At 39.5% G+C, this 270084-nt stretch overlaps 1 long non-coding RNA gene across 2 annotated transcripts; it reads left to right on the top strand.

Annotated features, from left to right (window-relative positions):
• Positions 1-41011: 41011 nt before the first annotated feature.
• Positions 41012-218868, top strand: LOC102403347. Of its 2 annotated transcripts, none has more exons than XR_006549902.2 (4): positions 41012-41436; positions 88257-88360; positions 90113-90246; positions 218705-218868. It is a non-coding gene; the product is annotated as an uncharacterized LOC102403347 (long non-coding RNA). The 2 variants fall into 2 exon arrangements; XR_006640861.1 differs by lacking the exon at positions 218705-218868 and adding an exon at positions 110468-110632.
• The last annotated feature ends 51216 nt before the right edge of the window (positions 218869-270084 follow it).

The following is a 270084-nucleotide window of genomic DNA, read 5'->3' as shown; positions in this document are numbered from 1 at the left end:
GATCAGTCCTGAGTGTTCATTGGAAGGACTGATGTTGAAGCTGAAACTCCAATACTTTGGCCACCTAATGTGAAGAGCTGACTCATTTGAAAAGACCCTGATGCTGGGAAAGATTGAAGGCAGGAGGAGAAGGGGATGACAGAGGATGAGATGGTTGGATGGCATCACTGACTCAATGGACATGAATTTGGGTAAACTCTGGCAGTTGGTGATGGACAGGGAGGCCTGGTGTGCTGCGGTTAATGGGGTCACAAAGAGTCGGACAAGACTGAGCGACTGAACTGAACTGATCAGAATACAGTCGGAGGCTTTCGCATAGTCAGTGAAGCAGAAGTAGATGTTTTTCTGGAACTCTCTTTTTCGATAATCCAACAGGTGTTGGCAATTTGATCTCTGGTTCCTCTGCCTTTCCTAAAACCAGCTTGAACATCTGGAAGTTCTCAGTTCATGTATTGTTGAAGCCTGGCTTGGAGAATTTTGAGCATTACTTTATTAGCGCCTGAGATATAGCAATTGTGCAGTAGTTTGAGCATTCTTTGTCATTGCCTTTCTTTGGGATTGGAATGAAAACTGACCTTTTCCAGTCCTGTGGTCACTGCTGAGTTTTCCAAATTTGCTGGCATATTGAGTGCAGCACTTTCACAGCATCATCTTTTAGGATTTTGAAATAGCTCAACTAGAATTCCGTCACCTCCATCCACTAGCTTTGTTCATGGTGATGCTTCCTAAGGCCCACTTGGTTTTGCATTCCAGGATGTCTTGGCTCTAGGTGAGTAATCTGAGTCATGAAGATCTTTTTTGGTATAGTTCTTCTGTGTATTCTTGCCACCTCTTCTTAATATCTTCTGCTTTTGTTAGGTCCATACCATTTCTGTCCTTTATTGAGCCCATCTTTGCATGAAATATTCCCTTGGTAGCTCTAATTTTCTTAAAAGAGATCTCTAGTCTTTACCATTCTGTTGTTTTCCTCTATTTCTTTGCACTGATCCATGAGGAAGGCTTTCTTATCTCTCTTGCTGTTTTTTGGAACCTGCATTCAGATGGGTCTATCTTTCCTTTTCTCCTTTGCTTTCACTTCTCTTCTTTTCACAGCTATTTATAAGGCCTTCTCAGACACCCATTTTGCTTTTTTGCATTTCTTTTTATTGGGGATGGTCTTGATCCCTGCCTCCTGTAGAATGCCATGAACCTCTGTCCATAGTTCATCAGGCACTCTGTCAGATCTAATCCCTTGAATCTGTTTCTCTTCAATCTATTTGTTCCGATTGTAGTTCCCTGGTAATTCTTTTTTCTCTGGTGATTAATTTTTGCCCAGCCTTTCAGAGCTTCTTCTCTGTACATGCACAGTGTATTCAAGTGAAGTATTCAAGTGAAGTCTTAAAGCATATTCTGAAATTCTTTTCCGAGTAGTTCTTCCTTTCTGCACTCCTAATTGCAAATTCCAGACATCTCATACTCCCCAAACTCAATTTTTGTCTCTTCATACCAGCTTTGCTAGGATATCCTTATGTGCACTTTGGTCTGAAAGTATCTCCAGGCATAAAACCAGGGCAATTGTAAGGCTTACCTCAGTTGTTGCCTTTTTTTCTGAGATCACATTTTGCTCTGCCTGTGTTTCAGCATCTGAAAATAGGTATTTCATATATTTTGTCTTGTTTTCTGACTTTGCAGAGCTATTCTGGTAGTCCTTACTCCATCCTGGCTAGAATCCCTTGTTATTTTGTCAGTGGATCCTTCATTTATCAGAACTTCTTCCCAGGTCTCTTTGCTTCCAGTCTAGTTTTTCCAACGCATCTTTCACAGTCCATTATTAAATAAACACAGATGAATTCCCATTCTCAAAAACTTGTTATGGCTTCTTGCCTTTCTTATAACAGTAATACATAAATCTATTTAGTGTTTAGACAGTTACATCAGGCTTTCCAGTTTATTGTCTCATTTAATAAAATTTAAATTATTTACTTGAATAGTCAAGGATTTTATCTTTAACTGCAATCCTTAATAATTTAGTAACTGAGTAAACAGTACAAAAATGTGTTATAAACTGTAAGGGGACATATCAGTACAAAGATCATTTGTATAACTGGTTCTTGACCTAAAACAGATATTACGTTGATTTTAGGCTTAAATCGGTTTAGGAATCCTTTCAGATGCAAGTAACAGAAAACCTGATTAACAGTATCTGAATCAGGGTAAGGTTTTATCTGTTTAGCCAAACAAGATCGAAAGAACCAACTGCTGGCTCATTATCTCAGGACCAGCCAGCCCCTCAGAAGTCTATTCTGGCTTTCCCTCTTAAGAGCAGAATGACTGCCCTGCAGTTAGGCAACAAATTGTCTTCCAGGCAAGAAGATAGAAATGGAAGATGTAGGGAGTAGTGGGACGGAAAGCTGCCTTTTCATTTTTGTAAAGAAGAAACAGTTTTCCTGAGAGATCCCAGCAGAACTTATATTGCAACAATGGATTCTAGGGAAGTGACTAGTTTTATCAACCTCTGTAACAGAAGGCAAGGCAAGGAAATTAGGTGTATAGCCAACAATGACTGCTAGAGAATGCATAATTTGCTTTTCTGAAAATCATTTTTATGTCTATTCTGGTGAAGACGACCCTTACTTGTCATTCCAATGAATGTCTGCTACAAAAATTTCTCTGATCTTCTCACTTTTCTGAATCCTTACAACACTTGTTCATGTTATTGCTATTCTTGGTATTTTTTCTGGCATGTTCCTCTTTTAAAGTAAAGGATTCAGTACGCTTTGTGTATCTAGCCACCCATCTCTTACTTTGGCTATCTTTGTTTCTCTCTATGTATTAAGTCATTCTCTGCCACTGGGGATATGTTTCATCCTTTTAGCCTGGAAGATTGGCACATGCATCCCAAGGCTTAGAGCCTTTTAAGACCACCATGACCCCTAGAGGTGTCAGCAACTCCAGATGTGTGCATAATTGACACATCGATTGTATGCATTATTAATTCCACTTCTTCATGTCCTCCGTCTATGTGACCTCATAGTTCACTATAGTGGGCAGAATATATTTCCCCACCCTAATGGAATATTAATCTGAATGACATGAGTAGAGACCTTAAATTGTGTGATTTAGCTTGACTTGTGCCTCAGCCATATATCACTAAGAGAATTTCACTCAGGTTGTTGCCAGTCCAAGGAGGATGAGAGACGTGGAGCAGACCTTCGTCCCATCAGTAGCCTAAAGCTAGGGAGGCCCAGAAGACCTACAGATCTGTGATGAATGCTTGTTGTTGTAAGCACTGAGTCCTGACCTGTTTTTTATGTGACATCTTGTAGTGATGGTGGTTAACACAGCAGGATTCTAAATGGCCAAGTTTAATTGGCTCGTTTCTGAATCAGTTTTACTGACTGGTACTTTAATTGGCCAGGCTTGGATTACATTCCCACCTCTCCCCTTCACCCCTCCCCCCAAAACAGATTGGCTGAAGAATGGGGCTACAGGGATGAAAATCTAATCTCATAATATGGGAGAGAAACTTCTCTGAAGAAAAGTGGTTGTTGTTACCAGAAGAAGGGAGTTGGTTTGAAAATAGAACAAACAGGCAAAAACAGTCATAATTCACTTCAGTGTTCTTTATACTTCAGTACTGATTGCTAGAACTTACGCTGGCTGTGTGCAAGGAAATCTGCTTCAGTCATTGTATTTCAGTACTTACTTCAGCTTGTGCTTGTGTCAGTTAGGATTAGGTTCACTGCAGTAATATAAAACCCCCCAGTACAAGTGACTTTAAAATATAGGACTATTTTTTTCTCTTGCGTTAAAGTCTGAAGATGGACAGTCTAGGACAGATGTGGTAGCTCTGACCTACAAAGTCCTCAGGAACGAATGCGGGTTCTGGCTTTCTAGTCTGTCATCCCTAGGATGTGTGCTCGTTGTTTTGTGCAAGAGAGAGCCTCTTTCATTAGAGACACATTTTAAACAGCAAGGTGGAGAAAGAGGAGAAGACAGAGCAAAGAATATATACTGGCTGCTTTTTAAGGATATTTCTCAGAAGCTGCTACATAACATTTCTGGTTACCTCTCACCCTTCCAGTCTAAGAGCCAGAATGAAAGGGAGACTTGGGATCAGATCTTTATTCTAACATCCAGGCACCCAGCTAAAAACCAGGACTTCTAAGTAGGGACAGTGGGCTTCCCTGGTGGCTCAGGTGGTAAAGAATCTGCCTGCTAATGCAGGAGACCCAGGTCTGGTCCCTGGGTTGGGAAGATCCCCTGGAGAAGGGAATGGCTAGTATTTTGGCCTGGAAGATCCCGTGGACAGAAGAGCCTGGCGGGCTATGGTCAATGGGGTTGCAAATAGTTGGACACGACTGAAAGACTAACACTTTATCTTTTTTCAAATAGGTATAATGGATATTACACTAGGCAATAAACAATCTCTGTCCTAGTACTCAATACATATTTCTTGAATAAATATGTTGATTGAATGAATCATGTATTAAAAATTAAATTTGGTTAGTAAACACTGAAAACTAAGTTTTCAGTCTTAAATTCAATGCCGGCTTAAATAATCTATTTGAGATAAAATACCTATTTAAACTATTTCTCATTTTTAGTAAGCAAAAAAAGAAAAAAATGAGTATTTGCTTTAGAATTCTTTTTGCTTTACACTCAAATTGAATAGTGTGGTAGGCTTATTTCAGTATTGTTGATCCATTTTCTAAAAGTCTAATTTTTATAGGATTCTCGACAGAGTTTAGTGCTTCTCCATTGGAATTCTTAACTCTGAAGAAAACGTCTCTCTTAAAATTATGGGTCCTCTTAAGCTTAGACCAGCATCCCTTTGAAAGTTTGGGCTACAAATACTTGGATTAAATGGATTTACCACCTATAGTTTCAGTAATGCTGACATTATGGGTAAGCTGTCTGCTGATCCGTTGTCCTATTGTGCAAGCAGACAAACCAAACCTATTTCCCGTCTGTGGATAAATTCAACGTTGACATTGCTGGGAGGAGATTGGGAGTTAACTACTAAGCTATTGATTTTTTTTTTTTTTTCCACTGTGGGTCAAATCCAGTTTTTAGTAATATGCACAATTCCTGCTGTTAAATTCAGAGTGGTAAAAGGAAAGTTTAGAGTTGATGTCAAAGTTAGAAGTCTATTTCATAATATTTTACCAAAGGTTTATTTTTATATTTCATTTTATAAATATCAGATGTCTGAGTGTGGAATACTCAAGCTAGAAATTGAAATCCTGACATATTTCTGAGTTAACTATTAGTGTGCCTGTCAAGCTAGATAGGGTATTTTAAATTTCATAATTTTAAATTTTTAGGATTTTCTTTAATTCAGAGAGATTTGTTGATGGGAGATGATAGCATTAATGGTGAAAAAGAATACAACACTTTTGGTTTTTGAGTTTCTACTAAACACGGTACTTTTCCACAAAAGTTAAAACTGATATAATATTTAAAATACTTTTTTTCATTCATTCCATTTATTTATTCATTTAACAATTTCTTATTATTAAATGTTCATTATATTTTTTGAAACTGTTCTGGGTATTAGTTATATAGCAGGAAGCAACAGTGTCCCTACTCTTGAGAAATTTCCCACCTGATGTAAAAGAAAGGCATTAAGTAATTGCTTTTGGAATGGAGTTTTTAATGCATTGGAATATATTTTCATTTTAATTGCTGTAGCACTATAAAAATGTCTAAGTACCACATTGGCCTATATTTTTCTGTGCTTTTTTCCTGCATTATTCTGCTAAATTTTACATGCTAAGTATAGTAATGATTCACTTATCTGTAATCTGTAGGAAATTAGTGGTTCCACCACAGTTTTTTTTTTTTTTTTCATAACTGGAAAATAATAGTTTTTAAAGCTTTAAAAATTTTTAGCTGTTTTGAAAGAAAGTTGAAATAGACTGAATGTTCTCCCCACATTCTTATGTTGAAATCCTAACCACCAATGTGATGGGATTTGGAGGGTGGAACCCTCATGAATAGGATTAGTATTCTTATAAATAAAAGAGGCCTTCCTGAGCTCCCTTCCTCTCCTGCATCATGAGAACTCAGTGACAAGGTGGCTGGCTATGAACCAGGAAGTAGCATCTCACCTGGACACTGAATCTGCCAGCATTACCTCAGTCTTGGACTTCCAGCCTCCATAACTATGAGAAATAAATTTATGCTGTTTATAAGCCCCTTAGTCTAAGGCATTCTGTAATAGCAGCGAAACAGATTAAGACAAAAGTTTTCTACAATGTATTATGTGCTTTTTGGCTATGTAGAATATATATATATGTATATGTATATATATATTTATATAAGATAATTGCTACACTAGCTAGGGTGTTATGTTTCTGTTTTAGACTCAGTTGCTGTGAAAATAGACTTAGAAAATCAGTGACCTCGTGAGCAAGAAGGTTATTTGTTCATTATAGAATAACTGAGGGTATACCAGGTTGGGCTTTCCTGGTGGCTCAGATGCCAAAGACTCTGCCCCCAATGCTAGAGACCCAGGTTTGATCCCTTATTCAGGAAGATCCCTTGGAGAAGGAAATGGCAACCCATTCCAGTGTTCTTGCCTGGAAAATACCATGGACAGAGGAGCCTGGAGAGCTGCAATCCATGGGGTTGAAAAAGAGTTGGACATGACTGAGTGACTAACACACACCTGGTTGGTAGTAACTCTGTTCCACATGGCAATTCAGGGATCCAGATTCTCCCATCTTGTCATCTTGTGATGCTTTTATCCTCTAGAACCTTGTCATCAGGTCAAAGCTTGTTCAGGTTTCAACCAATGGAGAGAGCAATGTGTGGACAAGGCACACGTCTCTTAAAGGCTGAAGTTTTGAAGAGTCAGGCACATACCACAGCTGCTCATGTATCGTAGGGCTTCCCTGGTGGCTCAGCGGTACCCACTTGCCAATGCAGGAGACTCGGGTTTGATCCTGGTCAGGAAGATTCGCTGGAGAAGGGAATGGCAACCCACTCCAGTATTGTTGCTTGGGAAATCCCATGGATAGAGGAGCCTAGTGGGCTATAGTCCATGGGGTCACAAAAGAGTCGGACATGACTTAGTGACTCAACAACAATAACATGTATCATAGCTGAGATTTTAGTCACGTGGTTACATCAGTCTTCAAGGGAAACTGAGAATGTCACCTAATTATGTGGCAGGAATAAGGGGTGGATGAATACTGGTGGGCAGCTCTCTCTCTCATAGCCTGCAATTCTGACTGCCCAGTTTTTGCATGTATCCTTCTCACATTCATCCCTTTTCCATGCAAGAAACATAGAGCACACTCACCTCTGTCCCAAGGCAGATGACTCTAAGTTCCATCCAGTTACTGTATCCAGCTTAAATCCAAAGATTTCTGAGTGACATTCAGTCTTTCCACTCAGGTCCAAATATAACTCAGGTATATAAGATCAGAGTGGGCCAGGAAATTAAAACCCCTGTTCAAATAAGAGAAGAATGAGAGACACAGCAGTCATTGGGCCACAGCACTGATGGAGACCAGCTGGACAGGGGTCTCAAAGCCCTCTGCTCTGGCAGTGGAGGAAGTTCCTTGATTGGATCCTGTTTGGTCTTTGGGAGGGAATTCTTACTCATTGCTTTCTGTGGTCCCCTACCCTACTCTCTGGACGAATCTTCCTCTTCTATTAATCTTCTTGGCCACATCTGAAGTGGGTTGTGGGAATGTGTTCCGCTTAGGGGCTATATGTATTTTGTGGCTGTTTGTAGACCTATAGGTTGTTTAAGACTCAGAGAGACACACAGCTCTTTGGTTCTCAGGCTCATGGATTCTTTACCAACATAGTTTCCTTAGTCTTAGTAAGCCTTCAGTTTGCTTGCTTTCAATATGTCTGTAAGCATAACCCCAATTTTTTTCTGAATATATTCTACACAGTACTTCAGTTTTTGCTTTCTTGTTCTTCTTGTGACATGTTCTTTTATTTTAGTGGCAGCTGTCTTGAGGCCATCTGAAAAGTTTGGGTGGGCCAGAAAGGCAACAGTCTGACCCGCTATTTAATCACTATCACTCCCTCAGGAGGTCTTCTATGATTAGCCTATTTAGAGCCCCATCTCAGTCCCACCTTACCCCAATCTTGAAAAAAAGGAACAAAAATGCATCACTTTAGTATATTTACAAAATATGTATACATGTGATGCATTTATCTTATTTATAATACTTGTGTATTGTCAGTCTTCATCCTGTAGCATGTAAATTTCATGAGATTTGGAAGTCATATTTTGTTCTCTCATGTATCTCAGGGACAGAGAATGTTGTTGTTTAATCACTCAGTTGTGTCCGACCCTTTTGTGACCCCATGGACCGTAGCCCACCAGGCTCCTCTGTCCATGGGATTTTCCAGGCAAAGATACAAGAAGAAATCCCTTCTCCCGGGGATCTTCCTGACCCAGGGATCTAACCTGCATCTCTTGCTTTGACAGGTGGGTTCTTTACCACTGATCCACCAGGGAAGTCCTGGGACAGAGAATAGTGCCTGCCAAATATTTGTTGAATGAATAAATGAATGAGTGATTTGAAAGTGTGGTGACTTTTAGGTATATTATGCTGTTAATGAGCTGTGCATTATAGCTATGGATTATAGCTATTTCCTCTTCTTCCATGTAAACAGAATTCTCAATTTGTTCATTTGGTAGAGGACAGCAGGGAGGATACATCTTTGTTCTCTGTTCTTTAGCCATAGAGAACTCTTCTATGCCAGTTATGGAAATTCCATTCTTCTTCATATTGTCTTATGACAAATCTAAACAGTGTATTAAAAAGCAGAGACATCATTTTGCCAAGAAAGATCTGTATAGTCAAAGCTATGGTTTTTCCAATAGTCACATATGAATGTGAGAACTGGGCCATAAAGAAGGCTGAACGCTGAAGAATTGATGATTTTGAACTGTGGTGCTGGGGAAAACTCTTGAGAGTCCCTTGGACAGCAAGGAGATTAAACTATAGTCAATCCTAAAGGAAATCAACCCTGAATATTCATGGAAGGACTGATGCTGAAGCTGAAGCTCCAACCCTTTGGCAACCTAATGAAAAGAGCTGACTCATTATAAAAGACCCTGATGCTGGTAAAAATTGAGAGCAAGAGGAGAAGAGGATGACAGAGGATGAGATGGTTGGATGGCATCACTGACTCAGTGGACATGAGTTTGAGCAAACTCCGGGAGATGGTGAAGGACAGGGAGGCCTGGCATGCTGCAGTCAACGGGGTCGCAAAGAGAGGGGCACAACTTAGCAACTGAACAACAACAAGCAATATCAGTCTTGGCAATTGAGAGGTAAGCAAAAATGTAGTAGAATGGAAAAAACCTGTGGAAATAAACAAAAATGTGCTTACCCACTTCCTGCTTTGGCTATTGTTTACCCTTGTGTTGGTGTGATCTTGAAGCTTTAGCCACCATTTTGTGACCACGAAGACAGACTTCGCTAACAAATTGAGGTGGGAAGGGTGGAAGGATAGAAAGAACCCACCTGACATAATTGAATCACTGCACCAACCTTGGATTCACTTTCTTTTTTAAATGAGATAATGTCTACTTCATTTAATCTATTTTTGGTCTGCTATTCTGTTATTTGCCATGAAGTGATGGGACCAGATGCCATGATCTTTGTTTTCTGAATGTTGAGCTTTAAGCCAACTTTTTCACTCTCCTCTTTCACTTTCATCAAGAGGCTTTTTAGTTCCTCTTCACTTTCTGCCATAAGGGTGGTGTCATCTGCATATCTGAGGTTATTGATATTTCTCCCGGCAATCTTGATTCCAGCTTGTGCTTCTTCCAGCCCAGCGTTTCTCATGATGTACTCTGCATATAAGTTAAAGAAGCAGGGTGACAATATACAGCCTTGACATACTCCTTTTCCTAATTGGAACCAGTCTGTTGTTCCATGTCCAGTTCTAACTGTTGCTTCCTGACCTGCATAGAGATTTCTCAAGAGGGTGGTCTGGTATTCCCATCTGTTTCAGAATTTTCCACAGTTTACTGTGAACCACACAGTCAAAGGCTTTGGCATAGTCAGTAAAGCAGAAATAGATGTTTTTCTGGAACTCTCTTGCTTTTTCAATGATCCAGCAGATGTTGGCAATTTGATCTCTGGTTCCTCTGCGTTTTCTAAAACCAGCTTGAACATCTGGAAGTTGTTCAGTGGTCATGTATGGAAGTTGTCCAGTGGTCATGTATGGATGTGAGAGTTGGACTGTGAAGAAAGCTGAGTGCCGAAGAATTGATGCTTTTGAACTGTGGTGTTGGAGAAGACTCTTGAGAGTCCCTTGGACTGCAAGGAGATCCAACCAGTCCATCCTAAAGGAGATCAGTCCTGGGTGGTCATTGGAAGGACTGATGTTGAAGCTGAAACTCCAGTTCTTTGGCCACCTCATTGGAAGAGTTGACTCATTGGAAAAGACCCTGATGTTGGGAGGGATTGGGGGCGGGAGGAGAAGGGGACAACAGAGGATGAGATGGCTGGATGGCATCACTGACTCGATGGGCATGAGTTTTAGTGAACTCTGGGAGTTGGTGATGGACAGGGAGGCCTGGCATGCTGCAATTCATGGGGTTGCAGAGAGTCGGACACGACTGAGCGGCTGAATTGAACTGACTGATTCTGTTATTTGTTGATTGCAGCTGAAAACATCCTAACTGATAGAGTAGTGGTATCTTCAGTGTTTGTTGAGACTAATTGACCACCATTCTGTTACTCATTCAACCATTTGTCTGTTTACTCATTTATTTAGTTTATTATATACCAGGCAAAACTTAAAGAGATTAAGAGACAGCTCATGCATATCCTTGAGGAATTGACAGTAAAGGTGCAAACAAATAATCACTGAGTCATCTATCTAGCACACTGTTACCACAGAGCAGGTGCTTATTAGGTTTCAAATTCACTATAACTAGTGGAATTTGTTAGTCTTTTAGGCACTTCTAATTGGATAGAGGTAGTCAGTCCTGTCATTTCTGCAGTGGGCCCACATGGGGTCTACTCTCAGGCATGATTTGAGAGAGGCTTTTTTCTGTTTCCATAAAGGAGTGACACCAATGTAGGCAATTTGGTCATATTGTTTATTTCTTGTCTACTCAGACATAAACTCCCTGTTGAAGATTATAGGGTTAAGGAATTGAGTGAGTTAGTTTTCTTGTTTTTCCTCCATCTCTACCCAAGATCCTTTTTAAACACCCAGGCTAGAATGTGTTGATCAACTTGTGGCAGCTTAGGTATGTTGCTATAGGCTATTGGTAAAATTTGCATGTATGCCTAGAAAATAAATTAGAATTGCAGATTATTAAACATTTCAGTTTAATCATCTGGAAAGCCATAGTGTTTTTGTCTTTAAAAACAAAGCAAAACAAAAGCCCTGCAGCTATATCATCTAGTCATTGATATATTGAGCTTTTAAAAAATTTTTTTACAGAGTCATTCATGCAAATGGTGCAAATGGTAATGTTAGCTACCAAATGAGGGTGTAGGCTTTCTACCTAGAACTCAGTAAGAGAAGGTGCTGTTTTCATAATTAAAGTTCAAATGACAAATTCATGTGTACTCAGAATGAGTCTTAATCTCCCTATGGTAGATCATAATTTTAAGTTCATTGACTTACCTTTTATGTTGGGTTCATTAAAAGTTTATATAGGAAAAAAGTTTATATAGCAAGCTTAAGAAAAGTTAGTGACTGATGGTAGTATACTGATTTCTGATAGACTTAACATGTAGAGTAATTCAAATGGTCGTGGGAAACTGTTCAGGAGCTACTCTTAGTTTATTAAAGTTTGTATCAAGTACTTTTAAGTCTAAATATCCTTATTTTTTTCTTTCTGCTTTAGAATGGTTTGGGGATTTTCATTCCATTCTCCGTTTCTGTCTACTATTTGGTCACCAACTTCTCTTAATGATATTTGACCCTTTGTTTTCTTTTGGTTAATGATATTTAGGCATAGTTAACCAGATATAAGGAGAGGTTATATTTTCATCTTTGTTATACATAAGCTTTGTTTTTTCAAAAATATTTTTATGTATTTGGGCTTCCCTGGTTGCTTGGACAGTAAAGAATCCACTTGTAATGTGGGAGACCTTGGTTTGAGCCCTGGATCAGGAAGATCCCCTGGAGGAGGACATGGCAACCCATTCTAGTACTCTTGCCTAAAGAATCCCCATGGACAGAGGAGCCTGCTGGGCTACAGCCCATGGGTTGCAAAGAATTGGACCCGACCGAGTGACTAAAGCACCACGTTTATTTGTTTAGCTGACTGTGCCACGTGTTAGTTGTGGCCTGCAGGATCTTTGATCTTCCTTGTGGCATGCGGGATCTTTTTTGTTTAGTTGCAGCATGCAGATTCTTTTAGTTGTGGCATGAGAACTCGTAGTTGCATGTGGGATCCAATCCCTCACCAGGGATCAAACCTGGGCTCCCTGCATTGGAAGCATGGAGTCTTAGCCACTGGACCACGAGGGAAGTCTCCAGTACACATAAACTAAAGAGGAACTACTTATGTATGTATCTGAGAGGAAAACAAAAATAGAAATACATTGTTGGGCATCCCTCTTCAGTAAGACTCTTGCAGCAGTCCTTACATCTGTCAGGGGACTGATCTCTGGCTTCCAAGTTGACAGTTCAGGTGCAAGGAGATGAGACACATGCATGCGGTCCTGATATGAAAGTGTCATATCTCAAATAGGAACCAGTATCTGTTATAACAACATTTGAGGCATAAATTCTGGAGTTCCTGCAAGGGGATTGCCTAGTTATAAGAGTCATCACATACAGGGAGCCCCAAACTTTGGTTTCCCATCAGGTTTTTACAGTTTATATATAGTTTCTCTCCTGCCAAATGCAATTTGTCATGTTTTATCATAAGAAATACTGTCTAGTAACACCACTTCGGTTCTGCTTTTTTCAGGTTTCTAGGGAAACAGTGCTGTAAAGTTAGCCAGGGCCAAGTTTGTTCATAAAGTACAAGAGGTTTTGTTAATGCTTTACCTCAGTGATGTAGTCTCTTCTGTACTATTAAGACTGAGCTGGAGTCTTAGCAGATCTTGGTCTCTGATCAAGTGTATACCTGCTCTGGTCCTTGAAAAGATGGAGTGGGTTACATTTACTTTATTTTTATAAAGAAAATCCTGTTATTCCATATTTGATATTTACAACTTTAAGTAGAGATTGAATTTACTCTTGTCACTTGCCCAGTAGTACAGGTCAAACATAGTGGAGAACATAGCCCCACTGTTGGGAATTCCCACTGAGATTAAATGCTGTAATCTAGAGAGAAACAACCTTCAGCACATAATCTGACTCTCAGTTCAGTCCAGTTGCTCAGTCGTGTCCGACTCTTTGCAAGTCCATGAATTGCAGCACGCCAGGTCTCCCTGTCCATCACCAACTCCCGGAGTTCACTCAGACTCACGTCCATCGAGTCAGTGATGCCATCCAGCCATCTCATCCTCTGTTGTCCCCTTTTCCTCCTGCCCCCAATCCCTCCCAGCATCAGAGTCTTTTCCAGTGAGTCAACTCTTCACATGAGGTGGCCAAGTACTGGAGTTTCAGCTTTAGCATCATTCCTTCCAAAGAAATCCCAGGGCTGATCTCCTTCAGAATGGACTGGTTGGATCTCCTTGCAGTCCAAGGGACTCTCAAGAGTCTTCTCCAACACCACAGTTCAAAACCATGAATTCTTCAGCGCTCAGCTTTCTTCACAGTCCAACTCTCAATCCATTCATGACCACTGGAAAAACCATAGCCTTGACACTCTACTTACATCTAAAAGGGCACAGATGAAGACAGATCTTCTGAGACATACAAGAGATTCAGGCATTCCCCAAAGGATTTCTCCTAGTTAAACATTTTTCTAGTAGAATACCTGTGACTTTTAATAAGTCATAAAGTGTACATATCTTAGCTGTAGGAAAAATTTATACTTGTGGTTCTAAAATGTAATATGTTTATTTTTGAGGTATAATTTACATGTAAAATGCACACATTTCAAGTATATAATTCAGTAACAAATCAATATACCCATGTAATCCACTCCATTGTCAAAATATAGAATATTTCCATCACCTTGGGAAATTTCCTTATACCCTTCCTGTTCAATCTCCTATCTTTCTCCCTACCCCAAGGCAATCAGTATTCTAATTTATATCAATATCAGGATCGATTAATTTTACCTGTTTTGAAATTCACATAATGGAACCATAAAGTATAAACTCTTTTGTGTCTGGCTTCCTTTGCGCATCATTTTTTTAGATGCATCTGTATTATTGTTTGCAGCTGTAGTTCATTTATCATTGTATGAATATACTAAAGTTTGTCTGCTACCTCTTGTTGAACAATTGTGTGACTTCTAGTTTTATTATGAATATGGCCACTAAGGATTTTTGTATAAACTTCTGATGGACATATTTTCACTTCTCTTGAGTAAGTACCTAGAGTTGCTGGGTCATAGAGTAGGTATATGTTTAACAGCTTAAGAACCTACCAAGCGGTTTCCCAAAATGCTTGTACTATTTTGCATTCTTAGCAGCAAATTATGAAAGATATGGTTGTTCCATATCCTTACCTACATTAGGTGTCATCAATCTTTATTTTTAGACCTTCTAGTGCGTATTTCGGAGAAGGCAATGGCACATCACTCCAGTACGCTTGCCTGGAAAATCCCATGGACAGAGGAGCCTAGTAGGCTACAGTCCATGGGGTCAATAGGAGTCGAACACGACTGAGTGACTTCACTTTCACTTTTCACTTTCATGCATTGGAGAAGGAAATGGCAACCCACTCCAGTGTTCTTTCCTGGAGAATCCCAGGGACAGGGAAGCCTGGTGGGCTGCCGTCTATGGGGTCGCACAGAGTCAGACACGACTGAAGTGACTTAGCAGCAGCAGCAGTGCATATTTTGGAGAAGGCAATGGCACCCCACTCCCGTACTCTTGCCTGGAAAATCCCATGGATGGAGGAGCCTGGTAGGCTGCAGTCCATGAGGTTGCTAAGAGTTGAACACAACTGAGTGACTTCACTTTGACTTTTCACTTTCATGCATTGGAGAAGGAAATGGCAACCCACTCCAGTGTTCTTGCCGGGAGAATCCCAGGGACAGAGGAGCCTGGTGGGCTGCCGTCTATGGGGTTACACGGAGTCGGACACGACTGAAGAGACTTAGCAGCAGCAGCAGCAGTAGCAGTGCATATTTATATGAAACTTCTAGAAGAAAGAAGCATGAGGATATCTTTGTGACCTAGAGGTAGGTAGAAATCTCTTACAGATAACACTAAGCATGAAAGTAAAAGCTTAACAATTGGATTCATTAAAATTAAAAGCTTCTTCTCTTTGAAAAACATTTAAAAATGAAAAGCAGACTATAAACTGGAGAAAAATATTCACAGTGCATATGTTTGACAAAGGACTTACACCTAGAATATATAAGCAACTCATATCTCAATAGTATAAATACATTAAAAAAACAAGTTTCAGTTGTGTTCCACTCTTTGGAAATACATACATTTAAATAAAAGAAACAGCTAAAGTACTTGAACAGAAATTAACAAAGGAAGGTTTACAAGTACCCTATGTTCCAGCTAAGTTGCTTCAGTCGTGTCTGACTCTTTGCAACCCTTTGGATTGTAGCCCTCCAATAAGTACATGAAAAATATTGTTGGTTGTCAGTGAAATGAAAAATCAACAAAATATTTCCAATGAAACAATGTTTAGGAGTGTTTTTGAGTTATTTAAGCCACAACATCAGACTCACATGTTGATATTTTGAAAATCTCCTGAGTCTTAGGAGAGGTGATGTTTAGTATGTTGCTAAATTATTAGCTGATTTGATTTGTTGTTTATTGGGAAGTAATGTTTCAAGCATTATATGTCCTAATGTGAGAGTTCGTTAATTATTTAAGATTGTTTTACTGAATTTTAGAAAATTGGCTGTGGGTTTGTGGTTGACATATACATTATAATTTTTCCATTTAAAATTGTGGTAGTTAGGTTCATAGAAGTGAAGTATCTTTTCACAGAACTATTCAAGAACAGATTTCTGAAATTAAAGGGGAGATGACCATTTATTGATTAATTGATTCTATAATTAAAGGAGGAAAATATTTAAAGACAGTCTGTACTTTTTATTTAGAAGGTAAAATATTTCTTAAAACAATTGAATGACCATTTTCAATTTTGAACTTTATATTTTTCAAAGATCATTTTGCTAAATGACCCAGTAATTTGTTTCCTGGTGCAATAGAAATGATAATATTGACTTTCTCTTACAGACTTCAAGCTTTCCTTGTGGCTCAGCTGGTAAAGAATCTGCCCGCAATGTGGGAGACCTGGGTTCAATCCCTGGGTTGGGAAGATCTCCTGGAGAAGGAAAAAGGCTACCCACTCCAGTATTCTGGCCTGGAGAATTCTAGGGACTGTATAGTCCATGGGGTCACTAAGAGTCAGACACGACTGAACAACTTTCACTTTCACTTACGTACTTCTTCCTTTCTCTCTTTTCTGCCTCTCCCCTGATCTTTGTATTTAAATACTCAGAATATAGAATCCAAAATATACAGATGAGTAGATGGTTATCTGTATCTTTCTTGCTCTAAACTATAGCTAGAACTAAGTTTACCTGAATTTTATTATTATCATCATGAGGAGCCCTTTTTTAAAAGAAAAGGAATTTTTTTGTCACAATTCTGGAGGTTTTCTCCAAGCTCCTCCCAGAACAAATGATCCCATGAACACATTTTTTTTTTTTTTTTCTGTTAGCGCTTCAAAGTGATCAGTGAGCTTCAAGAGGCTGCCAGGATCCTCAGCGTGGGTAGGCCTCACTTCTAGAGCAGGTCTCTCAGCCGTGGCCTTTTATTTTTTTTTTCTGATCACTGGTTGCTGTGGAGACTGTCTGTGCTTTGTAGGATGTTTAGCAGCATCTCTGGCCTCTACCGTCTAGATGCTCATGGCACCCACCACCTTCAGTTATGACAACCAGAACTATCTCTAGACATTGCCAGCTGTCCCATGGGGAGTAACCCCCCACTCCCCATACACCGTATCCCGCTTCAACCAACCACTTGCTGTCTCTCCTCCATCTTTTCCATAAAGAACCACTGCTCTAGAGTTTATCTTAACTATCAAGTCATCTTTATACCTTCATTGCATTTTGTGGGAGCCCTTTAGACTTTAACTAATCCAAGAATGGACTGGAAATCTTTGGAATACCCTGTACTAAAGAATATTGATTCGTAATCCTTATCACCTTACTGATCAAGTTCAATTCAGTCCAGTCGCTCAGTCTTGTCCGACTCTTTGCAACCCCATGAACCGCACGCAGCATGCCAGGCCTCCCTGTCCATCACCAACTCCCGGAGTTTACCCAAACTCATGTCCATTGAATCGGTGATGCCATCTAACCATCTCATCTTCTGTTGTCTCCTTCTCCTCCTGTCCTCAATCTTTCCCAATATCAGGGTCTTCTCAAATGAGTCAGCTGATCAAACCCAGCACTAAATTACAGTCAGACCATGCCTCAGAGTGAAGTCCAGGCAGGAGGAAAATAGCAATTCACTTAAATGTCAATTTAGTGTTGAAGCATTTCAGTCAGTCGTTTATTGTTTTTTTAAATAAAATATGTTATAGTTTCCCAAAGAGAATTATTAATCCTCTTTAAGAATGTAGTAAATTCCTTTATACCTGCTGTAAGTATAATTTTTATGAACCCTGAAATCATATTTTCAAAACAGGTAACATTTTATTTTCCCATTTTTGCATTTATTTCTATTATATGCCTTATTTTTCCTGATGCTATAACACTGTATCTAGTCATTTCCAGTTGAATTCAGTCTTTGTCATACTTTTTCAGACAAGCTTAAATTGTGTCAGTTCTGGATTTTACCTTCTTTCCTTCTCTTTAGGGTGGCCCTCCTTTCCAGGGCTGTGTGTGATAACGACAGGATGGGGGTTGAGATGGGAAGTCAGGGAGAGAGAGTATCTGCTCTCTGGTAGTCATAATATTTGTCACTCTTCTGAAATCTCTGCGTTTATAAAAACCTCAGTTTCATGATTCACACTTGTATTTGGGTTACAAATATAAGCCCCATTGACCCTCAGCTGTCTCCTTCAACTGACATCTGAGCCCTGCTTGGGAAAGTGGGGAAAGTTTATTTGTCCACTTCTCAGTGGTGAGTTTAAGGTAGGATCAGAGCCTCATTGTCCCCTTATGTCGCACCCAGCCATGCCTAACTGTTGGCTTGATATCATTATGGTGTAGAGAGACCCACACCATCACTTCTTCCCTGAAGCTTCAATACCAAACTGAAGTGGTAGATCTCGAACACCATACTTTTCTCCATCCTTCTGTCTCCCCCAGCTACACATCTGGGAAAGTAGGTCATGTTCCAGTCCTCCTTGCATGTGCATTTAACCCCTTTGCTTCTCCCTCGTGACTTCTTTTCATCCTAAACAGAAGGCTCTTATCTTCTGGGCCTGGAAGCTTGAGTGGAGAGGAAGGACGTAGTCTCTTTCTGAAAGTGCTTTTATAGTGTCTTTGTTTTCTTGGAATATTGCTTTTGAAGTTAGGAATAAAGAATATGACATCCTTTTCTGCTGTTCTGTAGTAATTTTTCTTTTCCTGAGTTAGAAAATACCTTTGAATAATGAGGGAAAGTTCTTAGGGCAATTTTTTTTTTTTTTTTTAAATAACATTAGCAATGGCACCCCACTCCAGTACTTTGCCTGGAAAATCCCATGGACGGAGGAGCCTGGTAGCCTGTAGTCCATGGGGTTGCTAAGAGTCAGGCACAACTGAGTGACTTCACTTTCACTTTTCACTTTCATGCATTGGAGAAGGAAATTGCAACCCACTCCAGTGTTCTTGCCTGGAGGACCCCAGGGACAGAGGAGCCTAGTGGGCTGCCGTCTATGGGGTTGCATAGAGTCGGACATGACTGAAGCGACTTGGCAGCAGCAGTAATTATAGAACATGGATTTCTAATGAATTTCATACTGCTATGAAGACATAAAAACTTCCCTTCCTCTTTTCTTTCTTTACCCAAAACCAGTTTCTAGCATTTTCTTAATTTTATCTTATGATCTGATTTTCTTCCATTACCATGGCTACTACCTTCTATTGGCAAACTCAGCATTTTGCAATAGCCTGCCAGCTAGGCTGCAGTCTCACTTCCACTTTTGCATCTTACATACTGATTCCACATGAATCTTTCTAATAAATAGTACCAAACCTTCAAGAATGTTATATTGCCTTTGAGATAAATTGCACTGACATCCTGTATAATCTGACACCAACCTATTTTATAAAATTCACTGTTTATTTCTTACTGTAATAAAATCTCTAATTTATTTGTGCAGAAGGAAACATGGAGAACTTACTGTGTTCCAGACACTGGGAAATAAGTAAAAGATTTCATTCACTCAGCCTGAAAGTTTCTTAATGATAAGAACTGTGACCAAAAGGAAACTAAGGAAACAGTGGGAGTACTTATTGCATTGATAGGTTTCATGCCTTTATACATTTTTCTGATTCAGCCAGGATGAATTTCTAATGTAATTTAAAAATTTTAGTAGCCACGTTATAAAAAGTAAAAAGAAACAAGTGAAGTTTATGTCAGTGATACATTTGAAATATTTAACTCAATATATGTAAAATACTTTTGAAGACTCTTGAGAGTTCCTTGGGTTGCAAGGAGATCAAACCAGTCAATTCTAAAGGAAGTCAACCCTGAATATTTGTTGGAAGAATTGATGTTGAAGCTGAAGTTCCAGTCCTTTGGCCATCTGATGCAAAGAGCCAACTCATTGGAAAAGACCCTGATGCTGGGAAAGAAGGAGGGCAAAAGAAGAGGGTGGCAGTGGATGAGATGGTTAGGTAGCATCACAGATTCAATGGACATGAATTTGAGCAAACTCCAGAAGACGGTGGAGAGCAGAGGAGCCTGGTGTGCTGCAGTCCATGGGGTTGCAGAGTCAGACACAGCTTAGTGACTGAACAACAACAATAAATGTGAAATACTGTGGTTTCAACTAACCAATACGTGATTATTAGTAAGGTAGTTTATATTCTTTTTTTATTCTCAGTTTTCAAAATCTGTTATACGGCTTACACCGTCAGCACCTCTTAATTTGGATTAGTCCTCATGGCCATGTGTCACTAGTGGTTACCATATTGGATAGTTGTATCTAGCACATTATTTTGCAAGAGTCAGTCTTTGATAAGGACTAGGAACCTGATTCATCAGTAGAGGAAATGGCATTTATGAAGAGAGGCAGGGAAGGGAACCATCATGTACCAACCACATATTTTGTACTTGCACTGTTAAAAGCCCTTTAGTTTGTTTTTTCCTCAAAGTGGAGTCTGAGATAAGCGTCTGGGAGAAGGTAATCTATTAGACGGAGAAGGCAATGGCACCCCACTCCAGCACTCTTGCCTGGAACATCCCATGGGCGGAGGAGCCTGGTGGGCTGCAGTCTATGGGGTCGCTAAGAGTCGGACACGACTGAGCGACTTCACTTTCACTTTTCATTTTCATGCATTGGAGAAGGAAATGGCAACCCACTCCAGTGTTCTTGCCTGGAGAATCCTCGGGACAGAGCAGCCTGGTGGGCTGCCGTCTATGGGGTCGTACAGAGTCGGACACGACTGAAGCGACTTAGCAGTAGCAGCAGCAATCTATTAGAGAGATGATTCCAGGAAGCCAATTAAGGGCCCATTATTGAGACAGTTTTGCTGTGGGCAACTGGTACTCATTTCCACTGGGAACCCTCCAAAGAACTGTATAGAATGTCTCTTCAGAAACAGAAAAGAAACAAAAATAGAAGGCATTTGTCCACTGACTCCCATTCCTCAGTGGTTGAGGGTTGCCCCTCTGGTTGTTAATTGCCCCCCTGGTTGTTAATTGCCCCCATGTTTCTGGAATGTTCTCAGAAGGATGAAAAATTTTACTTCTTCAGAACAAGTCCTGAGACAGAAAAGTTGAAAGATAAGACAGATACTTGGGGGTAGAGTTTTGCCATCAGCATGGGAATTATCTACCAGCAGTTGGAATTGGAATCAACAGTGCACCAAGCCCATGGCAAAGCCTCTGCTATGCATACATTGTATCATACTTATAAAATAGACAATATTATTTTCAGTTTAAACATAAGGAAACTGAGAGACAAATTCTCATTCCTATTCAAGATGACATAGCCTTCAAATGATAATGTGTGTTTCTATACAAATATGACTCATAACAAAGTTCACAAAGGGTATATTTTCTTTTTTTGGGGGGCAAAATTGAGAGATTTTTTTTCTTTTATTACATCTAATTTATTATTCCAGAAATTTAGACAAATCTACAAGGTGAGTTTTGATTGAAGTCTCTTTAACCTGTTTTTTTTTTTTGAAAGGGATGGATAATAAGCTTTTACATCAGAGTCTCCTAAAAATATGATGTACTATTAAAAATGCACATTTGCTGTTGTGTTTAATATGTTCTCTAACCTTCAGAAAAAAATTTCCAATAAATTTTGTAAGCTCTTTTTTCCGTTATTCACTGCTGGATTTCTAGTGCAGAGCTCATTTTCAAGTCCATTATTAGTGCAACAGATCCTCCCTAAATGAAGTGGACCGAACACATCACACACTGGACAGCTCCCATTATCTGAAATAGCCATAAGAGGCTTTAATGTTAGAGATTTGGTTTAAAGGATTGTCCTCTTGGAAGGCTGACTGTGGTTGTTTGTGAGGCAGAACAAATTATAAAACTATTATGGCTTCAGAGATGTATGTTTCTAAACGATTGCTTCACCAGTCCGTAAAATGTCTGCTTTTAAAAAAAACAGGTGAAATATGAGAGCCTTAAGAGATTAGATCACTGGGATATTATTAAAAATGTCTTTATAGAACGTGGATGCAAGGCCACTGCGGTATATAACTTACCAGGAATACTGACAGGAAGTCATCAGCCTAAAGAAAGAAAGGCAAGTTTAAAAATGAAAAAGCAAAGCCTCAACAAGATAGTAATAAAACTAACCTAGAAAAACAATTGAAAAGTGTACAGCCTAAACTGTTACCATTGTTTTCCTCTGCAAAGGGGATACTCAGGGGTGAGAGAGGGGAAACAAAGGAGCCTTTTCTTTGTCTCTATTTTCTTCTGTATTTACTTGAATTTTATGTACAAAAGCATGTATCATGTACAATTTGTGTAATTAAAAATAACCTTAGGCTAGAATGCCACAAACTTTCAGCTTTATTTTGTTTTCACCTCTGATTTAAATTTAATAACTGCAGGAAAACAAAGATGAAGGCAGGGAATCTTCAGAATATTCTATGTTATCAACAATTCCATTTTATAGTTAAGGAATACATTGAAGGTTCTGAATGTTTTCTTCAAAAGTTAAACTTTACTGTTAAATATGATTTTATGCCTGTCAGACTCATTCTGTGCAGTGAAGGACATGGTGCCCTGTACTAATAGGCACTTACAGAAGCTTTTTACGCATTACAATGATGAAAAACCTACCTGAAACAGAGAAGAAATATTTAACAAAAAGAGGAGACTAGATTTTTAATATTTCATGCTCTCCTTTGGTCTCTTCTTTGCAAGTGTTTGAAAGTGAAAGTCTTTCACTCGTGTCTGACTGTTTGTGACCTCATGGACTGTAGCCCACCAGGCTCCTGTGTCCATGGGATTCTCCAGGCAAGGATACTGGAGTGGGTTGCCATTTCCTTCTCCAGGGGATCTTCCTGACTCAAAGATTGAACCTGGGTCCCCTGGCATTGCAGGCAGATTCTTTACCATCTGAGTCATGAAATTTTTAATGTTTCATTATCTACTTTTGGTCTCTTTAGAAGTATTTATTTTAAAGATACTGGTTAAGTCCTATGTGTATTCTTAGAGATATATTTGGAGTCTTGCTTGGCCTGATTCACTGGAGTTACCTCTGTTCCTGACATTGGGAAGAAAGGGGTTGGGTTGTCCTTATATTTTGACCAGCTGACTTTTCATTCCTGGTTCTAGCTGACTGAACCAAACAAGGAGCCTTGATTCAAGCTGAGCCAATCAGTTTGCCTCCTGTGTATCTGAAGAAGACAAAGACTCAGTCAGGTGATGGTGGTCTCTGAAACTATGGGGTGAGACAAAAGTACCCATACTGGAGTCCTGTGCATTGTTCCGCAAGCAGAGGAACTCAAGGGAATGATTCAGAGTTGCAGAAGGAACCATAAGATGCTTGTGCTCATTGAGAATGAAGTCATGTGCTCTGTGAGAGCAGGATCAGAAACAATTATTGTCTTATTTTATTGCTTTCAGGTTTAAATTTCATGTGAGATCTGGCCCTGCTTCCTGCCTTTGCTTACATGGGATGGTCCTGAATATTAGCGTGTTTAAAGTAGATTGAATGAGTTTTGATTTATGCAAAAGAAAATAATACAGAAAAAGTTAAAATTGCCTGTAAAATCATACCTAATGTAAACATTTCCTTTCAATCTGTTTTGTTCCTATAGAGGTACTATAATCAGATTCTATAAAATCTCCTGTCTCTCTTTTTTACAAAATTGTGAACATTTCCCTCTTTTATTAATCTCAATGCTGGTTGAAGCCAATTCTCCTTTATTAGGACCTACCATCATATGGTTGAACAGGTCTGGAGAAAAACACCACCTTGATGACTGGCCTTACTCGTAACTCAGTATTAAACACAATGGTCACTTAATAACTGACAGTGATACTGCATGTCTCTAGTTCTCCACTTGCTATTGCCCAAAGACTGTTTTCTTCTTTATTTTCTCTCCTCCATGTTTCCTGCCCCACCTTTACTCTCTGCTGAGACCTTGTTTCCTGTTTTACTGGGATAATAAAAGGCCCCAGAACAGTTGTAGTGTGCATCACGTCCACCCAGCTGCATACTCTGTGTCCATATATTCTCTTTCCTCACGACAGGTAAACTTGCCACAGTCTTTTAGCTGAGGCCAGTCCCTTCCACTGGCTCACCAGTTCCCACCCCCTGTCACATGTTTAAGGACCACACATCAGCAGTTGGCTTCTCTCTTCTGTAAAATCATGTTTTCTCTGTTACCTGCTCATTTTCAAGAAACTTATAAAATGCTACTACTTCTTCCAATATAGGCAGAAAAAAAAATTCTGGGCCCTATTTCACTTTAGTTACAGGGCCATTTTTCCTGCTTCTGTGACAAGCACATCTTCTCAATGGTTCTATCTACTTGTTATCTGCAGTTTGCTCATCTCCTATTTTCTAATCAGGGATTCATTCTTGGGACTCCTACAAAACAGTTCTGGTCAAATTTCCATTGAGTTTCACATAGCTAACACCAGTGTTTGCTCTTACTTTTCCTCTCACTTGAGCTCTTGTCAGGATTTGACAGATGATCGCTCTTCCCTTAGGTATTTTCTTCACTTGACTTTTAGGACACTGTACTCTCGGCTTTTCTTACTTTTTTGGCTCCTCCTTTTCAGGATCCTTTGCTCAGTGCCCTGTGCTGTGGTTCCTCTATATATCCCCAGCCTCTAATGTTGGCATGCCCTGGACTGAGCCTCAGAGCTGTATATTTTCTACACTCACTTTCTAGGTGATCTCACCTAATACAATGGTTTAAAATACTATCTATATACTAAGGGCTTTCAGATTTATTTTTCAAGCTCAGACCTTTCTCATCTCCAGAGTCACACCTCTAACTCCCTACTCTAAACTTCCTCCTGGATGTCTAATGAATGTTGTGCGTACATACTCACTTGCTCAGTTGTGTCTGGCTCTTTGTGACCCCATGGGCTGTAGCCCACCAGCTCCTCTGTTCATGGGATTCTCCAGGCAAGAATACTGGAGTGGGTTGCCAAGCTCTCCTCCAGGGGAGCGTCCCAACCCAGGGATCAAACTCACATCTATTATGTCTCCTGCATTGGCAGTTGGGTTCTTTACCATCTGAGCCCCCAGGGAAGCCTCTCTAAAAAGGCTCATTAATCCCCAAAATTCTGATGGCTTCAGGATTCAAACCTTGGAACTCTCCTCTGTTTCTTTTCTTTTCTTTCCTTCTTTATTTTTTGGATAGTATTACTGAGCTATAATTCACATAGCATACAATTCAACCGCTTGAAGTGTACAATTCAATGGCTTTCAGTATATTTACAAAATTGTTCTATGCTTACCATAATCAATTTTAGAACACTGTCATTGCCCTCAAAAGAAACCCCTTGTCCCTTAGTTTTTACCATCTACTTAGCTTTTCATCCCCCCATTCCCAGCCCTAGGCAACTACTGCCTCTACAAATTTGCTTACTCTGGATGTATGAAAATTTATACTTTCATATAAATGGACTCATGCGATATGTGGTCCTTTGGGACTGGCTTCTTTCACCAGCATAATGTTTTCAAGGTTCATGCACATTGTAGCACATACTTCATTCCTTTTGATTTCCAAACTACATTCCATTGTATGGATATACCACACTTTACCCATTATCAGTTAATAGTTGAGTTGTGTCCACTTTTTGACTCTTGCAAATACTCCTGCTGTGATCATTGATACACAGTTGACCTTTGAATATCACAGGTTTGAACTGCACATGTCCACTTATATGTGAACTTTTTTTTTCAATAAACAGGTACTACAGTAATGCCTAATTCATGTTTGGTTGAATCTGAGGATGTGGAATCATGGATATGGAGGACTGATAATAAAGTTATACTTGAATTTTTCAACTGCAGGAGGATCAGTGCCTTTACATGTTGTCCAATATTTTATACGCATGTTTTCATTTCTCTTGGATATATACCTAATAGTGGATTTGCTAGATTATAGGGTAACTCTAGCTTTCCAGGTTACTCAGTGGGTAAAGAATCTGCCTGCAATGCAGAAGACGCGAGTTCCATCCCTAGGTCAGGAAGATCCCCTGGAGGAGGGCATAGCAACCCACTCCAGCATTCTTGCCTGGAGAATCCCCATGGACAGAGAAGCTTGGTGGGCTACAGTCCATTAGTGTTGCAAAGAGTTGGACACGACTGAGCAACTGAGCATGCATGCAGGGTAACTCTAATGTTTAATCTTTGAGGAGTTGCCATATTGCCTTCCAGAGCAGCTTGGAAATCTTTTCTATTGGTGCGCATTCCATTGATCTCATCCAGTCCATGATTTTCAGTATCATCTATATGCTGAAGACTTGGAAATTTCCACCTGCAGCCTAGAGCTTGCCCTTGACTGCCAGATTCATATGACCCATTCATTGACCATTAACACATCCATCACTGAACTCCTAATATTCCCCTTCACCTCATGCTACTAACTTCAAGCTTGTTTTTCTTCTTGACTTTTTCTCAGTGATTATTCCATTCCTCTAGTTGCTCAGGACAAAAACCTCAGAGTCACTCTTGACTCCTCTCTGTCCCAACCCACATCTGATCTGGCAACAAATCTTGTTGGCCCTGCTTTCAAAAACTCTCTCCACTCCTGTACAGTTGGTCCTTTGCTGTGGTCTCAATTCAGATCACTGTTCTGTCTGTTCTGCATTATTGTCATAGCCTCCTAACTGATCTCCCTTCTCCAGCTTTGGTTCCCCTTCAGTCTGTTCCCAGCAGAATATCACAGATGAACTTTTCAAAGACCCTCAGATGGCTTTCCATCTCATTCAGAGCGAAATTCTAAGCCTTTAACACGGCCCATGAGGCTCCCAGCAAGGCAGCCCTCCTTTTTTCTCTGATGATATACTTTCCTTTTGCCTCTATATCCTTAATGAGTCCTTTATGAGGCCTGTCTTGGAGAAGAAAATGGCACCCCACTCCAGTACTCTTGCCTGGGAAATCCCATGGATGGAGGAGCCTGGTAGGCTACCGTCCATGGGGTCGCGAAGAGTCGGACATGACTGAGTGACTTCACTTTCACTTTTCACTTTCATGCATTGGAGAAGGAAATGGCAACCCACTCCAGTATTCTTGCCTGGAGAATCCCAGGGACAGAGGAGCCTGGTGGGCTGCTGTCTGTGGGGTTGCACAGAGTCGGACACGACTGACGCAACTTAGCAGCAGCAGCAGCATGAGGCCTGTCTAAAGGATTTATCTGGCTGAGGGAAGCCAGTTTTCTTCTATCCTGTCATTATCCCTCACTCTGTTACAAAGCTTTAACTGCTGTCACATCCCGGCATACTCTGGGGACCAGTTTAAAAACAAAACTCCGAGATGAAAGAATTCCCACATAAAAATAACTTTGTTAGTTTACATTAAAATTGTATGCATGTGTGTGTGTGTGTGTGGATTCTGAGGGAGTAAGGCCAAAGGGGAACTGATAATTTTAGATCATGTTGATTTTAGCATGATGGGGACATTAATTGAGATTCTGGATTCAGTGTGCCTCTTCAAGCTGGGAGTAATTCTCATTGTTTGCTTGCTCGGTTGACTAAGAAACAAAGCCTTACACTGTGTTTGTATCAGAAACAACCAGTGGCATTATTATTCTCAAAACCAGCAGATGTTGGGGAAATAGCACAATCTGAACTGATTTCTCCTCACACAAAATTTTTATAATATATGTAGATTGGAAGACTGTAGGGGGAAAAAAAGGAGAAAACAAATGGTGCAAGGAGGAGTTTCTTATAATAAATACATATGAATGAATGAAATCAGACATATTCATTTATTACAATACTGTTTGTTTTCAATTCATTGGAATACTCTCAAACAAAATTTAAAAATTTTTAGGACTTTGAGGGGTAAGATTCATTCACTTGTTCTTTCATTAAAATATTTATTGAATATCCCATATGTTCACAGTTTTCCAGGCACTGGAGACATAGCAATAAACTAAGCAGATGAAAATTCCTTCCTGTAACTGGTAGTCTGATAGAGGAAAATAGAGGATAAGCAAATACACTGAAACACACAGTATATTAGAAGGTGATCTGCGTAAGGAGAAAAATCAGGATAAATTAAGATTACCAGGGTGGGAACTTTTTTTAATTTTATTTTTTCATTAAAAATTGATTTTATTGATTCATTTAAAAATTTTTATTTATTAAAATTATTTTTAGCTGCACAGCATATGTAATCTTAGTTCCCTGACCAGGAATCAAATTTGAGTCCCCTGCATTGGAAACTCAGAGTCTTAATCCCTGGACCACCAGGGAAGTCCTAGGGTTTAACTTTTAAAAAGGTTTGTCAGGGAATGTTGTCACCAAGAAAGTATTGTTTGATCCATGGCCTGAAGTAGGTGTTGAAGTAGCTCGTGCATTTCCAGAGCAAAAATATCCTAGGTGGAAATAAGAAGAGCAGAGGTCGTGAACAGGACTGGCTTGATGGAGGCAGAGAGTAGCTGGAGTCGGGTGAGCCAAGGTGATAATGGTAGGAGGAGATCAGAAGCATGAAGTTGAGGCAGTTTGGATTATTTCTTTACCAATAAGATGAAGAAAAGAAGTTACACAGTAAGCAGTGAAGGATTTGAAACCAACACTGATGTTAGACATGGCCTGAAGTCCTCTGTCAACAAGTGAAAGCAATATATTCAGGATGAGGTCCATGCAGGTGTAAAGGATAAGAAATAAGTTGCATAAGTAGTTTTAACTCTCACCTTCCCTCCTACTGCTGTACCACACTCCACTCTCATGGGAAAATTACTTCAAATCAACTGACTAAAGAAGGAAATATTTGAATCTGGTTAAAAATAGGTCTTAAAGAGATGGGAATACAGGATCACCTGACCTGCCTCCTGAGAAATCTGTTTGCAGGTCAAGAAGCAACAGTTAGAACTGGAAATGGAACAACAGACTGGTTCCAAATCAAGAAAGGCGTATGTCAAGGAGTATATCAATATACATATTTGAGTATGTCAAATATGTATATTGTCACCCTGATTATTTAACTTATATGCAGAGCACATCATGAGAAATGCTGGACTGGATGAAGCACAAGCTGGAATCAAGATTTCTGGGAGAAATATCAATCACCTCAGATATGTAGATGACACCACCTTTATGGCAGAAAGTGAAGAACTAAAGAGTCTCTTGATGAAAATGAAAGAGAAGCGTGAAAAAGTTGGCTTAAAACTCAACATTCAGAAAACTAAGATCATGGCATCTGGTCCCATCACTTCATGGCAAATTCATGGGGAAACAGTGGAAACAGTGTCAGACTTTATTTTTGGGGGCTCCAAAATCACTGCAGATGGTGATTGCAGATATTAAATTAAAAGACGCTTACTCCTTGGAAGGAAAGTTATGACCAACCTAGACAGAATATTAAAAAGCAGAGACATTACTTTGCCAACAAAGGTCTGTCTAGTTAAGGCTATGGTTTTTCCAGTAGTCATTTATGGATGTGAGAGTTGGACTATAAAGAAAGCTGAGTGCCAAAGAATTGATGCTTTTGAACTGTGGTGGAGGAGACTCTTGAGAGTCCCTTGGACTGCAAGGATATCCAACCAGTCTATCCTAAAGGAAATCAGTCCTGAATATTCATTGGAAGGACTGATGCTGAAGCTGGAACTCTAATACTCTGGGCACATGATAGGAAGAACTGACTCATTGGAAAAGACCCTGATGCTGGGAAAGATTGAATGTGGGAGGAGAAGGGGATGAAAAAGGATGAGATGGTTGGATGGCATCATCAACTCAATGGAGGTGAGTTTGAGTAAACTCTGGGAATTGGTAATGGACAGGGAGGCCTGGTGTGCTGCAGTCCATGAGGTTGCAAAGAGTCAGACACAACTGAGTGACTGAACTGAACTGCACAAATTTGCACCAGCAAGGAGTAGATCACTATAACTTGCTGTCTTAGATGTGGCCCTGCAGGACAGTGGATACAGAAAATTCTCCTAGTGGACGTAAGTCAAACAATTTATCTTCTTGTTCACTTTATTAGTAGAAAGCCTGAGGGTAAGTATCTATATTGATCAATGGGCAGTGCTAATGATATAATCATATTGTCAGGGACCGAAAAGAAACAGAATTGTAAGACTGACCACAAAGTTTGAGAGAAGACATGACTGAACCTGTTTCAATGAGGTTCCAAAGTGTAACTGAATTTGTTCTATGTGAATGACCAGCAAAAGGTCACTGTGGATAGGCTTTTAATTCAGGGAAACAAGATGATTTTACTCCATTTACACTGCCCAGCTTTTTTCCCAATACTACTTAGTATTGATCAAAGTGCATTTGGTGACAGGTATTAAAACATGGACTCCTCAAAACTCTGACTTGGCTGTACTTCCCAGAAATGGGTACCAGCCTTTAGCTTGCAGTGTCATACCATACCCCAGGGAGGCAAGCTAGCTGCTTGCCATCATGGAGGGGGCTGCTGCTGCTGCTGCTAAGTCGCTTTAGTTGTGTCCGACTATGTGCGACCCCATAGACGGCAGCCCACCAGGCTCCCCCGTCCCTGGAATTCTCCAGGCAAGAACACTGGAGTGGGTTGCCATTTCCTTCTCCAATGCATGAAAGTAAAAAGTGAAAGTGAAGTTGCTCAGTACTAGAGTGGGGTGCCATTGCCTTCTCCGATAGAGGGGGCTGTGATGCTTTAAAGTTTAATTTGCCTTTCCTCTCAACTTTTTTCTTTTAGTATCACTGTTTATGGACTAACTGTTTTTATGAACTGTTACAGTATTCTAGCCAACCTTCCTCTGACCAAGGAAGTTTATTTTATAGTGAAAGAAGTGGGGCAAATAGTGGTTAAGTGGTCTGAGGTACGTCAGGGCCCAGAGACATTCATGGTCTAGCTGGAGTCTTGAACATGGTATAGATGAGATACAATACCTTTTGAGTAGTGGACAGTCTTACAATAATATTCTTTTTAGCTAATGATTAATTTATCATTTATTATTATATTAATTTTAAGACTTTTATTAAATAATAATAATATTATTATTTATTATTTTAGTATTTCTCCCATATATTGAATATATTGGTTTGGAAACGATAGGATAGAAGTGAGACTAGGTATTCTTCCTGTTGTACCTTATTAAAAATGTTTTACCTCCCGTCTCCATTCTTCTGCACTTAGTTTTATAGTATTGAACAGTGGGATGTTTCCACCTGGGATATAGCAATCATTTCGTTTAACCTGAAGTTTAGACTGCCTCTCATGCCATTTAAGTTTGTTTATGCCACTGGGTAAATGGGCAAAAAGGAAGTAACTGATGAATCTTACCAAAGGTTTCATTACAAAGTGTGTCCAGAGAGCAGCATGGATAGAATGAAAGCATAATTTCTTCCTAGTACTGCTATGTTCAGTAGTACATTTTAATAAAAGACTGAAGCAACCTTTATAAGCAGAAGTATCATTGTCTCAGAGACAGCCAGACTGAAATGTTGAGCCATCCACTAGTGGAAGAGCCATGACTATCTGGAGTCCTGGTTGGAGGTGTACAATGAGTGAGTCATGGAGGAGGGAGTTCGTAAGTGCTGTCCTTTCTCAGTGGACAGCTGTGGAGTTGATCAAGGCCTCTGTTTCTTTGTGGGCCCGAAACTTCAACGTTTGTTCCCCAGCCTCATGAGACTATAGGGAGCTCTGCTCATCTTCTGATCCTCCACTGAGAATTAGCAAATTCCATAAGAGTTACTCTGACTGTCAGATTCACCTCATGAACTTCCCTCTTCTCTTGGATTTTAGCCCCATGAGCTGTCATAGCCTCAGTAGCTTTATGACATATTCATATGGATTTTTAAAATTCCATTTTTCTAGTTTACTTGCTAGGGTGCTTGGTCTGAAACAAGCTAATCTGTGATTAGCAGACTCATAGAACCATATTCCTTTCCTTCTAGCACTAACCTCAGTTTGCAATTATAAACTCATTTCTGTGATAGTTTGCATAATACCTGTCTTCCCCACAACATGGAATTAGATAGAATACCTGTTTTTGCTCAGTGTAGTATTTTTGACCTAGTGCAGTGCTAACCACATAGCAGACACTCAATACTAGTAAGTCAGTGAATGAATTAACGTTGGACAGCCTGCTTGTTATTGAAGTCATGTGTGTACCTATTAAATACAAAACAGCAGAGTCAAGATATGGTGTTACAGTCTAAAAATATTTGATCTCAAATCCTATCATTTATCCTTAAAAACAAAGCAAGGCTGAATCGAGGCTTTATCTTACACAGGCTTTAAATGGCGCAGGAGGGAGTGAGTATGTGCAGAAATCATTGCACAGAGTGAATGACCATCTCCTGGGTTGGAGAGAGTGCTAAACAGTGACGTAGAAACAGCTGGTGGTACCGACTCTAAGCAGGTCAAAGCCTCTCAGAAAATGGGCATTGATAATTGTTGAAAAGTTAGCATTAAATGCCTGTGTAGAGGCCATGTGCTGCCAGTGTCTAGGTAGCCACTAAGTAGAGTTTAAACTGAGCTAATATGATATAAAAATGGCCTGTAGTCACTCTGAGTGGGAACAAGATTAACAAATGGTTAAGTCATCATTAGAAGCACAAGGTATGATACTTGTTAAGTCAGAGACCCAGGATCCAATGTCTGTTTGAAATTTGGTGTGTGTATATATGTGTTGTTTTATTTTATACTGGATAAATGGAGAGACTAAGTGAAAAAGTAATAATTTATATTTTCTATCTACATAAAGATTTATATTTGTGCATGCACATAGATACTTGTAAATACATGATAGTTTATTAATACTTTCTTGGTTATAAATCCTTGAAAGAACTCTAATTACTCTGTCCTTATTTCTTAATTAGGCACTATGAAACCCCCATAATAGTTACTAGCTGTGAATAAGAATACTATAAAAGCTACTCATGTAATTACCTCAGAAACTCCAACTCTACTAAAGCGTCAAGTCACCGAGTTAAATAACAGTTGGAAAAACAAAGTAGCTCACTAACTATTAAAAGTCGCCCAGCCCACGAGTTTTTAGATGAAGCTGAATAGAGTAATACCTTTAAAATTAGAAGTGTGTTCATCCTAGATGGTCCCAATTAAGCATTTTTTCATGATAAATTTTAGTTTTCAGTTGCATCATTTAAGAAGAAACTTGTTTTTAAAAAACCTTTATTTTGTATAGGAGTATAGCCGATTAACAAATGATGTTGTGTTAGTTTCAGGTGAACAGGGAAGGGACTCAGTCATACATATACACATATCAATTCTCCCCCAAACTCCCCTCCCATCCTGGCTGCCGCATAACATTGAGCAGAGTTCCAGTGGTCCTTGTTGGTTCTCTGTTTTTAACACAGAAGTCTGTATATGTCCATCCCCAACTCCCTAACTGGAAGAAGCACAAGCTGGAATCAAGATTGCCAGGAGAAATATCAATAACCTCAGATATGCAGATGACACCACCCTTATGGCAGAAAGTGAAGAGAAACTAAAAAGCCTCTTGATGAAAGTGAGAGGAGAGTGAAAAAGTTGGCTTAAAGCTCAACATTCAGAAAATGAAGATCATGGCATCTGGTCCCATCACTTCATGGGAAATAGATGGGGAAACAGTGGAAATAGTGTCAGATTTTATTTTGGGGGGCTCCAAAATCACTGCAGATGGTAATTGCAGCCATGAAATTAAAAGACGCTTACTCCTTGGAAGGAACGTTATGACCAACCTAGATAGCATATTAAAAAGCAGAGACATTACTTTGCCTACAAAGGTCCGTCTAGTCAAGGCAATGGTTTTTCCAGTGGTCATGTATGGATGTGAGAGTTGGACTGTGAAGAAAGCTGAGCGCCAAAGAATTGATGCTTTTGAACTATGATGTTGGAGAAGACTCTTGAGAGTCCCTTGGACTGCAAGGAGATCCAACCAGTCCATTCTAAAGGAGATCAGTCCTGGGTGTTCATTGGAAGGACTGTTGCTAAAGCTGAAACTCCAGTACTTTGGCCATCTCATGCGAAGAGTTGACTGATTGGAAAAGAGTCTGATGCTGGGAGGGATTGGGGGCAGGAGGAGAAGGGGACGACAGGGGATGAGATGGCTGGATGGCATCACTGACTTGATGGACATGAGTTTGAGTGAACTCCGGGAGTTGGTGATGGACAGGGAGGCTTGGCATGCTGCAACTCATGGGGTCGCAAAGAATTGAACACAACTGAGTGACTGAACTGAGCTGAACTGAACTGAATTCCCTAACTATCCATCCCCGCCCTTTTCCCCCTCTACCCCAGAAACCATGAGCTCCTTCTTGAAGTCTGTGAGTTTGTTCCTGTTTTGTAAGTAAGTTCATTTGTATCATTTCTTTTTAGATTCCACATAAAAGGGATGCCATATGATATTACTCTAAGAAGAAACTTTTATTCAGAACTGGTTGCCACTATTGTATTCAGCTTCTAGTAACAAAGACACAGATAGGCTAAACAAAGTATGGACCATAGTCTCTCATGTAACAGAGGTCTAACAGAATGTTATCTCAGGCTTGTATGAAAGCTCCATGGTCGTTCGGTTACCAGACTCCTATCCTTTACAGTATGGATTTGCGTTCAAGGACACATGATGTCTCCTGGAACTCTAGACGTTGTGAACATGTTTCAGGCAAAAGGAGGGGATGAATAAAAGACAAAAGCATCTTTTTCCCAATTGAATAAACCTCTTTTAAAGCCGTTTCCAATTGGTCTTCTGTCTTAGCAAGAGAAGTTAAGAAAAGTCATCACTGAGCTGGGCACAGAGTTGCCAGGAATAAAATTGGAATTGAGCAGAATAAAAGAAAGGATAAAAATAGATAAAAGGTTCTGCCACAGAGATTCAAACTGAGCACAAACATTACAGTGCCGTAGCAATTTTTAGGTACCTAACGTGTGCCAGGCCGTCTACTACATCCTGGGGCACAAAAACAAATATTATAGTGGGCCAGTTCTCAAGGATTTGATGGTTTAGTGGGAGAGACTGTCTATGAATAGGCAGTTATGTGGTAATGAGAAGTTATGTGGTAATGAGAGGTTTGCTAAGGGTGGCGGGGGGATGTGGGAGAGCAGAGTGAACTAGTTTAAACCAGAGCTTTGGGCTTCCTGGAAGAAATGTTCTCAGAATCTAATCTTGAAGGACGGGTAAGAACTGAGTGACATTTCAGGCTTGAGGATAGCATAAAGGAAGCTAAAGATGAAGGTAACGTCTCTGTTTGATAGTAATTGAAAATTGGTGATTATAGAAGGTAGTCATGAGGAAGTAAATAAGAGTCAACTTATAGATGGCCTAGTCTGTTAACTGAATAACAAGGCTGAGGAAAGCCTTTAAGAGCTTTAAGCAGAGAAACTCCATAGTCAAATCGAATTTTAGGTATGTCATTCTGGCTTCTATGTGGGGGAAGCTTCAAAGGAAGGCAAAATTGAGATAAAAAGAGTTATTATTATTAGGAGGCTATGTCAGTAGTCAAGGTAAGAAAGAATGGAAACCTGATTAGGCAGTAGTAGTAGGAATGGGAAGAAGATTATAGAATGATGTGGGAGGAATAATTAGATAGTGAATGAAAAGGTGTGGGTAGACAGGAGTTTAGAATGACTACTAGATTTCTGCTTTGGGAAACTAGGTGGATGATGGCACCATTAACTGAGACTGTAAAAGTTAAGAGTAGGAGGAATAGGTAGGTGTGGGAGTGGGGGAGTGGGAAAAAAATGAGCTTGGTTGGAACATGTTGAGTTTGAAGTATCTGTATAACATCTAGTTGGAAATACTTAGGAGGCAATTAGATATACAAATCTGAAGCTTGTGATAAATGTGTCAGAAATATATTTTTAAGTCATAGCATGAAATAAATATATTTTTAAGTCATAGCATATAACTAGTTAAATCCATGTAAATAGATGGGTTTGCCTTTGAATAGAGGGTAGGCAGAGAGAACCACCAAGTTAAGGTAGAGACTCTGTTGACATCAACTTCTAGGGAAGAAACCCTGTTAAAGGCAAGGAATAAATTTAGACTGGGAGGTTACTGAGCTAAGCAAAACAAAATAAAACAGGATTACTAAGGGGTTCTCATGAACTGAATACTGTACTATGGCTGATAATCCTGCCATGAACATGACAGACAAAGTCTCTTTCTTCATAGGGCTTAGAGTGTAGATCTGTATGTTAAATAGCATTTACCTCCATTATGAAAGACATAAATGAAAAGAATTGTCTATTGGAGCTTAAAAGATGGTGTTTGCAGCTAGTTTGGAAATGGCTTCTTTGAAGAAGTCAAATTTTAGCTAAGACCTAATGGGACGATAAGTGAGGGGAGGTGGTTAGAAATAGAGACAAAAGTATAACAAAGGCCCTAGATCTGTAGAGAACTTGGTGCTTCTGAGCTGAGATGTCAACATGTAGAACATGAGAAAGAGGGGAGAAAGGATATGACACACCTGGCAAGGCAAGTAGAAGCCAGTTCATGCAGAACTAAATAGTTCATATTTATGCTGTATTCCAAGAGAAATAGGGATCATATGCAATGACCAGTCTAAAATTTCTTCTGCCTAGCTCCCTTTTTTCCTTTCTATTTATTTAACTGCCCCTATGAAATTTATACTCTGTAAAATTTTAGTAGAATTTTCAGTTACCAGGGTGAACAAAACAGATGGAAAGCAGTCACATGAAAAGTTGCCTAAGTCCTTGCTGCTGCTGCTGCTGCTAAGTCGCTTCAGTCGTGTCTGACTCTGTGCAACCCCATAGACGGCAGCCCACCAGGCTCCCCCGTCCCTGGGATTCTCCAGGCAAGAACACTGGAGTGGGTTGCCATTTCCTTCTCCAATGCATGAAAGTGAAAAGTGAAAGTGAAGTCACTCATTTGTGTTGGACTGTTAGTGACTCCATGGACTGCAGCCTACCAGGCTCCTCCGTCCATGGGATTTTCCAGGCAAGAGTACTGGAGTGGGTTGCCATTGCCTTTTCTGGCCTAAGTCCTTAGGGCAATGCAAATTTTAACATGATATCACCATATATTCATGAGAACAGCTATAATTAAAAAGACTGCCAATTCTAAGTATGGGTGAAAATACAGAACAATTGGAATTCTCAGATGTTATTAATGAAAATTAAATTGGTGCAACTATTTCAAAAAATTGGCAACATCTATTATACAGCTAAGTGTGTAAGCCTATGAATTAGTAATACTATTTCTAGGTGTATATCAATAGAAATGTATATAGTATGTGCACCAAAAGGTATGTATATGAATGTTCTTATCTACTTGTTCACAATAGTCCTGTAAACTGGGCACAGCCAAAATGTTAATCAGCAATAGAGTGGATGAATAAATTGGGATGTCGTCATGCAATTAAAATTTACAAGACAGTGCCTTTGAATAAGCTACTGCCATGTGCAAAACTGTAGAATGAATGTAACGTATATGATTTTGAGGGAAGGAATCCAAGCACAAATGCAGTGTGTGATTCCATTGAAGTTCAAAAACTGCGAAAGCTAGTGGCTAGTGTTGGAAGTCAGGATAGTAGTTTATTTTTGAGGGTATAATTAGTCACTCAGTCATGTCTGACTTTTTGTGATCCTATGGACTGTAGGTGGTTTGCAGGTATAGGTGGGATATACAGTACCTGGTCTAGTTATGTTTTACTTCCTGATCTGTTTTTGTCACAAGGTTATATGTTTGTTTGCTTGTTTTTTTTGGTAAAAATTCATCAAGCTGTACCTTCACGCTTTTTTTGCTTTTGTTTGCTCTTCTGTATGTAAGTTATGCATCAATTAAAGTTCCTTTAAAAAGCTGAACTCATAGAAACAGGGTAGAATGGTGGTTGTCAGGCGTTGGGGGTTTGGGGGAACTGGGGAGATGTTGTCTAAGGCTAAAAACTTGAAACTAGTAGATAGGACTTCTTTGGTGGTCCAGTGGTTAAGGATCCACCTTCCAATGCAGGGGATGCAGGTTTGATCCCTGGTTGGGGAACTAAGATCCCATGTGCCACAGGAGCTACAAGAGAAGCCTGTGCACTGCAACAAAAAAGCACATGCCCCGTAACAAAGACCCAGCACAGCCAAAAAAAAAAAAACAACAAACTAGTAGATAAATAAGTCCTGGAGATCTATTGCACAGCACAGTGATTATAGTCAATACTATATTATAAACTTACAAAATTGCTAAGAGACTAGACCTGAAATACTCTCACCATAATAGTTATGTGATGTGGTGGAGCTGTTAACTAATGCTATGATGGTAATCATAATGCAGTATCTAAAGGTATCAAATCAACACATTGTATATCCTAATTATCTCTCAAGAAAAGAGACAGAGTTTCAAGAGGGCATGAATGCATTTATTTCAGGATAAAATTTGGAGGTTTTTAGAAACAGGTTTTTTTTTTTTTTTTTCTTTCTCACATTTTTTCCCCCTCAGTATTCCACAGTCTTTACCATTTCAGGCAGTGGCATCCGTTAGCTAAGAGGAAGAACAGATCTAGAAAAAGAAGTCAGTTGACTATTTGAAACCCATAGCAGATAAGGCTCTTAAAAATCCTGTTTTATTCTTTTCATCTTTATTGAGGTAGTTGAAAACCTAAATTTTCATTGAAAAGCCTAATTCTTGAGCCAGAAAAGTTTTTATGGATCTCTCCAAAGCAGGATTATCATCATCAGTAAATTCTATTTACTCTTTGTCAGAGCCAGAAGAAATAATATATAACATTTGTTCACAAATAAGAGAGAAGGTTCAGGCCCGATTCCTCTGACATACAGAGAAGTTCTTTGAACACTTTTGGCAGACGAGTGGAGCTTTAGAATTGAGATGAGGGAGCAAGAGAGTTAAGAGCTGGTGTGGATTTCTAAGAAAGGGTTGAGACACCCTTTCAAGTTTTAGATGTTGATGGGAGTAGTGTTGGGGGAATTGTAGGAATGTCAAACCTACCCATGAATCTAAGAGCAGAGGGGGCCCATATCTTGCTTTCCTGGGAGTAGTGTGGGGTTGCTACAATGGTCAGAGAGAAGTCTCATGCCCACTGGAGTACATAGGGCAGGGATTAGTGAGATGTTGGGCTGAACGGGCTTAAGGGTAGACTGAAAGAGTTCAGAAAGCACATGCAGTATGATGTGGAAAAAGCCACAAAGGCCCTTGGTTTTCTGAGGCAGATTAGGGAGCACAAAGTGCTAAGCGATGACAGACCCAAGGCATTGTGAGTTAAGTGAGTTGATATATGTAGAAGACTTAGTTTTTAGCAGCTGTGGAAGCACAGAGGACAGCATTGGTGGGGTCAGTCAAGATGAGGTCAGTTTCAACAGAGGTCTCTAAGGATAAAGGATGATTATGGAAAAGTTACCTTATGCCTCATTCTCCCAAGGCTAGGGTACTGTGTAGTCATCACAGGATCCTGAATTATCCTCAAGTGGAAGGAAGACAGTTTGGAGAATCCTGAGGGGGATCTTGTAGCGGTTGGCTGGTTGAATTGGAGTATTTAACTCAAGAGATGTCATGCACCTTGCTTTTCCAAGATTCAGTTTTCTACTTCTAAGTACATTTGTGACTTTAGAACAAAGTTCATTTTCAGAGCCCTAAAAGATGTTACATCTCTGTACATTTGAAATCTTGACTGTATGGAACTCATGCTTGTTTTCACACTTACAAAAGCATACTCTGGCTGTCATGTGAAGAGTGGACTAGGGGAAGGCAGGAAGTAATTCAGGAAGATAATTTAAAAAGATGTCATCCTAGTCCAAGTGAGGATTCATTTGCAGACTTGGCCTTTGGTGATGGCTTTGGGGTGAAGAGAAGTGGATGTGATTCAAGATATGTTTTGAAGATGGAATTGGAAGCATTTAGTTGGTGATTGGATATGAGAAGTAGTGGAGACCAAGGTATCAAAGAAAGCTCCTAGGTTTCTGTCTGTGAGATAGCATACTGCAGGAATAGTGGGTCTCAAGTTCAGTTTTGAATATATTAAGTAGTTTTGTTGTTTAGATTCTTCTGCGACTTCATAGACTGTAGATTGCCAGGCTCCTCTGTCTGCAGGATTTCCCAGGCAAGAATACTGGAGTGGGTTGCCATTTTCTTCTCCAGGGGATCTTTTTGACCCAGAGATCAAACCTGCATCTCCTGCATTGTCAGGCAGATTCTTTGCCACTGAGCCACTAGGGAAACCCATTAAGTAATGAGTTATCTATAAAATAAATATATAGTGATATTGCATAAGTTGTAGGCATGTGGATCTGTATTAAGAAAAGAAGCTCTCAGCCAGAAATATGAACTCTCAGCATGAACTCGTTCTCATGTGAATCCATGCAGGATGCAAAGCTCCAGTGGGTGCCATTCCCCTTCAGCTTCTGGCCCTGTGTGAGAATGGAGGGTGGAATTGAAAGAGTGCCTGGAATATTTTCCTGAGGAAATCCCATGTAGAATTGTCAGGTCAAGATGGAAAAGGAACCAAGAGAAGACAATGAGAAGAATGTTCTAGGAGTGGCTGTTGTTCCATCGCCAAGTCATGTCTGACTCTCCGAAACCCCACGGACTGCAGCAATCCAGGCTTCCCTGTTCCTCACCATCTCCTGGCGTTTTCCCAAGTTCATGTCTATTGAATCGGTGATGCTGTCCAACCATCTCATCCTCTGATGCCCTCTTCTCCTTCTTGAAGCCTTCAATCTTTCCCAGCATCAGGGTCTTTTCCAATGACTCAGCTGTTAGCATCAGGTGGCCAAAGTATTGGAGCTTCAGCATCAGTCCTTCCAAAGAGTATTCAGGGTCGATTTCCTTTAAGATCGACTGGTTGATCTCTTTGCAGTCCAAGGGACTCTCAAGAATTTTCTCCAGCACCACAGCTGGAAAGTGTCAATTCTTCAGCGCTTTACCTTCTTCATGGTCCAGCTTTTACGTCCATACATGACAACTGGAAAGACCAGAGCCTAGACTATATGGACCTTTGTTGGCAAAGTGACGTCTTTGCTTTTGAACACACTGTCTAGGTTTGTCACAGCTTTCCTGCCAAGAAACAATTGTCTTTCTAATTTCATGGCTGCCATCACCATCTGTGGTGATTATAGAGCCCAAGAAGAGAAAATCTGTCACTGCCTCTGCCTTTCCCCCTTCTATTTGCCAAAAGGTGACGGGACCAGATGCCATGATCTTAGTTTTTTGAATGCTGAATTTTAAGCTGGCTTTTTCACTTTTCTCCTTTACCCTCATCAAGAGGCTCTTTAGTTCTTCTTCACTTTCTGCCATTAGAGTGGTATCATCTGAATATCTGAGGTTGTTGATATTTCTCCTGGCAATCTTGATTCCAGTTTATAACTCATCCAGCCCAGCACTACTATAGGTCAAGGAACACGAGGGTTTTAAGAGGATGATATGGCCAGATGTCATCTGAGAGCTTGGGTAACAGGACTGGAAATTGTTCTTCAGATTTCTTGGCATGGAGGCGATCTGGATGTCAGTGAGATGGTTTTGGTGGAGTGACGAGCGCAGTGAGCAGAGGAGTGGATGGGAGATAAACAAAGATGGCAAGGGTAGAACTAAATGAAATTTTGTTTTCAGTAGGAGAAGGGAAATAGGATGACGTGAGAGGCAGATGAGACCTAATGCCCTAGAGAGCCAGAAGTTCCTTTGAAAAACTCCTATTTTGAAAGGTAAGCATTCTCCTTCCTGCTCTTACCCCCATTCTCTGATTAGCTCCAAATAGCACAGAATTATTGGCAGTGGTACAGCTGAGTGACTTTCACACATATTCAGTGGTATATGCTTGTATATCATGAGGAACTGCTGAGGCTCTTCAGTTTGGCTTTCAGGGCAAGTACAAGAGAAATAAAGAGCCCAGAGCAAACATACTCATTACAAGAGCAGCACTCCTTTCAGCTGCATACATCACCTTCTCCCTGCCTCGGAAGGGCAAGGATTTTGCAGGAGACTAAAGGTCAACTTATAAGAAAAAAAAGTCAGAACTTTGGGACACTTAACTCACCTCTTTAGGGCAGGGTCCATGTTTTATTTGACTTCATATACCCCCAGTTGTGGACTTCTCAGGTGGCTCAGTGGTAAAGAATCCTCCTGCAATGCAGGAGACATGGGTTCGACCCCTGGGTTGAAGCAGTGCAGAAGGAACTGATAACCCACTCAGGTATTCTTTCTTGGGAAATCCCACGGACAGAGAGCCTGAAGGGCTACAGTCCATGGGGTCTCAAAGAGTCAGACACGACTGAACGTGCATGTGTGCACGCGGATACACACACAAACACACACACACACACACCTGGGTGTAGTGGCAGGACGTGGAAATCCCTGTGTTGTTGGAATGAATAATCAATATAGTTTCCCGTGGGAAAATTATGCAAGAACTAGTGCTACCACTACCTCCCCTCCAAAAGGCTCCTCAGAATGGTTACCCTACACGGTGCCACAGATGGGAGCCCTTCAGACCAGGCTGTAATTAGGCCTTTGTGAAGCCATAATCAGAATCAGCACTCCTTGTCAAAGCTTCCCCAACTCTATAGATTCTTGTATTCTTACTCTCTGCCCTCTAATCTCTCAGGAGTGAGTGGGGAGGGGTTTTAACCTCAAGTTATACATTAAAATACCTTTGGTTCAGCCTATTATTGGATAATAAAGTTGGCATTGTTTTTCAGGAGCTGTGTCCAAATGTCATTCCTGTAATATGACCAGTCAACTGTATGCTGACATGTTTTTGAGCCCTTTGGAACACAAATGCTTGCCCTGAAATTTCTCTTTATTACAAAATGCATTCTGAATAGACAGTATGGGGTTTTTCCTCCAGGTTCATGCCCTCATCTAGACATACTAGCTCTGTGTGTGTGTCTATGTGTCTACTCCTCTGTAAATCGTGCTTTATGCTAACCTTCTCTTATTTGCAGATCACCCTGTTTTCAGCAGAAGAAGTGAACTCACTCGAACCCCTCTGCAGATACATAGGGGAGTCTGCCATGGATGTTACCTGCCAGGTTCTCTGGCTTATTGCTGGCATGTTCTCACTGCCACTCCAGAGTTACTTCTCAACCCACCTTTAGTAGAATTTCTTCAACCCAAGCACTGGTGGGAGATGGCAGCCTAACTCATGCTCAGTATCCTTGACATATCTTTCAGCAAGAAACACATCTTTCTGAATATCTTGATGGGGCAAATATTACCTGGGAATACTTTGTCACTTAAAAATATTAAAAAGAATTAGGCATTAACAATATTTCAGACTCCATGTAAGGTACTGGTGTTGTGTTCCATATAGATCTTACAGGAGCTGGTCATTTCTGTTTGTCTCTCTTTATGTTTCCATCTTCTCTCTTGTCCCCTCTTATATTTCCAAATTGGCCTGTGGTGGTTTATAACAAGCAGAGGCAATAAACTAATAGGAAATGAGAAAGAGAGAGTCATGAGTAGAGGAGACATCAATAGGAACAGGAAGAAGATCCTAAACATCCGGGCCATGTGGCTGTTAGATTTGCTCTGACATTTGGCTTTGGGTTTGCTGGTAATCAACTGGAATTCCATCACCTCCACTAGCTTTGTTCGTAGTGATGCTTTCTAAGGCCCACTTGACTTCACATTCCAGGATGTCTGGCTCTAGGTCAGTGATCACACCATTATGATTATCTGGGTCATGAAGATCTTTTTTGTACAGTTCTTCTGTGTATTCTTGCCATCTCTTCTTAATATCTTCTGCTTCTGTTAGGTCCGCACCATTTCTGTCCTTTATCGAGCTCATCTTTGCATGAAATGTTCCTTTGGTATCTCTGATTTTCTTGAAGAGATCTCTAGTCTTTCCCATTCTGTTGTTTTCCTCTATTTCTTTGCATTGATCGCTGAAGAAGGCTTTCTTATCTCTCCTTGCTATTCTTTGGAACTCTGAATTCAGATGTTTATATCTTTCCTTTTCTCCTTTGCTTTTTGCTTCTCTTCTTTTCACAGCTATTTGTAAGGCCTCCCCAGACAGCCATTTTGCTTTTTTGCATTTCTTTTCTATGGGAATGGTCTTGATCCCTGTCTCCTGTACAATGTCATGTACCTCATTCCATAGTTCATGAGGCACTCTATCTATCAGATCTAGGCCTTTAAATCTATTTCTCACTTCCACTGTATAATCATAAGGACTTTGATTTGGGTCATACCTGAATGGTCTAGTGGATTTCCCTACCTTCTTCAATTTAAGTCTGAATTTGGCAATAAGGAGTTCATGGTCTGAGCCATAGTCAGCTCCTGGTCTTGTTTTTGCTGACTGTATAGAGCTTCTCCATCTTTGGCTGCAAAGAATATAATCAATCTGATTTTGGTGTTGACCATCTGGTGATGTCCATGTGTAGAGTCTTCTCTTGTGTTGTTGGAAGAGGGAGTTTGTTATGACCAGTGCATTTTCTTGGCAAAACTCTATTAGCCTTTGCCCTGCTTCATTCCGTATTCCAAGGCCAAATTTGCCTGTTACTCCAGGTGTTTCTTGACTTCCTACTTTTGCATTCCAGTCCCCTATAATGAAAAGGACATCTTTTTTGGGTGTTAGTTCTAAAAGGTCTTGGAGGTCTTCGTAGAACCATTCAACTTCAGCTTCTTCAGCGTTACTGGTTGGGGCATAGACTTGGATTACTGTGATATTGAATGGTTTGCCTTGGAAACGAACAGAGATCATTCTGTTATTTTGAGATTGCATCCAAGTACTGCATTTTGGACTCGTTTGTTGACCATGATGGCCACTCCATTTCTTCTGAGGGATTCCTGCCCACAGTAGTAGATATAATGGTCATCTGAGTTAAATTCACCCATTCCAGTCAATATGCCAGCAAATTTGGAAAACTCAGCAGTGGCCACAGGACTGGAAGAGGTCAGTTTTCATTCCAATCCCAAAGAGAGGCAATGCCAAAGAGTGCTCAAACTACTGCACAATTGTACTCATCTCACACGCTAGTAAAGTAATGCTCAAAATTCTCCAAGCCAGGCTTCAGCAATATGTGAACGGTGATCTTCCTGATGTTCAAGCTGGTTTTAGAAAAGGCAGAGGAACCAGAGATCAAATTGCCAACATCTGCTGGATCATGGAAAAAGCAAGAGAGTTCCAGAAAAACATCTATTTCTGCTTTATTGACTATGCCAAAGCCTTTGACTGTGTGAATCACAATAAACTGTGGAAAATTCTGAAAGAGATGGGAATACCAGAACCCCTGATCTGCCTCTTGAGAAATTCGTATGCAGGTCAGGAAGCAACAGTTAGAACTGGACATGAAACAACAGACTGGTTCCAAATAGGAAAAGGAGTTCGTCAAGGCTGTATATTGTCACCCTGTTTATTTAACTTATATGCAGAGTACATCATGAGACATGTTGGACTGGAAGAAACACAAGCTGGAATCAAGATTGCTGGGAGGAATATCAATAACCTAAGATATGTAGATGACACCACCCTTATGACAGAAAGTGAAAAGGAACTCAAAAGCCTCTTGATGAAAGTGAAAGTGGAGAGTGAAAAAGTTGGCTTTAAGCTCAACATTCAGAAAACTAAGATCATGGCATCTGGTCCCACCACTTCATGGGAAATAGATGGGGAAACAGTGGAAACAGTAGCTGACTTTATTTGGGGGGGGCTCCAAAATCACTGCAGATGGTGACTGCAGCCATGAAATGAAAAGACGCTTACTCCTTGGAGGGAAAGTTATGACCAACCTAGATAGCATATTCAAAAGTAGAGACATTACTTTGCCAACAAAGGGTCATCTAATCATGGCTATGGTTTTTCCTGTGGTCGTGTATGGATGTGAGAGTTGGACTGTGAAGAAGGCTGAGCGCCGAAGAATTGATGCTTTTGAACTGTGGTGTTGGAGAAGACTCTTGAGAGTCCCTTGGTCTGCAAGGAGATCCAACCAGTCCATCCTGAAGGAGATCAGCCCTGGGATTTTTTTGGGAGGAATGATACTAAAGCTGAAACTCCAGTACTTTGGCCACCTCATGCGAAGAGTTGATTGATTGGAAAAGACTCTGATGGTGGGAGGGATTGGGGGCAGGAGGAGAAGGGGACGACAGAGGATGAGATGGCTGGATGGCATCACTGACTCGATGGACGTGAGTCTGAGTGAACTCCGGGAGTTGGTGATGGACAGGGAGGCCTGGCGTTCTGCAATTCATGGGGTCGCAAAGAGTCGGACACGACTGAGCGACTGATCTGATCTGATCTGATGTGATCTTGCTGGTAATCAAAGCAAATAGAAAGACCCAAGAGCCTTTTTTGGGAAGGAGGAAGTATCTCAGTTTCTTAGGGAAGGCAGAATTGTTTTTAGCACTAAGTTCTGAAAAACTTTTTCAATGTGGTGCTTTATATAAAGGACACCAAATGAGGCAGTAGACAATGCCTTAAATTGCTATGACTGTCTCTTATCTTACCTTTAGATAATAGTGATGTTATCTTAAAATACACCCTAAGGGAAATGATTCTCAAAGGACTGACCACTCATCGCCAACAAAATGAAAGCTGTGTATACCAAATGAATTGTATCCAGCAGATGCTTGCATCCAAGGAAAAGGGTTGAATACACTCAGTCTCTCCTTGGGAAGAGTCCATACTCACTGTCAGCATTCTCTTCATCATCTGAGCACTGCTTTTTGGCCCCAAGCTTTTTTGTTTAATTTTTGGTGTCTTGCATTCAGCCAGCTGTTTTTATTAACCCTCATAGCTGCCAGAAGAATCTCAATGTCAGATGAGTTTTGGAATTGCTGAATTTTAAAAAGTTTAAGTTTCTTTTTTTTCCCTATTTGTAGCTCTTTCTACAGCTTGTCGTATGCTAATATATATTGTGACTCAATATGAAAGAAAAATAATATTTAGTGCTTTTTGACCTTATTTGAGCATGGAATTCCTTTCTCATGCATCAAACACCTGTTGGGGAATGCTGCTGAAAGCTATTCTTTGATAATGTCTCAACATTAGTCCTCACAGTGTACTGGCACTTTGACAAAGGTTTAATCATGGTCAATAAATCTTTGAAATTAAAGGCTGTGAATTTTCAGTAGAGCATCCTGGATGCTCTGGCAAGTAGATGAAGCATGTCTGGGCAAGTGGGCCTTCCTAGAATCCCTTAGATCCTATGTATCTATGAAACTTGTATCTATGTATCTATGAAACTTGTATCTATGTACCATGTATCTATGAAACTTGTGCCCACAATCTTGGCCATGGAATAAAAGTGCATCTTTTCCTAAGAAATCAAGATAACTATTTAAAAAATTTTTTTTTCTTTAAAATTTTTTCTTTTCTCCCTTTGCCCTATTGTCTACTTAAATTTTTTTTTTCCCTTCCTCCCATTTGCTCTCATTCTCTACCTTCAGCCTTACCTTTGAATTCATCTGAAAGATATAACAATAAAAACACAGTTGAGTGGAGAAGATCAAGATGGCAGAGTAGGAGGATGTGGAGTTCACCTCCCCCCACTGAACACATCAAAAATACATCTGCATGTGGAGCAATCCTCACTGCAGACAAACTGAAGACTGTCGGGAAGACTCTTATACAACCAGCTCTGAAGATACATCCACACGGAATTATGTAGGAAGGGAAGAAAGCATCTGTGCCCCTGGGAGGAGTGGGATAACACAAGCTTGGAGATCCTCCCTGAAGAGTGAGTGGTTTGAACCACATACTGATTGCCCCAGCCCTGGGGTCCAGTTCCTGGAGGATGAGTCCCCTTTGCTAGTTTGAAAACCAGTGGGAATGATAGTGATGCTGTAAGAAAACTAGACTCTGCTCGTGAAGAGCATGCACATACATGCTAACATTTCAAACAAGGCAGAAGAAGTATTATACGGAAAAAACTTTTATATTTTATTACAAGATAATCACTAAAGGGATGTTGCCTATAAAGCTTAATTTATACATAATGGCTCATTTCTGGGAAACCTGCCTCTCAGGTAATGAGCATTACGCTAAAATACTGTTGTTTAGCTCACAAGAAACATCCTGGCCAGGCCCTCCTGTGAATGACTGAGGGAGGAAAAATGAACACATTCCCTCCAGAACCTCATTGGAACTAGGAAATGCTTGACTTTGCTCTCTCCCCTTTTAGTATAAAAGAAGCCTGCATTCTAACTCAGGCAAGATATTTCTTTGAGGCACAAGCCCACCTTTTTTCAGTTTGCTGGATTTTCAAATAAAGTTGCTATTCCTTGCTCCAACAGCTTATATGTTGATTTATTGGCTTGTTGTGTGCTAAGCATTACAAGCTTGAACTCATGAAGAAAAATGGGAAAAACAAATACATGGGGGCTAAGCCACATGCTGCTTAAAAACCAGGATGTCAAAGTGGAAATCAGAAAATACTTGAGACAAATGAAAATAAAAACATAACTTTCCAAAATTTATGGGACACAGCAAAAGCATATGTAAAAGGGAAGTTTATAAAAAACAGGCCTACCTCAAGCAACAAGAAAAAAACTCAGATAAACAACCTAACCATCAAGTAAAGAAATTAGAAAAAGAAAAACAATCAAGAACCAAATTCAGCAGAAAGAAGGAAATAATAAAGATTAGTTCAGTCACTCAGTCGTGTCCGACTCTTTGCGACCCTCTGAACTGCAGCACGCCCGGCCTCCCTGTCCATCACCAGCTCCCGGAGTCTGCCCAAACCCATGTCCATTGAGTCGGTGATGCCATCCAGCCATCTTATCCTCTGTCGTCCCCTTCTCCTCCTGCCCTCAATCTTTACCAGCATCAGGGTCTTTTCAAATGAGTCAGCTCCTAGTATCAGGTGGACAAAGTATTGGAGTTTCAGCTTCAATATCAGTCCTTCTGAACATCCAGGACTGATCTCCTTTAGGATAGACTGGTTGGATCTCCTTGCAGTCCAAGTGACTCTCAAGAGTCTTCTCCAACACCACAGTTCAAAAACATCAATTCTTCCGCACTCAGCTTTCTTTATAGTCCAACTCTCACATCCATATGTGACTACTGGAAAAACTATAGGTTTGACTAGACGGACCTTTGTTGACAAAGTAATGTCTCTGCTTTTTAATATGCTGTCTAGGTTGGTTATAAGTTTCCTTCCAAGGAGCAAGCGTCTTTAATTTCATGGCTGCAGTCACCATCTGCAGTGATTTTGGAGCTCCCCCAAATAAAGTCAGCTACTGTTTCCACTGTTTCTCCATCTATTTGCCATGAAGTGATGGGACCAGATGCCATGATCTTAGTTTTCTGAATGTTGAGCTTTAAGCCAACTTTTTCACTCTCCTCCTTCACTTTCATCAAGAGGCTCTTTAGTTCTTCTTCACTTTCTGCCATAAAGGTGGTGTCATCTGCATATCTGAGGTTATTGATATTTCTCCCAGCAATCTTGATTCCAGCTTGAGCTTCCTCCAGCCCAGCGTTTCTCATGATGTATTCTGCATATAAGTTAAATAAGCAGGGTGACAATATACAGCCTTGATATATTCCTTTTCCTATTTGAAACCAGTCTGTTGTTCCATGTCCAGTTCTAGCTGTTGCTTCCTGACCTGCATACAGGTTTCTCAAGAGGCAGGTCAGGTGTTCTGATATTCCCATCTCTTTCAGAATTTTCCACAGTTTGTTGTGATCCACACAGTCAAAGGCTTTGGCATAGTCAATAAAGCAGGAATAGATGTTTTTCGGGAACTCTCTTGCTTTTTCAATGATCCAGCAGATGTTGGCAATTTGATCTCTGGTTTCTGTGCCTTTTCTAAAACCAGCTTGAACATCTGGAAGTTCACAGTTCACATACTGTTGAAGCCTGGCTTGGAGAATTTTTTTTTTTAAATATAAATTTATTTATTTTAATTGGAGGTTAATTACTTTACAATATTGTATTGGTTTTGCCATACTTCAACATGAATCCGCCACAGGTATACACGTGTTCCCCATCCTGAATCCCCCTTCCTCTTCCCTTCCCGTACCATCCCTCTGGGTCATCCCAGTGCACCAGCCCCAAGCATCCAGTATTATGCATCGAACCTGGACTGGCGATTCGTTTCATATATGATATTATACATGTTTCAATGCCATTCTCCCAAATCATCCCACCCTCTCCCTCTCCCACAGAGTCCAAAAGACTGTTCTATACATCTGTGTCTCTTTTGCTGTCTCGCATACAGGGTTATCATTACCATCTTTCTAAATTCTTTATATATGTGTTAGTATACTGTATTGGTGTTTTTCTTTCTGGCTTAATTCACTCTGTATAATAGGCTCCAGTTTCATCCACCTCATTAGAACTTATTCAAATGTATTCTTTTTAATGGCTGAGAAATACTCCATTGTGTATATGTACCACAGCTTTCTTATCCATTTATCTGCTGATGGACATCTAGGTTGCTTCCATGTCCTGGCTATTATAAACAGTGCTGCGATGAACACTGGGGTACACGTGTCTCTTTCAATTCTGGTTTCCTCAGTGTGTATACCCAGCAGTGGGATTGCTGGGTCATATGGCAGTTCTATTTCCAGTTTTTTAAGGAATCTCCACACTGTTCTCCATAGTGGCTGTACTAGTTTGCATTCCCACCAACAGTGTAAGAGGCTTCCCTTTTCTCCACACCCTCTCCAGCATTTATTGCTTGTAGACTTTTGGATCACTGGCTTGGAGAATTTTGAGCATTACTTTACTAATGTGAGATGAGTGCAATTGTGTAGTAGTTTGAGCATTCTTTGGCATTGCCTTTCTTTGGGATTGGAATGAAAACTGACCTTTTCCAGTCCTGTAGCCACTGCTGAGATTTCCAAATTTGCTGACATATTGAGTGTAGCACTTTCACAACATCATCTTTTAGGATTTGAAATAGCTCAACTGGAATTCCATCACTTCTACTAGCTTTGTTCATGGTGATCCTTCCTAAGGCCCACTTGACTTCACATTCCAGGATCAGGGAGGAAATAAATAATTTAGAGACCAAAAGAAAAATAAGAAAGATCCATGAAAGCAAAAGCTGTTTTTTTTTAATAAATTGATAAGTCTTTAGCCAGGTCTCATCAAGAATAGAGGACCCAAATAAAATAAGAAATGAAAGAGAAGAAATAACCAATATCACAGAGGTAGAAAAAATAGAAGGGGATACTACAAACAGTTATATGCCCCAAATTGGACAACCTAGAAGATGATTTATGAACCTAGGAACATAAATCATCAAAGATTGAATTGGGAAGAAATAGACAAAATGAACAGGCTAATCACTAATACTGAAATTTAATTTATTAAAAAATAATTCTCAGCAATTGAAAGTCCAGGATTGGAGTGCTTCCCAGGGGAATTCTACCAAACATATAAAGAGAAGAGCTATCCTCCTCAAATGATCCCAAAAAACTGAAGAGGAGAAATACTCTCAAATTCATTCTACAAAGCCACTATTACCCTGATACCAAAACGAGACAAAGATACCACAAAAAAGGCAAGCTACAAGCCAGTATCTCTAATGAGTATAGAGGAAAAAATTTTCAACAAAGTATTAGAAAATTGAATTCAACATTATACAGAAAAGTGTCGTACATCATGATCAAGTGGGACTTATTCTAGGGATACAAGGATGGTTCAATATCCACAAGTCAATTAATGTAATACACCACATTGGCAAAAAGATGGATAAACATCACCTGATAATTTCAATAGGTGGAGAAAAAAGCATTTGACAAAATTCAACATCCATTCATGGTAAAAATTCTCACTGAAGTTGGTTTAGAGAGAATATATCTCAACATAATAAAGGCCATTTATGAAAAACCCACAGTTGACATTATGCTCCATAGTGTAAACTGAAAGATTTTCCTCCAAAATAAAGACAAGGTTATACACTCTCACCACTTCTTTTTAAATTAGCACAAGAAGTCCTAGCTATAGTAGACAAGAAAAAGAAGTAAAAGGTATCCAAATTGGAAGGGAAGAGGTAAAACTGTCACTATTTTCAGATGACATGATGCTGTCTATATAGAGAACGCTATAACCCCAAAGCTATTAGAACTAATAAATAAATTCAGCCAGCCTGCAGGATATAAAATTAATATACAGAAATCTACTGTTTCTATACATTGATAATTAAATATCATGAAGAGAAACTTAAAAAAAAAAGCATAAAAAATACCTTGGAATAAACTTAACCAAAGTGATGAGAGACCAATACATTGAAAGCTATAAAACATAGATAAAGAAAATTGAAGATAACTCAAAACAGTGGAAAGATACCCCATGCTCTTGGCTTGGAAGAAATAACATTGTTAAAATGGCCATACTATCCAAAATAATCTACAGATTTAATGCAATTACTATCAAAATAGCCCTCAGATAAGCTCATGCACCTACAGTCATTTAATCTATGTCAAAGGAGGCGAGAATATGTGGTGGAAAAAAGCAGTCTCTTCAACAAGTAGTGCTAGGAAGTGGATAGTTACATATAAAACAATGAGATAAGAACGTTTTCTCACACTGTGCACAAAGATAAACTCGAAACATCTTTTTTAAAATTAATAACTCTCAGCTGTGCTGGGTCTTTGTTGCTGCATGCTGGTTTTCTCCAGTTCAGAGAGCAGGGGCTACTCTCTGTCTGTCGTGCACGGGCTTCTTGTGGCTGTGGCTTCTCTTACTGTGGAGCATGGACCATAGAGCGAGTGGGTTTCAGTAGTTGCGACTTGCGGGCCCTAGAGCACACTCAGTAGTTGCGGTGCATGGTCTTTGCTGCCCTGCAGCATGTGGAATCTTCCAGGACCAGGGATCAAACTCCTGTTTCCTGCAGGTTAATTCTTAACCACTGGACCACTAGGGAAGTCCTCAAAATGGTTTAAAGACCTAAATGCAAGACCTAAAACCATAAAACTAAAAGAGAACATAGGTGAAACACTCTCTGACATAAATTGGAGCAGTATCTTGTTGGATTTGTCTTCAAAGATGAAAGAAATAAAAGTAAATATAAACAAACGGGACCTAGTTAAGCTTAAAAGTTTTTACATTGAAAAGGAAGTAATAGATAAGATGAAAGGATAAACTCTGGAATTGCAGAAAATATTTGAAATGATGTGGCCAATGAGGATTTAATATCCAAAGTATACAGACAGCTGAAACTCAAGGAAAAAAAAAAAGCCCAAACAATCCAAATGAAAAAATGGCAGAAGAGTTGAGTAGATATTTTCCCAATGAAGACATACAGATGGCTAACAGGCACATGAAAGGATGTTCAATATCACTAATTAAATTCAAATCAAAGCTTCAATGAGGTATGACCTCACACCTGTCAAAATGGCTATCATCAAAAAAGTCTGCAAATATTAATAACAAATGTTGGAAATGATGTGAAGACAAGAATGCTCATACTCTGTTGGTGGGAATGTATATTGGTGTAGCTACTATGGAAAACAGTATGGAGATTCTTTAAAGAACTAAAAATAGAACTACTATCAGTTCAGTTCAGTCGCTCAGTCATGTCTGACTCTTTGCAAACCCCTGGACTGCAGCACACTAGGCCTCCCTGTCCATCGCCAACTCCCAGAGTTTATTCAAACTCATGTCCGTTGAGTTGGTGATGCCATCCAACCGTCTCATCCTCTGTCATCTCCTTCTCCTCCCACCTTCAATCTTTCCCAGCATCAGGGTCTTTTCAAATGAGTCAGTTCTTTGCATCAGGTGGCCACAGTACTGGAGTTTCAGCTTCAGCATCAGTTTTTCCAATGAACATTCAGGACTGATCTCCTTTAGGATGGACTGGTTGGATCTCCTTGCAGTCCAAGGGACTCTCAAAAATATATGATCTAGCAATTCCATGCCTAAGTATATATCCAAAGAAAATGAAATCACTTAAAAAAGATATGTGTATTCTAATGTTCATAACAGCATTATTTACAGCCAATATATGGAGTCATCCTAAGTTTTTATCAAAAGATGAATGAAGAATATGTGTCGTATGTGTATGTATGTGCATGCATGCTCAGTCGCTCAGTCATGTCCAACTCTTTGCGACCCCATGGACTGCAGCCTGTCAGGCTTTTTTGTTCATGGAGTTTTCCAAGCAAGAAGACTAGAGTGGATTGTCATTTCCTGCTCCAGGGGATCTTCCCGACTCAGGGATCAAATCCATGTCTCTTGCTTCTCCTGCATTGGTAGGTGGATTCTTTATCACTGTGCTACCTGGGAAGCCAATCTGTATGTAGAGATACACACAGTGGAATTCTCAGCCATAAGAAAGAATGAAATTTTGCCATTTGCACCAATGTAGATGGGCCTGGAAAATATTATGCCTAGTAAAGTAAGTCATACAGAGGAAGATAAATACTGTATGTTATCACTTGTATGTGGTATCTGAAGAATAAATAAATAAATAGAACAGAACAGAGGCAGATTCACATAGATTGAGACCAAACTAGTGGTTACCAGTAGGGGAGAAGGAAGGAGGGAGGGGCAAGATGAGGTAAGGAATTAAGAGATACAAACTACTATGTATAAATTAAATAAGCTATAAGAATATATTATTGTACAGCCCAGGGAATGTAGCAAATGTTTTATTATAAGTTTAAATGAAGTGTAATATATAAAAGTATTGAATCACTATGTTGTAAACCTGAAACTAATATTATAAATCAACTATACTTCCATAATAAAAACCATTAAAACCAAATAGGGAATATTTATGTCCACACAAAACCCTCCTGTACTCAAATGTTTATGACAGCTTTATTCATAATTGCTAAAATTTTGAAGCAACCAAGATGTCTTTTGTAGATGAAAGGATACGCTGTGGACTATTATTCAGGAATAAAAAGAAATGAGCTATTAAGCTATCAAAAGACAGAGGAATCTTAAATACATAGTGTTCCCTAAGTGGAAGCTCTAATATTTTGGCTACCTGTTGTGAAGAGCCAACTCACTGGAAAAGACCCTGATGCTGGGAAAGATTGAGGGCAGGAGAAGGGGACGACAGAGGATGAGATAGATAGCATCACCAACTCAATTGACATGAATTTGAGCAAACTCCAGAAGATAGTGGAGGACAGAGGAGTCTGGTGTGCTTCAGCCCATTGGGGCACAAAGAGTTGGACATGACTTAGTGACTGAACAACAAGTAAAAGAAGTCAATCTGAAAAGGCTGCGAACTTTATGATTTCAACTATATGACATTCTGGAAAAGGTAAAAATATGGAGATGACAAAAAGATGAGTAGTTGCCAGGAGTAAAGAGGGGGGAGGAGGGATGAATAGACAGAACACAGAGGAGTTTTAGGTCAGTGAATACTCTGTGATACTATAAGGGTGGATGCATGTCATTATACATTTGTCCAAACCCATAGAATGTATAGAGCAAGAGTGAATCCTAACATAAACTATGGACTTCTTTGACAATGATGTGTCATTGTAGATTCATCAGTTATAACAAATGTATCGCTCTGATGGGGCATGTTGATAGTGGGAGAGGCTGTGCATGTGGTGTGGAGGGGATGGGGGATATGGAAACTAAATTTTCTGCTTAGTTCTGCTCTGCACTGAAAACATCTCTTAAAAAGTCTATTTCAAAAAGGATATTGAAAAAAATTCTGTTGAGGTCATTAAAAGTATAACTTGTTTGTCAACTACCACTTAAAGAAATTGTGCAGAATAATCTTTGAGCAAGAATTACAAAGGATATATAAGATGATGGCTCTAAAATACCTATTCAGTTCAGTTCAGTTCAGTTCAGTCATTCAGTCCTGTCCGACCTTTGTGACCCCATGGACTGCAGCATGCCAGGCTTCCCTGTCCATCACCAACTCCTGGAGCTTGCTCAAACTCATGTCTATTGAGTTGGTGATGCCATTACTGTCAATACTGACACAGAATTATTATGACAACATTTTTTAATAGTTGTTACAAATACTTTTCAGAAGACAACAGTGAATTAGTGACATCTAGCACCTCCATTGTTTTCAAAACTGGAAATCCCTAGAGATCTTGAGACTGGATAGAATGAAAACAGATCTCACTTTTTACATCTTAGACATATATTTGTGACCATCTGGAGTCTATTCTCTGAATTGAGGACAAGAACAATAGCCTCACAAATTTATCTTTGAACTGTCACTTTTTATTTTTGGTGGCTGAACAATACTACAGTTTTTTCCCCTCCATTACACTGAATATACTATTAAATATTTTCTCTTTAAAAATAGTCTTAACAACTTGAAACAAAGGTAGTTTCTATCGTCTAGGCTATAACATTAATAGCCAGAGAATAGAATTCTGTCTGAAGATTTCTTTTCTCTATTATCCTCTGTTTAACCCTTTCACTCTTCTGTGTTTGACTTCCTGTTTTTTTTTTTTTTTCACCTGTAGGGGACTCTCCCCAATGCATGATGAACTCATATTCATCCTCTAGAACCCGAAATAGTTTTCTTCTCCAGGAAGACTTTTCTTCTCCTCCTCCTAGCTTCCATATGTATTTTATCATTCTCTTCTTTGTGCTAACTTTGTGCTTATATTTAGTTCTATTTTCCCATTTATCATACCATGTTCTTACAAAATTGTTCCTCATAAAGAGCTGTGAACTACATCTTACTCACTTCTGCCTTTTGGGGTTAAAGTTTGCACTGCCATACAAATCTGCACTAAATAACTTGCTTTTTAAAAATTTGCTGTAATTAATCTTATCTAGCTCTGGATACCCCAGTTCTGCTGCTAGTGGGAGGATGAGTGTGGTAGAAAACAGTTATGTTGCCTGTTAGAAGTAACTCAGCCTCTTCTGGTTTAACAAAAGTTTCTTTGTGATTGCTTTAGTCTTTGTGATTCATCTTTAGGGCAAATGGTAGAATGAAATATTCCTTCAGTTCAGAATTTAAACTCCCAATCAGGATTCTTTCTCCCCGCCTCTCCTAAGATCTTCTCTTTTCCTCCTTCTCCCCAGGATAGCATGTTTGTTCTGAGAGAAAACTGAATTGTTCAATGCACTGTGGAGAGAGCCTTCTGGTGTTTGGCTTCCTTATTTGTTCTTGTTGGTCTCTATTGAGGAGTAATTCTCCAGTTCAATGCCTGGTTTTGTTTGGATGGTGTCCACTAAGGTATAAGTATCCTACCTAGTCTACTTGGGTTTCCTGCTGGGACCTCTCTTAAAGTCTGTAGTTCCTTCCATTTGTGTGGTGTTCCAGAGTTCTGTGTTCTATGGCTCATTCTCCCAGTACCAGATCCTTCAGCTCTCTCAACGTCAGAGCTCCCAGCTCTTCATCTTGGGCTGCTGGAACCTCACAATCTCCATATAACAAGTTTTGGTCATGAGGGATAGGAATGCTCACTTCCATCTGCTCATGTTTCATCTTCAGTAGTTGAGAAAGGCTGTTCTAGAATGATAGGAAAATTTCAAGACATCACTGCTTCAACCTGTCTGATCCCAGCAAAGACTGACCACTTAGAAAATTATTGTCATAATACAGCTAGAAGAATCAAGAAGCATGGAATAGATTTTTGTCATTCTTGGTCATGCAAAGGGGCCTTCTTTCAGTTATTGAGTTTTGCTAGAAAACTGGTTATGTCAGATTGGAGAGTTGATCTACTAAAGCATAAATTGAAGAAAGTTGATAGGTTTTCAGCTATAGATACTTCAGTGACTCTGACACTGTTTGGGATTGATATCTTGATTAAAGAGATATCATTAACTTTTGCAGAATAATTTTTTAGTTTCCCACAAAAACTGTTCTTAAGGTTGGCAAATAGAATTGCTTACCTGTCATTGCCCAATCCTTGGAGAAATAACTGGATGCTACATAAGTCTTTGTATCTCTTCCACTAAAATATTGTGCTCCCTGTGACAGAATAGAATCTGGTGGATAGTGGGTAGCATGTGAAAGCAGAGAATAATATCCATTACTTTCAGAGATCATTTTGCTTGGCTCACTTGCTTTCCCCTCTTCTGCAGAAAACCTCTACAATTTTCTGAGAAGCTATGAATATAAAAATTATAACCTAAGAATTCTCAGCAGGTCAAATTATTTGCTGAAACCTTAAAACCAGCAGGTGTTTTGGGAAAATGTGGCATCAAAAGCCATTTTCTCTCAGCTGAAGCAGTCTTTCACATGGAGGTATAAAATGGAATCAAGATTGATACAGGAAAAATGCTGAAGCAGTCTGTTATTTTTCTCTCTCATGGCTGTGCTTGAGTTTTGTTTTTTTGCTCATTTTTAAAGTCATTTTAAATTTTTTTATTTTTTGAACAATCAACCCTTATTTACTCTTTAGTTCTTTCGACTTATCTGTGCGTCTGCTTAGTTGCTCAGTTACTCAGTCGTGTCCAACTCTTTGCAACCCCATGGACTGTAGCCTGCCAGGCTCCTCTGTCCATGGGATTTTCCAGGCAAGAATGCTGGAGTGGATAGCCATTCCCTTTTCCAGGGGCTCTTCCCAACCCAGGGATTGAACCCAGACCACCTACATTGCAGGCAGATTCTTTATTATCTGATTCTTTATTATCTATTCTTTATTATCTTTATTATCCCCTTAATCACCTGTAAACAAATGAAAACACATTTGTTATAAAATTAATCAGGAATTACTCCCTTTCTAAAGTTCCATAGGAATTATCATTCAAATTAGAACTTAATCATGTATCATCTTGTCATTGTTTACCACTATTGTGTTTGTCTTATATCTGTCTTATATCTTTCACAAATGTTTTGTGTATTTGGATGTGATGGTTATTTCTCTGTGTTAACTTGGTTTGATCATGCCCAGACATTTGGCTAGTATTACTCCGGGTTGTCTGGATGAGATTACATTTGAATCAGTAGACTTGCTAAGGTGACTGGGCCTCCGCCAAGTAAGACTGAACTAGAATAACATGGTGGAGTAAGAGAGAGCTCCTGCCTGACAGCTTTGAACTGGGACACTGGTCCTTTCCTGCTTTCAGACACAAATTGAAATATTGACTTTTCCTGGTTCTGAATGCTGCCTCGTTTCAGGCTGGAACTTACACCATCTGCTGACCACAGATTTTGGGAGTTTTAGCCTGCATAGTCATCCGAGCCAGTTTCTTAGATAGGTCTCCTTATATATGCATGCACCTGTGCTAAATCACTCCAGTGGTGTCTAACTTTTTGTAACCCTGTGGAGCCCACCAGGCTCCTCTGTCCATGGGATTCTACAGGCAAGAATATTTTAGTGGGTTGCTGTGCCCTCCTCCAGGAGATCTTCCTAACCCAGGGATCGAACCCTCATCTTTGACGTCTCCAGCATTGACAGGCAGGCTCTTTACCACTAGTGCCATCTGAAAAGCCCCTCTTACTATGTACATGTATCATATTGCCAACATCTGTTGGATCATCAAAAAAGCAAGAGAGTTCCAGAAAAACATCTACTTCTGCTTTATTGACCATGCCAAAGCCTTTGACTATGTGGATCACAACAAACTGTGGAAAACTCTTAAAGAGATGGAAATACCAGACCACCTGACCTGCCTCCTGAGAAATCTGTTTGCAGGTCAAGAAGCAACAATTAGAACTGGACATGGAACAACAGACTGGTTCCAAATTGGGAAAAGAGTACATCAAGGCTGTATATTATCACCATGCTTATTTAACTTATATGCAGAGCACATCAGGAGAAATGCTGGGCTGGATGCAGTACAAACTGGAATCAAGATTTCTGGGAAAAATATCAATAACCTCAGCTATGCAGATGACACTACCCTTATGGCAGAAAAGTGAAGAAGAACTAAAGAACCTATTGATGAAAGTGAAAGAGGAGAGTGAAAAAGTTGGCTTAAAACTCAACATTCAGAAAACATCTGGTCCCATCACTTCATGGCAAATAGATGGGGAAACAGTGGCAAACTTTATTTTTTTGTGTTCAAGAATCACTGCAGATGGTGACTGTAGCCACGAAATTAAAAGATGCTTGCTCCTTGGAAGAAAAGTTATGACCAACCTGGACAGCATATTAAAAAGCAGAGACATTACTTTGCCAACAGAGGTCCCTCTAGTCAAAGCTATGGTTTTTCCAGTAGTCATGTATGGATGTGAGAGTTGGACTATAAAGAAAGCTGAGCACCAAAGAACTGATGCTTTTGAACTATGGTGTTGGAGGAGACTCTTGAGAGTCCCTTGGGATGCAAGGAGATCCAACCAATGGATCCTAAAGGAAATGAGTCCCTTATATTCATCGGAGGGACTGATGCTGAAGCTGAAGCTCCAATACTTTGGCCGCTTGATGTGAAGAACTGACTCATTTGAAAAGACCCTGATGCTGGGAAAGATTGAAGGAAGGAGGAGAAGGGGACAACAGAGGATGAGATGGCTGGATCACTGACTCAATGGACATGAGTTTGAGTAAACTCCGGGAGTTGGTGATGGACAGGGAGGCCTGGCATGCTGCAGTCCATGGGGTCGCAAAGAGTCAGACATGACTGAGTGTCTGAACTGAACTGAACTGATTGACTCTGTTTCTTTGGACAACTCTGACCATCACAGTGGATCACATCTGATAGTAGCACACCATGATTGTGTTAGAAACTTAAAATAGACTTTTAAAAGCAGAGGAACCGTTGATCAAAGTGACTCAAAACTTAACTCTGAGACAAAATTCTGACTGCACATTTGCTTAATTCTTGAATCCATGTACTATTGCGTTTGTCAGTTTTGACAACAGTGAAAATAAAGCCAGTGAGAAATTCAGTATTGATCTTGATTAGGTGGTATCAAAGGAGCTAAATTTCTTTATTTGAATTACAAATTGTAATTATAGCTCATTATATAATGTGATTCTCATCATGAAATATATTATTTAAAGGGTAATTTAAACTCATTTACCGTAGTCAAGGGGCTTCCCAGGTGGTGCTGGTGGTAAAGAACCTGCTGGCCATTGCAGGAGACTTAAGAGATGCAGATTTGATCCCTGGGTCAGAAGATCCCCTGGAGTAGGAAAGGGCAACCCACTCCAGTATATTTGCCTGGAAAATCCTGTGGACAGAGGAACCTGGCAGGCTACAGTCCATAGGGTTGCAAAGAGTCGGAAAGACTGAAGCGACTTAGCATGCACCATAGTCAAAACCTGTGTATATCTTTTGAAAAATTCATGATATTGTAAATTTAAATAACTAATAAATAGAAACCTCAATTAAATAGGTTTGGGAGACCAGAATGAGGAGCTCCTGTGACAATAGTAGAGCTCAACAGGAAGGAGAAAGACTTCTCCTTTTTCCTGACAAGAACTTAGCCAATGAAAATCTATGGGTTATTTAAGAATCCTCCTGCCAATGTAAAAGACATGTCGACCCCTGGGTCAGGTAGATCCCCTGGAGTAGGAAATGGCAACTCACTCCAGTATTCTTACCTGGAAAATTCCATGGACAAAGGAGCCTGGTGGGCTACAGTTCATGGGGTCACAAAGAGTCAGACATGAGTGAGCACACACACATACGACACAGTCAGAAAGTAATTTTCTTCCATGCAACTTCACTAGATTGCCCATAGAAATTCTGAAAATTATAACACATGCTAATGTTGCCCATCTGATACTGAACATGACAGAGTTAAATACTCTTGCTAGATTGCCCATAGAAATATTGAAAAATTATAGCACATTCTAATGTTGCTCATCTGATACTGAGCATGATGGAGTTAAATATCCTTTATCTGAAACTTCTGGGTTGAAAGTTGATCCTATTTCAGGGCCAGTAAGTGTGGTATCCCTGTTACTTCCCTGGAGGGGATGTCTTCAACTCTGCTCTCATTAAGTAGCTTTTCTTCCTCTTCGTATGTGAAGAAAATAGAGCCCTCTCATCACCTGAACATGGAGTATACCTGAAGTGGGTGCTCCCCAGGGGACACGGACTGCTTAAAACAGAAACAAGTGGCAGAAGGAAGGCCCTATGTCTGTATAAGGGAGAGCAGTGAAAATACCCACATTAACAGTGTAACTGTTAAGAGCAGATACTAAATGGAACGCTGAGCAAGCTCATGAGCAGACAGTAAGTGGCAATTCTGCTAGAAGTAAGTTACTTGTGGTGCACACCTGTACAACCACCAACAGTGTGTGGCTCTCAACCAAAGGGATGTAGAAATTGGATAAGCAGGAGACAAGAGGACTTGGACCTGGATTGAACCCCATTAGCAGTGATTCTTTTGATCATCCTTGACTGAGGATTTTCTTCCAAGACATGTTGAGAAAAATACTGGAAATTAATTTTAGAATTCTTTGTATGCCATTTGTTATTTGTATTCAGTATATCATTATGATTATATTAGTATTATTAGTAGTAAACTATATAGTAAAATGTCATTTAAAAAATTTTACAGCGTGGATCCTTTCCATCTAAATTAACATTTTTATCATCACAAAGTTCTTGAGTTAAAGCTTGTTTCATATGTTGTTGTAGATGACTGGACTAGGAAGACACTGCCAAAACATCTGTCTGCACTGGGGGCCCAGAAGAGGAAAACCTAGAAATCAGTCCTTCCTCCAGATTGCATTTCTAGCCTGGGATCCTAGACCATACCCATGTTTTCTAGAGATCACCAAGGTCTTCCTGAGGCATTTAAGAGGGGAAAAGTGAACGTAATTAGAAAGAATGTCTTTTGCACTTTATTCAAAGAGATCACTTATTAAGTGTGACTTGATCATTTATTAAGTGTGACTTGTCTCAATCACTTATTAAGTGTGACTATTCCTTGTTTCGGGGCTTCTCAGGTGGTATTAGTGGTAAAGAACCCACCTGCCAATGCAGGAGACCTGAGATCAGGTTTGATCCCTGGGTTGGGAAGATGCCCTGCAGAAGGAAATGGCAACCCACTCCAGTATTCTTGCCTAATAAATTCCATGGGGGGGCTACAGTCTGTAGGATTGCAAAGAGTCAGACATGACCAAATGACTAAGCATACACTCAGTCCTTGTTTAAGAATATGCTGGAGGAGAACTCGTACATTCCCTATTCCCAACTAAGATCTGTGCATGCTAAGGAGATACCCCTCTTACCCAATACCAGAAATGGAAGCAAATCAAGTGATATATTTATTCATCCCTTTTTATGGGCCCAACACTGGACTAGGTGTAAGGTATACAAAATAGAGATCACCTATATTTTCCTGAATCTTGAATAAATTATTCTAACACAGAGAAAGAATTGTCACAGTCTAAAATACTTCATATTAGCTAGAGAGGCAATAAGAGACAATTTGAAAGAAATGAATGTGAGCTGGAACAGAGATTTCATGAAAGAGACACAATTGGAAATTTCCTGGAAGGAGAAGGCTGTGGGAGAGGGGGATGGACAGGCAGATGGGAGGAGTAAATTCTCCACAATGAGAAACCCATCCCAGGCTTGTGCATCATCCCTGAGCTTCCTTTTAGCTTTCACAGGCATCATGGCCCTGTATTTCTATTGTTAATACTGTGGTGCACGTATAGAATAACATCTGTGGCTGTTTCTTAAAACTCAGTTCTTAAAACTTAAAACTCAGTTTATGATATTAAGTTCCCTCCAGTTTCAGCTCTACTCCACCATCTTGACTGTTTGTCCTCCATGGGGAGAAAGGGTCTGAGAGAGAAACATGGTTTTGATCTCAAGATTTGTTTTCTGATTGCAAGGTAATTTTCTGTGCTTGCTTTTCTCAGAAGGGATCATTTCTTCTCTCTGCTTTTTTTTTTTTTCAGTTGTGCCCCCAACTCTCTGCAAAATAAGATACTGATTTCAGCAGATGCTAGTATTCCCCCACACCTGTATTATCTTCTTCCTGACCCCATAGGCGACCCACATTTTCTAGACTCCCCTGCAGGTATTTGTTGCCAGGTGAGTGTTCTGGGCAATGACAAGTGAGCAGGAATGATGGGACCATTTCAAGACTGGTACACAGAGAAACTTCCATGTGCATTCCTCTTTTATTACCTGGCTGATTGGAAAGGACTCTTGGGGACCAAAAGAGGATTGGGTCTCTGATGGAAAGGGTCCTGGTCCCTGACTCTTGGGCATAGGTAGAAGCCCCCTGCCCCTGCCACCATTCATTCTGGACTGTGATGAGATGTGAGCTAGAAAGAGTCCTGGTGAGTTGATTTCTCAAAGCAATGTTACTATCACTTTAAGGCATGTGAGTGAATTTCTTACAAAGGAGCATAGCTAAATCTGATTAACTTAAAAAAATGTTTTCATTTTGGAACTAATTTCAAGAAATAACGGTTATAAGAACAGCACAAAGAACAGCTGTATGCCCTTCTCGCTGGTTCACCTACATTTTGTTCCATTTCCTTTGTCTCTTGCTCTTTCTTTACATATATGTGGATTGTTCATTTTTTTTTCTAAACCCAGTCTCCTCTTAAGAATGATATTCTCCCAAATAACCATAGCATAGTCATCAAACTAAAGACAAAAGCAAAATAACCCTAGCCTCTATTCAGTTCACTGGCTATGTTCCAGTATATGAATTGACCACTGTCCTTCATAGCAGTTTTTTTTCCCCTGTCTGGTACAGTGTCCAGTTTAGGGGGATGTATGGACTTTACTTGTAATATCTCTTTTGTGTCCTTCAATCTTTGCCTTTAAATTTCTGTGCTCTATGATACTGACAGTTCTAAAGAACACACTCTTACCTTTTTAGTGGAATGTTTCTCATTTTGGGTTTGTCTCTTGTTTCTTCATCACTGGAGTCAGCTTATCCATTCTTTTTGTGAATCTTTTTATTGATGTACAATAAGCAAAGCATTTTGAACTGAAACTTGCATAGCACCGTGAACAAGAGACAGTGAAGCATCATAATATAGTTGTTTAGTTGCTGGGTTACAAGGTGGGTGCAATTTCTAAAAACAACAAAATGTAGTTTCTTACAACATACCAAAAATACCAACTCTTTTGGGGAGGGAAAATTGTGTATAAAATTAGGATATTGGTGGTTGTTGATGGTAAATCGCAGCTTCCCTTTTAGCATAGCAGAATCTCCAGCTGCTCAGTGCTTTGAGAATGCCACAGACTTTCTTCTGTCTGGAGAAACATATGTGACAATCTGGCAGAGGCCCATTAATGTCTAAGTAGGTGTATTAACCTACCAAGGATTTATGCATTTTAGAAGATGATATCTGAGAGGAGAAATCCATGACTCAAAGCGTGATTTCCCAAGGATGGCATTTTAGAACATGGCACTTGGATAGGAGAAATGTTATGGAGCAATATGATGGTTAGTTTTATTGGTCAACTTCGCAAGTCTGTTCTAACCAGTTACTTAATTAAACTTGAAACTAGGTGTTGTTGTGAAGGCATTTTGTAGATGTGGTGAATAGCTTCTTTTATGTAAAAGACATTAGGTTTGATAATGTAGATGGGCCTCACCCAGTCAGCTGAAGGGCTTAAGAGCAAAACCTGAGGTTTCCTAGAGTAGAAATTCTGCCTTGAGACTGCAGCATCAACTCCTGCCTGAATTTCTAGCCTGCCATCTTGCCCTACGGTTTCAGACTTCCAAACTCCATAATTGCATGAGCCAGTTCATTAAAAAAACATATCTTTACACACATATGTGATTTCTGTTGTTTCTGTTTCTTTGAAGAGCTCTGACTAATACAGACCAGCAATCATTTTTGTATTCCTCAAGTTATGCCTCAGAAGTGGTGACTGCTAACAGTGTTTTCAATGTGAGAAGTGTGCAAAAAAATAAATGTTGAATGGATCCGTGAGTAACCAGCTCAAGATTCAACTACTAAGAAAGTTAATAGTGTAGTCCCACCTTATCCATGGAATATCCAAGACCTCCAGTGGATGCCTGAAACCGTGCATAGTACCAAATCATGTGTATGTACACTATGTTTTTTCGTCTTCTACTGGGCCGGTAGGGCTTCTCCATGGCTCAGTGGTAAAGAATCTGCCTGCCATTGCAGGAGACACAGAAATGCAGGTTCACTCCCTGCCTTGGGAAGATCTCCCGGAGGAGGAAATGACAACCTGCTCCACTATTCTTGCCTGGAGAATTCCACAGCCTGGTGGGCTATAGTCCGTGGGATTGCAGAAGAGTTGGACATGAGGGACTGACTAAACAACAAACAGCAATGGTCAGGCAGTGTATACAGTGTGGATACCTGGACAAAGGGATGACTCACATCCTGTGCGGGATGGTGAGCGATTTCATTGTGCTGCTCAGAATGACTGCCATTTAACTCTTATGAATTTATTTATTTTTTTCTGTAACTTTCCATTTAATATTTTCAGACCATGGTTGACTGAAGGTAACTGATTCATGGAGAGAAAAAAATGTGAGAATAAACTGGACTACTGGTTTGAGGCTTTGAAGTAAAAAATAAAATTTGAGCCTTAAGATATTTCTTCATAATGTTGAAATTCTCGAAAGTAAATGGGAATATTCATGCATTCATGATTTTTTTTTTGTCTTAAGAAATAAAGTCTCCTAGTTATTTATTGCCACATTAAATTGTCTAGGACCTAATGGTTTTCTATTTAGCAAGGAATAATACAGGTTTGCTTTCAATTTCTGCATTGAGTAAATGTTACTCACGTATAAAAATTTTTGCTGCCCTCTTGTGGACATAGTTCTATAAATCAAAAGTATATAAATACATGTCAAGTAGTCTTCTATTTGGATATGTTTCCAAAGTTCCCTTCTAAGTTTGGAAGTCTAAATGTATCTTTCTTGTAAGGAGGTCAACACCTCTGATTTGCTTATAAATCCCTGCTAGAATACATGAGGTACTTAAAATATAACACCAAAAGAGCCTAACAGAATATTGTGACAATGATTCCGTGAGAAAATGCCTTGGAAATTATGACTTGGGAGTTCAGGACCGACGTCCTTAGCTGCGGTCTTGATTGTTGAGCGAAGCTGTGTGGAATCTCTGGACCCCTCCCCAGAGGCAGTGGGGGAGGCTTCCATGGGCTGGCATGGTGTGTGTTGGTGGGAGAGGGGCTGGGCGTGGTGAGGTACAGACATGAGAGTTTTGGTAATAGGGCCAGGTGGGGGTGGTGAAGGAAATGTGGCTGAGCTCAGCCTTGAGGAGCAGGGTGAGGAGCCCAGATTGAGAGAGACATAAGATCTGGAAATAAGGTCCATAAAAGGCCCAGAGGAGCCAAAGTGACACCCAAGACATGGACAGATAGGAGAGAACAATGGTACGGGCTGCGGTATACTGGAGCTCAATCATGCCCAATCACAGGAGCCAAGTGTTACATTTTCAAGAACTTGACTGCAGCCATGAAATTAAAAGACACTTGCTCCTTGGAAGGAAAGCTATGACAAACTTAGATAGCAAACTGAAAACCAGAGATAGCACTTTGCCAACAAAGGTCTGTATGGTCAAAGCTACGTTTTTTTCAGTAGTCATGTATGGGTGTGAGAGTTGGACCATAAAGAAGGCTGAGCTCTCAAGAACTGATGCTTTTGAATTGTAGTGCTGGAGAAGACTCTTGAGAGTCCCTTGGACAGCAAGAGATCAAACCAATCAATCCTAAAGGAAATCAACCCTGAATATTCATTGGAAGGACTGATGCTGAAACTGAAGCTCCAATCCTTTGGCCACTTGATGTAAAGAGTCAGTCATTGGAAAAGACCCTGATGCTGGGAACGATTGAAGGCAAAAGGAGAAGTGGGTGGCAGAAGATGAGATGGTTGGATACTATACTGACTCAATGGCTATGAATTTGAGTAAATTCCAGGAGATAGTGAAGGACAGGGAAGCCTGACGTGTTGCAATCCATGGGGTCACAAGGAGTCAGACGCAGCTTAGAAATTGAACAACAACAAAGGTAATATTATGCTCAAAACTCATCACTCCATAATTATTTTATTACAGTTTTACTACATTACTGATAATAGTAAAATCGCCTGTTGAGATGTTTATGTGTTCTGTATTTATATGGTGGAAATACCAGATAATGGTGTGTTGCTAGGTATCTCTAACAGCTCTGTATTCAGTGACATCAGTAACTTGTAGTTGGTCATGGTGGGAATGTGTTTTCCAATAAAATTGAGAAATGCTAGAAAACCAAGGGTTGGTTGTTAATCTTTATCAACCACTGGGTAAGGAAGGAGCTTTGGAAATGAAAAAAAGAGACTTATTTTATTTTATTATTTTTTAATTATTTATTTTACTTATTCTTTATTTTACATTTTTAATTCCACCATGAATGCTCAATTGATGCTCTAGTTTATTTATTTATTCAGTCAACAAATATTTTCTGATCCTCTACTTGCTGGCAGTCAGTTTTTCATGGATCTCTTGTGTTCCTGCACATCGTACAAGAGAAGCACTGACTGCCCTTTGTCCCAGAATATCCTTCCATGGGTGTTCATATAGGGAATGGCCTTGGAAAGTAGACATCGTGTCTCCCTTGGAGTGAAGGACACATTCTTGCTGTCATTGTCCCACTTTTTGGATTCTCTACACTCAGGGTTCATGTCTTGTACCTCAACCCAGCTGTGTGTGCAGCTATCATCTGACCCTTTTGCTGTCACCCTGTAGGACTTGGATCAGCTCAGGGAACTGGGGCAAAAGTGCCAGTGTTCTGGCTACTGCTATTGTTGTGATTAGTAAACTGTCCTTCATTTCTGACCCAGAGTCTCATGTCTTCTCTCAGCATCCATGAAATTGTGCTGACCAAGTTAGTGGCTTCAAGTAGGATAACATTTTAGACGCTTCCCTGTTTTTGACACACTGTGTGTCAGGCGCTGGGCTAGGTGCTGGTACAAAGCAGTGGACTAGGCAGACAAGATCCTGCCCCATGGGCCTCAAAATATCTTACGGGATTATTAACCAAGAAAATGCATTAACGCTAAACAAGAAACATTAAACACATGTATTGGGATAAGGATAAAGAAACAAATGGTGGTGTGAAATGAGTACTGAGGCAGTCTAGGTTCCTTGTGGTGGGCAACTGAGTGAGGAGAAACGAGTTAGGACTGAGGGGTGAAGAGGGGGAGTAAGTAAAACAGTAAGGCCCTAAGAACCATGGTGAGGTCATGAAGCAGCAGCTGTTGATTGGGTCAGTGATTGATTGATTGGGGTAGTGAAATAAAATTGGTTGATTGATTGATGAAAGGGATTTTTTAAAATTGGGGGGATTATTTAGTCTATAAATAAGGTAAATAAATGGGGAAGGGGGTCATCAGACTGTGGCAGTAATTGCAGGAGAGTACTACTGTTTTCTTTTTTTAATATTTATATTCCTTTATTCATTTGACTGAGCTGGGTTTTATTTGTGGCATGCAGGATCTTTAGTTACAGCATGCGGACTCATGTGGGATCTAGTTCCCCAACCAGGGATCAAGTTGGACCCCCTGCATTGGGAGCCTGGAGTCCTAGCCACCGGACCACCAGTGTAGTCCTTCCAGCATTTTCTTGCACTGCTGCTGCTGCTGCTAAGTCGCTTCAGTCGTGTCCGACTCTGTGTGACCCCATAGACGGCAGCCCACCAGGCTCCCCTGTCCCTGGGATTTTCCAGGCAAGAACACTGGAGTGGGTTGCCATTTCCTTCTGCAGTGCAGGAAAGTGAAAAGTGAAAGTGAAGTCGCTCACTGGAATCACATGAAATTTGAAATATTGTGTGAAGATATGGAATCCCTGGAACTAATGCTCAGGGTCTGGATGGGAGGAGTGTGAGGAGTATAGTTTGAAGAGACCAAGGAGGGCAGAAGAGGAGCTATAGTGAAGGGAATCTAATTCCCATTTGTTTGGTGATAGTGAGGACTGGAGCATGCCCCGGGCGGCTTCCTAGGCGAGAGCATATGAATCAGGGATGAAGTATCAGCAGTTTTACAATTTACCTCAACTATTATTTTGAAAAATTAGGTAACAAAATCCATGAAGTCTGGGTACAGCAATTGTTGAGAGTTAGAGTGAAGTTAGTCTAGCTGAAGGATGGAAAGAAGGTTTCTGAGGCTTAGTTCTTGTCACTTAATTGATGGCCCTATGACCTCTCTACTGTCCTTGTGAGTTGTGAAGCTTTTTATGAGAGGTTATTTTAAAAGCTTTGCTGAAGGCATGAGACCTGAAAGCACAGGCAAAATAATAAAAGATGAAAGTTCCCTATGTCTTCTGCACATGGGGCTTGAGAATTTCTGTGGATTTTTAGAAATATATGTTGGAGTGTGCACTCAGAGCAATTTAAAGATAACATTTTTTATGCTTAATTATTTTTCTTGACATAAATATTGCAGATGGTATGTTCTAGATGTAATCTGCCAATCAGTTGTAATTCCTTGTTTCTTTTAGTATTAGACAACCTTAAGGTATACACGAAACGTGTGCCCCTGGGTAATAAATACAGTATTATCTTCTAGGGGGTTTCCACAGTAAAATGCCAACAAAATAAGTCTAACATCCAAATTGTTTTACTGTGTAATTTTGTTAAAATGAATATATTGCTGTAATCCTGTACCCTTATATGTACCAAGTGCTCAACATGCGTGATCAGTTCTATGTAAAAGTTCTCCAAAGTAGTTACTGTTATTATTCCCTTTTTTTACTGGTGAGGCAGCAAGCTCAGAGGTGGAGTGAGTTGCACATTACCTGTAAGTAGCTGAGTGTGAGCTAACAGTAATTCTAAACTGCTGTGAGCCTTTTGAACATGTAGGCAGTGCTCTCTGGTCAGAGACCTTAAGAAATTTGAACAGATTTTCCTTCTGTTGCTCCCTTTTAATTTATGGAATATCCTCAGCTTCCCAGGTGGCGCCTGATTCTTGGCACCATCAACGGACGGTTCTTGCTGGCCCAAGCTTCCTCTATTCACAGATCTGAGTTGACATTCCAGCCCCAGGCCTCATCCTCCTGAAAAGCAGGACCATTGCGTGTCTTCAGTGTACTGGTTATTTCACATACCCTAGAGTTTTTGAAAATTCATCCACAAGAAGGTACCTTTTTGTTCAAGCCTGGGCCATCTTGAAAACTGATCCCAGCACAAATTAATTTAGCATCCTATTGGTGAGAATAGAACATATCCATTCTGTTAAGAAAAGAAAATAAAGGCTAAAATGTATGTAGTTCTTAGGAGAAAAAAACTCAAAGATACTGTCTCTAAACAACCACCCCCAGGAATATTAAAAACTCAACTTGCTGGGAAACCTAGAAAATGATTATGCTTAGGACTGAAAATATGAGCTATGAAAAGAAAAATTCTTGACGTAGTCAACTAGCAAAACCACTAGGGGGACATTTAAAATAGGAAAATAAGATAATAAAAAGAACATGAAACTATAAATATATGGTACCAATCAAGGAACCTCAATGTAAGTACACTCAGGTCAAGAAATAGAATATTGCCAACATCTAAAAGCCTCTTCCTAAGCACAAAACTCTCCCCTACCCCTCTGTAAAGGTGATTTTTACAATAAATCATTTTCTTTTGTTTGATTTTGTTTTAACGCCTAAGTTTATATACACTACGCATATGTGTATATAAAATAGTGTGTATATGTATTTATTATGTTGGTGTGCATGTTGTTTATATATTTATATATATATAATTTATAATAATATGTATATCTTGTATATTTAAAATTAAATACAGACTGTGAGATTTGCAAACTCAAGATTAACCAGGAATACCCATCTTTATATATTTAGTACCTCACAGACTCTGACACTTAATGAGCTTGTAATAGCATGCTATAAATCTGTGTCACATGAGAAAGATTGCTAAATAGAAACCTTGATTAAATAGAGTTGAGAGCGCAGAAGAGGGAGTTCTCCTGCCTGTGATGATAGCAGAGCCCAAAAGAATGAAAAAAGACTTCTCTTCTTCCCTGACAAGGACTTAGCCAATGAAAATCCATGGATTATTTGTACATCATAGCCCTCCCAGGCTTCCCATGTGGCACCAGTGGTAAAGAATCTGCCTGCCAATACAGGAGACACAAGAGACACAGGTTTGATCCCTTGGTCAGGAAGATCCCCTGGAGTAGAAAATGGCAACCCACTCCAGTATTCTTGCCTGGAAAATTCCAGACAGAGGAGGCTGGCAAGCTACAGTCCATGGGTTCTCGACAGGTCAGATACAGCTGAGCACATGCACACACTTAGCCCTTCCAGCTTTCTTTTCCCCTCTTTAAAAGTTCCCTTGCCACATGGATACTTGCCTGTGGCCCACCATGGCCCTAGATCCCAAACTGCAATTCTCTGATCTTGATAAAAGCCACCTTTGTTGGAGAAATATCTGGCAGTCTGTTTAAGGTCAACACGATCAAGTAAATGATGTTATTAAGTAAGAGATTATATTTCACTTATCTTTTGGAGATTATTTTGACTGCATGGTGGAATAATATATATTGAGATTTAAATTGATACTTCTTTTTTTTTTTTTTTTTTAAAAGATTTCCTAAATCCAGTTTCCCCCATTTCAACAGTTAGACATTCTGCCTTCATTGCTGTAGGGAAGGGACAAACAGATAAATCAGATTACAAAAGAGGTACGTTCTTGGCTAATCTATTTCTGTTTCCAGTAGTCAGTGGATTTGGAAAATTAGATAAAGGGTTGTTTTCTGCTCCTCATTTTCTTGGCCAGAGAAGAAAGAGAGTGAGAAGGCAAATAAGGGATTAGATACAAGGCTGTCACTGAAAACTGGAGGCTAGCACTTGCTTTTTTGCCTTCCTTGCCCTCAACCTCCAAATGACAAAGATCTCAGATAGGATTATTGTTTAGTCACTAAGTCGTGTCCAACTCTTTGTGACTTCATTGATTGCAGCACCCCAGGCTTCCCTGTCCTTCACTGTCTCTTGGAGTTTGCTCAAACTCATGTTCATTTAGTCAGGGATGCCATCCAACCATCTCATCCTCTGTTGTCCCATTCTCCTCCTGCCCTCAATCTTTCATAGGGTTTTTTCCAGTGAGTTGGCTCTTTGCATCAGGTGACCAAAGTATTGGAGCTTCAGCATCTGAAGCCTCAGCATCAGTCCTTCCAATGAATATTCAGGGTTGACTTCCTTTGGGATTGACTGGTTTGGTCTCCTTACTGTCCAAGGGACTCTCAATAGTCTTCTCTAGCATCACTGTTCAAAAGTATTGGTTCTTTGGTGCTCAGCCTTCTTTATGGTCCAGCTCTCACATCCATCCATGACTACCAGAAAAACCATGGCTTTCACTAGACAGATAGTATTGAAGGCTCTGAAATCGAGGAGACCTGTGCTGTAGTGTGCTGGGTCTCCCTTGTCTCCACTTCTGAGAGCCAGTTGTCACATTTTTAGGAGTGGTGTGAGCTTGTTGGTATCACACAGATAACTTGATATCAGACCCAGTGACAGTGTTCCTTTCTGGAAATTGATAAATGCTCTTTCATCCTACCTTGGCGAGTTGGTTGTTAAAATCAGCACCCTTAGGACCTGTGCCTCCATTTCCAGGTGGAACCTGGGAAAGTAAGATGGACTGTCAAGGACTGGACATCTTCTGAAATTACATGTCAAGTGTAAAATTTGTGGTGTGATGTGTCTAAGAAAATGGTCCTCGATCATCCTTCCAGGGCTCTTGCCTATCTTTTTGTGTCCTACAGAGGAGTTGAACAACTTCTCTGAATGTAAGAGCAAGACAGAAGTGGTAAAGTATCTCAGACAACACTAATAATTGATCTGAAGCCCCAGAGTGCTATGGGATTGCAGATCAGTATTTTCTGAGAAACTTGGCCTGGGAATGAGAGTGATGGAATAAGGGCCAGTTTTTAAGGGTCTTGAAACTGAGGCCAGATGACCTGCCAGAAACTTAAGTAGATTAATAACCTTGAAACAGATAACAACATGCATCTCAAAGAAAGTTTGCATTGATGGATGACAACTCCACATCTGCAGCCCACTCTCTCCACCCTTCACAACTATATAAGCTCCTGGAAATGAGACTTGATCTCAGGGTGAAAGAATAAGGTTGAGACTAGGGTGAAACATGAGTCATCCACCTTGAGTACAAAATTTACTGGGGTACCAAAGAACTCAGTAGTCAAGATATTAATAAATAATATTTTAATGCAATGTGTGAAAACTCAAAATTAATGTAAAAATGCACAGTGAACAAAATGTCAAAATTTTAAGTGAACACAAGATCACCTAGTTTTCCTTTCATTTCAGGCTCTGCTGTGGCTACTTGGGGAACTGTTACTGATCCTGCCTTAGTCTCCTCCTCACTCCAGTGGAGGGGAGGTGGGTGGGGGTGGCTTACAGGGCCTTGTATTGCATGAGATTTAGTTTTTGAATGAAAGCTTGAGATAGGTAATGAGCTGAATTCCAGAAAAATAAAATTCTGTCTCTTGCACATGTGACTTGTGGGCTCAGATTTGCCCACAATAGATTGTTAGTATATTTAGATGAAACAGCCGTATATTGGAAAAAGATGCTGTCTAGGACATTCGTAGCTTGAGAGAAAAAGTCTATGCCTGGCTTCAAAGCTTAAAAGGACAGGTTGACTCTCTTGTTAGGGGATAATGCAGCTGGTGACTCTAAATTGAAGCCAGTGCTCATTTACTATTCTGCAAATTCTAGACCCTTAAGAATTATGCTAAAACGACTCTGCTTGTGATCTATAAACAATAGGTGTTTCATTTATTCTAGGTGACAGTACATCAGCTTATAACATGGATTACTGATATATTTCAAGCCCACAGGCAAGACCTATTGCTCAGAAAAAGAGATTGCTTTCAAAATATTGCTGCTTATTGACAATGCACCTGGTTACCCAAGAGCTCTGATAGACATATATAATGAGATTAATGTTGTTTTCATGCCTATTAACACAACATCCATTCTGCAGCCCATGGACTGAGGAGTAATTTTAACTTTCCAGTCTTACTATTCAAGAAATACGTTTTGTAGTTCTATAGCTGCCACATAATGATCACTCTGATGGATCTGAGCAAAGTAAATTAAAAACCTTCTGGAAAGAATTCACCATTCTAGATATCATTAAGAACACTCATGATTCAGGGGGAGAGGTCACAATGTCAACACTGACAAGAGTCAGGAAGAAGTTGATTCCAGCCCTCCTGGATGACTTTGAGGAGTTCACTGTTTCAGTGGAGGAAACAACTGCAGATGTGGTAGAAATAGCAAGAGAACTAGAATAAGAAGCAGAGCCTGAAGATGTGACTGAATTTCTCCAGTCTTGGGATAAAACTTTAATGGATGAAGAGTTGCTTCTTATGGATGAGTAAAGACAGTAGTTTTTTGAGATGGAATCTAGTCCTGGTGAAGATGCTGTGAAGATTGTTGAAATGACAACATAGAATTTAGGATTTACATGAACTTAGTTGATAAAGCAGATGTAGGGTTTGAGAGGACTCTAATTTGGAAAGAAATTAATACTGTGGATAAAATGCTATCAAATAGAACTGCATGCCTACAGAGAAGTCATTTGTGAAAGGAAAAGTCAATCAATGTGGCAAACTTCATCAGTGTCTTATTTTAAGAAATTGCCAGTTACCCCAGTCCTCAGCCACCATCATCCTGGCCGGTCAGCAGCCATTAGCATTGAGGCAAGACCCTCTTCCAGCAAAAAGATTACAACTTATCAAAGGCTCAGATGATGGTTGGCATTTCTTAGCCATGAAGTATTTTTTAACTGAAGTATGTACATTGTGTTTTAGACATAATGCTATTGGACACTTAATAGATTACCATATAGTGTAAATGTAACTTTACTATACATCGGGAAACCAAAAGCCTGCTTGCATGACACACTTTATTCGGATATTCTCTTTATTGAGGTCGTTTGGTACCAAACCTGCATCTGAGGTATGCCTGTACCTGTGTGTATGTGTACACATCTCTCTCTATATATGTTCAGTAGTTTATTACAGTCTGCTAGCTTTTCTGGCACCAGAGTTAGAGTTACTGGTGTATAGTTCTTATATATAGTACTATAACTGTAAAGTTGTAATTAATGGTGTATAATACTTATATATAGTACTTATCCCTTCAGCGTTTTGTCAAAAACGAGAGACATATATTTTGACCAGTTGCACAAATTCATGCTTCACTCATTTTCTGTCTTAGGTAATGTCAACTTCCATCTACTACCTGCCTCTGCCAGTTCTAGTAGGAATCTGAAAAAAACAAGCTGACATTTTTTGGTCTAACTATTAAGTTTGATAAAAACATAATAGTGGTTTTGGACTGTGAATTTTAAATCATTATAATTAGGCCCAAACACATCTTTATTAATCAAAATAAGAATTGTTACAATCAACACATTTTTTGCTGACAGGAAATAAGTTCATTTATTCCTGTAGCATAAAAGTCTGTGCTTCAGGATTTGAGCAATTCTTGGAAAGCATTTTCTGGTTGTGGAAGCATTTTTCCTGCATAAAATTGTCAAGATGCTTGGAGAAGTGGTAGTTGGTCAGCGAGAGATCAAATGAATATGGCAGATGAGGCAAAACTTTGTAGCCCATTCATTTAACTTTTGAAGTGTTGGTTGTGCGACTTGAGGTTGGGTGTTGTCGTGGAAAAGAACTGAGCCATTCTTGTTGACCAATACTGGCTGCAGGCATTGCAGTTTTCGGTGCATCTCATTGATTTGCTGAGCATACTTCTCAGATGTAATGGTTTTGCCAGGATTCAGAAAGCTGTAGTGGATCAGAGAGGTAGCAGAGCACCAAGCAGTGACCATGATTGTTTTTGGTGCACGTTTGGCTTTGGGAAGTGCTTTGGAGCTTCTCAGTCCAACCACTGAGCTGGTTGTCACTGGCAGTGATGTAAAATCACTATCATGGCATGTCATAATCCAATCAAGAGATGGTTTGCTATTGTGCATAGAATGAGAGAAGATGACACTACAAATCAATGATTTTTTAATTTTCAGTTATCTCATGAGGCACCCACTTTTGAAGGTTTGCCACCTTTCCAGTTTGCTTCAAATGCTGAAGAACTGTGGAATGGTCGATGATGTGTTCTTTGGCAGCTTCCTGTGTAGTTGCAAGAGGATTAGCTTTGATGATGCCTTTCAATTGTTCGATATCAACTTCTGATGGCCAGACACTACACTCCTCATTTTCAAGTCTCTCATTTCCTTTTTAAAACTTCTTGAACTATCACTGTGCTGTACGTTCATTAGCAGTTCCTGGGCCAAATGTGTTGCTGATGTTGTGAGTCATCTCTGCTGCTTTACAACCCAGGTGGCTCAGTGGTAAAGAATTCTCCTGCAATGTAGGAGTTGTGGGTTTGATCCTTGGGTCGGAAAGATCCCCTGGAGAAGGAATTCTCACCTGGGAAATTCCATGGACAGAGGAGCCTCACGGGCTACAGTCCATAGGGTCATAAAGAGTCAGACATGACTGAGCGCCTGAACAACGACAGAAGATGGTGCAGCATTTCTAATTCACAGGAGTTGTATTATTTCTACTTGTCCTTATGAACATAATGCCTGATGAAATATTAAAACAGCCTTTCTTTGTGAACAATAACTCCGAAAAGAATGTCAACTGATATTACTGGTGATGAAAATGAATAGAAAATGAGAAAGTAAAAGAAAAGAAAATCATTATTCTTAGGCATGAAATGTAAGATTTATGAAGAGATGACAGACTGCATTGATATTAATAAATTGGATCAGGACTGTCTCATTTGCAAGTGTCAGAAACCCCACTCAAGCAAAGTCCTGAGAGCTGAACTGCTGGTGCTGTGAAGGTGGGCCAGAATGTGGAGTGACAGGAAGCATTGAAGATGCTGGGATGTGAGGGTCACCTGAGCCAAGTCCAGACCAGGGGAACAGTCTGAAGGTCAAGGCTGCAGGGCAAAAGTTAGGCTACGGGAAGAAGGCAAGATAAGACCTGAGTATGAGAGGGTGGAAATACACTCGGAAATGGGACATGTCCCCTCTATCACTTTTGCCCTAGGTGGGATTTCTGGCAGCGCCTGCATCTCCTCTGTTTTCTGTGATGATGCTTGCCCTGGTTCTAAGTTTTCCTGGGTGACCCAGCCCTGGGGCTCCTATAACACTACCTCTTCCTTTGGTTCCTCTAGCTTGCTGGTGTCATTAGATTGCTTTACCAACCCTATTTGCCTTCTTGGCTTTTGCCTCACTTGTGCTATCAATTTCCTACATACAGTTCCCTCTGGTTTAAATACGTAGAGTGGTTTCTAATTCCTGGTTGAATCTTGACTTACACACTGTGCTGCTGGTCTTTGACCTTTGTAAACCTAGAACCCAGTAATGCTTTAATCAGTAGTGACATGCCTATAGAGGACCATTAAGAACCCTTAGCTTGACCATTTTCTTTAAGTGCCATATTATTAAAGTAAGAAGTACCTGTTATGTTTCATAGTCAAAAAAGAACAATGAAGTTTTGATAAAGGAAGGAAAATGAATCTAGAATATACCTGTGGGATGGCTTAAAGGTACGTACAAGACCAGAGGCCTGAGCATGTTGGCGTGAGAAGAGATAGGAACTATTAGAAATGCTGACAGAAAGGGAATTCTCTGGTGGTCCACTGCTTAGGACTCTATTCTTTTACTGCCAAAGCTTCAGTCCCTAGTTGGTGAACAAGGATTCTGTAAGCTGTGCAGTGCAGCCAGAAAAAAAAGAAAAAGTAAAAAAATAGAAATTCTGGGAGGGTCTTTGAATGAATCAAGATCCCAGGGGTGACTTTTGGGGATAAAAACAGATGAGAAGGACAGCTTCTTCCTAGGGGCAAATAAAGGGACAGTGAATAAAAGGGAGGGTGTTTGTTGAGAATGGTTTGTGTGGTAGATTTAGTGAAATATTTTAGTATGTCTAAATGGAAACATAAGTCTGAGTAGAAGTCACCCAATTAAATTCCAATTTATCTTTTTCAACTGATTTCAAACACTTTCAGTTCAGTTCAGTCGCTCAGTCGTGTCCAAATCTTTGCGACCCCATGAATCGCAGCACGCCAGGCCTCCCTGTCCATCACCAACTCCTGGAGTTCACTCAAACTCACGTCCATCGAGTCAGTGATGCCATCCAGCCATCTCATCCTCTGTCGTCCCCTTCTCCTCCTGCCCCCAATCCCTCCCAGCATCAGAGTCTTTTCCAATGAATGAGTCAACTCTTTGCATGAGGTGGCCAAAGTACTGGAGTTTCAGCTTTAGCATCATTCCTTTCAAAGAACACCCAGGACTGACCTCCTTTGGAATGGACTGGTTGGATCTCTTTGCAGTCCAAGGGACTCTCAAGAGTCTTCTCCAACACCACAGTTCAAAAGCATCAATTTTTCGCTGCTCAGCTTTCTTTACAGTCCAACTCTCACATCCAAACATGACCACAGGAAAAACCATAGCCTTGACTAGACGGACCTTTGTTGGCAAAGTAATGTCTCTGCTTTTGAATATGCTATCTAGGTTGATCATAACTTTCCTTCCAAAGAGTAAGCGTCTTGTAATTTCATGGCTGAAATCACCATCTACAGTGATTTTGGAGCCCCCCCAAAATAAAGTCTGACACTGTTTCCACTGTTTCCCCATATATTTCCCATGAAGTGATGGGACCAGATGCCATGATCTTAGTTTTCTGAATGTTGAGCTTTAAGCCAACTTTTTCACTCTCCTCTTTCACTTTCATCAAGAGGCTTTTGAGTTCCTCTTCACTTTCTGCCATAAGCGTGGTGTCATCTGCATATCTGAGGTTATTGATATTTCTCCTGGCAATCTTGATTCCAGCTTGTGCTTCTTCCAGCCCAGCATTTCTCATGATGTATTTTGCATATAACTTAAATTAAGCAGGGTGACAATATACAGCCTTGATGTACTCCTTTTCCTATTTGGAACCAGTCTGTTGTTCCATGTCCAGTTTGAACTGTTGCTTCCTGACTTGCATATAGATTTCTCAAAAGGCAGATCAGGTGGTCTGGTATTCCCATCTCTTTCAGAATTTTCCACAGTTTACTGTGATCCACACAATCAAAGGCTTTGGCATAGTCAATAAAGCAGAAATAGATGTTTTTCTGGAACTCTCTTGCTTTTTTGGTGATCCAGAGAATGTTGGCAATTTGATCTCTGGTTCTTCTGCCTTTTCTAAAACCAGTTTGAACATCTGGAAGTTCACTGTTCACGTATTGCTGAAGCCTGGCTTGGAGAATTTTGAGCATTACTTTACTAGCATGTGAGATGAGTGCAATTGTGCAGTAGTAAGTATTCTTTGGCATTGCCTTTGGCATTGGAATGAAAACTGACCTTTTCCAGTCCTGTGGCCACTGCTGAGTTTTCCAAATTTGCTGGCATATTGAGTGCAGCACTTTCATAGCATCATCTTTCAGGATTTGAAATAGCTCAACTGGAATTCCATCACCTCCACTAGCTTTGTTCGTAGTGATGCTTTCTAAGGCCCACTTGACTTCACATTCCAGGATGTGTGGCTCTGGGTGAGTCATCACACCATCGTGATTATCTTGGTCATGAAGATCTTTTTTGTACAGTTCTGTGTATTCTTGCCACCTCTTCTTAGTATCTTCTGCTTCTGTTAGGTCCATACCATTTCTGTCCTTTATCGAGCCCATCTTTGCATGAAATGTTCCCTTGCTATCTCTAATTTTCTTGAAGAGATCTCTAGTCTTTCCCATTCTGTTGTTTTCCTCTATTTCTTTGCATTGATTGCTGAGGAAGGGTTTCTGATCTCTCCTTGCTATTCTTTGGAACTCTGCATTCAAATGGACATATCTTTCCCTTTCTCCTTTGCTTTTCACTTCTCTTCTTTTCACAGCTATTTGTAAGGCCTCCCCAGACAGCCATTTTGCTTTTTTGCATTTCTTTTCCATGGGGATGGTCTTGATCCCTGTCTCCTGTACAATGTCACGAACCTCATTCCATAGTTCATCAGGCACTCTATCTATCAGATCTAGGCCCTTAAATCTATTTCTCACTTCCACTGTATAATCATAAGGCATATGATTTAGGTCATACCCGAATGGTCTAGTGGTTTTCCCTACTTTATTCAATTTAAGTCTGAATTTGGCAATAAGGAGTTCATGGTCTGAGCCACAGTCAGCTCCTGGTCTTGTTTTTGCTGACAGTATAGAGCTTCTCCATCTTTGGCTACAAAGAATATAATCAATCTGATTTCGGTGTTGACCATCTGGTGATGTCCATGTAATGAGTCTTCTGTTTTTGGAAGAGGGTATTTGCTATGACCAGTGCATTCTCTTGGGAAAACTCTATTAGCCTTTGCCCTGCTTCATTCCATACACCAAGACCAAATTTGCCTGTTACCCCAGGTGTTTCTTGACTTCCTACTTTTGCATTCCAGTCCCCTATAAAAAAAAGGATATATTCTTTGGGTGTTAGTTCTAAAAGGTCTTGTAGGTCTTCATAGAACTGTTCAACTTCAGTTTCCTCAGCATTACTGGTTGGGGCATAGGCTTGGATTACCGTGATATTGAATGGTTTGCCTTGGAAACAAACAGAGATCATTCTGTCGTTTTTGAGATTGCATACAAGTACTGCATTTCAGACTCTTTTGTTGACCATGATGGCTACTCCATTTCTTCTCGGGGATTCCTGCCCACAGTAGTAGATATAATGGTCTCTGAGTTAAATTTACCCATTCCAGTCCATTTTAGTTTGCTGATTCCTAGAATGTCAACGTTCACTCTTGCCATCTCCTGTTTGACCACTTCCAATTTGCCTTGATTCATCGACCTAACATTCCAGGTTCCTATGCAATGTTGCTCTTTACAGCATCAGCTCCATCCCTTCATTCTTTCTGGAGTTATTTCTCCACTGTTGAAACACTTTATGACATATTAAAATTCTGATGTATGTTTAGACTTTCTTTTTTATTACAATGAATTCTTGAATAAGAACTGTGTTATTCTTGATATTGTAGCTTTATAACTTATTTTATAGGTGGCTCAGATGGTAAAGAATCTGCCTGCAACACAGGAGACCTGAGTTCAATCCTTGGGTAAAGAAGATCCCCTGGAGAAGGAAATGGCAACCCACTCCAGTATTTTGCCTGAAGACTTCCATGGACTGAGGAGCTAGCGGGCTATAGTCCATGGGGTTGCAAAAAAGTTGGACATGACTGAGAGACTAACAGTTTCATGTAACCAATAGGCTGGTTCTTCCATGTTACTCTTTTTTTTTCAGAATTTTCCTTTGTATTTTTGCTTATTATAATTTTAATATAAGCTTTACAGTTGACTTCTTTAGTTATAAGTATTGCTAGTATTTTTACTAGAATCAATGTAAAATTATGGATTATTTAAATGGAGATTTACACCTTTATTAGGTTGAGTTTTCCTGTTCAAGGAAAACATTTTATGGTTTTACACATATTTTTATGCCTATTTTGTGTCCATTACTAATGTTTTAAAGCTTCTTAATACAAATTTTGCACATTGCTTATTAAGTTTTCTGCTGTGTGTATTAATCGGCGTCCTGGCAAGAAAGAGACAGCAAATCCTCAAATGAAGTAATGAAGGAGAGTTTAATGAATCGGCTATTTTTTTTTTAAAGGTGTGGGAAAGGGATAAGAAAACTCAATAATGGACAGTGAAACATCCCCGAATTATTGTCAGAAGAGAGTAGCAGGAGTGGGAAGGAAGGATTACCAGGTATTGGAGGGAACACTTACAGGAGAAGACTGATGTTCAAGAACTGTGGACATCCATAGAAGGACAGAGACAAATGGAGGAGGAGATACCTCGACCTTGCTCTGTGCTTACCATGTGGTGACCTTCCATGCCCTCCTGTTGGACAAACCCAACAGAAGCAGAGGGCAAGGGAGACCACTGACATGGGCCACAAATGTTAGCCTCCTTAGATGCAGATAGAATAGAAAAGGGCGCAATGAACTGAATGTTTGTGCCCCTACTCATGTGTTGAAATCCTAATCCTGAATGTGATGGTATTAGGAAGTATATACTTTTGGAGATAATTAGTTCATGAGGATGAAGTCCTCACTATAGGATTAGGGCCTTTACAAAATGGACTCTCAGATATCTTTCACTCTCTTTCCACCATGAGATGATACAACAAAAAGTTGGCAGCATGTAACCTAGGAAAGTGTCCTCACCAGAACCCAACCATACTGGTACTCTGATCTTAGTAGACTTCCAGCCTCTAGAACTATAAGAAATAAATTTATGCTTTTATAAACCACCCCAGTCTATGGTACTTTGCTATGAAAGCCTGGACTAAGACAGAAATTGGTAGCAGGAAGTGGGAATGCTGCTGTAATAGATACTAAAAATGTGATTGAAACTGGATAATGGGTAGGGGCTGGAACAGTTCTGAGATGGGTGCTAGAAGAAATGGGGATAGTTGTAAATAGACATTTAAAGATGATTCTGATAAGAACTCAGAAGAAAGAGAGCTGTAGAGCAAGCTTCCTTCTTCTTAGAGAGTACCTAATTACTTATGAAGAGAATGTTGGTGTAAAATGCAAAGTATAGGTCATTTTAATGAGGTCTCAGATAGCGATGAGGAATATGTTATTGGAAAATAGAGGAAAAGTGACCCTTTTTATAAAGTGGCAAAAATTTGTGGAGTTTCTACATTGTGGGAGGTGGAACGTGCCAGTGATAAAACTGGATATTTAAATGGAGAGATTTCTAAGAAAATGTTGAAGGAGAAGCCTGGTTCCTCCTGACTGCTTACAGAAGAATGTGAGGAGATAGAAATGCTCTGAAGATAAAATCATTGAGCATACAGGAACCAGAGCTTGCAAATTTAGGATATGCTTAGCCTATCCATATTACAAAAGATAAGAACTTGTGTTTGGAAGAAAACACTTAAGGGATGTGAACCATGGAGTTAATCTACCATCTCAACAAAAAGCAAGAATAGAGATTAGGATTACACCAGGAGAAAAACTGCCAGATGGGACTAAAAGAAGCAGAGAAAATGGAACAAAACTAGGGGAGTCTGTCAGACTTCATAGATCCTATAGGACTGGCCCATAACACTATTTGAATGCAAACACATGCTATTCCTCTAGACAAGGGAAGAAGAACCCTGAAGGCAATTCAGAAGATCATCAGGGTTACCACTTCTAACACAGGCCCAGAATCCTTGGGCCCTGGGGACAGGATCGTATCAACCTTGATTTCAAACTCAGTGGAGTCCTGGAGGTGCGACCCTCATCCTGACAGAGTGGCACCCACTGCAGAGAGAAATTTAGCATGGGCAATGCCCCGCCAAACTAGGGTGACAGTGACAGCCCAGTGGGTCCAGAGGGCGGGGTCACCTAGTGGGAGTGAAAGGCAGAGTATGGAGCCAAAAAGGATTATTCAGGCAGTTTGCCTTGATAGGTTTTGAACTTGCATCACTCCTTCCTTCTTTCCTTTTCCTTCCATTTGAAATGGGCATGTCTGTCCTGTGCCTTTCCTACCATTGTATTTTAGAAGCACAGGATTTCATTGATTTACAGCTGGAGAGGAATTTTGCTTGAGTATGAATCTCACTCCTATCTGATTTAGATGATTTTTAGATAAGACTTTGGACTTTTGAGTTGATGCTGGAAAGAGTTATTAATAAGACTTTTGGGTTATTGGGATGGAATGTGAGAAGGACATAAATTTAGGGGGCCAGGGCTAGAATGCAGTGAACTGAATGTTTGTTGTCTTCCCCAGATTCCTATGTTGAAATCCTAACTCCCAGTGTGATGGTATTAGGATGCGGAGCCTTTAAAATGTAATCATGGGGGTAGATTTTGTAAGGGATTAGTGCTCATATATTAATAAAAGGGATCCTAGAGAGTCCTTTAGCCCAGCTCTGCCATGTGAGGATAACAAGAATCATCAGTCTGCAGCCCAGAAGAGAGCTCTCTCTAAAATCTGACCGCCTGTCACCAGCATTTCTGCCTTCCAGCTTCCAGAACTGTGAGAAATAGATTCCTGTTATCAATAAGCCACCCAGTTTATGGTGCTGTTATAACACTTGAACTGACAAAGTCAACGGGTACAGGGTGGATCTGAAGGGGAAATAAGATATTTAGTACACTACATCAGTTCAGTTCAGTTCAGTTGCTCAGTCGTGTCCGACACTCTGTGACCCCATGAATCGCATGAATCGCAGCACGCCAGGCCTCCCTGTCCATCACCAACTCCCGGAGTTCACTCAATCTCACATCCATTGAGTCAGTGATGCCATCCAGCCATCTCATCCCCTGTTGTCCCCTTTTCCTCCTGCCCCCAATCCCTCCCAGCATCAGAGTCTTTTCCAATGAGTCAACTCTTCACATGAGGTGGCCAAAGTACTGGAGTTTCAGCTTTAGCATCATTCCTTCCAAAGAAATCCCAGGGCTGATCTCCTTCAGAATGGACTGGTTGGATGTCCTTGCAGTCCAAGGGACTCTCAAGAGTCTTCTCCAACACCACAGTTCAAAAGCATCAATTCTTCCACGCTCAGCCTTCTTCACAGTCCAACTCTCACATCCATACATGACCACAGGAAAAAACCATAGCCTTGACTAGACGGACCTTTGTTGGCAAAGTAATGTCTCTGCTTTTGAATATGCTATCTAGGTTGGTCATAAGTTTCCTTCCAAGGAGTAAGCGTCTTTTAATTTCATGGCTGCAGTCACCATCTGCAGTGATTTTGGAGCCCCCCAAAATAAAGTCTGACACTGTTTTTCCACTGTTTCCCCATCTATTTCCCATGAAGTGATGGGACTGGATGCCATGATCTTCATTTTCTGAATGTTGAGCTTTAAGTCAACTTTTTCACTCTCCAGTTTCACTTTCATCAAGAGGCTTTTTAGTTCCTCTTCACTTTCTGCCATAAGGGTACTCTGCATACACTACATATCTTTTTGTTAATATTGTAAATGAAATATTTTGTCATCTTTTCCTGGTGTGTGTGTGTGTGTACAGTTCTGCCATCTTGAACCTAAACTCTAAAGGAGTTGATGGACATCTATACAAGTACTTGCAATACATGTGCAATCATAGAGGTAATAAAAGGTCTTATTTTTTTAGGCTCCAAAATCACTGCAGATGGTGACTGCAGCCATGAAATTAAAAGATGCTTACTCCTTGGAAGGAAACTTATGACCAACCTAGATAGCATATTCAAAAGCAGAGACATTACTTTGCCAACAAAGGTCCATCTAGTCAAGGCTATGGTTTTTTCCTGTGGTCATGTATGGATGTGAGAGTTGGACTGTGAAGAAGGCTGAGCGTGGAAGAATTGATGCTTTTGAACTGTGGTGTTGGAGAAGACTCTTGAGAGTCCCTTGGACTGCAAAGAGATCCAACCAGTCCATTCTGAAGGAGATCAGCCCTGGGATTTCTTTGGAAGGAATGATGCTACAGCTGAAACTCCAGTACTTTGGCCACCTCATGCGAAGAGTTGACTCATTGGAAAAGACTCTGATGCTGGGAGGGATTGGGGGCAGGAGGAAAAGGGGACGACAGAGGATGAGATGGCTGGATGGCATCACTGACTCAATGGACGTGAGTCTGAGTGAACTCCGGGAGTTGGTGATGGACAGGGAGGCCTGGCATGCTGCAATTCATGGGGTCGCAAAGAGTTGGACACGACTGAGCGACTGAACTGAACTGAACTGAACTAAAAGCTTTAGCAGGTAGACCTGATAAAGGCAATGGAGTTATAAAAATCTCCTGAAAGAAGAGGATTCGGTTGATAGTCTAAGGATGATAAGGTGTTACACAGATGAAGAAGCAATGGTGGTCGATTATGGTAAAGAGAAACTGGAGATGAAGGAGGTTTTCAAGTTGGATGAGGAATGTGAATCCTTTTTCACTGTTTACTTGCTGTCTGACCTTGTTTGAATTACCAAGTTCTCTGTGTCATGCTTTTACCATCTGTAAAGTATATGTAATAATACCTGACAGGGTTGTTGTAAGAATTAAATAAGAAATGTATTTGATTTGAGGGGTACAGTACCTGGCAGATGGTAAGTGCTCAGTAAGTGTTAGCCATTGCCATTAATAATGTATGAGAAAGGGTTAGAGTCAACAGAGAGTGAGACCCATCAGATGAAATTCATTAGAGTGTGTAGTGGCAGCTGGTCAGAGGCTCAACTGGAAATGTAGAAAAAGATAAGAATTTGGAGAACTCTGACTTGCTAAAGAGTTTGGACATTGTTCCAAGGCAATAGGAAGTGTCCCTTATTACAGGGAAGTGATGTGATCAACTGTTTCAGAAAGTGCTGATGCTCACTATTTGTGTCTCTTCTCTTCCTCCTGGGCACACTACCAAGCCACACTTCCAAGCTCCTTTCCAGTTAGGGGGCCTGCATTCTGGCCAAGAGGATATATTAGTTAGGGTTCTCCAGAGAAGCAGAACTACCAGGATGTGTGTATGTGTGTGTGTTGTGTGTGTGTGTCTGTATATGTTTATACATATAAAGAGATTTATTATGAGGACTGGCTCACCTGTTTATGGAGGCTGCTGAGTCCAAAATCTGCAGTGAGGGTTGGCAGGCTGGAGACACATGAGAAGTGATGGCACAGATGAAGTCTGAAGGCAGTAGGCTGGAGAATTCTCTCTTGCTTAGAGAGATGGCCCCTTTTATTCTATTCATATCTTCAACTGATTGGATTTGGACTACCCACAATATGGAGGAGAGACTGCTTTTCTCAAAGTTCATTGATTTAAATGTCAATCTCATCTAAAAGTACCCTGAAAGTTACATATAAAATTAAATGTCACAGGAAGGGTGTGTTCAGCAAAGTGATATGTGCCCCTTACAGACTGGGCCTTAGACATAGTCCTCCATGCTTGCTTTCTTTGCTTCTTGGAAGGTGGGAGGCAGAGGATCTGGAATGGGATTGTGAAGCTTGGGGGAATGAAACTGAAGTGATAGCCTTAGTTGCTCAGTCATGTCTGACTCTTTGCATCCCTGTGGACTGTAGCCTGCCAGGCTTCTCTGTCCATGGGATTTCCCAAGCAAGAATACTGGAGTGGGTTGCCATTTCCTCCTCCAGGGGATCATCCCGACCCAGGGATTGAACCTGGGTCTCCTGCATTACAAGCAGATTCTTTATTGTCTGAGCCATAAGGGCTTCCCAGGTGGTACTAGTGGTGAAGAATCCCCCTGCCAATGCAGGGGGAATGAGGGAGTCACTAAATGGAAGGAAGCTGGGTCCCTGAAAGACTAGATGGAACAGAGCCTTTATCCCACTTTATCTTTCATTGAGCAGTGACATGTGTGAAAGAAAAGCATATATTGTGTTAAGCTTTGGGATTTCAGGGCTTGTTTATTAGGCTGAGAGCCAGGAATTCTTTGGAGAGTGTTGTTGGTATGCTGTCCCTCCTCCCCCTTTCTTTGGAAGAGGAGAAGGGTGTCAAGGGATGCTTGCATATTGTGGATTTTGAGAGACAGAGGAAGTCATATTTTGATTCATGCCTGAGGAGTCTAAAGGTAAGAGATGTGTTTTTAACAGAGGTTCCAAGGGCATTCTGGATGAATGAATGATGCAGTCATTCTGGCAGCAGTAAGAAGAACGTGATGAAACAGGTAAATGCTAAGAGTCAGGGAGATCAGTAGGAATTTGTGGTTCAAATCTAGGCAAGAGGTGATGTTGATCTGGATTACGTTGGAGCAGTGGGTGTGTAGAAGCTGTCTAAATTAATCAAACTGTGGTTAGTAATAAACCTTCAGTGCCTTACGAATTTATCTCAATGTAAATTCAAAATTTTCTTTTTTCTAGGTAAAATCAAAGTTGATTATTTGGATTCATTCTACAATAAAGGAAAACTTATGGAATATGATGCTGTTTTGGGTGTTCCAGTTATACACCATTATATCCATCCTGTAGGTGTACTCTTTATCATTCTACTATATTGCCATGAAGATCTTTCTTATTTGGCTTTGTTGAAATGCTACATAAGACAGAGACATTCATCCATTTTCACTTCATGATGCCCATAGTCTGAATTAGTTAATACCACTTGATATCATTTTAGCAAGCAGGTTCTAGCTATGTTAGAGACCCAGGGTTAAGAGATTTTAGGGGCAGGAATTATAAAAAGAATAGTATGAATGCTAAAACACTGGGATGCTGAAATAGAGTGTATTGTTGGGATATTTGGGCAACCAAGCCGAAGGGAGATGGCACTAGGTACCAGGGTATCTTTCCCCCTTTTACCTGGGTGAAAGTAAGAGGAAAGTGCCGAGGAGAGTCCAGGTGATCTGTTTTATCCATCCCGCAAAAGGGGCAACCTCGGTGAGGCCCACCTCATGTGACCTTCTGTGGTTACTTGGCACAGTTCAGCACGTGTGTCCAGAGCAGTGATTGTGGCAGAAAATTGAAGTTGACTCCCAGTCCCTCAGTTTAAAATTTTAGAACTTTCACACTGCAGGACGAGAGTTCTTAATGCATATTAATGGCTTGATTGTTCAGGTGGAAAAGGACTGAGGATGAATGCACCGAGGCCAGTAGTCTGAGAGCTGACTTTTGTGCTGTGTGTAAATTTGGTCACACACTTGAAGCATCAGAGGGAGAATCATAGGATGGCAGAAGAGAGTTAAATAATTCATCAGTTTCTCAACCAACCTTTGGCATAATTCAGAAGAAGCTCATAGAAGGCTCTGAATAAATCCTGTTTGAATAAATAAACTGGGAATTACTGATTATGTGACTTGCTTCTGTTGTTGTGAACTGGGAGAAATATTTAAATTGTAGAAACAGCAATGATTCCTGCACAATATCCACAAATTTCAAATTCACCTGCAAATAAAGGAATAAATTTATCTATAATGAAAGATTTCTTACTTGCAGTTATTTTATTTAGTGTATTTTATATAAGGAATCCAGGACTACAGTTAGGTAACATCTTTCTGAATGCTTTTGAGTAGATGATTTTTTCCATGTTAATTGTCCATAAAGGGCAAATAATAGACACAATAACTTGCATTTTTAATTTGGAAGTTTAATGTTACAGTGATTATTTATCAATAGTTCTTTGAGATTTTTAGAAGAAATTTTGTATTGCAATAATTATTATTTTAATTTGTGACTTGATTAATATAGTCAGTTAGTATCAGTTTCAATAAACATAATGCATTGGGAATACTGATGAGTCCAATTAGTAGACGTAATGACTCGACTCTCCTCAAGAGGGCAGCAAAACTGCATAGCTCAGTTCTGAAAGATAGCATGAAAATCTTAAAAAGCAAGTTCGCAAAAAAAGAAAAAAGAGCAAGTTCACAGACGTTCCCTGACCTGATCATTCATATTAGGCCAGCTAATTAAGCATAACAGACTCTGGTATTTGTATTGGCATTTTGTGGACATTTAGCCTTTCCTTTGTGGAATGAAAAAAAAATCGTTTTCATTTTAGGTTAGACAAGGGAACTATACTTGCTTGGGGTCTCAAAATGCATTGTTTACTTTAAATGACCAAATGTTTAAATAAGTTACTGTTTATAACAAAGAAGTTATAGGTGTTCCCCCGCCCCCCGCCAGCCCCCAGTAGAATTACTTCATTTGTGAAGGACAAGGTAATGATTGTGTTTGCCTGGGGCTATTTTGGAAATTGACTTTCTTTTTATGATCTGTCCCAGGTAGAAAAATTTCTGTGTCCCAGAGAGAAGGAAATATGAAGATTGGTGTCAAGAAAGAGAAGTGGGAGAGAGTTGAATGCATCCCTGCCCAGTTCTATAGAAGGAGATTTGGTCATTTTCTAGACCAGTTACAGGTGAGGGTTGGCATTACCAGGTACCACATCTTGTAGTATTTTCTCTGTTTTTCCAGGCACCATTTTTTTTTTTCCAGGCACCATTCTTGCACCAGAAGGTGATCAAGTGATTCTGGTAAAGGTGTTACCTAACAGTGGTTCAAAATGTTTCTTCCCTGTGGTGTATTTGCATTGAATAGAGGATTTGTGAAGATTAGAAAATTTCCAAGGCATAAAGAAATGGATTTTAGAATGGTTGCATTCTGGTCCTCGGCAAGTTTATCCTTTGTATATATAGCAGGCTTCTACTAAATAGTTACTAAATGAATGAATAAACACCTAAAGGGATAAATGAAATATGTAGCTGCTCTTCCAGCTGCCCAAAGTACAGAATAGAAATTCTCTTTTTTTGTGAGTCTCTTTTGATGGGGTAAAACTTTGCTAATTATTTGTAGAAATAGTTTAGGTAGATGATTTAAGCAAAAGTATTTGAAGATTCTTCATTACATTATATTAAATAGATTGAAAAGGAGTCACAATGGTTTAATAGCATGGTGGCCACCAGGAATGTACTTAAAGTTTGAATTTAGGATTCTCATCTTTCAACTCTTTAAAGATTTTGCAATAACTGTTGTTTAGTTGCTAAGTTGTAGAGACTGCATGGACTGCAGTCCCCCAGGCTCCTCTTGTCCATGGAATTTCCCAGGCAAGAATACTGGAGTGGGTTGCCATTTCCTTCTCCAGGGGAATCTTCCCGACCCAGGGATCAAACCCACATCTCCTGCATTTCTTTACCACTGAAGTATGATTCTTTACCACTGAGCCACCAGAGAAGCCGAATTAGTATTCATATTTATCAAACATGTATTCTTTGCAAATACTTGTGCTAGTCCTGTATTGTAATTTGCTGCACATTTTGAAAAGAAGAATAAACTGCAACATATAAAACATATAACAATGTATTTATGATCACCCTGGAGTCCCAAGACTAATACACATGACAACATTGTTAACCACAAAAGCTATAGATTACTAATGTGGATGAGTGAGTGCACACTCCAGGATTAAAAGGGTTCTGAAGAAGAGAGGTCAACACAGTTCAAGACCCTGGGGAAGGCTACACACCAAAAGGGGTCTTGAGCAGAGTTCCTAGAGTGCAGGTGAGATTCAGATACAGAGAGAAAGGGAGGGTGTACTAGGAAGAACAGCTTGTGTAGACATGAAGTGATGAGCATGGCACATTCAGCAAATAGACTAGAGAAGAATTGCAAATTGGATAATAGAGCTAAAGCTGGAGGAGTGATTTGGGGCCTTTAGTACTGCTACTGAAATCTCCATCTCTGTACACCAGCACTGAATCAAAATCATGGAGACAGCTTTGGGTAAGAAAGAAAAGAGTAGCTTTATTTCTTTGCCAGGCAAAGAAATCCGCATCAGGCTAGTGCCATCAAGACTGTGTTCTTCCTGAAAGGGTTCAGTAAGTAAAACTTACAGTGTTAGCTTAAAATATGGTTCTCTTTTTTTTTGTTTGTTTTGATTTCTTTATTTTGGCTGCATCCCTGCAGTGGGAGTGTGGAATCTTAACCACTGGGCCACCAGGAAAGTCCTCAAAATAAGATTCTTGATGAGGATGGGGCAGTTGTTGGGTCTGTATTCTTCTGTTCTTATGGAACATTTCAAAACCATCAAGGCTGGTGTCAGGAGTCCTGGTGATGGGCTCTGGTGGTCTCTAGGATTGCTATACTGGGACTTCCTCTTCTGGAATGAAGAATGCTTACAAAGAAGAGGAGTGTTAGGGAGTGTTTCAAAGAGGAAAAAGGCCAGGTGCCTGATAGAGCTTTGACTAACAAGTGAATTACTTTAAGCAGTCAGAGTGCCAAGGAATCATTAACAACAACAAACAGAGAAAGAGAACTTGCAAGTGAAGCATAACGTGATGGAGACCTAGCTGGTCAGTTTTAGCTTTACCAGCATAAAGGTTTTTGCAATTCAAGTTATAAAAAAAGATGAACTGTTTAACACTGTTGAGTAGGAGGATGAAGAAAGGATAGTCATGTTTCCAGAAACGTACTCCTCTCCATTTCCATGGCTGTGGAAGCCACCAAAAGCCTATGGAATAACAGTGAGAGGAGGAATATTTGACGGTGGGAAGGGTAAAGGACAGAGGGACCTGTTTATTTTTCTTAACTGTAAATGTTACAGTTACAGCTCTGAGTTATATTTTCAAACCTATATTATGATATATTTTAAGAAAGGAGGCTTAGAATAAATCTGTCTCAATTTCCATACTAAGATTGCATTAACAATAGATTCCAATCTGGATCCCATATATGTATCATAGTCACTAGGAATCCACGTAAAAGATGAAAGCCAATGATGGTACAGTTTTTCACTAAGGAACTGTTTCTGACATCAAACACTGGTAAACTAATGGTTTGCTGGAAGGAAAGTGAAGTCGCTCAGTCGTGTCTGACTCTTTGCAACCCCATGGACTGTAGCCTATCAGGCTCCTCTGTCCATGGGATTTTCCAGGCAAGAGTGCTAGAATGGATTGCCATTTCCTTCTCCAGGGGATCTTCCCAACCCAGGAATTGAACCCGGGTCTCCCGCAGTGTGAGCAGACATTTAAACATATGCTTTAATAGACAGCTAATAGATTTAGTCAGGAATATCTTATTTCTTCCAAATGGAAATCCACTACAGAAGCCACATTGTTTTTTTTTTTTTTTGAATGGGTGTATGAGCACCGAAGAATTGATGCTTTTGAACTGTGTTGTTGGAGAAGACTCTTGAGAGTCCCTGGGACTGCAAGGAGATCCAACCAGTCCATTCTGAAGGAGATCAGCCCTGGGATTTCTTTGGAAGGAATGATGCTAAAGCTGAAACTCCAGTACTTTGGCCACCTCATGCGAAGAGTTGACTCATTGGAAAAGACTCTGATGCTGGGAGGGATTGGGGGCAGGAGGAGAAGGGGACGACAGAGGATGAGATGGCTGGATGGCATCACTGACTTGATGGACGTGAGTCTAGGTGAACTCCGGGGGTTGGTGATGGACAAGGGAGGCCTGGCGTGCTGTGATTCATGGGGTCGCAAAGAGTCGGACATGACTGAGCGACTGAACTGAACTGAACTGATTAATATATTGCAGAAACATGCACAGGGTATTTTTGTGTATCAAACTAATGTCTTTGCTAGGTTGCGATTGTGTACTTTCATGATACAAATGCTATTACTAAGAATTCATCATTTGTAAACTAGATTTCACTTGAACTTATAAATTTACCATTTTAATCATGTATTTGAAAAAGTTATTTTCTTATAGAAAAGTACAAATAAGTAAAATAAAATAGAATACATGAAGGAAATGTACCACAAAGTTATGGAGTTAGAGATATATAAGCACCAAACAGAATTTGGTAAATGACCGTGGGGAACTATTTTGTTAATTTCCAGTTCATTCATTCTTCTCTCCTTCTCTCGCCTTCTCTCTCCCTATCCCTTTGCCTCCACTTCTAGGCCTGTTCTCTGACTCTTTCAGATTGTCAGTAGAGGTGGTTTTCAAACATATTTTAAACTTTTATTCTCAACCATAATCCTTGTATTCTTTCTCACTTTATATTCACGTTATTGCAAGAATTTGATTTTTTCCCCTTAGACTATATCAAAGTGTCATTTTTTTGCTTTTCTTTCTTTTTTATGTGTTTTCAAGAAATATATACATATATCTACTCTTTTTAGGACTTCCCTGGTGGCTTGGTCAGTAAAAAATCGGCCTGCAATGTGGGGAACCTTGGTTTGATCCTTGGGTTGGGAATATCTCCTGGAAGAGGACTTGGCAACCCACTCCAGTATTTTTTCCTGGAGAATCCCCATGGACAGAGGAGCCTGGTAGGTATAGTCCATGGGGTTGCAGAGTCGGACAAGACTGAGTGATTAAGCACAGCACTCTTTAAGATTCTTTTCCCACATAGGTCGTTACAGGGTATTGAATACAGTTCCCTATGCTATACAATAGGTCCTTATTAGTTGTCTGTTTTGTATATCAGATCAGATCAGATCAGTTGCTCAGTCATGTCCGACTCTTTGCGACCCCATGAATTGCAGCATGCCAGGCCTCCCTGTCCATCACCAACTCCTGGAGTTCACTCAGACTCACGTCCATCGAGTCAGTGATGCCATCCAGCCATCTCATCCTCTGTCGTCCCCTTTTCCTCCTGCCCCCAGTCCCTCCCAGCATCAGAGTCTTTTCCAATGAGTCAACTCTTCGCATGAGGTGGCCAAAGTACTGGAGTTTCAGCTTTAGCATCATTCCTTCCAAAGAAATCCCAGGGCTGATCTCCTTCAGAATGGACTGGTTGGATCTCCTTGCAGTCCAAGGGACTCTCAAGAGTCTTCTCCAACACCACAGTTCAAAAGCATCAATTCTTTGGCGCTCAGCCTTCTTCACAGTTCAACTCTCACATCCATACATGACCACAGGAAAAACCATAGCCTTGACTAGACTAAACTTTTTTGCCAAAGTAATGTCTCTGCTTTTGAATATGCTATCTAGGTTGGTTATAAGTTTACTTCCAAGGAGTAAGCGTCTTTTAATTTCATGGCTGCAGTCACCATCTGTAGTGATTTTGGAGCCCAGAAAAATAAAGTCTGATACTGTTTCCACCGTTTCCCCATCTATTTCCCATGAAGTGGTGGGACCGGATGCCGTGATCTTCGTTTTCTGAATGTTGAGCTTTAAGCCAACTTTTTCACTCTCCACTTTCACTTTCATCAAGAGGCTTTTTAGTTCCTCTTCACTTTCTGCCATAAGGGTGGTGTCATCTGCATATGTGAGGTTATTGATATTTCTCCCCGCAATCTTGATTCCAGCTTGTGTTTCTTCCAGTCCAGCGTTTCTCATGATGTACTCTGCATAGAAGTTAAATAAACAGGGTGACAATATACAGCCTTGACGAACTCCTTTTCCTATTTGGAACCAGTCTGTTGTTCCATGTCCAGTTCTAACTGTTGCTTCCTGACTTGCATACAAATTTCTCAAGAGGCAGATCAGGTGTTCTGGTATTCTCATCTCTTTCAGAATTTTCCGCAGTTTACTGTGATCCACACAGTAGTACGTATTTGTCAATCTCAAGTCCCCAAATTATGCCCCTCTTTTCCCCCCTTAATAATTATAAGCTTGCTTGCTACATTTGTGACTCTATTTCTGTTTTGTAAATAAGTCCATTGGATCATTTTTTAGATTCCATATGTAAGTGATATCATGATATTTATTTTTCTCTTGTCATCTACTTAACTTAGTTATGCTAATCTCTAGGTCCATTCATGTTGCTGAAAATAGCATTATTTTGTGTTTTTTTTAATGGCCGAGTAATATTCCACTGTATATAAGTACTACATCTTCTTTATCCATTCATCTGTTGATGGACATTTAGGTTGCTTCTGTGTCTTGTCGATTGTAAATAGTGCTGCTATGAACATTGGGGTTCATATATCTTTTCGAATTTAGTTTTCTCTGAATATATGCATATCAGAGAAGGCGATGGCGCCCCACTCCAGTACTCTTGCCTGGAAAATCCTATGGATGGAGGAGCCTGGTGGGCTGCAGTCCATGGGGTCTCGAAGAGTTGGACACGACTGAGCGACTTCACTTTCACTTTTCAGTCACATGCATTGGAGAAGGAAATGGCAACCCACTCCAGTGTTCTTGCCTGAAGAATCCCAGGGACGGTGGAGCCTGGTGGGTCGCACAGAGTCAGACAAGACTGAAGTGACTTAGCAGTAGCAGCAGCAACAGCAGTAGGATTGCTAGATTATATGGTAGTTTTATTTTTAGTTTTTTAAGGAACTTCCATACTGTTCTCCATAGTGGTTGTACTAATTTACATTCCCACCTGGTGGTTCAGCTGGTAAAGAATCTGCCTACACTGCAGGAGACCTGTGTTTGATCCCTGGGTTGGGAAGATCCCCTGGAGAAGGGAAAGGCTGTCCACTCCAGTATTCTGGTATGGAGAATTCCATGGACTGTATAGTCCATGGGGTCTCAAAGAGTTGGACACGACTGAGCAACTTTCACTTTCACCAACAGTTTAGGAGAATTCCGTTTTCTCTACACCCTCTCCAGCACTTAATTGTTTGTAGACATGATGATGGCCATTCTGACTGGTGTGAGGTATAGTTTTTCTTTGCATTTCACAAATAATTAGTAATGTTGAGCATCTTTTTGTGTACTTTTTGACCATCTGTATGTATTCTTTGGGAAAATGTGTTTAGATATGCTTCCCTGGCATGACCAATTTTTTGATTACATTGTTTGTTTGTTTGTTTGACCTAGAGCTGCATGAGTTTTTTGTATATTTTAGAGATGAATCCCTTGTCAGTTGCTTTGTTTGGAAATATTTTCTCCCATTCTGTAGGTTGTCTTTTCATTTTGTTTATGGTTTCCTTTGTTGTGCAGAAGCTTTAAAGTTTAATTAGGTCCTATTTGTTTAGTTTTGTTTTTACTTTCATTACTCTAAGAAGTGGATCAAAACTGTGATATGTGTCCAAGAGTGTGTTCTGCCTATGTTTTCCTCTAAGAGTTTTATAATGTCTGGCATTACATTTACGTCTTTGATCCATTTTGAGTTTATTTTTGTATATGGTGTTAGAAAATGTTCTAATTTCATTTTTTACTCGTAGCTGTTCAATTTTCCCAGCACCACTAGTTGAAGAATTTGACTCTTTTTTTCCCTTAGAGTGTCTCAAAGTGTGTTACCTTTTGCTTTTATAACTTCAAACAAGAATGTATTTTTTGACCACTTTTTCAAAATGGCCATCAACAAAAATCTACAAACAATAAATGCTGGAGAGGGTGTGGAGAAAAGGGAACCCTTTTGAGCTATTGGTAGAAATTTAAATTAGTATAGCCACTATGGAGAACAGTGTATGATTCCTTAACAAACTAGGAATAAAACTACTATGACCCCAAAATCCCACTACTGGGCAATCCCACTACCCTGAGAAAACCATAACTGAAAAAGACACATTTACCCCAATGTTCATTGCAGCATATTTGTGATAGTTAGGACATAGAAGCAACCTAGATGCCCATTGACAGATGAATGGATAAAGAAGTTGTGGTACGTATACACAATGGAATATTTCTCAGCCATAAAAAGGAACATTCTTGCATTAGTTCTAATGAGGTGGATGAACCTAGAGCCTATTATACAGAGTGAAGCAAGTCAGAAAGAGAAAAACAAATATCATATGTTAGCACATATATATGGAATCTAGAAAGATGGTTATGATGAACGTATTTTCAGAGCAACAGTGGAGACACAGACATAGAGAACAGATTTGTCAACATAGTAGGGAAGGAGAGAGTGGAATGAGTTGAGAGAGTAGCACTGAAACATATATATTATCATATGTAAAATGGATAGCTAGTAGGAATTTGCTGTATGACACAGAGAGCTCAAACCTGGTGCTCTGTGACAATGTAGAGAGGTGGGATGGGGTGGGAGGGAGGTTCAAGAAGGAGGGAACATATATGTACCTATGGCTGATTCACATTGATGTATGGCAGAAATCAGCACAACATTGTAAAGCAATTATCCTTTAATTAAAAATAAATTAAAAGAGAAGATATTATTTGACCACTTCTAATTTTTATTGTTATATATTTTCTTGATAAATATCACTGTATTACCTCTATCTTCTATAATATTGAATTGCAAAATTTATGTGATCTTTTCTTTTTGTTTTCTCTTATCATCCCAGATATCCTGTTTTTCCACTTTCATTAGCATAAAAAAGTTTATACACACATATATTTTTTTATTTTGTTTTCTAAAACAAATAACTTCTATATTTAAAATAGCTTTGTAATTTAAGTATTGTTTTAAGATTTGGAATCTGAGAGATGAGAAGTTATGCCAACCAACAAATATTATTAACATCATGAATGAATCTTGGGCACTATTCAGTGCTGTGAGGGACAAAAGAAATATATTAATTATTTGGAATATTTTAGTAGTATTTCCTGATACCAGATTTGCAAATACCACCAGAAAATATGAGTTTTCTTGTATACTTTATTCGTAATAGTCATGAGAGCAGAAAATATTAATAATAAATCTCTTGATAAATGATTTATTCTGCCAAACCAAAACCATTAAGGTCATCTTGCTGCTGCTGCTGCTGCTGCTAAGTCGCTTCAGTCGTGTCCGACTCTGTGTGACCCCAGAGACGGCAGCACACCAGGCTCCCCCGTCCCTGGGATTCTCCAGGCAAGAACACTGGAGTGGATTGGTTTCTTTTAAATCTTTGCACCTTACAACCCATCAGTCACCAAGTCCTGTCAACTCTTCCCTGACACTGACTTTTAGATGTGTCCCTTGTTCTCATTGCCCAACAGTAGCAGCAACGACACCTAATCTTTATTGAGGGCTTAATATGTGCCAGTCAATTTTATAATCACTTTTTATGTATTTACTTATTTTTTCATTGAAACAATCATATGGTATAATCATATTAATATACTGCTCCAATAGGAGATAATGTAGCAAAAAAACATGAAGTAACTTGCTAATGGTTACCATGTTTGTAAGTGATGGAGCCACAGATTTGCAACTGGGTAGTCTGTCTTCAGAACCAACACTCATAACTACATTTACCTTTTATTACTCTGTGTTTCCTCTACATTCCTCACCAAGCTCACTCTAATTAGGAGCATGACTATCTCATGGTGTGCCTTAAATTACGAATTATTTTATATCAGATATTTTCCCAATTATTTGGAAATAGGCAAATATCAAGCATTTAAGTGACAATTATTAAGACTTAGTCTTGATCACAAAATACATACAATATAGTTGGGGAAATTAGATGCAATTTAATGTGCAAACTAGCCACCTATACAAGCACTATATACTGATTTGTTAAAAGTCTAAGGAGTGCAGTATGGACAATATTAGGGGGGAATTATTGGAGGGGATCTGTAGTGTCTCAGTGTACACAAGGAAATATCTTCTGAGAATGCTGAAGAGTATGTAGGTTCTTCAGTGGGACTGCTGGTTGGGTGAGGTGGCAGATGGTGAGCAGAGCATGAAGACAGAGGAAATGTGTTGCATGGAAGCCATAACAAGTGGTGAGAGCCACTTCCAAGCAGAAACTTTAAGAGCTGCCTTCTGGTTTGCCATCATCTCTTTTCTTTTTACTGTGAGATTGGTAAATTTTTAGAAGAGGGTGGCTTCATCACCTAGAATCTTGGGGTGAAGAAGCACGAAGCAGAGTCACCAGCAACCTACACCTTAAACTTGGAATAAACTCTTCCTGTTCACCATTAAGCTTTGGGATCATCTATTGATGCAGCATTTCCTAGCTAATATAACTAGCTAGTAGGCAATATCGTTATCCCAAACATAAATGGTTAGGGATTTGGGCAATGAGAACAAGGGACACTACCTAAAGAAACTAAAGACCTATATATCAGATCAGATCAGATCAGATCAGTCGCTCAGTCGTGTCTGACTCTTTGCGACCCCATGAATCACAGCACGCCAGGCCTTCGTGACATTGTACAGGAGACAGGGATCAAGACCATTCCATAGAAAAGAAATGTAAAAAAGCAAAATGGCTGTCTGGGGAGGCTTTACAAATAGCTGTGAAAAGAAGAGAAGCAAAAAGCAAAGGAGAAAAGGAAAGATATAAACATCTGAATGCAGAGTTCCAAAGAATAGCAAGAAGAGATAAGAAGACCTATATATAGAAAACTATAAAACACTGGTGAAAGAAATCAAAGAGGACACTAATAGATGGAGAAATATACCATATTCATGGATTGGAAGAATCAATATAGTGAAAATGAGTATACTACCCAAAGCAATTTATAGATTCAATGCAATCCCTATCAAGCTACCAACGGTATTCTTCACAGAGCTAGAACAATAACTTCACAATTTTTATGGAAATACAAAAGACCTCGAATAGCCAAAGCAATCTTGAGAAAGAAGAATGGAACTGGAGGAATCAACCTGCCTGACTTCAGGCTCTACTACAAAGCCACAGTCATCAAGACAGTATGGTACTGGCACAAAGACAGAAATATAGATCAATGGAACAAAATAGAAAGCCCAGAGATAAATCCATGCACCTATGGACACCTTATCTTTGACAAAGGAGGCAAGAATATACAATGGAGAAAAGATAATCTTTTTAACAAGTGGTTCTGGGAAAACTGGTCAACCACTTGTGAAAGAATGAAACTAGAGCACTTTCTAATACCATACACAAAAATAAACTCAAAATGGATTAAAGATCTCAACGTAAGACCATAAACTATAAAACTCCTAGAGGAGAACATAGGCAAAACACTCTCCGACATACATCACAGCAGGATCCTCTATGACCCACCTCCCAGAATATTGGAAATAAAAGCAAAAATAAACAAATGGGACCTAATTAAATTTAAAAGCTTCTGCACAACAAAGGAAACTATAAACAAGGTGAAAAGACAGCCTTCAGAATGGGAGAAAATAATAGCAAATGAAGCAACTGACAAACAACTAATTTCAAAAAAATACAAGCAACTCCTACAGCTCAATTCCAGAAAAATAAATGACCCAATCAAAAAGTGGGCCAAAGAACTAAACAGAAATTTCTCCAAAGAAGACATACAGATGGCTAACAAACACATGAAAAGATGCTCAACATTACTCATTATCAGAGAAATGCAAATCAAAACCACTATGAGGTACCATTTCACACCAGTCAGAATGGCTGCAATCCAAAAGTCTACAAGCTATAAATGCTGGAGAGGGTGTGGAGAAAAGGGAACCCTCTTCCACTGTTGGTGGAATGCAAACTAGTACAGCCACTATGGAGAACAGTGTGGAGATTCCTTAAAAAACTGGAAATAGAACTGCCTTATGACCCAGCAATCTCACTGCTGGGCATACACACTGAGGAAACCAGAAGGGAAAGAGACACGTGTACCCCAATGTTCATCGCAGCACTGTTTATAATAGCCAGGACATGGAAGCAACCTAGATGTCCATCAGCAGATGAATGGATAAGAAAGCTGTGGTACATATACACAATGGAGTATCACTCAGCCATTAAAAAGAATACATTTGAATCAGTTCTAATGAGGTAGATGAAACTGGAGCCTATTATACAGAGTGAAGTAAGCCAGAAAGAGAAACACCAATACAGTATACTAATGCATATATATGGAATTTAGAAAGATGGTAACAATAACCCTGTATGGGAGACAGCAAAAGAGACACTGATGTATAGAACAGTCTTTTGGACTCTGTGGGAGAGGGAGAGGGTGGGATGATTTGGGAGAATGGCATTGAAACATGTATAATATCATATATGAAACGAGTCGCCAGTCCAGGTTCGATGCACGATACTGGATGCTTGGGGCTGGTGCACTGGGACGACACAGGGGAATGGTATGGGGAGGGAGGAGGGAGGAGGGTTCAGGATGGGGAACACATGTATACCTGTGGTGGATTCATGTTGATATATGGCAAAACTAATACAATATTGTAAAGTTAAAAAATAAAATAAAATTAAAAAAAAAGTCAGTGTCGGGGAAGAGTTGACAGGACTTGGTGACTGATGGGTTGTAAGGTGCAAAGATTTTAAAGAAACTAGCAAGATGACCTTAATGGTTTGGTTTGGCAGAATAAATCATTTATCAAAAATGATGAAGTATGGAAGGTGTGTTTGAAAGATTTAAAGGGTTTAAAAGGTGTGTTTGAAAGATTTAAAGGGATGCTTGGGGCTGGTGCACTGGGACGACCCAGAGGGATGGTATGGGGAGGGAGGAGGGAGGAAGGTTCAGGATGAGGAACACATGTATACCTGTGGCAGATTCATTTTGATATATGGCAAAACCAATACAATATTGTAAAGTTAAATAAAATTAAATTAAAAAAAATAAAGGGTTTAAAGAGAAACCCTTTAAATCCTTTTCAAGAAGTTAAAAAGATACTGTAAGGTGGGTAAAGAAAAAAAGCTACTGGGCTGAGCTCACTGAAAAATTTGGTAGTTCAGAGAAATTTCATAGTGCTGAGAAGGTGAACTTTCAAAAGAAAGTCTTTGTTTTACTATGTTTTGTTTTAAAGTTAGGCCATATATTTGCATGTACACCAGGGCTTCCCTGGTGGCTCAGATGGTAAAGAATCTGGCTGCAATGCAGGAGACCTGAGTTCGATCCCTAGATTGGGAAGATCCCCTGGAGAAGGGAAAGGCTACCCACTCCAGTATTCTGGCCTGGAGAATTCCATGGACAGAAGCTTTATCTATCTCTTTTATACTTTAATAAAACTTCATTACACAAAAGATCTGAGCAATCAAGCCTTGTCACTGGGCCAAGATTGAATTCCTCTCCTCCAGAGGCCAAGAATGGTGTTGTTCATGGCTCATAGCAACAATCTTTCAGAAGGAGGGAGAGAGTAGAGAGAAGAGGGTTTGAACTAGCCACTGAGAGGAACAGACCTGATCATGACTGCAAGAATTCACAGTGTGCTGAGTCTGAATAGATCTCTGTCTTCTCTCAGGAGTGTTTAGTGTCCTGGGCACAGGCAACAAAAGCTCACAATAAGCGTGATCCAGATTTGTGATTTTTACAGATTAAATTATTTGCCCAAGGTCATACTTAGAGTTCTGTCTTATCCCTTCTTGTTTTCTCAGAAAAATACAATGTCTCCTCAGGAATACATTTTATATTCCTGTGGTTCTGATAATTTTCACATTGGCTGGACATTCATCTCTTTAGCTAGTGGAACTTAGATTTCTTTTTTTTTAAAATATCCTTTGTTCTTTAAAAATGTGATTTTGGTTTTTAGATAACTTTTTCACTTTGGCAAGCTTTTCAGATAACTTTCATTGGTGGAAAAAATTTCTGTGTCTTTTTAAATAAAAGCTTGTCACCTTATTTAATTCATATGTCAGATAATTAACAATCATAGTTAAGTGCTGGATATATGCTAAATGCTATGCTAAAGCCCGAGGATACCAAGATAGGGCTTCTCTGGTGGCTCAGATGGTAAAGAATCTACCTGCAATACAGGAGACTCAGTTTGATCTCTGGGTTTGGAAGCTCCCCTGGAGAAGGGAATGCTACCCACTCCAGTATTCTTGTCTGGAAAATTCCATGGACTGAGGAGCCTGGTGGGCTACAGTACATGGGGTTGCAAAGAGTTGGACACCACTGAGCGACTAACACATGCCGCACACATACCATATCAGGATAAATGAAAGAAGGCACACGTCCTTGATGTGCGTAGAAAGGTCAAAACTCTGGCTGGGAAGTATAAACAGAAATAACTTACAACACCAGAAAAAGTGTTACTTGCAGCTTCTTAAGCTCCCAGAATTTGTATAACTTGTTTTCTAGTGACCTTTGCTCTAACTTGCTATTGAGGAACCTATCTCTGAAAAAATTCCTCCTATCTCCCTACTTCCTCCACTCCCACCCTCAGTCCACACACACCTATTACTGGACTTCTTTTCATCAAATTTGGTTACTCGTTACATGGAATGACGGAGAAGGCAATGGCACCCCACTCCAGTACTCTTGCCTGGAAAATCCCATGGGCAGAGGAGCCTGGTGGGCTGCAGTCCATGGGGTCGCTAAGAGTCGGACACGACTGAGCAGCTTCACTTTCACTTTTCACTTTCATGCATTGGAGAAGGACCTGGCAACCCACTCCAGTGTTCTTGCCTGGAGAATCCCAGGGACAGGGGAGCCTGGTGGGCTTCCGTCTATGGGGTCGCACAGAGTTGGACACGACTGAAGTGACTTAGCAGCAGCAGCAGCACATGGAATGAACCCCACCAACCCTGCCACAACCTGCTTCAGTCCCCTTGATCAAAATGGTGCTTATTATTGACACCATCTTATCCTACTAGTTACCATATTCTCTCCAGGCGGTTTTGCCGTGTCTGTGCAGAAGTGCTGTTACTTCTAAGGGCTGTTCCAGTGTCTACTGGTATACTGGAACCCTAGAGTATTAAAGATGATTGCTGTTCTCTTTTGACAAGAAGGCAGTGTTTTCCTATCATATCACACTGATTCAGAGATGAACCAATGCAGTATGCATGATCGCCGTCAATTGATATGGAAATAGTGACTTCAGGTATGCAGTGCTTGTGGATCCTGCTTTTAAATAAAATCAGTGGAAATCCACATTTTATGCTTTGTGAGGTCTAGGCGCTTCAAGAATTTCACAAGGGCATGTGGACTTGTGGGCATTCATGATTCCAGTTACTGCTTCTGCTAGATTTTTGCGACTGTGGGATCACTTTTTGCTTCCACGGAGGCATTGTTTAAATGAGGCACATTATTCCTTTTTGATATCTACAAAGAAACTATCCTCACACCATCAGGAAAATTTATTGGTGGGAAACAGGGAGAAATGCTTGCAATATAGAAAGGCAAACAAATTAACATGGAAAATTACAAGCTTTTATTAACAAAAGTCTGACAATGGACATTTTTCACCATCCAAATTAATTTTTCTTTCACTGCCTTTTCTTTCTTCTTTTCCTTCTCTGCATTTTACCTCTCACCTCTCCTACGCAGTTCAGAGGGAAATGCATTTCTCATATTTTCTCATGAATAAAGTCTACTGTTCATTTTGATTGCCATGGTTTTTCCTTCAGAAACTTTCCCTTTTCCATGTGAGCTTTATTAAACAGTGTTTTCCCACATTTTTTTTTTTCTCCTGAGCTAGAATTCTGGGGCTAGCTCTTATAACCATAAAATGTTCAGCCCAGTTACAAGGCTCCCAATTTCATGAACCCAATGACATGAAGAGGCTTCCCAGGTGGTGCTAGTGGTAAAGAACCCATCTGCCAATGCAGGAGACTCAAGAGATGTGTGTTCAATCCCTGGGTCGAGAAGATTCCCTGGAGTAGGAAATGGCGACTCACTCCAGTATTCTTGCCTGGAGAATCCCATCAACAGAGAAGCTTGGAGGGCTATGGTCCATGGAGTCGCAAAGAGTTGGACACAACCAAAGCAACTTTAGCAATGACATGAAAAACTCTGGAGTATAAAAATTGGTGCAACCACTTTGGGAAAGAGTTTGGCAGGACCAGTCTTGTGAGTGAATGACGTGTGTTGTCACAGAGGGCCCTGCACTTGTTTTAATGTTCTGTTGTTTCTGTCTTGAGATCCTTAATCATTTTTGGACAAGGTACTCTGAGTTTTCACATATCACTGAGCCCAGAAAGTTATGTAGGTGATCTTGAAGCTTGACATTATTTATGAAAGCTGAGCATACCCAGGAATGACCCAAGGATTTCACTCCTGGGTAAAAATGCAACTGCATCTCATCTCTGTTTTCATCAAAAGATGTTACAGAAACATATCTCAGCTTTTTATTTGTAGTAGCCAAAAACCTAGAAACAACCTCATTTCCATCAACAATGAATGGACATGTAAATTCAGTTATATTCATGCAAACAAGTATGATACAGCAAAGAAAATGAATGACCTACTCTGACAAGTTACAGTGGATTAATCATGCATCGTACTAGGGAAAATAATTTTGAGGTCTATTTACATAAAGTGTGTCAACAGGCCCACTTATAATGCTACTAGAGAGTATAGTGTTTGATTTGGGGGAACAGAGGGTCATAGTTGTTGGGAGGGAACATTATGGAGGCTCCTGTGTTTCTGCTAATGTTTCATTTTTTGACCTGAGTGCAGGTTACATCGGAGAAGGCAATGGCACCCCACTCCAGTACTTTAGCCTAGAAAATCCCATGGACGGAGGAGCCTGCTAGGTTGCAGTCCATGGGGTCGCTAGAGTCGGACACGACTGAGCAACTTCACTTTTACTTTTCACTTTCCTGCATTGGAGAAGGAAATGGCAACCCACTCCAGTGTTCTTGCCTGGAGAATCCCAGGGACGGGGGAGCTTGGTGGGCTGCCGTCTATGGGGTTGCACAGAGTTGGATACGACTGAAACGACTTAGCAGCAGCAGCAGGTTACATATGTGCCCTTTATGAAGCTGTTAGAATTGTTTTGTACACTTTCTTGGGGGATATGTCTTGTATGGAGAAGGCAATGGCACCCCATTCCAGTACTCTTGCCTGGCAAATCCCATGGACGGAGGAGCCTGGTAGGCTGCAGTTCATGGGGTCGATAGGAGTTGGACACAAATGAGCGACTTCACTTTCACTTTTCACTTTCATGCATTGGAGAAGGAAATGGCAACCCACTCCAGTGTTCTGGCCTGGAGAATCCCAGGGACTGGAGAGCCTGGTGGGCTGCCATCTCTGGGGTCACACAGAGTCGGACATGACTGAAGCGACTTAGCAGCAGCAGCAGCATGTCTTGTATACACAGAAATGTAAAAAATAGTATGCAGCATGTTGTTGTTACCAAGGAAAACTGAATTACCTGTTGTGAGTAGAGTAGAACTCTTAAATAATCTCTGATTAAGCAATTTATTGTATTAATAGAAACTCTCTGTTCTTGCTGTAAAGCACACCGTCAGATTACAAGACTTGCTAAATGTTTGTATCTCGTAAGCTTCTCTCTTGTGTGTCCTTTTAATAAACCAACAAGCTTCCATTTGGATAAGATAAGGGCATCTATTGTATTAGAAATGTATTCATGCTACTTATATTAAAAAAAAAACTTAATAAGGATTTAAGAGATTTTTCATGGGATTCCAAGTCTAGAATAAAGATAGGTCTTTGTAGGGTCTAGAATAGGGAAGTATAAAGCCAACATAAATTGCTTGCCATCACTGACCTCAGAATCACTGACCTCTGAATCTTTATGTATCTGCTTCATTCATCTCAGTTGTTAGTCTTACTTTTCTTATATTCAGTCAACTTGGTAAAATATGGCCATGCCATAACTTTCAAGACCTTATGTCCCTTTTGTTTTAAAAACAAGGCAAACTCATGTATTCTCAGACCTAACTGCAGATTTTAAAAGGAAAGACTCCGGTGGGTCAACTTGCCTCGGTTTCCTTCTCAGGGCCTGGAACAGTGTCACATAGCAATAACACCTTTACAGCAAACTATTCTATAGAATCCAAAAAGCTAGTTTATAATTTTTAACACACGTGCACACATAAATCAAGGAGCAGGACACGAAGTCCTCTAAATCCTCAGGATGGTTCAGCTATCCTGTCTTTTGAATGAATGAATAGACTTTGGTTCACAATGTGAAGGAAATATTAGTCAAGTGCCTTAGTAAAACATACAAAACAGAAATATAATGTTCCTATGAAACCCTTACTTACAAGCAGCATGGTATTTCAAATGAATGTATCAAAAGTTAATATTTTGAAAAATCGTGTTAGAACATCTGACCATCCATCTTAGGGGAAAGGTGAGTTTTCCTACCATACACTAGTCATTAAAGAATGCAGGTAGGTAGAGTGTGTGTGTGTGCTCAGTTGCTCAGTCATGTGCAATTCTTTGCAACCTCATGGACTGCATCCTGCCAGGCTCCTCTGTCCATGGAATTTTCCAGACAAGAATACTGGAGTAGGTTGCCATTTCCTGACCCAGGGATCGAACCCACATCTCTAGCATTCCTGCATTGGCAGGTGGATTCTTTACCACTGTGCCACCAGGGAAGCCCAGGTAGATAGAGTATCTAATAGTAATTCTAAGAGCAAACAAAACCACAGGGATCATAAAAGTAGAATTGTTTAGAAACATGGGGAAAGGAAATTGTTTTAATTTTTTATTATTATTTTTTGTTGAAGCATAGTTGGTATGCGATATTGATTTCAGGTGTACAACATAGTGGTTCGATATTTATATTCATTATGGAATGATCTCCATTATAAATCAAGTAACCATCTATCACCAAAATTATTATAATATTGTTGAATATATTTCTTATGCTTTATATTCATCCCCATGACATTTATTTATGACTGGAAGTTTGTGCCTCTAATGTCCTTTGTTTATTTCATCCATTCCCCCACCCCTTCCCCTTGGGCTATCACTAGTTTCTTCTCTGTATCTATGAGTTAGTTTCTATTTTGTTTTGTTTGTTCATTTACTTTGTATTATAGATTCCACATGTAAGTGGAATCATATTAATATATTCAGTTCAGTTCAGTTGCTCAGTCATGTCCAACTTTTTGTGACCGCCAGGGACTGCAGCACACCAGGCCTCCAGGTCCATCACCAACTCTTGGAGCTTGTATAAACTCATGTACATCGAGTTGGTGATGTCATCCAGTCATCTCATCCACTGTCATCCCTTTCTCCTCCTGCCTTCAATCTTTCCCAGCATCAGGGTCTTTTCAAGTGAGTCAGTTCTTTGCATCAGGTGGCCAAAGTATTGGAGCTTCAGCTTCAGCATCAGTCCTTCTAGTGAATATTCAGGACTGATTTCCTTTAGGATGGACTGGTTGGATCTCCTTGCAGTCCAAGGGACTCTCAAGAGTCTTCTCCAATACCACAGTTCAAAAGTATCAATTCTTTGGTGCTCAGCCTTCTTTATGGTCCAACTCTCACATCCATGTGAGACATGACTACTGGAAAAACCATAGTTTGACTAGATGGACCTTTGTTGGCAAAGTAATGTCTCTGCTTTTTAATATGCTGTCTAGGTTGGTCGTAGCTTTTCTTCCAAGGAGCAAGTGTCTTTTAATTTCGTGGCTACAGTCACCATCTGCAGTGATTTTGGAGCCCAAGAAAAGAAAGTGTGTCGTTGTTTCCATTATTTCCCTATCTATTTGCCATGAAGTGATGGGACCGGATGCCATGATCTTCATTTTTGAATGCTGAGTTTTTAAGCCAGCTTTTTCACTCTCCTCTTTCACATTCATCAAGAGGCTCCTTAGTTCTTCTTTGCTTTCTGCCATAAGTGTGGTGTCATTTGCATATCTGAGGTTATTGATACTTCTGGAGATCTTGATTCCAACTCGTTCTTTATCCAGCCTGGCATTTCATCTGATGTACTCTGCATATAAGTTAAATAAGCAGAGTGACAATATACAGCCTTGACATATTTCTTTCTGAATTTGGAACCAGTCTGTTGTTCCATGTCCAGTTCTAACTGTTGCTTCTTGACCTGCATACAGGTTTCTCAGAAGGTAGGTAAGGTGGTCTAGTATTCCCATCTCTTGAAGAATTTTCCAGTTTGTTGTGATCCATACAGTCAAAGGCTTTGGCATAGTCAATAAAGCAGAAGTAGATGTTTTTCTGGAACTCTCTTGCTTTTTTCGTGATCCAGTGGATGTTAGCAATTTGATCTCTGGTTCCTCTGCATTTTCTAAATCCAGCTTGAACATCTGGAAGTTCTCAATTCACATACTATTGAAGCCTCATTTGGAGAGTTTTGAGCCATATTGGGTTGGCCAAAATGTTGCTTCAGTTTTTAAGACACATTTTTCATTTTCATCAAGAATTTTATTGAGCAACGAATGTGTTCACTGTTTTATTTCACTACCTTCTGCCATTTTTCAGACAATTTCATAATTTCATCTTGCCAAAACTTTTTTTATCTTTTTGAGCAAAGAACTGTTCCAAGTGTCTTGTACAGTCTTCCAGGGAATGGAAAATTTTTCCATTAAGATATTTTTGTACAGAGTGAAATAAATGGAAATGCAGAGGTACAGTGTCTGGTGAATATGGTGGATGATTTAAAATTTCCTAGCCAAGCTGTAACAGATATTGCCTGGTCATAGAAAAAAAAAATCAGTTTTGCCCTGTCCTGATGGAAGATTACACATTTTCTGTTGACTAATTCTGGATGCTTTTCATCGAGTGTTGCTTTCAGTTGGTCTAATTGGGAGTAGTATTTGTTGGAATTAATCATTTGGTTTTCTGGAAGGAGCACAAAATAGAGGACTCCCTTTCAATCCCACCATATACACAATGTCAGCTTCTTTGGTTGAAGACTGGCCTTTGGTGTGGTTGATGGTGGTTCATTTCACTTGCTGCATGATCTCTTAAGTTCCACATTATTGTACAATATCCACTTTTCATTGCTTGTCACAATGTGCTTTAAAAACAGAACGTTTTCATCATGTCTAAGTAGAGAATTGCATGTGGAAATATGGTCAAGAAAGTTTTTTTCAGCTTAACTCGTGTGGTACCCAAACATCAAAGCGATTAACATAACCAAGCTTGTGCAAATCATTAATGATTTTTCAGTGCTTAATTTGGATACTTTGAGTATGTCAGCTATTTCCTGTGTGGTGTCATATGATTGCTCTCAGTTAATGTCTTGATTTGATCACTATCAATTTCAGCTGGTCTTCTTGACCATGAAACATTGCCCGGTGAAAAGTCTCCAGCATGAAACTACTGACACGTTTGATCAGTCTCAGCACCTTCTCCATACATTGCACAGATCTTTTTATTTTTTTCTGTTTGGTTGTATTTTTACCTTTCTTGAAATAATAAAGCATAATATGCCAAAATGTTGTTTCTTTCATTTATCTTCAATACTAAAATGGCTACAAAAAAATTCGAAAATTTTGATTTTTTAAAAATGCATGCTGATTTTATGTCATAATCTTACAAAACTGTTTTGAATAAAGTTAAAGACAGCAAAGTGCTCTACTAGAGCCCTCTTATAGAAAAAAAAAATTAATGGATGTTTTGGCCAACCCATAGTATTTGCCTTTCTTTGTCTGAGTTATTTCACTAAGCACAGTATCCTCCAGGTACATCATGTTGTTGCAAATAGAAAAATGTCATTCTTTTTTATTGCTGAGTAACTAGCCAATCTGATCACATGGACCACAGCCTTCTCTAACTCAGTGAAACTAAGTCATGCTGTGTGGGGCCACCCAAGACAGATGGGTCATGGTGGAGAGGTCTGACAAAGTGTGGTTCACTAGAGAAGGGAATGGCAAACCACTTCAGTATTCTTGCCTTGAGAACCCCATGAACAGTATGAAAAGGCAAAATGATAGGATACTGAAAGAGGAACTCCCCAGGTTGGTAGGTGCCCAATATGCTACTGGAGATCAGTGGAGAAATAACTCCAGAAAGAATGAAGGGATGGAGCCAAAGCAAAAACAATACCCAGTTGTGGATGTGACTGGTGATAGAAGCAAGGTCTGATGCTGTCAAGAGCAATATTGCATAGGAACCTGGAATCTTAGGTCCATGAATCAAGGCAAACTCTTGAGAGTCCCTTGGACTGCAAGGAGATCCAACCAGTCTGTTCTAAAGATCAGTCCTGGCTGTTCATTGGAAGGACTGATGCTGAGGTTGAAACTCTAATACTTTGGCCACCTCATATGAAGAGCTGACTCATTGGAAAACACCCTGATGCTGGGAGAGATTGGGGGCAGGACGAGAAGAGGATGACAGAGGATGAGATGGCTGGATGGCATCACTGACTCGATGGACATGAGTCTGAGTGAACTCCGGGAGTTGGTGGTGGCAGGGAGGCCTGGCGTGCTATGATTCATGGGGTCGCAAAGAGTCAGACATGACTGAGCGACTGAACTGAACTGAACTGAGAATTCCATTTTGTGTATGTGTGTGTGTGTTTGTATCACGTCTTCTTTATCCATTTGAATTTTTAAAAAAATTTAAGTATAGTTGATGCACATATTAAATAAGGTACAGGTGTACAATGCAGTGATTTACAATTTTTAAAAGTTATTCTCCATTTACATGTGCCCAATGCTCAGTCCCTCAATCGTGCCTGCTCTCTGCAACCCTGTGGACTATATACCCCTTCAGGTTCCTCTGTCTATAGAATTCTCCTGGCAAGAATACTGGAGTGGGTTGCCATTTCCTCCTCCAGGGCATCTTCCCAGACTCAGGGATTGAACTCGTGTCTTTTATGTCTCCTGTATTGGCAGGCAGATTCTTTACCACTGAGCCATCTGGGAAGCCCCATTCTCCATTTATAGTTATTATAAAATATTGACTACATTCCCTGTCCTGTACAATAGATATCCTTATAGCATATAGCCTATCCATTTTTGCAGATGGCAATATTTCATTCTTTTTATGGCTGAATAGTATTACAAAATATACACGCACATGCACCATACCACACCACATCTTCTTTGCTCATTCATTGATGGACACTTATATTGCTTCTGTATCTTGGCAATTGTAAATAATGCTGCTGCTATGAACATTGGGGTACCTGTATCTTTTTAATTAGTGTTCTCATTTTCTTTAGCTATATATGCAGTGGTAGAATTGCTGGATCATGTGGTAGTTCTATTTTTAGTTTTTTGAGGAACCTCCATATTGTCTTCCATGGTGGATGCATCAGCTTTTACTTCCTTTCCTCTACATTCTTGCCAACATTTATTTGCTTGATGAGAGCCATTTTGGCAGGTTTGAGGTGATATATTTGTTTTTGTTTGAATTTCTCTGATTATTAGAAATGTTGAGCATCTTTTCATGTGCCTGTTGGCCATCTGTATGTTTTATTTGGAAAAATGTCTATTCAGATCTTCTGCCCATTTATTTTGTTGGATTTTTTTTTTGATATTGAGTTGTATGTACTACTTATATATTTTGGAAATTAACCTCTTGTCAGTAACTTTGTAGTTTAGTTTGAAGTCAAGGAGCATGATATCCCAGCTTTGTTCTTTTTTCTCAAGACTGCTTTGGCAGTTTGGGGTCTTTTGTAGTTCTATATGGATATTAGGATTATTTGTTCTAATTGTGAGAAAAATGTCATGGGTATTTGGGTAGGGATCACATTAAATCTATAAGTTGCTTTGGGGAGTATGGCCATTTTTACAGTATTAATTCTTTCAATCCAAGATCATAGGGCATCTTTCCATTTCTTTATATCATCTTCAATTTTCTTCATCAGTGTTTTATAGTTTTCAGAGTATAGGTCTTTCACTTCCTTACTTAAATTTATTCCTAGGTATTTTGTTCTTCTTGATGCAATTTTAAATAGGATTTTTTTTTTTTACTTTCTATTTATTATTAGTGTACAGAAAAACACTATATATAAATCTCTCTATATATATTCTCTATATAAATCTTGTCTGTTGCAACTTTGTGAATGTATTAGTTTTAATTTTTTTTTTTTTTTTGGTGAGGAATTTAAGGAAAGATTCCCTTGGAGAAGGGAATGGCACCACACTTCAATATTCTTGCCTGGAGAATTCCATGGACAGAGGAGCCTAGTGGGCTATGGTCCATGGGGTCGTAAAGAGTCAAACATAACTGAGTGACTTATACTTTTTTTTTTTTCACTTAAGGTTTTCTGTTTAAAGTATCATGTCATCTGCAAATAGTGATTCAGAGTGAGTGAGTTTTTTAATGCACCCTTCAGGAGTAGAGCCTAGGTTTCCTACAGCTCTTTGGGTATCCTGAATGTAAGCCCTGCTTGTTTTCAAAGACAGACATTTTGAGGGCTTGTCTTCCCAGTGGGTGGGAACCCTGATACGAGGATCAGATTCTCTACTTCTGGAGGAGGAACTCCCTGGTTGTGTTTTTTCCTCCCATTTGTGTGTTACTGTGCTGAGGTTGTGGATCCTAACTAAACCATATCTCCATTCTTCCTACCCATTTCACTGTGACTCTTTCTTTATATTTCTAGCTGTAGAAAATCTTTTCTGCTAGCTTTCAGCTTGTTGTCAGAGACAGTTGCTCTTTGTTGTGTTGTGTGTGTGTAGGTTGGTCAGTTGTGTCTGACTCTTTGCCACCCCATGGACTGTAGCCCACCAGGTTCCTCTGTCCATGGAATTCTCGAGGCAAGGATACTAGAGTGGGTTGCCATTCCCTTCTCTAGGGGATCTTCCCAAACCAGGGATTGAAGCTGGGTCTCCTGCATTGCAGGTAGATTCTTTACTACCTGAGCCACGAGGGAACCCACAGTTGCTCTTTAAGTAGCTGTAATTTTTGTATGCCCATGGAAGGAGTTGAGCTCAGGGTCTCCTAACCTATTATCTTGACCCAGACCCCCAAAATTGTTTTTAAACATGATCACGGAAAACATAAGTTAGAAGCTTGACACATTTGATTACATCAGAATAAAAAACTTAATTTTGACTAAAGGCACCAAATAAGTTTAAGCAAATGTGATGGTCAATTTTACATGTCCACTTGGGTTAGCTACAGTTTAGATTATTTATTCTAACATTAATCTAGGTATTGCTGTGAAGGAATTTTGCAGATGCTATTAAAATCCGTAATTAGTTGACTTTAGGTAAAGGAGATTATTTTAGATTATGTAGATGGGCCTGATTTAATCCATTGGAAGTCCTTAAGAGTAGAATTAAGGTTTCCTTGAAGGAGAGGAAATGGTGCCCCATGGACTGCAGCTTCTGTTCATTTGAAGTGGCCTGCCCTGTGGTTTTGAACTTACCTAGGCCACCTCTACAATTGCATAAGCCAATTCCTTGCATTAACCCTGTTAATAGATATTTCCTACTGGTTGTATTTTTCTTGATGAATACTGATACAACTGACAGGCTAGGAAAAATTATTTGTGGCATCTAAAAAGGAGTATTTCAGAAGAAAAAGTTAAAACAACATTCTAAAAAGGAGTAAGAACTAGCCTAGTAGAAAAAGGATTCATTTTAGTTATCTGCTGCTGTGTAATAAGGAAGTCTGAAACCTGATTACTTAAAGCAGTGTATTATTAATTCTTGTTATCTGTAGGTTGGAAATCTGGGAAGTTCTTATCATCACCTGGGATCATTTAAGCTGTAGTTACCTGAAGGCTCCATTGTGGCTGGAGGGTCCAGGTTGTCTTCACTCAGATGTGTAGCAGTTGTTCCTGGATGTCGGCTGAGACTCCTCAGTTTTCCAGATGATTTCTCATTTTCTGGCTAGTTGGTCTGCACTTCTTCATAACACTGAGGTGGAAGGATTAGAATAGGGTGTGAGCAGAAGCTGCAAAAATAGGGGTTATCCCTGTTCAGTGATAGGAAAGTGTTACTCAGAGGGGAATTTTTATCTTATCTGAAATATTTAAATGTTATAATGTTAAGTCATGATTTACTTGTGTAATTAAAATGATATATAAATATATTATAGACAATGTTGTATCCCTGACCGAAATTTGTGAATTGAAACCTAATCTCCATTGGTATTGTGAAAGTGGGGCCTTTGGGATGTGATCAAGTCATAAGGAGGGAGCCCTTATAAATGGGATTAGTGTCTTTCTAAAATAGACCCCAGAGAGTTCCCTCATCGCTTCTTCCATGTGAGGACAAGGCAAGATAACAGCTATCTGTGAACCATGAAGTGAGCTCTCACAAGACACTGAATCTGTTGACACCTTGATTCTGGACTTCCCACATTTCAGAAAAGTGAGAACTAAATTTCTGCTCTGTATAAGCTACTCAGTCTATTATATCAGTTATAGCACCTGTACTGACTCTTTATCAACTCAACTAAAATTACCTAAAGGTTACAGCTGACCTATATTTTTTGTTACCTAGCATTATCCTGGTCGGAGAAGGCAATGGCAACCCACTCCAGTACTCTTGCCTGGAAAATCCCATGGGCGGAGGAGCCTAGTAGGCTGCAGTCCATGGGGTCGCTAAGAGTTGGATACGATGGAGCGACTTCACTTTCACTTTTCACTTTCATGCACTGGAGAAGGAAATGGCAACCCACTCCAGTGTTCTTGCCCGGAGAATCCCGGGGACAGGGGAGCCTGGTGGGCTGCTGTCTATGGGGTCGCACAGAGTCAGACACGACTGAAGTGACTTAGCAGCAGCAGCATTATGCCAGTAATAGACATCCCTAGTCTCTGTCCAAGTTTCCAACTAGAAGAATAATTGCATGAAATGGTTGGTATGATAGATGAGGAAATATTCAAGGGTGGTTTGGTGTTAGGATCCCAGTTCTGCTAAAACTGGGATCATTAGGCTTAAACAAAGACATTATTGTGGTGTTTGGAGATCACTTACAATAGAAGTCTATGTTATCATAACATCACTGGAGCCTTAGCTTCTGAACTTCATTTTTTTGGTTGGATTGTGAGATCTGGATGTCAGACTTACCGATGACTATAACATGTAAGAAATGGTTCTTGTTGTTGCTGTTGTTGTTTAGTCACTAAGTTGTGTCCAACTCTTTTGCAACACCATGGACTATAGCCTCCCAGGCTCCTCTGCTCATGGGATTTTCAAGGCAAGAATACCAGAGTGGGTTGCCATTTCCTTCTCTAAGAAATGTATGCAGGTCAGGAAGCAACAGTTAGAACTGGACATGGAACAACAGACTGGTTCCAAATAGGAAAAGGAATATGTCAAGGCTGTATATTGTCACCCTGCTTATTTAACTTATATGCGGAGCACATCATGAGAAACGCTGGGCTGGAGGAAGCACAAGCTAGAATCAAGATTGCTGGGAGAAATATCAATAACCTCAGATATGCAGATGACACCACCCTTATGGCAGAAAGTGAATAAGAACTAAAGAGCCTCTTGATGAAAGTAAAAGAGGAGAGTGAAAAAGTTGGCTTAAAGCTCAGCATTCAGAAAATAAAGATCATGGCATCTGTTCCCATCACTTCATGGCAAATAGATGGGGAAACAGTGGAAACAGTGTCAGACTTTATTTTTCTGGGCTCCAAAATCACTGCAGATGTTGATTGCAGATATGAAATTAAAAGACACTTACTCCTTGGAAGGAAAGTTATGACCAACCTAGACAGCATATTAAAAAGCAGAGACGTTACTTTGCCAACAAAGGTCTGTCTAGTTAAAGCTATGGTTTTTCCAGTAGTCATGTATGGATGTGAGAGTTGGACTATAAAGAAAGCTGAGTGTTGAAGAATTGATGCTTTTGAACTGTGGTGTTGGAGAAGACTCTTGAGAGTCCCTTGGACTGCAAGGAGATCCAACCAGTCCATCCTAAAGGAGATCAGTCCTGGGTGTTCTTTGGAAGGACTGATGCTAAAGCTGAAACTCCAATACTTTGGCCACCTGATGTGAAGAGCTGACTCATTTGAAAAGATTCCGATGCTGGGAAAGATTGAGGGCAGGAGGAGAAGGGGACGACAGAGGATGAGATGGTTGGATGGTATCACTGACTTGATGAACATGGGTTTTGGTGAACTCTGGGAGTTGGTGATGGACAGGGGGCCCTGGCGTGCTGAGGTTCATGGGGTCGCAAAGAGTCAGACCCAACTGAGTGAATGAACTGAACTAAACTGCCATTTCCTTCTCTGAGAAATTGTTCTAGATTACCACAATAAAGTGAATATTGTGATAAAGCAAATCATGCAAATTTTTGGTTTATGAGTGTATGTTAAAGTTCTGTATATACTGTACTGCAGTCTATTAAGTATACAGTAGCATTATGTCTAAAAAAAGTGTCTGTCTTAATTAAAAGATTGCTTATTGCTAAAAAATGCTAACCATCATCTGAATCTTCAATTAGTTTAATCTTTTGCTGGTGAAGCATATGAAATATTGCAAGAATTACCAAAATGTGATTCAGAGAGACAAAGTGAGTGAATAATTTTGGAAAAATTGTGCCAATAGACTTGATTGAAGCAGAGTTGCCACAAACCTTTAATTTGTAAGAAACACAATATCTATACAATCTACAAAGAATAATAATGTAAAGCATAAAGAAGGTATGTCTGCAGAGGACAAATTTTTATTTCTTCTTACTATAAGGAGGCTGCAGAATGAAATGAAAAATAAGCTTGTGAAAAATTTTTTTTCTTTTAAGCTGTAGCCATGTTTGTGTGTTAGGACCTGACACTATTCGATATGTGGTAGAGAAACTGAGTAGTTAGTTAAATTAATTTTAAAACTTTTCAAAGTGACTTTTTAAAGCAATTCTTTTGAAAGGACCCTTTCTTAGGCCAGTTGTATTGTCCAGTTGACACTGTCGGTCCTTGATGTGAGAACTGTGGAATTTTCTCTTTTATATGAATGTTTATTTGTCCTGGTGTGGAAGTTAATCTTGAATAGATGTTAATGCAGAATAGCATGCTCTTAAGGATCATATTGGCTTCCCTAGTTGCTCAGTTGGTAAAGAATCCACCTGCAATGCAGGAGACCTGGGTTCAATCCCTGGGTTGAGAAGATTCCCTGGAGAAGGAATGGCAACCTACTCCAGTATTCTTGCCTGCGAAAACCCATAAACAGAGGAGGCTGGCAGGGTACCCTTTACAGACTTGCAGAGCTGGACATGACTGAGTGACTGTCACTAAGCCACCATCACCAAGGGTCATATTGTTCCTGTAGTTTCCTTTTGAGATCCAAGTATACTCCACTTTTCCAAGGTTAGAAAGAGCAGAAGTTTAGAGTTATATGTTTATATAACCATATGTAGTTGTTTGTTACCTCCCTTCCCTGCCCCCAAATTCATTTTTGCTGAGAAACATGTTTCATTTTCTTTATTGATATCCATCTGACATTGGCTAGTGGGGTGTAAGTGGTGGGCATGTTGACTAACTTCTTAGAAATAGAGATTTAATGATTTATTTTTTTATAAACCTTATTCTGTATGTGTTGAACTAATTGAGAGTTAACTGGTTGACTTCTACTGGCCAAAGATGAATATGAAATCAGATTTTTAGACTGTTTTAGAAACTTATGTTTTTATCAAATAATAATGATCCTCCATGCAGTTGCTTCATTGCTGGCTGGAAACTTTTAGAGTTCTCCTTAGCCTGCTAAATTAGGGGCATAACATAGGAATCAACCTAATGCTAAGTTGGAAACATGGACTCTAGCTCTCTATTGCTTTCACCCTGTGGTCCCCTCTCCTCACATGGGAGGTGCTTAGTATGTGTTTAGTAAAGACTGTGGGAAGCATTTCTCACTTTGGGAATGTATTACTTGGTGTGAATATAGACAAATAACTCACAGATTATTAGATTACTATTGTGTGATTGAAAACTGCTTCATGGGGTATATATAACCCCATGGACTGTAGCCTATCAGGCTCCTCCGTCCATGGGATTTTCCAGGCAAGAGTGCTGAAGTGGATTGCCATTTCCTTCTCCAGGGGATCTTCCCGACCCAGGAATCGAACTCGGGTCTCCCACATTGCAGGGAGATGCTTTACCGTCTGAGCCACCAGGGAAGCTATATATAACTCTATGGAATGCTGAATTTGAATATGGACTTAGAATGTCTCTTTATGTAACAACTTGAATAACTTTCAGCTTTCTTTTTCTGACTGGGTACTGATTTCACCAGTCTTATAAACCCCAAGTACAGTGTTAATGATGGTTACAACATTGACATGCGAGAGACATGAAGCTTCTTACAACAGTCTACACTTTGCTTCTTTTTTTAAAAAATAATTTCTGGAGGGAAATGGATTCCCAGTTCCCAGATGTAATTTAACTGACTTTTGGACCCAATTTCTAGAAAGCTGCAGAGTCATGCTGGATAATACATTGGCTCAATAAGTCTTCCAGATTAAATTGTCTGGGTAAGAAGTATAAAAGCATATATATTCTGGAAGTGCAGCCTAATTGTGTCACATCCTTGGCTTTTCAGTTGCAAGTTGAATATTTTATATATGTTTGAAAAAAAACTTTTTGTTAAGGATTATGAATAAAAGATGTTTGTCTCCATTTGATTTACTCCAAAATGGCCATAAATAAAACATGTCATTAAGAAATTTTATACAAAGGAGGAATTCTCTTCTAAGAAACTTTCAGTCTATCACCTTGACCAGTTGAATCAAAATGGCCAGTTTAAAAATAAATTTATGCTTTCTTTTCTTTCCCTTAAATAAACTCACCTGCTTCAAGTCATGGGATTAAATAATAATATTCCTGGATTCCTTATATGATTGTAGATGACATTCATTTAATGAATAAATGGCTACCCTTGACCTCCTGTTGTCCATCTCTGAGATAGTTTCCTTGAATACGAGCCCTGGAAACATTCAAGTGTTTCTTTAGTAGAGTTTGTGCTATTATTGTCATAGATGTAAGTGCTATACAATTGTTCTGTTCCCTTCTCTTGAAATCTTACAACCTGACTTTAAGCTCTTCTGTTCTATTACTTTTCTTTCCTCTTGGAAACACTTACCTTTAATCTCCAGGAGAGTGTTAGGCAGATTCAATTAAAACTCTGCATGATGACTCTTATACAGTCATCAGGGGAGTGCTAATGCAGAAACCACCAAAGCCGCTTATTTTAGAGTTTTCAAAGAAACCTGAAAATCATATAATGAGTGGATTTGCTATTGCATATAAGATTTAGAGTAGTTGAAGTTTTGATTTGCTCTTGGAAATGATGCACTTTAGGGGGAAAAATCACTTGAGTTTTGGGAATAGAATTTTTACAAAAATTCAAAGTGCTGTGAAGCAAGTCAGGGTATTTGGATTCTAGACTTGCATGGTTTGGTGTTTCTAGCACTTCATTTGTCAAATGATTTATGGGGCATTTGTCAGGCATGACATTTGTCAAGTGACTTTTGAGGATTAAACAAGGATATCTCAGCAAGACGTCAGAAATATGTTAAAGGCAGTACAACTATTTGTTCAACTGAATGCCAATGCCTTTGATCCAGGAAGAAAAAGGTTTTGAGGAGTTCGTATAACTGCCCGGAAATCTTCTCATGTACTCTTGGAGCTTTCAGGCTTGGTGTCCAAGCTGAAAAAGGAGTACCTCTGTCCTTCCAACCTTATTTAAATCAGATACCTGAGAATTGTCCTTGATTTTTTTGTCATTTGCCAACCCTGTATTTCATCTAATTAATCACTGTGCCCTGTAAATATCTTTGGAACTACTTGACATGCTCCACCTTGATGGCCACCACCCTGTTTAAGTCATCATTATATCTCACCTCTGGTCTCATCTCACTCTATTCCATTCTCTGCATTTTCAGAATGATTTCAATAAAATAAACATTAGATTAGATAGATTCTCTACCTAAAATCTTTTCAGTGTTCTCTCCACCTTATCAAAATAAAGTTCAAACTTCTTACTCTTCTTTTATACTCTCTCCCCTGGAGAAGGAAATGGCAGCCTGTTCCAGTATTCTTGCCTAGAAAATTCCATGGACAGAGGAGCCTGGCAGGCTATAGTCCATGGGGTTGCAAAGAGTTGGACATGCCTGAGCACACATGCTGGACACCAGATTTTATTCTTACTTCTTTCTTAACTTTATCTGTCTTTTCTCCTCCACATTTTGTTCATTTGGGCCTTAGGAAACTGCCTGGGGTAAGCTGTTATTAATGTGGTGAAGGAAACTCATCTAGAAAGGGATCATGAGTTATAGAAATGGAGGATGGTTTTATTTTTTACCTTTTTGATATAAGCCTTGACCACAAAGTCAATTTGGATGTCTCATGTGCTATAATCCAGAATGCCTTTATCTTCTTTTCAATAACCTTACAGCCCTAAAGGACCCTAATTACTTTAAAGAGACTCTGATGCTAGAAAAGAGACAAAAATACATTATAGAAATGATTAAAAAAATTGAACACAAACGCCAGGCTTCTTAAATCTAATCAGGTAAAACTTCGATGTGTCAGAAATATAAATAGTTTATGAACAAAATGTTTTGGGCCTGGGAATTTTGATCTGACCTTGCTTTTTAGGTAGATAAATTCATTTAAGTATGCTTCAAGACCAAGACTTTTAAGAAGTTATCCATTTTAAATATTATTCTTGTGACAGAAAAATGCCTTCATCAATTAGTACAATCAATTAGATTGTTATAGATGTTTCCAATACATTTCACAACTTTTTTGACAGTATACTCCAGACTTCCAATGTCAAAGCTGAGAGTTTCTTATGTCCAGCCAAGTTCTCTTGCCCTCACTCTGATTTTAGCACGTTTCCTCTCATTATTTCCTCGATCAAGATGTAGAATAATTTTGCTAACTTTTATCTTACTATGACATTTGTCATTTAAATCTCCCCCTAGGGTTTTCTTTTCCAGGTTAAACAACCTTGGTGTCTTCAATCTTTTCTCCAAATAACTGCTTTTCATTTTTTTTCCCTCAGTGTATTTTACTTGTTTTGCTGTCCTCTATCTCAGATTTCCTCATATGCATTTTAAACTGCAGAGACAAACACTGAACATAGTATTCTATTAGGTTGTGGCCCTTGCCAAGAAGTGGAAGTTTGCTTCCTGACTCCTGGCAAGTTGCACCCCTGTTAATACATCCTGGTATCCTACTTTTTAAAATTTTAGTCTTCCAATAATATTATCTGCAAAAGCATTTATTCAGTGTCTATGTGCCGAGCCAGCTTACAAAAGTATTGAAATTCAGATGCTCATCTGTTTCCATCAGACTGTTGGTAGGAATAAACACCCAGTGTCAAGAGCCAAAGGGATACAAATAGGGACGATTGTAAAGCCAAAATTCAGATTTTCTCAGTGGAAGTTAGTGAGAAAATAAGAGTCTAGGGCGCTATTTCTGTCTACACTTGCTGGAAATAAATACAAAGGACCAGCAGTACAACAAAGGCAGGTTTACTTAGCACTGAGCCTTTGATTATAAGCTGAAAAATTCAGTGCACTCTCTGAATATAGGGGAACTACATATGGATCTTTCAGTGCCAATCCTGAAGGTCCTTTCTTGGCCCAGAGTGATTCAATGTGTTCCTTCTGTTTTGGTGCCCGATTGGGGCATTTAGCCTGAATTCCTTGTCATTTTTGGAGAAGGCAATGGCACCCCACTCCGGTACTCTTGCGTGGAAAATCCCATGGGTGGAGGAGGCTGATGGGCTGCAGTTCATGGGGTCGCTAAGAGTCGGACACGACTGAGCAACTTCACTTTCACTTTTCACTTTCATGCATTGGAGAAGGAAATGGCAACCCACTCCAGTGTTCTTGCCTGGAGAATCCCAGGGTCGGGGGAGCCTGGTGGGCTGCCGTCTATGGGGTCGCACAGAGTCAGACACGACTGAAGCGACTTAGCAGCAGCAGCAGCAGCCTTGTCATTTTTGGCTGGTACTACTCTGTTCCATGGATGGTTTTTCTCCCCTTGAGTCTTTTCAACTTCCTCTTTCTTTCTTGCCCACAAAGACAAGAACACTTGCTCCTTCTATGTTAAGGATGCAATCACCCTCACTAAGAGGAAATAAAGAATCAGGAAGATTTTTTAAAAAGCAAGGGGAAGGTACATAATTTACAAGAAGTGGCCTTTGAGATGACAGCTATTGCTATGAAATATTTCTGCTGTCAGCGTTTAGCCCAGGGCATTGGTATCCCAAACCTCCTGTACCTTTCTCATGTTTTTAGTCTTATCCTTTCCTAAGCATTCCTCAACGTCTACATATATGTTTGACAATGTGAGAACATAGTTTAAGGAAATCCCTTTTCTAAAACAATGAGCCATTTCAAATTCAGAAAAGATCCTCCGGAGATTCTGTACTCTTGAGTTTTGATGAAAGTCATGGATTTTGATCATGAGTATTAACTTGAGAGAATTCTCTTTTACCATATAAAGATGAGGTAAATAAAAAAGGAAAAAGTGAAAAGAGTCATAGACTGTAGTATTTATTACAATCAAGAAAAAAGTCTGTTATTGTAAAGAATATGTTTAACTCATAGAAAATTACCATATTTTCCTCTTACTTTCCAAAAGTTAACAGTCCATGGTCTGAGTCAGTTGGCATTTATATTTATCATTTAGAGAAAGTAAGTAGGCCTTATCAGGAAAGAGAGAAAATTATTTTCCTACATTTCGGACAGCCTCAGATGTTATTTTAACATGGTAGTTTCAGTTTAAAAAAGGTGATCCAGTGTTATAACCAGTATATTTGGTATAATCATAGTTAGAATTTTCAGGAAATTAAAATGGAATTACTGCCCTTTAAAAGATTATAGTGGCTGTGTTCTACAGTATTATCAAAAACTTCAGTGATATCAGCACTGACATCATGATTGGTGAACAGTGAGGAGACAATAAGGGAACAGATAATTATGGGGCGAAGAGTTGGCAGAGAAGCCCATCCTGGGTTGGATGATGTAGCAGGGTTGAATGTGTATATCTGGCATCTCTGCTCTTTATGATGCTCTTCTCAGATCCCTGCAGGTAATTCTTCATTTTAATAGATGGGGAAACATGGAAACAGTGTCAGACTTTATTTTTTTGGGCTCCAAAATCACTGCAGATGGTGATTGCAGCCATGAAATTAAAAGACGCTTACTCCTTGGAAGGAAAGTTATGACTAACCTAGATAGCATATTCAAAAGCAGAGATATTACTTTGCCAACAAAGGTCCATCTAGTCAAGGCTATGGTTTTTCCAGTGGTCATGTATGGATGTGAGAATTGGACTGTGAAGAAAGCTGAACACTGAAGAATTGATGCTTTTGAACTGTGGTGTTGGAGAAGACTCTTGAGAGTCCCTTGGACTGCAAGGAGATCCAACCAGTCCATTCTAAAGGAGATCAGTCCTGAGTGTTCTTTGGAAGGACTGATGCTAAAGCTGAAACTCCAGTACTTTGGCCACCTCATGCGAAGAGTTGACTCATTGGAAAAGACTCTGATGTTGGGAGGGATTGGGGGCAGGAGGAGAAGGGGACGACAGAGGATGAGATGGCTGGATGGCATCACCGACTTGATGGATGTGAGTCTGAGTGAACTTCGGGAGTTGGTGATGGACAGGGAGGCCTGGTGTGCTGCGATTCATGGGGTCACAAAGTCGGACATGAATGAGTGACTGAACTGAACTGAACTGAACTGAATCTGCTCTTTGGTGGTTCAAACACACAGATCACTTGGTGCTAATGCGGGCCTTGTTCTTCAACCAGAGGGGACCTAGAATCTGAGAACTGACAGATCAGATTCCCGGGAACTGGAGGAGACATTGGAAAACAGATAATCTGAAGAGTCCTTTTATATAAAAAACCAGTTGAGAACAAAAAAGAAGAAAGGTAGGTGCCTTCACCAGGGTCTCACCGTAAAGTAGCACAGAGAAAGCCCTGGGGTTCTGGTCTATTCAGTCAAGGGCTTGTTTGACTCTACCAACTGACTCTAAAGTTTCACTTCTGTTTACTTTGTGATAAATGTGACTATAGAGGAAACAGAGTTTCAACTACATTTACAACTATATTTTCAACTATATTTACAAATACCCTAATTTTCAGTACAAGCCTCACCTCTGAGATTTCTTTAAACTATAGTATATCATTCTGATCACTCCCTTGAGCTTGGCCCTACTGAAATTTATATTAATTTTTTTTTCTCATCAACATACTACTTTTTTAAAATTTAGTTTTGGCTATGTGCCGGCTTTCTCTAGTTGTGGCAGGGTGGGAGGACTTCTCTTGTTGCAGAGCATGGGCTCTCGACCCGATGGCTTCAGTAGTTGTGGCTCATGGGTTTAGTTGCCTCATTGTGTGTGGAATCTTCTGGACCAGGGATCAAACCTGTATCCCCTACATTGGCAGGTAGATTCTTATCCACTGCATCACCAAGAGAGTCCAGCATTGTCACGCTCTTACTTAGATGTTAGTAATTTTTGCCAGTTGTTTTAGCTATACCCAATTTATTTCCCTGAATGGGATGTAGGGTCACAAAGGCTGATCTTCTACCTGTTTTAGATCATTCATTGTCTAAACCATGTTGTGTTCTGAAAAAATGCAAAACATATACAGTATGTATAAATTGCATATAGGATACACAAGTACATTGAAAAAAATATGTTACCACTTACTACTTTAGGGTTAAAAAGCTAACACTTTCAAGTTGAAATTATCTGTGTGATCAGCTTTGTTTACTAGTTATCTGAGGGTTGATAATCACTATATACATACTGATATAACCTTATAGGTTGGTAAAATATCAATATGTTTCTACATCGTTGGTTAAAAAAAGCTACTACATCCTCTCTACTTCATCCTCTCCAACCCAGAGCCCTAGTCCTTCCCCTCAGGGGATACCCTAGACTATGATACAGCAAACAAAGGGTTAATGCTGGCCACAGAGCCTTCCCCAGACCCTGCGCAGCAGCACTGGTGGTAGTTAAGGTATTGGATTTAGAATACAATGGGCAAGTTGACAAGGCAGTGTCTCTCGCAGCTAGCCTGAATTTTTCCGTGTAAAAGCTGAAACGAATCACTAGATAAACAGATATTCCAGTTTCTCAGCCAATGTGATCTATTAAGTTTTCCAGTTAAGGTTATGTTAGATGATTAATGGCTTCCTAAACATTGAAATGCCCAGCCTGTGATACTGATTTCAAGGCTCTCTTGACTGCTCTGGCCAAGCCCAGTAACATTTTCTTAATATTTGAATCCAAGAAATATTTTTCAGTCTCCATCTTAACTTTTCTGAGACATTTGATACAATTGACTGCTCCCTGTTTTGAAACTTTGTTTTTGGCATCTCCATGGCCACTATATTTTGGTTGCCTTTCTCACCAACTGTTGCTTTTCAGTCTCCTTCACCAGATGCTCTTATTCTGTTATCCCCTAAAACTTGGTGTGGTTCAGAATCTGTCCTTCGTCTTTTCTTTTCCTTATAGGGTAATACACTAGTTCCTCTTTGCATGACTTTAACCCCTTCTGATGCACTGAATGACTCCTCAGTCTCTATCTCTCCTCCAGCCTTCACTTCTGCTGTATTCTTCCTGCTCCCTGTACTGTTTCCCAAACCTGATGCTTTTCTCTCCACACCTCCCGCATCTAGTTTGTCTGCAAAAAATAGTGTTTATGTATGTCTCTTGTTTGGACTCTCCTTTTTGCTGGGTTTCCACTGGGATTAGTTCAGAACTTCATATTTCATGTTTTACTTATGTATTATTTCAATAACCTTCAAACTAAACTGCAATATATTTGTTTATATGGCTCTCTCTGTTATAAGATCATAAGCTTCGGGGGTGCAAAGTCCGTGTCTCTGTCATCCTTGGAATCTCAGTACCTAGGAATGTCTGCTACACAGTGGGTGCTCCATAAATGCTCATTGAGTGAACAGGACCCTGTATCTGAATGTTCACCTTTTGGGGAAGTTCTTTTGCCCAAGACTTCAATGTTATTATGGCCTGTACTTTTACTGTTTCTTTTTTTTTTTTTTTATTTTATTTTACTGTGAATTGAGCTCATTAACTTTGAAGTGCTGATTGCCTGTATTAGTATCAGTTCAGTTAGAGCTACCTAAAAGCAAGTTTGGCCGCAGTGAGCATCTTGTTGTAAATGACCAGCTTTGAAAGGTTCCTCTGTGAATCTAATCAATCTCTGAATATGGACATCATGCAATGTTGCTTTCCAGGAAGCTGCCAGATGGCTCGAGGAAAAGCATCCTTATTTAAAATCGTTTCAGAGGTGTCCAGGGAAAATGTTGTGGGCAAGTATTCAAACAAGATCAGTAAATGAAGTAGTGACTAGGGAGAGAGTATCATTTAACTTACCTACCCCCAGCTGATCCTTATGCTTGCGTCTGAGCAAAGAGAAGTCTGATTTACTAACTCATCACAGTCCTTAAACTGTGATTTTTAATTCCTGAGAGCCATCACCAGTGAAGAGGCTACAAACACATCTCTTAACAAAACCTTTAAAATATGTCTTAGGGATGGGATTATGTTGCTACTATGGTTTTTGTTAAAGGAAGACAAATGGATGGTAACAGAGCTTCTCAAATATAAACAAGCTTTGGGTGATAAATTCTCAGTGTATGAGAGCTTATGAAACGAGTAGACAACAGTGAATGGACTTATTTGAAGAAGAGAAAAGGGCTAGTGTTTGCTTCCCCTAAGGTTTTTATTGTTTCTTCTTCAGTCTTTAATGTGACTGCATCAAAAGAGCTGGAGATGTTAAAGAGAATTGGAATTAAGACAAATTCAATTCCATGAATAGAAGTTTCTAGGAAGTTTCCTGGTCCTGGGTAGATCAAGCCACACCAATAAATTCTGGGTGTTCCCAACGTGGGGCTGGATTACTTCAGAGATCAATGGGTAAGTAAGTGTATAGGGTTCTATTTTTAAGGGCGTGGGAAAGCGGAAATAACTTGCAATTTTTTCTATACTTTTCTCAACAATGAAAATCAAGAATGTTTATCCTTTCTCAAAGTTGTAATCTAAGCTTATCCTAAAATCTTTGGGTTTATTTATCCTTTGAGGCGCATAAGTAGCTAAATAGCAAAATTTTTCCTTATAAATTGAACTTTTGTATTCCAATATGAAGAATTGAGAATATAATCAATTCTATTTCATTATGCTGGATAAGAAGTCAGAGTTTTAATTTATTCCCATTTTTTATCTGAAAGCAGTTTTCTCAGGAACTGAAGGTGGATTTGGGCAGTGATCCTGAAACATGGATTCTCTAGAGTTGTGTTATAGAAGTTTGTTGCAGATGGGCAAGCTGACCCAGAGTATTTGTCTGTGCTCTCTGGGGCGGGGTGGCTCATTGGCCATCTGTGAGTAATTATGCATAATATTAATACCTGGGCACGGGACCTATGTTATTGCCAGATGTGACCATTAAAAGGAAACTCAGAAAAACTGGAGAGTTGCCCAGTTTATAAAATAGTATTTTCTTTCCTTGAAATACAAAAACAGCTTTGAGAAAATAAATTACATTGTCACAAGCATAGCTTGCAGTTAATAAATCTAGTGAGAATTGTTAAGAAGTAACGCTTCCTTCCTGGAAAGGTAGTCAACTCAACCTTATCTTATTCTTCTCAAAAGTGTTAACAAAAGTGTTCCTTCATTCATTCTTTTATTCTGTCGTATATGCCAGGGGTGCCACTGCAGGCATCCGTGGCTATTTACTTCAGAGTTTATGTGCCAACATTGAGTTGGATAAAACCCAAATCTAAGTTGCTAATCTACTTGTCAGATAGAGTTTACTAGTATTTACATAGAAAAATGTCACACTGGGAAAATTCCAGAAATTGGTACCATCATAGTTATCATCTTTCTGACCAGAAAAAGACCTCTTTCTCCTCTGCCTCTGGCTTCTGTATCTTGTATGAAAGTGAAAGTCACTCAGTTGTGTCCAGCTCTTTGCAACCCCATGGACTGTAGCCTGCCAGGCTTCACTGTCCATAGGATTCTCCAGGCAAGAATACTAGAGTGGGTTGCCATGCCCTTCTCCAGGGGATCTTCCCAACCCAGAGATCGAACCCAGGTCACCTGCATTGCAGGCAGATTCTTTACCATCTGAGCCACCAGGGAAGCCCAATCTTTGTATGGCTTCTCTCTAAAATACAGCTGAAGATAAGCCCCCATGCTGCACCATCTCTCTTATGTCTCTACTTTCATTTCACTCCTTCATGACCTTTTGCAATAATACTTAGAGAAAAGCACCAGAAAAATAAAGAGCAGTTGGCTAAAGTGAAATCACTTTATATTTAATCTTTTAATAGCTTTTATTTTCCCATCCATGGAAACAACTTGCTAAAAAATCAAACACACACGGTTATGGGAAAATGCATTCAGAGTACATAGTCACACCCTGTTATTCATCTTTGACTGTGAAAGCATTTAATCAAGAGACTTGTTAAATCAGAGATTGTACAAATTAACATAACATTCATGTTTTGAAATTCCTTTAAGAGAGAAAAGCTACCTTTGAAGTTGGAATAAAATTAAAAGATTGTCTTTTATGTATCAAATCCATTACATTTAGAGAATGATAGGTACATGTGTTTCATATTTTACATGTGAATGACCTGAAAAAAGCCATGACATTTATCCAAAAAGAATAAAAGGAAATTAAAAGTGCAGAAAGACTAGCTGTAGAAGGAATACACACACAGACACAAGCATGCACATATACATACTTAAAATGTGTACATGAAAATGCCCAAACCAAAGAAAATTTATTTTAGTTTAAAAAATAAAAGTCAATAGTTTGATTTATTAGGGAGCTCAAGGGAAGTGACTTGGTAGCTATATTCTAGAGGGGATTATTTTTCTTTTTCAGAGTAAGTAGGTACACTTATTTGTGGGTAATGTTTTCTTTTATGTAAGAGTTAGTTCTAGTCTGTTTCAGTGTTTATTTAAAAGGTTTGTTTTGAATTCTTTGTTTCTACCAGGTTAAGGATTATTTTCCAGACAAGGAATTCCTGGTTTAACTAATTTTGAACATCTATAAACATTGCTGCTTCATTTGTGATATGTTTAACATAATCAGTGTCTGTCTGGATATCTTAAAGGACTTTTGTGTTGTGTGATCTATTTCTGATTTCCTGGATCTGTGTTGAAACATGAAACATGGTGCCACAGATATGTTAGGTCCACAACTGCTGATTTCCCCCTGGTCTTGTTTAGCACTTTCCTTTGTTACATGTAGGCAAATAAGATAAAAGCCAAGAACATCTGGAAACAATCAGTAAACAACAGTTTGAAAATTTCTGCTTCATTTAGACTCATACTTCAGAAAAGAATATACATAGAATTATTAAACTTACATTTTAATTTCATCTGTAAAAGTTTATCTACATCACATCTCTAAAACTATAAATTCCACATTTACATTGTCCTAAATTAGCAATAATTTGTAGACCTCCTCAAAACATGCACACCCAGTCTCCAGTCATAAAGTTTCTTCCTAAAACATAAGATGGGGCATCCTGTTATTCTCCACCTTACAAACCTCCAAAGTCTTCCAACAGTTTGATGACAAATATCAAGCTCACTTGGGCTTCCTTGGTAGCTCAGCTGGTACAGTATCCACCTGCAAAGCAGGGGACCCAGGTTCGATTTGTGGGTCCTGAAGATCTGCTGGAGAAAGGATAGGCTACCCACTCCAGTATTCTTAGGTTCCCTGGTGGCTAAGCTGGTAAAGAATCCAGCTGCAATGTGGGAGACCTGGGTTCAATCCCTGGGTTCGGAAGATCCCCTGGAGAAGGGAGGGGCTACCCACTCCAGTACTCTGGCCTGGAGAATTCATGGACTATACAGTACATGGGGTCGCAAAGAGCTGGACACAACTGAGAGACTTTCACTTTCACTTTCATCAAACTCACTAGTTTCAAATTCAGCATTCACCACGTGCTGGGGTCTATTTGGTCTCACCTCGATCTCATCTCTTCACACAAGATGTGGTCCAGCCACATCTTTCTATTTTGCTGTATGTGCTTTTACTTTGCTTCCTCTCATCTTTCTCCTCTTCTTTTTCTTCTTCTCCCTCTCCCTTTCCTTCTCCTCTTCTTCCCCATTCTTTCCTCTTATATCATCATCATTATGATTATTTTAATATTTAATGACAGATTATTCAGTGTTCAAATTCACCTCTGTCATTCTCTCCTTCCTTTGGGCTTCTGTTATAAATCATTTATACCCTTATGATGTAATTGTTTTAATTCTTAACTTGTAGATGGTTTCACATCAGTTTCTTCTGCTTGATTTCGAGTTTCTTGAGCACGGGGTCCACATCTTATTCACCATTTTATCTAATGCCTAGCATTGTGTTATGAAAGGAAGATCACATTGAAAAGGAACAAAATGAACATTAGTAAAGGGGAAGAAAAAAAGCATGGATACATGAAAGACCCAGGGTCACCTTGTTACAAAAAGAAAAATTAATTGTTATATGACCAAGACATCTCAAATTTAAAAATACTTAATTATTTTATTAACAGACAGTTAAACACTGGACACACACATAAATGGCTATCAAAGGAAGCTCAGACTTAAGAAAATAATTTTAGGAGACTGATTTTGGCAACATAAAACTGGGAAATATTGGAATTCTAGCTCTTATATACATCATTATTAAAATATTATTTCTTACACATTTTAATATTTTGTGTGCTTTATGGGATTCATATCTGCATGTCTGTCATTATCTATCAGACTCTGATTTGATAAGAAATGATGGAGAGTTAGCACTCCTGGTTTCAGACAATATACTTAGGCCCATAACTCATCTGAATTAAACTTCCTTTAGGTCCCCTGAAGAACGTGTTGTTTCATCTTGGCAGTGATTGTAGAAATACAGTTGCAAATTAGGGCCACAGTGGATATCACTAAGAGGAGGAATTTGAAGGAGTACACAAGAGCTGCTTAACAGAGGCAGGAAGAAAGAAAGATTATTTACCTCTTAATATTTCTTAGAGTTTAAAAAGGCTTTTCGATTGATGTACTCTGATGGAAGGTTGGTTGAGTCCTCACTTGTCTAGCTCTTACTTCTCAGGTCACCTCAACTACAGGTAAAGTACTGAAGATGTGGATTATAGCGTCTGAATTGGTTGCTTTGCTTGTTCATTGTTTTATCCACAACGCCAGGATTTTCTCACAGACTTTTCCCATCATCTTTCGTAGAGTCAGGGTAATGCACTTCAGTGAGAGGAGAAAAGGGCCTAAAGTAGGGTGAGTCCTTAGGCAGTCAGTTTAGTTTTAGTAATTCCTTGGAGTGACTCCTGCCTGGGCTTCTGTTGCTGCTGATAGCCATGATTTCCATTTGCTCTAGTGTCTGATGATGCAGAAAGTCCCAAAGAAGTCTGTTTGCCCTCAGCAATGAAAAGATGTTTCTTCACGTGGCTGGCAAATAATTATAGCTTCTTTTGACCATGGAAGTTTCATTTCTCCAGTTAATTAGGTACTTGTGCCAAAGAGTTGAAGTAGGACTTGTTAACAATATAAGTGCACTTGTTAACAATATAAGGGAGTATATTTTTAGGGTCTACAAACCTACATTCCAGAAGTGAATCTTATCCTTTTAATTTTCTGTACTAAAAAAAAAAAAAAAGTCTTTTCTTTCTTGGCACATGCTATAATATCCTCTTTTTTGTGGAGTATCTTAATTGTAGCCTTAGGGTGTGTTTGGAGAAGGCAATGGCACCCCACTCCAGTACTCTTGCCTGGAAAATCCCATGGATGGAAGAGCCTGGTAGGCTGCAGTCCATGGGGTTGCTGAGGGTCAGACACGACTGAGCAACTTCACTTTACACTTTCATGCATTGGAGAAGGAAATGGCAACCCACTCCAGTGTTCTTGCCTGGAGAATCCCAGGGACGGAGGGGCCTGGTGGGCTGCTGTCTATGGGGCTGCACAGAGTTGGACACGACTGAAGAGACTTAGCAGCAGCAGCAGCAGGGTGTGTTTACATTTTGACCTTAATTTCTCTTCATTTTCTTCCTAGGAGCCTGGGTTTTCTTACACAGCTAGGGACTCTTGGATTAATTTCAAGCTCTCAAATTTGCTGAACTGGATGAGCCCAGTAGTCTCCACTGTGTTCTTCAAAATGTGTTCTACCCATAACAATATTATTGCTACTTGTGCACATACCTCTCCTTTCAATAGGAGATGTATGGTTGGGATTAAAGAAGTACAAAGATAGTCTTTATTCTTCCTGAAACTGGAATCTTTCTTAAACATATTTCTAGTGGTCCAGGGTCAATCAGTCAGTTAATCAATCAATATTCAAATACTCAAGGACTATTCAAGGACCAATGCCTACCTTGTTGCTTGACACAAATCAGATGGTCATTTAATTCCATAGTTCAATCTAGGTCCATTCAGAACCCATGAATGGACCAATGTCTATGTGAAAATGATGTTTGTCCTGAACAGTTACAGGAATTTTTCTAAAAATCTGCCTGTGCTCCAATATCAACATCAGGAAGCATTCATGGCTAAATTTCTCCGTCATGAGGTATGAGTGACCTTGTGATTATAAGAAATGTACATTTGGTCCTTGGGCAAATTTCTGGCACACTTCCTGAAATAGCTGGAATTTCATAGAAACCCCAAAGGACAGTGTTTGGAAGGCTTCCAGGTTGGAGAATATGTGAAGATTAGGGGAGTGTGTTGTGATCAGAGAGTATAGAAGCCATGTGCCCCTTCCTACATACTTTGCCCTATGTGCTTCTTTGGCTATTGATTTATATCCTTTAATATACACTTTGTAATGAACTAGTCATCTGGTAAGTAGTTTCCTAAATTCTGTGAACTACTCACAAATTAATCACACCTCAGCAAGGGGTGGTGGGAACCTCTAATCTATAGTTGGCCCAAAGCATGGGTGGTAACCTGGAATGATGACTGGCATCTGAAGGCAGGCAGTGAGCAGTCTTATGTGACTGATGCTGATACCTGTGGAATCTGATGCTCTATCTCTGGGTAGACTGTGTCAGAACTGGGGCTTCCCACAACACACTCCCCTCGTGGTTCAGATGGTAAAGAATCCGCCTGCAATGCAGGAGACCTGGGTTAGATCCCTCGGTCTGGAAGATCCCCTGGAAAATAAAATGGCTACCCACTCCAGTATTCTTGCCTGGAGAATCCTATGGACAGAGGAGCCTGGCAGGCTACGGTCCACAGAGTCACAGAGTCAGACATGACTGAAGCGACTTAGCATGTTGGATACCCAACTGATACTGGGAAATCACGTGGTGTGAAATTGTTTGGAGCCCCTTCCCCCCACATTGGACTTTGTCCCAGACGCTTTAGAGGCCATCCTGTCTTTCGTTCAGGTCCCTTGGGAACGTGTGTTTTCTTTCCAGCATTTACAGTTACCCATAGCTTTTCCCTTTCAGTTTCCTCTGCTATTTAAAGCCAGGGGTTTATCCAGTTCCTGGCCATTCATGCTTTTTTTGGTGTTAATAGTTTGGTGTTAATAATTTCTTTTTCCATGATCCTCTATCTCCTCTGTGTATGTAGAATGGCTTTGTATAAAACTCAAATGTTATACATCATACCTGGTACCTGGTTTCTTCCTCCTTTGCATGAAAGGTGGCTGGAATTGATGTGCTTTTGTTTGCATTTGGTCCTGGTTCCAAACTGAGAGGCAGATAATCATTTTACCTATAGTTTCCTTTTATTAAAAATTAGATTGTCCTAATTCTTCTTTTAGAAGAAGAATTTCTTCTTTTAGACTTAGAAACCCTATCCAGAACCTTCCCGCCAATAGGCACGGTGTACTTCAGTCTGTTGAAAACTTGGATTGATAGATCCGGTTCTAGCTTCAAGTGCCATTTCCAGGAATAGGCCTTCAGGGGCACCGACAGGGCGGTCGTTCAAGGTCTGAGACCTGCCTTCTATTGCCTGTTTCTCAAGGAAGATCAGGTGCTCTGAATCCCACACATGGTTTAGGATCTTGATAGCTTGCATTGTGCAGTGCCCCACATTCTGCCTGCCTGTCTCCTTGCTCTGTTTAGCGTCACCTCTCCTGTATTACTTGTTACTGTCTGGCTTTCCCTGTACATTTACCCGCATATGCTTCTGCTTCTAAGATTAGATCATTTGTGTTGGCTCTGTGCCTCAATGATTGTATTTGTTTTCTTTTAAAATTTATTATACTGAAGTATACTTAATTTATAATGTTGTGTTGGTTTCTGGTGTATAGCAAAGTTATTCAGTTATACATATATAGAATAGTTTGCATCTGCTAATCCCAAATTTCCAATCCAGCCCTCCCCCACCCTGCTCCCACTTGGCAGCTACAGGTCTGTTCTCTGTGTCTCTGAGTGTTTCTGTTTCACAGATAAGTTTTTTTGTGTCATATTTTAGATTCTACAGATGATACAATATAGTATATTTCTTTCTCCTCCTGATGTACTTTGCTTACTATGATAATCTCTAGGTCCCTCCATGTTGCTGCAAATGGCATTATTTCATTCTTTTTTATGACTAATATTCCACTATATATATATGGTGTGTGTGTGTATGTATATATACACACACAGATAAATGGAGATATATATATGTATATACATATACACATATACCACATCTTTATCCGTTCATTTGTTGATGGAAATTTAGGCAGTTCCTATGTCTTGCCTATTGTAAACAGTGCTTCTGTGGATATTGGCATATATTTATCTTTTCAAATTACAGTTTTGTCTGGGTATATGCTCACAAGTGGGATTTCAGGATCATATGGAGACTCTATTAAAATTTTGATTTTTTAAGGAACCTCCTTATTGTTCTATATAGTAGCTGCTCTTATATTCCCAACACAGTAGGAGGGTTTCCTTTCCTCCACATCCTCTCTAGCATTTTTATTTGTAGACTTTTAAATGATGGCCATTTTGACTGGTGTGAGGTGGTACCTCACTGTAGTTTTGATTTGCATTTTTCATATAATTAGTGATGTTGAGTGTCTTTCCATATGCCTATTTGACACCTGTGTGTCTTCTTTGGAGAAATGTCTATTTAAATCTTCTTCCCATTTATTTCTTATTGGGTGTTTTTTGTTTTTGTTTTTTTTTTTTTTTGTTGCTTTTGAATTGTTTGAAATTAAGCCCTTGCTTTAGAAATTAAGAAATTAAGCTTTAGAAATTAAGCCCTTGTTGGTCATATCATTTGCAAATATTTTCTCCCAGTCCACAGATTGTCTTTTCATTTTGTTTATGGTTTCCTTTGCTGTACAAAGGGCTTCCCTGGTGGCTCAGACAATAAACAATCTGCCTGCAATGCAGGAGACCTGGGTTCAATCCCTGGGTTGGGAAGATCCCCTGGAGAAGGAAATGGCAACCTACTCCAGTATTCTTGCCTAGAGAATTCCATGGACATAGGAGCCTGATGGGCTACAGTCCATTGGGTCACAAAGAGTCAGACATGACTGAGTGACTAACGCATTGCTGTACAAAAGCTTGTAAGTTTGATAAGGCCCCATTTGTTTATTTTTGCTTTTATTTATTTATTTATTTTGGCCACACTGTGTGGCTTGCAGAATCTCAGTTCCCCAACTTGGGAGTGAACCTGGGCTGTGGCAGTGAAAGTCTGGAATCCTAACCATTAGGCAACCAGGGAACACCCTATTTTTGCTTTTGTTTCTCTTGCCTTGGTAGACCGACCTTAGAAAACATTGATACAGTTTATATCAGATTATGTTTTGCCTATGTTCTCTTCTAGGAGTTTTATGGTATCATGTCTATCTCAACCATTATAATTAAATCGTGTGTTCTTACTTGTTGAAATCTCTGTCAGCCAACTAATACCGTCAACCCCTAATACAAAATCAATCCCTAATCCCCTAACCAGCCTCTCATTCTAGAGGATGGCTCACATTTGGGAGCTAGTCCTTTCTCCAGATAACTAGTTTTCTAAGTACCCTTCCAAGCCTTGTTTAAAAAAATCAGAGATACAGCACAAAACACATTATTGGTGCCTGTTGTGGAGTACCATTTCTATGATACTGTTATTTATCATATTTACCTCCAACAAAATTGGGGTAAACCTAATGGGAATGGCTACCCACTCAAGTATTTTTACCTGGAGAATTCCATAGACAGAGGAGCCTGGAGTGCTACAGTCCATGGGGTCATAAAGAGTCAGACATGACTGAGCCATTATTATTATTATTATTTTTAATGAAGGAAGACCTATGCATTGTCAGCTTTGAATTCCCTTTTTCCTTCCTCTTGTGATACCCAATAAATATTTACGAAATGGTAGCTAATGAGGTCAGAGCAGAGTTCATTTAGAATTTCTCATCACTTAGGGCTTTCATCTTAGATGGAAGAAGAAATCTTTATCTTATTCTCACTGATGATTCCCATGCACCTGCTGCCTGTGTCATTTCAGAACTCAGTGATTGTTACTTAATGTCTTTCAACTTTAGAAATCAAAAGACCTTTAAAAATAAAGGTTCTTTATGCTCCAGAGTGCATAGCTTGTCAAGAGCCATCAACAGTGTTTTTGTAACTGTCCAGAAAATGATAAAGTCCAGGAATGTGGACACCTAGGGTATCTGTTTAAGTTGCCTCTTTTAAAAGTGTCAATTGATTATTTTGGTCAACATGATTAAATTAAGCTGTTGCTCCCCTGAAACCTTCCAATTCATACGTTGAAAACTGCCGGGGTCCAGCCCCGGCTGATCCAGGGTATTCGAAGGAGAGACGGCGTAGGCGAGGATCAGGAAACAACTGCTTAATTAAACGTTAATTAAGGATATAAAGAGTAATAGAATGAGGATAGCTCAGTAGGAAAATTCAGTGGAGAAAAGAGGCTGAGTAGCTTGGTTTACGCGGGAGACCAATAAAACTTCAAGACAAGAAGTTTGCACCACTTACGTAGGCCGCAGGTGTCCTTCCATTCTCCCGAAGGAGAGGAGACACTGAGGCCTCCCCGGTCGGATCTTAGAAGCCCAGGCATAATTAGCAAGCATGGCGGGTTCCGTGCTCCAGATGGAGACTCAGCCAGAATTTGAGAGAGAGAGTGACATGGGGAGACCAAGTTTCGATGAACAAGTCCCACACTTCATTTTCCAAAGTAGTTTTTATACCTTAAGTTGTGCATAGAGGATAATTGGGGAAGGGGGGGAGTCATGCAAGGACAGCAGTTCCTGATCCTAATCGAAGCCAGGCTTTCAAACTTATCATATGCAAAAGTTCAGGTGATTTACATCATCTTCTGGCCAGGAGGCCTGTTAACATTTTAAGAAACTCATTTTTCTCTAAAGGTGATTATTCCAAAGTCAGGCACCAGCCTCCAAAAAAGCATTGGACAAAGCTGCATTCCTATAGGGCAAAGGTGAGGTGGGCTCAATCAAGAAAAGAATTAACTCAAGGGTCCAAGGTTACAAACATTGAGGCTGCTACTTACATTTCTATACACCCATTATATCAATCAATACACTGCCAAGGACACAGTAGGTAAGGAGTATGGAGACTTAGCAGCAAACATTGGCCCAAAAAGTGAAAAACCCTTCACCAATACAATTTCTTTTTTTTTTTTTTTCTGGAAATGTCAGTGTTTATTAAACATTTAAGGACATTTGGGGGGGTTTGAGAGGAAATATACAGGATGTAGAAAAATCTTAAGAATCCCCTGTGGCTGGGAGTGCAACCTCTTCCCTTTCCCCCTATTTCCCATTTGTTTTTTCTGCTTTTTCTTTGATTATTTAAAAGCTATTTCTTAAGGCTCATTTGCCGCTTCCTCAACCCCTGACCTGTGAGGATCCTTTGTCTCCCTCTCTCCATTCCCGTCACCTTGAGTCCCAGAACAGTGCTCCAAAGTGGTCAGGGGGCACCATTCCTGTAGCTGAGGTTTGAGGATCAGGAGCTGCTCTGCTTGGTCTGGCTGTCCATTTAAGGATTTAAAGGGGGGTTGGTGGTGGTGGTGAAGAATTGCAAAAGCCACATGATGTCATTGGTACTCAGTCATGGGGGGAGGGTAGAGCATGGGTACAGATAAACAAACAAAGAAGAATGGATTAAAGAATAAAAAATAACCAATACAATTTCTAATCAATCTTTTAACTACTCAAAGGAATCTGTGTTTAGACAGTTTAGAACATCTCCTGCCTCTCACAGTTGGGAGGCTCTGAACAATCACATGTGGCCGGAAAAACCTATTCAGGCAGGCTAGAGGATATCCAAAGGAGTTTGTAGGTTGAAACACTGTCACACCCAGGAATTATTAACTGGAGCTGTAAGCTAACTCTTTTTTCAGAGAGAGGTAGTGGGGGCCAGCCCCCCTGTGAAGTCAGAGGTGTTGGTGAGAGCACAAAGCAGAAAGTAGGCAGACTCTGGTTTGGGGGTAGATGCTCGAGAATTTCCAGGGGGACTCCTGAGGCTCTATCCGGCCTTTGCGTATGCCGAGCCTCCTTCCTCATGACCTTTGCCATGGGTGGAGCTCCTGCTCCCGGCAGTGATAGAATTCCAGTTGAGCTATTCCAGATCCTGAAAGATGATGCTGTGGAAAGTGCTGCACTCAATATGCAATATGCAATATGCACTCAATATGCAATATGCCGGCTCCCAGCAGAAAACAGTAAATGTACTCAGTTACTCATTTTTGTCTGACTGTTTGTGACCCCACAGACAGTAGCCCACCAGGCTCCTCTGTCCATGGCACTTACCAGCAAGAATACTGGAGTGGGTTGCCAGTTCCTATTTCAGGGAATCTTTCTGATCTAGGGATTGAATCTGTGTCTCTTGTGCCTCCTCCATTGAAAAGTCCATGGGCTGAGGAGCCTGGTAGGCTACAGTCCATGGGGTTGCAAAGAGTCGGACTTCCATTGATAGGTGGATTCTTTACTACTGAACCACCAGGAGAGCCCTAAAAGGGTAATTAGTTGTTTTAAATGTCAAGATCTTGAATAATTTTCTTCTCATATTCATTATATCTTAAACATTCATTTGTTTCTTAAGTTATCAAAAGAAAAAAATAGATAATTCCATTGCATAAATTATAATTGTGGACTGCTTTATGGTAATTTAGAAATTAAATGTGTGTGTGTGCTAAGTTGCTTCAGTTGTGTCCGACTCTTTGCAACACTGTGGACTGTAGTTCACCAGGCTCCTCTGTCCATGGGATTTCCCAGGCAAGAATACTAGAGTGGGTTGCCACGCCTTCCTCCAGGGGGTCTTCCTGACCCAGGGAGCTCTTGAAATTAAATAGTCAACACTTATTTGATATCTTAAATTTTATAAATTTATATTTTTCACATTCAAGGAGAGAATAGTGAATAGATGGAAGGCATCCTTGGTAGCTCAGGTGGTAAAGAATCTGCCTGCAATGAGGGAGACCTGGGTTTGACCCCTGTGTTGGGAAGATCCTGTGGAGAAGGGAACAGCTTACTCCAGTATTCTGGCCTGGAGAATTCCATGGACTATATAGTCCATAGGGTTGCAAAGAGTCAGATAAAACTGAGTGACTTTCACTCACACTGGAAAATGTGAAGTAAAGAGGAGAAGGTATGCTAAGATTGCATCATGAATACCATTCAAAATGCCAGCTATTTATATGAAAATGTTACATGAAATAAATCCACAGCGGCTACAGAACTAGTGACTCATCAGCTTAAATACTGAATTATGTTTTTATTAGGAAATAAATTTTGGCTTATGTTACATTTTACTTTTTGATGAAATTCTAGTTTTTTTCCTCTTAGTGAATATAAATTTTATGATGAGAAAATTAATATTAACTATTTAAATACATCATTGTTTGTGAGCAAGTTAGAAAAAGTACAGAAGAGGCTTTTCCTTCCTTTTCCTGAATCCTGGAGATACAGTGAAGTGAAGTGAAGTTGCTCAGTCGTGCCCAACTCTTTGCGACCCCGTGGACTGTAGCCTACCAGGATCCTCCCTCCATGGGATTCTCCAGGCAAGATTCTCCAGTACTCTTGCTTGGAGATACAGTACAGTGTTTTAAATAATGGTATACAATACCTAGGAGAGTTCTTTGGGGAATTAATATAAATCAAATCTTGATTATGAATTTTGATGACCTAAAGTGGACACAAAGAGATCAAACCAGTTCATCCTAAAGGACATCAGTCCTGACTATTCACTGGAGGGATTGATGCTGAAGCTGAAACTCCAGTACTTTGGCCACCTGATGCCAAGAACTGACTCCTTGGAAAAGATCCAAATGCTTGGAAAGATTGAAGGCAGGAGGAGAAGGGGACAACAGAGGATGAGATGATTGGATGGCATCACTGACTCAATGGACATGAGTTTGAGCAAGCTCTGGGATGGACAGGGAAGCCTGGCGTGCTGCAGTCCATGGGGTCGCAAAGAGTCGGACATGACTGAGCAACTGAACTGAACTGAAAGTGGACACAATCTTATGGTTCCTTAATTTTTAACATCTGGAGAATTCTTGGGATATACTGTTTAGGCCTCAGATGAGTTTAATCTTCTTTCCACTTGCTGCATATTTTTATGTGGAGAGATTTTTGTGAAGAGTCAGACACCACTGAGCATGCAGGCTAAAAGAAAAAAAAGAAGACCAAAGACACTTTGGCCTCTTGCCCCACCCGCTGTTCATTTCAATACATGAGATGAAGTGAGTTTCTTAATTGATAAGTGGCATCTGGATCTGTTTTCTTTATTGTACCCTGGGCTTAATTTGCTTTTCCTTCTCTCATTGCCCTAGGCCAGGGTGAGTGACCAGTTTTGGATAAGTGCATCTGTTCTTCAGATTCAAAATTTTCTTTGCTGGACTTCCTCAAGTATAAAGTATCTATGTGTCTTATGGATGGTGGTAGTGTGGGAGGAGGGAAGATAGTAAGCCTTTTGATTATAGACCTAGATCCATATTTTCCAAAAAGCTTATAAAAATAAAGCCAAATTTTAATTTCCATCTATATATCTTTCTCCTCCATCTTATTCCTCAGTTTTTTCCTAAAAGCAGCAGAAGGTAGGAATTCTGCCAAATCTCAACATTTTCTGTAGTAATAAAGTAGGTGTGTGGATGCTACCATCCATTTCATAAATGATGTAGTGAATAATGCCTTACTTAAAGAGAATAAGGCTTTTTCTGGAATGTTAATTCAGACCAAGACATGCCTGCCCAGTGGCATTATTGGTACTTATCCAGAAGCTCCAGATCTCATTATTAGGCATCTTCTAAGGATTCTATCCTAGGAAATACACAAACTTCTTAGTAAGTTACTAAAATACATCCTGGACAAAGGAATTAGTGAAACTCTTCTCTTTATTCGGCCTCTTCTCCTTCTTCCTCTTTTCTTCTCAACAATTTCTAGTCCTGGAGATATAAGCTAAGGGAGGATTGGGAAAATATACATAGGGTAGATTCATATAAAATCCACTTTTAGTAAATGTAATGAGAAATAGCAATGGCCTGTCTGTTCTTCCGTCCCACAGTGAGATTCTCCCAGCAATGGATGTAACTTGTTCTCATTTTTATTTCTCAATATGACTGCTTATACATTCCTACCCATCTCATACCATTTTGAATTTTCCTAAAGTCTTTGAAAAATAATGTTATAAAACAACAACAGCAATAACAGCAAGCAGATATGATGAACAAAAATGACATTTATAATAAATAATCTGATTAGTAAGGATTCAAGTAGGGTGAATGCCTCTTTGGTCTATAGACTTTTTAGTATAAATAAAATTTATTGAAGTAGTACCAAATTCTTCCACTTGGGCCATTTACTGGAGAAGAAAATATTCTAAAAAGAGCTTTTTGATAAAATTGTCTTTATGAGCATTGGTTATAAAGTCTTGAAATTGGGGTTATCTTATATTGTATGTTAGATGTTTGAAGATTATTTTGGTAAAAGATACATCAAAAGAGATAATTCCTTGCAAAGCAAAACATCTTTAATCACTATTGAAAGGCTCATTAATGAGTCAATAAATGTAGAGGACTAATTACATCAGAATCAGTTCAGTTCAGTTCAGTCGCTCAGTTGTGTCCAACTCTTTGCGACCCCATGAATCGCAGCGCGCCAGGCCCCTGTCCATCACCAACTCCTGGAGTTTACCCAAACTCATGTCCATCGAGTCGGTGATGCCATTCAGCCATCTCATGCTCTGTCGTCCCCTTCTCCTCCTGCCCCCAATCCCTCCCAGCATCAGGGTCTTTTCCAATGAGTCAACTCTTCGCATGAGGTGGCCAAAGTATTGGGAGTTTCAGTCTCAGCATCAGCCTTCCAATGCAAACCCAGTACTGATCTCCTTTAGAATGGACTGGTTGTATCTCCTTGCAGTCCAAGGGATTGTCAAGAGTCTTCTCCAACACCACAGTTCAAAAGCATCAATTCTTCGGTGCTCAGCTTTCTTCACAGTCCAACTCTCACATCCATACATGACCACTGGAAAAACCATAGCCTTGACTAGACGGACCTTTGTTGGCAAAGTAATGTCTCTTCTTTTTAAAATGCTATCTGCTGCTGCTAAGTCGCTTCAGTCATGTCCGACTGTGCAACCCCATGGACCACAGCCTACCAGGCTTCTCCGTCCATGGGATTCTCCAGGCAAGAACACTGGAGTGGGTTGCCATTTCCTTCTCCAAAATGCTATCTAGGTTGGTCATAACTTTCCTTCCAAGGAGTAAGCGTCTTTTAATTTCATGGCTGCAATCACCATCTACAGTGATTTTGGAGCCCCCCAAAATAAAGACTGACACTGTTTCCACTGTTTCCCCATCTATTTCCTATGAAGTGATGGGACCGGATGCCATGATCTTCGTTTTCTGAATCTTGAGCTTTAAGCCAACTTTTAAACTCTCCTCTTTCACTTTCATCAAGAGGCTTTTTAGTTCTTCTTCACTTTCTGCCATAAGGGTGGTGTCATCTGCATACCTGAGGTTATTGATATTTCTCCTGGCAATCTTGATTCCAGCTTGTGCTTCTTCCAGTCCAGCGTTTCTCATGATGTACTCTGCATATAAGTTAAATAAACAGGGTGACAATATATAGCCTTGATGAACTCCTTTTCCTATTTGGAACCAGTCCGGAACCAGTTCCATGACCATTTCTAACTGTTGCTTCCTGACCTGTATACAGGTTTCTCAAGAGGCAGGTCAGGTGGTCTGGTATTACCATCTCTTTCAGAATTTTCCACAGTTTATTGTGATCCACACAGTCAAAGGCTTTGGCATTGTCAATAAAGCAGAAATAGATGTTTTTCTGAAACTCTCTTGCTTTTTTGATGATCCAGTGGATGTTGGCAATTTTCTCTCTGGTTCCTCTGCCTTTTCTAAAACCGGCTTGAACATTGGAAGTTCACAGTTCACATATTGCTGAAGCTTGGCTTGGAGAATTTTGAGCATTACTTTACTAGTGTGTGAGATGAGTACAATTGTGAGGTAATTTGAGCATTCCTTGGCATTGCCCTTCTTTGGGATTGGAATGAAAACTGACCTTTTCCAGTCCTATGGCCATTGCTGAGTTTTCCAAATTTGCTGGCATATTGAGTGCTGCACTTTCACAGCATCATCTTCCAGGATTTGAAAAGTTCAATTGGAATTCCATCACCTCCACTAGCTTCGTTCGTAGTGATGCTTTCTAAGGCCCACTTGACTTCACATTCCAGGATATCTGGCTCTAGGTGAATGATCACACCATTGTGATTATCTGGGTCGTGAAGATCTTTTTTGTACAGTTCTTCTGTGTATTCTTGCTGCCAGGATTGCCAAGTGTCAAATGATTTTAAGGAGAAGATACATTACTGCTGAGGCAGCTAAACTATCCTTTTAATATAGAGAGATCTATTCTATTAATTGTTCAAGGCAGTCATTTGAACTTGCATTTAGAGAGGCCAGTGACATTTTCTTTACATTACTTAATATGGAATGTATGTTAATAGGTGGTAGATATGTTATTATTCTTAAATATTTAAACCCATTCTTAAACATAAAGAAATAATAAGGTCATTAAAATATAAATATAAACTAAAAGAAAAATGTAGAAGAATAAGCATATCCAAACGTAGCTTTTTCTTCTATATCTTGGGAAAGGAAATCTAATTGTTTTAAAATGTCTGACAAAGCATCACAGTGGCTGACTCCTACAGATTTTCATTCCTACAGTGTAATTTTTTTTCCCCTTCGTACATCACATTCTTGGCATACTGAACACTTTTCAGCTCCTCAAACCCACTCTAGTTTTCCTGACCTCGAGGACTTGAATCCAGGGATCTTTATGAAATACTCTGCCAAGAGTGCTCCCCCTTCACTGTTTACTGGGAAACTCCCAACTTTTGAGGGCTAGTGTCATCTTCAGTGTCATTTCCTCAGTGAGGTCGTCTCTTCCCACACTCACATGACTCCCTTGCTAGAACAGCTAAAAATCTGTGATTCTTATGTTGAAGTATGGTCTTCCCAGGTGGCACTAGTGGTAAAGAACCCACCTGCTAATACAGGAGGCATAGGAGACGTGCGTTCAGTCCCTGGGTTGCGAAGATCCCCTGGAGGAGGGCTTGGAAACCCACTCCAATATTCTTGCCTGGAGAAGTCCATGGGCAGATGGGCCTGGTGGGCTACAGTCTATGAGGTCCCAAAGAGTAGGGTACAACGTAAACGACTTAGCATGCAGGCATGCTGCTGCTGCTGCTGCTAAGTCGCTTCAGTCGTGTCCGACTCTGTGCAACCCCATGGACTGCAGCCCACCAGGCTTCTCCGTCCATGGGATTCTCCAGGCAAGAACACTGGAGTGGGCTGCCATTTCCTTCTCCAATGCATTAAAGTGGAAAGTGAAAGTGAAGTCGCTCAGTTGTGTCCGACTCTTAGCGACCCCATGGACTGCAGCCCACCAGGCTCCTCCATCCATGGGATTCTCCAGGCAACAGTATTGGAGTGGGATGCCATTGCCTTCTCCAATGCAGGCATAGTCAGTCACTAATAAATTCAAGGGACACAAAGGGCCCTCAATATTTACACTCTTTATTAGAACCCTAAATGATCAAGGCACCAAGTATTTTGGCTATTTGATCTATGCTTCCCTGATAGCTAAGTTGATAAAGAATTTGCCTGCAATGCAAGAGACCCCTGGTTCGATTCCTGGGTTGGGAAGATCCCCTGGAGAAGGGATAGGCTACCCACTCCAGTCTTCTTGGGCTTCCCTGGTGGCTTAGCTGGTAAAGAATCTGCCTGCAATGTGGAAGACCTGGGTTCGATCCCTGGGTTGGGAAGATCCCCCAGAGAAGGGAAAGGCTACCCACTCCAGTATTCTGGCCTGCAGAATTCCATGGACTGTATAGTCCATGGGGCTGCAAAGAGTCGGACATGACTGAATGACTGTCACATGAAAGTCTAGTACACGTTTTCTGGAGGAGAAAATGGCAACCTGTTCCAGTATTCTTACCTAAAAAATTCCATGAAAAGAGGAGCTTGGTGGGCTACAGTCTGGGGGGCCACAAAGAATCTGACATGACTGAGCAATTGCGTACACATGCACAGTACAAATTTTAAAATAATTTTGAATCATGAATAATTCTCAAACTTAATGTGAGTTATATTTTCAGAGATACTCTGTTATATTTTATCATCTAAAGTTTCTATGAGAGATGGACTTTGTTAACTTGCCAAAACTGTAAAACCGATAGATTAAAAGTAAAGTTTTACTTAGTGTGGTTTTTTTAAGTTTCTATAATCTGGTGGTTAAGTGGTAAAGAATCTGCCCACCAATATGGGAAAGGCAAGTTCAATTCCTGGGTCAGGAAGATTCCCTGGAGAAGAAACGGCTACCCACTCCAGTATTCTAGCCTGGGAAATCTCATGGACAGAGGAGACTAGCAGACTATAGTTCATGGGGTCATGAAAAAGAGTTGGACACAGCTTAGCAACTAAACAACAACTGCAACAAATACTTTTGGTTAGAAGTTTGGAAAAGAGGTGGGTAGATAATTGATTATTTTTAGCATAATAACATGATTGCAAGAATTTTAAAGATAAATTTAAGGCCAAATATGATACCAGTATTCACCACTTATTCAACAAATGTGTATTGAGCATCTTTCATGTACCAGTGAGATGCTGGCCGAGAATCTGAGAATCTGGCTGATCTCTGAGAATCAGTTCTCCCATTAATCAATCCATCTAATAATCAATTCACCCAGTTCAACCAGTTCACTTACAAGAGTTATTGGTACTTGTTTCCTACCATCTCTTCAGCTATAATATTGTCAGCATATATTCTACACTGCAATTTTCTGCACTAGAATTAGGAAGATTATTTATGTTTGTTCAGTTCTTACTACTCTTGTTCTTAGTTACTCCTTTTGCTTTTTATGCTCTTTTTTTTGAGAGATTCTGTTTTTATAATTTATTAAAATTATTTCAAAAGTTATTTTTGTTATTCAGACTGTACGAAGATCAATATAAACTTGAAATTATAAGAATATCCTCTTCTTTTATCTGAGTAGTTGGGAATCATTATTAGTTCTTATGTGACCTCAGGCCTGACTTCCATGGGATAGTCCTTGGAAATGCTTTCCAGGAAGATTTAAATCACTTTGATCAAGTTTGTCCTATAAACTTTCATTGCTTTGTGCAGCTACCTAGGCATAGAGTGGTTGAAATAGTGTTTCTTGAACTTGGGATTGCAACCTCCAGAAAGTGTTAAAAGAGACTGTGGAAGAGAAGACTGAGATGGATTAAGCACTTTCTACATGTTTTTACATTTATTAAACCCTTTATTCATTCCTCAACCTGTCAAGAAACTGACTTTCTCTCCAGTGTATAGCTGAGGAAACTAAAGTTTGAGGAGGTTAAAGAACTTGGCTCACCTTTTTCTTCCCCTTTATTCTTTACCCTCTGCTATTTTGCATCTGCCAGAAATAGCAAGAGATGGATCTCAGAAACACCAACAATCTATTGAATCCTCATGCTTGGGTTCTCATTTGCCTTCTTCATCTCCTTCCAGCTGGAGAACTTCTCTACTTTGTAGAGCTTGTGAGATTAGATAGAGACAGCTGAGAAAATTCAGGGTAATCTTTTTAATTTAAAGATTAAAATTACATCTGCTGAGTACCTTTTGCCATGTAATGTAACATATCCATAGGTTCCAAGGGTTAGGTCATGGATGTTTTGGGTGACTATTACCTACTGTAGACAGAAAAGGAGGAGAAAAGGGAGAAACTTTTCTCACTTTGGAAGTGTATTTGAGGGAATTCTTGACATTTTTTATGATAATATTTATTGTAAGTACAGGGATCTCTGTTTAATGATTGTTTACCACAAACTGGAATTTGTGGGTAAATAAATATACAGAACTATAGTGTAGGGTTTATCTTCCATTTCTGGTGTAGGCTGGTCTTACTTTCTTAGTTCTAATTTATACCTTGGCAAGTGTAATTAAAGTTTGGATTTTTTTTTGCTTACCCATTTGGAATACATTTTCCTTGATTGCTACAGATTTTTGGTTTATTGTAGTTTCATTTGGATTACTGTGGTGATTAACATCATGGATGAGCACAGAGGTTTGGAAATTTCTAAGTATCACTTCTAAAGATCTGAAAATTGATGGAGCAGCTTATTGGCAGGAATAAGTTACAAATGGCTATATATATATATATATATATATATATATATTTGGAAAAATCACTTTTTCCTTGAGGAATAAGGTTTTGAATGGGTTTTCAGAGTGTTTGGTCTTTGGAGAGGTCCCTATGATTTTAGGAAACACTGTAATTGTATCTTCAAATTAAATGTCACTTAGGCCTTTGAGATCATGCTTTCTAAGCTCTTTAATTTAGAAATAACCTTAGCAGTACTGCAAAGAATCCAAATAGTTCAAGGTTAAATAGTGTGTGATTGTGATGTCAGCAATGCCTCAACTCTGCTTCTCCAAAAAAATGTCCTCTTCCATGGCTTCCTTTCCTACTTCAATAGAAAAATATTGACATAAATTAAGAGTGAGCACCGAGTTGCTCTTTGGGGAACTGCCCCATCTCTTTTTCCTGTACTGATATTAAAATCATCCATTTCATTTCGCCTGGAGACAAAATCTGCTATATCAGGTTTCCATCTACATTTTGCCTGAGAAAAAATGTGGAAGACAGCTGTTTCATGTTGAGATGGATCCAATTTCTACTAAGTATGTCTGCAGAGCTTTTGGGGGTTTATTTTTAACTCTGACAGAATTGATTTCAAGTAAGACATAATGAACATGACTGTCCCTATCTAATGTTCTGAACAATGTGGGGTCACCTATGCCTTTGAGGGCACAGTAGAAGTGTACACTCTCAAGTAAACCAGAAAAATATTATTGCAGGGTAACATAATGCGTCTGTTCAGTTCTTGCTACAATCAACAATTGACCAATATTTTCATTATTTGACCAAGAATTTCAAAGAAATTATTAGTTCATTTAAATCAGTACACCTATGTTATATTTACAGCCTCTACTCTAGGCATTGTTTAGTTTATATGTTAGGTTATAGTTGGTGGTGAGAAGGTGAGGTGTAAAGCGGGAAGCAATATTGCATTTAACTCCATGGAAAGGTTGTAGGCTTGTGAGATTAGGATCCATGTTTGGGCTTCAGGGGCACTTAGACATTCTTTATATGATCTTATTGGAGAAGGAGCTAACAGTGCTTAAACATTGTTAAGCACTAAAAATATTAAGCATTAAAAAATGAAGTCCAATTTCCTCTTACCTCATTCACTCTATCTGCATTGAAACACCCACATGCATTGTGTGGTATGACTATGTGGGCATACACCTGTGTTGGCAGTGAGGGCAGGAATTAAATATTCTGCTCCTGTTCCCTGCTGTACTTTGAAAAGAATAAGAGACAAACCCTGGCCCCAAAGCAGGACAGAGTTGAGTTAAAATCATGGCTACCTTGTCTATACCTGTGAAACCTTCCATGAGAAAATGGAGTTAATAATAGTGAGGACTGGAGATCATTTGGTTGGGAAGATTCTCTGGAGAAGGAAATGGCAGGCCACTCCAGTATTCGTGCCTGGGAGATCCCATGGACAGGGGAGCCTGGGAGCTAGTTGCAGAGTCGGACATGACTAAGCGACTAAAAAACAACCACCCTGAACATTTTTGGTCCCTCTGTAGACAGTTAATTATAAGTACTTATTATTATTGTCATTATTACAAAACCCCTCCTATCACTATTTAATCAATGTATTCCATCTGTGGGAAACATATGTATAGAAACAAAGTCATTCTTTATTGTTATTTATGAAACCATGTTTAGAGCCCCACACTGCAGGTGGCTTCCTGAGCACAATGGACTCAGAGAGTGTAGGTGGTGTTGTCAGTAGGAGCTTTTAGAGCTCAGCTCTATCTTTGTAGTTTATTAATCTGCTACCGTGGCAACAGGTATTTAATCCTTAAAAACAAGAAAATGGCTTTCAACAAAACACTGTTTCAAATTATATGGTGGTGGTGGGCAGTATTTGTTTCTTTAAAAATAATATGATTTTTAAGTGCCTAACCTCATTTTTGGCAATCGGATTTGAGTTTCCATGGAAACAGAAGTGACAGCTGAGGCCTCCAAGCTCTTGTAACTTGTGGGGTTCAGGTTAAGTCTGGCAAATATCAGTTGTCCCAAGGCACCTTGAGAAGCCAACAGAAATAATAGTCAACTGAGCTTTGGGGAAAAGGAAGGAAAAACAATATATCAAACATTTACAAATTGTATCTGCACAATGCCATGAGTCTGAGAAAAGCACATGTGATAGCTAAGTAGAGACAGACTCATGGACGTAATTCAGGGCTACAGGTTTAGTATGTGGCTTTACCTCATACTAAACACCTTTTTTATGAGTGGCTAAGCAACTTATCTATTTACAATGTATTTTTTAAATACCAGGTAGAGGAATATTAGGGAAGGCTAAAAGAATGGCAGATTAATGAAATATCCTATAATGGTTCTATTATTTACTAGCATAAGAACTATGAAAAAAGAAAATTAAAGGAAAATGTAAAAGTCAAATTATAAAAACATGTGGCACAAGCTTAAGTATTTCTTAAGGGTATTTTTATTATTAGTCTTTGTAGAAATGTTTCTAATTCTGCATATTTGACAATGGCATTCCTCCCAGGCTGGGTGATATGAAGGAACTTTTTACTGTCTTTAGAAAGACTTGTTAGTAGTACCACATCACATCGGAGGGAGAATCAAATGAGAATTCACTTCTTGAGTATCTAACATACTCTAAACAGACAACTTTTTTTTTTTTCAACTCAAGTTTTTTGTAAGTATGTGGGTGTTTGCTGGCACTGTTTTACTCCCTACAAGAAGAGCTGTATCTCTGAATTGCTGTGTGAGAGGTAGGAATCATACAGTCTAGGCTGCTCTGATCCTCTACTGAAAACCTTATTTGAGATATATAGGTATTTGTAAATTTTTCTTTAAAAGTATTAAAAAGGTTTTCCATAAACAAAGGTTTTTTGGAATAAAGCAAAAGATTTGGTTGAGAAGGACTAAGTTTGTGGCATGAGCAATATTAAGTTTCTGAATTTTTAAGCCTAAATAGAGACACAGCAAATGGAATGCAGTATTTAGACTAAAATATAACCTCATTTTGTATCCCACTAAGGAGTGATATTATTTATAGGAAAATTTTATTAATTACTTTTCTGATTATAAAATATATGCATGCTTTTAAAAATATTTTAAAACAAAGCTAAAGGATTAAAAAGAAGATGAAACCCATCCACGATCTAACCACTTAGTCTTTACATGTAAAGCATATACCATCGCATATATTTTTATACCAATTTTGACTTAAATGTAATAATAATATCCTTTCACCTATGTACCTTCAAGTATATATATACTTGTATAAATTTATAACATATATTTTTTCTGATCTACTTTATTTTTCAAGTATTTTCTTTTTATTTAAATTTTTTAAAGTTTAATTTTATCATTTAAAAATTATGATAAGAACACTTAACATGAGATCAATTCTCTTGACAAATATTTAAGTGTACATTACAGTATTGTTAACTTTAAGCACAGTGTTAACAGCAGATCTCTAGAGGTTTATGCCCATTGATTGGCATTTTCCATTTCCTTCTACACTCTGCACCTGGAACCCACCATTCCACTCTCTGATTCTATGAGTCTGAATACTTTAGATATGTCATTGAAGTGGAATCATGCGGTGTTTGTTGTTATGTACTGGTTTATTTCCCTTAGCATTGTGTCTACAAGCTTCATCACTGTTGTGTATTGCAGGATTTCCTTCTTTTTTAAGGGTGCATAACATTCCACTGGGTTTCCCTGGTGGCTCAGCAGTAAAGAATCTGCCTCTATGCAGGAGATGTTCAGTCCCTGGATTGGAAAGATCTCCTGGAGAAGTAAATGGAAACTCACTCCAATGTTCTTGCCTGGAGAATTTCAGGGATGGCAGAGCCTGGTGGGCTGCTGTCTATGGGGTCTCACAGAGTCGGACACAACTGAGCGACTTAGCAGCAGCAGCAGCAGCTGCCAGTACTCTTGCCTGGGAAATCCCATGGACAGAGGAATCTGGTGGATGCAAAAGATTTGGACATGACTTAGTGACTAAACAACAACAACAAATATTCCATTGTAGGTATATACCACGGTTTCTTTATCTGTTCGTCCACTGATGGACGTTTAGATTTATTTCCAGATCTGTGGCTATTGCAATGCTGCAGTGAACATGGGAGTGTTCATAGCTCTTGAGACCATGACTTCAGTTCTTTTATATACATACCCAGAAGTGAGAATGCTGGATCGTGTGGTAGTTCCATTTTCAATTTTTGGAGAAACTTCCATGCTGTTTTCCATAGTGGCTGCACCATTTTGCACTCCCATTAATAAGGTTCCGGTTTCTCCACATCCTTATTAACATTTTCTGCCTTGTTTTTTTTTTTTTTTGGTAATAACCATTCTAACAAGTGTGAGGTAATATTTCATGGTGGTTTTGGTTTGCATTTCTCTGATGGTTAGTGATGTTGAGCATTTTTTCAAATACTTACTTGCCACATGTATATCTTATCTGGGGAAATGTCTATTGAATGCCTTTGTCCATTTTTAAATTGGGTTACTTGTCTTTTTACTATTGAAAGGTAGGAGTTCCATCTATGTATTTCGATAGTAACCTCTTATCGGATACAGGGTTTGCAGGTATTTCTCCCTTTCCATAGATTTTCTTTCATTGTGTTGACGGTTTTCTTTGCTGAACAGAAGCTTTGTAGTTTGATGTAATTCTGTTTGTCTGTTTTTGCTTCTGTTTCCTGTGCTTTTTGATATCATATCTAAGAAGTCATTGCCAAGATCAACATCATGAAGCTTTTCACCCATGTTTTATTCTAGGAATTTTACAGTTCCAGGTTTTATGTTTAAGTCTTTAATCTATTTTGAGGTTATTTTTGTGTGGTGCAAAAGAAGGATCTAATTTTATTCTTTTGCTTATGGATATTCTTTTTTTTATTTGTTTTTAATTGGAGTATCATTGCTTTATAATATTGTGTTAGTTTCTCTTGTACAGTGTTGTGATTCAGCTATATGTATACATCTGTCTCCTCCCTCTTGAGTCTTTCTCTCACCTCTCTGCATCCTACCCCTGTACATCACCCCAGTGCATCTAGATGAGCTCCTTCTATTTGTTTTACACTTGGTAATGTATATACATCAGTGCTATTCTCTTAGTTCTTACCACCCTTTCCAACACCATTTGTTGAAGGGACTATCCTTTCCCCATTGTGTATTTTTTTGCATCTTTATTGACTGTCAGTTGATCTTATATGCACAGGTTTATTTTGGGGTTCTCTATTCTGTTTTATTGACTATATGTCTGCCATTATGCTTGTATCATACTTTTCTGATTATCATAGCTTTGTAATATATTTTGAAATCAAGACGTGATGCCTCCAGCTTTCTTCTTTATTCTCAAGATTGATTTGACTATTTGCTATCCTTCATGGCCTCATATGAATTTTTGCATTGTCTTTTCTATGTCTGTAGAAAGGTACCCCTTAACTTGCTTTATTTTTTAACCTCACATGTATTAATACATATTTTTCTGTGGCTAAAACCATAAAATCAGCATTAACTTTTATAGTGGCTTTATAATACTACATTGTGTGGACGTACTATATGTGCATGATAAATGGTTTCGGTGGTGTTCAACTCTTTGCAGTCCCACAGACTATAGCCCACCAGGCTCCTCAGTCAGTGGGATTCTCCCGGCAAGAATACTGGAGTAGATTGCCATGTGCTTTTCCAGGGGCTCTTCCCCACCCAGGGATCAAACTCATGTTTTTTATGTCTCCTTCATTGCGAGACTGCTAGTGGTTATTTGCCACTAGTGCCATCTGGGAAGCCCATGTACTGTGCATTATTTACTAAAATCTTCATCTTCAGGACATAACATAATTTTTCTTTTACATTGTTTGTGATTATTTTAGGAAATTCATACATACATCTTATAAATTTGGTTATTACTTGAGATGAATTTCTAAAAATGATGTTTTCTATTTAGGATGTGTGTGTGTGTGTGTTAGTTGCACAGTCATGTCCAAGACTTTGAAACCCCATGAACTGTAGCCCTCCAGGCTCCTCTGTCCATGGAATTCTTCAGCCAAGAATACTGGAGTGGGCTGCCATTTGCTTCTCCAGGGGGTCTTCTTGACCCAGGGATTGAATCCGGATCTGCCACACTGTGGGCTGATTCTTTACCATCTGAGTCACCTGGGAAGCCCATTTAGGGGGTACATATTTAAAGTTTTAGGTTAATATTATAAAATTTCCTCCAGATTTACTGTACTTGTTTGTACCGCTTTTGCAGTGCCTGAGATAACTCATTTCCCTATGTCTTCACCCAGACTGCCTTTTGTCATTGGTTTTTCATCTCATTTAATTATAGACAAAACATAATATCTTAATTGTTGCTTAATTTGCATTTCCTCACTACCGATTGACATTTCACATATTAAATGCTAATTTGTATTTCATATTTTATAAAATGCTGGTTTATTTGCTCACTTTTTATTGGAATTTAAAAAAATACTTTATAAGATCTCTATATACAAATATTACCCCTTTATCAAAAATATAAATTATTTCCAGTTTATTGTTTGCCTTTTGCATATGAATATTTTTGGTTAGTTGTCTTTACTCATTTTGTGTGTGTTTTCTTTTTCTTTTCTAGCTTTATCAATGTGTAATTGATGAATAAAATTGTAACATGGTCAACATGTATAGTGTCATTGTTTTATACATATGTATATACACTATGAAGTGATTCCCACAATCAAAGCAATTTGATTAAGACATCAACTCATGATTACCTTTTCTTGGCCAAATGCTTAAGATCTGCTCTCTTGGCAAATTTAAAGTGTATAGTACTATTAACTGTGGTCACCATGCTGTAAATTAGATTTTCAGGACTTATTCATCTTATATAATTGAATTTTTGTACCCTTTGTCTAACTTTCCTGCCTTTATTTTGTTTGCGCATGTAAATGGTATCATACAATAGTCTTTCTCTGTCTGAATTACTGTACTTAGACTGATGCTGATGAGTTTTATCCATGATGTCACAAATGGCAACACTTTTTTCTTTTTTACAGCTGAATTTTATGTATGTATATGTATTTACAAAAATCTTATATTTTTCTTTCTTTAAACCCAGCATTTCATTTTATTGCTTTTTTAGCAATCTTTTCTCATTATATCAGAGTATTGCTTTATGGGGAATTGCTAAATATCCTTATGTCTATATTATATCTGCATCTATCTATACATCACATATTCTTTATCCATTCATCCAGTCATGCACACTTAGGTCATTTCCATATCTTGATTTATTGTAAATAATGCTGCAATGAACACAGTAATACAGATACTTCTTTGAGAAATGATTTTGTCTCCTTTAGATATATTCCCAGAAGTGGGACTATTGGGTCATAAGGTCATTTTCATATTAATTTTTTGAGGACCTTCCATACTGTTTCCATAGTGGCTGTGCCAGTTTGCATTTCTATCAGCTGTGCACAAGGGTTCTCTTTCCTCCATATCTTTGTGAATATTTGTGATCCTTTTTTTTTTTTTTTGATAGTAGATGTCCTAACTAGTGTGAGGTGATAGTTTTGATTTGTATTTCCTTGATGATTAGTGATGTTACTAGATACCTATTGACCATTCATATATTTTCTTTGGAGAAATGACTATTGAGTTCTTCAGCCCACTTTTTAATCAGGTTATTATTACTTTTTGTTTTAAGTTGCATGAGTTACATATATATTTTGAAAAAGTGCTTATGTGATTTGCAAATATCAATACCATTTGTACTTGATTCTGATTTATTTTGATACCATGGTAGAAGTATGAATATAAATATTTCTGCTCAGGATATATAATTTTTTCCCATTCTATTGTTGCATTTTTATTTGCTTACCTAGGCTGTGCAGAAAGTTTTTGGTTTGATGTCAGTGCAGTTTAGTTGCTCAGTTGTGTCTGACTCTTTGTGACCCCATGGACTGCAGAAGCCAGTCTTCTCTGTCCATCATTAACTTCTGGAGCCTGCTCAAACTCATGTCCATTGAATTGGTGATGCCATCCAACCATCTCATCCTCTGTTGTCCCCTTCTCCTCCTGCCTTCAATCTCTCCCAGCATCAGGGTCTTTTCCAAGGAGTCAGTTCTTCACATCAGGTGGTCAAAGTATTGGAGGTTCAGCTTCAGCATCAGTCCTTCCAATGAATAGTCGGGACTGATTTCCTTTAGGATGAACTGCTTGGATCTCCTTGCAGTCCAAGGGACTCTCAAGAGTCTTCTCCAACACCACAGTCCAAAAGCATCAATTCTTAGGCACTCAGCTTTCTTTATAGTCCAACTCTCACATCCATACATGAATACTGGAAAAATACATGACTAGATGGACCTTTGTGGGCAAAGTAATGTCTGTGCTTTTTAATATGCTATCTAAGTCGGTCATACGGAGAAGGCAATGGCACCCCACTCCAGTACTCTTGCCTGGAAAATCCCATGGACAGAGGAGCCTGGTGGGCTGCAGTCCATGGGGTCGCTAAGAGTCGGGCACGACTGAGCGACTTCACTTTCACTTTTCACTTTCATGCATTGGAAAAGGAAATGGCAACCCACTCCAGTATTCTTGCCTGGAGAATCCCAGGGACAGGGGAGCCTAGTGGGCTGCCATCTATGGGGTTGCACAGAGTCGGACACGACCAAAGCGTCTTAGCAGCTAGGTTGGTCATAGCTTTTCTTCCAAGGAACAAGCTTCTTTTAATTTCATGGCTGCAGTCACTATCTGCAGTGATTTTGGAGCCCAGGAAAATAAAATCTCTCATTGCGTCCATTGTTTCCCCATCTATTTGCCATGAAGTGATGGGACCAGATGCCATCATCTTAGTTTTCTGAATGTTGAGTTTTAAGCCAACTTTTTCACTCTCCTCTTTCATGTTCAACAAAAGGCTCTTTAGTTCTTCGCTTTCTGCCATAAGGGTGGTGTCATCTACATATCTGAGGTTACTGATATTTCTCCCTGCAGTCTTGAGTCCAGCTTGTGCTTTATTCATTGTGGCATTTTGCATGATGTACTCTGCATATAAGTTAAATAAACAGGGTGACAATATACAGCCTTGATGTATTCCTTTCCCAATTTGGAACAAGTCTCTTGTTCCATGTCCAGTTCTATTTGTTGCTTCCTGACCTGCATACAGATTTCTGAGGAGGCAGGTCAGGTAGTCTGGTATTCCCATCTCTTTCAGAGTTTTCCAGTTTGTTGTGATTCACACAGTTAAAGGCTTTGGTGTAGTCAATGAAGCAGAAGTAGATGCTTTTCTGGGACCCTCTTGCTTTCTCATTGATCCAACGGATGTTGGCAGTTTGATTGCTGGTTCCTCTGCCTTTTTTAAATCCAGCTTGAACATCTGGAAGTTCACGGTTCATGTATTGCTGAAGCCTGGCTTGGAGAATTTTAAGCATCACATTACTAGCATGTGAGATGAGTGCAATCGTGTGGTAGTTTGAGCATTCTTTGGCATTGCCTTTCTTTGGGATTGGAATGAAAACTGACCTTTTCCAGTCCTGTGGCCACTGCTGAGTTTTCCAAATTTGCTGGCATACTGAGTGCAGCACTTCCACGGCATCATCTTTTAGGATTTGCAATAGTTCAACTGGAATTCCATCACCTCCACTAGCTTTGTTCGTAGTGCTGCTTCATAAGGCCAAATTGACTTTTCATTCCAGGATATCTGGCTCTAGTCCAGTGACCACTCCATTGTGGTTATCTGGGACATGAAGATCTTTTTCGTATAGTTCTTCTGTGTATCTTTGCCACGTCTTCTTAACATCTTCTGCTTCTGTTAGGTCCATCCCATTTCTGTCCTTTATTGTGCCCATCTTTGCATGAAATGTTCCCTTGATAGCTCTAATTTTCTTGAAGAGATCTCTAGTTTTTCCCATTCTATTGTTTTCTTCTATTTCATTGCACTGATCACTGAGGAAGCCTTTCTTATCTCTCCTTGCTATTCTTTGGAACTCTGCATTCAGATGCTTATATCTTTCCTTTTCTCCTTTGCCTTTAGCGTCTCTTCTTTTCTCAGCTATTTGTAGGGTCTCCTCAGACAACCATTTTGCCTTTTTGCATTTCTTTTTCTTGGGGATGATCTTGATCACTCCCTCCTGTACAATGTCACAAACCTCCATCTATAGTTCTACAGGTACTCCGTCTATCAGATTTAATCCCTTGAATTTATTTATCACTTCCACTGTATAATTGCAAGGGATTTGATTTAGATCATACCTGAATGGTCTAGTGGTTTTCCCTACTTTCTTCAATTTAAGTCTGAATTTGCCAATAGGGAGTTCATGATCTGAGCCTCAGTCAGCTCCCAGTTTGTTTTTGGTGACTGTATAGAGCTTCTGCATCTTTGGCTGCAAAAGAATATCATCAATCTGATTTCGGTATTGACCATCCAGTGATGTTCATCTGTAGAGTCGTCTCTTACATTGTTGGAAGAAGGTGTTTGCTATGACCAGTGCATTCTTTTGGCTTCTGTTAGGCTTTGATGTAGTGACACTTTTTATTTTTGGTTTTGTCATGTGTGATTTGTTTTTAATTTTAAAAATTGAATTTTTTACATAGTTTTATTGATACTATTCTTTTTCTTCATGGGTTTTGCTTTTTGGTAGCCTTTATAGAAAGGCTTCCTCACCCTAAGTTTATATCAATATACCCTTAGATTTTCTTCTAGTCTATAGGTTTTATTTTTCCATTTGTACTTGATTCTAATTTACTTTGATATCATGGTGGAAGTATGAATATAAATATTTCTGCTCAGGATATCTATTTTATCTGCTTTCATGTTGATTCTTCACTAATATGAAATACTTAAACTATCATTTACTACATCCTTAATTTGATTTGTACATTTATGGAGTCTGTGGTTTCTATTAGTAAGTTTTCAAGTTTGACAGCAATATTGCACTATTTATTATATTATTAATCCTTGTTTTCACAAATTTTGAGATGAAATTGAGTCCTATAATCTAGTTCCAAAGAAAAACTCTCATTTGGAGGTGGATGAAACTGGAGCCTATTATACAGAGTGAAGTAAGCCAGAAATAAAAACACCCATACAGTATATTAACGCATATATATGGAATTTAGAAAGATGGTAACAAATAACCCTGTATGCGAGACAGCAAAAGAGACATAGATGTATAGAACAGTCTCTTGGACTCTGTGGGAGAGGGTGAGGGTGGGATGATTTGGGAGAATGGTATTGAAACATGTATAATATCATATATGAAACGAATCGCCAGTCCAGGTTCGATGCAGGATACAGGATGCTCAGGGCTGGTGCACTGGGATGACCCAGAGGGATGGTATGGGGAGGGAGGTGGGAGGGGGAGTTCAGGATGGGGATCACATGTACACCCGTGGCAGATTCATGTTGATGTATGGCAAAGCCAATACAATATTGTAAAGTAATTAGCCTCCAATTAAAATAAATAAATTTAAATAAAAAAAAGAAAAATAAAAAAAGAAAAATAAAAAAAAGAAAAACTCTTATTTGGATTTCGATCAGGATTGCATTAAATTATATATAAATAATCTATGTATTTATAGATTAATTTGGAGAAAGCTGATATATTTACAATATAAATGCTTCCTATCTGGAAACGTGGGTAGTACTACATTTTTGACTCTTCTTTTATTTCCATCAGTAATTTTATTTATCTTTCCTTAAACCCAGTGTTTTATATTTTTGCCCTTTTAGGACTCTTTCTTCATTATAGTAGGAGCATTACTTTATGGACAATTGCCTTTTCCAACAAAGAGTTATCTGTTCCTCAACTCCACCTCTCATATCATCTGGGATTTGCTATTTACCTGCTCATTTTCACCAATTAGTAGCAAACCTGGCAACGGTCTACATTTACCAGAAGTTCTCACAGAATCACACAGTCATGGGAGAATGGCGTTTCTACAGTGAGAGAGGGAAAATTCCAGTTGTTTGTCCTTCTTTTTGGTCCAGTAGTCAATTAGTTCCTGAGATAAATTGTTCTGGCTCACATATTGCAATTTTATGGGGACTGTGGGTTGTGAATTGAGGAGCAAAAGGAGGGTTCCTATGATCATTTATCTTCGAAGAAAGGACACCTTCTACTCTGAGGTCGTTTCTTTTGGTTTAAGGCTCTGTCTCCAACACAAGGAAAATCTCTTAGAGGAACAACTCCTTAAACTTTTATAGCCTAGTAATGTTTTAATTTGCATGTTATTCCCATCTGGGTTATTGTATAAGAGCAAGACTCTGACCATTCTTAGACACTGGACACAATTTTAATAGTGGGGTGATTGGTAGAGGACTGTAGGGAATAAGAGGACATCAAAAAATGGCAAAGTTGGAGGGAGAGAAGTGCTGTTTTAAAGAGAGAGAGCAGATCTCTATGAGAAGTTAGCAGAGCTCAGAAAATGAAACTTCTTTATATTTGTAGCTTGTTCTGCCTAATTGTATAGAAAAATTGCACGAGGAATAGAGGAATAGAAGGGGTGGAGGTTATGGCTGCTTTTACAGTAAGATCCATTAAATTTCTTTCCCACTAGCCTAATCTCAGCCAACAGAAGGCATGTTTATTACTATGGAAAGGGAAGCAGCAGCAGGGCTCCCACCACATATAGAATTCTACTGTCACCAATGCAGTCATTTTTAGTGACACATTAAAACAAGCATCCAGGCTATAATTACTTTGAAAACATATCTTTCCCAACTGTAATCATTAGGATAATCATTCAATACTGCATTTTCTAATAAAATATAGCCCTTTATTCTACCTAGTAATCTATGTGGCATTATTACCGATGTGCCAAGTTAAAAGAAAAAATCACTTCCAAGCAGCTACATTTAGTGTGCAGCACTCACAGCTGCCACAGGAAGCTCAGCTCACAATCAATTTGATAAATCAATCAATTTTCATTTTGTCTTCATCTCCTAGGTAACCAGAGCATCCATCCAGACCCTTGCCAAGGGAGAACATTTAAAAAGTAATATGTATTCATAATCGGTTTTCTTCTAACACTGACTTAATAAAAACACAAAAAGCTACCCATGCAGTATTTTAAATCACAGTAACACAAATATTCTTTGATTCTGGAGAGAGAGCTTGAAGAGAAACATACTATAGAATACAACATCATTGTTTTTCTGCCTCTTATGGTCTATCAGGAACAAAACCTGCACCACCTGCTTTGTCTATTATGTATTTAATGTGAATAACAAGCATCCCACTGCTAGTCATTAAAACAAATAATAAGCCATCTGACATTATACTTATAACTTGTCCCCCACTTCTTGACTCTGAGAAAGACATAACTTGCAGGGGGAGGAATGTATTGGGGCAAACCCTTTGATGTGAATACAAGGCATCTGGCCTCAAAGGAAGTTATTTATCTGCCTCCAAATCCCTAAAAAAGCATTATGTAAAATATAATTATAAAACAGTATTGTTGGCACAGTGTAGAGGATGAAAATTTCTAGCAGTTGCAAAAAGCATTAGGTTTTGCCTTTCCTGAATCCTCTTGGTGTGTGAAGTCATGAGAAAAGTGGAACATTTGGTGTTTTAGGAATAACTCACATGCAGAAGTCATGGATCTTGTTAAGTTTGCTGATACAATGTGACATTCAAATTCCACTGACTGCTCAGGCTTCCAGTTCTGCTAAGCCTGTGCCATCTACCTGGATATAGCTAGTTGGCATGTTGGCTGTTATTTCCTATGGAAAGTTTTAACCCATGCTATGTAAAGGTTCAACACCAAATACACATTGGAGAACTTACATGTAAATATACAGGAGAAGACTAATATTTGCTGAACCCTATTGAAATTAAGAAAAGGAAGACTCTGAAAATAAAACAGTATGGATGAGATTATCAGTCTTTGACTTTCTATGTTACGAATACTATTTTTGTTTGACTGTTTTAAAGAACTTGGAAGATAAGGTCATTGGTTTTATATCCAAGAGTAAAATAAAAGCAAAGATTAGACATAGCATGCTCTTATAGGAAAATCACTAACCTGAAAATCTTTCCTGGCTCTCCTAGGGCCCTTTGGTGGGAATTTGATGACATTCAACTCATTTCTGTTTGGGCCTCATCTGTCAAATGAAGTGTTGATAAAGAGGACATTAAGTTTCTCCCAACTCTAAAATGCTATGGTTTTATCTAATAGACTAGGAGCACTCAAGGAGTTCCTTCCTACCCTGACATATGTACACACAGACTATGTTTATTTCAAATGCTCTAAAACTCTGAGGAACACATAACCAGATATTTAATACTTACAAGATTTATATTAGAATTTCAAAATAACATTTGACTGAGTATTTATAAATCATTTTTATGTCATAATTTAATGTAACCAAACACAAAACAAGCAGTGCTATGTGTTTGGATTTGAATCTCCTTGAGTTCAATTTATTTTGTACCATCCTGCATTGAGAGCCAAACTCTTATTAGCTAACAGAGGGACCCATGATGTGTCAATTAATTCAAGGCTTTTGAGGTTATTTACAACCTGTAGTAAATTCATTCCATTTTACAAAAACAAATAGGTGCCATGGGCTAAACAGTGAGTATTCTACAAATTCATTAAGGTTCCATTCATGAAAGAATTGAAGAATGTGTGTTGGGGGGGAGGACGGTAAACATATAAACATTTCTGGAAACCTCTTGATTCTTCTTGGTAAACATAACAAGAGAAAGAGTGCAGATTAAATTTAACAAGATCTTTGTCTCCTACAGAGCTCTTTGTAGCTCCCTTATGGTCCTTGTTGAGGAGAATAACAGTCAGTACATAACACTTTGGGAAGTTTCAGGCCTCCTAAAACTCTTCATGAAATGCCATTATTACCCATAGTTGATCTTAATTTTAATTGTAGCCAAGCCATTATATATGTGTGTATACAATGCATTTTAATAAACATAGAAACACAATTTGAAAATGAAAGTGTTAGTCACTCAGTCATATCTGACTCTTTGCAACCCCATGGACTCCTCTATCCATGGAATTCTCCAGGCAAGAATACTAGAGTGGGTAGCCATCCCCTTCTTCAGGGGATCTTCCCAACCCAGGGATTGAACCTGGGTCTCCTGCATTGCAGGCAGATTCTTCACCATCTGAGCCACCAGGGAAGCCCAAATATAAAAATATAAAATCCTATATGTCATTGTTATTGTTTTTCAGTCACCCGGGTGTGTCCAACTCTTTGTGACCCCTTGAACTGAAGCATGGCAGGCTTCCCTGTCCCTCACTGTCTACTGGATTTTGCCTAAGTTCATGTGAATTACATTGATGATGCCATCCAGCCATCTCATCCTCTGATGTCCTCTTCTCCTTCTGTATTCAATCTTTCCCAAACTCAGTCTTTTCCAATGAATTGGCTGTTCACATCAGGTGACCAAAATATTGGTGCTTGAGCTTCAGCATCAGAAAACTTGATGCCTTTGAACTGTGATGTTGGCAAAGACTCTTGAGAGTCCCTTGGACAGCAAGGAGATCAAACCAGTCAATCTTTTAAAAACAATTATTTATTCATATTTTAATATTTAATATGTCATATAGTAAAATTTCTTCTGAAATGCATTGTTTTTCCTGAGGGCCCTATTGTCTTTTCTTTCTCATCTGTCTGTGTTGTATGTGCCTTTTCTATATTTAATCTTACCACTAAGATCAAAGGATGGGCCCTATTATTTTGGGTCCTCAACATTATGTTTTGTGAGGTTTGTCCATTTGATATGTTTATGGCTAGTTCCTTTTAACAGCTATAGAGAATTCCATTGTAGTAAGAAAACAATGTATTTAGTCATTCTTCCATGAAGTACCTTTAAGTTCTTTACGATTCTTAACTACAAACAGTGCTGAAACATTCTTTTAGATGCTTTCTTCCACACATGTGACAGGGCTTTTAGGGCAGTGGTGCTTAAAGTGTGCTCCTAGATCAGCAAATTGGCATTTCCTGGGAACTTGTCAGGAATGCAAATTCCTGGGTCCTACCTTGAGGGAATTAGATGTTCTAGGGGATGGACAGTAGCCATCTATTTTAAGAAGCCCTGCACATGATTCTGTTGTATCAGCTCAGTTCATTCGCTCAGTTGTTTCTGACTCTTTTTGACCCCATGGACTGCAGTACAGGCTTCCCTATCCATCATCATCTCCCGGAGCTTGCTCAGACTCATGTCCATCAAGTCATTGATGCCATCGAACCATCTCATCCTCTGTCGTCCCCTTCTCCTCCTGCCTTCAATCTTTTCCAGCATCAGGGTCTTTTCCAATGAGTCGGTTCTTCATATCCGGTGGCCAAAGTGTTAGATCTCCAGCCTCAGCACCAGTCCTTCCAATGAATATTCAGGACTGATTTTCTTTAGGATTGACTGGTTTGATCTCCTTGCAGTTCAAGGGACTCTCAAGAGTCTTCTCCAACACCACAGTCCAAAAGCATCAATTCTTCAGCCCTCAGCTTTCTTTATAGTCCAACTCTCACATCCATACATGACTACTGGAAAAACCATAGCTTTGACCACATGGACCTTTTTTGGCAAAGTAATGACTCTGCTTTATACTATGCTGTCTAGGTTTGTCATAACTTTTCTTCCAAGGAGCAAGTATCTTTTAATTTCGTGGCTGCAGTCACTGTCTGCTGTGATTTTAGAGTCCAAGAAAAGAAAGTCTGTCACTGTTTCCATTGTTTCCCTATCTATTTGCCATGAAGTCATGAAGTGATGGGACCAGATGCCATGATCTTCATTTTTTGAATGTTGAGTTTTAAGCCAACTTTTTCACTCTCCTCTTTCACTTTCATCAAGAGGCTTTTTAGTTCCTCTTCACTTTCTGCCATAAGGGTGATGTCATCAAAAACTCTGAGGTTTTTGATATTTTTCCTGGAAATCTTGATTCCAGCTTGTGCTTCATCCAGCCTAGCATTTCACCTGATTTACTCTGAATATAAGTTAAATAAGTAGAGTGACAATATACAGCCTTGATGTCCTCCTTTCTCAATTTGGAACCAGTCTGTTGTTCCATGTCCAGTTCTAACTCTTGTTTCTTGGCCTACGTACAGGTTTCTTAGGAGGCAGGTAAGGTGGTCTGGTATTCCCATCTTTTTCAGAAGTTTCCAAAGTTTGTTGTGGTCCACACAATCAAAGGCTTTGGCATAGTCAATAAAGCAGAAGTAGATAATTTTCTGGGCCTCCCTTGAGTTTTCTGTGATCCAGTAGATATTGGCAATTTAATCTCTGGTTCCTCCGCCTTTTCAAAATCCAACCTGAACATCTGGTGGGTTCAGGTATATTGAAGCCTTGCTTGGAGAATTTTGAGCACTACTTTGGTAGTGTGTGAGATGAGCGCAATTATATGGGACAAACAAGTCGATCTTAAAGGAAATCAGCCCTGAGTACTCACTGGAAGGACTGATGCTGAAGCTGAAAATAGTTTATATTAACATTTATTTAATGTTATTTAATATATAAAATAAAAAGAAATATTCCATTTCTTCCCTTTCCTCTTCTCCTTTCTTCTCTTTCTCTGCCTGTCTTTGTATCTCAATCTCTGTTTTTGTCTCTGTATGTTGGCTTAAAGCTCAACATTCAGAAAACGAAGATCATGGCATCTGGTCCCATCACTTCATGGGAAATAGATGGGGAAACAGTGGAAACAGTGTCAGACTTTATTTTTTGGGGCTCCAAAATCACTGCAGATGGTGACTGCAGCCATGAAATTAAAAGACGCTTACTCCTTGGAAGGAAAGTTATGACCAACCTAGATAGCATATTCAAAAGCAGAGACATTACTTTGCCAACAAAGGTCCGTCTAGTCAAGGCTATGGTTTTTCCTATGGTCATGTATGGATGTGAGAGTTGGACTGTGAAGAAGGCTGAACGCCAAAGAATTGATGCTTTTGAACTGTGGTGTTGGAGAAGACTCTTGCGAGTCCCTTGGACTGCAAGGAGATCCAACCAGTCCATTCTGAAGGAGATCAGCCCTGGGATTTCTTTGGAAGGAATGATGCTAAAGCTGAAACTCCAGTCCTTTGGCCACCTCATGCGAAGAGTTGACTCATTGGAAAAGACTCTGATGCTGGGAGGGATTGGGGGCAGGAGGGGAAGGGGACGACAGAGGATGAGATGGCTGGATGGCATCGCTGACTCGATGGACGTGAGTCTGAGTGAACTCCGGGAGTTGGTGATGGACAGGGAGGCCTGGCGTGGTGCGATTCATGGGGTTGCAAAGAGTTGGACACGACTGAGTGACTGATCTGATCTGATCTGATCTGTCCACCCTTAGTAATGCTTGGGAAAAGGCATAGTGAGAATCACTGTAAGTTTTCTCTCTTGAAAGCTGCAGATATTTTCCTACCAACTCTGTTATGTAGATCTTCTGTAGTCCTTTCTTTCCTGCATAGAAAATGCAAGAACACCCTCTTGGACTAATTATAGTGCTCCCCCTGGAGAAAATTTCAGGTCACTTTCATCTTCCAGATAACTTCGTTTCTATCATTGGTATGTCTGGATGTGTGTAGTAATAAAATAGTTGTGTTTTAAGTCAAAACTTCTTCCTTTCTCCACACCTGCTGAGCTCAGAACCTGCACGAGGAGGTGGCACACGACCAGTTTTCTTGCCTTCTCCCACAACAGTCTCTCTCCTTCCTTTTTCTCCTGTGTGTGTTTCTGCCTCCACCAGGATCATGCAGAGGAAGGGAGCAGGGAAGGTTTTACTTGGTTTGTCTTGCCATCAGCATTCTTTGGACAGGGTAGATGGAAAATGACAGGTTGTAGAAACTTTGTAGACCTTTTCTCAGCCAGGATTCTCTCCTCTGAAGTCTCTCGACATGGGTGGTTGATTTCTACCTGGGACGTGTATTAGCTTCTCGAGACGGACCTTTGGAATTTTTTTCATTATGCTCGGGTGAAGGAGAGAAACATAGCCTCTTCTCCTTAATAGCAGCGGAGAAAGAAGCAGTCATAGCACTCCAATAGTTTTTTTTTTTCAAAAGAAATTATATGTTTCAAATACCTAGCTTCAGCTTCTTAAAACACAAAGTGGGTGCTAAAAGAAAAGTTGCAAAAACTGAGTTTTGACTGTGTCCTTTTCAAATATTGTTATATTTTGGTGGACTAGCAACTCTGGAATATGATGGTAATTATATATGTGTGTGTGTGTGTGTGTTTTATTAAACTGTAGTTGATTTATAATATTAAATTAATTTATAGTTTTGACTTAGGGCCTTAGTCATAGACTTTCCAGGCATCGTTAGTGGTAAAGAACCCTCCTGCCAATACAGGAGACATAAGAGACGCAGGTTTGATTCCTGGGTCAGGCAGATCCCCTGGAGGGGGATCTTCCACTGGCAAGGCAACCCACTCCAGCACTCTTGCCTGGATAATCCCGTGGATAAAGGAGCCTGCTAGTCTACAATCCATAGGGTCACAAAGAGTCAGACATGACTGAAGTGACTTAGCACCCATGCATGCTTAGTCATGGCTGATACTGAGTCTTATTTTAACATTCTCTGTCTTAGTATCTTCCTAAACACACCAACATATTGAAATGTCCTAGACATTTGCTGAATGTTTGGAAGAATCTCATAGCCTTGACCCTTGGCCTGTAAAAAATATGTGACTATAATAAAACTCTAATAGAGTTTTAGTCTTAATATATTTTGGGGTGCAGAGTGCTCTTCTGCTTGTCTTTTTTGGTTTCCCTATGTCCTACATGAACTTTGGTAACTACTTAACTGAGCCAGATATCTCATTAGCTACTTATTGCTGCTCCCATTTGTGTCTCTTGTTCCAGGAATTACCCTTTTTTATCTATATTTTTGTCATGGTATGTTCAAGTATGAAAAACACATTAGTTCTTTCTCTCTTGTGAATGTTAAAAGCTTCCTTGGGGAACAAGAAAAAGGTTCACTTGATTTTCTATAAAGTCTTTCTCCTCATTCTATAGAGAAAGGGCTTCCTTAGCTTCCCCATACCAGTAATGAATTATGAAAGAGGTCTCAGGGGCAAGAAAGGGAAATGTGGTCCTGCTGACAGCACTGTGATCCATACTCATATTAATTATCAAAAATAACAAGGGTGAGAGTTCAAAATCCAAACCTTGCTCTCAGAACAGTTTTTTTTTTTTTCTTTCCTGAGGTAGGTTTCAGCTTTCAAGTTTGAACTTCCTGAAAAATAGACTGCAACCTGATCCTAAAGATTAGTTTAGCATGCTCTGTCTCTTTGCTTTGGTTTTTAAAGAGGAAATACCTAAATGAGCTAAAACATTAATAATTTAGTTGATTATTAATTAAAGTCAGAACCTAGACAGGAAGCAAGAGGCTATTTGGAAGCCCTGGGCATGGGCGACCATCTAGCTTGGAAAGGGGGTTGAAGTGCAAGTCCTGTTACCACAGACCATGGAACAAATGCAGGCAAGGTAGGGCAGAGTAAAATTAAACAGTCAAATGACTTGACTAGAAGTTGAAACCAAGAGGGCATTTTCAGTCAATGGAGGCAGAATATATGAGAACAAGGGCCATCCACTTCAGGGAATTTTGATACAGTCTGATAATGTGCCAGGATTCAGTTTTATTGGCCTTGCTGGCTATAAGACAAACTTTCCTGGGGGTGTATTTAAAGAGTCCATGAGGCTCTAGGCAAATGGTCCATAAGGATGTCTTTCTTTTTGTTATAAGTACCATGTAATGACATGCCTCATTTACCAGTTAAAGCTATAATGGCTTATTCAGATCCATCACGCTAAGGATTATTTGGGGACTGTTGAACAGACACATGTTTCTACTGCCAGCAAATACATTTGGTACCCCTGTTGTGGACTGTGGAGGATATATTACACTGTGATATGTTGGTTCTTCATGAGTTGTTAGAAAAGCCTATGTAAAGAAGGGAGAAAATTTGTGCCATGAAATTGGCCTCATCTTCCCATTGATTATTTTCCACAATCCTCTCTTTAAGATTTTAATTTTTATTGAAGTATAGTTGATTTACAAAGTTCTGTTAGTTTCTAGTATACAACAAAGTGATTCAGTTTATTGTTATTTATTTGCAAAAGCAAAGCAAAAGCAAATTTAATAATTTAAAAATAGGTCACTTTTATAGAAAATATATGAATATAGTCTATTTGTCATAAGTATAATAACACATTAGAAAACAAAGACCATGGCATCTGTTTCCATCACTTCATGGCAAATAGAAGGGGAAAAAGTGGAAGCAGTGACAGATTTTCTTTTCTTGTACTCCAAAATCACTGCGGATAGTGACTGCAGCCATGAAATTAAAAGATGCTTGTTCCTTGGAAGAAAGCTATGACAAACCTAGACAGAGTATTAAAAAAGCAGAGATACCACTTTGCCAACAAAGGTCCATATAGTCAAAGCTATGATTTTTCCAGTAGTCATGTACAGATATAAGAGATGGCCCACAAAGAAGGCTGAGCACCAAAGAATTGATGCTTTGGAATTGTGGTGCTGGAGAAGACTCTTGAGAGTCTCTTGGACAGCAAGGAGATCAAACCAATCAATCCTAAAGGAAGGCAACTGTGAATATTCATTGGAAGGACTGTTCAGCTGAAGCTGAAGCTGAAGCTCTAACACTTTGGCCACCTGATGTGAAGCACTGTCTCACTGGAGAAGATCCTGATGCTGATAAAGATTGAAGACAAAAGGAGAAGTTGGCAGCAGAGGATGAGATGGTTAGATAGCATCACTGACTCAATGGGCATGAATTTGAGCAAACTCCAGAAGATAGTGGAGGACAGAGGAGCCTTTGCAACCACGGGGTTGCAAAGATTCAGACACAAGTTAGTGACTGAACAACAGCATAATAACACATCAATTTATGATTCTGCCTAATTGTTTTTTAGACTTGTCAAGTTATATGAATTAAATGATTTAAAGTTAATATTGACCTTAGGTCTTTATTCTTCCTTAAAAATTATGTTTTTCATGCTACTGCTAAAGGAAAGATAGAAATGACTCCTAACAGATGAAATCCAAGTCTTAAAGATGCCAAGAACTTAGTTCTAATTTCTGTCAGTTTTTTTCTTAGTGCTAAGCCTAAGAAATGCCCGACTCTTTGTGACCCTATGGACCATAGCCAGCCAGACTCCTCTGAACATGGGATTCTCCAGGTAAGAATACCAGAGAGGGTTGTCATGCCCTCTTCCAGGGGTTCTTCCAACCCAGGGATCAAACCTGAGTCTCTTATGTCTCCTGCATTAGCAGGAGTGTTCTTTAACTACCAGTGCCACCTTGGAAGCCCATTTTCTTTTTAACTTTGTTATAAATTTTATACTTATTTCTGTCTTAATTTTTAAAATTTTTACTTTCAGTTTTTAAGCCTTTTCCTCACATGCTGGCTTTGAATAGTAAGATAGCTGTTCTGAGACATGCGAAATACATGAAGTTCTGATCTGCAAATGGCCTTAAACTAGGTTCTCCAAGAATTTATCATGTGTACTCTACCCCTCAAGGAAAGCAACCTCGTCCTTGGCCTGACTCCGACACTCAGACCCAGATAGACACCCTTGTAGTGTGGAAGTCATCCTCTCTCCCACTGTAAGCTTTTTATAGGGGCCACTGAAATATATACTGATAATAGGTAGGCCTTCTGGGGATCAAAGACACAATGTTTTTAGCATCAGTACACTCAGTCTTATTTTGAACTGCTGTTAACAAAGTACCATAGACTTGGTGGCTGACGTAAACAGCATAAATTTATTTCTCACGGTTCTGGAAGCTGGAAGTCCAAGATCAGGGTATTCATATAGGTAGGTTCTGGTAAGGCTCTTTTCCAAAATACAGCCAGCCATCTCCATATTGTATTCTCACATAGCAGAAAGAAGGCTAGAAACCAAACTCTCTGGAGTCTCTTTTATAAGAGCACCAATCTCATTAATGAGGGAAACACCCTCATGCCCTAATGACCTCCTAATACCATCACAGTGGGAGTTAAGCTTTCAACATGTGAATTTTGGGAGGCTACTTTCAGGACAATGCACTCTCTTTGGTAGGGGACAGAGTGCTGTTAAAATCAAAAGCCCTGGGGGTTTACCTTCATCAGCTTTATCTAGCTTCTGATGCATTTCTCTTTTCTACCTTAATGTTGGCTGATTGCTGTCCAGTGCATACCAAGTTTTTTCAAATGGCAGATAACATGCAATGACAAACCTCTTAGTAAAGATCCCTTTCACCTAAATTAAAGACTTCTTATACAGCTTACAGGGAGAAGGCAATGGCACCCCACTCCAGTACTCTTGCCTGGAAAATCCCATGGATGGAGGAGCCTGGTAGGCTGCAGTCCATGGGGTCACTAAGAGTCAGATCTGACTGAGCAACTTCACTTTCACTTTTCACTTTCTTGTATTGGAGAAGGAAATGGCAACCCACTCCAGTGTTCTTGCCTGGAGAATCCCAGGGATGGCGGAGCCTGGTGGGCTGCCGTCTATGGGGTCGCACAGAGTCGGACACGACTGAAGCGACTTAGCAGCAGCAGCAGCATACTGCTTACACTGGTAGATCATAAAGGCTTCAGAAAAATAATATATTAGCAATCTAAAGCATAGGATTAAAAATGAAAGCCAATATTGATTGATTTCTAAGTCATGAGAAGACTGTTAGGCACTTTACATATGTTATTTCATTTAATAATACATGTTCATTTAATAACACATGTTCATTCAATAGTATATTAAAGGGATGGATGGCAGTTATTTTATATGTAACTCAAAATACAGGAAAATTTTCTTTAATTTTGTCTTATGGAAGAGTACACAGTTTACTGGCTAAAAGAAATATTTAATTTGTCTCCCTATTTCTTAGAAAAATAATAAATAAAAATTTTTGATAGCTGAACCTAAGCAAAGCATTATTGTCCTGAGAAAAGACAGGTTAGTAAATTTTCTTCAATTTCCTTATAGTTTTGCTAGCTTAAGGAGACAGTTGACTATATTTTTAATTACTTAGCATGTTTAATGGGTACTGGAACAGACGATATACTCTTGTAATCAAGCATAATATGTAAATAGGCTTTTAAAAGAAGAAGGTTTTAGCTTCAACTGTTTGAGTGGTGTCAAAGGTCTAAATCAATATGTATTAGCATACTCTACTTCTACTACAGTAAATCTTCCTCAAGGATCTTGAAAAAAATCAGTTGCAGCAGAAATACTCTTGGGAAGATTAAAATAGAATGGTGTTATATTATGTTTGTTGATGTACCTGAAATATATACCAGTGGCTTTTAGGTAATCAAACATAAGATCATTTGAATTAAATGGAAAAGATCAGGTCAAATGAGGACAATTAAGTCTTTACAGCTTATAAATTCATTTTTGTTTTGTTTATTTTAAAATCCATTTACTCACACATAACAGAAGCAGTCACTTCACTGGCCTCCAATTCATTTTCTTCTCCCTTTCAAAAAACCACACAAACTCTTCCAGTATATAGATATGAATTCTCAAGTTTATGACTCAATTTTGGCAACATATGTTTTTAATTATGTGAAACAGGAAGCATCTTTTCCTTGTAACATTTTTTTTTCAAAGATTAAATGAAATAATGAATTGTTGAAACTATATTAGATGTCCTAAACATCATAGTTGATGCTATTTCTATTTGTGTGAAAATATCCTGCCAACACCTTTGGCAATGATGGAATAAAACTAGCAACACTCAGTTGTGGCTATGCCTTCTAGGTGCCAGGGAGTAGGCTGAATTTAGCTTTACTTCAGTCCTTTTCATTTGAGTTAGTTTAGTTTAGTTTAGTTCAGTCGCTCAGTCGTGTCCGACTCTTTGCGACCCCATGAATTGCAGCACGCCAGGCCTCCCTATCCATCACCACCTCCCGGAGTTTACTCAAACTTATGTTCATCGAGTCGGTGAGGCCATTCAGCCATCTCATCCTCTGTCGTCCCCTTCTCCTCCTGCCCCAATCCCTCCCAGCATCAGAGTCTTTTCCAGTGAGTAGGCCAGGTTATTCCCATTTTACAGAGAGAGGAAGCAAATACTTTGTCAAATAGTTAACCAGTGGCAGAGTATGGATTCAAATTCAGGTGCAAGTGCCGTTAATCTTAAAAGCAATCAGCCAGGATAGGTGTTGGAGAAGGCAATGGTACCCCACTCCAGCACTCTTGCCTGGAAAATCCCATGGATTAGGAGCCTGGTAGGCTGCAGTCCATGGGGTCGCTAAGAGTCGGACACGACTGAGCGACTTCACTTTCACTTTTCGCTTTCATGCATTGGAGAAGGAAATGGCAACCCACTCCAGTGTTCTTGCCTGGAGAATCCCAGGGATGGGGGAGCCTGGTGGGCTTCCATCTATGGGATCACACAGAGTCGGACACGACTGAAGCTATTTAGCAGCAATGGCAGCAGCAGGATAGGTGTAGCAAAGCATTTATGAGCCTGGGGCTCATAAAGTAAATGAGCAAAGCATTTACTCTGGGGCAGATCAGCTGGATTTTACCCCTGCCATTTCCTTGCAGCATGACTTGGGCAAGTTGTACATTCACTCTTCTTGCCTCAGTTTCTTTATTTGTAAAGTAGAAAAAGCAATAATATTACCTAACTCCTGGGGTCATTACGATCATTAAAGGAGCAGTATTTATGAGACATATTAGAACTGTGCCTAGCATATAATAAGTGCTATAAAAGATGTAGACTACAAACTTATAACCACCAGGGGATAAGGGAGGGAGGAATAAATTGGGAGATTGCGGTTGACATATCCACATTACAATAAGTAAGATAGATAACTAATAAGAACCTATTGTGAAGCACAGAGAACTGTACTCAATATTCTATAATGACCTATATGAGAAAAGAATCTGAAAAGAAGAGTGGATATATGTATAGGTATAACTGATTCACTTTGCTGTACACCTGAAACTAACAAAGCATTGTAAATCAACTATACTCCAGTAAACATTTATAAAGAAAGAGAAATTCTCCTTTGTACACGGCCTATAAAATTAAAATGAAGTGAAATAAAGGCTCCAAATTTCACTCCATATTGGTAATGAATATTTAAAAGGCAATTTAAAATAGCCTTCTTTAGAGATTTCTGTAAGTTGATTATAACCCACAGATCTAAAATGATCTGTGTTTAAGTTATCTGGAGACAGCATTGGATTCAGGAGAGAACAAAGGAACAGGCATTCCTGTAGATCATAAGTGCCTTTATGTAAGTTATATTTCATCTTTCTGAGGCACCATGAATAGCTTGACTGGCCCTAGTTTGAAGGGCTGGCTTCTTTAAGGAGCTGACAGGATCCACATTCACTCTAGGAAATGTGGAGATCCCTCAGTACACGCCTGTGCCCAGGTGGGAACAAGCACAGGCCTCCTCACATACATTATGGTCACCTCTGTTGCTTGTTTTACACATCTGTGGTGTTAGAGAAGACTCTTGAGAATCCCTTGGACTGCATGGAGATCAAAACAGTCAATTCTAAAGGAAATCAGCTCTGGTTATTCATTGGAAGGACTGATGCTGAAGCTAAAGCTCTAAAACTTTGGCCACCTGATGCGAAGAGCTGACCCATTGGAAAAGATGCTGGGAAAGATCGAAGGCAGGAGGAGAAGGGGGCAGCAGAGAATGAGGTGGTTGGATGGCATCACTAATGCAATGGACATGAGTTTGAGCGAACTCCTGGAGATGGTAAAGGACTGGGAAGCCTGGCTTGCTGCAGCCCATGGGGTCACAAAGAGTTGGACATGACTGAGTGAGTGAACAACAGCATACTCAGAAGCACTGAGGTGTGAACACACAGAAGCAATTCCGTCATAGCTATACTGACATGTAGATTCCATACAGTCACTCAGTGCTAAAAGTGATAAAATTATAATTGTTGTTTAGAATATTCTTTCCATTCTTATCTTAGAATCAGAACTAGTGGTGTTTTAGGCTAAAATGATAAGATTACCCTCTAAACCATCTCGCCAAGGGTTATCTTTCTAGTGAGAGAGATTTCCTAAAATGTTTTTATACACATTCATGGTAACTCTTTCCAGTACTTAAAACTTCACTACCAGGAAACTGGTGGCAGAATTATAATGTTCCCTCCCTGCCACCCCATCAACTCTGCCATCCTTATGCAATTTGGCAGCCCTGTGAAGCACTTAAGCAAGTTTAGTGCCTTCAGTCTGACACTTCAAAAGTGGCCATTGACTAGCAATTCTTGGCTTAAAGCTACAGATGCAACTGTGAGCCTATCAGTGTATGACAAAGAGCCTTTTTCCCCTAAATTGGGGTTCAGTGGAATCATTAAACACAAATACTTTATGTTGATATATGGGGATTATTGAAAAATAAAAATATTCAAAAAAATTCCTATGGCAAATATTGTATATATAGTAGATTTTCAAAGAATATATGTTGAGTAAAATTGGGAAAAAAACTCAAGAAAAAAAATGGAAAAGTATGAGGTAGTTGTCTAAAATATCAACTTAAACAATCTGTCAGGCATCACAGACTGGAGAAGTGTGCTGATCTGTAGGTGCGCTGAGGCCTCCTTGCAGTCTTTTTGAATGACTTTTCAAAGTGCTGACAATTCAAATACGTCATCTGTTATGGAAAGTAATATATTTTTACCAATGAAATATCTTTTCATTTAATTTCCAGTAGGTATTTACTGTATACTTAATTATGAGCCACTTAATTATGAGACAGCTTCCCTGATAATTCAGTTGGTAAAGAATCTGCCTGCAATGCAAGAGACCCTGGTTTGATTCCTGGGTCTGGAAGATCCACTGGAGAAGGCATAGGGTACCCACTCCAGTCTTCTTGGGCTTCTCTTGTGGCTCAGCTGGTAAAGAATCTGCCTGCAATGTGGGAGACCTGGGTTTGATCCCTGGGTTAGCAAGATCCCCTGGAGAAAGGAAAGGCTACCCACTCCAGTATTCTGGCCTGGAGAATTCCATGGACTGTATAGTCCATGGGGTTGCAAAGAGTCAGACATGACTGAATGACTTTTGCTTTCACTAATAAGCCAGACAGAGAATTATGTACGTGGAATATTGGTCCTCACCAAGCTGAGAGCCTGGTATCTGTGCGTGCGTACTTATTCGCTCAGTTGAGTCCAGCTTTTTGCAACCCCGTGAACTGTAGCCCCCCTGGCTCCTCTGTCCATGGAATTTTCCAGGCAAGAATACTGGGTTGGGTTGCCATTTCTTCCTCCAGGGAATATTCCTGACTGAGGGATTGAACCCGCTTCTCTTGTGTCACCTGCATGGGCAGGCAGATTCTTTACCACCATGCCACCTGGGAAGCCTCCACACCCTGGTATTTGTACTGATTTTCATAAACACTTTGAGTTCAAATCTGCAGGAATAACTTCCAATTTTGATTAGGTGCATGCATTGTAATTAATGTTTCAGAAATACTGATGTGAGAAAATATTGGCATTTGTTGATTGCATACACTGTCTAAATTAACCTAAGGCATTTCACAGTCCCTAAGAGAACCCAGAAACTCCTTAAACTGAGCCCACTATTTGTTATCCTCAAATAAGATATAGCAAAAAAATGAACCATGTAGCAGAAGTTTTATTGGTGAAATAGTTCCTTGAAGGTTTTTCAGTTTATACAAAAGATATGATGGCATCACCCATAGAACTTAGCTAGAGATTTTAGATAGTCAGAGAGTCTCTATTTTCCACATCAGAGTTGTGTCAGTGAATGTATTTTGGATCAGTATTGGTTCAAGAAAAATCCTAATACAAAGTTCAGAACAGTTGAAAACTGATCAAAGAATAGTGGGATAATTCCTTGAGTTTTAATGGTAATTTCATGAATTTAAAATCCACACACACATCTATTATTACATTGTGTAGTTTTAAGTAAGTGCATTTGTTTTGAAGAAAATGAGGGAAAGAGTCACAAGGAGTTATTGTTCCAGTGAAAAATACTTTGCTAGAGGTATTATAACACATTAAGTTGGGAAACATTTTCTGTTTAAGTCTTACAATTTCCCCTGTGTAAATTGTTCCAATTTTTATAATGATAGGGATGGCTAAATCATATTTTATTTTATGTTACTCTGTTGGCATATTGGTTCCAGGTAAATGACTAAAAATTAGCCTAGTCTGGTTACTCTTAGAAAAGTTTCATTAAAATAGATAAAATGTCCCCAAAATACACTCCAATTACTGATGTTTTTGAAGTAAAAAAAAAAAACCCACTTTAAAACAATATTGATTTTCAGATATATTCACTTTAAGATAATATTGGGTTTCAGACATACTCTTTGCACAGAATTTTGTGATGAGTAAAAGAGAAAAAAAATCATCACACTATTTGGTACATTGATTTTCTTATTTTTTGTTTTTCTGAAGCATTACCTTATATTTTTTCCATAATAGATAGTTGAGTCCAGACTCTGTTCATGGTTCTTTCATGACTACAATTCCATTCAGCTTAGGTCCAATGGACATTTATTTATGTTTTAAACTGTATAGCTAAAAATGTGGGAGTTGGACTATATGTTTGATTTTCCTCTAGTCTCCCTCACTTTGAATTTGTGCTTAACAGATATTTCATTTTAAAACAAACTAAAAATAAAGCAAAGAGATGCATTTTCCCCCCCGAAAGTACAAATCAAGGAGTTGAAGAATAATTACTATATGCCCAGTGAGCATAATTAATTGGATCCTTACTCATAAATTATACAAAATCACATTTTATTTTAAAAAATGCTATGTTTAATTCAGTTATATAACAAAGCATAAAATGAGAAGAATATGAAAAATAACCTATAACTTAAAGAGTTCAAATTTACTCTTAATGGTGTACAACCTAATAGAAATTCACAATATATTGGAATAGTTGTCTGGCTTACCTTTCAAAAGAAGACCATTGGAGTCACAGTCAGTTAGACTTGCAGGAATGCACACGGGGCACGCAAGTCCAGCCAGACATGCAGACACGATGAAATCACATTACTCTGAAATCACTTCCACATTCACATTCCCATATGGTCAAAACTTGGACTGTTCATTGTTAGAATTGTTAAAAAGAAAAGTGATTATTAACTCAGGGAATTCACCTGGTGGGCCAAATATTCCCACAAGTAACTGGAGAAGATTCATCTGGTAAAGATCTTGACAAATTATCACTGCAACCTATTTGCTTCTTCATCTGTGTCCCATGTTTAAATTCTTCTTAGTAGTTCCACTGATTCCTTCTCAAAATTCCAGCCTTCTACACCTTTTACAAAGTTGTTTTTATTTAATCAGGAGTCCACTTTTTCACGAAGGTAATTTGTGCTCTCTTTCTCCCCCAGGTAAGGTTTTATTTTATTTTTTAAAATAATGTGAATCATTTGTGGGTTATAATTGGGAAAAACAAAGCACTCAAATACCAGCTATTGATGGAAACAGAAACAAAATGCTTAAAAATAAACTTACTTTTAAAGGGAAGCCTAAAATTTTTAAGATTTTCACATGCTTCCACTTAAGCTTTTTAGTACCATCATTATGAAATATCCATCAAATCTTGACAGCTCTGTTTATTTAAGCAAGATGAAATGAAAAACATGATTTAGGCTAGCTTTCAGGAAGCAAAAGTTCTTTGACAATATAAGTATCAACAAGGACCACTTTCTAATGTTCTTAGAAGATATAATGACTTCTGAACATTTATGTGACTGCTTCAACCAAAGTGCTTTTTTAAGTCACTAGGATTTTTAGTATGCCAAAATATTTAGAGAGAATGTTCAGATTTGGTATCTATGTTGGATATAATGCTACCAATTTCCATATTTACTCTGTACTATGGCAAATGTGTGATAGTAAGGATAAGTAAATAGGGGGAAACAGATTATATATTTTTGCCCAAATATTTAGTGATCATGTTAAATATTAACTTAGAAGCAAATAAAAATTGTTTTTTGAAAAAAAAGTAAAATAACACTTCTGTTTTCCCCAGTGTTTCTTTTAGGAATAAGTACAGTACATAGTTGGCTGTAATCACTACTACAGTCTGAGTAGACAGCCACGCAAGAAAGAAAGCATAAATGTGTACTTAAAGATAAAACTGGGAGCTTAGGTTTTGAAGACACAGGTTATGGAAAGGGATGTTTTCTTCCAACTGTTTTGGGTTTCTTTTGGGGGGGTATAAAAATATAACTTTGCATGGTTATTATTTTCGCTTACTAAAAACTTTCTTCTCCCACCGATAAAAAGAGGAAAACTTGTCGCAAATAGTTCAAGTCTGCTACAACTCTTTCTGAAAGGCAATATTTTTATTTTTAAAAGACTCTGCTGTTTTCATTTTATCAAGCAGAACTTTAGTCTTTACAGTTTTGCAATGAATAACTCATCTACACTTTTGTTACGTGTCAGAAAGTTTTAAAGCTCAGGTTATTGATATTTCTCCCGGCAATCTTGATTCCAGTTTGTGTTCCTTCCAGTCCAGCGTTTCTCATGATGTACTCTGTATATAAGTTAAATAAACAGGGTGACAATATACAGCCTTGACGAACTCTGTTTCCTATTTGGAACCAGTCTGTTGTTCCATGTCCAGTTCTAACTGTTGCTTCCTGACCAGCATACAGATTTCTCAAGAGGCAGATCAGGTGGTCTGGTATTCCCATCTCTTTCAGAATTTTCCACAGTTTATTGTGATCCACACAGTCAAAGGCTTTGGCATAGTCAATAAAGCAGAAATGATTGCCGGGAGAAATATCAATAACCTCAGATATGCAGATGGCACCACCCTTATGGCAGAAAGTGAAGAGGAACTCAAAAACCTCTTGATGAAGGTGAAAGTGGAGAGTGAAAAAGTTGGCTTAAAGCTCAACATTCAGAAAACAAAGATCATGGCATCTGGTCCCACCACTTCATGGGAAATAGATGGGGAAACAGTGGAAACAGTGTCAGACTTTATTTTTCTGGGCTCCAAAATCACTACAGATGGTGACTGCAGCCATGAAATTAAAAGATGCTTACTCCTTGGAAGAAAAGTTATGACCAACCTAGATAGCATATTCAAAAGCAGAGACATTACTTTGCCAACAAAGGTTCGTCTAGTCAAGGCTATGGTTTTTCCTGTGGTCATGTATGGATGTGAGAGTTGGACTGTGAAGAAGGCTGAGCACCGAAGAATTGATGCTTTTGAGCTGTGGTGTTGGAGAAGACTCTTGAGAGTCCGTTGGACTGCAAGGAGCTCCAACCAGTCCATTCTGAAGGAGATCAGCCCTGGGATTTCTTTGGAAGGAATGATGCTAAAGCTGAAACTCCAGTACTTTGGCCACCTCATGTGAAGCGTTGACTCATTGGAAAAGAGTCTGATGCTGGGAGGGATTGGGGGCAGGAGGAGAAGGGGACGCCAGAGGATGAGATGGCTGGATGGCATCACTGACTCGATGGACGTGAGTCTGAGTGAACTCCGGGAGTTGGTGATGGACAGGGAGGCCTGGCGTGCTGCGATTCATGGGGTTGCAAAGAGTCGGACACGACTGAGCGACTGATCTGATCTGAATAGGAATATATATATATATATATTTTTTTTTTTTTTTCTCTTAACCTCTGATGGTACAAAAGACAATGACATTTCAGTAAAGCAGGTTGCCAAGGAAGATTTTGCAGATTTTATAGACAGAATATGTTGCAGGTTACTATTCTGTTCTACATGAATGTTCTACAGGGTTTCTCGTAGTATTCCTGTTTCTTTTTCAGAGAAGACAAATGGGCTCAGTTCACTCAGCAATACTGAGTGCCTACTAGGAGATGGACATCATTCTAGGTGTACATTTAATAATGTAATCAAGTTGAAGCAAAATGATGTCTTTTAATATAACAGGTACATTTAATTCTCTATTTGAAGTTTATCCATCTTGCATCTCCTCTGTTTTAACATGGTGAAGACTTAGAGGATACTGACAGGTCAAGAAGGATAGGTGGCTGGGCATTGAGATGCTGGTGCTGTGAGTGTCTGGGCATTCAGCCGGCGGCATTAACATCTCCCAGACACCTGAACTCAACGACATCGTGACTTCTGCTCCTTTGGTCTCATTTGTCATCACAAACATCTTTCCTTTAATAAATACATCATTTCCCTCTATCTCTTAATTTCTACTGATATTCTTTATGTCAGGCCCTCTTTTCACCTTAGATTATTCCAATAACCTCTGACTTTCTCTCTGTCCAAATGATACCCTAGATTAATCTTTACAATGCATTCCTATGATCTATTCCTTGTCTGCTGAAACATGTTAAAGAATATCTCTTCAAACAATCTTAAAGCTCTCTGTATCACCTTTATTAATGCACATAGGCTAACTTAACTGTCATACTCTGAGCAGGTAATTGTACACTTGAGGAAATTGAAGCCTAAAGAAGCTTAACTGACTGGTCCAAGTTTACTGATTATTAAGAAGAAGTGTTGGAAATAAAACAGAGGTCTTTTTTATTTTATTTTTTAAAAGATTTTTTTGTATGGACCATTTTTAATGTCTTTACTGAATTTGTTACAATGCTTCTGTTTTATGTTTTGTTATTTTGCCCTTGAAGAATGTGTGATCTTAGCTCCCAGACAAGGGATTGAACTAGTAACCCCTGCATTGGAAGGTGAAGTCCTAACGACTGGACTGCAGGGAAGTTCCCAGGAGAAGTCTTTTAAATTTCAGTTCTATGTACTCTTGTCACAGAACATCTTACATTATTTTTTTCTCCTCCTGTGAGAACTCCTAAAGGTTAGTTACTACGAAAAAACATTCAAAAGAGACAGAAAAGAATACTAGTGAATTGGGTTGCCAGGCTACAGGACTTATAAATAAAAATTGTCCACTTGAGTCATTGTGCAACCTTAATTACATCTACAAGTGTGACTGTAGTGGAAATGTGGTTGTTTAATAAATGGATGAATGAGTGAATAAATGAATGGGTGAATGAATGAAAAATAGCATATTGAATGTGGCATTCAGGATATAATACAAGTGTAAAAGCTTGTTGGGAGCTCTAGTTACTATCTCAGGGAGTCAAGGACTGTACATCCCAAACCACTACTGTAGGAATCTAATTAGTTTTGAGATTTCTTATGTAATTTGTTTCATTTTTTTCCCCAGTGATTTTCCTGCAGAGGTAACCTGATCAATAATGTACTGGCTTCCTTCCTTCCCTAGCTTACATTCTCAGTTCTGTGTGAGAATGTAAGTGTATGTCTTGGGATCACCTCTCAAATAAACTGTTTTTACTCAATTCCTTGTTTCATTGTCTGCTCTGGGGGAACACAAACTAAGAGATTATTTAGGGTGCAACTTGGCTCTAGTTGTCTGTGCTGGTCATTCAAAAACAGTTCGAGTGTGATCATCTCTACAAATTTCTCCAAGTACTGCCAATTGTCAGCTATCCACAGTCATTGTTTGAATTGCTCTTGCTACACTCTCAGGACTCCTTACTACTCCAGGTTTAGGGCCTTGTAAAAATTAGGGATGATTTATGCCTGCCTTGATGGAATTTTTAAGACACTAAGTTACTGAGAGAGGTTGAATGAGTAGTCTTCTGTTTCTTCTATTCTTTACTACCCAAACAGTGCCAAGTGATACACAAGTATCGTGAATACCAATCTTCTGCTTCTTAATAATAGGACTGGAATGAAAACTTACTGGTACTGAATCTCCACCTCACTGACTTTTAGTGTGTGTGTGCATGTTAAATAGCTTCAGTTGTGTCTGCCTCTTTGCAATCCTGTGGACTGTAGCCCACCAGGCTCCTCTGTCCATGGGATTCTCCAGGCAAGAATACTGGAGTGGGTTGCCATGCTCTTCTCCAGGGAATCTTCCTGACCCAGGGATCAAACCTTCATCTCTATGTCTCCTGCATTGACAGACGGGTTCTTTACCACGAGTGCCACCTTTGGGGATGGAGACAAAGGAGTTTGCTCAAAACGTATATCCAGGCTCTGTGGGCACAAGCTAGTTGGTTATTTCTTCAGACAGAGGAAATATTCTTATCCCCAGTGTTAAATCTCCTGTGACAACAATGCTGAACATTTACCATGGTTATAGCGATATGGTAACATGATAACTGGTAACATTCAGCCTTAACAATGTATTATTGAGAGCTGATTAAATGGTCATTTGTTTTCTTTCCTGACAACAAGACTAAGCTGGTAAGGAGGTGTACTTTGTGAACTTTGTGTGAAAAGCACATTATGGAAAGTAAGTTTTGTGTGTTGAAATGTGTAATTTCTAGGAAGCTTACTTAATGAAAATGGGTAATGTTTGAAACAGCCTTATTAGTTCCCCAAGTTAGGTGAAAAGGAATAATATGCAAGTGGTGGAATTTTGGTGCTTGTCAGGAAGCCATATGTTTTACAAATGGAAATCTGACCAACAACCTCCCTAAACAGTCTTCTGTCTCTCATGGTATTTCTCTTCATCACTCTGCCTGGATTTCCCTTTGCCTGTCTCATCTTCCACCTCTCCAAGAGAGATGTGCTGAGTTCAATTAGTTAACAACCAGCTCAGGTTAATCCTATTGAAGAGAGCTCACAGCCCAGGTCACATTATGGGCTGTTAGTCAATGTCGAGCGTGCTGCCCTCAAATGAGACAATTCAGTTCAGTTGCTCAGTTGTGTCCAACTCTTTGTGACCCCATGTACCGCAGCACATCAGGCTTCCCTGTCCATCACCAACTCCCAGAACTTGCTCAAATTCATGTCCATCAAGTCAGTGATCCCATCCAACCATCTCATCCTCTGTCATTCCCTTCTCCTCCTGACTTCAGTCTTTCCCATCATCAGGGTATTTTCCAATGAGTCAGTTCTTCACATCAGGTGGCCAAAGTTTTGGAACTTTAGCTTTAGCATCAATCCTTCAATGAATATTCAGGATATTTAGGATTGATTTCCTTTAGGATTGACTGGCTTGATCTCCCTGTAGTCCAAGGGACTCTCGAGAGTCTTCTCCAACACCACAGTTCAAAAGCATCAATTTTTTGGTGCTCAGCTTTCTTTATGGTCCAACTCTCACATCTATACATGACTACTGGAAAAACCATAGCTTTGACTAGATGGACCTTTGTTGATAATGTCTCTGCTTTTTCATATGCTGTCTAGGTTGGTCATAGCTTTTCTTCCAAGGAACAAGTGTCTTTTAATTCATGGCTGCAGTCACGATCTGCAGTGATTTTGGAGCCCAAGAAAATAAAGTCTGTCACTGTTTCCATTGTTTTCCCATCTATTTTCCATGAAGTGATGGGACCAGATGCCATGATCTTTTTTTTTTTTTAATTTAAATTTATTTATTTTAATTATAGGCTAATTACAATATTGTATTGGTTTTGCCATACATCAACATGAATCCACCACGGGTGTACGCGTGTTCCCAATCTGAACCCCCCTCCTACCTCCCTCCCCATACCATCCCTCTAGGTCATCCCAGTGCACCAGCCCCAAGCATCCTGTATCCTGCATCAAACCTGGATTGGTGATTTGTTTCTTATATGAAATTATACATGTTTCAATGCCATCCTCCCAAGTCATCCTACCCTCGCCCTCTCCCACAGAGTCCAAAAGACTGTTCTATACATCTGTGTCTCTTTTGCTGTCTTGCATACAGGGTTATCATTACCATCTTTCTAAATTCCATATATATGCATTAGTATACTGTATTGGTATTTTTCTTTCTGGCTTACCTCACTCTGTATAATAGGCTTCAGTTTCATCTACCTCATTAGAACTGATTCTATTGTGTATATGTACCACAGCTTTCTTATCCATTCATCTGCTGATGGACATCTAGGTTGCTTCCATGTCCTGGCTATTGTAAACAGTGCTGCAATGAACATTGGGGTACATGTGTCTCTTTCAATTCTGGTTTCCTCAGTGTGTATGCCCAGCAGTGGGATTGCTGGGTCGTATGGCAGTTCTATTTCCAGTTTTTTAAGGAATCTCCACATTGTTCTCCATAGTGTCTGTACTAGTTTGCATTGCCACCAACAATATAAGAGGGTTCCCTTTTCTTCACATCCTCTCCAGCATTTATTGCTTGTAGACTTTTGGATCCCAGACTTTCTGACTGGTGTGAAATGGTACCTCACTGTGCTTTTGATTTGCATTTCTCTGATAATGAGTGATGTTGAGCATCTTTTCATGTGATTGTTAGCCATCTGTATGTCTTCTTTGGAGAAATGTCTATTTAGTTCTTTGGCCCATTTTTTGATTGGGTTGTTTATTTTTCTGGAATTGAGCTGCAGGAGTTGCTTGTATATTCTCGAGATTAGTTCTTTGTCAGTTGCTTCATTTGCTATTATTTTCTCCCATTCTGAAGGCTCTCTTTTCACCTTCACCACACACCTATGGACACCTTATCTTTGACAAAGGAGGCAAGAATATACAATGGAGAAAAGACAATCTCTTTAACAAGTGGTGCTGGGAAAACTGGTCAACCACTTGTAAAAGAATGAAACTGGAACACTTTCTAACAGCATACACAAAAATAAACTCAAAATGGATTAAAGATCTAAACATAAGACCAGAAACTATAAAACTCCTAGAGGAGAACACAGGCAAAAAACTCTCCGACATAAATTACAGCAGGATCCCCTTGACCCACCTCCCAGAATATTGTAAATAAAAGCAAAAATAAACAAATGGGATCTAATTAAAATTAAAAGCTTCTGCACAACAAAAGAAACTATAAGCAAGGTGATCTTTGTTTTTTGAATGAGCTTTTCACTCTCATCTTTCACTTTCAACAAGAGGCTCTTTAGTTCCTCTTTGTTTTCTGCCAAAAGGGTGGTGTCATCTGCCTATCTGAGGTTATCAATATTTCTCCCAGAAATCTTGATTTCAGCTTGTACTTCATCCAGCCTGGCATTTCTCATGATGTATGCTACATGTAGGTTAAATAAGCAGGGTGATGATATACAGCCTTGATGTACTCCTTTCCCAATTTGGAACCAGTCCATTGTTCTATGTATGGTGTTAACTGTTGCTTCTTGACCTGCGTACAGATTTCTCAGGAGACAGTTCAGGTGGTCTGGTATTCCCATCTCTTGACGAATTTTCCACAGTTTGTTGTGATCTATACAGTCAAAGGCTTTAGCATAGTCAATGAAGCAGAAATAGATGTTTTTCTTGAATTCTCTTGCTTTTCTATGATCTGATGGATGTTGGCAATTTGATGTGTGGTTCCTCTGCTTTTTTGAAATCCAGCTTGAACATCTGGAAGTTCTCGGTTTTCATACTGTTGAGACCTAACTTGGAGAATTTTGAGCATTCCTTTGGTAGTGTGTGAGATGAGTGCAAGTGTGCAGTAGTTTGAATATTCCTTGGCATTGCCTTTCTTTGGGATTGGAATAAAAACTGACCTTTTCCAGTCCTGTGGCCACTGCTGAGTTTTCCAAATTTGCTGGCATATTGACTATAGCACTTTCACAGCATCTTTTAGGATTTGAAATAGCTCAACTGAAGTTCCATCACCTCCACTAGCTTTGTTCATAGTGATGCTTCCTAAGGCTCACTTGACTTGCACTCCAGGATGTCTGGCTTGAGGTGAGTGATCACACCATCATGGTTATCTGGGTCATGAAGGTCTTTTTTGTATAGTTTTTCTGTGTATTCTTGCCACCTCTTCTTAATATCTTCTGCTTCTGTTAGGTCCATACCTTTCCTGTCCTTTATTGTGCTCATCTTTGCATGAAATTTTCCCTTGGTATCTCTAATTTTCTAGAAGAGATCTTTAGTTTTTCCCATCCTATTGTTTTCCTCTATTTCTTTGCATTGATCACCAAGGAAGGCTTTCTTATCTCTCCATGCTATTCTTTGAAACTCTGCATTCAGGTGGGTATATCTTTCCTTTTCTTCTTTGCCTTTCACTTCTCGTCTTTTCTCAGCTATTTGTGGGGTCTCCTCAGACAACCATTTAGCCTTTTTGCTTTTTTTTTTTTTTTTGGACTTCTGGGGTACTTTCTGTTTAAGTTCATCATTTCTTTTTTCCCTTCTCAAGAAGCAGTTTTGAAATTGTTTACATGGCACAAACAGACTGATACAGTTTTGTGGAATATTTAAGAAATAACTGAGGGTTTTTGTTCATTTAGAGTATGTTCTGAATCCCTTTAATAACATCAATTTGAAAAATTGTTTTCTAGATGTTGAAAGAGGTCATCAAGAGAATGTGACCCAGGAGTGGACCCAGGCAGCTGGAGGCACTCCTCCAGGCAGCTCCTCACCCCCTCACTTGTCCTTTGACTGTACATTCAGCCCAACATTCACTCCCATACTATGAGCCACTTCAAGCACACAGCTTTGGAAGAGTAATTTGTTATTGAGACCATCTGGACTGATTCCATTATTGAACCTAGTTAAGGCCTCTGTATAAGCTTTTTAGATTCTGGCCAGTGGAGGCTGAGATCTACTTGTCTTGATGCTGCCTGAGACAAGTCTTGTATGTAAGCTCCCTTGCTTATTAAAACCCCTAACAATCTGGGGGTAATCCTCCTCTTTCCTTACTCTCAGAGAAGGGACAATTTCAGATCTCACCTAGGAAGCTCCCAAGTTTGCTAAGCAAAAACTAGGTCAAGAAACTGCTACTGCTGCTAAGTCGCTTCAGTCATGTCTAACTCTGTGTGACCACATAGACGGCAACCCACCAGGCTCCCCCGTCCCTGGGATTCTCCAGGCAAGAACACTGGAGTGGGTTGCCATTTCCTTCTCCAATGCGTGAAAGTGAAAAGTGAAAGTGAAGTCACTCAGTCGTGTCTGACTCTTAGTGACCCATGGACTGCAGCCTACCAGGCTCCTCCGTCCATGGGATTTTCCAGGCAAGAGTACTGGAGTGGGTTGCCATTGCTTTCTCCGAGGTCAAGAAACTAGTTAAAGGAATAAAGAGGAGATAAAAAAAGTTCTGACAAAATGACTGACAGCTACAAGTGCTAGTTAAATTTTTTCCTCTCTTTAAGCGCTTTCAAATTACTTTAGTATCCTAATACATATATCAATCTTAGTCTACCTGAATTTTTATCTTTAATCACCATCCATCATTTACATAAGTAATTTATGTTAAGGCATGAAACCAAGCCCTATATCCTTTTATTTTTACCTTTCTCATTCTGAGAGATTTTTTTTAAATTAAATTTTATTATTTATACTCTTCAGTTGCTCTTAGGATGGAACATTGGTTTCTTCTTCAATGCTAATTGTTTTTACTTCATTTATTATGGATTGAATATTTATATCCTTACAACATTCATTATATCGAAGTACTAATCTCCCAGGTGGATATTTTTGGATATGGGTCTTTAAGGAATTAAAGTTAAATGAAGTCATGAGGATAAGGCCTATATGTGATAGGATTAGTATATTTATAAGAAGAGGTACCCTAAAGTCTCCCTCAACCCTGTGTACATACCAAGGAAAAGTCACGTGAGACATAGCTAGAAGGCAGTTGTATACAAGCCAGGAAGAGAGCTCTCACCAAAACCACATCAGCTAGAATCTTGCTTTTGGGGTTCTAGCCTTCAAAACTGTGATAAATATTATTATTATTATTTTTGATTGAAGCCACCAAGTCTATGTGTTTCATCATGGCAGCTGGAATAGACATCATTCAATAAGCAAATGTTTGTTGAGTGCCTTACACTATTTTAAATATTGCAAATACAGCAGTGAATAAGATAGACAAAGTTGTTGACCTCATGGAGTTTACATTCTAGTGGAGGAGGCAGATCCTAAATAAACAGTGAGTGAGTGAAGTCACTCAGCCGTGCCCGACTCTTTGTGACCCCGTGGACTGTAGTCCACCAGGCTCCTCTGTCCATGGGATTCTCCAGGCAAAAATACTGGAGTGGGTTGCCATTTCCTTCTCCAGGGGATCTTCCTGACCTAGGGATCGAACCTGGGTCTCCTGCATTGGAGGCAGACGCTTTAACCTCTGAGCCACTAAATACACTGGGTGGTGCTAGTGGTAAAGCACCTGCCTGCCAGTGCAGGAGACATGAGAGATGAGGGCTGGATCCTTGGGTCAAGAAGATCCCCTGAAGAAGGGAATGGCTACCCACTCCAGTATTCTTGCCTGGAGAATCCCATGGACAGAGGAACCTGGCGGGCTACAGTCCATGGGGTGACAGAGTCAGACATGACTGAAGTGACTTAGCACAAGCACATCAATAAATATAAAGCATAAGTCAACACAAAAAGCAATGAAGCAAGATAAATAGTGAATGATGAAGGAAAGCTAGCTTAAACAGTGATTTAAAAAAACAACAAATCTCTCTAATATGGTGACATTTGGTCATAATTTTGAATGAAATGAGTAATATAAACATCTGAGATAAGGTTTTAGACAGAGATGTGGTCAAAGGAACTGGAGCTTAAAATGCCATGTGTATTATTAATGTAAAGGGAAAACATTTTTAGGATTTTGAGCATAAACTTGATATGATATTTATTTTAAAATCTCATCTTGCCTACTGTGTAAAAAATAGACTTATAAGAGGCCAAAGAAGGATCAGATGAGTTGGCATGTTATTGAAATAATCTGGATATGAAATCATGACAGCATGGTCCAGGTTGGTAGCACTGGAAGTAATGGGATGTGGTCAGACTTGGAAAATATTTTAAAGATAGAATTGATAAAATTTATTTATGGATTGGCTGTGAGACATGGAAAGGAAGGTAGAATCAAGAATGACTCCTAGATTTTTTTGGCTGAGCATTTGAGTGAAAGAAGGTGCATTTTAACAAAATGAGGAAGATTTAAGAAGTGAACTGGAGGAGGGGTGAGGAATTCATGGCACTGTTTCGGGTTTTATTTTTGAAATACAGATTTCTCCACCGTAGACCCTGGTGGGATGTCAAGAGGTGGGCGCGAGGCATGTTTGGAGTTTGTCAGCATATGCTGTTGTTGTTCAGTTGCTAAGTCCTGTCTGATTCTTTGCAACCTCACGGACTGCAGCACACCAGGTTTCTCTGTCCTCCACTATCTCCCAGCGTTTGCTCAGATTCAAATCCATAAATCCATTCAGTCAATGATGCTATTTAACCATCTTCTCCATCTTGTCAGCATATAGGAGCCATTTAATACTGTGGCCTTAGATTACATTGATTATGTCTGAATGTAGTTAGAAGAGACAAGAGTACTGAACTCAGGAATACCCTGATATTTAGAGAACAACCAGAGGGGGAAGTTTGAGCAAATGAGACTGAAAAGCAGCAGTCAGAGAGGTAAGGGGAAAGTCAGAAGAACATGTTATCCATGGAACTAAGTGATGGTCAAGAGATTCCTCATTTTGATTCCAGCACTCCAGGCATATGGGCTTCCCAGTTGGCTCGGTAGTAAAGAATCTGCTTGCCAATGCAGGAGCCATAGGAGATGTGGGTTCAATTGCTGGGTTGGGAATATCCCTTGGAGGAGGAAATGGCAACCTACTTCAGCATTCTTGCCAGGATAATCCCATGGGCAGAGGAACCTGGCAGGCTACAGTCCATGAGGTTGCAAAGAGTCAGACATGACTGAGCACCCAGAGGGAGGGAGGAACCCCATGCATATGTATCAAAAAATAAGCTTTATGGCATTCACTTTCTTCACCACCTTTTTTTTTTTATTCCAACTCTAGTTCACCTTGTCCAATGGCCATTTTCCTTTAGAATGAGAAGCAATAACTTGAGGCTTACTCTTCTTGCCCCATTGGAGTAAAGTAAGCATGTTATTCTAGATAGAAGGGGCCCCAGATTCTAAATTGTATGGTAAATGAAACATCTATATATTTTTCACCTTGATCCCCAGTGATGTCGACTAAAAGTTGCTTAATATGCATCTTATATAGCTTAATTTAATGACTGGATTTTAGAGTGACAGGACTGATAGCTTGAGTAATAGAGCTGTTTAGAGGGTGTATACTAAGTCTCTGTGCTTTCCCTAAGACCTCAGAGTAGAGAATACTTTGTGAGTGGTAAATAGTGGGAGAATGTATGATATTGTTGTTCAGTTGCTAAGTCATGTCTGACTCTTCGCAACCCCATGGACTGCAGCATGCCAGGTTCCCTGTCCTTCACTATTTCGCAGAGTTTGCTCAAACTCATGTCCATTGATTCGGTGATGCCATCCAACCCTCTCATTCTCTGTCTCCCCTTTCTCCTCCTGCCCTCAATCTTTTCCAGTATCTACAGGTAATCTACAGGTAATCTACTCTTCCAATGAGTGGGCTCTTTGCATCAGTTGGCTAAAGTATTGGAGCTTCAGCTTCGGTATCAGTCCTTCCAATGAATATTCAGGGTGATTTCCTTAAGGATTGACTGATTTGATCTCCTTGCAGCCCCAGGGATTCAAGAGTCTTCTCCAGCACTACAATTCAAAAGCATCATTTTACTTATTGGTTAATTATTTTTGCCTAGAAATGCTTTTCTATATTCAGTTAAATTGACATTTTCATTAACTTGTATGGAGAAGCTCTTAGGTGTTGTGTATTGTTCTAAGCTCTCTAATAAACATCATCTTTTTCAGAACCTCAGAACAGAGGTTCTGAGAGGTTAATTGCTCAGGTTCCCTTTGAACCTGATTTCTTTATTCTAAGTTCAATAATTTTTCTAAACTTCTCAGGTGGCTCAGTGGTAAAGTATCCACCTGTCAATACAGGAGATGCAAGAGACACGTGTATGATCCCTGAGTTGGGAAGATTCTCTGAGGTAGGAAATGGCATCCCATTCCAGTATTCTTGCCTAGGGAATCCCATGGACGGAGGGGCCTGGCAGACTACCAGCCATGGGCATGATAAGAATTGTACATGACTGAGTGAGTGAGTACAAGCCTAGGAAGGCAGGACTGATGAAAGAGGGAGGAAGGCACAGATTAAGGTCTTAATGTCTGTTGTCTAAATGCCTAACTAAAAGTTTTACAGGAGTTATTTGACAGCTACTTTTTTTTTGGCTGCACCATGCAGCATGTGGGATCTCATTTCCCTGACCAGGGATCAAACTCACAACCCCTGCACTGAAAGTGTGGAGTCTTAACCACTGGATCCTGGGGGAAGTCCCTTGACAGCCATTTAGAGCAATAATGGGCCATGGTGAGCTCTGGAATGGCAAGGAGCACTACTAGCCACTTTACTAATATCTATGGGGTTGGCCTCCATCAGGACAGAAGTGGGCCTGCTTGCTTAGCTGCAGGACCTGGCTGGGACCAGCTGAGGATAAAAGAGTCGGGGGCTGGCTTGCTACAAAGCGATTCCCCAGCTGGAGCTGCTCACATGGGGAGGTAGTGCAGAGGCCAAGCTACTGTGAACAACTGGGTGGCCAGTTATTTGCCAGTTCCAGCTGATAATCTACAAGATGCAGGATGCCCGGCGGAGGTTATAGCAGGCAGGGCTGGGAAAAGCGTGGGTCAGGACAGAGCTGAGCATGAGCAAGAAAGAGGCTGCCAGTATGTGGAGCCATGAGCCTAATCAGGAATGAAGAGTGGCCAAGTGTCAAGATATGTAGAGCTCTTGGCTGCGCATCTGGTCTAACTCTTGTCTATAGAGACACAGCTGGCTGGGGCAGGCCAGCATCTGACATTCTTCTGAACTTGTTCCCCAGACCATCTTTGGCAGATATACTCTAGCTTGTTGTCTCTTCTTTTTTAAATAAAATATGTATTTATTTGGATGCTCCGGGTCTTAGTTGTGGGATTTGGGATCTAGTTCCCTGACCAGGGATTAAACCCAGCCCCCCTGCATTGGGACTACAGAGTCTTAGCCACTGGACCACCAGCAAAATCCCTGTTGTCCCTTCTTGATTAATCACAGTGGTGGGTGGCAGTCGGAAGATGTAGGGCTTAAAGCAGGAATTACCTTTACCTTTATCCCTTATGTTGGAGAAGGCAATGGCACCCCACTCCAGTACTCTTGCCTGGAAAATCCCATGGACGGAGGAGCCTGGTAGGCTGTGCAGTCCATGGGGTTGCTAAGAGTCAGACACGACTGAGCGACTTCACTTTCACTTTTCTCTTTCATGCACTGGAGAAGGAAATGGCAACCCACTCTAGTGTTCTTGCCTGGAGAATCCCAGGGATGGGGGAGCCTGGTGGGCTGCCGTCTATAGAGTCGCACAGAGTTGGACATGACTGAAGTGACTTAGCAGCAGCAGCAGCAGTTACCCCTTATGTGACATTGATATTCTTGATCTACAAAATGGAAACATTTTTACGTTCCATTGCTCTTTTTCATACAGAGGCTGTGAGGATCAATAAAGCAGTATACACATGACTTTCCTGGAAAGAATTGCTGTGTATATAAACATGCCTTGGAAAGGAGTTGAAAGGGCACAAAATATCTAGTTTCCAAAAGCATGAAAAACTAGTGATTAGCCATGGTAAAAGAGAAGGCAGGAAACAGCTTTTTTTTTTCCCCCCTGTGAGAATAACTTTGGCTGTCCTACAATTTTCAAATATGTATTTGTTCATTATGCTGAAGTTGTTGGCCAGAGACTGTCATGTGACTTTTTTTGCTGCATTTCCATCTATCTCCTTACTTTATTTTTTCCCAATTAACTTAGTTGCAATTAAAAAAGTAAAAAGTTAAACACTTTAAGTATATTTTGGAGATATTTCTTACCACGATAATAAAGACATGACTTCATTTGTTTGCCTAGGGACAACTGGTATCCTGTCCTTCCTTTGACTATGAAGTTTATACTCTGGCAGATAGAACTGTGGGCATGATAATAGAGAAAAAATAGGGGCAGGTGCAGCTCTTGAGTCTTGATGCATTCTATGAGATTTAGAAGTTCAGATGAATTAAAGTTTCTAAACTGGTTTACTTAGGACTGTACAAGCAAGGCACATAAAAATTGAGAAGAATGAAATTCTGCTTGATTGGTGCACAAATCCGAGGATGCCATCAAAAAGGAAATTTGGCTCCTTTGCTTCCATGCCTAATTGAAAAGAGGCAATTCTGAAGAGAGCAAATCTATGGGAAACTCTTTTCTGGAACTGGCAAAGTGCATCTCCATGTGGTGGGGGAGAGGGGAGTGACAGTGGCCAATCCACTGAATCACTCCTTACCTCATTCTTTGGTGATATCATGAAGCATTTTGCCAGTCTTCGGAAGTTCTATTTTATTGAAAGTCATGCTCCTGGAAACATCTCTGCAGAGCGGTAATGTCATGGGACTGTTTTGGCTAATTCATAGAAGTTTATGGAGTTGTGTATTTTCTTCCAAGATTTACCTCTGCACTGGGCATCACTCAGTGACCCAGAGAATTTTACAGTTTAAATAGAATATTTCATAAGACTGAACTATATGTATTTGCATTACTTAGCTAAATGTCTGGTCTAACCTCAGGAACAGTGAATGTATCTATCCTGTGGCTTACATTTGCTAGACTAAGTCTGCACAGCAGTGTTATTTCCCAGAGCCCAAAAGACTCTACCCACAAGAAAATTTCTGCTTCTACTTTTAAAATTAAGGGGAAAAAACTTCTCACAGTTTTTGAAGTGTCTATGTTGTCTGTAATTTCTGCTATATGAAGTTTAGAAATACGGAGTTTTGGACTCAAAGCACAGTAAAAATATAATATTTAAAAGTAGACATTTATGTGTTTTCTAAATAATTTTATCAAATAAGATGTTAAAATATCAGTCTGTTCCAAAAACTGGTTACTTAGCTAGCTTAACCTTGACATATTAAGCATAGGTGGGCCAGTGGTAAAGAACTCACTTGCCAATGCAAGACATAAGAGACATGGGTTCTATCCCTGGGTCAGGAAGATCCCCTGGAGGAGAAAATGGCAAGCCACTGCAGTATTCTTGCCTGGAAAATCTGATGGACACAGGAACCTGGTGGGCTAAGGTCCATGGGGTTTGCAAAGAGTTAGATACAACCCAAGTGACTTAGCTTGCATGCAAGAAAATTTTGATGCTGTAAAACATACTCATAAGCATCAGATTTTGCTATGTGGCTATTGACAAGGGTAGAATGATAGCAGAAACATAACTGATGAGAATGTATGAAAGCATTTCTTTTCCCTTACCAAGAACTCTTCTGGCTGTGATCTTTTTTTTGTAGAATTGGTGAGTATGCACACTTCATAGTGACTTTCTCAGAGATGGAAGTAAATGAAGGCTCCCCCTACTTCACAGTTCTGTTTTATTGCTCTCTCTCTCTCTCTCTCTTTTTTTTTTTTTTTAAAGATTGTATTCCTTTCTAAATGATATAATTTATTTCTTTAAGCTTTGTTTTGTTTATTGCCATATTAGCTTCTAGGGCTGTTGTAAAAAATACTACAGAATGAGTGTCTTAAACAAGAGAAATTTATTTTCCCACAGTCTGGAGGCTAGAAGCCTGAGATCAGGTGATTGACAGAGTTGATTTCATTTTGAGGCCTCTCTCCTTATTTGTAGATAGCTGTCTTCTCCCTTAGTCCTCATATAGTCTTTCCTCTTTATGCAAGTCTGTGTCCAAATTTCTTCTGTTTATAAGGACACCAGTCATATTGAATTAGGGCCTACTCTAAAGACCTCATTTTAATTTAATGACCTCTTTAAAGATCTTTCCCCCAATACAGTTAGATCTGAGGTACTGAAGATTAGAACTTCAACATATGACTTTTAGGGGACACAATTTGGCCCATTTGTTATGGGTTTAAATCCAGCTACTATGATATTGGTTCTGTGAGGTCAGGAATTTCTGTTTCTTTTTTGTTGTTTTTCACTTATGTATCTTAAGCACCTATTTGTTGCTGCTCAGTCGCTGTCATGTCCAACTCTTGGCAGCTTCATGGATTATAGCACACCAGGCTTCCCTGTCCTTCACCATCTCCCAGAGTTTGTGCAGATTCATGTCCATTGAATTAGTGATGTATCTAACCATTGCATTCTCTGCCACCACCATCTCTTCTCCTTTTTCCTTCGATCTTTCCCAGCATCAGGGTCTTTTCCATCGAGTCAGTTCTTCACATCAGGTGGCCAAAAGATTGGAGCTTCAGCTTCAGCATCAGTCCTTCCAATGAGTATTCTGGGTTGATTTCCTTTACAATTGACTGGTTTGATCTCCTTGCTGTCCAAGGGACTCTCAAGAGTCTTCTTCACCACCACAATTCAAAAGCATCAGTTCTTCACCACTCAGTCTTCTTCAACTCTCACATCTGTACATGACTACTGGAAAAACCATTGTTGTTCAGTCACTGACTGTTGGTGACCCCTTGATCTGGTCATGATCTTTGTGACCCCATGACTCCAGGAGGCTTCCCTGTCCTTCACTATCTCCCTGAGTTTGCTCAAAGTCATGTTCATTGAGTCAGTGATGCCACGAAAGTTTTGACTATATGGACCTTTGTCTGCAGTGATGCCTCTGCTTTCTAATACTCTGTTTAGGTTTGTCTTAACTTTCCTTCTAAGGAGGAAGCATCTTTTGATTTCATGGCTTCAATCACTGTCCACAGTGATTTTGAAACCCAAGAAAATAAAATATGTCACCTGAAACAGTGCTTAGAACATAAAAAGCAACTAAATTAATATTTGCTGAATTAATAAATGGCAAGAAGACACAGAAGAACTGTACAAAAAAGATCTTCAAGATCCAGATAATCACGATGGTGTGATCACTCACCTAGAGCCAGGCATCCTGGAATGTGAAGTCAAGTGGGCCTTAGGAAGCATCACTATGAACAAAGCTAGTGGAGGTGATGGAATTTCAGTTGAGCTATTTCAAATCCTAAAAGATGATGCTGTGAAAGTGCTGCACTCAAATTGCCAGCAAATTTGGAAAACTCAGCAGTGGCCACAGGACTGGAAAAGGTCAGTTTTCATTCCAATCCCAAAGAAAGGCAATGCCAAAGAATGCTCAAACTACTGCACAATTGTTCTCATCTCACACGCTAGTAAAGTAATGCTTAAAATTCTCCAAGCCAGGCTTCAGCAGTATGTGAATCATGAACTTCCTGATGTTCAAGCTGGTTTTAGAAAAGGCAGAGGAACCACACATCAAATTGCCAACATCTGCTGGATCATTGAAAAATCAAGAGAGTTCTGGAAAAACATCTATTTCTGCTTTATTGACTACACCAAAGCCTTTGGCTGTGTGGATCACAATAAGCTGTGGAAAATTCTGAAAGAGATGGGAATACCAGACCACCTGACCTGCCTCTTGAGAAATCTGTATGCAGGTCAGGAAGCAACAGTTAGAACTGGACATGGAACAACAGACTGGTTCCAAATAGGAAAAGGAGTACGTCAAGGCTGAATATTATTACCCTGCTTATTTAACTTTTATGCAGAGTACATCATGAGAAATGCTGGGCTGGAAGAAGCACAAGCCGGAATCAAGATTTCCGGGGGAAATATCAGTAACCTCAGCTATACGGATGACACCACCCTGATGGCAGAAAGTGAAGGAGAACTGAAAAGCCTCTTGATGAAAATGAAAGTGGAGAGTGAAAATGTTGGCTTAAAGCTCAACATTCAGAAAACTAAGATCATGGCATTGGGTCCCATCACTTCATAGGAAATAGATGGGGAAACAGAGGTAACGGTGGCTAACTTTATTTTTGGGGGCTTCAAAATCACTGCAGATGGTGATTGCAGCCATGAAATTAAAAGATGCTTACTCCTTGGAAGGAAAGTTATGACCAACCCAGACAGCATATTAAAAAGCAGAGACATGTATAATATCATATATGAAACGAGTTGCCAGTCCAGGTTCGATGCACGATACTGGATGCTTGGGGCTGGTGCACTGGGATGACCCAGAGGGATGGTACGGGGAGGGAGGAGGGAGGAGGGTTCAGGATGAGGAACACATGTATACCTGTGGAGGATTCATCTTGATATATGGCAAAACCAATACAATATTGTAAAGTTAAAAAGTAAAAAAATAAAAATAAAATAAAAAGCAGAGACATTACTTTGTCCATAAAGGTCCGTCTAGTCAAGGCTATGGTTTTTCCAATAGTCATATATGGATGTGAGAGTCAGACCATAAAGAAAGCTGAGTGCCGAAGAATTGATGCTTTTGAACTGTGGTGTTGGAGAAGACTCTTGAGAGTCCCTTGGATTGCAAGGAGATCCAACCAGTCCATCCTAAAAGAGATGAGTCCTGGGTGTTCATTGGAAGGACTGATGCTGAAGCTGAAACTCCAATACTTTGGCCACCTGATGCGAAGAGCTGACTCATTTGAAAAGACCCTGATGCTGGGAAAGATTGAGGGCAGGGGGAGAAGGGAAAGACAGAGGATGAGATGGTTGGATGACATCACTGACTCAATATATGAGTTTTGGGGAACTCCGGGAGTTGATGATGGATAGGGAGGCCTGGAGTGCTGTGGTTCATGGGGTCCTGACAACTGAGCAACTGAACTGAGCTGAACTGAATGAATAAATGAATAAATTAGTTAATGAATAAAACAATCTGAATGACAAATATATTAACCTCAGAGTTCTCTGCATATAATAGATGCCATGCTTGCTACTAAAGATCATTTGTACTTGAATTAGTAAGACGTGAATAGTCTTAGTTATGCTTATTCTGGCATATGGGCATAACAGTAACATTTGTGAATAAAGTCTGTAGTTAGAAATAAGTACCAAATAATTTCAGAATGAAATAATAAAATGAACATCAGCTGTGGAGGAAAAACAAGGGACCAGTAGGAGTTCTTTCAAGCCAATAAAACTTTAAGGGCAAAGATTTGTAATTAAAACTGAAGTGAATTTAATCTTTCCTGGTAATCACTACCACACTGTTAGCCTGTTTTCATCAAACTAACTGATGGCAGATGGAACAGATGTGTGATTGCAGCTCCACTATGGCAAGGTTATAACAAACGTGACTTCCCGCCATTGTGTCATTAACATTCTGAAAAAGCACTCCTTGCCTTTCTTCACACACCAAAATTGTTTCTTCTTTTGTGTGACACTGATTAAAAGGAATCGAAGGATGTTTTATATAAATGGAATCCATTTGATTCCTTTAAATCAGTCTTAAGTAAGCAGTTATTGAATACCGACTATGTGCAAGGTGTTGTGGAAGAGAGGGCTTGCTAACTGCGAGGAGCCTGCAGGTATTTATCTTCAAAAGGTTACACACAGTCATTAATTTTTTGACAAATTTCAAAATTACAGTTCTTGAAGTGTATGTGGTTTAAAATTGAGTCTCGCAACATTTATCTCTTTAATTCTGTTTCAACAAAGGAAACTCAAGTACAAAGCAAGGAATACCTTTAAAAAGTTCTTTCCAGAAATAACATCCCTTTTCATTAGTTTTCTTATAGCAGTAATTAAACTACATTGATGCAAACCCAAATAATTTGGGCATCATTGAAAGAAAAGAAATACAAATTATTACTAATGATGATATTGTTGCTCTATAGTTACAGAAAAGAATCTCATGCGACTTAACATTTGGCATGAGTTACAGATGTTAGATAACTTAGACAATGAGAATTTCATTTTGAGGGTTGGAAAGCAAACACTTAAAGTATGATGCCTTTTAATATTAACCACTACCTTGTTCTTCCTTAGCTTGATCCTCTATTCTGTACCTTTATGTGATCCCAGTAGCATTTTAGCTCCTCTAATCCATTTTAATAAAAATACAAAAATGTAAGAAGTTTCATATTTCAGGTCTTAGATGTTTTCTATCTGTAGGAAAATTTTTGTTTATGTCAAGTACATTAGCTACCTTTCCTATCTGTTATTCTCCATCACAGCATCTTATTTCCAGTCTTCTTCATAGCAGTCTATCTATTCATCTATCCTATCTATCTATGTATCATCTGCCTAGCTCTATTATCTATATAACTTGTTTATTGTCTCTTTTTACATAGAAGCTTCACAAGATCAATAACTAGGTTTATCTTCTTAACTGTTTTGTATCCAGTGCCTAGACAGTTACCACTACATAATATATGCCCAATAAGTATTTGTTGAATACAGTAGTCCCTACATATGAACAAGTTCCACTCCGAGAGCAAGTTCATAAGTCCAGTTTTTTCGTAAGTCCAACAAAATTAGCATAGATACCCAACTAACACAGTTGGCTATATAGTACTGTACTATACTAGGCTTATAATACTTTTCACAGAAATAATGCATAAAAACAAAAAATAAAGAAAACATTTTTAATCTTATAGTAAAGTACCTTCAAAAGTACAGTAGCACATTATAACAGCTGGTGCTTTTTAGCAGTATCAGCTGTATCTTTACTTCTTTTGCAGTTGCTTCTGAACATCCTGGGCTTGAAATAAAGACGCTGTACTACTGTACTCTATATAGTACTGTACAGTAAAGTATGCAAAATCACAACCAGTTGTAGAGGATGCATGCACATGACAACGTATGAAAGACATGGGAACTAACTTACATGATTGGAGATGCCGACACATGTTTGCATCTTTGAAAGTTTGCACCTTGAAGGTTCATACATAGGGAACTTACCGTATTGTTGAATAAATGATTTCAAAGTCATTTATTTAGCTCAGCCCAGTTTAAAGATGGATATATACTTTATCACCTAAGATAAATAGCTAACATATATTCTCTTGATAAAAAATGAAATGCGATTTTATAAATTCAGTCTTTTCTCATTTTTTGGTTCTGGTCTGATTTAGAACCTGACATAAAAATTAAGTGGGCTAAGCATGTAATGTTCTTCAGTATGCCTTATTTCCTTTCTCACTTTAAAAAATCTTTTAAAGCATTCTTATGGTCTCTTTACCTTCTTTCACATCAAAAGAAATGAAATGAGATATCACTTTCAGTTGGGTGTAAATAAATCAATAGCATCTCTCCTAAAGCAATAGATTTATAGGGATCTCAACTTTAAATATATAAAATGTCATAAACTTGCCTGATTGTAGGCATGTTTTCAACCAAGTTACTAGGGAGCGGGTGGTAGGAATTTCTACCTTAAATTATGATCTTACAACCACACTATGTTGTCACCAGATACTTTATTTATCAACATGTTTCACTTTGTTGAATCTGAAATGAAGGCAGATTAAGCCATCTGTGTATGTTTTAAACTTTTTAGAAACTGAAAAATGAGTTTCACTGAATGTAGGGAAAGTGTTAGTATCTCAGTCACATCCAACTCTTTGAGACTCCATGGACTGTAACCCACCATGCTCCTCTGTCCATGGATTCTCCTGGCAAAGATCTGGAGTGGGTTGCTGTTTCTTTCTTCAGGAGATCTTCCCCACCCAGGGATTGAACCTGGATCTCTTTCATTGCTGCAGATTCTTTACTGTTTGAACCACCAAGGAAGCCCACTGAATGTAGAGATGTGAATTAATACACAAATATTTTTGAATTTTAATTATGACAGCAATAACCATTGCTTGCTTTCGTAAGAAGAAAGGCAACAATTCAAGGGGACTTTGTATGTATTATTATAGATAAATATAAGATATTTTATGTATACGTAAATCTAGTTAGGTCTTTGTATCTGTTTATTTATGGTTATCTTGAATTTGAAACTCTTCCCATGTAGTAGAGGGGATCTCAAATACATTCTACTTCCCATATGGGACCCATTCCTCTCTCAACATATCTTATAACTGGAAGTTTGTACCTTTTGATCACCTTCATCACATTTACCGTCTCCCTACCCCATACCTTTCATAACCACAAATTTGATTCTCTTTCTATGAGTTTGTTTTTAAAGTACGTTTGACCTACAACACTATGTTAGTTCCTGGTACACAGCACGGTGATTCAGTGTTTCTATGCATTATGCAGTGATCACCACAGTAAGTCTAGTTACTATCTGTCACCATACAGAGATAATACATAACTACTGCCTATATTCCCTTTACTGTACATTTCAACGCGTGACCCATTTATTTTGTAACTGGAAGTCTGTACCTCTTAATCTCCATCACCTTTTTCTCTCATTTCTCCACACCCCTTCCCTCTGGCAACCACCTGTTTATTCTCTGTATCTGAGACCATTTCTGTTCTGTTATGTTTGTTCATTTGTTTCTTAGACTTCATATATAAGTGAAATCATGCGATATTTGTCTTTGTCTGTCTAACTCACTTAGCATAATGCCCTGTAGATTCATCCATTTTACTACCAATGGCAAGATTTCATTCTTTTTTTTAATGACTAAGTTCAATTGCATATGTATACCGTATCCTCTTTACCCCTTCCTCTATTGACAGGCACTTAGATTGCTTTTTTTGTCTTGGCTATTTTGAATAATGCTGCAATGAACATCAGGTTCATATATTTTTTCAAGTTAGTGTTTTAATTTCCTTTGGAAAAATAACCAGGAGTACAATTTCTGGATTAGAAAGTAGTTTTATATATGCCTTTTCCTTCTCCAGGGAACTTCCCGACCCAGGGATCGAACCCAGGTCTCCCGCATTGTAGACAGACGCTTTACCGTCTGAGCCACCAGGGAAGTCAGTTTTATATATATATATATATATAATTAACCTCCATACTGTTTTCCATACCAAATGCACCAATTTACATTCCCATCAAAGGGCACGAGAGTTCTCTTTCACTACATGCTTGTCAACAGTTGTTATTTGTTGTCTTTTTGATGATAGCCATTTGGACAAGTGTGAGGTCATATGTTATTGTGGGTTTGATTTGCATTTCTCTGATGATTAGTGGTGCTGAGCATCTTTTCTTGTGTCTTGGCCTTCTCTATGTCCTCTATGGGAAAATGTCTGTTTCAACCCTCTGCTTATTTTTTAATCAGTTTTTTTTTTTTTACATTGACTTGTATGAATTCTTTATTTTGAATGTTAACCACCATATTGTTTGTAAATGTCTTCCCTCATTCAGTAGGCTGAAAAATAATTTTAGTAGCTGTGCAAACATTTTTTAGTTTGATGTCCCATTTGTTTATTTTTGCTTTTGTTTCCTTTGTCTTCAGTGACAGATCCAACAAAATATTGCTAAAGGTAATGTCAAAGGGCATTATGTTTTCTTCTAGGAGTTTTATAGTTTCAGGTTTTACATTTAAGTCTTGAATACATTTTAAATTTATTTTTGTATATGTTGTGAGAAACTAGCCCTATCTGATTTCTGTGCATGCAGTTATCTAGGTTACCCAGCACCATTTACTGAGGAATCTGTCTTTTCCCCATTGTGTATTCTTGCCACCTGCATGTCATCTGAGCTCTTTTCTGTACCATTGATCAGTGTGTCTGTTTTTATGTCAGCATCATACCATTTTGATTACTATAGCTTTATAGTATAGTTTGAAATCAGGAAATGTGATACATCTAGTTTGTTCTTCTTCCTCAAGATTGTTTTGGCTTTTCAGGGTCTTTGGTGTGTTCATACAAATTTCAGTATTATATGTTTTAGTTCTGTGACAAATGCCATTGGTTATTTTGATAGGGTTTGCATTGAATCAATAGATTGTTTTGGGTAGTATTTTAATTTTTGCAATATTAATTCTTTTTTTTAATTTAATTTTATTTTTTAACTTTACAATATTGTATTGGTTTTGCCATATATCGAAATGAATCCGCCACAGGTATACATGATCCACAAACACAGTATATGTTTCCATTTATTTACATTGTCTTCAATTTTCTTCATAAGAGTCTTAGAGTTCTTGGAGTACAGGTCTTTTACCACCTTAGTAGGTTTATTACTAGGTATATTATTCATTTTGATGTGATTGTAAATGGGATTGTTTTCGTAATTTCTCCTTATGATAGTTTGCTGTTAGTGTATAGAAATGTGACAGATTTCTGCATACTAATTCTGTATCCTTCAAATTAACTGAATTCATTTATTAGTTCTAAGAGGTTTTGGGTAGACTTCAGCATTTTTTATATGTAGTGTAATGTCATTTCCAAATAGTGACAGTTTTACTTCTTTCTTTCTAATTTCCATGCATATTATCTCTTTTTCTTGTCTGATTTCTGTGATTAGGACTTCCAATACTGTGTTTAAAAAAATTATGAGTGAGAATGCTTGTCTTGTTCTTGAGCCTAACAGAAATGCATTCAGATTTTCATTATTGAGTAAGACTTTTTCTGTAGGCTTATTATATGTGGCTTTATTATATTAGGGCATATTCCCTTTATACCCACTTTGTTGAGAGTTTTTATGATAAATGGATGTTGAATCGTGTCAAATGCTTGTTCGGCATCTATTGAGATAATCATATGATTTTTAATCTTCAGTTTGTTGATTTGTGGAATATCACACTTATTTGTGGATATTGAACCATACTTGTATCCGTGATATAAATCTTACTTGATCACGATGTATGATCCTTTTAATTTATTGTTTAATTCAGTTTGAAGATACTTCGTTGAGAATTTTTGCATCTATGTTCGTCAGGGATATTAGCTTATAATTTTGTGTGTGTGTGTTGTCTCTGGTTTTGGTATCATACTGGCCTCATAGAATGAGTTTGGAAGCATCCTTTGTTCAAATTTTTGAAATAGGTTGAGAAGGATAGGCATTAACTCCTCCTTTAAATGTTTGGTACTTTTAAGCTCTGAAGTCATCTGGTCCTAGACTTTTGTTTGCTGGAAGTTTTTTTAGTTACTAACTCAATTTCATTTCTGATAATTGGTCTGTAATTAACTGGTAATTCCATTTCTTCTTGATTAATTTTGAGAGATTCATTTCTGGGAATTTATCCCTTTCTTCTAGGCTGTCCATTTTATTGGCATATTGTTGTTCATAGTAGCCTTTTATGATTCTTTGTACTTCCTTGGCATCATTTATAACTTCTTTTCATCTGATTTCATTTGAATTCTCTCAATTAGAGAGCTTTTTTTTTTTCTTAATGAATCTGTCTAAACACTTATCATTTTGTTTATCATTCCAAAAAAACAGCTCTTAGTTTCATTAATTCTCCCCTCACCCTTTTTAAAGTCTCTGTTTTTACTCTGATCTTCCTGATTTCTTTCCTTCTACCAATTTTGGGTTTTGTTTGTTCTTCTTTTTCTGGTTCCTTTAAGTATAAGGTTCAGTTCAGTTCAATTCAGTCGCTCAGTTGTGTCCGACTCTTTGTGACCCCATGAACTGCAGCACGCCAGGCCTCCCTGTCCATCACCAACTCCTGGAGTTCACTCAAACTCATGTCCATCAAGTCAGTGATGCCATCCAGCCATCTCATCCTCTGTCGTCCCCTTCTCCTCCTGCCCCCAATCCCTCCCAGCATCAGGGTCTTTTCCAATGAGTCAACTCTTCGCATGAGATGGCCAAAGTACTGGAGTTTCAGCTTTAGTATCAGTCCTACCAATGAACACCCAGGACTGATCTTCTTTAGAATGGACTGGTTGGATCTCTTTGCAGTCCAAGGGACTCTCAAGAGTCTTCTCCAACACCACAGTTCAAAAGCATCAATTCTTTGGCGCTCAGCTTTTTTCACATTCCAACTCTCACATCCATACATGACCACTGGAAAAACCATAGCCTTGACTAGACTGACCTTTGTTGGAAAAGTAATATCTCTGCTTTTGAATATGCTATCTAGGTTGGTCATAACTTTCCTTCCAAGTATAAGGTTAGATTGTTTATTTGAAACTTTTCTTGTTTCCAGAGGTAGGCTTGTATCAATATAAACTTCCCTCTTAGAACCACTTTTATACATCCCACAGATTTTGGATCACTGTGTTTCTGTTTTCATTTGTCTCCAGGAATTTTTTAATTTCATCTTTGATTTCCTCAATGACCCATTGGTTTGGCTGGTAGCATAATATTTAGCCTCCACATGTTTGTGGGGTTGTTTTTGCAGTTTTGTTGTTATTATTGTTTACTAGTCTCATAGCATTCTGATTGGAAAAGATGCTGATATGATTTCAATCTTCTCAATTTTATTGAAACTTGTTTTGTTGTTGCATGTGATATATATCCTGTATAATGTTCTATGCGCACTTAAAAAGAATGCCTATTCTACTGCTTTGGGATGAAACATTCTATACGTATCTCTAAAGTTCCTTTGCTGTAATGTATTCTCTAAGGCTAATGTTTCCATGTTGATATTATATCTGGATGATCTGTCCATTGATAAAAGTAGGGTGTTGAAGTTTCCTACTGTTATTGTGTTACTGTCATTTTCTTTTTTTATATTTGTAAATATTTGCTCTCCATGTTTAGGTGTTCTATGTTGGGGCCATATATAAGTATATTTATGTGTGTGTGCGTGCACGTGCATGTGTATACATATTGGGGCTTCCCCGGTAGCTCAGTGGTAAAGACTCCACCTGCAATGCCGGAGACACAGGAATTGCAGGTTCGATCCCTGGGTCAAGGAGATCCCCTGGAGGAGGGCATGACATCCCACTCTGGTATTCTTGCCTGGAGAATCCCATGAACAGAGTCTGATGGGCTACAATTCATAGGTTGCAAAGGGACATGACTAAAGCAACTGAGCATGCACATACATATATGTATATATAGATATGTGGATGTAATTGTTATATCTTATTGCTGGATTGTTCCCTTTATCATTATGTTATATCCTTCTTTGTCTCTTCTTACAGCTTTTAATTTAAAGGCTATTTCGATCCCTGGGTTGGGAAGATCCCCTTGAGAAGGGAATGGCTACCCACTCCAGTATTTTTGCATGGAGAATTCCGTGGACAGAGGAGCAGGCAGGCTACAGTCCATAGAGTTGCAGAGTCAGACCAACTCAGTGGCTGAGCCACTTTCACTTTCATTTCCAAGTATTGTTATTCTAGCTTTCTGTTTCCATTTGCATGGAATACCTTTTTCCATCCCTTCACTCAATCTGTTTGTGTCTTTAGATATGAAGTGAGTCTCTTGTAGCCAGCATATAGATGGGTCTTGTTTTTGTATCCATTTAGCCATTCTATTTCTTTGATTGGAACATTTAGTCCATTTATATTTAATTATTTGACAGATACTTATTGCTATTTTATTCATTGTTTCTGTAGTTCTTTTTTATTCATTTCACCTTCTTTTGCTCTCTTCCATTGTGATTTGATTATAATCTTTAATGTTATATTTGGATTGCTTTTTACTTTTTGTATATCTATTACAGGTTTTTGGTTTGTGGTTACCAGGAGAAATAAACATATATGTATATAATTAAATAGATAATCTTTTAAATCTAAATTGATTCTAACAGCCCTGCATTTTTACTCCCCCCAATTTAATATTTTTGACAACATATTTTACATCTTTTATGTTTTGCGTTTTTATTGTTTTTCTACTAGCTTAATAAGTGTTTGAACTATTATCTTTACTGTATATTTGCCTTTACTAATGTGATTTTTTCCTCCTATAATTGTCAGATTTTTAGTTTTAGCCTTTTCTTTTTCACCTAGGGAAGTCCCTCAAACATTTCTTGTAAAGCTAGTTTAGTGGTGCTGAGTGCTTAGCTTTTCTATAAAACTCTTTATTTCTCTTTCAAAGAGAGATTTTTGGTTAGAGTATTGGCTGTGTTATTTTTTTTCCCTTTCTTTTCTTTCCTCATTTTAATTATATTGTGCCACTCTTTTCTGGTCAGCAAAGTTTCTGCTGAAAATTTATGACAATCTATGGGTGTTCTTGCTATTTCAAATCCTGAAAGATGATGCTGTGAAAGTGCTGCACTCAATATGCCAGCACATTTGGAAAACTCAGCAGTGGCCACAGGACTGGAAAAGGTCAGTTTTCATTCCAATCCCAAAGAAAGGCAATGCCAAAGAATGCTCAAACTACTGCACAATTGCACTCATCTCACACGCTAGTAAAGTAATGCTCAAAATTCTCCAAGCCAGGCTTCAGCAATACGTGAACCATGAACTTCCTGATGTTCAAGCTGGTTTTAGAAAAGGCAGAGGAACCAGAGATCAAATTGCCAACATCTGCTGGATCATGTAAAAAGCAAGAGAGTTCCAGAAAAACATCTATTTCTGCTTTATTGACTATGCCAAAGCCTTTGTGTGGATCACAAGAAACTGTGGAAAATTCTTCAAGAGATGGGAATACCAGACCACCTGATCTGCCTCTTGAGAAATTTGTATGCAGGTCAGGAAGCAACAGTTAGAACTGGACATGGAACAACAGACTGGTTCCAAATAGGAAAAGGAATACGTCAAGGCTGTATATTGTCACCCTGCTTATTTAACTTCTATGCAGAGTACATCATGAGAAACGCTGGACTGGAAGAAACACAAGCTGGAATCAAGATTGCCGGGAGAAATATCAGTAACCTCAGATATGCAGATGACACCACCCTTATGGCAGCAAGTGAAGAGGAACTCAAAAGCCTCTTGATGAAAGTGCAAGTGGAGAGTGAAAAAGTTGGCTTAAAGCTCAACATTCAGAAAATGAAGATCATGGCATCCGGTCCCACCACTTCATGGGAAATAGATGGGGAAACAGTGGAAACGGTATCAGACTTTATTTTTCTGGGTTCCAAAATCACTGCAGATGGTGACTGCAGCCATGAAATTAAAAGACGCTTACTCTTTGGAAGAAAAGTTATGACCAACCTAGATAGCATATTCAAAAGCAGAGACATTACTTTGCCAAAAAAGGTTCGTCTAGTCAGGGCTATGGTTTTTCCTGTGGTCATGTATGGATGTGAGAGTTGGACTGTGAAGAAGGCTGAGCACTGAAGAATTGATGCTTTTGAACTGTGGTGCTGGAGAAGACTCTTGAGCGTCCCTTGGACTGCAAGGAGATCCAACCAGTCCATTCTGAAGGAGATCAGCCCTGGGATTTCTTTGGAAGGAATGATGCTGAAGCTGAAACTCCAGTACTTTGGCCACCTCATGTGAAGAGTTGACTCATTGGAAAAGACTCTGATGCTGGGAGGGATTGGGGGCAGGAGGAGAAGGGGATGACAGAGGATGAGATGGCTGGATGGCATCACTGACTCGATGGACATGAGTCTGAGTGAACTCCAGGAGTTGGTGATGGACAGGGAGGCCTGGCATGCTGCGATTCATGGGGTCACAAAGAGTCGGACACGACTGAGTGACAGATCTGATCTGATCTGATCCGATCTATCCTAGCATGTGGGTCTTGACTATATTGTTTCTCTGCCCCTCCTACCCCTCTCATTGTGGTTCCTTCTTTATATTATTAGATGTGAAAAATCTTTCCTGCTAGTCTTGTCATCCTCATTGATAGTTGCTCTGTAAATAGCTGTATTTTTGGTGGCCCCATGGGACAGGTTGAGCCTAGCGTCCTCTACTCTGCTATCTTGCCCACTCCCCAGAGTAAGATCTTGTTCATAACCAAGAATACAGAAATTATTACTAGGAGTGGAAATAAGTGGAATATGACATGAAAGTGAAAGTGAAGTCGCTCAGTCATGTCCGACTATTTGTGACCCCGTGGACTGTAGCCTACCAGGCTTCTCCGTCCATGGGATTCTCCAGGCAAGAATACTGGGGTGGGTCCAGGCAAGAATACTGGGGTGGGTTGCCATTTCCTTTCTCCAGGGGATCTTCCCGACCCAGGGATCGAACCTGGGTCTCCCACATTGGAGGCAGATGCTTTAACCTCTGAGCCACCAGGGAAGATGACTTAGTAGGGAGTAAAAGCAGTGAGATTATTTTTAAGATTCTTGAAAAAATAATCCGGAAATTCATTATATGCATTAATGATATAGTTATTTAAACTAAATTAAATTTTACCTGTAGTCAATTATGTTAAAGTATCCTTTGAAATCAAATCTTCAAAAATCCAGTGTCTCTTGCCTTAGAAAAATAGGATAGGTAAAAGAAATCAAGGACTGTGAGGTTGGGTGGCTTTTTTGTAACAGTACTGGACAGGTCAGAGAGGTAGAATGACAATTTTAATGCCTAGATTCTCAGCTCAAGGCATTGATGTTCTATGACTTTTCCAAAGATTCACTACCCTGTGAAGCCATAGGGCTGAGTTAATCAGGACCCAAATGTATACTTTGATCCAATTAGTTACTAAATTACTGTATCAGCTGACTTTTTGGCCCATGATATCACTTATAAAAAGGTCTAGAAACTGAGAATTGGGATGGAAATATCTATGATGATGTGAGTTCAGTTCAGTTTAGTCATTCAGTCATGTCTGACTCTGCGACCCCATGGACTGCAGCACACCAGGCTTCCTTGTCCATCACCAACTCCTCAAACCTACTAAAACTCACATCCATTGCATTGTGATGCCATCCAACCATCTCATCCTCTGTCATCCCCTTCTTCTCCTGCCTTCAATCTTTCCCAGCATCAGGGTCTTTTCCAATGAGTTGGTTTTTCCCATCAGGTGGCCAAAGTATTGGAGTTTCAGCTTCAGCATCCGTTCTTCCAATGAATATTCAGGACCGATCTCCTTTAGGATGGACTGGTTGGCTCTCCTTGAAGTCCAAGGAACTCTCAAGAGTCTTCTCCACCACCACAGTTCAAAAGCATCAATTCTTTGGCACTCAGCTTTCTTTATAGTCCAACTCTCACATCCATACACGATTACTGGAAAAACCATAGCCTTGACTAGCTTTGACTTTTTTGGCAAAGTAATGTCTCTGCTTTTTAATATGCTATCTAGGTTGGTCATAACTTTTCTTCCAAGGAGTAAGCGTCTTTTAATTTCATGGCTGCAGTCACCATCTGCAGTGATTTTGGGGCCCCCCAAAATAAACTCTGTCACTGTTTCCATCATTTCCCCATCTATTTCCCATGAAGTAATGGGACCAGATGCCATGATCTTAGTTTTCTGAATGTTGAGTTTTAAGTCAACTTTTTCGCTCTCCTCTTTCACTTTCATTGAGAGGTTCTTTAGTACTTTTTCGCTTTCTGCCATAAGGGTGCTGTCATCTGCATATCTGAGGTTATTGGTATTTCTCCCATCAATCTTGATTCCAGCTTGTATTTCATCTAGCCTGGCATTACTCATGATGTACTCTGCATATAAGTTAAATAAGCAGGATGACACTATACAGCCTTGATGTACTCATTTCCCGATTTGGATCCAGTCTGTTGTTCTATGTTCGGTTCTAACTATTGCTTCTTGACCTGCATAAGAAGCAGGTGAGATTTCTCCTTGTGAGATTTCAAGGAGGCAGGTAAGGTAGTCTGGTATTCCTATCTCTTGAAAAATTTTCCACAGTTTGTTGTGATCCACACGGTCAAAGGCTTTGGTATAGTCAATAAAGCAGAAGTAGATGTTTTTCTGGAACTCTCTTGCTTTTTTGATGATCCAATAGATGTTTGCAATTTGATCTCTGGTTCTTCTGCCTTTTCTAAATCCAGCTTAAATGTCTGGAAGTTCATGGTTCATGTATTGTTGAAGCCTGACTTGGAGAATTTTGAGCATTACTGTGCTAGCGTGTGAGATGAGTGCAACTGCTCAAAAGTTTGAGTATACTTTGGCATTGCCTTTGTTTGGGATTGGAATGAAAACTGACCTTTTCCAGTCCTGTGACCACTGCTGAGTTTTCCAGATTTGTGGGCATACTGAGTGCCGATGATATGAAGTACTTTACAAATCTTAAATTGCTGTCTCTGTTAAGTCAGTCATGCCAACCAATGCAAGCCTTCCTGAAAGTTATCCTCTTTGAGCCCAAAGATGTCATAAGTTTTTAATCTCTGGGAGATTGTTTACTAAGGTAACTTTCCTCATTTTCACTCAGAATTATTTTATTTTATTTATTTTTTAATTTTTATTTTTTTGAGAATTATTTTAATTGTTTGCCTGGTCAGTTTTCAAATACAAATTGAAACCTGTACTTAATGATGGCCCATATTTAAAGAAGGAGAGATGCCAGAAACTTGATACTAATGGAGAAGTTCAAAGACTTCAGGAGACTAAGGTGATGGGGTGAATTTATCTAACATGATCTAATGTGGCTCAGAATATATTTTACCAAGACGTTGAAAAAAATAAATTTGTGAGTAAAAAATGCTATTACTTTGGAAAGGGTCTTTAGAGGTTTCTCCCTGTAGGCTGGGCACATAGCAAGATGTTGGAGGTGAAACTTATTCCTTGATAGTTGAATTCTGGGGAGGACAAGGAGTCTCACTTTTCCGTTACTGAAAACATGGGGAACAAAGTTAGTGTTGTGTCAGAATGGCATGCCTGCATCCCGTGTTAGGTAGAAAGGAAGTATATCAGGATGCTGCTTGATTTGAACTGAGGCCTGATGAATCAGTTTTTAGAGAATGTACATCCCTCTTCCTCATCATCAAACGAATCAACCCATTGAACAAGTATCTACAAGTGAAGGGAGTTTAAAGTACCTTTGAGGAAAAACAAACACATAGTGAGACTCTTCATTCTAGGATTCTCTAAATTATCCTCTTTCCACTTGCCATCACGACTGTGTCACATTTATGATTAGTTGACAGTGTCTGTGAGTGCAAACTAATTTCTAGCAGTTCACAGTGCTACTGCAGACTGCCAGGCGGTGTAGGCCCTTATGGAAAGTTAGCTGATAAATAGAATTTTGACCCAAGCAATAGTGCATCCCTGTGGAAGAGCAGAGGTTAGTGTCACAATCAAATACTTAAAAGATGTGGGCAGTTGATTTCTACTCCATCTGCATTTATCTTTACAATATGGCTGGTGCTAAAGATAGATGAGTTCCAGAAAATGCCAGGTGGTTACTTCAATCACAGCTGCTGTTTCAAATGTGGTCTCCTTAGTGGAGCAAATCAATGTACCCTGACACCTGGTATGTAATTAGTTATCTGAAAAATTGTTTTTCTTATTTCTTTTATTCCACTGAGTAGAAGATAGCAGGACTTTGAAAAATTATCATTGCATCTTCAAAATTTGACTCAGGATTCCATCAACATATAGTTTTACTATATTGATTACATTATGTTGGTTGGAACTGGAAAGAGGTTACCTTAATTGGGGTAGTATAACAAGTGCCTGTTATTAATTAATTCATTCAAAATAGCTGTTGAGGGTCAATTCTGTGTCAGTCATCTTTCTAAATACTAAAAATGAAAGAAAGAATAAGTTCCTGTCCTTTTGAGCTAACATGAAGAGGAGAGACTGATGATAAACAAATTAGCATGTAAATACATCATATATCAAATTCTGGTGTATGCTATACAGAGACAAAAGCTCCCTGAGGAGGTCAGAGGATGGGACACTGTAACAGTGTTGGATGTTAGTTTGAACTATACCAATGGAAGCCTGATGGAAGAGAGGATGTACATCATAAAAATATCTGTGGGGAAATTTTTTCAAGTATAAGGAAGAAGAAATGTAAGGACTAGAAAAGCAGTGGCCTGAATTTCAAGGTGGTAAGAGTAGCTGATACATAGTGAATGAGGTGGTACTAGAAATACAGGCAGCAGATCATTTTGGGCATCACAGGCCATCTTTTAAGTGAGTTGGGAAACAGATCATTTTATGAAGTGTGACATGATCCAAGTTATGTTTTAAAAGGACCACTGTGGCTGAAGGATAATGAATACACTAGGTGGAAAATAGAATGAAGTTAGGAGGCTAAAAGTGCAATGATTAAGATGAGAGGTGACTGTATCTTAAAACAGGTTGGTAGTAGTGGGAGACAGTGAGAGATAATCACACTCTAGATACATTTTTAGAGTAAAGCCAGATAATTCTCTTGATGGTTTGAATTTGTGAAATAAAAGAAAGACAATAATTAAAGATTTTGACCTGAGATTAGCCACATCAGGAAATAGCTACCACTCTTTGGGCTGGAGGAACCTCTAAAGAGAGTGGGCATTTCCAGAGTCAAAAATTATGATTTATAGGAAAATTGTTGAGAGAGAAAATCTGATGGGTTCTTATCACGAGGTGAATTTGTTTTCCTTTTTCTCTTTTTCCTCACTTTGAGAAGAAGGATGTAACTGATGGTAATCATTTTACATTATATTTAAATCAAATCATCATGCTGTATACTTAAATCTATACAGTGGTATGTGTCAATTATTTCTCAATAAAACTGGGAAAAAAAATTGGAGCCATCATGGATATAGAGCCAAGATGGGAGCTTCCCAGTGCATGAAGGAGCTCCAACTGGAGCTGACAATGAAGTAGTAGCACTTGTTGCTTTTTTTTTAATTTATTTTTTAAATTATTATTTTATTTTCCTGTCCGCTTTTATTTTACTTCTGCCCTCCAGGCTTCTGCCAGTGCCATCCACTAGCTGAAAGGGTCTGGAAGCCAAAAAGGAAGCAAACAGGAGAAGGCAGAAATTGAACCTGAAAGCAAACAAGCAGGGGAACAAGATGATGACCAAGAGGCAGTTGGATGTGCTAGGCTGAACCTCAGGGTGCAATGGTCTGCATGCTTGTGCCCCCCATTTCATATGCTAAAACCATAACCTCCGGTGGGATGGCATTAGGAGGGAGGACCTCTGGGAGGTACTTAGAGCAAGAGGGTAGAACCCTTATGGTTGGGATTATAAAAACTCTTATGATTGGCTCTTATGAAAGGGACTCCAGGGGTCATCTAGCCCCTCCCACCATATGATGACACAGTGAGAAGTCAGCGATCTACAACCTGATTGAGGGCCTTCTCCAGAACCCTGCCATGCTGACATCCTGATCTCAGATTTTCTAGCCTCCAGAACTGTGAGAAATAAAATTCTGTCATTTGTAACCCACCCAATCTCTGGAATTTTGCTAAAGCAGCTGGAATAGACCGAGATGACATATAAATTTGAATTTTTAAACTAAAAGCGATTTTTAAAGCTATAGAATTCAATTAGATACCTTAGGGGGTGAGTAGAAAAAAATGAAGAGAAAAGATCCGAGAACGGAAACCTTGGCCCTCCAATGTTAAAAGAATGTGGGTGAACGAGCAAAGGACACAGAGTGCCCAGTGAAATGGGAGAAGATCTGAGAGACTATGTCCTAGAAGTTATATGTAGAATTTATTTAGAGAAGACAATGATTGGCCATATCAAATGCTGCTCACAGGTCAAGTAAGATAAGACCTGAGAACTGAGTCACAGTTTCAGTCATATTTGTCACTGGTAATTTTAATAACAGCGCCAGGACTAGGGTAAGCCAAGTGAGGTATTTGTGTTGGTTGCCAAAAATCTCAGTATTTTAATGCAATTAAGTGATATCTTAATACACAATGTTAAAAAAATAAAAATTAATGCAAAATCCAAAGGGAATGCAATATTCAAAGTTTAGAAAATGAAAGAATTGTAACAGTGCCATGCTAAGCCATATTAGAGACTGAGGCAAAAGGAAATATCAATAATACTGAGCCTGTCTTTTAAACATTTGATTATTTCATTGTGACCTTTGACATTAATTTTGACTTTGAAATATTCCCTGAAAATTATTTATCTTCATAGATGAATTTTTATTGCCTCTTGCATTTTGTACCCAACACAAGGTACAAATTTTATTGCCTCATTTATCTCACTGTAGCACTGTTCCTGCTTAACAGAAGTATTCTCATTTGAGAGATAAGGGTGAAAGCTTAATTGGAGACTACGGAGGGAAGTGTTGGTGGACTGAGGAGAGAGAAGAGTGAATGGATCAGGAAAGGACTGGATGATTTCTGCTCCAGCCTGGATCTAAGAAAGAAGAGACACGGAACAGATTTGGTGCCTACCCACATATGACTTGTCACTTTCATGTAACTTGATGGAGAAATACATGTTTGTTTTTCCAGGGTTCTGTGATGTGGAAGTTGTTACCACAATGAAGGTGATCTATAAAAGTTCTCTTCCGTTGGGAGTAGAACTTTGAGATATCTTACTAAGTAAAGAATCTTAATTAGCAGAGGCACTGTTTTAAGGCAAAGGGAGTATAGTGCTTATATTTTATGGGTCATTGTGTTTTGAATATTTTAGTTAGTTGAACTAGTTTTCAATTTCTTCTGGTCATTTTATTTTCCTATTCTAATTTAAGGGAGTTAGTTATGGTAAAATTTACAGTTTATTTCACTGATTATAGAATATCCACATAAAGCAGTGAAAAACTATAGAGAGGATAATGATAATCTAGATGAAGTAACTCATGAGGTTTTGGGAGGAGGAGATCCTTTTGTGACTCCGCCAGAAAAATTTAATTGTATCATTAAAATTTTTGCTTTGAAATGGTAAATATGATAAGTTTGTAAATAGATCCTGGGTAGTGCAAGCTGTGAACTCTAATACATTTGAAAGGCATCAGAAAATGAGTAGGAGGCTCACTTTGCTTACTTTATACAGAACTGGGTGGGACATAAAGTCCTTTTGACTGATCCCTAAAATCAGTGAGGTGGCCTGTGTCATAAGCTCATACAAGTGGGTTCTCTACTTTGGCTTTGAAATCTTTAGGGGAGGGACATAGACGCATGGACAGTTAAAGAGTTTTAAGTCTCAGTGTTAAATACTAATTCTGGTGGATACTGTGACATCCCACGAGTGCATGCTAAGTTGCTTCAGTCGTGTCCAACTCTTTGCTACCTCATGGACTGTAGCCTTTCAGGCTCCTCTGTCCATGGGATTCTCCAGCCAACAATACTGGAGTGAGTTTCCTTGCCCTTCTCCAGGAGATCTTCCTGACCCAGGGATTTAACCCATGCCCCTTATGTCTCCTGCATTGCATTGGTAGGTGGGTTCTTTACCACTACTGCCACCTGAGATACCTTCTCATTAAACTGTACCATGGTGAGGCTTGGACATACTCTTCCCTTGTTCTGAGTCTTGAATTCCAATTTTCTCTCAGTTGTTTTAGTGACTGATGTACTTTCCAATCAGATATTGTTGATTTGTTACACAAGTTGATTTCTCTTGGCATATAACCAAAAATCCAGACTGGTACACCCAGATTCTGAAGGAAAGGTAATAAACCATTTCAGCAAAGATTAAAAAACTTCAAGCCAGAAGTAAAGCAAGTCTAGAACAAGATAAAAGGATATTGTAGTATAACTCCAGATGTCAGTTTGTAAACCCTGTGACGTGCATTCCCATTTGTAGCTACCCAGCCCAAATAAAGTCACAGTAGGTAAGGACATACTAAGGATGTCTTTGACAGGACTGTTAATCACAAAACTGGAAAAACAGTAAACTACCCAAGTAGGCGAACAGTCAAACAATCCTACGTCCATACCAGGAAGTAATATGCAGACACAATAAATAGTGAATTAGGTTGATCTAAGGAGAAGGCAATGGCAACCCACTCCAGTACTCTTGCCTGGAAAATCCCATGGGTGGAGGAACCTGGTGGGCTGCAGTCCATGGGGTTGCTGAGAGTTGGGCACGACTTCACTTTCACTGTTCACTGTCATGCATTGGAGAAGGAAATGGCAACCCACTCCAGTGTTCTTGCCTGGAGAATCCCAGGGACGGGGGAGCCTGGTGGGCTGCCGTCTATGGGGTCACACAGAGTCGGACAGGACTGAAGCGACTTAGCAGCAGCAGCAGCAAGTAATCTTAGAAAATTCCATAAGTACTTTTGTAGAGATTAGAAAAGTATATGTAAAGTATTGCCTTTTTAAACCACATCAGTGTTCAAGGAAGAAAACAGAAAGAGAACACAAACTGAAATCACATTTTGGGAAATTGGCTTTTGCCCATCACCCACCAACAGAAATAGGCTTCCCTTGTGGCTCAGCTGGTAAAACATCTGCCTGCAATGTAGGAGACCTGGGTTTGATCCCTGGGTTGGGAAGATCCCCTGGAGAAGGGAAAGGCTACCCACTCCAGTATTCTGACCTGGAGAATTCCGTGGACTGTATAGTCCATGGGGTTGCAAAAGCTGGACATGACTGAGCGACTTTCATTTTCTTTCACCAACAGAAATAAGCATTAAATAGACCCAGAACACATACCCCATGCAAACACACACTTGTACTTCATCTTAATATGAGCAATACAGTTTTATTTTTCTATTCTTCCTATTTATCCTATTTCATATTTTAAATTGAGTATCATAACCAAATGATTGATTTCATGACCCACTCACTGATTTATTAATGTCCATGATTCAAAAATAATCATTTTTCACAGGTACACCTGTTACTTCTCTGTCTTCACTTTCTTAATTTCTTCATGTGATGTTAACAATTGATCCCTCCTGTAGTATCCTGTGATAAAGCAGTTTTGCAACTTTAATAATCAATGTGTATATTTATTTGTGGTGAGATGGCACCAGGTAATAGTCCTATAAGCTCAGACCACAGGGAACAAATCACTATGACTTGGGGAATGATTAGAACATAGTTGCTTACTCACAGCAGGGCAAATCTGTGAGTGATAACCCATTTTTATTTTGCAGTTGTCAAAGTTCTTTCACATAACTCTCCACTTCTAATGAACTGGCGAGATAGAGACAACAAGAATATATTTACAGAAGGGTCCATAAGAACATCCTGAGAAGAACTCAAGATAGAAAAAGAGAATCAAGACCATTACATACAAGGTTAGTTCAAAGATGTCTAATTTAAAATAATATACAGCTAAAAGTCTGCATACAAGGGAATATTGTGTGTGTGTGTGTGTGTGTGTTAGTCACTCAGTTGTGTCCCACTCTTTGAAACCCCATGGACTGCAGCATACTAGGCTTCCTTATCCTTCACTATCTCCCAGAGTTTGCTCAAACTCATGTCCATTGAGTCCGTGATGCCATCCAACCATCTCATCCTCTGTCGTCCCCTCCTCCTCCTGCCCTCAGTCTTTCCCAGCATCAGGGTCTTTTCCAACAAGTCGGCTTTTCATCTCAGGTGGCCAAAGTATTGGAGCTTCGGCTTTAGCATCAGTCCTTCCAATGAATATTCAGAGTTGATTTCTTTTAGGATTGGCTGGTATGATCTCCTTGCTGTCCAAATGACATGCTTAGAAATCAGAATCTAAATTATGATCCTAGCTATGTGAGCAAAATATATTTGCATAAAGAGATCTTAAGACTTGCCCCTAGGTAAGTCTATGGAAAGCCCCAAATGACTTCCTTTTTATAAATTCATGGTTCAAACTGAAATATTAAGTCATATTTTATCCCATTTTAGGATGGCATCTATTTGGTGTAGTGATAATTCTGATTTTGGGCATTCAAAATGGTTGGGATTTATGGTGCCCTAATGTCAAGGGCATACTAAATAATTATCCTTTGTGTAAACACATTGAAAATGAACCTGAGAGATTTACAACTATTATTTACTAACTCAGAGTATATTTGTTTATTAAAATTTCTATCCTCATAACATCTTAAGAAGATATATGTTTTGCTTTTGTGTGAGAATGGAATAGAAAGTATAAATCTGTAGTTGTGATAGTTAGGGGTGAAAGCAGGGGTAAGGTCCCAAGTGCCTAGAGTCCTTTAGAAAATGACCCAGGTTCCATGAAGGCCCCTGAATCTGCGCACCATGAATACATTTTGCTCCCTTCTCATTCCTACGTCTTAGGAATCTTAGTATATAATATAAGATTTTAAGGTTCAATCTTAATTTTATAATCATTTTTCATGAAAGCCAAAAATAGTAATTAAGATGGATTATTGCCTATGCTTATTGATTCTTAGACTCTTGAAACTGGTCTTCTTATTTAGGATCTCCTTTATATATATTTCCCATATACTTCATCTAAATCCAGAAATATTGGACAACTTTTCATTCTGTGTCCATGCCACTCTAGAACTCTGAACTTGATTTGCCCTTGTGGCTTCTGGTTCTAAGTTGTGGCTCCTCAGAGAACCTGACTATAAGTGACTCACTAAACCTTGTTACTTATTGGAAAAACTCAACCCCTCCTACTCATATATCCAATCCTGATGCCCCCAAAACTCAACACTGGCACTGTCTGAATTGTTTTTATTAATTAAAAAGTTAAAAGAATATTTAAAGCCTTTGTTGATTAGTGTTTAAGTGATTTATGCTTTGTTCTTTTTCTATTTAGCACTAATGAAAGCGATATGGAGACTTAAATTATTTTGATTGGTTCCAAATGATCCTCCAAACATGGGCCAAGTTCATGGTCATGTTTTGTTGTTGTTGTTGTTGTTGTTGTTTGTTTATTTTTACAAATAGATGTGGTCAGTTTCTCGTGTCTGACTCTTTGTGTCCCCATGGACTGTAGCCCACCAGGCTCCTCTGCCTATGGAATTTTCCAGGCAAGAATATTGGGGTGGGGTGCCATTTCTTACTCCAGGGGATCTTCCCAATCCAGGGGTTGAACCTGCATCTCTTGCATCTCCTGCATTGGCTGGTGGATTCTTCACCACTAGCAACCCCCCGGGAGCCGCAGATGGCTTACATTACACGAATAAGGATATGACTTTACTCAGAAAATTCTTTAAAAAGAAATATGTTAATCATTCAATCAACTTATAAGAATGAATTCTTATCACTTATATGTTAAGGAGCCCTATTTATTTTTGCCTATGAAATAACATATTTAAAAATAGCTCATAAAGGAGCATGGTCATGCTAGAGTTAGCAAAAGCCCCAGAATTCGTCATGCTTTGCTCTTCCTCCTGCATGTGAACTGCCCTTTTCTGCACCCTCATTGCCTATCCTTTCACACTTTATTATCTTTATAAAAAGGAAGGAGACAACATACAAAATTAATTTAAGTAAAGGTCTGCATTACAACTGAAAGCCATTAACTGGCAGCCGTTTACCAAAGCACAGGCAAAAATCAATTTTAATTAGTATTTTTGGCTTTAATGAAAAGTGAATACAAAATTGGCATTTTAGCTAATACTGTTGAGATTTATATTGAGGTGATACTAATTAATTTTCTGTTGAATTGCTGTGAGCCTTGAATATCTGCAATAAGATCATATATTTGCTGATCCCAAGGCTACATCAGCACTTCAGAGTTTCGTAACAACAGGCTTCCTGGTGGTTTACAGACATATTTCACGCTACTCCTCCTAAGTTGCAGGCTATTATTATTTTTTCCATAAAAGACTGTTATAGGCAATCAAATTTCATATCATTTTATAAATTGGGGACTTTTAATGTTAATGTATCTTGAATGTTAGCCAAAGAACCTGTTACTCCAAATACAGCTTTCTTTTGTTGTTACCAGTGGTATAGAAAGGACATGATATACTTTAAGTAGCGAACACTTAATGAATGATTTCTCTTTATTTCCTTACGTTTTCTCTTCTTTTTATTATATTGGTAATAAATTGCCTACTAAACTTAGTAATACATGTTTTAGATCCAATTGAAAGCAGGAAATAAAGAATTAAGCTTTACAACCACTCTTGTCATATGATTTGAGTTTCAAGTGCTCTTCAGCTTGCTTTAACTGTGATAATTTCTTCCTCTCCCTACATTTATTTAAAGAAAAGACTGATGACTGCAGGCTTAAAATACATATATATATATATAAAACTTTTGCCTTATAGGCTAAAAATCTGCATGCTTGCATTAATTTTATTTGACCTGTGGTTAGAAAGTCATTTTATTTCTTTGTTGTTGTTTTTGGCTGTCATAGAGATATAGGAGGCATAATCTTGACTCAACTGCAAGGGTGGCCTATGGAGAGAGAGGGATGGTGTTGGAATCCTGACTCGATCAGTCATTGGCTTTGGGGCCTTGGGTAAATTCTGTAACCTCTCTAAGCCTCACTTTTCTCACCTGTACAATGGAAATAACTATGTCCGTGTCAAAACAGATTTTGAGTATTTAAAACATATAAATACATTAATGTAAAGCACTTAGCCAATATCAGTTGTTATTTTGGAAATGAAATCCTATTTGTTAACATTATCTTATTATGTACTGAAATATGTATAAACTTGGGTTATATTTTAAGATCCAAGTTCAAGTCATACAAATGTATTTTTATAATCATAAAAATCTGAATGTAATTTAAGAATAAATTATTAACCAAAAATTCAAAATGAGGGCTTCCCTGGTGGCTCCGTGAAAAAGAATCTGCCTGCTAATGCTGAAGACGTGGGTTCAATCCCTGATCTGGGAAGATCCCACAAGCCGTGGAGCCACTAGGCCTTTGTGCCACAACTGTTAAGCCTGTGCTCTAGGGCCCGGGAGCCACTACTGAAACCCATGCGCCCTAGAGCTCGTGCTCTGCATCAAGAGAAGCCACTGAAATGAGAAGCCCATGCACTGCAGCTAGAGAGTAGACCCTGCTTGGTGCAACTAGAGAAGAACCTGTGCAGCAATGAAGACCCAGCACAGCCAAAAATAAGTAAATAAATAAAAATTTAAAAATTCAAAATGGCAGAAAATATAAATTAGTAGCTATACATTCTCATTGCTGTTCAGTCACTAAGTTGTGTCCAAGTCTTTGTGACCCCATGAACTGCAGCACACTAGACTTCCCTGTCCTTCAGTGTCTCTTGGAGTTTGCTGAAACTCATGTCCATTGAGTCAGTGATGCCATCCAACCATCTCATCCTCTGTTACCCCCTTCTCCTCTTACCCTCAATCATTCTCAGCATCAGGATTTTTTCCAATGAGTTGGCTCTTTTCATCAAGTGGCCAAAGTATTGGAGCTTCAGCTTCAGCATCAATCTTCCAATGAATATTCAGGGTTGATTTCCTTTAGGATTGACCAGTTTGATCTCTTTGCTATCCAAGGGACTCTCAAGAGTCTGCTTCAGCACCACAGTTTGAAAACATCAATTCTTTGTCACTCAGCCTTCCTTATGGTCCAACTCTTACATCATTGCATGACTACTAGAAAAACCATAGCTTTGACTATATGGACCTTTGTTGGCAAAAATTCTTAGAATTTTAGAATAGACTCAATAGAATACATTCAAATAACTGAGTCATCTAGTCCAGGCTTTTTTCTTTAAAAAATTAGTAAGCTAGGCCTCACAGAAGTTAAATGACTTGGTTTATGATTCATTACTGAGTATCAGAGGAATGGCTCAGTTAAGTCTACTTTAGTGGCAAATTTTATGATCTTACACGTGTATTTTTACATGTCAAAGGGAGGCAATGTAAAATCTACTCACTACAGATTAGCAATAACTTTGTGAGAGAAAGCTACCTTATGTGGTTTAGATTTGGACAATGTAGTGTGGGAAGTTGAACATTAAAAAAGGAAGTCTTAGACTTTAGAGAAGTAGAAAAATATTGCTTCTTTTCATTCTTGCCCGAAATGTTAGACAGACTATCACGGAAGCCAATAGACAGTGTGCGATAGGTTTGAAGGGCAAGTATACACTTAAAATCCCATCTAAAGGTTTTAAAGCATCCACAAACATCCCTGTTGAAAAGCATCTGGAAATATTTTCTATTTCAAAGATTTCAGTTTTCATTCAGGAAGTAATATTTACTTTTTTTCCCAAAAAGAATTTTCATAGCATGGCATACATACGAATACACATTTGTTAATCAGGTCTTGGTTGAATGGCTCTATTCTATCTACCTTCCTGTGAAAACACTCTTACCTGACTTGACTGATATGGCCTCATGTTTGGGACCAGAGGATCTGTAGGAGGTATTATATGACTCAGAACTATAGCATATTTTTTTTTTTTTGGTGTTAGTTTCTTTGTGTATTTTTGTGTGTGTTTATTTGGTACTGAGGAATCATAGAATTCTAAATAAGAATGGAATGTGAGGGATTATTTACTCTAAAATTCTCATTTTGCTGATGAGGAATTTGAAGAATTGGAGGAGTTATAATACTTACCATTGTTACCCAGCCAGTATGAAGATCTGGGACCAATCTAAATCATATATGGGCAATCTTTCCTCTATTCCATATATCCAATAGTCTACCAGTAAGTTAAGCATTTGTTTTAAAATGAGCTTCTTATCGCATTACTAATATCATTTGATATTAGTAAACTTCTATGTGAAATATTTTAAGAGAAAAATTCTCTGGAGTACAAGGTGAAATAATGAAGATATGGATCTAGGGTGATGGCTTGGATGTGGAAATGCAGATGACCAGGTTCTGGCCATTTTCTTTCTTAACTAAATTCACAATAGTCTTATGCATACAGCAAAATGACAATGTTAAACTATAGTGGGTAATTTAAATTACTCCTTGTGACTTGGAGAAATGTCTATATGAGATGGCAAATTACAATTGTAAGATTGCCTCATAGATTTAGAGCAGGAGAAGCTGGTTAAATTCTCTTAATGATTTAGGTCACTGAGATGATTGCCAGATGAATCCAGGTCCCTTGTAGGAGCAGGTTGGCCTAGAAGAACCAGACTATTCATTGCAGGACTGAGTTCAGGGTCGCTTGATCTGTACCGTCACAAAGAGCCCACACTTAAAAGGGACCCATCCTTGGTGTAATGCGCTGTTACTGCAGTCTTGAAATTCTTAATGATGTTATCTTTGCAGTTGTGCTTTGTAAGTGAAGTCTGACGGGACAATGGGACATGTCTGTGAGCAGAGGAGATACACGCGGTATGTGTGTCTGCTATTTCCTGACACCCCATCCTCATGTTGTGTTCAGGATGCTCCATAAGCATAGAATTCCAGTGGACTTTAGTGTATGGGACTTCAAAGAGACCCAAAGCTTGTTAGCTGCACTGAGGAAATAGGGTGCCAAGAGGCCATGGTTTTGTTCTAGCCAGAACTTGCTTAAAGAGCAGAAAGAAAAGAGACACAAATGACCACAGAACCCTGTTATGTTCCTTCTTACTCATGCTCCTTCTCTGTATAGCCAACAATTTATGATGAAAACAATGACATAAAAGTTTAAAGAAAGAGCAACCTGTAATTTCCCTCCCTTTCAATCTTTTTTTCACTCATCAGTAGCCAGATGTAGAAACTGTAGGTGAAATCTGCATGTATTAAGAAGTGAAATAAAAATGGTTGAGTTACTTTTGTGCTGTTTCCACTTTTCTGGTGTGAATGAATACACATGAGTGTATGAGCTCCCAAACCAATTTGTATGATGTTGATGATTTAACATACAAGTTAAATGCTCTTATATTTTCATTAAAAACTAACATTGTGCAATATCAAGATAAATAGTAAAAGCCATGCTGGTAATTAAAAATATCAATTTTTCTTTACTTAATTCAGTTCAGTTTAGTCACTCAGTCATGTCAGACTCTGCGAGCCCATGGACTGCAGCGCGACAGGCCTCCCTGTCCATCACCAACTCCTGGAGCGTGCTCAAAAGCATCCAAAGGATCGGTGATGCCATCCAACCATCTCATCCTTTGTCATCCCCTTCTCCTGCCTTCAATCTTTCCCAGCATCAGGATCTTTTCCAATGAGCTGGTTCTTCGCATCAGGGAGCCAAAGTATTGGAATTTCAGCTTCAGCATCCATCCTTCCAATGAATATTCAGGACTGATTTCCTTTAGGATGGACTGGTTGGATCTCCTTTGCAGTCCAAGGGACTCTCAAGAGTCTTTTCCAACACCATAGTTGAAAAGCATCAATTCTTTGGCGCTCAGCTTTCTTTATAGTCCAACTCTCACATCCATACGTGACTACTGGAAAAACTGTAGCTTTGACTAATGGGCCTTTGTAGGCAAAGTAATGTCTCTGCTTTTTAATATGCTGTCTAGGTTGGTCAAAGCTTTTCTTCCAAGGAGCAAGTGTCTTTTAATTTCATGGCTGCATTCACCATCTGCAGTGATTTTGGAGCCCAAAAAAATAAAGTCTGTCACTGTTTCCATTGTTTCCTCATCTATTTGCCATGAAGTGATGGGACCGGATGTCATGATCTTAGTTTTCTGAATATTGAGTTTTAAGCCAGATTTTTCACTCCCCTCTTTTACTTTCATCAAGAGGCTGTTTAGTTCTTTTTTGCTTTCTGCCATAATTGTGGTGTCATCTGCATATCTGAGGTTATTGATATTTCTCCCTACAATCTTAATTCCAGCTTGAGCTTCAGCCAGCCCAGCATTTCTCATAATGTACTCTGCATATGAGTTAAATAGGCAGGGTGATGATACAGCCTTGATGTACTCCTTTCCCAGTTTGGAACCAGTTTGCTGTTAGAACCATGTCTGGTTCTAACTGCTGCTTCTTGACCTGCATACAGATTTCTCAGAAGAGAGATAAGGTGATCTGGTATCTCTTCAAGAATTTTCCACAGTTTGTTGTGATCTACAGAGTCAAAGGCTTTGGAATAGTCAATAAAGCAGAATTAGATGTTTTTCTGGAACTCTCTCTTGCTTTTTCAATGATCCAAAGGAAGTTGGCAATTTGATCTCTGGTTCCTCTGTCTTTTCTAAAACCAGCTTGGATATCTGGAAGTTCTTGGTTCACATACTGTTGAAGCCTAGCTAGGAGAATTTTGAGTGTTACTTTGCTAGCATGTGAGATGAGTGCAATTGCTCAGTAGTTTGAGCATTCTTTGGCATTGCCTTTGTTTGGGATTGGAATGAAAACTGACCTTTTCCAGTCCTGTGGCCACTGCTGAGTTTTCCAAATTTGCTGGCATATTGAGTGCAGCACTTTCACAGCATCATATTTCAGAATTTGAAATAACTCAACTGGAATTCCATCACCTCCACTAGCTTTGTTCATAGTGATGCTTCCTAAGGCCCATTTGACTTCACATTCCAGGGTGTTTATCTCTGGGTGAGTAATCACACCATCATGGTTATCTGGGTCATGAAGATCTTTTTTGTATAGTTCTTCTGTGTATTTTTGCCACCTGTTCTTAATAGCTTCTGCTTCTGTTAAGTCCATACCATTTCTGTTCTTTATTGTGCCCGTCTTTACATGAAATTTTCCCTTGGTATCTCTAATTTTCTTGAAGTAATTAATCTTTAGTCTTTCCCATTCTATTGTTGTTTTCCTGTATGTCTTTGCATTGAGCACTGAGGAAGTCTTTCTCATCTCTCTTTGCTATTCTTTGGGTCTCTGCATTCAAATGGGTATATCTTCCCTTTTCTCCATCGCCCTTAGCTTCTCTTCTTTTCTCAGCTATTTGTAAGGCCTCTTCAGACAACCATTTGCCTTTTTGTATTTCTTTTTCTTGGGGATAGTCTTGATTATTGCCTCCAGTACAATGTCACGAACCTCTGTACATAGTTCATCAGGCACTCTATCAGATCTAAGTCCTTGAATCTATTTCTCACTTCCACTGTATAATCGTAAGGGATTTGATTTAGTTCATACCTGAATGGTCTAGTGGTTTTCCCTACTTTCTTCAATTTAAGTCTGAATTGGCAATAAGGAGTTCATGATCTGAGCCACAGTCAGCTCCCAGTCTTGTTTTTGTTGACCATATAAAGCTTCTCCATCTTTGGGTGCAAAGAATGTAATCAATCTGATTTCAGTATTGACCATCCAGTGATATCCATGTGTAGAGTCTTCTCTTGTGTTGCTGGGAGAGAGTGTTTGCTATGACCAATGGGTTCTCTTGGTAAAATTTTGTTAGTCTTTGCCTTGTTTCATTTTGTACTCCAAGGCCAAATTTGCCTATTATTCCAGGTGTCTCTTGACTTCTTACTTATACATTTCAGTCCCCTTTGTTGAAAAGGACATCTTTTTTGGGTGTTAGTTCTAGAAGGTCTTATAGGTCTTCATAGAATTGTTCAATTTCAGCTTTTTCAGCATTACTGTTTGGAGCATAGACTTGGATTATTGTGATAATGAATGGTTTCCTTGGAAATGAACAGAGATAGTTCTGTCATTTTTGAGATTGCACCCAAATACTGTATTTGGGACTCTTGTTGACTATAATGGCTACTCCATTTCTTCTAAGGGATTCTTGCCCATAGTAGTAGATATAATGGTCATCTGAATTAAATTCACCCCATTCCAGTCCTTTTTAGTTCACTGATTCCTAAAATGTCAATGTTCACTCTTGACATCTCCTGTTTGACCTTCTGATTTACTTCCAGTATTCTTTCTTGAGAACCCCATGAACAGTGTGAAAAGGCAAAAATAGGACACTGAAAGGTGAACTCCCCAGGTCGGTAGGTGCCCAATATCCTACTGGAGAAGAGTGGAGAAATCACTCCAGAAAGAATGAAGAGACAGAGTCAAAGCAAAAACAACACTCAGTTGTGGACGTGACTGGTGATGGAAGTAAAGTCTGGTGCTGTAAAGAGCAATATTTCTTCACTTATAAAAACATTAAATAGCACTGGGACAACCCAGAGGGATGGTATGGGGAGGGAGGAGGGAGGAGGGTTCAGGGTGGGGAACACATGTATACCTGTGGTGGACTCATTTTGATATTTGGCAAAACTAATACAATTATGTAAAGTTTAAAAATAAAATAAAATTAAAAAAAAAGAAAAACATTAAATAATAAATTTAAGAACACCATGACAATTGACAGAGAAACTGCAGAAAAAGGAAATGCTTTATTTTTTTAGTATCCTTATGATGCATTCACCTGCCATTGTAACAGGTGACCCTGCATTTTCATTTTGCTGTGGGCTCCAGAAGTTATGTACCCAGTCCTTACACACTGTGATTCTCAGAAAAGCAATCTATCCCATTCTAGAAACATGTTATTATTTTCCTGTTTTAGGGCTTCTCACTTTCTGGATTTCAATAGATTATCTTTTTTCTGTAGACAGAGGGGGAAATAATTTTTAATTCTTTATTAAATAATAAGTAGTTGATTAGGTAACCTTTTATTATATTAGTAATAACTCAGTCATGGTTGAGATGTGTGCTGGTTTTCTTAATTCAAATTTTTTCTTATTTAGCCTGTTTCCAAGTTAACTCCTCATGTGGCTAACTTCATCCTACCTCAAAAAGTTGTTGTAAAGTCTGTATTTATGTATTTGATAAATATTTGCTGCTGCTGCTAAGTTGCTTCAGTCATGTCCAACTCTGTGCGACCCCACAGACAGCAGCCCACCAGGCTCCACTGTCCCTGGGAATCTCCAGGCAAGAACGCTGGAGTGGGTTGCCATTTCCTTCTCCAATGCATAAAAGTGAAAAGTGAAAGGGAAGTCGCTCAGTCACATCTGACTCTTTGCGACCCCATGGACTGCAGCCCAACTGCAGCCCACCAGGCTCCTCCGTCCATGGGATTTTTCCAGGCAAGAGTAGTGGAGTGGGGTGCCATTGCCTTCTCCATGATAAATATTTACTGAGCAGCTATTACATGCTGGGCACTGAACTAGATGCCAGGGACTTGGCAATAAGTAAAATAGACAGATTTTGTGCCCTTATGGAGATTTTGTTTGAGAGTGAGAAAGTGAAAATAAGAAGTAAATAAAAAGGACAAAACCCCCAGATTTAGATGAATGTTGTGATAAGAATAAACATGGTAATGGGGGAAAAAACAATGAAGAGAAGCAGTTTTGGGTAGGGTGGGCAAGGAAGAACTGAGTAAAGATAGTGCATAACATCTGAGTTGACTGAAATGTGCTGGATTCAGTTGCTCAATCATGTCCAACTCTTTGTAACCCCATGGACTATAACCCACCAGGCTCCTCTGTCCACAGAATTCTCCATGGCAAGAATACTGGAGCCGATTGCCGTTTCCTTACGCAGGGGTTCTTCCCCATCCAGGGACTGAACCCGCGTCTCTTGAACCTCTTGCATTGGCAGGCAGATTCTTTACCACTGTGCCACCTGGGGAGCCTGAAACCTGGATGACAAAGCAAAATATCCAGAGGAAATTTCTCCAAGCAGCAGAAACAAAAATTACAAAGGCCAAATGTCGATCAAGAGATGAATGGATAAAGAAGATGTGGTATATATTATACACACAATGGACTATTGCTACTGCTACTGCTGCTGCTAAGTTGCTTCAGTCGTGTCCGACTCTGTGCGACCCCAGAGACGTCTGGCAGCCCACCAGACTCCCCCGTCCCTGGAATTCTCCAGGCAAGAACACTGGAGTGGGTTGCCATTTCCTTCTCCAGCGCATGAAAGTGAAAAGTGAAAGTGAAGTCGTTCAGTCGTGTCCGACTCTCAGCGACCCCATGGACTGCAGCCTACCAGGCTCCTCCATCCATGGGATTTTCCAGGCAAGAGTACTGGAGTGGGGTGAATGGAATATTACTCAGCCATAAAAGAATGACATTCTGCTATTTGCATCACTATGGATGGACACAGAGAATATTACTCTTAATTAAATAAGTCAGAGAGAGAAAGGTACTTTATGATATCAGTTATGTGTGGAATCTAAAAAATAATACAAGTGAATGTAGATGTAAAACAGGAACAGACTCACAGACATAGAAAACAAACTAGTGATTACCAAAGGAGAGATGGAAGATGGGATGGGGAAAATAAGGGTATGGGATTAAGAGATACAAACTGTTATGTGTAAAAGAGATAAGCAACAGGATATATTGTGTAGCACAGAGAATTATAGCTATTATCTTGTGGCAACTTTTGATGAAGTATAATCTGTAAAACACTGAATCACTATACTATACTCCTGAAAGTAATATAATATTGCAAGTCAACTGTACTTCAGTTAAAAATAAAATAAAAAGACTTACAAAGGCCTAAAAATGAAAAACTTTTGGTGTAGTGAGTTGAATGGTGATCTCCAAAAAAGATATGCCTGTGTCCTAGAACCTGTGAATATGACCTTATTTAGAAAAAGAGTCTTTGCACATGTAAATAAGTTAAAGATCATGAGACGAGATTACTTTGGATTAAATGGGTGGCCCTGAATGTAGTATAAAATGCATACAGCAGACAGAAGAGGAGAAGACAGAGGCAGAGAAGAAGGCTGGAGGCAGATATTGGAGTTAAACTGCCAAAAGCCGAGGACTGCTTGAAGTCACCAGAACTAGAAGGTGGCAAGGAAAACTTCTCTCCTAGAGCCTTCAGAGGAAGCCAGGCTCCTCTGTCCATGGGATTCTCCAGGCAAGAATACTGGAATGGGTTGATGTGCCCTCCTCCAGGGGACCTTTCTGACCTATGGATTGAACCTGCGTCTCTTACATCTCCTACATTGGCAGGCGAGCACCACTTGAGAAGCCCTGGTAAAATTGTTTACTGAAATGTAAATCATTAGTAGAGGAAAATGTACCTGCTATTGAGGTTAGAAATCAGGAGTTCCCATGGGGCGTGAGTGGGAATGCAAACTAGTACAGCCACTATGGAGAACAGTGTGGAGATTCCTTAAAAAACTGGAAATAGAAATGCCTTATGATCCAGCAATCCCACTGCTGGGCATATACACTGAGGAAACCAGAACTGAAAGAGACATGTGTACCCCAATGTTCATCACAGCACTGTTTATTATAGCCAGGACATGGAAGCAACCTAGATGTCCATCAGCAGTTGAATGGATAAGAAAGCTATGGTACATATACACAATGGAGTATTACTCAGCCATTAAAAAGAATACATTTGAATCAGTTCTAATGAGGTGGATGAAACTGGAGCCTATTATACAGAGTGAAGTAAGCCAGAAAGAAAAACGCCAATACAGTATACTAACACATATATATGGAATTTAGAAAGATGGTAACAATAACCCTGTGTACTAGACAGCAAAAGAGACACTGATGTATAGATCAGTCTTATGGACTCTGTGGGAGAGGGAGAGGGTGGGATGATTTGGGAGAATGGCATTAGCACATGTATAATATCATATATGAAACGAGTCGCCAGTCCAGGTTTGATGCACGATACTGGATGCTTGGGGCTGGTGCACTGGGACGACCCAGAGGGAGGGTATGGGGAGGAAGGAGGGAGGAGGGTTCAGGATGGGGAACATATGTATACCTGTGGCGGATTCATTTTGATATATGACAAAACTAATACAATATTGTAAAGTTAAAAAATAAAATAAAAAAAAAAAAAAAAAAAAAAAAGGCTTTCTAGGTGGCCCTAGTGGTAAAGAACCTGCCTGAAAGAGACGGTGTTCAATCTCTGAATTGGGAGCATCCCCTGGAGGCAGGAGTGGCAACCTACTCCACCATTCTTGCCTGGAGATTCCAAGGACAGAAAGAGTCTGCCAGGCTACAGTCCATAGGTTCGCAAAGAGTCAGATGCTACTGAGCGACTTAGTATGCACACAAGGCTTAAAAATCCAAATGCGAATATTATTTAGGCAGCCTTTGTTGAGACAGTGTATTCTAAAAGTCTGATTAATTTTACCTGTATATTGCTCAAAAATGAGTTCAGTTCAGTTCAGTCGCTCAGTTGTGTCCGACTCTTTGCGACCCCGTGATATGCAGCACGCCAGGCCCCCCTGTCCATCACCAACTCCCAGAGTTCACTCAAACTCAGGTTCATTGAGTCAGGGATGCCATCCAGTCATCTCATCCTCTGTCATCCCCTTCTCCTCCTGCCCCCAATCCCTCCCAGTATCAGAGTCTTTTCCAATGAGTCAACTCTTTGCATGAGGTGGCCAAAGTATTAGAGTTTCAGCTGTATATATTTTTTAAATTTTATTTTATTTTTAAACTTTACAATATTGTATTAGTTTTGCCAAATATTGAAATGAATCCGCCACAGGTATACCTGTGTTCCCCATCCTGAACCCTCCTCCCTCCTCCCTCCCCATACCCTCCCTCTGGGTCGTCCCAGTGCACCAGCCCCAAGCATCCAGTATCGTGCATAGAACCTGGACTGGCAACTCGTTTCATACATGATATTTTACATGTTTCAATGCCATTCCCCCAAATCTCCCCACCCTCTCCCTCTCCCACGGAGTCCATAAGACTGATCTATACATCAGTGTCTCTTTTGCTGTCTCATACACAGGGTTATTGTTACCATCTTTATAAATTCCATATATATGTATTAGTATACTGTATTGGTGTTTTTCTTTCTGGCTTACTTAACTCTGTATAATAGGCTCCAGTTTCATCCACCTCATTAGAACTGATTCAAATGTATTCTTTTTAATGGCTGAGTAATACTCCATTGTGTATATGTATCACTGCTTTCTTATCCATTCATCTGCTGATGGGCATCTAGGTTGCTTCCATGTCCTGGCTATTATAAACAGTGCTGCGATGAACATTGGGGTACATGTGTCTCTTTCCCTTCTGGTTTCCTCAGTGTGTATGCCCAGCAGTGGGATTGCTGGGTCATAAGGCAGTTCTATTTCCAGTTTTTTAAGGAATCTCCACACTGTTCTCCATAGTGGCTGTACTAGTTTGCATTCCCACCAGCAGTGTAAGAGGGTTCCCTTTTCTCCACACCCTCTCCAGCATTTATTGCTTGTAGACTTTTGGATCACAGCCATTCTGACTGGCGTGAAATGGTACCTCATAGTGGTTTTGATTTGCATTTCTCTGATAATGAGTGATGTTGAGCATCTTTTCATGTGTTTGTTAGCCATCTGTATGTCTTCTTTGGAGAAATGTCTATTTAGTTCTTTGGCCCATTTTTTGATTGGGTCATTTATTTTTCTGGAGTTGAGCTGTAGGAGTTGCTTGTATATTTTTGAGATTAGTTGTTTGTCAGTTGCTTCATTTGCTATTATCTTCTCCCATTCTGAAGGCTGCCTTTTCACCTTGCTAATAGTTTCCTTTGTTGTGCAGAAGCTTTTAAGTTTAATTAGGTCCCATTTGTTTATTTTTGCTTTTATTTCCAATATTCTGGGAGGTGGGTCATAGAGGATCCTGCTGTGATGTATGTCAGAGAGTGTTTTGCCTATGTTCTCCTCTAGGAGTTTTATAGTTTCTGGTCTTACGTTGAGATCTTGAATCCATTTTGAGTTTATTTTTGTGTATGGTGTTAGAAAGTGTTCTAGTTTCATTCTTTTACAAGTGGTTGACCAGTTTTCCCAGCGCCACTTGTTAAAGAGATTGTCTTTAATCCATTGTATATTCTTGCCTCCTTTGTCAAAGATAAGGTGTCCTATTGTGCGTGGATTTATCTCTGGGCTTTCTGTTTTGTTCCATTGATCAATATTTCTGTCTTTGTGCCAGTACCATACTGTCTTGATAACTGTGGCTTTGTAATAGAGCCTGAAGTCAGGTAGGTTGATTCCTATAGTTCCATTCTTCTTTCTCAAGATAGTTTTGGCTATTCGAGGTTTTTTGTATTTCCATACAAATTGTGAAATTATTTGTTCTAGCTCTGTAAAGAATACCGTTGGTAGCTTGATAGGGATTGCATTGAATCTATAAATTGCTTTGGGTAGTATACTCATTTTCACTATATTGATTCTTCCAATCCATGAACATGGTATATTTCTCCATCTATTAGTGTCCTCTTTGATTTCTTTTACCAGTGTTTTATAGTTTTCTATATATAGGTCTTTAGTTTCTTTAGGTAGATATAGTCCTAAGTATTTTATTCTTTCCGTTGCAATGGTGAATGGAATTGTTTCCTTAATTTCTCTTTCTGTTTCCTCATTATTAGTGTATAGGAATGCAAGGGATTTCTGTGTGTTGATTTTATATCCTGCAACTTTACTATAATCCTTGTTTAGTTCTAGTAATTTTCTGGTGGAGTCTTTAGGGTTTTCTATGTAGAGGATCATGTCATCTGCAAACAGTGAGAGTTTTACTTCTTCTTTTCCAATTTGGATTCCTTTTATTTCTTTTTCTGCTCTGATTGCTGTGGCCAAAACTTCCAAAACTATGTTGAATAGTAATGGTAAAAGTGGGCACCCTTGTCGTGTTCCTGACTTTAGAGGAAATGCTTTCAGTTTTTCACCATTGAGGATACTGTTTGCTGTGAGTTTGTCATATATAGCTTTTATATGTTGAGGTATGTTCCTTCTATTCCTGCTTTCTGTAGAGTTTTTATCATAAATGGATGTTGAATTTTGTCAAAGGCTTTGTCTGCACCTATTGAGATAATCATATGGTTTTTATTTTTCAATTTGTTAATGTGGTGTATTACATTGATTGATTTGCGGATATTGAAGAATCCTTGCATCCCTGGGATAAAGCCCACTTGGTCATGGTGTATGATCTTTTTAATGTGTTGTTGGATTCTGATTGCTAGAATTTTGTTAAGGATTTTTGCATCTATGTTCATCAGTGATATTGGCCTGTAGTTTTCTTTTTTCGTGGGATCTTTATCAGGTTTTAGGGTATTATTAGGGTGTATTAGGGTGATGGTGGCCTCATAGAATGAGTTTGGAAGTTTACCTCCCTCTGCAATTTTCTGGAAGAGTTTGAGCAGGATAGGTGTTAGCTCTTCTCTAAATTTTTGGTAGAATTCAGCTGTGAAGCCGTCTGGACCTGGGCTTTTGTTTGCTGGAAGATTTTTGATTACAGTTTCAATTTCCATGCTTGTGATGGGTCTGTTAAGATTTTCTATTTCTTCCTGATCGAGTTTTGGAAAGTTGTATTTTTCTAAGAATTTGTCCATTTCTTCCACGTTGTCCATTTTATTGGCATATAATTGTTGATAGTAGTCTCTTATGATCCTTTGTATTTCTGTGTTTTCTGTTGTGATCTCTCCATTTTCATTTCTAATTTTATTGATTTGATTTTTCTCCCTTTGTTTCTTGATGAGTCTGGCTAATGGTTTGTCAATTTTATTTATCCTTTCAAAGACCCAGCTTTTGGCTTTGTTGATTTTTGCTATGGTCTCTTTTGTTTCTTTTGCATTTATTTCTGCCCTAATTTTTTAAGATTTCTTTCCTTCTACTAACCCTGGGGTTCTTCATTTCTTCCTTTTCTAGTTGCTTTAGGTGTAGGGTTAGGTTATTTATTTGACTTTTTTCTTGTTTCTTGAGGTATGCCTGTATTGCTATGAACTTTCCCCTTAGGACTGCTTTTACCGTGTCCCATAGGTTTTGGGTTGTTGTGTTTTCATTTTCATTCGTTTCGATGCAAATTTTGATTTCTGTTTTTATTTCTTCTGTGATTTGTTGGTTATTCAACAGCATGTTGTTCAGCCTTCATATGTTGGAATTTTTAATAGTTTTTCTCCTGTAATTGAGATCTAATCTTACTGTATTGTGGTCAGAAAAGATGCTTGGAATGATTTCTATTTTTTTGAATTTACCAAGGCTAGATTTATGGCCCAGGATGTGATCTATCCTGGAGAAGGTTCCATGTGCGCTTGAGAAAAAGGTGAAATTCATTGTTTTGGGATGAAATGTCCTATAGATATCAATTAGGTCTAACTGGTCTATTGTATCATTTAAAGTTTGTGTTTCCTTGTTAATTTTCTGTTTAGTTGATCTATCCATAGGTGTGAGTGGGATATTAAAGTCTCCCACTATTATTGGGTCACAGAAATTATAAAAAAAAAACAAAAAAAAAAAACAAAAAAAACTATAGATACAAAATTGATAACAAATACCAAAAAGCTAAAATTAAAAATCTAGAGTAGAGTTTGGAATTTCAGATATACAATGTTATTTAAAAGAAGAAGAGAAAGAAACAGAGAAAAAGAAAAAGAAAAAATAAAAAAGGGTCACAGAAATTATTAAAAAAAAAAAAAAAACTATAGGTACAAAATTGATAACAAATACCAAAAAGCTAAAATTAAAAATCTAGAGTAGAGTTTGGAATTTCAAAAATACAATGTTAAAGAAAAGAAGGAAAAAAAAAAACAAGGTCAAAAAAATTATAAAATATATATATATGAAGTTTGCTTTAAGAAAAAATAGGGTCTTCCTTTTTTTTTTTTGCGTAGTAATCGGTTATAAAAGTGAAAATTAAAGGAATAATAGAGGACTTAAAAATTTTTTTTAATTAAAAAAATAATAAAAAAAAAAGAAAGAAAGAATGATCGTAAGAATAGTAAAAATATATCTAGGACTTTCTCTGGTTTTGTTGTGAGTATTGTGGGTTCAGTTCATTTTTGGCTAGTTCCTTGGTCTGACTTATATTTCTCAAGATCTATAGGCCCCTTCCTATGTAGTTGGTACTAACCACAGGGTTTTAATCTATTGCCTGTAGCTTCCAAGGTGGTTCCCTCTGTTATAGCTTCTTCTGTTTGCTGGTCTCTTCAGTGTCTGGTTTCTGCCCTAACACAAAGGGGACGGTGGAGGACACTTTTTTTTTTTTAGGCTCACTTGTTCAGTTGCGCTGAGGGGAGGTAGGGAGGGATGCTGCAAACAAATAACACTGGCGTGTGCTTGCAGTGCCTCAGCCACACTGGGTCTACCCCCCGTTCACGGCGCGTGTAGCCTCCCTGCCCACGCTGCTCAGGCTCTAGGTTGCTCCACTGGGAACCATCCGTGGCCGGCCCTGGGCTGCCTGCTCGTCCCAGGTCCAAGCTGCTCAGGTTCAGGCACTCGGGTAGTCCTCAGAGGCGCAGACTCTCGGTTGGGCCTGCGTTTTGTGCCCTTCCCAGATCCGAGCAGCTCAGGTGATGAGGTGTTTGGTGCGTGCGATTGCTGCAACTTATCGCCTCCCGGTGGCTCGGTTATCTAGGTGTGCACCGGCGCACCTTCTCAGGCAGATGTTGACTGTCCAGACCCCCAAGAAGTTTTAGTTAGCAAAGAAGCCTGCTTACAGTTTTATAGATAATGTCTCTCTGGGGCTGTGATTGTCCCCTTCCGGCTCTGGCTGCCTATCACCGGAGGGGGATGGTCTGCTGCCGGCTATCTCTGTTCAGTCCTTTGTTCCGTGCGCGGGCCTGGCGGTGTCTTAGGTTAGGGCTGGCTTTTCGCATGGTAGATATCCCACAGTCTGGTTTGCTAGCCCAAATTATTTCGCTCAGATAGCGCTCGGGGTATTCAGGCCAGATCCTTTCCATGCAGCCCGTGCTGCACCTCCCTCCCCAGCCCCCACTTGCTAATGGCGGATGCAGGGGTCTGCGCTGCTTCTCCACTGGGGGAGTTACCGTAGGGCTCGCAATGTACGGGTTTTAATTGTTTATTTATTTTTCCTCCCTGTTATGTTGCCCTCTGTGCTTCCAAGGCTCGGCACAGATTCAGCAGTGAGAAGGTTTCCTGGTGTTTGGAAACTTCTCTCTTTTTAAGACTCCCTTCCCAGGACGGAACTCCGTCCCTCCCTCTTTTGTCTCTTTTTTTGTCTTTTATAGTTTTTCCTACCTCCTTTTAAAGACTTGGGTTGCTTTTCTGGGTGCCTGATGTCCTCTGCCGGCATTCAGAAGTTGTTTTGTGGAATTTACTCGACGTTTAAATGTTCTTTTGATGAATTTGTGGGGGAGAAAGTGTTCTCCCCGTCCTACTCCTCCGCCATCTTAGCTCCTCCCGGCAGAGTTTCAGCTTTAGCATCAGTCCTTCCAAAGAACACCCAGGACTGATCTTCTTCAGAATGGACTGGTAAGATCTCCTTGCAGTCAAAGGGACTCTCAAGAGTCTTCTTCAACACCACAGGTCAAAAGCATCAATTCTTCGGTGCTCAGCTTTCTTCACAGTCCAACTTACACATCCATACATGACCACTGGAAAAACCATAGCCTTGACTAGACGGACCTTTGTGGGCAAAGTAATGTCTCTGCTTTTTAACATGCTATCTAGATGGGTCATATGGAGAAGGCAATGGCACCCCACTCCAGTACTCTTGGAAAATCCCATGGATGGAGGAGCCTGATAGGCTGAAGTCCATGGGGTCGCTGAGTTGGACACGACTGAACGACTTCACTTTCGTTTTTCACTTTCAGGCATTGGGGAAGGAAATCTCAACCCACTCCAATATTCTTGACTGGAGAATCCCAGGGAAAGGGGGGCCTGGTGGGCTATCCTCTGTGGGGTCACACAGAGTCGGACACAACTGAAGCAACTTAGCAGCAGCAGCAGCAGGAGGGTCATAACTTTCCCTCCAAGGAGTAAGCGTCTTTTAATTTCATGGCTGCAGTCACCATCTGCAGTGATTTTAGAGCCCCCAAAAATAAAGTCTGACACTGTTTCCCCATCTATTTGCCATGAAGTGATGGGACCACATGCCATGATCTTAGTTTTCAGAATGTTGAGCTTTAAGCCAACTTTTTCACTCTCCTCTTTCATTTTCATCAAGAGGCTTTTTAGTTCCTCTTCACTTTCTGCCATAGGGGTGGTGTCATCTGCATATCTGAGGTTATTGATATTTCTCCCAGCAATCTTGGTTCCAACTTGTGCTTCTTCCAGCCCAGCGTTTCTCATGATGTACTCTGCATAGAAGTTAAATAAACAGGATGACAATATACAGCCTTGACATACTCCTTTTCCTATTTGGAACCAGTCTGTTTTTCCATGTCTATTTCTCACTGTTGCTTCCTGGCCTGCATATAGTTTTCTCAAGAGGCAGGTCAGGTGGTCTGATATTCCCATCTCTTGAAGAATTTTCCACAGTTTATTGTGATCCACAGAGTCAAAGGCTTTGGCATAGTCAATAAAGCAGAAATAGATGCTTTTCTGGAACTCTCTTGCTTTTTTCATGATCCAGCGGATGTTGGCAATTTGATCTCTGGTTCCTCTGCCTTTTCTAAAACCAGCTTGAACATCTGGAAGTTCACGGTTCACGTACTGCTGAAGCCTGGCTTGGAGAATTTTGAGCATTACTTTACTAGCGTGTGAGATGAGAGCAGTTGTGTGGTAGTTTGAGCATTCTTTGGCAATGCCTTTCTTTGGGATTGGAATGAAAACTGACCTTTTCCAGTCCTGTGGCCACTGCTGAGTTTTCCAAATTTTATGGCATATTGAGTGCAGCACTTTCACAGCATCATCTTCCAGGATTTGAAATACCTCAACTGGAATTCCATCACCTCCACTAGCTTTGTTCATAGTGATGCTTTTTAAGGCCCACTTGACTTCCCATTCCAGGATGTCTGGCTCTAGGTCAGTGATCACACCATCATGATTATCTGGGTCGTGAAGATCTTTTTTGTACAGTTCTTCTGTGTATTCTTGCCACCTCTTCTTAATATCTTCTGCTTCTGTTAGGTCCATACCATTTCTGTCCTTTATTGAGCCCATCTTTGCATGAAATGTTCCCTTGCTATCTCTAATTTTCTTGAAGAGATCTCTTAGTCTTTCCCATTCTGTTGTTTTCCTCTTTCTTTGCATTGATCGCTGAAGAAGGCTTTCTTATCTCTCCTTGCTATTCTTTGGAACTCTGCATTCAGATGCTTATATCTTTCCTTTTCTCCTTTGCTTTTCGCTTCTCTTCTTTTCACAGCTTTTGTAAGGCCTCCCCAGACAGCCATTTTGCTTTTTTACATTTCTTTTCCATGGGGATGGTCTTGATCCCTGTCTCCTGTACAATGTCATGTACCTCATTCCATAGATCATCAGGCACTCTGTCTATCAGATCTAGGCCCTTAAATCTTTTTTCACTTCCACTGTATAATCATAAGGGATTTGATTTAGGTCATACCTGAATGGTCTAGTGGTTTTCCCTACTTTCTTCAATTTAAGTCTGAATTTAGCAATAAGGAGTTCATGATCTGAGCCACAGTCAGCTCCCAGTCTTGTTTTTGCTGACTGTATAGAGCTTCTCCATCTTTGGCTGCAAAAAATACAATCAATCTGATTTGGGTGTTGACCATCTGGTGATGTCCATGTGTAGAGTCTTCTCTTGTGTTGTTGGAAGAGGGTGTTTGCTATGACCAGTGCATTTTCTTGGCAAAACTCTATTAGCCTTTGCCCTGCTTCGTTCCGTATTCCAAGGCCAAATTTGCCTGTTACCCCAGGTGTTTCTTGAGTTCCTATTTTTGCATTCCAGTCCCCTATAATGAAAAGGACATCTTTTTTGAGTGTTAGTTCTAAAAGGTCTTGTAGGTCTTCATAGAACTGTTCAACTTCAGCTTCTTCAGCATTACTGGTTGGGGCATAGACTTGGATTACTGTGATATTGAATGGTTTGCCTTGGAAATGAACAGAGATCATTCTGTCGTTTTTGAGATTGCATCCAAGTACTGCATTTTGGACTCTTTTGTTGACCAGTACGGCTACTCCATTTCTTCTGAGGGATTCCTGCCCACAGTCATAGATATAATGGCCATCTGAGTTAAATTTACCCATTCCAGTCCATTTTAGTTTGGTGATTCCTAGAATGTCGACGTTCACTCTTGCCATCTCCTGTTTGACTACTTCCAATTTGCCTTGATTCATGAACCTAAGATTTCAGGATCCTATGCATTATAGCTCTTTACAGCGTCGTACCTTGCTTCTATTACCAGTCACATCCACAGCTGGGTATTGTGTTTGCTTTGGCTCCATCCCTTCATTCTTTCTGGAGTTATTTCTCCACTAATCTCCAGTAGCTCACTGAGTACCTACCAACCTGGGGAGTTCCTCTTTCAGTATTCTATCATCATTTTGCCTTTTCATACTGTTCATGGGGTTCTCAAGGCAAGAATACTGAAGTGATTTGCCATTCCCTTCTCCAGTGGATCACATTCTTTCAGACCTCTCCACCATGACCTGCCTGTATTGGGTGGCCCCACACGGCATGGCTTAGTTTCACTGAGTTAGACAAGGCTGTGGTCTGTGTAATTAGACTGACTAGTTTTCTGTGATTATGGTTTGTGTGTCTGCCCTCTGATGCCTCTCACAACACCTACCATCTTACTTGGGTTTCTCTTACCTTGGACGTGGGGTATCTCTTCATGGCTGCTCCAGCAAAGCGCAGCCGCTGCTTCTTATCTTGGACAAGGGGTATCTCTTACAGCCGCCCCTCCTGACCGTGAACGTGGAGTAGCTCCTCTCGGCCCTCCTGCACCCGCTCAGCCACTGCTCCTTGGAATAAATGAATGTGTCCTTTATGCATGATGTCTTGATTTTCTTAGTTTAGTTCTCACAAGATGATGTCTCACACGTGATGCCTCTTGGGGACATCAGTCCATAATTGCTGTCATTGCTATCATAATTGCTATCATAATTAATCACTGCAGTGATTACTTCTTGCCTTCATTTATTGTTAGTGGGCTCCTGTTCTTTAAGGGCAAGGTTCCAAGAGCTGAGCTAATTTTCATGTCTCCAAATTTCATCTTTCTACACCAATCTACAGCTCAGAGAGTATCTTTATAAATTTAGGGTTAACTTGCACTTCAGCATGGAAAGTGATCCACCCGCCCCACATGTAAGCAATTCTCTGAACTTCATGATTTGCTTAAGTGCTTAATCCACCAACTAGAGGAAATGCAAGAACCAACTTTTAGCCCAAACTCTACTTTAATCTTGGCTCAAGAAGCCTAAAAATCTGGGCTTCTCGATGCTCTTTCTAACCCTACTCCATTTAATCAATAATGACTCTGGCAGAAAGAGAAAGTGTATCTTTTTTCCCTAACAGAGGTAATTGAATATTGCCTAATTAGATTAACTACACTGCTTTGATGCCATAGTGATAGTTGATATATAGGAGGCCTGGCAGTGATAATTGTGAGAGAGATTATTTAATGTAAAATGGAAGTACCAGGTGTGGAGGCCACAGCTTTGAATATGGTGTCCTCTTCCCCACTCAAAATTTGAGTGTGTGTTTTTATATTAAAAATAGAATATTTTCTATTATTAAAATGTTATGCTCCTTTCTGTGGTTTCTAAGTTTATATGCTAATACTTTTACTTTGGGGCTTCCCAGGTGGCTCAGTGGTAAAGAACCCGCTTGCCAGTGCAGGTCACATGAGAGACACGGGTTCAATCCCTGGGTTGGGAAGATTCTCTGGAGAAGGGAGAGCATGACAACCCACTCCAGTATTCTTCCTGGAGAATCCCTTGGACAGAGGAGCCTGGCAGACTATACTCCATAGAGTTGAAAAGAGTAGGACATGACTGAAGCAACTCATGCACAGACACCATTACTTTAGGTTGCTTGAGTTATTTTTGCTTGGGCAGGAGATAGCAGTGATAGTAGGGAGGAATATACCACTGGCCCTCCCTGCCTTCACATTGCAGTAAATATAAAATCATCAAAACCGGGGAAAGCTAGAATGCCACATATCATGACCCTTCTGGTCTCATTTTGACTAGAATTAAGCTGAGTTACTATGTCTGCTAAGAGTATGGGTACCTGGTCTCCTTGCAAAGGAAACTAAAATGGAAAGAATCTTGGAGAAAAGCTACCAACTTAGACATTGTGCCACCAGGTTTGACTTAAAGCGATTTGGTGGAGGTGAGGATGGCAAAAATGTATGAGGCAACACAATTGAGTGCAGAGGACAGAAGGCCATTTAAAAAAAGATGTGACATGGATTCTATAACTCTAACCTCCACTCTTGGAAAAATAGCCACCAGCTCTTTCATTGTATTGGTTGTGCTGTGTCTCCACAGTCTGCAGGAAAACATCACACTTTTTCCTCTAACCCATTGATGAATGGCTACTATGTTCCATGCTTGTGAGGAGTCCAGGGGTTAGCTGCATTTGGTTGTATGAAGCTGTTTATGGAGAAAGGAGTTGACATGGGTACCTGTGTAATCATGTGAAAGAGGCCAAACTTAAAAGCTTTGTTTTCTTAGAAAAAAAAGGAGAAATTGATTCTGTTAATGATAACAGAGTTTAAAAATTTTTTTCCTGAAATTCCAAATAGGAGAAGTGGAAATTATGGATGAACTTGAATATGTTTCTTGTCGTTAATGCAATTCTGAAATTTTTGTTAAAATAATATGGGATTCTGTAAATTTCAAAATCTTTTTCCTTTGTAAAGTGAAATAATTCCTGATGAGGTAATTTGGGTAGAGGAGAGAAAGAGAGAGAGAGAGAGAGAGAGACAGTGGAAGTAGGTATAAAGACAAAGATCTATGACCTTTTGTAGCTGTATCTTGCTTGATATATTGTCTTCATGTTCATGTATTTAGAAGAATCCTATACTTAAGAGTGGTAGATAACAAGAGCTGAAAAATGTAATGCCAAATGAAAAAGAGAAACAAAAATTCTGATACCCATTAAACTATGTGTAAAAAATGGCAAGATTTCTATATAGGCATATTAAATCTATGACAAATTCTTTATAATTGAACTACAAAATGAATGCATGCAAAGTGATAGAATAATGCTTTCAAATGAGGAGTAATTATAGGCATCAGGAGAAATATCAATAACCTCAGATATGCAGATGACACCACCCTTATGGCAGAAAGTGAAGAAGAACTAAAGAGCCTCTTGATGAAAGTGAAAGTGGAGAGTGAAAAAGTTGGCTTAAAGCTCAACATTCAGAAAACGAAGATCATGGCATCCAGTCCCATCACTTCATGGCAAATAAATGGGGAAACAGTGGAAACAGTGACTGACTTTATTTTTCTGGGCTCCAAAATCACTGCAGATGGTGATTGCAGCCATGGAATTAAAAGATGCTTATTCCTTGGAAGGAAAGTTATGACCAACCTAGATAGCATATTAAAAAGCAGAGACATTACTTTGCCAACAAAGGTCCATTTGGTCAAGGCTATGGATTTTCCGGTGGTCATGTATGGACTATAAATGAGAGTTGGACTATAAAGAAAGCTGAGCGCCGAAGAATTGATGCTTTTGAACTGTGGTGTTGGAGAAGACTCTTGAGAGTCCCTTGGGCTGCGAGGAGATCCAACAGTCCATCCTAAAGTATATCAGTCCTGGGTGTTCATTGGAAGGACTGATGTTGAAGCTGAAACTCCAGTACTTTGGCCACCTGATGTGAAGAGCTGACTCATTTGAAAAGACCCTGATGCTGGGAATCATTGAGGGCAGGAGGAGAAGGGGATGACAGAGGATGAGATGGTTGGGTAGCATCACCAACTCAATGGACATGGGTTTGGGTGGACTCCGGGAGTTGGTAATGGACAGGGAGGCCTGGTGTGCTGCAGTTCATGAGGTTGCAAAGAGTCGGACACAACTGATCGACTGAACTGAACTGAACTGAACTATACAGACATATTGATGATACTGTAGATTGAAAATCTTTTTTTTTTTTTGTATTCATTTTGTATTTACATCCATTTTGACATCCATCTTGACATCCATCTTTAAAGTAGTGAGGTTGAGGGGCAGAAAGGCAATGTGCAGTTTATTGTTTGTTTGTTTTTTAATTTTTGGCTGTGCTGGGTCTTTGCTGTGACATGTGGCTTTCTCTAGTGGGGGCTTCTCTAGTTGCAGAGCATGGGCCCCAGGCATGTGGGATTTTAGTTCCCCAAGCAGGGATCGAATCCAAGTCCCCTACATTGTATGGTGGATTCTTAACCAACAGAGACCACCAGGGAAGTCCCCTCTCTACACACAGTTTTATATCTATAGAGACATACTAGATTTGTTTCAACGTTCAGGACTTCAAAAGTTTGAAAAAAAAAACTGGCTTATAATGATTTTCAGATGAGCTCAAAGAATATTTGATTATTATTAATTCATTTCAGATTTGAAAGTTGAGATGAACACAGTTATAGAACTATATAAAATTACTATTTTATGTTTGGGAAAATTTTTTATGACTTCACTGCTCTTGCATAGTCTATGCAATGTCAACAGAGCAGACTGTAAGCTTTAGCTTTAGTAATGACTGATGGTGATATTCTTGAATAATCTTATCAACAATTGAACTAATACAGGTGACCTAAATATGTTCTTGCAAATTGTCAGTTACTAAGTCATGTCTGACTCTTTGAGACCCCATGGACTACAGCATGCCGTGCCTCCTGGTCCCTCACTATCTCCTGGAGTTTGCCCAAGTTCAAGTGCATTGAATTGGTGATACTATCCAACCATCTCATCCTCTGCCACAGAGGTTGCCTTTTGCCTTCTCCTTTTGCCTTCAGTCTTTGCCAGCATCAGCGTCTTTTCCAGTGAGCTGGCTCTTGGCATCAGATGCCCAAATTATTGAAGCTTCAACAGCATCAGCCCTTCCAATGAGTATTCAGGGTTGATTTCCTTTCAGTTTGACTGGTTTGATCTCCCTGTTGTCCAAGAGACTCTCAAGAGTCTTCTCCAGTACCACAATTTGAAAGCATCAATTCTCAGTGCTCAGACTTCCTTATGGTCCAACTCTCACATCCATTCATGACTACTGGAAAGACCATAGCTTTGACTCTATGGACCTTATGTTTGTGCTTTCTAATACATTGTCTAGGTTTGGCATAGCTTTCCTTCCAAGAAGTAAGCATCTTCTAGAAACATAATATTAGTCAAAGTTGTCATTTATGCAGATAAAAGGTAAATTTGATAAATTATTTTGGAAAATTTTAAGTTTGCCAAAACCAAGTGTAAAACTATGAAATTTATCTGTTTTTATTAACCAGATTGACTAGATAATGAACAGAACTGCAATTCACACTGCATTGTAGTTATAAATACAAATAAAAATGACTATTTTCATATAATGTGATTTATTTTTATCTTTTCATTTTAATTTCCACTTGTATAGCTTGCTAGGGTTGTTGTAACAAAATATCACAGACTGGTTGGCTTAAACAATGGAAATTACTTATCTTACAGTACTGGAGGCTAGAAGTCAAATATTAAGGTGTTAGATCAGTTGATTTCTTCTGAGGTCTCTCTGTGGATGTGACTGGTGATAGAAGCAAGGTCCGATGCTATAAAGAGCAATATTGCATAGGAACCTGGAATGTCAGGCCCGTGAATCAAGACAAATTGGAAGTCGTCAAACAAGAGATGGAAAGAGTGAATGTTGACATTCTAGGAATCAGCGAACTAAAATGGACTGGAATGGGTGAATTTAACTCATATGACCATTATATCCACTACTGTGGGCAGGAATCCCTCAGAAGAAATGGAGTAGCCATCATGGTCAACAAAAGAGTCTGAAATGCGTTACTTGGATGCAATCTCAAAAACGACAGAATGATCTCTGTTCGTTTCCAAGGCAAACCATTCAATATCACAGTAATCCAAGTCTATGCCCCAACCAGTAATGCTGAGGAGGCCGAAGTTGAACAGTTCTATGAAGACCTACAAGACCTTTTAGAACTAACACCCAAAAAAGATGTCCTTTTCATTATAGGGAACTGGAATGCAAAAGTAGGAAGTCAAGAAACACCTGGAATAACAGGCAAATTTGGCCTTAGATTACAGAATGAACCAGAGCAAAGGCTAATAGAGTTTTGCCAAGAAAATGCACTGGTCATAGCAAACACCCTCTTCCAACAACACAAGAGAAGACTCTACACATGGACATCACCAGATGGTCAACACTGAAATCAGATTGATTATATTCTTTGCAGCCAAAGATGGAGAAACTCTATACAATCAACAAAAACAAGACCAGGAGCTGAAAGTGGCTCAGATCATGAACTCCTTATTGCCAAATTCAGACTTAAATTGAAGAAAGTAGGGAAAACCACTAGACCATTCAGGTATGACCTAAATAAAACCCCTTATGATTATACAGTGGAAGTGAGAAATAGATTTAAAGGCCTAGATCTGATAGACAGAGTGTCTGATGAACTATGGAATGAGGTACATGACATTGTACAGGAGACAGGGATCAAGACCATCCCCATGGAAAAGAAATGCAAAAAAGCAAAATGGCTGTCTGGGGAGGCCTTACAAAAGCTGTGAAAAGAAGAGAAGTGAAAAGCAAAGGAGAAAAGGAAAGATATAAGCATCTGAATGCAGAGCTCCAAAGAATAGCAAGGAGAGATAAGAAAGCCTTCTTCAGCGATCAATGCAAAGAAAGAGGAAAACAACAGAATGGGAAAGACTAGAGATCTCTTCAAGAAAATTAGAGATAGCAAGGGAACATTTCATGCAAAGATGGGCTCGATAAAGGACAGAAATGGTATGGACCTAACAGAAGCAGAAGATATTAAGAAGAGGTGGCAAGAATACACAGAAGAATTGTACAAAAAAGATCTTCACGACCCAGATAATCATGATGGTGTGATCACTGACCTAGAGCCAGACATCCTAGAATGGGAAGTCAAGTGGGCCTTAGAAAGCATCACTATGAACAAAGCTAGTGGAGGTGATGGAATTCCAGTTGAGGTATTTCAAATCCTGGAAGATGATGCTGTGAAAGTGCTGCACTCAATATGCCAGCAAATTTGGAAAACTCAGCAGTGGCCACAGGACTGGAAAAGGTCAGTTTTCATTCCAATCCCAAAGAAAGGCATTGCCAAAGAATGCTCAAACTACCGCACAATTGCTCTCATCTCACACACTAGTAAAGTAATGCTCAAAATTCTCCAAGCCAGGCTTCAGCAGTACGTGAACCGTGAACTTCCAGATGTTCAAGCTGGTTTTAGAAAAGGCAGAGGAACCAGAGATCAAATTGCCAACATCCGCTGGATCATGGGGAAAGAAAGAGAGTTCCAGAAAAGCATCTATTTCTGCTTTATTGACTATGCCAAAGCCTTTGACTGTGTGGATCACAATAAACTGTGGAAAATTCTTCAAGAGATGGGAATATCAGACCACCTGACCTGCCTCTTGAGAAACCTATATGCAGGTCAGGAACCAACAGTTAGAGCTGGACATGGAACAACAGACTGGTTCCAAATAGGAAAAGGAGTACTTCAAGGCTGTATATTGTCACCCTGCTTATTTAACTTATATGCAGGGTACATCATGAGAAACACTGGACTGGAAGAAACACAAGCTGGAATCAAGATTTCTAGGAGAAATATCAATAACCTCAGATATGCAGATGACACCACCCTTACGGCAGAAAGTGAAGAGGAACTCAGAAGCCTCTTGAGGAAAGTGAAAGTGGAGAGTGAAAAGGTGGCTTAAAGCTCAACATTCAGAAAATGGAGATCATGGCATCGGGTCCCATCACTTCATTGGAAATAGATGGAGAAACAGTGGAAACAGTGTCAGACTTTATTTTTGGGGGCTCCAAAATCACTGCAGATGGTGACTGCAGCCATGAAATTAAAAGACGCTTACTCCTCGGAAGGAAAGTTCTGTCCAACCTAGATAGCATATTCAAAAGCAGAGACATTACTTTGCCAACAAAGGTCCATCTAGTCAAGGCTATGGTTTTTCCTGTGGTCATGTATGGATGTGAGAGTTGGACTGTGAGGAAGGCTGAGCACTGAAGAATTGATGCTTTTGGACTGTGGTGTTGGAGAAGACTCTTGAGAGTCCCTTGGACTGCAAGGAGATCCAACCAGTCCATTCTGAAGGAGATCAGCCCTGGGATTACTTTGGAAGGAATGATGCTGAAGCTGAAACTCCAGTAGTTTGGCCACCTCATGCGAAGAGTTGACTCATTGGAAAAGAATCTGATGCTGGGAGGGATTAGGGGCAGGAGGAGAAAGGGACGACAGAGGATGAGATGGCTGGATGGCATCACTGACTCGATGGATGTGAATCTCATGAACTTTGGGAGTTGGTGATGGACAGGGAGGCCTGGCGTGCTGGGATTCATGGAGTCGCAAAGTGTCAGACACGACTGAGCAAGTGAACTGAACTGAACTGAACTGAGGCCTCTCTCTGTGGCTCGCAGATGGCCACCTTCTTGCTGTATCTTCATATGGGCCTTTCTCTGTGTGCATAGATCTCTAGTTTCCCTTTTTTATTTTCAAATTTCCTCTTCTAAGAACACCAGTCAGATTGGATTAGTACCCACAGTAATGGTCTTATTTTGACTTGATCGCCTTCTTCGAGCCTTGACTCCTAACATTCTGAGGTACTAGGAGTTAGGACTTCAACATATGAATTTTGGGGAGACACAGTTTAGCCCATAACACCAATGTATTTCACACACCTAACCATATTTGTTGAGCACTTCCTAGGAATCAGCACTGAGAAATACACAGGTGATACAATAGAGATGAAGGGCTCCAATAGAGACCTGGAGTTTCAGATGCTTATTACATTTTCCCAGGAGGGTCATAGAGTTGATCAAGTTGCTTTCATTGGACTAACAGCTTAATGAAGGGACATTCAATTAAGAGTTAAGCTACCAAATAGCTACATATTTATAGATAGGATGATGGGAGAAGGCAATGGCACCCCACTCCAGTACTGTTGCCTGGAAATCCCGTGGATGGAGGAGCCTGGTAGGCTGCAGTCCATGGGGTCGCTAAGAGTCGAATACGGCGAAGCAACTTCACTTTCACTTTCCACTTTCATGCATTGGAGAAGGAAATGGCAACCCATTCTAGTGTTCTTGCCTGTAGAATCCCATGGACGGATAGGACAGAAGCCTGGTGGGCTGCTGTCCATGGGGTCGCACAGAGTCGGACAAGACTGAAGCGACTTAATAGTAGTAGTATAGATAGCATGATAAATTCTTTGAAGGTAATGAAAGCGCATGTGATAAAGATCAATGAATGGATGGGGTGAGTGAGGAAGTGTCAGAAATCTGCATAGGTGAGATCTCTAAGAAAAGCATCCATGGAAGGGCATTTCCTTTGAGGTGTGAGAGGTTGTGTTAAAAAACAAAAACAAAAACACAACTTTAAGGGGGAAAAAAAGACAAAAAAGCCAACAAATAACAAAAACTCTAAACTGAAATGAGGTCAAGGTAGTCTAAGCATAATGAATTTGTGAAATGAGACTGGATGGAGGCCCATCAAGTATTTGTATTCATATGATCCTGGAGGCCTTGACAAGGAGTCTGGGTTTTATCTGAATTACAGTATGTAACATTTAAACATGCTTAAGCAAGAAGCTATTTCTGCTTTAAAAACCTTACCCTGGCTGTTGTGAAGTGGAAGGAACAGAGCAGGCGCAGGGAACGCATTTAAAGGCAGTGAGTTGTGAAGGGCAGTGGTGATGGTGGACTGGATAAACCTAGTAGCACTGAAGACCTGTAAAGCAGATCGGTCCCCAATATATTTGAAGGGTAGAAATGACAAGCCCCGCGGAAAATGTTGGATGCTAGAGTAAGTAGACGGAGAAGGCAATGGCACCCCACTCCAGTACTCTTGCCTGGAAAATCCCATGGACGGAGGAGCCTGGTGGGCTGCAGTCCATGCGGTCGCTAAGAGTCAGACACGACTGAGTGACTTCACTTTCACTTTTCACTTTCATTCATTGGAGAAGGAAATGGCAACCCACTCCAGTGTTCTTGCCTGGAGAATCCCAGGGACGGGGGAGCCGTCTATGGGGTCGCACAGAGTCAGACACGACTGAAGCGACTTAGCAGCAAAAGCAGCAGCAGAGTAAGTAGAACCAAGAATGACTTCCATGTTTGAGCAGCTAAGTAGATATTAGTGCTGTGAAATGAAATATTTCCTGCTCTACACTCTACCAGTAAACAAGCCTTTTCCAAATGCAAATTTCTGAGCCCAGGTGAAAACAAAGCCAGATATTTGGAAGCCATCAGCTACTTCCTCCCGAGTAAGCACTGAAGAGCTGGGGGATGTGAGAGGCGGCCATCTGCCACATTTGCCTCTTACACGGTAAACAGGGAGTAAATATGTGAATAAGAAAGCAGGATTGGCCCCAGATATCTAGATGCATATGAAAGAAATGATTTCAACATGCATCCGCCACAGGTATACACGTGTTCATGTTGATATATGGCAAAACCAATACAATATTGTAAAGTTAAATAATAAAATAAAATTTAAAAAAATAAATAAAATGCAAAAAAAAAAAAAAAAAGAAACGATTTCAGCAAGCCTGGACACTTGTACATTTTCATACCTAGAAGATCGCTAAATCTCTTCACTTGAGATGTTTAGTTTTCTCTTAATTAACAGTTAGCTTTTAATATTCAGATTACCTGCCTCTTGCTGCAGACTTGTATACAGCCTGGCTCCTTCCCTGCCTCCTCAGAGTCAGCTCTCTTGAGGTCACCTGCATTCCCAGTGAATAAAACCTAACTCTCAACTTTCAGGTTGCTCCTATTTTTATAGATAACAGTGTCATTTGCTGTGAAGGAGTGTGTATGTGTATGTGGGAGGGGACGAGTTGGAGTGGGAGGGGCAGAGATTTACATAGGGAGTCAGCTTGAGAAGAGATGTTGAGATCTGTTTCAGTTCAGTTCAGTTCAGTTGCTCAGTCGTGTCCAACATTTTGTGACCCCATGAACCGAAGCACGCCAGGCCTCCCTGTCCATCACCAACTCCTGGAGTCCACCCAAACCCATAATATCGAGTCGATGATGCCCTCCAACCATCTCATCCTCTATCATCCCCTTCTACTCCTGCCTTCAATCTTTCCCAGCATCAGGGTCTTTTCCAATAAGTCAGCTCTTTGCATCAGGTGGCCAAAGTATTGGAGTTTCAGCTTCAACATCAGTCCTTCCAATGAACACCTAGGACTGATCTCCTTTAGGATGGACAGGTTGGATCTCCTTGCAGTCCAGGGGACTCTCAAGAGTCTTCTCCTCCAACACCACAGTTCAAAAGCATCAATTCTTCAGCACTCAGCCTTCTTTATAGTCCAACTCTCACATCCATACATGACCATTGGAAAAACCATAGCCTTGATCTGTGAGTTTACATTTGTTCATTTTTTCCCTATTTAATAAACATTCTATTTTTGTAAAGAATAATTTTAGATACATATACATTCTGAATTTCAACCTTGAAGTTTGAGTGACTATTAAATTAACCACAAAACACTGACATTTCAGACTGAAGATATCTGCCACAGTTTGATATGGTGACTGTAGCCAATACTTCAGTTTTAGACCTCAAATCACTTGGAAGAGTTGAAGATCTAAAGGACATTTGGGGAATAAGACAGAGAGGGTGAAGCCAGAAGACAGAGATACATCATGGAAACAAGAAAATTATCAAGAGTGGGCTCAGGAGGGCAGGAGAGATGGTCAAGATGAAGAGGAGAAGACAGGTCCAGCTTTGCTTCTCTATCACCTCCATTTTTCCTGGAGACCTGGGGTTTCAGGTGCTTATTATGTTATCCTAAAAGTGCCGTAGAGTTAATCAAGTAGAGACATGTTATGAAAGCAGGAAAAAAGTACGTGAAGCTGGAGGAAAAAAATATCCATTTATTAATGGTAACTAAAGACTCAGAATTAAAATGATATTTGTGAGCTTAACTTGCTTTCAGCTTAAAATTTGACTAAGGGCTTAGGTACACCTCTTTTTCTCCTATACAATAGAGTAGGTATTGGACATTTATTGATGACATAGATTCCAGACTCTGTCAGAAGGTTTTATCTTTGCATTCCTATCTAATTTGTTGGTGCTATTATTTAAGGTGTCTTGGAGGGGTAATGTCAAAGTATTTGAAACTAAAAGCTGTCATGCTAGACTTTAAAAGTGCAATAGCAGAGTATTTTAGAACTTTAATGAAATTGCCAACCAAAATGCTTTTAGCATGACTTTGCAAATTATATATCTGGCAGAGATTTTAAGAAATGTTTGGCTGCTCTTGCTTTAGTGATTTAATGAGGTTTAGTGATTTAGTAAACACTCCCTGTTAACAGTTTCTTAAATATTTAATGGTCTAAGCAGAAAGATAGAATGATAAAAAGTTTGCTGTTGATGAAGAAAATAAATCACTGGAGCCCTAACTATTGGGACCTAAAAGAATCTCCTTTTTCAATAAGTTAAGAAAAGCCTTTTTGTTATTTTCTAATGTTTCTTAATTTTGAAAATAATTTATAATGAAAATCAGTGGTCAGGAAAATAAACTAGAATCTAATATGCATGAAACGTATACTTGAGAGTCTAAGTATAAACTACAGAGTGTCCTAAATAGATGGGACTTTCCTGGGGGCTCAGACAGTGAAGAATCTGCTCGCAATGCAGGAGACCCAGGTTTGATCCATAAGTCAGGAAGATCCCCTAGAGAGGGAAATGACAACCTACTGCAATATTCTTGCCTGGAGAATCCCATGGACAGAGGAGCCTGGCAGGCCCCAATCCATGGAATCACAAAGAGTCAGACACGACTGAGCGACTAACACTTTCAACACTTTCTGATACAGGTATGAGCAAGAGTTCAATATGATTCTACAGGTAGGAAAAAACTCTTTAGCTGTTCTGTCATTCTTAGCTTCTCTAGAAGTTTGGCAGTAAGGATTCTATTTTGAGTCTTAAATTGCTCTCAGGAATAAAGTGAGCTTTACCAGTAGTTCATTGCTAAATAGATCAGCAGAAATCTTGGTATTTGTGTGTACCAAAGGCTAATCTTCATTTACCCCTATAAGGATAGTGATCATCAGTAGGGCATGCATTTAAGTTACTTTTTCTAATCAGTTCAGTCACTCAGCTGTGCCTGACTCTTTGCAACCCCATGGACTGCAGCACACCAGGCTTCCCTGTCCATCACCAACACCCAGAACCTACTCAAACTCATGTCCATCACGTCGATGATGCCATCCAACCATCTCATCCGCTGTCATCCCCTTCTCCTTCCGTTTTCAATCTTTCCCAGCATCAGGGTCTTTTCCAATGAGTTGGTTCTTCGCATCACATGGCCAAAGTATTGGAGTTTCAGCTTCAGCATCAGTCTTTCCAATAAATATTCAGGACTGATCTCCTTTAGGATGGACTGGTTGCATCTTCTTGCAGTCCAAGGGACTCTCAAGAGTCTTCTCCAACACTACAGTTCAAAAGCATCAATTCTTTGTCACTCAGCTTTCTTTATAGTTCAACTCTCACATCCATACATGACTACTGGAAAAATTATAGCTTTGACTAGCTTTGAATTTGTTGTCAAAGTAACGTCTCTGCTTTTTAGTAAGCTGTCTAGGTTGGTCATAAGTTTTCTTCCAAGGAGCAAGCATTTTTAAATTTCATGGCTGAAGTCACCATTTGCAGTGATTTTGGAGCCCCCAAAATAAAGTCTGTCACTGTTTCCACTGTTTCCCCATCTATTTGCCATGAAATGATGGGACCAGATGCCATGATCTTAGTTTTCTGAATGTTGAGTTTTAAGTCAACTTTTTCACTTTCCTCTTTCACTTTCATCAAGAGGCTCTTTAGTTCTATGCTTTCTGCAATACTCAGATCAGATCAGATCAGTCGCTCAGTCATGTCCGACTCTTTGCAACCCCATGAATTGCAGCACGCCAGGCCTCCCTGTCCATCACCAACTCCTGGAGTTCACTCAGACTCACGTCCATCGAGTCAGTGATGCCATCCAGCCATCTCATCCTCTGTCGTCCCCTTCTCCTCCTGCCCCCAATCCCTCCCAGCATCAGAGTCTTTTCCAATGAGTCAACTCTTCACATGAGGTGGCCAAAGTACTGGAGTTTCAGCTTTAGCATCATTCCTTCCAAAGAAATCCCAGGGCTGATCTCCTTCAGAATGGACTGGTTGGATCTCCTTGCAGTCCAAGGGACTCTCAAGAGTCTTCTCCAACACCACAGTTCAAAAGCATCAATTCTTTGGCGCTCAGCCTTCTTCACAGTCCAACTCTCACATCCGTACATGACTAGAGGAAAAGCCATAGCCTTGACTAGACGGACCTTTGTTGGCAAAGTAATGTCTCTGCTTTTCAATATGCTATCTAGATTGGTCATAACTTTCCTTCCAAGGAGTAAGCGTCTTTTAATTTCATGGCTGCAGTCATCATCTGTAGTGATTTTGGAGCCCAGAAAAATAAAGTCTGACACTGTTTCCACTGTTTCCCCATCTATTTCCTATGAAGTGATGGGACTGGATGCCATGATCTTCGTTTTCTGAATGTTGAGCTTTAAGCCAACTTTTTCACTCTCCACTTGCACTTTCATCAAGAGGCTTTTTAGTTCCTCTTCACTTTCTGCCATAAGGGTGGTGTCATCTGCATATCTGAGGTTATTGATATTTCTCCTGGCAATCTTGATTCCAGCTTGTGTTTCTTCCTGTCCAGCGTTTCTCATGATGTACTCTGCATATAAGTTAAATAAACAGGGTGACAATATACAGCCTTGACGAACTCCTTTTCCTATTTGGAACCAGTCTGTTGTTCCCTGTCCAGTTCTAACTGTTGCTTCCTGACCTGCATACAAATTTCTCAAGAGGCAGATCAGGTGGTCTGGTATTCCCGTCTCTTAAAGAATTTTCCACAGTTTATTGTGATCCACACAGTCAAAGGCTTTGGCATAGTCAATAAAGCAGAAATAGATGTTTTTCTGGAACTCTCTTGCTTTTTCCATGATCCAGCGGATGTTGGCAATTTGATCTCTGGTTCCTCTGCCTTTTCTAAAACCAGCCTGAACATCAGGAAGTTCACGGTTCACATATTGCTGAAGCCTGGCTTGGAGAATTTTGAGCATTACTTTACTAGTGTGTGAGATGAGTGCAATTGTGCGGCAGTTTGAGCATTCTTTGGCAATGCCTTTCTTTGGGATTGGAATGAAAACTGACCTTTTCCAGTCCTGTGGCCACTGCTGAGTTTTCCAAATTTGCTGGCATATTGAGTGCAGCACTTTCACAGCATCATCTTTCAGGATTTGGAATAGCTCAACTGGAATTCCATCACCTCCACTAGCTTTGTTCATAGTGATGCTTTCTAAGGCCCACTTGACTTCACATTCCAGGATGTCTGGCTCTAGGTCAGTGATCACAGCATTGTGATTATCTGGGTCATGAAGATCTTTTTTGTACAGTTCTTCTGTGTATTCTTGCCATACACAGAATACTTGCAATACTCATGATTCATTTTATTGGGTGTTATAGAAAATCCCTTAAAGAATTTTTCCACTTTCTTCTTTTTAGAGATAAGAAAACTAAGCTCCATATAGGTGAAATGTGCCCAGTCCACAGCTGGTTAGTGAAAGCACTAAGTCTTGAATCCAAGGATTCTGATTGCTAGATTAGTGCTTTTTAACTCACAATATTGCATTTTATAGGGTGGTCTCTCTTTCAGTATATAAAATACTTGAACAGTTTTTTTTATTAAAACTATGTACTTTATTAGAAATGCTAACTGGATCTGAGTTTTTGTTAGAGATCTTTACCATATACATTAAGAACCTCAATTTACCAAGTCGGGGGAAATAAAAAGACTTGATAGGAAGGGTGCACCAGGTTTTAAACAGATTATTCTGTGTGCTTCCATGTAAAAATTTTGATGTCTTCTGACTAGCATTGATTCATCTTTCCCGTTTAGCCCAGCTTTAGTTGTCTCTCGTATTAGACATTTTGCCACCATTGTCCAGAATGAGGGAAACATCTCTGGTCAATATTTTGAGAGATTCTCCTTGAAACATGTGAATTGCATTTGTTGCTTTTGATTTTGTTAGCATTATTTTCAGCCTAAGTGCTCTGATAGACAAATTTAAGCTAAAGGGAATCAGGGCTTTAGACCCTCACAAGTAATACGTATTTTTCTTTAGCCCATGTCTAAGTAGATTTTCGTACATTGAGGAAACATAAAAATATTGCAGAGTATATTAAACTTTTCACTAGTTACACTACAATCAATTCAAGGTAAGTATTCATTTTCATGGTTGATATAGCAGTTTTCAAGCCCAAGCTCTTTATGGATTATATGTAATGACACAGAAGTGACACAGTCTGTAGATGGTGAATGCAAAAGGAGACTCCCCCTGAAGGAGTTAACTGTATAAATTACATCAGAACAGTTCTGCCCAAAAGTTCAGGAAATGGAAAGAGGGCTATGACAAACAGCTAAATATAGTGGAAGAGGAAAGATGTAATAATATGATACAAAATTTGGCAAATATCAAAGGGGAGGTATTTTTTTCTTTTGCCAAACAAGTGTAGAATCTTTACATCATCGATATTGGCAATGCTAAGCTAAGTACTGTTTATTGAAATGCTGACGGTGCAGTTCTGCACCGACCTCAGAAGACATTGTGTTGCCTATAGAATTGCCAGTGCCATGAGTAGCCAAAATAGTTTTGTTTGGTTTTCATTAAAATGCTGACCTGATCTGACAGTGATTAATTTGTGATGGCTGGAAGGACCAAAATTTTGCAGTGATTTCACTGCAAAAACACTACCTACTCCAGTATTCTGACTTGGAGAATTCCATGGACTATATAGTCCGTGGGGTTCCAGAGTCAGACATGACTGAGCGACTTTTACTTCACTGCAAGTGAGATTACTATTTCCAAGCTGAACTTCCATGTGGTCATTGACTATATCAGGACCCTCAAATAGTCTTACAAAGGCAAGTCAATAACAGCATGTTTCTGGAGAAAAACAGAAAATCTATTTGACTACATCTGTCTATTTCTTTGTTAGGTTAATATTATGGTGGCCAGAATACTGCAGTGGATTCCCTTCTCCAGTGGATCTTCCCAACCCAGTGATTGAACCCCAGGTCTCCTCATTGCAGGTGGGTTCTTTACCAGCTGAGCCACCAGGGAAGCCCAAGAATACTGGGGTGGGTAACCTATACTTTCTCCAGAGGATCTTCCTGACCCAGGAATCAAACTGGGGTCTCCCACATTGCAGGCATTAAGAATCTGCCTGCAGTGCAGGATACCTGGGTTCAACCCTTGGGTTGGGAAGATCCCCTGGAAGAGGGTATGGCAACCCACTCCAGTATTCTTTGCCTGGAGAATCCCCATGGACAGAAGAGCTTGGCAGGCTATAGTCCATGGGGTTACAAAGAGTTGGACACAACTGAGCGACTAAGCACATCTATTTCTTAATATTTATTTTGGGCAAATTTTCCTTGACTTCATTTTAAAGTAGAGTGACACATATAAAGAGCAGGTAAGGAATTGTGCAGACAGTAAGAGATTGCTTTGTAGAGTAATTGCATTACTTTTGTTGAAATTCTAACCTCGAGTATGGCCATATTTGGAGATGGGCCTTTAAGGAAATAATTAAGGTTAAATGAGATCCAGATAGGATCTCATAGTGTTCTTATAAGAAAAGACACCAAAGAACTCTCTTTGTCTTTCTCTCTGTATTTTTCTATCTCCCTATGTGCAGAAGAGAGGTTCCATAAGCATACAGTAAGATGGAGACCATGGGCTTCCCTGATGGCTCAGCAGGTAAAGAATCTACCTGCAGTGCATAAGACACAGGAGACATGGGTTTGATCCCTGCTTGAGGAAGACCCCTGGAGAAGGAAAATGGCAACCCACTCCCATTTCTTGCCTGAAAAATCCCATGGATGGAGCCTGGCATTTACAATCTGTGGGGTCACAAAGAGTCATGCACAATTGAACAGCTGATACATGCACTCAAGATGGAGGCCATTTACAAGCCATGAAGAAGGCTCTCATCAGGAAATAAATTTGCAGAAACCTGGATCATGGATTTCTAGCACCCATAACACTGATAAAATAAATGTCTATCATTTAAATGCTCCCAATCTGTTCTTGTGATATTTTGTTATGAAAACATGAGTAGATTGACATATCTGGTCATCTCAAATCATCTCCAGAACCTTTATTCAGATGTAAGCTTTTTCATTTGTATCCTCTAAACTTCCCTCCAATTACTCAAACACTCAAACTCATGATCTATTGCTCATTCCCAACTTGTAAAACCTAGTCTTTCCCCAATACTCTTTCTCAGTGAATGGCACTCTCTATCCTATAAGGTAAGTCAGAACCCCAGGATTCACTCTTAACACTTCTTTCTTCCCTGTGCCCCATATTCTGTTCATCCATCCATTGTTTTACATTCTTAGTATTTCTTAAATCTGTCCACATTTCTCCTTTCCTGTTTCACACATGGCCTTCTCAGTTCAGTTCAGTTTAGTTGCTCAGTTGTGTCTGACTCTTTGCAACCCCATGGACTACTGCATGCCAGGCCTCCCTGTCCATCACCAACTCCTAGAGTTTCAACTCATGTCCATTGAGTCAGTGATGCCATCCAACCATCTCATCCTCTGTTATCCCCTTCTCCTCCTGCCTTCAGTCTTTCCCAGCATGAGGGTCTTTTCTAATGAGTCAGTTCTTTGCATCAGGTTGCCAAAGTATTGGTACTTCAGTTTCAGCATCAGTCCTTCCAGTGAATAGACAGGCCTGATTTCTTTTAGGATTGACTGGTTGGATCTCCTTGCAGTCCAAGGGACTCCCAAGAGTCTTCTTCAACACCACAGTTCAAAAGCATCAATTCTTTGGCACTCAGCTTTCTTTAGTCCAACTCTCACATCCATACATGACTACTATAAATACCAGAGCTTTGACTAGACAAAGCTTTGACTAGCTTTGACTTTTTTGGCAAAGTAATGTCTCTGCTTTTTAATATGCTGTCTAGGTTGGTCATAATTTTTCTTCCAAAGAGCAAGTGTCTTTGAATATCATGGCTGCAATCACCATCTGCAGTAATTTTGGAGCCCCCAAAAATAAAGTCTGTCACTGTTTCCACTGTTTCCCCATCTATTTCCTGTGAAGTGATGGGACCAGATGCCATGATCTTCATTTTCTGAATGTTGAGCTCTAAGCCAACTTTTTCAGTCTCTACTTTCACTTTCATCAAGAGGCTTTTGAGTTCCTCTTCACTTTCTGCCATAAGGGTGGTGTCATCTGCATATCTGAGGTTATTGACATTTCTCCTGGCAATCTTGATTCCAGCTTGTGCTTCATCCAGCCCAGTGTTTCTCATGATATACTGTGCATATAAGTTAAATAAGCAGGATGACAATATACAGCTTTGAGGTACTCCTTTCCCTATTTGGCCTTCTCAAGGCCCCATTATTTTTTTGATGTGGCAGTCTCCTAACTGATCTCTTGGTGTCCATTGTCACCTTTCAGTTTTCTCTTATGTAACTAAGATGACAATTTAAAATTTTAGAATAATCAAATATTTTAATAAAGGGTCAGTGATGCTTCAGAAACTTGGAGACTAGCTCACCTGCTATCAAATCACCATGGCAGTCCACCAGCTAAGATGTGATAACTGAGTTCATCTCATAGAAGGATTCTGCTGCTGGCTGAATCACCATGAGTAAGAATACAGACTAACCCAAAGCAGGAAGGAATGCCAATCTGAAGACCTAAGTGCCACTGAATCACAGAACATACAAAGCAAATCTTACCTATCTTACCAAAAAGAGAAAGCAGGATAGTGGTTTCACTACTGAAGTTGATTAAACTATTTGCTAATGGAGAAACTCTGAAACAGAGTCAAACTGTTTGGCTGTGTCTGGGTTCCTGGGACACATCTGAAGGGTGGATATCTGAAGGCAATTCATAGTTTATCTACTCCAGTGTCAAGTGATTAAAAAACAAGGTAGTAAACAGGTAAATACTTTGCATAACTGGGTTTCATACTAAAAAAAATTCATAACGATTCTGATGGTAATTCCTTTAATAAAATTCATAGAAAATACTAACAGTACAAGTACATGAAAGTCAGAATGTAAGAAAGAAAACAACTCAAGTTTGTGCTTTGTAGGGAAGTAACAAAGCAGCACTGTTGGGTGGTTTAGCTGAAGATGGTAAGTGAATAATAGATGAAAAAAAAAGAAATGGATGAAATATTTCGCAGGCAGATAGTCATTGTTAGTGTCAGTACAGTAGACTTCAGTTTCTTGAAGAGAGTCAAGCTCTCAAGATAGCAAAATTATGTTAGAGCTACCATGTATGGGTCTTGAAATTATAATGAGATTTTTAGCTCAAATAACTGAAGTTGTAGAAGTGAATGGGATGAAAACAGAGGGAGCACCAACAAAAGACAACTGTGTTGGGGGAAGCAATGTTAATTTTGATAGAAATGAATGCAGAGTAGGCATCAGTGAAGACATAAACACTTAAAAGTGGTCAGTTTTGAATGGGACACTGAACCATGCTAACTATGTCAAAACTTGTCAAGACCCAGGGTAATGGTGATTCTATTTTATTGATCCTCGGTGTTCATTCAAGCTAGATATCTGAAACAATGAAAATGATGAAAATCCAGTGTTTAGCAGAAAAGAATGATTAAAAGAAGTCACAGGTGGTAGATTCATGAAACCACAGGCCACGTGGCAATGTGTTGTTTGTAATTAACACAGTCCCTGGGTTGAGTGTTGATAGAAAACAAAGCAAGCTAAGTTAGTATTGGAGCACCAGGAAAGCAGGAAGAATATTAAAAAAAAAAAAAAAAAGAAAGAAAAACCACTGGATTATAACAATGATAACAGTATGAGTTTAGGGACTGACTTATCAAATAGAGGCATGCCATGCTTTTCGAAAGTTTGCTTTATCCCATTTTACTTTTATGAAAGACCTACATTAGTACTTCTTTTCACTAACTGAAAAAACCTTTAAGAGGATTTTTGCTTTTATGACAAAAGGAGAATAGCAAAAATACGATTCAACATCTGTTTTGCAACCAGCCCTTAAAGAAGAGGTGCACATCCTGAGCAGCAAGAGTAGCGCCACCAAGCGGCTTCCCTGGGAACTACACTCAGCTTCTCTAGAGCAGGCCACCATGGCTTTAAACTGTGTCTGCAAGCATTTGTGCTTTCATCTTGATTTATTCTGCGCATCCATTAGCAAAATGCGTCCAAAGGTAATTGTTCCTTCCTTTCCCACCATCTCAGCTTGTGAAAGCTTGTATAGGAAAGCTCTACTTTTGAATAGTAGGGCAAAACTAGCACAAAGTTGGAACATTAGAAAATAGCAGGCAGCAGTCCACACCCTGACCAGAATTTGAGGGTGGGTATATTAATTCTGACTCAGAAAAAAATATGCTCTACAAGGAAAATCCTCCCCCAGAGTTAGAAAAAAAGAAACAAAGTATCCCCTATAGAAAACTATCATTTTGTCTGATTTTTGAGGAAAACAAAACTGCCTTATGATGTAGGGAATTACAATGTTAGAGAAACTAAAAAAACAAACAGAGTGACAAAAACAGCAGGATACGTATGTCTGGTTTGGTGAAAGTTCCAAAAAAAAGGCTGAACTTAAACATCACATCAGAGAACTGAAGACAGAATTGTCAGGCAAGTGTATGCTCCTCGATTCTTGGTCTCGTCACAACAAAGATTTGGAGTGACGGACACTAAAGCCCCCTCAGTGTGTCACAGCTCTCGGGTCTCGAACGGATCATGTTATAGCTCTTAGACAAATCAGTGTTAGAGCTCAGTGTTACAGCTCTATTTTATTTAGAAGACAGCAGGAAAATCCATCTTCGAGGCGTGAGGGCATGTCGATATGTCGATCCAAAGACGAAAAGAGAAGAGTGCCCCAGCACGCGGGGGGCGGGGGCGGGGGGCGATAGAGAGAGAGGGAGAGAAAGCCCTTTGGCTCCTCTTTTTATATGTTCCCCACCCCACCACCCCACCCCGGGGCTGCCTTATGCAAATTGGGCTTAGTCAGGAGTGCTGTTCTACCTGAAGTCCTCACTCTGGTCCTCGGACCTTCCTTTGACCTTCCTCTGTTCTATTTTCACTGGCTTTTCCCTTCCTTGTCTTTTCAGTTCAGTTCAGTTCAGTCTCTCAGTCGTGTCCGACTCTTTGCGACCCCATGAATCGCAGCATGCCAGGCCTCCTTGTCCATCACCAACTCCTGGAGTTCACTCAAACTCATGTCTATCGAGTTGGTGATGCTATCCAGCCATCTCATCCTCTGTCGTTCCCTTCTCTTCCTGCCCCCAATCCCTCCCACCATCAGGGTCTTTTCTAATGAGTCAACTCTTCACATGAGGTGGCCAAAGTATTGGAGTTTCAGCTTCAGCATCATTCCTTCCAAAGAACACCCAGGACTGATCTCCTTTAGGATGGACTGGTTGGATCTCCTTGCAGTCCAAGGGACTCTCAAGAGTCTTCTCCAACACCACAGTTCAAAAGCAATTGATGCTTTTGATCAATTCTTCGGCACTCAGCTTTCTTCACAGTCCAACTCTCACATCCATACATGACCACCGGAAAAACCATAGCCTTGACTAGATGGACCTTTATGGGCAAAGTAATGTTTCTGCTTTTTAATATGCTGTCTACATTGGTCATAACTTTCCTTCCAAGGAGTAAGCGTCTTTTAGTTTCATGGCTGCAATCACCATCTGCAGTGATTTTGGAGCCCCAAAAAATAAAGTCTGACACTGTTTCCACTGTTTCCTCATCTATTTACCATGAAGTAATGGGACCAGATGCCATGATCTTAGTTTTCTGAATGTTGAGCTTTAAGCCAACTTTTTCACTGTCCTCTTTCACTTTCATCAAGAGGCTTTTTAATTCCTCTTCACTTTCTGCCATAAGGGTGGTGTCATCTGCATATCTGAGGTTATTGACATTTCTCCTGGCAATCTTGATGCCAGCTTGTGCTTCTTCCAGCCCAGCGTTTCTTTTAGCCACCGCCATTTTGGACTCCTTTTCCTTATTCTACCTACCTAACAGAATTAGCATGGATTCAAAAAAGTTGACAAGAGGGATGATAGAGATGGTTTCCAGATTAGACATTTGCTGACCATCCAGCTGTGTTTACCATTCATGAATCCCTGAGGAGCAAAGTAACAAAATCAATGTAGAGGAGCTGCTGGTGGACTCAGAGTTCAGGGTGAAGTTGAAGGGTTGTTGCTGAGCCATACAAGATGCTGGGATTCTTGGACACCAGAGGAGAAGAATTCAATCCGGGGCCAGTGACAAGGCTTCATCACTCAGAGCTTTTATGTAATAAAGTTTTATTAAAGTGCAAAAGAGATAGAGAAAGCTTCTGACATAAACATCAGAAGGGAGCAGAAAGAGTGCCCTCCTGCTAGTCTTTAGCTGTTTGTTATATAGCTACAAGCAATCTACTAAGGAAATGTCTCAAAACTCAGAGACTGACACCAGGCCCCTCACCCACAAAATGCATTTTGAGATAACATTGGCACAAGGTGAGTTGCCCCAGGCCATAAAATGATTGACATGAATCTTGAAGAAAGGCAGGTTTCCAAGCAAATACAATCTCTTTAACATAGCTTAAGAGAACATTTGCATGAGTAAAACATACTGGCTTGTCAAGTTGGTTCTGAGTCTTAGGTAGAATGACTTGAAGACAGAGTCTAGGGTAAATGCATAGTTCATTAACATAACAAGACAAACATTTCCATAAGAAAAACCACGTTGGTTAACTCAAGGTTTGAGAAAAGTTCAGGTGGACCCAGGTGTTGTCATGGCAACACAGAATTTTAAAAGAAACCTCTTGAAATTTGTATAAAGAAGGGGAAAAAGTACAACACTAGTAGTTTGTTTCCTCCTGCCACTTAAGAGAGAGATTAAAATTGTCTGACACTTGCAGCCTATTTCCTCTGTTTAGAGACCCCTGGCCTTCCTGCCTGTTACCCTCTCAAAGTGTTCAGAAAAAATGGCTGAAAGTGCTGGCCAGATGTATCAGTGGGAAAACAAGCTTTGTAATTAGGATTCAGTGAGCACACTGCCACACTTTACCACCACGCTTTCCTCCCATGTATTTACTGAAGATATATTGAAAACAAACAGTAAGACATTAATTAATTTAAAATAGACTGTCCCTATTTGCATACAGATTTTTCTCTGTGATAAATAATTAAGAGAGAATCAATCATGTGCCCTTGGGGTAAAAATAGGTGTATTTGCAAGAATCTCACCCAGGTTCACACTGTCTGAGGAAAAAGAATAGTAACCACAACCACTTTCAAGCAAATTAAAATGTTATGATGATTTTAGATTTGGGGTGGTTAAATATAAGTGTGACATAAAATATATTCAGGAGATTTGAGATTTGTAAACATTCAAAGAATTATTTGTTTATATGATCAAGGAGTCATATAAATGATATTATTTTGAAAAACAATTGAAGAAGTAGACATTTCTGGAAACCCTGCCATTTGTGACAACATAGATGATCCTGGAGTATCTTATGGTAAGTGAAATAAGCCATTTACAGAAGAACAAGTAACTACATGATTTCATTTATATGAGGAATCTGAAACCGTTAAATTAATGGAATCAGAGAGTAGAATACTGGTTGCCAGGTCAAGGGGGAGGAGGAATCTTGGTCAAAGGGTACATGGTTTAAGTTATGTAAGTTCTGGAGATTGATTGTACAGTATATAGCTTATAGTTAGCAGTACTGTGTTTTATACTTAAAATTTGCTAAGAGATAGATCTTTTGTTTAGTGTTCCTATCACAAAAAAACTCCACGAGTAAAGAAGTCAGGAGGAATCTTCTAGATGTGATATATGCGTGGTGTTGATTGTGGTAATGGTTTCATGGGTGTATCAGTTCAGTTGTTCAGTCATGTCCAACTCTTTGCTTCCGTGTCCATCACCAACTCCCAGAGCTTGCTCAAACTCATGTCCATCGAGTTGGTGGTGCCATCCAACCATCTCATTCTCTGACGTACTCCTTTCACAGTTTGGAACCGGTTCTTTGTTCTATGTCCAGTCCTAACTGTTGCTTCTTGACTTGCATACAGATTTCTCAGGAGGCAGGTAAGGTGGTCTGTTATTCCCATCCCTTGAAGAATTGTCCACAGTTTATTGTGATCCACACAATCAAAGGATTTAGTGTAGTCAATGAAATAGAAGTAGATGTTTTCTCTATGATCCAACAGATGTTGGCAATTTGATCTCTGGTTACTCTGCCTTTTTTAAATCCAGTTTGAACATCTGGAAGTTCTCGGTTTGCATACTGATGAAGCCTAGCTAGGAGAATTTTGAGCGTTACTTTGCTAGTGTGTGAGATGAGTGCAATTGTGAGATAGTTGGAACATTCTTTGGCCTTGCCTTTCTTTGGGATCAGAATGAAAACTGACATTTTCCAATCCTGTGTCCACTGCTGAATGTAAGGCTTCCTCAGACAAGGCCTTCTCATTTTGCCTTTTTGTGTTTCTTTTTCTTGGGGATGGTTTTGATCACCACCTCTTGTACAATGTTACGAACATGGCTATATTGTTATCTCTAAACTCATGTCAATCATACCTCAATGAAATACCCAGTTTAAAAAAAAAAAATCTTAATGGGTTTCCATTGCTTGTAGGCTAAAGACCAAAACTTTGAACATGACCCCTTGGTACAAGCATAGCCTGGCATCCATCCTCCTTTTCTGCATCTCATTCTTCTTTTGTTATCTTTTTCACTCTTACTTTCTGTTCTTCATCCACACTATTCCTCAGTGTGATTGGCTGCTTCTCATTAAAGCTCATCTCCTCTTTCTGGATCATCTCTACCTATTACATTCAAGCAGTTCTTCATAACATATTTCTCCTCCCTGAGACTATAGGATCAGTCTTCACTTTTTCTAAGAATCCTTCACTGGCCTCCTGCTCTGGGTCAAAGGTTCCTCTAAGTGTCTTACTTTGTCAGCACTTATTACATTTATAGTTTGCATTGTATTACACTTAAATAGTCCCCATCTCGCCATGAGAGCTCCAAGGATGCTGGCCCTCTGTCAGTTTTTACTTATTAATTTATTCCCAGTGCCTAATACAGTGCCTCACACACACTAGGGATTTGATAGTTTTTGATAAAATTAACAAAAATGATTCTAAATTAAACATGCAATGAGTATCTGCCTCGTTAATATTTCAGTTGTTTATAATTAAGTCAATTCAGTGAGAGTAAATAAGAATATTTCTAATAACACAAATGGAATCATAACTTCAAATGATTTGTATATATAGTGCTAGCTTTTATCCCATTGATCTGTGTTGGGTGGATGAAGTCATTTGTGAATCCAATACAGCTCAGGCTCTTGAAAAATGTGGTTGCTACTACCAATTGAGGGACAGCTTTTATGAGTGGACTTCATGGAAAAGATTGATGCTTGTACCCACTGATAGTATCATGGTTATCTTACAATATCTTTCTCTTTGAGCACAAAGGCACAAATGCATATGCATCCACACCCAGGTTCGCTTTGTAGTCAATCATGCCCACTTTCCGGTTTAGTCTACAGCTGTCAGTTCTGCATTGAAACAGGCATTATAGGGTACGGAAAACCACCTGATGGGATACATTTTCTCTTTCATCTTGGTATCTTTAAGCTCTAACAGAATACTTGGCTCATAACCACTCTAAAAATTGTATGATAATTTAGTAAATGTAACGAATAAATGAATGTACAAAAGACATGGAGCTCTTCAACTAGTACTAATGCACAACGATAGTTGAGAGTGGAGAATGCCGCAGATACTTGGAGACTTGAAATTTAGTGTCAGTAGTGTTATTTCTGAAGAAGGCGATGGCACCCCACTCCAGTACTCTTGCCTGGCAAATCCCATGGACGGAGGAGCCTGGTAGGCTGCAGTCCATGGGGTTGCTAAGAGTCGAACACGACTGAGTGACTTCACTTTCACTTTTCACTTTCATGCATTGGAGAAGGAGATGGCAACCCACTGCAGTGTTCTTGCCTGGAGAATCCCAGGGACGGGGGAGCCTGGTGGGCTGTTGTCTATGGGGTCGCACAGAGTCGGACACGACTGAAGCGACTTAGCAGCAGCAGTGCTATTTCTGGAGAAGGAAATGGCAACGCACTCCAGTGTTCTTGCCTGGAGAATCCCAGGGACAGCGGACCCTGGTGGGCTGCTGTCTATGGGGTCGCACAGAGTCAGACATGACTGAAGCGACTCAGCAACCACAGCAGTGTTATTTCTTTCCTGATAAGATGATGAGTAGAGTGTTATTTAAGAAGAAGTGATGAATTTTGACCAAAGCACTGCATTCCTTGAGACTATAATCAAGTAGCTAATGAAGCCCGAGTAAAGAACCAGGTGGACAAACATTACATTAAATTTTTTTTTTAAGTTTAGGAGGAAAATATCAGCGTTATAGCAAAACCAGGGCCTATTTTACAGAGGTACTCACTGAATACAATATTGGAGACAAATTTGATAGAATACAAGACACTAAGGCACTTTCTTTTTTCTTGGCAAGAAAAGTTCAAGTAAAATTTGAATAATTGTTTGAGGGTATTAAGAAATGCATTTTTTTTAAACATGAATGCTGTGATGGCACATTTGAGAAAGAAGAAGCTCACAGTTGATAATGATGCATTGCTATTTAACATAAACAACCTATTCCAATTCAGCTACTTCATCAGAAAATTTGAAAGGCAAATATTTCTTGCATTTCAATGATCACCCAATATATAAATCATTAGCAAATTTTGTTGGGGAGGTTATGGAGGATTTTGGTATTGATTGCTGACTCTAAAACTGAGTTCGAGTTAAATTAACTTGGAAACTTGGAATTTCTTTTTTGATGCCCTCAACTCATGATTTATGCCACTAAATCACATTTTCTGTGAAATATAATGTCATATATTTTATTTTAGGTCAGTAAAAAGCTAAGAAATTATGTACTTGATTTCCAATCTTATTTCATAAATATGCAACATTTCCTTTCCTGTAAACTAAGGTTTTCAAGCCAGAAATTGTTCAGTTCTAAGAAGGACTCTAGCAGTTTTCTTTCTCTTGGTTACATAGTTTTGTGTTTAATTTTTAGACCACAATAAGGGAAAGTCTGACTGTTGTTTAATTCACATTTGAATGTTTTGTGTCTGTATTATTATTTTTTAAATGATGCTGTACATTTTTTTTTCGCTTTTTTTTTAAATTTTATTTTTAAACTTTACATAACTGTATTAGTTTTGCCAAATATCAAAATGAATCCGCCACTGATGCTGTACATTTTAAGGACCTTTTCTAGGAACTGGTAACTAGTGAGAGAGGCCATTGTACTTTCACCATGAATTAGAGATCTCATAACAACTTTGTGGGGTGGACCTTAGAATGAAGGTAGAGAAAATCAGGTAGGGAGAGGAAGACAGTCCCAGCTATCATCCAAACAGAAATATGCTTGGATTCTTATTACCACATTTTCCTGGGAAGTATAATTTAGGGGCCCATTTGGGCTGAATTTGTTGTTTTTAAGCTGCTAAGTTGTGTTCAATCCTTTTGCTACCCCATCGACTGTAGCCCACCAGGCTTTTCTGTCCATAGGATTTCCCAGGCAAGAATACTGGAGTGGGTTGCCATTTCCTTCTCCAGGGGATCTTCCTGACTCATGGATTGATTGGCGTCTCCTGCATTGCAGGCAGATTCTTTGTGGCTCAGACATTAAAGAATCTGACTGCAATAGAGGAGACCCAGGTTCAGCCCCTGAGTTGGGAAGATCCCTGGAGAAAAGAATGGCAACCCACTCCCGTATTCTTGCCTGGGAAATCCCATGGACAGAGGAGCCTGGTGGGCTGCAGTTAATGGCATCGCAAAGAATCAGACGCTACTGAGTGATTAACACTTTCACTTTTTTCTTCTTTGTCACTGAGCCATCTGGGAAGTCCCGTGGACTGAATTATGCCTCCTTCAAAGTCATAAGTTGAAGCCCTAACCCCCAGTACTTCAGA

This window comes from Bubalus bubalis, chromosome 1 (genome assembly GCF_019923935.1).
Source record: "Bubalus bubalis isolate 160015118507 breed Murrah chromosome 1, NDDB_SH_1, whole genome shotgun sequence".
Lineage (NCBI taxonomy): Eukaryota > Metazoa > Chordata > Mammalia > Artiodactyla > Bovidae > Bubalus > Bubalus bubalis.
The sequence above is the reverse complement of the archived record's forward strand: the minus strand, read 5'-3'. Positions and strand labels throughout refer to the sequence as shown.